Source organism: Phymastichus coffea, unplaced genomic scaffold (assembly GCF_024137745.1).
Source record: "Phymastichus coffea isolate CEN01 unplaced genomic scaffold, Cenicafe_Pcof_1.1 PCOF00180, whole genome shotgun sequence".
In the NCBI taxonomy this organism is placed as follows: domain Eukaryota; kingdom Metazoa; phylum Arthropoda; class Insecta; order Hymenoptera; family Eulophidae; genus Phymastichus; species Phymastichus coffea.
In genome coordinates, this window is record NW_026706991.1 from 25384 (window position 1) to 313741 (window position 288358).

General features: G+C 36.5%; 16 protein-coding genes, 1 long non-coding RNA gene and 1 pseudogene across 21 annotated transcripts in view; 9 read left to right on the forward strand and 9 right to left on the reverse strand.

Moving 5' to 3' along the window:
- Window positions 1-11366: 11366 nt before the first annotated feature.
- LOC131673496 (GTP-binding protein 10 homolog) lies at window positions 11367-13813 on the forward strand. The gene is made up of 5 exons (XM_058951517.1): window positions 11367-11468; window positions 12002-12256; window positions 12387-12693; window positions 12772-12990; window positions 13073-13813. The coding sequence occupies exons 2-5, from the start codon at window positions 12206-12208 to the stop codon at window positions 13678-13680; spliced, it is 1185 nt and encodes a 394-aa protein (XP_058807500.1). The 5' UTR covers window positions 11367-11468; window positions 12002-12205; the 3' UTR covers window positions 13681-13813.
- On the reverse strand, window positions 13657-15654 carry LOC131673495 (tRNA N6-adenosine threonylcarbamoyltransferase, mitochondrial). The gene is made up of 5 exons (XM_058951516.1): window positions 15205-15654; window positions 14869-15127; window positions 14668-14796; window positions 14186-14542; window positions 13657-14108 (listed from the first exon to the last, which is right to left on the reverse strand). Exons 1-5 carry the CDS (start codon window positions 15423-15425, stop codon window positions 13800-13802), a joined length of 1275 nt encoding a protein of 424 aa, XP_058807499.1. The 5' UTR covers window positions 15426-15654; the 3' UTR covers window positions 13657-13799.
- Window positions 15655-19883: 4229 nt separating this feature from the next.
- Window positions 19884-27070, forward strand: LOC131673494 (uncharacterized). Of its 2 annotated transcripts, XM_058951515.1 has the most exons (12): window positions 19884-19977; window positions 20766-21263; window positions 21470-21692; window positions 21755-22045; window positions 22185-22312; window positions 22389-22561; window positions 22628-22959; window positions 23546-23974; window positions 24061-24722; window positions 24799-25289; window positions 25383-26418; window positions 26492-27070. In XM_058951515.1, the coding sequence occupies exons 1-12, from the start codon at window positions 19939-19941 to the stop codon at window positions 26576-26578; spliced, it is 4389 nt and encodes a 1462-aa protein (XP_058807498.1). In that variant the 5' UTR covers window positions 19884-19938; the 3' UTR covers window positions 26579-27070. The 2 variants fall into 2 exon arrangements, with proteins under 2 accessions (XP_058807498.1, XP_058807497.1); XM_058951514.1 differs by having other exon boundaries at window positions 25383-27070.
- A 990-nt stretch (window positions 27071-28060) lies between these two features.
- On the forward strand, window positions 28061-39685 carry LOC131673491 (myosin light chain kinase, smooth muscle-like). Its single transcript, XM_058951510.1, has 11 exons — window positions 28061-28106; window positions 28463-28654; window positions 29486-29627; window positions 36054-36363; window positions 37516-37696; window positions 37790-38040; window positions 38142-38286; window positions 38352-38564; window positions 38654-38836; window positions 38913-39110; window positions 39195-39685. Exons 1-11 carry the CDS (start codon window positions 28061-28063, stop codon window positions 39683-39685), a joined length of 2352 nt encoding a protein of 783 aa, XP_058807493.1.
- A 178-nt stretch (window positions 39686-39863) lies between these two features.
- Window positions 39864-118283, forward strand: LOC131673498 (titin homolog). Its single transcript, XM_058951518.1, has 41 exons — window positions 39864-40035; window positions 40110-41398; window positions 41479-42638; window positions 42712-44214; window positions 44399-45099; window positions 45697-46426; window positions 46487-46650; window positions 46726-53474; window positions 53541-53877; window positions 53954-54202; window positions 54269-54433; window positions 54508-54846; window positions 55089-55261; window positions 55340-55442; window positions 56333-56496; window positions 57097-57318; window positions 57519-57772; window positions 57848-58011; window positions 58198-58468; window positions 58907-59161; window positions 59535-59667; window positions 70583-70751; window positions 71369-71411; window positions 71498-71633; window positions 71707-71863; window positions 72365-72496; window positions 82006-82365; window positions 103984-104149; window positions 104267-104420; window positions 104635-104962; window positions 105036-105208; window positions 105294-106163; window positions 112476-112638; window positions 113861-114226; window positions 114518-114815; window positions 115022-115163; window positions 115264-115463; window positions 115539-115691; window positions 115816-115939; window positions 116314-117370; window positions 117661-118283. The coding sequence occupies exons 1-41, from the start codon at window positions 39864-39866 to the stop codon at window positions 117864-117866; spliced, it is 20694 nt and encodes a 6897-aa protein (XP_058807501.1). The 3' UTR covers window positions 117867-118283.
- Window positions 75234-78721, reverse strand: LOC131673485 (tRNA endonuclease ANKZF1-like). Its single transcript, XM_058951503.1, has one exon. It carries the CDS (start codon window positions 78017-78019, stop codon window positions 76460-76462), a length of 1560 nt encoding a protein of 519 aa, XP_058807486.1. The 5' UTR covers window positions 78020-78721; the 3' UTR covers window positions 75234-76459.
- LOC131673487 (uncharacterized) lies at window positions 79356-81366 on the reverse strand. The gene is made up of 2 exons (XM_058951505.1): window positions 80799-81366; window positions 79356-80510 (listed from the first exon to the last, which is right to left on the reverse strand). Exons 1-2 carry the CDS (start codon window positions 81220-81222, stop codon window positions 79570-79572), a joined length of 1365 nt encoding a protein of 454 aa, XP_058807488.1. The 5' UTR covers window positions 81223-81366; the 3' UTR covers window positions 79356-79569.
- LOC131673486 (esterase FE4-like) lies at window positions 82376-88757 on the reverse strand. Its single transcript, XM_058951504.1, has 8 exons — window positions 88561-88757; window positions 84541-84829; window positions 84285-84470; window positions 83868-84070; window positions 83636-83792; window positions 83261-83578; window positions 83042-83186; window positions 82376-82967 (listed from the first exon to the last, which is right to left on the reverse strand). The coding sequence occupies exons 1-8, from the start codon at window positions 88693-88695 to the stop codon at window positions 82802-82804; spliced, it is 1599 nt and encodes a 532-aa protein (XP_058807487.1). The 5' UTR covers window positions 88696-88757; the 3' UTR covers window positions 82376-82801.
- LOC131673483 (esterase B1-like) lies at window positions 89026-91805 on the reverse strand. Its single transcript, XM_058951502.1, has 8 exons — window positions 91633-91805; window positions 90949-91237; window positions 90599-90784; window positions 90309-90505; window positions 90051-90207; window positions 89657-89971; window positions 89415-89559; window positions 89026-89327 (listed from the first exon to the last, which is right to left on the reverse strand). Exons 1-8 carry the CDS (start codon window positions 91768-91770, stop codon window positions 89162-89164), a joined length of 1593 nt encoding a protein of 530 aa, XP_058807485.1. The 5' UTR covers window positions 91771-91805; the 3' UTR covers window positions 89026-89161.
- On the reverse strand, window positions 92177-95803 carry LOC131673481 (juvenile hormone esterase-like). Its single transcript, XM_058951500.1, has 8 exons — window positions 95572-95803; window positions 94033-94324; window positions 93768-93953; window positions 93506-93705; window positions 93193-93349; window positions 92816-93148; window positions 92568-92712; window positions 92177-92503 (listed from the first exon to the last, which is right to left on the reverse strand). The coding sequence occupies exons 1-8, from the start codon at window positions 95791-95793 to the stop codon at window positions 92329-92331; spliced, it is 1710 nt and encodes a 569-aa protein (XP_058807483.1). The 5' UTR covers window positions 95794-95803; the 3' UTR covers window positions 92177-92328.
- LOC131673482 (juvenile hormone esterase-like) lies at window positions 98006-104404 on the reverse strand. 2 transcript variants are annotated; one of them, XR_009302713.1, is made up of 11 exons: window positions 104264-104404; window positions 103520-104166; window positions 103082-103370; window positions 102827-103012; window positions 102548-102750; window positions 101600-101756; window positions 101163-101477; window positions 100938-101082; window positions 100696-100863; window positions 98216-98364; window positions 98006-98150 (listed from the first exon to the last, which is right to left on the reverse strand). XR_009302713.1 is itself a non-coding variant. In XM_058951501.1 (9 exons), the coding sequence occupies exons 2-9, from the start codon at window positions 103652-103654 to the stop codon at window positions 100701-100703; spliced, it is 1593 nt and encodes a 530-aa protein (XP_058807484.1). In that variant the 5' UTR covers window positions 103655-104166; window positions 104264-104404; the 3' UTR covers window positions 100198-100700. The 2 variants fall into 2 exon arrangements, 1 of the variants encoding a protein (XP_058807484.1); XM_058951501.1 differs by lacking the exons at window positions 98006-98150; window positions 98216-98364 and having other exon boundaries at window positions 100198-100863.
- LOC131673488 (uncharacterized) lies at window positions 110397-112249 on the reverse strand. The gene is made up of 2 exons (XR_009302714.1): window positions 112177-112249; window positions 110397-112054 (listed from the first exon to the last, which is right to left on the reverse strand). It is a non-coding gene; the product is annotated as an uncharacterized LOC131673488 (long non-coding RNA).
- Window positions 117917-194906, forward strand: LOC131673499 (titin-like). Its single transcript, XM_058951519.1, is given in 88 exon segments — window positions 117917-118028; window positions 120398-120500; window positions 125134-125417; window positions 126145-126343; window positions 127060-127173; window positions 127325-127490; window positions 127559-127659; window positions 127740-127949; window positions 128015-128200; window positions 128264-128378; window positions 128445-128686; window positions 128755-128877; window positions 128948-129144; window positions 129921-130160; window positions 131525-131807; window positions 132402-132580; window positions 132964-133108; window positions 133185-133730; window positions 138802-139035; window positions 148113-148235; window positions 148561-148739; window positions 148809-149056; window positions 149125-149381; window positions 149604-149795; window positions 150135-150317; window positions 150657-150878; window positions 151101-151493; window positions 151607-151783; window positions 151847-152155; window positions 152218-152673; window positions 152754-153120; window positions 153189-153583; window positions 153658-154081; window positions 154159-154461; window positions 155234-155418; window positions 155930-156235; window positions 156514-156715; window positions 157405-157835; window positions 159303-159477; window positions 163703-163729; window positions 164900-165246; window positions 165837-166071; window positions 166151-166348; window positions 166426-166623; window positions 166693-166856; window positions 166985-169480; window positions 169775-170003; window positions 170616-171491; window positions 171705-171902; window positions 172266-172763; window positions 173418-173524; window positions 173638-173818; window positions 173903-173980; window positions 176111-176279; window positions 176440-176588; window positions 176779-176942; window positions 177014-177235; window positions 177362-177902; window positions 178017-178054; window positions 178125-178357; window positions 178444-178760; window positions 178828-178971; window positions 179052-179552; window positions 179630-179776; window positions 179848-180714; window positions 180795-181337; window positions 181401-181655; window positions 181742-181885; window positions 181990-182391; window positions 182491-182892; window positions 182971-183190; window positions 183271-183443; window positions 183552-183691; window positions 183773-184289; window positions 184365-184508; window positions 184579-184833; window positions 184908-187573; window positions 187649-188624; window positions 188747-189266; window positions 189362-189533; window positions 189687-189873; window positions 189995-190737; window positions 190813-191151; window positions 191273-191429; window positions 191503-191669; window positions 191735-191864; window positions 194072-194503; window positions 194570-194906. Coding segments are annotated over 86 exon segments (28035 nt in total). The 5' UTR covers window positions 117917-118028; window positions 120398-120500; window positions 125134-125205; the 3' UTR covers window positions 194578-194906.
- Window positions 194907-200094: 5188 nt separating this feature from the next.
- On the forward strand, window positions 200095-204617 carry LOC131673490 (forkhead box protein A2-like). 2 transcript variants are annotated; one of them, XM_058951508.1, is made up of 2 exons: window positions 200095-201670; window positions 203923-204617. In XM_058951508.1, exons 1-2 carry the CDS (start codon window positions 200422-200424, stop codon window positions 204162-204164), a joined length of 1491 nt encoding a protein of 496 aa, XP_058807491.1. In that variant the 5' UTR covers window positions 200095-200421; the 3' UTR covers window positions 204165-204617. The 2 variants fall into 2 exon arrangements, with proteins under 2 accessions (XP_058807491.1, XP_058807492.1); XM_058951509.1 differs by having other exon boundaries at window positions 203929-204617.
- Window positions 204618-212220: 7603 nt separating this feature from the next.
- Window positions 212221-213754, forward strand: LOC131673500 (uncharacterized). The gene is made up of 5 exons (XM_058951520.1): window positions 212221-212290; window positions 212694-212862; window positions 212938-213129; window positions 213226-213343; window positions 213554-213754. The coding sequence occupies exons 1-5, from the start codon at window positions 212221-212223 to the stop codon at window positions 213752-213754; spliced, it is 750 nt and encodes a 249-aa protein (XP_058807503.1).
- A 37760-nt stretch (window positions 213755-251514) lies between these two features.
- On the reverse strand, window positions 251515-254667 carry LOC131673489 (fork head domain-containing protein crocodile). Its single transcript, XM_058951507.1, has 2 exons — window positions 252809-254667; window positions 251515-251791 (listed from the first exon to the last, which is right to left on the reverse strand). Exons 1-2 carry the CDS (start codon window positions 254122-254124, stop codon window positions 251665-251667), a joined length of 1443 nt encoding a protein of 480 aa, XP_058807490.1. The 5' UTR covers window positions 254125-254667; the 3' UTR covers window positions 251515-251664.
- Window positions 254668-264900: 10233 nt separating this feature from the next.
- Window positions 264901-266591, forward strand: LOC131673501 (zinc carboxypeptidase-like; annotated as a pseudogene).
- A 20012-nt stretch (window positions 266592-286603) lies between these two features.
- Window positions 286604-288358, forward strand: part of LOC131673493 (paraplegin) — a 4044-nt gene continuing 2289 nt past the window's right edge. For both annotated transcript variants that reach the window (XM_058951512.1, XM_058951513.1), the window contains exons 1-5: window positions 286604-286690; window positions 286824-287098; window positions 287169-287471; window positions 287574-287805; window positions 287895-288206. In XM_058951512.1, the coding sequence (XP_058807495.1) occupies window positions 286940-287098; window positions 287169-287471; window positions 287574-287805; window positions 287895-288206 (1006 nt within the window). In that variant the 5' untranslated portion in view covers window positions 286604-286690; window positions 286824-286939. The remainder of the gene's footprint in view (window positions 286691-286823; window positions 287099-287168; window positions 287472-287573; window positions 287806-287894; window positions 288207-288358) is intronic.

Here is a 288358-nt window from a genome sequence, read left to right on the forward strand (position 1 = left end):
CCGACAGTAGATACACAATTATTTCGTATACTATACTTCAGTTTCTAATTTTAATAATAGTAGGGTTATTTATTGATTGACGTTGAATATTTTTCAGAATATTAATTAATAGTTGTACTTTGACTAAAAGTTCAAACATTCAGTCAAAGTAAAATCCGATTTATGTCTTACTGGAAAGAAGTCTTTCTTTTGGTTTCTTATTCAAAAAATTTAGTCATTTCGAACTATGATTCTTCTTTTTACATATACTTTGATTGCTAAGAATGAATACTGATACTTATTTAAATAATACAGTTGAATTATCAGCAAGTTCAATTGATTGTATGAACTGTAAAGAACTGTTCCTGTCAATAGTTGCGAATGTATTTTTCAATTTGCTCTATAATACATTCACTACAGTTTTCATACAAACTTGAGTAGTTACAAATGCAAACGTAAACATTCTTTTTAGGAAAAAAAAGTCCTCGTGAGATGACCGAGCAATTTCATTGAAAAATATTCTAAAATATTGTGCAATATTTATAGATGTTTTTTTCCATATTTGATATTTTCTGAACTAACTATTGCATACAAATAAAATTACCTTAAAGCATCACCATGTTAGAAGTGATAAAATAATTGGCATTAGTAAAATAATAATACATTATAGAAAATGCAGAGCACAACAGAGAAGCCATTTAAAAGAGATTCCATCAAATATATGTGTATGCAAGAATAGAAGGAAGATGCAAAGAATATTGTTAATAAAAAGGATACCCTACGCCTATACAAGGGTCGTTTGAAAAGTCCGTGCAAAGTCAGAGAGATGGCGCTACTAGTGCGTATCAAGGTTATTTTCAGTTAGTGGCATATCTTGGAAGAGCACACATCAAGTTTCAGCCAGATCGGCCAATTACTTTGCGTTTTACATTTGTTTCAATCAAAGAAATCGAGTGGTTGGTGGAGACCAAAGAATAGTCTAAACAATGGGTTGGGTTACCAAGGGGAAATCTGCTCCGAAACAGGTGAAGACGATTCCTTCGGCCGGGAAGGTTATGGGATTCGCAAGGAATAATCTTCATCGACTATCTGGAAAAGGGTAAAACCATTACAGGCGAATATTATTCATCGTTATTGGATCGTTTGAAATCTGAGTTGCTAGAGAAACGTCCACGATTGGCCCACAAAAAAGTCCTCTTCTACCACGACAATGCACCAGCTCACGCCTCAGCAGTTGTGGCCGCAAAACTGGTGGAGATATGGTTCCAACTCGTTTCACATCCCCCCTATTCTCCAGACTTAGCTCCGTCGGACTACTATTTGTTCCCTAATATGAAAAAATGGCTGGCGGGGAAAAGATTTTATTCAAACGAGGAGGTGATTGCAGAAACGAATGCCTATTTTACAGACTTGGACAAATCCTATTATTTGGAAGGGATTAACAAATTAGAGCAGCGTTGGATGAAGTGTATAAGCCTAAAAGGAGACTATGTTGAAAAATAAAAAAGATTTATTAAAAAAAATCAAGCAGTTTTTATTTTTGCACGGACTTTTCAAACGACCCTCGTATTAACATAATTATTAAAAACTATTAATATTACCTTCCGTTCATAATTTGGTACCAGGAAAGATTATCTGGAGATGTCTTCCTGAAAAGTTCAATTCACGAAACATTTCAGAATGTTTTGATAAGCAAATAAATAATTATTTAAATAGTACATCGAAAAGCGATTGTCTTTAAAGATTGTTTTTCATTCAATACTCAAATCAATTACATTCTGATCCAAAATAATTTTTCGTCCCAAAGATCTTAATAAGTAGATGTTGAATTGAACTTCTCAAAATCAACATCCAAATAATCAGACATAACAATGAGAAAAAATGCATCATATAAATTTTGTTAAAGTCACTCATACATTTTTCTATTGTAAAGCGTCTCAAAAAATGATCAAAGTTTCAGGCAATTTAAATTTCATAAACTATGCTGTTCAGTGAAAAAAAAAGTACAGAGTTAGCAATGAAGTTTCGCAAAACGTGGCGAGAGCGCAGCTGTCGGCACTAAAAGCCCATACCTCCACGCAGCTGATCTAATAAGCGGCGCTGATGTCGTTGCAGGCGACTATGCCCTTGATCGAATAATTACCGGCTTTGATTATATGTCGATTGCATTACCGTTTCGCGCTTACTACGAAATAAGGCTTTCTGTGAGCTTTAATGACGTGACGAATAATCGATTTCATACTTCCCTATTTTTTAAATTTGTTTTACGAGATTTTTAAAATAAAAATAAAACTCGAAATAGTGAGCTGTCGTAATTGATTCACGTATGAAACTCTTTTAAATTATCTTCGGTTCTAAAATTTATAGCGCATAAAGATTCCCTTCTGATTCTATTCTTAGTGCAAATATAGATTCCGTTGATATTTTGGATTGTAATTTGTTGAGGGGATCGACATGAGTTAAGATTAAAATTGTCGCAAAACGTCGACCGTCATATTTGAAATTTCTGGATAACAGTTGAACTTTTCAAAAGCTAATACAAACTTAAATTCTAACTTGTTGACGATCTTCATTGATCGTAATCTTCGTGCAGTCTTTTCCATTGATCGACTCTAATTAAATGAGATTTCTCATTAATTAACCATCGCCATGTTTTCCACTGACTTGATGTACTTTGCAGAAGCATTATTTAGTGAATCAAATGTATGTGGAATGACAGCACGTGATTTCATTCAGTAATATTACATTTATGTGCTTCTCTTTGGAGTGTTTAAAAGGACAGATATAAAAGTTCTTAATCTACTGATGAATATTCCAAAGCTTGCGTGATTTTATTAATCTTAAAAATAATGAATAAATAAATAAACAAACTCATTTCATTTCATCAAAGAGGTAGAAAAGTTCTCGAGAAAACAGTTCAATATTTATCTGCGAAATATTCGGCTTTTCCCTTCGTCAGTCAGACCAAACGACGGCAACCTGCGACCACGCACACGCGATTCTATTTTTCGTCGCAATATGTGTGTGCCTGATTCATGAAAAGCGCATCAGCACGTTTAGACGGCGGCGCTTACGTGGGGATATGACGCCGGATATTTAAAGCCATCGGATGATCGTGCCACCGCGGGCGGGCGCCGAGATCTCATGCGCCACGTGCGCGCGCGCGCGTCTCTCAATTTTCGCTCGGCGATGCGGCCTTTCCAACACATTTTTGTTTTCTTCCTCTACTTTTTCTTCTTTTTCCACCGCAAAGAATTGCGCAACGCGGCCATTTTAGTGGCTTAAGAGACTTTTTACGACTCGCAGCAAATTACGCCACGATGTGTAACAAATTGCTCGATGCAGAGGCGATAACTGTGAACGGTCAATCACAGCTTGTCGTAGTATTTTACTATTCGCAACTGGGAGTTAATACGCTTTGCTCCTTCAAAGAAACTGGATTACTAATTACAATTGTATGTTTTTTTAAGTCGCCGGGGAAAGTGTTATTTTCCTGCCCGTTCGCCAAGTAATTTTGCTAAAAAGCAACGTCTTCGATTTGTAAAATGCATAAAATTTTCAAAGTGACTTCGAACAGCAAACTTGCATGATACACAACTGTAAGCAAGCAGTGATTAGCCGACGAAGTCAAAAACTAATGCGCAAGTGTGTTTTGTCACGGCACAGTCAAGTCCGTTGGCACACGACGCCGAAAAAGTTTTCTCTCTCTCTCTTGTCTACCTCGCGCCTATTTTTTTCCACTCGGCCCTTGTGTTTTCACTGACAGTCGCGCTAATATTCAAGTTTCTCTCATTGCCAGACGAAAAACAACAACAGCACGCAACGAAGATGCCTTGCAATAAGTTACAATTGATTTCAATGGGAACGCGCGCGCACGCCGCAACTTAACCTGCCTCTGATCGATTTGTTTTTCAAACTCGTCACGTTTTCATCCTTTGCCGTTATTGACAGTCGAACAATTAATACAACCGTTTACTTTAGTTTTGCGACTCTATCTTTTTCGCGTGAATCAGCGTCGCTTTCCGGCTGTTACTTTTACATTGATCGCATATATTTACATATATTGACGTACTTGCATGCACAACACGTCACTACTGTGTACGCACTTTTTGATTTTGCAACAGCCACGACGATGCTCTTTTGTCCCAATGCTTTATCGGACACTTAAAACAAATTAATGTCAGAGTAAGCTTTTTACCGTTGGGACTTTTCACGCATCTTTGTTATATTTTCTCTCCCTCGTCACACAATGAAGTTTCCTCGTACAAATTGGCATTGCGTGCCGCGACAATGTATTTATTTTTTTTTTCACTTAGAGCAAGCTAATAATATCCGTTAAAGTTGAAAAATATTTCGCGCGGTAGCTCGTCAAAGATAGCGGTCGCTACAGAAACGAGCGTCTTAGTGTCGATAAGGTTACATAATCACGAAAAAGGTTGACGCATTTTTTCCGTTAGGGTGACGATTCCTACGCGAAAGATTAAAACAATAATTAGTTCAAAGCCGCGCCACGTACGACATTGGCTCGGGATTCCGTTGTTGTTTATGCAACAAGTCGCGCGCGCGTGCAAACTTTCCTCCGACGAACGTCTCAACCACCGCCTACCAACGTCGTTGACTGACCGATCTAAAGCTTCATTGAGCAAATAACGATGGCGAATGAAAAAAAAAAGAACTACGGGATTCGAAGTGAGGAAGCAAAGAAAAACTGAATTACCTGACGTGCTGCATCCGCGTGGTTTAGTATGCAACCTCGTCCCAAACTTGACACTGAGAAGTAAGTTGCGTTGGTCACAAACGCACGACAAACGCGGTCACGCGCTCGCTCGGTACGAACACAACGATAACGGAAAGACAGAGAAAAAAACTAAACGGGCCGAACAAAAAAATTAATGTCGAAAAAGAAAAAAAGCAAATAGTTTTTTTTTTTTTTTTTTTGGCGTATCAAGATGTAGCAGCCGCACTGGCTGCGAATGCTCTTGAGACTGAGGCCAGAGGACGCCTTAGAGCAAGTAAAGCTTAGTCGGCCCCGCTAGATTTAATTTTAACGCGCACAGCAGCAGCATCAGCTACACATTCGCATGCGCTCCTATTAACCCCCGCGACCACAAGACGAGCCTCCCGACCGACGGCTCTGTTTCATCAGAGATGACGTCGATATTGCGGGCATGTCGCGCGATACTGCAGCGAGTTAGCCGATTATTGTCCGAGTTAGTTGAAGTTACTTATTCCGTTTTTTTCTTTCTTTTTGCCGATTCGAATTTACCCAATGAGTTTGACGAGATAATTAACGGGTTTGATGCTTATCGCTCGCGTCGTAATATCGATGGACGTTTTGATGATTCAATGTTTCTTCTATTCATCATTGGCGATTCAATGCTAATCGCAGGTATCTCTTTACCAAACGTCTATATATAGCTCGAGAAAGCTACTCAGATAAGTTTTACTTAATATAAAGTTTACGAACGAAACATAGACATGTTTGATTCTGTTTAAATTTATAATCTTTTACATTTTCTAAAAATCAGAAAAGGAAATAAATATTTTATAATTGAAACTTTAATTAAATATACATATTACCATTGAATGAAGATGATTAGACGTGCAAGCTACAAATATATCATCTTTAATTTTGAGCTTGTAGGCGTCGTTTGTACAAAGAAAATTTCCATACTTTAGAACATACCTAATTTGTGTAGAACAATATTATGGCTTATCAATGTAACGACGTAAGTCTTGATTTTGTCAATCAATCCAGTTTTAGAGTTTGTAACACAAGGTTTTTATTTTTATTTGTTCATCTAAAACGTCTTAAAAAATTTAGAAATCGGCATCGTAACAATTATTTCGGATGTATATTTCAAAATAATCTTTAAATATCCTTTATACTACGAATTACACTATGTTTGTTCAGAGGTTGATAAAATATTGAACGATGATTGAAAAAACCCGATTCATTTTTATTGTGTGCAGATAATCTATCTCTTTGTAGGTATAGAGATACTAATTATATTCGTAAAATTGAAGTGGATAATGCAAAGATCAGCCATTGAAGTTGAAATGCATGGGTCAGTAACTTTTATGACAACAGTTCCTGAGTACCATATTGATATACTTTTTAATTTTATCAACAGAAAGCTTTACTTTTAGAAAATACATATTCTACGTAATTATGATATTACGCAAAGAATTGATACTCGTAAGTTTATTATTTTCAGAATCAAAATAAAAATGAAAGCGTGAAGTATTCTAAAATGGAAAGCTCTTAAACGCTTTTTAAAAGATGTTTTATTTGCTTGCAAGTATGCTAGATCGTTTGATAGAGATGAGAAGAATCATCTAGAATGTATCTATCTTCGATGCGTATATATACGATTGATTCCTTGCCTATACAATTACTGTCGAACAATTGGTTTTGCGCAAACGTTATACGACACAAGTCGGCTTGTGCACACTTGCATATGTACGAACGAACGCATGCACAAGCGATCGCGCAAGCGCGTAATTGATGTGTATGACAAAAGAAGTTGATTTGGGAATCGATGATTACTATATATAGAGATTTACGTGAGCATGTATGTATAAATACATATATGGCATAGTTTTATTGTTTCGTTTCGTTTTATGGATCGTGAAAGAAAAAAAAAACAAACATGTTTGATTTCCAATTCATTTAATTTATTTTATAGAATGGATCGATCGTTGAACTATAACTAGCCTCGTAAACGCGTACTTAACTAATTATAGTTCAAATGATGATTAGCTAAGAAAAAAATGAAAACTTATCACTTCAAGTAACATTTATAAGATATACAATGAACGATATAGTGTATGCGACACATATACAAAGATATACGAACAATTACGAGAATTTATTAACAAATGGGATCATTTTTTAATTAATATCATGAAGACTGACTGCCAGAGTAATTTAGGTTCAATTTGAAGCAATTGGTGTAATTACTACTCAAGTATTATTTTTATAATTTTTTTCTAACTTGCTGTTTGAAATAGTCTCTTACTTTACTGATGTTGTGCACTATCTAGATGCTATTTAGATCATTTGGTTGGAAAAAATGATGATTTTTTTCTTTGGAACCGTTTTCTAAATGCAGCTGACATAGTTATCCATATCTTGTGGTGAATATTATCATAAACAATTGAAACAAACACTATATTTTTTTTTATTCATAATTATTTTTTGCTTTTGTTTCATCTCTAAATAAATTTTGTTCGTAAATTAATTATACTACGCGTTTTTGATGATACGAATAATCAATCCTATAAAAATTTGCTAAAAGCTTACTAATCTAACGCCACTATTCCTATACGATCGATGCAAGAATAGAAAGGAAATGATTCCATTCTCGATATTTGTCTACATTTAAATACATTTTACAATGTGATGCAAACTCTGACGTACATTATTATCTCAAAGAAAGAATGAGAGTAGAGATCCATCATGTCGTATCGATTTCGCAATCGAATCCGGTGCGTTTCGATTTTTAATGGATAACGTCGGCTAGGCAAATCCATTGGGGTCCCATGCGGCGATGTGCAGTACGCGCGCACGACGCCACTTGTTCCCTTGTGTAATACACATGCGAGTGCACTACCAGGCGCCACGTCACGCGACGTCACGTGTGCCAAGCCGATTGTCCACGTCGCGTGATCCATAAATAAGAGGCAGTGCGTCGCCGTTGAGATTTAACGAATGAAGCCGCGGCATTGCGTCAGCGAGGCGCGCGCAAACCCGAAGGAAGCACGGAGAAGAAAAGTAAGCGAGACGCCTCGAACGTCCTTTAATCTTTCCTCGTGACTGCTAAAATTATCATTGTTCTTTTCGAAAAAAGGTCATTGTTATGAATGCATCATTCCCAGAGCTACTAGTATCAAGCTGAACATTTTCTGGCAAGTGACAAATAATTTTAGTTTTTTTCAAAAGTCGGGTCACCGGAATAAATGAAATGTCGTTCGTCAAATGGTTGCAAGTACATAAGAACGATGCGTATGGGAATGCAAGTGTACGAAATCAACATCTTTAAAAATTTCATTGATTAATAATTCTTTATCCACGGTACTACGAGTAGCGAAGAGGGAAGATTACTAGCATGATGCATTAAACTCGATCACATTATACGAAACCGCCTCTGTCTACAAAGTTTTTGCTGTGAAATTTTTCATGTTGTATTTAAAAATGGTAAATCTAATTCTGCAATAATTAATTTACAAGATGTCAATATACATATATTGATTTACTTATACTACAGTTTTATTTCTAATAATAATAAGGTACAAATAAACAATTCAAATGTAAAAACCTTTATTGTATTTGTTAAAATATCACGTAATTTTTACTTTTTCAGACAAATATGTCGCTAATTTATTTTTTAATAATAATTATCCACTCCTAAAGGAAAAGAAAATGTTATCTTACGAAATTATTATGGTAAAAATATTTAATTAACTTTCTCACACGGACTCAAAACGTATGAGAATCAAAATAACTGAAGAGACCATTTTTAAATTCTTGAAAGCTCTGTAAGCAAGCAAGCGGTTACATTCACAGGCATTTCAGCGTTTACTACAGTCATCTTTTGGCATTATTAGTAACTATAATGAGCAACAGCTGATTAGTGCAGTCTTCACGTGGATTAAATCGAGGCGACCCTGGCAGAAAAATAATTGATTTAAAAAAAAATATATATACCATTAGTTTCGTCTTAATTTGTACCACTCGAAAATTGCTTTTTTGGATTTTGTACCCCCTCCCCCCCAAATGTTAAAAAAAAGCGAAAAAAACGAAATTTCGGAAAACTCATACTCCTGGCAGAAAAATGATAGATATCTTAAAAGAAAAAAAATACCACTTGTTTCATTTTAATTTGTACCATCAGAAAAATGTTTTTTTGGAATTTGTACCCTCTCTAAAAACAGAGAAAAAAAGATTTTCGTAGGGTAGATTAGCAATTCAAATTAACGTATTACTGCGCATGCACGGCGGAAAATCTATCTCCAGCAGAAAAATATGCGATTTAAAAAAGAAAATATATGAATGCCTTCTTCTTAATTTGTACCATCTAAAAAATACATAAAACTAATTTGTATCCCTGTAGAATTTGAATAATACAATGTTTTTGTGCGATTGTAATACTGATAAATTTTACAGGAAAATCTTTTATTTCTTAAGAAAAAAATATATTTCTAGCTTTACCTTAAATTTTACCAACTGAAAATAGTTTTATTGTAATTTTTACACTCTAAAATTTAATTAGTCATGTTAATATACAAAGTCCTAAGTTAACGTGTGTTCTTAAACTCCTACATCCGCAAAAACAGCTGATTATTCGAATGATAAAGTAGGAAACTCTGATAGGAAAAATATTTATTTACCAATGCGAAAACAGCCCGACACAAATAACATTTTATAAAAAAAAATGATCACATCTCACGTATGGCTAATTGTACTTCTCGAAAAAATAATTATTTGTTATTGTACCATTATATTTCTCATAAAAAATAAAAAATATCGTTATCGATAATTCACCTCCTATTTATTCACATAAAAGACATAATTACAAGCAAAAATAAATTCATAAAAAAATTGTACCTTCTGTAGTCTAAATTGTACCATCAGTACAGTTCTATAAATTTGTTTCTAAAAGAAATAATAGGACAATTACAAAGCTCTACGCCTGCGAAAAGTGCATTTCCGGATGACACTTGTAAGTTGTAACAATTAGTGGTAATTTGTAATTGTACTATTATTTCTTTTAGAAACAAATTTATAGAATTGTACTGATGGTACAATTTAGACTACAGAAGGTACAATTTTTCTGTGGATTTATTTTTGCTTAATTATGTCTTTTATGTGAATAAATAGGAGGTGAATTATCGATAACGATATTTTTTATTTTTTCTGAGAAATATAAAGGTACAATAACAAATAATTATTTTTCGAGAAGTACAATTAGACATACGTGAGATGTGATCATTTTTTTTTTTATGAAATGTTATTTGTGTCGAGCTATTTTCGCATCGGTATTTATTTCCTAAAACAAAATACACCACCAGCCTTGCCTTAATCAGTACCATTTGAAAAATAGTTATTTTGGAATTTGAACCCCTCGAAAATATTGAGAAAAAAATTAATTCGTAGTCTAATTGGACGATTCTAATTTCGTGTCTTCCGCGCTGCGGAAAATCTCGTTTCTCGGCGGAAAAATCGTGAAATTTTAATGTAAAAGATTATGAATGTCTTCTTCTTAATTTGTACCATCTACGAAATCCAAAAATATAATTTGTACCCCTGTAGAATTTGAATTATACAGCGTTTTTCATAGAAACACAGTAAAATGCAAAAAATAATAAAATTTTTTATCCTAGCAGAAAAATGGTGAATTTTCTTAAAAAATTTTAAATAAATAGCTTTATGCCTATTTGGACTATTCAAAATTATCTAAATTTTCTTTTCTGTACCCCTCCAAATTCCAAATCCAAAATTATATTAAAGTTATAAGAGCTGCATTAATAGGAATGGGTTATTTTCTGAAATAATCCATTCCTATTAATACCTATTAATACAGCTGTATTTATTAATAGGAATGGGTTATTTTCTGAAATAACCCATTCCTATTAATAAATGAAATTTCGTGGAGTTATAAATAACTTTTGCTATCTTTGTTAACCACGCGCAGTTTTTCTGTAATTTTTTTATTACAGTTGTACTAATTAATAGAAACGGGTTATTTCAGAAAATAGCCTATTCCTATTAATGAGAGCAGCATTAATAGGAATGGGTTATTTTCCGAAATAATCCATTCCTATTAATACAGCTCTTATAACTTCAATATAATTTTGGATTTGAAATTTGGAGGGGTACAGAAAAGAAAATTTAGATAATTTTGAATAGTCCAAATAGACATAAAGCTATTTACTTAAAATTTTTTAAGAAAATTCACCATTTTTCTGCCAGGATCACAAATTTTATTAATTTTTTGCATTTTACTGTGTTTCTATGAAAAACGCTGTATAATTCAAATTCTACAGGGGTACAAATTATATTTTTGGATTTCGTAGATGGTTCAAATTAAGAAGAAGACATTCATAATCTTATACATTAAAATTTCACGATTTTTCCGCCAAGAAAAGAGATTTTCCGTAGCGCAGAAGACACGAAATTAGAATCGTCGAATTAAACTACGAATTAATTTTTTTCTCAATATTTTCGAGGGGTTCAAATTCCAAAATAACTATTTCTCAAATGGTGGTGATTAAGGCAAGGCTGGTGGTGTATTTGGTTTTAAGAAATAAATATTTTTCCTATCAGAGTTTCCTACTTTATCATCCGAGTAATCAGCTGTTTTTGCGGATGTTATAGGATCAGTTAAGAACATACGTTAACTTAGGACTTTGTATATTAACACGACTAATTAAATTTTAGAGTGTAAAAATTACAATAAAACTATTTTCAGTTGGTAAAATTTAAGGTAAAGCTAGAAATATATTTTTTTCTTAAGAAATAAAAGATTTTCCTGTAAAATTTATCAGTATTACAATCGCACAAAAAACATTGTATTATTCAAATTCTACAAGGATACAAATTAGTTTTATGTTTTTCTTAGATGGTATAAATTAAGAAGAAGGCATTTATATATTTTTTTAAATCGCATATTTTTCTGCTAGAAGATAGATTTTCCGCCGCGCTGCGTAGTAATACGTTAATTTGAATTGCTAATCTACCCTACGAAAATCTTTTTTTTCTCTATTTTTAGAGAGGGTACAAATTCCAAAATAGCATTTTTCTGATGGTACAAATTAAAATGAAACAAATGGTATTTTTTTCTTTTAAGATATCTATCATTTTTCTGTCAGGAGTATGAGTTTTCCGAAATATCGTTTTTTTCGCTTTTTTTTTAACTTTTTAGGAGGGTACAAATTCCATAAAAGCAATTTTCGAGTGGTACAAATTAAGACGAAGCTAATGTTATATTTTTTTTTAAATCAATCATTTTTCTGCCAGGGTCGTTTCGATGTGGATTAACCGAACCGGACGAGACAGTATGTTTAGATTTTTCCTGGAGTTGGTTGTTTATCAACGTAATGAGAACGTTTTAAAGGAAATCCCATAACGTCAACAACTTCAAAATCAACTAGATTAACAAAATGTTCTATATTTTATTCTTTTATTATAATACCGTCAGGTGATTATTATATAGCAAGAAAAATGGTTTATTTAACTCGAATTGTAGGTTATGCTAAAAAGGCACACTTCAAGGTATATATAAATATCGTTTTAAATTGACTGTTTCATATAAATTTGAAAACTAATTTAATAACTTAGTTTTTAAAACTTTTATATAAATTATTTGAGAAACAATCATTGATTTTGTACAATTTATTTTAAGCCTCAAAGAAAATATCTACAAAGTGGATTCCTTGATTTGCTTCGATTTCATGTGAGAGGTGGTACTGGAGGTTCTGGTTTATCTAAGTATGGTGGAATAGGTGGAAGAGGAGGTGATGTTATTGTTAGAGCAAAAGAAGGTATTACTTTGAGAGATTTATCAAAGTATGTACAAAACAAGGAACTAGTTGCTGGGACTGGATTTGATAGTACAAAGAAAGGAATTTTGGGAATTGCTGGAGAGGATATAATAATCAATGTTCCATCTGGTGTAATTGTATATAATGAACAGACTAAAACTGTCATTGGTGAGCCATTATTCAAACTGTATAGATGTGATGGATTTTCATCCTTTTAAAGAGAGTTATTTCATATCATTTTTCTAGGTGAAGTGAATGAACCTGATAAAACATTAGTTGTAGCTCTTGGAGGAGTTGGTGGTTGTGCAGAAACTAATTACAGTGGGCAAAGAGGAGAGTCTTATCATATCATTTTAGATTTGAAGTTGATATCTGATATTGCTTTAGTTGGTTTTCCTAATGCAGGAAAGAGTACACTAATAAGATCAGTATCAAATGCTAAACCAAAAATTGCAGAATATCCTTGTATGAAGTTACTATTCTTTCAGAAGAAATATTGACTACAAAAGATTGTTTATGTTTTAATGTTAATTTTATTTCCTTTTAGTTACTACTGTGAGGCCACATTTAGGAAAAATTATATATCCAGATTTCCGTGAAATATTAATAGCTGATTTACCTGGATTAATTGAAGGAGCTCATAAGAATATTGGAAAAGGCCATAGTTTCTTGAAGCATTTAGAAAGAACAAAATTACTGTTATTTATAATTGATATTCAAGGATTCAGATTGTCACCTAAACATTGTTTGAGAAATGCTTTAGAAACTGTCCTTCTATTAAATAAGGAGATTGAATTTTACAAACCAGAATTACTAAGCTTACCAGCAATTTTATTACTTAATAAGATGGACACTAAAAATGCTTCTAAAATATTAGATAATATTAAACCAAAGTTAGAAAATTTGGACAACTATAGATCAGAATTCCCAGATGATATTTGTCCAGAGCAAACTTTGAAGTTTGAAAATATTCTACCTGTATCATTGATTAATAAAGATAAAGATGAAATGAAACTAATCAAAGATACCCTAAGAATGAATCTTGATAAGATACAAGAGTTAAAGGATCTCAAAATTGAAAAAGAAATGCCAGAGCTCAAATTGGTTCGAAAATTAAAAAGACATATGACATTACATGCTCCCGTACTTGTGTGAATGATTTGATGGTTTTCATTAAATTTTTACCAATAATTAAATTATAATTATTATCAGCTAGTTGTAAAAAGTTTATTATATTTTTACAGTATGTACAGTATGACTTGAATATTAAATAGCTATCTACCTATAATGTTTCGTAAATAAATTTTTATCCATTTTCGTTTTATTCCCTCATCTGTTAAAATTTTACTCCAGTTTTCTCCTATTGGAGCTCTATGTCTGATATCAATTGCATCAATTTCTTCTGGATTTCTCAGTACTCCAATACCTGCATTATATTTCTCAATTCCATTCCATGCGACCATAATCCCATTATCCGTGCAGAGTTTTGGAGGTGGTCTTATAAATTTATATCCTCTTTCGGAGCAAAGTTTTTCTAAACATTTGGCAAATATGTTGTTTGAAGCTACACCACCAGATACAATCTGTAATGTGTAATATCATAGTTTAATTAACTTAAAATTATTGTCAATACATAAATTTGGACCCAACTGATCAGTACCAATGTTTTCTTGTTCTTGGATATTAATTCTCTTTTCTCAATAAATTCCATTGCTCTTTCTGTTCTTATACATATGTGCCGAATAATTATTTGTAAAAAACCAGCACAAAGATTGTTCATACTTGGAATTAGCTCATCTTCTGTTAGATTATGTTTTGCTCTTTCAATACTTATGAAACGTTTAGCTGCACTTTTCAATCCTGAAAAACTGAAATTACAATCTCTATAATGTGTTAGAGGTAGAGGAAATTGAAACTGATCAGGGTTGTCAGCTTTAAGTGAAGCTAATTCAATAGCTTGACCTCCACTTATTTGTGAATATTCTGGAATATTTATTAGTTTTAAGCTTCGACCAATCTGAAATAATAAATTTTAAATCAACACTCTTTGGCAAATATTTGGCTAGGTTCTATGTGAAGAATTAGTTTAGGTAATTTTTAAACTTTAAACCTCCAGAAAATTTTCTAATTTTGGAAATTTACCTTATCAAAAGCTTCACCTGGAGCATCGTCTGTTGTTTGTCCAAGAATTTTAAATTGATCAACAGCCTCAGCAAAGGCTAGTAAACAATGGCCACCTGATATAAGAAGAACTAGAAATGGAAATTCTACCTGTAACAAAAATCTTAAAAAGTATGTCAAATTAAACTATACAATATAATTATCATTAATTGACAGAAGTACTTTTTCAATCATTCTTGCCATCAAGGCATGAGCTTGCATATGATGAATAGGTATCACAGGTTTATTAAATGAGCGAGATAGTTGTTGGGCTAAATCTCTTCCAACAATCAATGATAAAGGTAAACCAGGTTCTAGTGTTACAGCAATGGCATCCACGTCACTTAATTCTATATTTGCAGACTTTATACATTGCTCATAAACATTATAAATGTTTTCTTTATGTAAATCTCTTGCTGTAGTTGGATTAATACCTCCTTCACTGTGTACAATATATAAAAAATTATTTAGAATCATTGAAAAGATGTGAAGTAACAAATAAAATAAAAAAACGTTTACATTAAATGTTTCACCAATTGTGAATGATGAGCTTCTCCTAAAATTTTCCCATTGCTATCAACAATAGCAATACCGGTATCATCGCAACTTGTTTCAATGCCTAAAATTATTATTGGTTTATTTGTAGTTGACAATTTTCTTGTTGTTCTATAAATCAATGCTTGATTGCTGCTATTCCACAGACTTTTATAAAATCTAACAAATTGTCGTAATTGATGCATTTTTTAATTTTATTTTCTCGGTATTGAATATACATAACCTCTTATTGTAACTTTACAAACAAAACGGTCTGAATAAAAAGAAGATAAGCAGCGTGTACGCGAAGAATATATATTTTGCGCGACCGAAATCGCTTTAGTACACGCAAAGGTGTTTACATAGACAAAGTTCTAGTTTGCGTATAAAAACAACTAGAAATTTCAAAATCTATCTTAAAATAAGAAAGATCGTACAAAATTATTAATCACAACACATTCAAAACGTGCATCGTCTGCTCGAAAATCACGTGTACTCATCAGTGCGCTTTTGCTCCTGTGATGAGCTTTCATTAGATGGGGCTAATGTTTTGGTATGAGTGCGATAGTAAACTTGCGGGTTGAACATTTTATTTGAAATACTTATAAGTAGCATATTGCCAAGTATCCTGGCGTTTGTTGAACAAAATGCTTCAAACAGATCAAGACGCTGTATTTTCTACATTCGTCCTTCGATTCTGGTATTTACTCCATAATAATTGAAATGTATTCTATGGACGTAAATTTTAAATAAATGCCGAAGAATTATTGGTTGAAGGCATTGCAATTTCTATAGTAGTGTGAATGTGGTTAGGAGGACTTTCAACTGATAATCCGCAAAATATAATCTTTGTTAGCTTTAGTTTTTGGATTTTTGTCTTTACGTATGCATTTGAGCTTTAAGGTCATCATCTTCGTTAGTGACTACGAGGGTCTGGACAGGGGTGTTACATGTTGGCAAACCAATTTATTACACTTCGAGCCTCTGACTTTTAAATTATTTTGATTTATCCACTTGTCAAATTTTCAAGACTTGTTAGTCTGCTTTAACGTAGCCTAAATTCAAGACTTAAAATTAGACAAACAACTGCTAAATAAAAATATTTATGCAGCATCTTTATCGTTACCCAATATTATTCTTTTCTGTAAAAGTTAAATTTTATTGCAACTGACATAATATAAATGTAAATTAATTCATATGAAAAAAATATGTTTATAATCAGTTAGTTGTAAATTATGATATTGGTAGAAGAATCATTTGTCAGCTACACGTACATAAAATTAGCACTATTTACTTACTTGAAAACAGAAAGAAGTTTTGTAATTTCAGTTTCAATTCATTATATCAATGACTGATGAATTTATTTAGATTTGGGACATTTTTCCTTGAAAGAGGGCAAGTTCAAGTTGGATCGACATCAACATTGCACAATACAATACTTGACCGGTAGTAGTAAGAAGTAGTGTAAATGGCGCGTGACAGATAGTAGTTTGGTAAAACAATTACTAATAATTTAAACAATATATAATTACTTTGAATGAAAAATTGAAAATACTTGAGGAGCAAATGGCTACCTTAGTTATTTTTGAATTTCTTAATTGACGATTGGGCTTTGATATTCTGTTTTCTAAAAAAAATAATATCTTATAGCAATTTCACTACATAATAATCGCATTTTTGCTTTCATCGCTTACATAAGACTAAGTAATGAAATATTATATATTATTACATATTTTTTGGGTATAAAGATGCAGATCATATTTTTTCTATATAAAATGTGACCATTTTTGCCTTTAAGATATTCGGCAAGAAATGTTCAAATACTTCTATAATTTTGAATTTCGCGCCAAAATGATTTGAATTGTGGCGGAACTCTGTGTAGTTTCAAACCGAAATTGTAATTTAATAATCAATAGAGATGTTGTCTAAAACAAAATAACTAAATAATAAAAATTTCCAAGTTTTGTTTAGGTATGTTTCTAGCGCTCAAAATGACAGAAGTAACCATTTTTTCATGGAATATACAATGTTATATTCAGTTTGAAGATAATAATAAAAAAATTTCTGTCATTCAGCTAGATATAAAATTTATATCAAAATGAATGTACACAAATTGCTTAAATTACATAAACTACAAATCTGTAGAAAGAAAAATACTTCAAAATAAAAATAAAATCAATATAAAAGAATAACATGTTTTAAGAATATCTATATTATATTGACTAGAAATCATCAATGAATTAGAGCAAAGAAGAAAGTAAAAAAAAGGTTGCAAGCTCTTATTGACCTACCGAGAACTCCCTACCCAAAATCTCAACGTTTGCCCATTTGTTCGTCTCTCTCTCTCTCTCTCTCTCTCTCTCTCTCTTCGCAGCTCTGTGCGTTAGCAGCTTTGGTTTTCTTCCTCGTCTGGCGCGGCGCATTCGTACGTCTCGGCGGTAGTTCGGCATCGGAGGTGCTCGCGCTATATCGAGAACGTGCGAGCTCTCTCCATCTCTCTCTCTTTCTCTCTCTATCTCTCTTTCACTCTCGAAAATAGCAAAAGTAAAAGCCCTCTCGAACACGGCCGGGGATACCAAAGTGCTACGACGACAATGGGCAACGCCCAGAGGAAGGCTGCCCGTCACCCTTCGAGGGGGCCCTACGTCATGCCCAGTCCTAACAAAAAGGTCCATTGGGAGGGACCAGGTAATCAGAGCCCCGGCGCTCTCTCCGGTGAGCTTGCGCACACTTTGCACTCTCGACAGGCATCGAGGCGGCAAAGAGACACTTGCACACTTCTTCAATTTTACCACCTTGCTTCAGCGAGCGCTTATCGGTGATTGTTCATGATGGTGAACGAGTGGCGTGTCTCGAGCGATCGTTCATCGATTATGGCTTTAGGAAGTGCGATCGCCAATTTCGCAGTGAGGAAGTTGAGGTTGGAAGACGCCTCGAGAGAGCGCCTCGGCTGGATTGGTTAACTTTCTTAAATTAGAAAATGACTATTTACATCTGACTCCGGCGGCGGCCGATACAATGTGATTGTTACCGTATGCGAGTGTAAATATTTCAGCGATCTCGCGTTCCATTCTGCCCGAAGGTTTAATCTCGCGTATCTCGATTAGATTATATTAATACTCGCATAGACGTAAATCACCTGTTGATAGTCATGCAGGCTAATGCCGATTGAAGCTTTTTGCAAGCTCGCTTTCTATTTTTCATCTTGCGCGGGTGCTTCTCACACACGTGCACCTCGTATTTTCATTCGATATATAGTGAGATAGAGAGTGTTTGGGGGAGGGGGAAGAAAGTAGTTTCGCAGACTCCGCGTCCGCGTTTTAAACAGGGTCAGATGCCCCCCCCCCCCATCCCTACCATCTATTTTGCCGTTTGTATGCTTGCTTGCTTTGCGCGCAAGTGCCATTTGCTCTCGGCAATTGTTGCACGCGCGCGTTTTACGCCTTTTTCATTTTCTTGTCCTGCGCCGCGAGAATCGGAGAATGCGCCGCGGCAACGGCCTCAATTGCCGAGTTTAGGCTTCGGAGTGACATAAACTGCCAGGCGTCGGGAAAACATAAATTTCACGTTGCTTCAATTGTTCGCTGCTGCGGACGAGTTAAGGGAATGTCGAACTAAACTTGATCGATCGTTGCCAGTCACTTTTCAATTGGTACATTCGGATTGTAATTTCGCTTACGATTATTGAATCGAACTTAGTTTTGAAAGCTTTACCGGCAATATGCATTATAAACAAATAATAGATTTTAACAATGCTAGTAAAATATCTTTTACAAATTAATATCTGTTCTGAGTGTAATGGGTATTTTACGTGCAGATTATGTAGGAAATAATCTTTCTAAATAAATACAAATTAGATAGTTTTTCAAAAAGTGCATAAATATTTCTAATTATGTAAATACAGAAAATTTATGTAATTTGAATAAAACTAAAAGATTTTAATGGATAGATTGAAAAGTATATCGATTTCTGAAAATTGATATAACATTTAAGAGAAAAAGACTTTAACTTATAAAGATTTTACATGAATAAAAATTGTATAGGATGGTCAATATATAATGTACATTTCATTCTATCATGTTTCACCGTAGTTCTTTAAGTTATTCTAGAATTTTCAAATGAATGTCATTTCCGTAAAGTAATATTTTATATATCGTCAGCTACATTGGTACTCATTAGAATTTGAAGTAAAGGCGTGCTGCGTACAATATATGTATACCAAGCGCCGGGTAATGCCGATCTACACGCGACACACATCGCACACATACAGTCAGAGAGAAGTGTCGTCGCCCAATCGATCACCAGGCTCGCGTTCGCCCTCGGCCTCTCTCTATCTATCTGAAATTTTTCGTCGCGAGTCAATCGGTGATTTATCGCGTGAGACACGCGGCGCGCACGCGAGGACGTCGCAGTAGTACAATTGGTTGGTGGCTCGATCTGCCCAGCCAGTTGCCGAAGGCGCGCAGGTTGCCAAACGGTGGGTTTCGGCGTTTTATTTCGAGCGGAGTGTGCGTGATGAGCGGTTTGCGGCTGCGCGCAACACGCGAGAGAGGCCTTTTCAAACATCGAGCATAGTCGTGCTCGCGTCTCTCTCTCTCTCTCTCTCTCTCTTTCGAGCTTGACGAATGAGCCACGCCGACCACACGATGGAGGTGCATTTGTTTGTTCCAACTACACGAGAGATTTAAGATTGTCTGGCATTATGTCTGACTGTAGTGTATGTGGATTCCTTGTCTATTTGATGAACGTGAGATTCTGGTGATTTTTTAAATACTGATTTACAAAAGAGGTTTTGGATATGGTTATGTCCAATAAGTAATCTAAGGCGGAGCAAGAGTATTGTTTAGTGCGTAGTACAAAGTGCCAAAGCAGTTGTTGGATGAGTGATTTCAACATCGTATGAAAGGTCGATTTAGATTTAAAGGTCCCTTGTGTATGACACGTGAAGAATCGTACGATCAAAGCTAAAGTATTAAAAAGTGATATTGTTCCTAATTTTCAACTGCAATCGCAGGAATAGTACGATTTATTACGATCAATTAAGAATGAAATTTAATAGAAACTTTAAAAAATGTACGTAAATGATCGTTTAAATAAAATTATACAAAATTGAATCACCAGAATACATGATTAGATGAAAAATTTATTTCAATCGATTCGAAAGTTTGACCAGTAGCCTCTTAGAAAATACTGATTGTTTATATACATATTATTATTTATATCAGAACTTGCATTGTTTGCATATTAGATTCATACACTATAGTCAAGTACATGTGACTAAAGCACATGTATTTACTTCCACGATGAATCATTATTGTTTACGTCTCTTGACCATGTATTGTAATTAAAAAATATCACCTCTATGTGTTTTTTATTGATTAATATGTAATACTGATGTAAATAACAATATTTATAAGATTCTCATTAAATATCGGTAAATGTTTTTGTGTATTTCATTTGTTTTGTCAATAAATAATATTAAATTTTCATCAACGCATAATTATAAAAGTATGGAGGAGAAGAAAAAAACACAAAAACATTTACAGGAATCCAAAGAAGACGAAGACGAGTCGCAAGCATCCTCATTGGAGGAAGCTCGTGAGCTTGCACGTCGAATGCACGACGAGTTAAGGCGTACTCTACTTTTCATGTCGCGTCTGCAAGGACTGCCAGCACCACCAGGAAAACCAATCCTCATACCCGGCGAAGAAGATTCACAACCAGATGTCGTTGGTATACGATGGGAAAGATCATCGTCGAATGGTGGTTCGGCCATCATTGGTTATCATGTGGAACATCGAAAAATGGGTACACCACATTGGGTTCGATCGGCACCAGTACTCTGTACTTTTCCTGAGCTGACGCTTAGTGGTTTGGAACCTGGCTGGAGATATCAGTTCAGAATCAGGGCACAAAATGCATTGGGACTGTCGGAACCGAGCGAACTAAGCGATCCGTTGACGGTTACGCTTCAAAGGACTACTTCTTTGGCGCCGAGGTTCGATCGGGATCTCAGGGATTGCGTTGTACTGGAAGGACTGCAGGTTTGTTCAATTACATTGATAATTATTTATTTATATTTTCAATTCAATGTATAATTTTTTTCAACAAACTGGGCTTTCAGTATATATTTATTCTACATTTTTTCGCTTGAAGTTGAAGTGAAATATTACGAAACTTTTGTTTAAAAATAGCTCACGAACAATGCGAAAGCAAGTCGAGAAATTTTATTGACATTGTTGAATTATAGGCTGAATTCTTGGTGGTTTACGATGGGACGCCTCTGCCAAAGATATCATGGTTCAAAGATGGTTTCGAAATCTTTAGTAGTCGGCGCACGACAATAACGACTGACAGCAACACAAGCACGCTTATTATTCATACGACTTCGATGGACGACGAGGGAGAAATCAAGTGTTCGGCTACGAACCGAGCTGGTCACATTAGCACTAGAGCTAAATTAATAATCGAAGGTATATTATTCATAAAAGAATGTATGTTCGTTTTAACAATCATATTTTCTTTTCATATTTAGCACCTCCTCATGTTCGATTACCAAGGCAATACGATGAGGGTTTATTATTTGAACAAGGCGAGACGATCAGACTGAAAGCAACAAATGGTGGTCGGCCAGCACCAAGTATAACATGGTATCATAATGGCGAGATCATTATCGTCGATTCGCGACATCATTTTGAGTCGATCACCGATAATGAGACGATCCTAAAAATCACAGACGCCAAACGTCAGGATCGAGGCGAATATTCCATTAGGGCGATCAATAAACTTGGCGAGGATGTTGCTTCGTTTTTGGTCACCGTCACAGGTAGGTAAGAGGTTTTCCCTTTTCTTGCTGCAAACGCGCAATTCAAATGTATCACGCGAAGAGTGGACATTTTATTTTACGAGATAAATGTGTTTATTTCAAAATAAATGAGCGTTAATGATATGTTTGATGTGAATAGACCGTCCAGCTGCGCCAGGAAAAACTGTAGTGATGGGTACTTTAGGGAGAAATGTTACGTTGGCGTGGCAGGAGCCTGAAGATGATGGTGGTTGCAAAATTGGCACGTACATCGTCGAGTATTACAGAGTTGGTTTTTAATTTATAGATCTATTTTCGAATATTGAAGTTTTTAAATTCTGACGTACATGTTTTCAAATTCAAGCTTGGTTGGGACGTGTGGTTGAAAGCAGCTACCTCCAGACAAACAACTGCCACATTGAACGATCTAATCGAAGGTTCAGAATACCGTTTCCGAGTGAAAGCTGAAAATCCTTACGGTCTTAGCGATCCTAGTGAAGAAAGCGATATCGTATTCGTACCCGATCCAAAAAGAGGGTAAATTTTACCACTAATCATAAGACAGAAATATTAAAAAGTAATATTTTATTTGTATTTTCGTAGAATAACAGAGCCGAATATGCGAGCAAAGTCGGCGAGTCAGCGTGACATTCCGCGTGGACGTAGTGAGAGACGGGAAGTCAGTTTTCGCGACGCTTCCACGCCAAGAACCCGTAGCCTTACTCGTGAAGAGGCTTCGAATCGTGAAGCCATGGCTGCTTACGAACGAACTGTTTCTACTCAACGCCTCGGCACACCTGGACACTTACAACCACCTGTTAGACCTTCCAGGACTGACAGTCGAGTGACTTTTGCACTCGATACCGCTGGCGGTGAAAACAGACGACAATGGTCCAAAGAAATGCTTCCACAGCCTGTAGAGTTTGAAATTCTAGGTATTCGATAATAATTTACGTTTTTATGGAATGTTATTTATTTGAAATTTACGTTGTGGTAATTTTTCAATATATTTGATCACTTACTTTTGAAGTTTATATAGAATACATACATAGTTGTATTAATTGCAAGAGTAGCAGGTAGATTCAAATTTATAGCTACGCTTACGACCTCCATTATCATTCTATTTTTGTCCACGATATGACAAAACTATTGCAAGCTCCTGCTTTACATTAGCTCTCCGAAGGTGATTAATGTTCTCATGAATCAAATTTTATTTATGATGCTCATGATAGGCTTTATGTATAAATTTAGATTGATTACAATTTAATTTTTTTCTATAATATTATTTGAAGTTGAGTATCATAAAACAACCTTTTTTTTTATTACTCCTAAAGTTTTGAATACAAATTTTAGTATATTCATTTTGAAACTAGTATAACTTGATAAGGCTCACGTCCCGAAGATTTCTACCAATATTGACATTATGCATTGCCTTTCTAAATTACTAAAAAATAAACAAAATAATTTTATTGGTGATACAGAAATGGGAAAAATTGATCTGATCTACTTTATTGTTTCTAGACCGAAACAAAACGCAAACAACAGTGATCGTCACACCGATCTTCAACGACTCGGGCGGTGAAACTTCTTATCTAGAATCGCGTTCTTGCTCGGTATGTTACTCTCGTGAGCATAGTCCATCGCCTTTGGAACTCGAAGAAATTACGGAAAGAGCAATTCAGGAAAGAGTTGAAAGTATGAATCTAAGGTCACAGTTGAGTCCTCCACGTACTCCAAGGCGCAGGCGCAGTACTTCCGAGGTTCGCGACACTCACACAAGCTTATGCAGCTTAAGGAGAGATGATGAGGAGAACATGCTGCACGGTAGCTCGGAATTCATGCTGGTACTTTACCCCGGTGCAGAGGATGGAAAGCAGCATCAAGCGACGAGGATGGAGAAAGAGAAGGAAGTGGCAGCGAGGAGAGATAGTCGAGCGAAAAATATCATAGGTCAGTTTTTCTTTTTTGAAAAGTGATCTAGATTAAAAAATAAATGTTATCGAATGATTATTCCGATATTATTTTTGTTTGCACAGCTGACAGATTACCAGTAAGCCATTCAACAATTCATGCACCAGGCGAATCGGAAGATGAAGATTTAGTAGCACCACCACCTACATCATTCTCCCTTCCCGAACTCTTCAGCGCAGAGCATCAAATCATTGAAATCCTTCGCGAAGCAGTCAGCTCAACAGAACTTCTTCACGAACGTGCAATGGAACGTTTCTACAAAGCAGTAGAAGCTGAAAAATCCGCCGAGCAAATAAAAACTCAATTTGATGCTACATCGGCCGAACCATATCCGCTATTCAATCCACGTATTCGACCAGTACGCAGAAGATTATCGAACTCGGGTGGTACTGCCTGGCAGTTAAGACGCGATCGACGAAGATCGAGCGAAGGACAAGCTAAACTATCTTCATCATTAAAAATTCCAGATATCTATGAACCTTTGCAAAATGTATCATCAGATCCGAACTTACCGACAAGTGAAGAGGCGTTAGCTCAAAAGAAATTAGACGCATGGACGGACAATATTACAAGTTTAAGAGACAGTGCTGAACGGTTGAAGAGATGGCATGAAACGGGCATTGATCTGAGTCAAGAAAGAAATGTATCTGATGTAATTGGCAAAGAAAAGGCGCAGATGAATAAGGAAAGAGAAGAACTTTTGACCAAATCAGAACTTAATATCAAAGTACACTTATTTATTTTCTATAGGATACTTTGATACGTCTAACTATTTTTTTTAAATTTATTATGATTTTTTCCAGACACCAGTAGTAGGAAAATTAGAAGAAGAATACGATGAAGTAACTCCGGATACAGGTGAAATCCTCGCCGAAGACAGCATCGAAACCTCCGGGGTATCTTCCGAAGGAGAAAGTACTGACAGTGAAGATCTAAAGAAGTTAAAAGCTCGAATAATGGCCATTCCCGTAGTAGAAGAAGAGGACACATATAATCCTCGTGGTCGAATGATTACTAATTTAGACTTGCCTGATATACCTCCTCCGGTACCACCACACAGAGTACCTTTGACTGACATTGTTACGCCACCAGCGACACCTGATAGAACTAATTTATCACCGACAAATCTCACGCCTGCCTCATCGAATAGTGCCATTGTGCCAAAGTCGATATTAAAAAAAAGGACTGATAACGAGCCTATAATTGTTAATCAACTTATAAGACCTATTCCACCGGAGAAACCAATAAAACAGTCGATATCTTCCAATGAAGAATATGAAGGTTTAAGTACTAGGTACATTGTTTAATTTAATATTGTTTTAACCAAAACAAAAATTGTATTATTATAGTTTAATAATTGTATTATAATTGCATTATATTATTACAGTTACAAGTCATTGTCAAATCTTAACTATATCAATCTGGACGGAGCGACAGTTAACGAAAATTATATGCCAACGCCCACGCCAGTGCCCTCTCCAGAATCATTGCCTTCTCCAGAATTAATAATGTCTCCTATCTCTTCATCTCCAGTCGCAAGCACATTGGATATTGACCGAGAAAAAGAAGCAGTCATATCGGCAGGCGAAGCTGCAGTTACCAAACGACGTCAAATGAGACAAGGCTCCAAACAGTTGTCGACCGAAGAAGTAGAGGAAGAGCAACAAGAGGAAAGAATGGCAGTTGTAAGCCATTATACAGAAATCGTTAAACAATATTCATCCCCAGAATATAGACAACGATCGTTGAGTAGAGATCGGGAACCCGTACGACGACCATCGGAACCAAGAGTTGCATCTCCAATCAGAAATCAAATGACGAATCAACCCATTATACAACGAGAAAGACTACCAATGGTGAACCAACCTAGTTTACAAAAAGAAAGATTACCCATCACACCAGGTAAGATTGTTACGCCGATACCGCCGATCATCCCACTGATACCAGGAGCGAAGATAATTGAACCGATACCCCCTGTGATGCCTACAACGCCTATTCAGAAAGCCAAACCAATCGATCCAGCCGAGCAGCGTTCAAGACGTAGGAGTCGAGGAAATTCCATTGAGCCGGAATTAAGAAGTAGACCAAGGAGACAGGAATCCACTGACAGTAGACCTTCGCGAAAAAGTAGTATCGCCAATTCGCGAAGTACAACACCGACAAAATTGAAGGTCAACAGTCGACCATCATCGAGAAACGAATCTCCAATACCAAGGTCAAGGAATGTATCGACAGACCGAAGCCGAGCAACGTCAGTATCGAGGACTAATAAAAAATCAAAAAGTAGTCGACCATCGTCTAGATCTAGTTCGAAGGATCGATCACGTGCAGCTACACCAACAGAGGAAAAATTAGAACGTTTGCAAAGGGCATTAGATGACAAAAGAGATCGAATGAGGCGAGCATCAACTAATGAAATCAAGGTTAAAGAAGAAACCGAACGCAAAGTACGCTCGACTTTCAATTACTTCATTGACGTCGGTCTACTTCTCGCAGCTCTTTACGTATATCTTTTCAAGAAAGAAATTCTTGCTGTGCCTATCATTGCATTGCTACTGTTTAGATATATTCAACAAGAGCTGAGAGGCATGATGCCGAACTGGTGGAGAAGACGCTGATGACTTTTTTTTACTGTTTCCCAAGATTGTTTTTTATGTCTTTTTCTCGACTGTCAGATTTTTTGGTTGGTATTTTTTTTCAAACATTCTTTTTCTTTTTAATGAAAGATAATCACTTTATTCAGAAACTATGCGATTTTCGAGGATCATCTATTTTGATTTCTGAAAATGTTTTCTTTTTTAATAATTACCATCTTGGAAACCTCATTGTGTATATAGTAGGAAATAATTCAAGTTCAGGACTTTGGATGATATTTATGTCCGGGTCTAGTATTCTTTTCAAAAAAGTTGTTTAATTACGTAATATTTATGATTGTTGAAGCTTGTTGAAAAAACCATAATGTTTGAAAATAAGTTTACCTATGTTAATTATTAAAAGTGTCCATAAATGGAACGAATAATATTTTATAACAAGTTATAGACACGAAATTAAATTTTATCGAAAAATGTAATGAGAATGAAAATAAATAATGCTTAAATAAATAGTGAATAAAAGTCTTCTTTACTTAGAATTTCTCCTCCAAAATGATAGAGGATCAATGAAATCAATATATAAAGCTAAGAAATCACTGAAATCGTCACGAAAATTATTTACTATTTTCTTTATTTCCTTGATACAAAATACATCTTTATGACCAAATTATTCAAGCGTTTATAATAAAACTCAAGATTAGTCTACATTTCTTGGAATTAAATCAAGAAATGGTACATACATTTCAGTGAACCACATAACTGTCTACCGGATCGTTGATGCTTAAATTGATGTAATGAAAGGTATAATGATATTTCAATCTTACAGATTGAAGTAACAAGTTTGACCAAAATTTAATTTCAAAGTTAGAATTCAAATAAGCTGAAAAATTTATTCTGTACAAATCAGCAAGGCGTATCTTTCCCATTACCAAACTTCAAGTGCTTGAAAGAAAAATCGTGTTTTTTTTTGCTGAAATCAGTGAGAAACGATAGGAAGATAGCGAGTTATTTACTCGACTGAGTAAAGAAGCCATAAACATAGATAGATGGAAGTGTATCAAAAAAGAAGAGAGAGAAAGATAGAAAGAGAGGCGATATCTGTGAAAAAGTGTTAAAATCTCGTGGAAGCATTCAAGCTCACTTGGTGGGATGGTTGGCTGGTGTTGGTTGCCTGCTTCGGGTTCTCTCTCGCTCGCGCTGACACCGCTGGTCGCGACGTTTTTAGATCGGAGCCCCGCAAAGCGCGTGTGCGTCTTCCTCTCTCTTTCTCTGTCTCGCGCCAAAGCTCAGTGGCCGTCGGCGCGAAAGAGAGGCCGGAAGGCATATCGACGACTTGTGATATTTCGCGCGCTCGCGACCGCGTGAAGTGTGTCCGTGTGTCAGCTATGACAAGCCGGTACTGACGACTAGCACCATCAACAACAACACCACCACCAACACCACCACATCACTTTTCCCATCGCACTTTTGGGATATGACTCTAACAGGTAAATCATATTGCCCGGACGAGGAGTGCGAGAGTGAGTGAAAGAAAAAAAATCGAAGTAGGAGCGATCTTTATTTTTAGACAGCGTGTTTTGACTTTGCCACAAGTAAGTGGGTTATGGTTGGCGGTTTTTAGGTTTCAAATTTCTTTCTGTTGCGAAAGCTCTCGCGACGACACTAGCAGCAGTGCACACGCGTTAATAAAAAACAATTGTCGACTTCGCAAAGTCTCTGACTTTGAAAAATGAAAAAAAAATAAATAAATCGCAACCTACGGCGCGAGAGTGAGATAATAAACTTAGAAGCACACTTGGACATTATTCAAGCCTCGACTGCAATCCATTAATCTCGGCTCGCTTAAACTAAAATTACGTGAATTTTTTACTTGTAGCTTGCATGTTCTCTCGCTCATTCTCAGTCGCTTGCGAAGCTAAAATTAATCGCACTCGTAAAAATACTACTCCAACAGGGGGCATCGAGAGTTTTGCGGAATTCCAATGCCAAAGTGAGAGCGATGAAGATACTCATGCTTTTGCGATGGATCCGTTGGTGAGCTTGATAACTATCGATGCCGTCGAGCAAAGTAGGTACAGCGTTGGTGCCGTTATTTCGGGTGGCGAGGCAACGGAAAGAAACAAATACCCGCTTTTCTTTTTTGAAGAAAACCAATGGCGCACGAGGCACGAGTTACGAAATGATCGATCGTCGTGGAAAAGTCGTTATAGTTGCCAAACCGAATGAAAATAGGCCGTCCGTTTGAATTTCGCGCCACCACGAAGGTCGCGCTTCGCGCCAGCGCGCTGGCGCGTCGAGAAACGGAAACACAGGAGGCGCATTTTATTTTTAGCAGCAAGCCGGCGAAAATCTACGTTTACGAATTATTCCATACTTTCTTGTTGGCTTGCTTCGTCTTTTTTTCTCTTTTGGTGTACGTGTGCCTGCTTTCACTTTCGCGCCAAGTTATCAATGAGTGCGTGCCCACCGCTCGCATTTGATTTGTTGTTGTAGTAATAAGAGTTGGGAAGCTTGCCAACGAAGCCTAATGTTTTTTGTTACAAATTAAATTAGATAATCTAGTTTGCTATTTGCCGAAAATAATATTTATACCTTTACGTAATTGCGCGCGCTTGGGTGCGACATTCCTCGAATTGGGTGCGATTATGATTTTAATATATTTATTATAATTTGTGTGGGCACAGTTAAGACAGAATATTATACGGGCACTGACTTTGCACGATAATTTTATACACCAGATTTCGTTCATTTCGTCGAAAAATAAAAAAAAATTATTTTATCTACGTAATAATAATAATAATAATAATGTTAATTCATCGATGACTGCCAATTAAATGATAAAAAGTGAAATGTACACAAACTGACAAAGAAGTGGAATTGAAATATCATTTATTTGCAGATCGCGCTTCCGAAGCGGAAGACTCGCCATGGGAGGAGAGCGAGGACGACGTACTGGAGATGCGCTGTCGTGAAGGCGAGGATATATTCGTGTCGCTGAACCTACGCTCCACTGTCAATCCAGTGGACTATTTATTCGAAATGTGAGTTTTCTTTGCGATGTAATTACTCTGCTTGACTTTGACAGGGAAAAGCAAACTGGCGACCGACGAGATTATGGGACTTTGAGTAGCTTCGATTTATGGCTGTCTCGCGGCGACGAGGCTATTGTGAGAGCGGGTAAATGCGTTAAACTTTGGACACGCTGTCATAGAAATATAACATACTGCACCGACGGTATCCCGGGACTGCTTGACTGGATTGGCCCCTGTAAAATGACTTATTGTTTGAATTTTAGAGGAATATTTATGGAAGCGTATAAGCAATTGTAACTCTGCAAAAGATTTTCATCTTATGGCTGGATTATGAATTTTAGCGAAGAACAGCATAAGGAAAACGTTATGCGTATTTTTTCTTAATTGTACACGTATTCTTTTCTTTGGAAAACCATTAAATTCCCTTTTTTTACTACAACGAGGAAGTTGAAGATTATAGAAGCCACGAGTAAAATATGGCGTGGTTGATTGAACAAAACCATCGTAAATAATAAAAGAAAGTGTCATTTTCTTCAACTTCGCAAAGTGTCCAAATAATTTACAAGCTCGTACGTTTTGTGCTAATAAATTTTTCAAGAAAAGCATCATCACCATTTACAAAATTAAGAAGTAAACTTCACCGAAATAGTTAATGAATAAACTTCGGATTATCGTGCAATTAAAAATGCATATTCACAGAGCGAAAAACTAGTTGTTTCGTAAATGCACGTACAACCGTACATGCGCACCGGAGCAACCAGTCGTCATCCCGATTTCTGCGTGCCTTGTGCCAAGGATCGGTGGCTGTGTTTGTCTGTACATAGCGCGATGTTATTTCAATCCGGCGTCAACTCAATTTTCACGAGGTCGGGAATTATTCTGGTCGTGTCATCTCGCCGTCTCTGCGTGTGTTTCGCTTCAATGCCAGGGTTAGCGGCATATACTTACTGGAACTGCTTTGCAGGCGAACGACCAAGACCTGAAAATTTCAAGCGAATGCCTTGTGACCCGACTAGAAATCTCGCCGCTGTTCTTTGTTCTTGTCGCCGTGATTCGCCGAGGATGCGCGTTTTAGCAGACTGCGCCGCGATTGCGAAACTGCGCGCGCTGCAATTTTCGACTCGCGCTGTTAACTTCGACGCGCGCCGAAAGATTCGTTAGATGTTTACCGGATTCGCCGAAATTTTTTGTAGTCGAGATTTTCGTGGTGAGTGATTTAGTATGCGATGCGAGTGCTCTGTTTTCTTGGATCGCATAAGCAGTTTCGACTTGTCGTTACGCTGAAAAATGATATGCACCGAACGAGTACATAAAGTATAATGTCAAAAGTGTTTTTATTATACGGATAATTTTGTAAAAACACCGTGCTGTTTTGTTCTTACGCTCTTTTATTATAATTCGGATTGTTAATAAAAAATAATATAAATTATATAATTGTCGGGGATGTTCTGCTCGTTTAGATGCAGCAATCGGTAAAAAATGTTTCAAATATCTTGGATAATTAATACGCATTATCAAAATTCTTGCAAAACAGTGTTCGTAATTGCGTATTCTAGTTCAATACTTAAAACTCCTTGTAGTAATTGCATAGCTTTTAACTTGTAGTCTTTTCAAAAACAGCGGGTATTGCAGCCAGTACGGAAAATAATGTTCAGTTAACGATTATTCCATATTCGTAAATTTTGAATCTCTCAACTTCTATTGATTTATAAAAACAAAGAAATCATGTTGCAATGCAATACACTAAGCAACGACAACCCAGTCGTATTAAAAATAATCCCGTAGCACATAGCTAAATAAATAGTTCAAAAAATACGAAGCTCGACAACAATGCTAATACGCCGACACGTACAAAGAGTGGGGGCTCAAACTCGCTATCAGAGCCAATAAAATATTTTTTTTTTTTCAAGTTCAAAAGCCCGTGACGCGGTTCTTGACCTATTTAACGTCAGCCAGGACAGAGCCGGCTGATAGATATTCAGATGTGGCTTGTTAATGCGTTCAAGAAGATTAAGTAGGTGCGACTCTCGTAAACACTACGTTTTCTCCAAAGCACGTCGACAAGTATTTTCGATTTTTCGAATGTTTTTGCTTGGATACTGAGATCATTTAATAACTGCCGTATCTGTTTGTTAATTAAATAGCTGCTTTGGAAATATATCTCAAGCGAGCCTTGAAAAATTAAAGTCTTGACTATTAAAGTGTTTTTATGGTGAATGAATCTATGTGTAACTCTAGTAAGTGTTACCTTATGGTAAAAATTTATGTGATTAATGAGCTAATGTAGAGGTTAGTGCGGAGTGAACAAAAAGTGAATAACGTTTTTATCACTTGGGTAGTGAAGATGCTATTCGGCAATGTTAATCATACGGAAAGGTAATCTACAACAAAAATAATATTAAAATTCAAATTTGGCGAATGAGTAATAATTTAAAACAATTACTTTTTGTGGAGTAACAAAATTTCAATAAATGAAAGTATGATTCGTATGGAATAAACTGGAAAGAAATTTCATTTGCATATTGAAAATCGATGGTACGTTGAATGAATCATGAATCAGACGCGGAATTTTAATGTTTGAACAAAACGTAAATACATTTTAAAGTATGAATGACTCGATAAAAAATTAGCACTTATATTATTTATTCTGACAAGTGTCGATCGATGAATGCATTAAATAGTTCGATTAATTGACCAGTAAAAAAACGAAAACTTGAAAAAGTACGTTTGTCCAAACGAACGAGTCCGTTCTACCGAAAATACGTTGAAAGCTCATTGCCGTTGACAATCATGTACGTCACGTCGAGCGAGTAAGAGTGGTGGCGATCGAGTTTTCTCTCTGTCTCTGTCCCTCTCGCGAGCATCTCGAGCTGTATCTCGCTGGCTAGCGACGAAATAGGCCGGGGTTGCGTCTCGGTTGGTAGCGCGCGCGCATGAAACTTCGCGGCGGCACACCGTCGTGACGTTTCACGCGACGTCGACGCAGAAAAGCGCGCTCCCTCCGACGATTTCAATGTATAGCGGTAAAAAAAGAAAAACAGATAGCTAGCTAATGTGTGTTGCGCTGATTTTGTCGAATGGCTGCACGAGAGGATTGAGACTCGATGGCATTGGAACCGAGTCATGGGAAGTCAGTGCTGCAAGTGCGACAAAGAGAAGAAGTTAAACTTTTGGAGCGGTTCGAATCGTCGATCCAGTTATCGGTAATCGCATGTCGTTCGAGTGAATCAAAAAATTAGCTTATCTAGTGAAGTTTCACCCAGGATTTTTGAGTACTGTGTCCGTCGCGAGGAGCCACTTATAAAACGATATACAGCACTTTTCGTTAAGAAAGTTGTCTAGAACAAAATATGGCGCTGCGCATCTGCGTGATCTGAGTTTAACATCATTGCACGGAAGTCTACTCATTGAACGCAAAGTGCGCTTTTATCGGTCCTTTGATACTATGCCGTAAAAACTTTGTATTTGAAATTTCATCGGCTTTTCTTTGACTATGTTACTTCGTATCGAGCAATCGAGCCGCAATCAATCCGTTGTTGAACATGACACAAGCCTTTGGCAAATAATCTTCGCCGTTATTATTAGACCACAAAAGGTATTTCGGTCATTTTTTATCATCATAAATAATAAGGAGTCCCAGTTTGGTCGGCGTCTGAATTTGAAATTTTTCGCGCATTTCAATCAGAAATGGCTATGAGCGTGGCAAAGTGGCGGTCGAATAAAATTGCGGATTACTGTGAAAATGCAATTCGCGAATGGACACTGGTGCGCGTAGTCTGGTTAAAAGGGTCACGGCCATGTGTTCATTAGAAATAGATCTCTTCAGAGCGCACACTTCAACTCGCACCGTTCGGATGATTATGTTCCAACTAATTTCGCGAGTATTTCTGTGTAGAATTTTTTCACTTGACTTAAATCGCGAATGAATCTTGTGAGTGAATCACTCAGTCGATGAGTATTTTTGCCGAAGAAGAGACACGTGAAGAAACCGATCCTATTTTAAACATCATACTTTTTAAAAAAGAAGTCATTAAAACAAAAACTAAACTAGACTAACGCCCACCAATATCTATTTGAATTTCATGATATACATATATATATATATATATTTATATATATATAAATGCTTCGTTTCAGAGTTCCAAGGAAAGCTTACATCTGAGCGCGACGACAAAGTACATAATAATCCTTCTGTTCCAATGATAGAGACGCGACGAGTTTGAGAAAAATGACCGGTAGCTCTGATAAATGCACATGGCCCACTGCAACGAAAAGCACTCCAGTACGTTTATATATAGATGTAGCGAGTGCTGTCTCGTGCACGTGTTGCGGCGAAAGAGAACTCGCGTTCAAAGCCGAACGAGCGACGCTCTAGAAATATCGCGCGGCGTTTCGTGTGCGCCCTCGTGTTAACTGACGTAAGCTCTCGCGGCTTTTATACATAAGCGTACCTAGACGTGACATAATCCACGGGATGGCGATCCCGAAAACCCACATGTGCGAAGACTCGCTTTGTATATACGTCTGCCTCGCGAAACGGGCAATGGCGTTTAAAGAAAGATACGAGTTCTAATGCACGCGTGTATCTTCGACACATGTTGATTCAAACATTTTTACCAGGCTTTACTTAATTTTCATTGGGGCTTTAGCTTTTCTGGTGAACTCGTTACTTCTCGAAGTTCTTTTTTTATTTTCGCTCATTTTTAAATACCTTCATGCCGGAGTAGACGTCGTGTAAAATTTTCATATGATTTCTCTCTATGATTTTTCAATTTTTTGCGTATGAAAGTCATAACTCTATACAAACTGAAAATGTAATCGACTAGAATAGTAAAAGCTACTAAACATCATTATAATTAATATTAAAGTAAATTGTATAGCAGGTATGTTGAATTAAAGTCAAAAAATGTTAGTTATCTGTATTGTAGTAAAATATGGTATCATGTAATAGTGAAAGTCTCATACTTGATACAATATCGTAATCAGTTTCATGACATTCCTTTCTTTGATATATGTCAGTATTTGGTCGAATTTATATAACTCTTATGCTTATTTGCCCGTTACTATGATAAGAATGAGCTTTAAAATTCATTTCAGTAATATCGAAGCAAACTTATGCGAAAAAAATGCAAAGTTAAAAAAGCTTTTATATATTGTCGGCAAAAGTGAGTGTCGGAACATCTTTATCTGTCGTGCATACGGTGGCGTTCAAGGTTGGCGCTCGTCAGGGCGACACTCGGAATTCGGACAATCCCGGCGCGGCGGCAGAAAGAGAGCTTGCGCAATCTCGTCCACGCCGTACATACAAAACTCTCCGCTTGAATGAAAGGCATATTCCAACTACTTTAGTTTTTTTTCATAAATATTTCAGCGCTCGATAGTTTCATTTCAAATTTGATTATTTTACAGATGCTTAGGACGATTGTAATATAGTCAGTGTTTAATAAAATGACTGAAAATATTAAAGTTTCTAGATAGATCTTCTTAGAAAAGTATCTCACGTAATAATTATAGGTGAATCGAAGTGGTTACAGTAGATTGGAAGCCGTTAATAATAAAACAACTATAAACGGAGCTAAAGTTGTACCAGATTTCTCGGTATTTCATCGGTTGTTACTAATAATACTCTCGCGTTTGAATGCACTTGTTCTATTAGGTCTAGGGACTTAAATAAATAAAGATAAATATTAATAGATAAAGTACTTAAATAAATGTTGATACTTTACATATCAATTAAATTTTTTTTTAAGGTTAAAAGATGTAGGAGATTCTTTGAATTAATTAACCGAACGTAATGGAGTAAATACCATAAAAGATTTACACGATACATTTAATTTATATAATTTCAAAATCAATTTTAATTAACTAAATTAAAATCTGTTATTATCTGTATGTATCTGAAACAATAAGTGAAAATGAACGAAATATTTAAAGATTTTAACTTTTTACATTTTTCTAATGTAACAGCCCTGAGGTGTTTGGAAAAGTCTTTTTTAAGAGTACGTTAGAAATTATGAGCGAACTGGTGATGAATTACATAGATGCCATTCTTTGTGATAAAGGAAACAAACTCACTGATGTAATGTTTAGAAATCATTTATAAATTTCGTTATCCACTCAGATTTACTTATCAACTTTTAAATGACGTCAGTTGAAATCGTTGTAATATATTCCCTTGGTCCATCTATCTCTGTATTTATTTTGTTGCATAAATATTAGGATCATTGTATTCGAACATTTTCACTTTACATTATTACGACAATGATTGGATGTGAATGAAATAACGTATATCATTCGAATAAGAAATTATAAAAATCAATTATTTAATAAATGAATGGATCTCGAGGGAAATTCGTGACACATGAGAGTGTGTCGGCGCGTCATTGAAGGGAGAATAAAAAAGAAGGAATTATAATAAGCAAGCGTTGTCCACAGATACCGAGGCGAGCCGCCACTGCCCAGCAAGCGGTTCCGCGTGGAGGCGCGCGGCAACGTGGTTCAGCTAAGACTGCAGCACACGAGCAGAGATGACGCGGGACATTACGCCCTCGTAGCCAAACGGCTGCCACACGACAACGAATCCGAGCGACTCTTTTCCAGGCGAATCCACATGAGCGTGGACGAGCCTTCGTTTTACGAAGAGGGCGATCCGCCCCTCTTTCTGCGCCGACTTACCGATCTCACTGTTAAGGTCGGCACGAGGACGCGATTCCTCGTCGAAATTCGAAGCTCCACCGATCCTAAGGTCAGCCTTTATTTTTAATTTTATCATTTTACCATACCGTGACGAAGATGTCGTGCTCATTCGCTGCACAGAAAAAATCATCGTGGTGTTCATCTTAGAGAGAATGGTTGTACTTTTATCTTCGCTAAACGATTTATCAAGTTCAGCATTCGATTGCACAAGTGATTTGAGTAAATATCGTTCGAGTTAAATCTGTTCATATTTTATAAAAGAAAATACAGCTCCAGATTGTATTTAATTATAACTCGTCGTAACTCGAGTACAAAGCAGAACCAAAAGGTAACTATCCAATAAAACGTCGCGACCGCGACGATTATATATACCAGAGGGACAAATGTGCGAATTTCACCGAAATCTGGCGATCAGACAGTTCAAAGCACTTCGATTTCCGTGTGTCCGATTAGGGTGTGCCGTAGAGATCGACGAACCGGACAATTGTATATACGAATAGCCGTGGATCTTTGCAAAAACGCGAGGTCTATGAACCTCACCGGACTATTATTACACATTGTTAGGACAGCGGTTGTGCAATAACGCACGCATTGAGGTAGCTTCGGGAATGCGTGCGATTTACGACCGCTCGGCCGGCCGCGCCAGCTTTCGTAACGAATACTCTCGTCGAGGGCGTTTCTGACGTGTATAAATATTTGACGAACGGAGAAAGTAGCTTGAAGCTTCGATCTACGTATGCCAACATGCTCAATTTAGATCTGAATGTTTTCATTTTTATACCATAAGTCATTTATCTAAAATGTTGGTTTTATCTGGATTTGTAACATTTTGAAATAACGACATTTTGAGTGTTTTCATAATATTAAAGTCATAAACGATAATTAATTTATGTTGTAGTCGACTTCGTCTTCTTTCAAGTAACAAAAATAATATTCATTTGTTATAGTACTCAAAATACTGATATAAAACAAGAAATATTTTTTCTTGAAACAGAAATTTCTTCAGATCATAAGTATTATATCACATTGTTAAAATTATACCTCGACTTACTACCTAAGTCTGTCTCGCTCGCAAGCAAAGTTAGATTTATAGTTTGACTGGGCGAGTGTCGCGGCATAGAGGACTACGAGCGAAAAGAAACGAAGCTGAGAAAGATATTAGTCTCGCCGTGTACTAACTTTAATTACGATCTAATTTTAGGTGACTTGGCACAGAAACGATGAGCCGATCCAGGAGGGACCGAGATTCGCCTTTGTGCATGAGGGGAACTTTTATTGCGTTGACGTCGCACCGGTGACCGTTGAGGATCAAGGCCATTGGACTTGTATGGCTGAAAATCGATCGGGTCGATCGTCCTGTACCTCGCACCTGAATGTTCTTGGTAGCCTTTTTATTCATCATAAATAAGCATTATATTCACAAGCCGTATATTGATGTGACGGTTCAATAATTACCTCGTCTAACGTGGCTTTAGTTCCGAAAGCATACAAAAGGCCAGAGTTTATGACGGAACTACGAGCGTTGCTAACCGAGACTGGCACAGTATCATTAGAATGTAAAGTTGTTGGAGTACCGACTCCAGTATTAAAATGGTTCAAAGATGATAAGGAAATTAGGGCTGGAGATGTTTTTGCTTTAACGGCGGATCCAGACGATCCCACGTCTTTGGGAACGTACACATGTGAAGCCGTTAATTGCATGGGTACAGCTTATTCGACATCTCGGGTAATTGATTATTGGTTTGATTATTTGTTTGAAGTGATGTAGTTTTGTGACAATGTAGATTGACATTTAACTACATCAGTTAATTTACATCTTTTGCGTAGGTACACGTTGTTGGAAAGGGAAGTAGAGAAGGATCGCTAAAGCCAGCTGATAGGTTGATTGTAACTGGAGATCCTCCTATTTTCAAAGAGATATTAAAAGATGAATGTTGTAAAATTTCAGAAAAACTTTTTCTATGTTGTCAAGGTAAGAAATTTTCTTATTTCACATAGTACAAAAATTAAATTAACCATTTCAAATATTTCATGCAGTTCAAGTACCACCTTGGCCAAAAGAAATTACGTGGTATAATAAAGAAGGAAAAGTAGAAGAAGGGGAGCGTTACAAAATTATGGAAGATGGACTTGGAGGATATTCTATTCAAGTCAATCCTACGGAAGCAGTAGATGAAGGCGAGTGGAAATGCGTTGCCACCAGTGCCGAAAATGTTAAGCAGTTTACGACGTGTTTTGTTGCAATGTCCAGTAAGAAACTTACTTTTTGTTGATCAATTCACCAATTGTAAAATTATTTTACATGATTTTGTCACAATACAAATAAATTGTGTTGGTAGTTCCAAAAAATTACAGACAGCCTCGCTTTATGGAGAGCTTGAAAGCAGTATTGACGGAAGAAGGTTTAGTGTCATTCGAATGCAAAGTGGTTGGTTTTCCAACACCTTTATTAAGGTGGTTCAAAGATGGACAGGAGCTGAAACCTGGTGATGTCTATCAACTTACTGGAACTAATTCATTAGGTAATATTGTCATAAATGTAGTGAATATTATAACCCGAAAGTTATTGATTCTCTGAGGTATAATTCAAATTTTCAGGGTCTTATTGTTGTATTGCTAAAAATTGCATGGGCGAAGCCAAAAGTACGGCTGAACTAACTGTGGAAGATATACAAAATCAATTAAATGAAGAAGAACGGTTACAACTTTTGACAACAAATCAACCACCGAAATTCATTAAGGGCTTACGAAGCAGTGAAGCTAAAATAAATGAAAATTTTAAATTTACTGTTCAAGGTAAGATATTCAACAGATTTAGTAATATTTTATTGCAAAATAGTTCTTTTATAATGACACTGAATGACATTTTTAACGTCGCAGTCAGTGTCATACCTGAACCAAGTTTAGCTTGGTATCGAGATGATCATCCTATAGATAGCGAAGACCGATATAGGATAGAAAGAGAAACTCTTGGAATTTGTCATTTGGACATCCAGACGCTCGAGTTTTGTGATCAGGCCGAATGGAGATGTGTTGCCAGCAATAATTTTGGTCAAAGCGTGACTTCGTGTTTTCTTAAACTTATCATTCCAAAGCACTTCAAGAAACCTACATTTTTGGAAAACTTGCGTGCTATTCTATCGGATGGTGGCGCTGTAAATCTAGAATGTAAAGTTATTGGTGTACCACAGCCAGTTTTGAAGTGGTATAAAGATGGTGAAGAACTTAAACCAGGTGATATTCACAGAATTATATCTGGTCAAGATGGCACTTGTTGTTTGGGTACATATACATGCGAAGCAACTAATTGCATGGGAACTGTTAGTAGCTCTGCTTCTCTTCTTGGGTTTGAAGGTAGTTTGGAAAAATAAAATTTGGCTGAAAAAGTTGACTTTGCTCATTAAATATTCTACCTCATATCTTTCAGATCGGGCTTCCTCACCTCGAATTTTAGATGGAAACTTACCAATAATATCTCATGTAGATGAACGTGAACTTGCACGCAATCTGTCTTTATCTACAATTCACGAAGAAAGGACGTCACAACTCATGGATACTGCTCAAACTGATTCCGTTACGATTGATGACCGTGGTGAAGTATCATTTAGTTTTGATGGAAAAGATGTTTCCGTTAGTCTTTACGAAACTCCAGATCTTACTGAAGAAGAAGCGTTGCAAATTGTAGAAATGTATGCTGATCAACTATCTGAACACATATCAGGTTTGTAAAGTTTAAATTGATGTATCGTGTATTTATTTTACATTTTCGAACTAAATTTTAATTGTTTTTTGTAGAACATAATGTTGTAGAACTACCACCAATGCGTTTTGTAAAAGAAACTTCTACTTCTGGTAATTTATTGATGGAAGCTGTAGTAATAGATGTTTCACCAGATTACTTTGTTAGTCTTGAAGAAGGGGATGATTTACGTACAGAAGCTGATATTGAAGATATATCAATGATTGAAGGAACTTCTTTATCGTCTCCACAACTTACAGAATTATCGGATGATAGTAAAATACCAACGCGACCTGCAAGACGGAAGTCCAGTAGCGTTTCATCAAAAATATTTGAAACTCAAGAATCAGAAAGTTATCACAGTGCGAATGAACCTGTTGTATTACTGGACCAAGATATTGACGATTTCGATATGGATATAGATATTGATAGTGAAGCATTTGTAGATGCTATTTCATCGGCTCGGACGAAGTATGAAAGTATGGCAGTAGATGAAAAAATGCGAAAAGAAATGCGTAAAAGGAGTATAAGTGGAGGTTCTAGTCTTGAAAATGGAGATTCATCCCTAGATTCGGCTTCTGGGATTCTAAAAAAGAAACATAAAGGAGAAAAGAAGTTAAAGAAACAACAATTAGGTGAAAAAGAAAGTTCTGAAGAGTCTACTTCGGCAGGTAAAGATGAGTATCAACATAAAGATCTTTTAGAAAATAAAGTTTCTTTTATGAATGACGAAGAACAAGAAGTCGAACGACCATCTTCGCGAACAAATAAGGAGAGACTTGTTCATTTGTTGCGTCAAATTGCCGATCCTGTATTGATTCTTAGAGAAGCTTTAATAGATTCCGATTTCCTTTTGGAGGACGACAAATTGATTGATATATTTGTGACGGATAACGTAATAAATCCGATACAAAATCTTTGTGAACTTATAGCTGCTATTGAAGAAAAAGCTTTGAAGAGCGCTGGCGACAGATCATTGATTCAAACTGTACGTATTTCGATACTTGAAACTATCGGTGGTCCTACTGAAGAACTGTTAAGAGGATTGGAATTATTGCGAAGACAAGAAAATGATGGTACAATCCATTTGAATCTGTCAATCCTCGAGTCTTTAGTAGATCCTGTCGATGAGATTCTATTTGGGTTAGCTAAATTGGAAAATGAATTGTCAGGACGCAATACGAGTGAAAGTCCTGTTGTCTTGGAAAGAGCTATTCGAACTACTGATAGACTTGGTAAAACATTAAAAGAAATAAATGTAGACGTAGATTCTACAATGCTCACAGCACTGAATACAATTTATCGAACGTTGGGCGCATATTTGAGTGAAATACCTTTGAATCAAGTAAGTAAACTTAAAAAAATTGACTTTGAAAATCTTAATAATAAGATTTGTATTAACATTATGAATATTCTATTGTTTAGTTTGGAGGATGGACCGAAAATATAGATGCAGTACTAGTAGAATCACTCGCACGTCCTTTAGAGGATTTACAGCGGTCTTCAAAATATGCCATTTGTGGAGAAATTTCCAAAGATAGTCCTGAGATAACGTTAAAAATGTCAGATGCATTTAATGAAATTCTTTCACGTCTAGATGCACTTGTTGTTGCATTGGAAGGATATGAAAGCGACCCTAGAACCACATTTGTAGTGAATTTAAAAACTTCACTAGTAACTGCAGCAGAAGAATTGAATAAATTTGAAGCTGAAAGATCTGAAAGTATTGAGGAACCAATTAGTTTTCCTGAAGTCATTCTTGACAATCTCATTGACACACAGTCAGCTGTTAATACTGTCTTGCATGAGGTTGAAGCAGTTGTGGAAGAAACGCAAGCGAAACTTCCGCAAACTTCTGAACTAGCATCGTGTCTTGCAGAACTACGGGAAGCTGTTTCATATGCAGTTCATAAAGCCACTACACTGAGAAAAGATGACGCGATGGTAGCTTTAATAAAATTAAAAGTTCCATTGACTAATTTACAACTGTTTCTTACTGCTGATCAAATACCTGAAGAGGTGCCAATAATTAAAAATATTATGAACCCTCTTAATTCTATAGAAAGTGTTTTACAATCTGTTGTGCAATACGTTGAGAGAACCGAATCGCATGACGAATTCATAGATTTGATGAAGCCTATTTATACAATTGTTGAAGAATTAAAGCAACAAATCCCAGTTATTGTAAATGAACTAGAAAAAAATGAACAAAAAGATGTTTTCCATGAAATTACCGATAATAATTCTATAAGTTCTATGCAACAGATGATTAATAGCTTACAAATGGCTTCTGAATTGAGTACAGTGTATTTTGAGCTTGCTAATATTTTAGAAAAATCTCAAAATATTGCAGATATTAAAACATCTATATTTGATAAAATTAGTGAAGTGACTCAAAGCATTGGAAACACTACTGTATCAATAGATAAAATATCGTCAAGTATTAATCCGAACGTTGAAGAACTTATAGAAGAGTTATTAAATTTAAAAGTACCATTACTCAAATTACAAAATGCTTTGTTGACTGAAGATAGTACATTGGACGAACAAAAAATTATAGCTGAATTATTGAAACCATTAGAAAGGTACATATATAATTGACTTTCTTGATTTAATTGATATTTAATTGATCTGTATTAAAACTTTCTCAATTTTCAGATTAGAAACCGTCGTAACTAATTTTGAACAAGAAATAGTCCAATCAGAAGCTTTAAATTCAGTCATCAATTTAGTAGAAGATATAAAAGCACATATAAATCTCCATCCTAAAATTTCTACTCACAGTCCTACTGAAGAAATTTTCGACATCCAATCTGAAAGCTATGTTTCTGTTGACTTTAAACCAGAATATTCGGAAAAGGAAGTTAAACTAAAAGATGTGAAGAGTACTCCCATTTCTGAAAAAGCACTGGTAACCGCTTCTGATTCTTTGCTTTACAAGATACAATCTGAAGATTCATCCAGTTTAGAACAATTTCAAGCTTCTAAAATAACTAAAGAAACTGCCCAAGAATTAGTCCATTCCGATATTTCTACTGATTCGCTACTGGATAGGGAGTCTGAATTGTCTATGGATTCGCCCGATCAAATTCGTAGAAAATTTGAGAAAATCCATGATAAACATGTAATATACCCAAAAGAAGAATTTGCGTTTACAATATCTAAATCTCTTGAACAAATTCAAGAAGATATTTTAGGGATTTTAGAAGAATTTGAGCAGGAATCTGTAACCATGCCTCAGCCTGTTTCTCGACTGGCGGAAGCTCTTGAACATTTAAGGAGAACAATTGGTACAGTTCATTCTAATGTTTTGCAAATTGCTGTTGAGACATCGGGTGTAACTGTTGAGTTATCCCAAGGAGAACTTAATGAGAGCTCAGAAAGAATTTCCTTGTCATTAAAAGAATTATTACAGCCAATACTAGAAGTTCGGGAAGCTTTAATTCAAACGCAAGACCATAGAGCTCCGGAACTACTTCTTTTATATCGCTTAGATCAACCAATTCGTGCGATTGAATTTAATGTTTTACATCTTGCATTAGAAGCTCACTCGTATACTATAGAAAGTGAAGAAACATCAAGTAGAGCAAGTTTGGATGCGATGGCTCGTGCTCTAGAAGACATAGAATCTCAAATACCTGTGGCTTTAGATGAAGTTAATTTACGTCAAGAAATGTTAACTACTCTGAGCAGTGTTTCGAAGCCACTTGAAATTATTAGAGAAAGAATGATTGAAATATCAAACGATAAATTGAACGAAGATAATTTAGAACGTGATATTGTAAATATACTTGATGAACCTATTAATAAGTTTACGAACGCTTTGAATGAATTATTTAACCGATTGAACTCTATTGAGCCTTATGATGACCGAGATAGAGAATGTATTTTGAATCTAAAATATTTGGTTGAACCATTATTAGAATTACAAAGTTCAATATCGGTTGTAAGAAGTTGCAGAAGAACTTCAATCACGGAAGCGGGATTGTTTGATGAAAGAAAAAATGTTATTTTACGAGCTATGGAAGAAGTACGATTAGGTATCGATGCTATTAATAGCAAAGTATGCGAAACTAATCATTTGAGTTCATCAGAAAAATTGATATTATCTTCAATAAATGTATTACACACAGCAATCGTTTCTGTCCAAAATCAAATTAGGTAAATATTTGATAATAGTAATAGATATAATTTTCAATAATCTTATTATTTAGTCATATATTTTCAACGATCATAAAGAGAAAATTGACATATTTGTTTCAAATCTTTTAGACCTGGCTGAATTATCAAAAATGTATACATCCTATTTTGAGTACATAATTTAATTAAAATCTTTCAATTTCAGCAAAGCCAGTCAGCCACGTAGAAACAGTTGTTTGAAATCTTTACAAGAAAGGACGATTCACCCATTGCAACATCTTGAACAAAAAATTACAATGATCGAAGAACAAATGGACAATTCAACATTAAATTTCATTTTGGAGCCTTTAGAAACGTTTCAAAAGCAAATTCATTTATCTCAAACTCAAACGTCTGATCAAATTATGGATGAAGAAGCAATAATTGAAGGATTTCTGTATCCTGCAAAGCATTTATTGTCATCATTAGAAGCCGTAAAAGAAAACAATAGTTTTATTATCCAAGATAGTGCCAAAATACTTTTGCAAGAACTTGGAGAATGTACTTCAAATCTTAGTTCGACTTTTTCAGTACTACAGAAAGAATTAATACAGGAAGGGGCTGATGAAAATGCGTCCGTTATTGAAACTTTGACAGCAGTTTCTATGCCTCTCAGTAATATTAACCAATTAATAACTGAAATATCAAACAATTCTAACAAAAAAGTATCCACGGTGAAACAGATTCAAACAATTGAGTCTGGAGAAAGTTCGGATAGACAGCTTCATCAAACAGGGGAAAAAGAAGTCAACAAAGGGAAAGACGATTATGAACAAAAAAAAGAAGGTGAAAAAGTACCAACCGTACTAACAACTGTGGAAACAATAGTGGATGAATTTATTGAAGTATCTAAACGAGAAACTGAGAGTTTTACTACGTTAAAGTTTGCAACCGAAGATAATCTTGGTGATGACATTAAATGTTTTGATGATGAAGTTGAAAAAATACATCTGACAAAAGCAGAAAATGTAGGTCAACAAGCAAAAATAAATGAAGTATTACAAAGCAATGTCATCGATCCTGTGGAATCTGCAACAGATTTTATAATAGAAAGACGAGATAGTATTACAGCATTGTGGTCATTAATAGATGAGCCATTGAACAATTTACAGCAATCTATTTCTTTTATTATTGATAATCCTACTATCATCGAAAAAATAAAAAGGGAGAAGTCCGATCAAGATAATTTAGTTATAGAACGACTTAATAATTTAAAAGAATCTATTGGACTTATGCAAGAAGTAGCATCTGAAAGTACCGAAGAGATCACATTGGCATCATGGCAAGAAAATACTTCACCAGTACTACAAAATTTAGCATTATCTTTGGAGAATTTAGGAGAACATTTACCTTCTTTAGCTAGTCAGAATATATTATTCCAAGATGATACATCATGTGTAGAGAAAATACCCGCTAGTAATAATGTTGTTAAAGCATTAAAAACATTGATAATACCATTACGAGAGCTGAAAGAGCGTTTGAGCTTGATAATAGAGGAGAAACCTGTATATGAATCAGAAATTATTCAATTACAAGCTGACATATCTAGTACATTGGAATATGATCAAAATGATGAGTACGATAAAGAATACATTCCTTTTCAAAATGTAGTAGTAAGCAAAGAGATTGTATTTACAAAGGAAAACGTTGAAAAAATTTCAGCAGAAACGCAGAAACAAGAAATACACAATATTGTATCTCCAATGTCAGAAATGAATCAGAATAAATCAGAGGTACTGCAGAAGAAGATATCTGAATATGAAGATGAAGAGGAAAGAATTAAGGAAAATATAGATAATATACTTTCAGAAAAAGATGCATTTGTAGAGGACATAATGACGGGAAATATTGTAGAAAATATCGATCAAAAAACAATAACTTGTTTAAAAATGGCTTCTGAATTGAGCACAGTGCATTTTGAATTTGCTACTATTTTAGAAAAATTTGCAGCAATTTCGAGTTTAGAAACATCTCCTATATTTGCTAAAATTAGTCAAGTGAGACAAAGTATTGGAAATGCTGCTGTATCAGTAGACAAAATATCGTCAAGCGCTAATCCAAATGGTGAAGACTTCTTAGAAGAGTTATTGGATTTAAAAGTACCATTACTTAAATTACAAAATGCTTTATTGATTGAAGATAGTACATTGGATGAACAAAAAATTATTGTTGAATTACTGCAACCCCTAGAAAGGTAATATATAATTAACTTATATTTAATTGACACAAATATTAAAATTTGCAATATTTTTAGATTGGAAGGTGTCATAATTAACTTTGCAGAAGAAATAGTTCAATCGGAAGCCATAGATTCAATCATGAATTTAGTAGAAGATATAAAAAAAGATATCGTTCTTCACATTCGAATTCCTGCTCATAATGTTATTGACAAGGAATTTCAGTTACCAGAATATGAAGGTAAAGTAGAGTTCATAGATGAAAAAATAAAGTATAATATAGAATATATGCCTTTAATTAAACACATTTTTGTAGATGAAGTAATAGCAGAAAATATTGAACAAAATATCGATAAAGATGGAAAAGCACAAGAATTATTTGAAGCATTGTTAATCGAAAATGTTCAAACTCCACAATTTGAAACTGTAGCTAAAACAGAAACAAAAATGGAGCAAACCACAGTACTTGAGGACATAGATGAGTCTGATCTTATTGTAGGAAAAGATATAACAAATATATTGGATAATACAAATGTAGTGATGAAAGTAGGAAAAGAACAATTAAGTGCTGTATCAACGATATCGTCAGATACTGAAGTCATGCAGGTGGCCTTTGATTTGATTTCAAGAAAAGAGGCAGAAATTGTTGAGCACATATCAGATTTTGATAATCAAGTCAAATCTATAGTAGAAGAGCTAGACGTAAGAAGTGCTTTAGAATTGGAGGAAGAAACTGCAATTCGAAGAAAATCAAATATTGTAGAAGAGCAAAAAGATGTAACCGAGGAATCTCTACATGTCCAAAAAGTTTCGAAACAATGTGAAATCGAAGAAGAAAGTATATTTACAATGGAACATGGTAAGAATTTTGCAGCCGATATAATAAAACAAGAAGCACAAATTGTATCGTTAACAATATTAGAAGGAAGCGAATCAGAAGTAATAGAAAAGCAGTTATCTGAATATAAAGATGCTCTGAATTTAGCAAATGAAGAAATAAAGGAAAATATAGAAGAGACGTCTTTAAAAGAACATGTATTTGTAGATGAAATAATGGAAGAAAATAATGTCCAGGATATGAACCAAGATAAAAAAGTGTTTCAAATTGGTCAGCAAATGATAGAAGAACCGTTAATTGAAAAAATTGAAACCACACAAATTGAAACAATGATTGCACCAGACACAGAGATAGATGAAATAATAACCATCAAAGGCTCTGAGTTATTAGCAGAAGATTTAACCAGTGAATCAGAAAAAGCAAATGTAATGATGCAATCGGGACTAAATATTGCATCGATAACGCAAAATATCGATACCGACGTGATACAGAAAGTCACTGATTCGACTTCAAAAGAAGTGGTAGAAACTGTTGAGCACATGACAGATTTTGATAATCAAATCGCACCTGTAGTAGAAGAGACAGACGTTAGAACTGCCACAGAATTGGAGAAAAATATTACATTTCGAAGGAAATCGAACTTTACAGAAGAACAAAAAGCTGTAATTGAGGAATTTCCGCTTGTACAAAACGCTTCAAAAAGTTATGCACCACTGATTGAAGAAGAAATTTCTACCGATATAGAAAAAGAAGATAGGAAGCTTGAAAAAGATGAAATACAGTTGAATAAAGAAGAGCAATTATACAAAGATAAAGAAAGGAAGGATGAAAATATATCACGAAATGTAGGCAAAGAGGAAGATAAGTTAAGTAGGGATATAGAGAAAACAGACAAGTCGTGGGAAGAAGATAAGAAAATTATGCAAATTGAAAATACAGAGAAATTAAAAGAAGAAGCAGACAGCAAAAAATCTGAAGAATCGGATAAATTAAGAAAAAAAGAAGAGAAGTATGAAACAGATGGGAAGAAAGAGAAATTGAAGAAAGAAGAAAAACAATGCCTTAAGTCTGAGGAAGAACAGCTATTGGGAGAAAAAGAAGAGTATAAAATAATAGAGGAGAAAAAGAAATTCAAACTAAAAGGATTCGATAAGACAGAGGAAGAAGATGAATTCAAAGAAAAAAAAGAACAAAAAATAACGGAGGAAACGAAACTATTCAAAGAAGAAAAATACGAAAAAGCCGAAGAATCAGAGAGATTAAAGAAAAAAGAAGAAAGTGAAAATGCCGAGGAACTAAAGAGATTAAGGAAAGAAGAGCAACGAATGAAAAAAGAAGGAAATATAAAGACAGTAGAGGATGATGGATTCAGAAAAGATGAAGATGAGCATGATAAAATGGAGGAAGCAGAACAAGCAAACAAAGAAAAAGATGAATTTATACAAGCGGAAGAAGCAGAAAGTTTGAGAAATGAAAAAGATGAGCATAAGAAAGTGGAGGAATCAAATAGGTTGAGAAAAGAGGATGAGAGTAAGAAAGCGGAGGAGATTGAAAGACTGAGAAAAGAAGAAGAACGTAAAAAATTAGAGGAAGAGGAAAGATTGAAGAAAGAAGAAGAAGACAATAAAAAAATGGAGGAGGCGGAGCGAGCAAGGAAAGAAGAGGACCGTAAGAAAGCGGAAGAGGAAGAGCTAGCAAGCAAAGAACAGGATCAAGGAAAAGCGGAAGAAGGAAGGTTAATAAAAGAGGAAGAACGCAAAAGGTTAGAGGAAGAAGAAAGATTGGAAAAAGAAGAAGAGGATCGTACGAAAGCGGAAGAAGCAGGAAGGTTGAGAAAAGAGGAAGAACGCAAAAAGTTGGAAGAAGAAGAAAGATTAAAGAAAGAAGAAGAGGACCGCGAGAAAGCGGAGGAGGTTGAAAGGTTGAGAAAAGAGGAAGAACGCATAAAGTTAGAGAAAGAAGAAAGATTGAAGAAAGAAGAAGAGGACCGTGAAAAAGCGGAGGAGTTTGAACGGTTTAGAAAAGAGGAAGAACGCAAAAAGTTGAAGGAAGAAGAAAGATTAAAGAAAGAAGAAAAGGATCGTCTAAAAGCGGAGGAGGTTGAAAGGTTGAGAAAAGAGGAAGAACACAAAAAGTTGGAAGAAGAAGAAAGATTGGAAAAAGAAGAAGAGGATCGTACGAAAGCGGAAGAAGCAGAAAGGTTGAGAAAAGAGGAAGAACGCAAAAAGTTGGAAGAAGAAGAAAGATTAAAGAAAGAAGAAGAGGACCGTGAGAAAACGGAGGAGGTTGAAAGGTTGAGAAAAGAGGAAGAACGCATAAAGTTGGAGGAAGAAGAAAGATTAAAGAAAGAAGAAGAGGATCGTCTAAAAGCGGAGGAGGTTGAAAGGTTGAGAAAAGAGGAAGAACGCATAAAGTTGGAGGAAGAAGAAAGATTAAAGAAAGAAGAAGAGGATCGTCTAAAAGCGGAGGAGGTTGAAAGGTTGAGAAAAGAGGAAGAACGCATAAAGTTGGAGGAAGAAGAAAGATTAAAGAAAGAAGAAAAGGATCGTCTAAAAGCGGAGGAGGTTGAAAGGTTGAGAAAAGAGGAAGAACACAAAAAGTTGGAAGAAGAAGAAAGATTGGAAAAAGAAGAAGAGGATCGTACGAAAGCGGAAGAAGCAGAAAGGTTGAGAAAAGAGGAAGAACGCAAAAAGTTGGAAGAAGAAGAAAGATTAAAGAAAGAAGAAGAGGACCGTGAGAAAACGGAGGAGGTTGAAAGGTTGAGAAAAGAGGAAGAACGCAAAAAGTTGGAAGAAGAAGAAAGATTAAAGAAAGAAGAAGAGGACCGTGAGAGAACGGAGGAGGTTGAAAGGTTGAGAAAAGAGGAAGAACGCAAAAAGTTGGAGGAAGAAGAAAGATTAAAGAAAGAAGAAGAGGACCGTGAGAAAGCAGAGGAGGTTGAAAGATTAAGAAAAGAGGAAGAACGCAAAAAGTTGGAGGAGGAAGAAAGAGTAAAGAAAATAGAAAGATTAAAGAAAGAAGAAGAGGACCGCGAGAAAGCGGAAGAGGTTGAAAGGTTGAGAAAAGAGGAAGAATGCAAAAAGTTGGAGGAAGAAGAGAGATTAAAGAAAGAAGAAGAGGATCGTCTAAAAGCGGAGGAGGTTGAAAGGTTGAGAAAAGAGGAAGAACGCATAAAGTTGGAGGAAGAAGAAAGATTAAAGAAAGAAGAAGAGGATCGTCTAAAAGCGGAGGAGGTTGAAAGGTTGAGAAAAGAGGAAGAACGCAAAAAGTTGGAGGAAGAAGAGAGATTAAAGAAAGAAGAAGAGGATCGTACGAAAGCGAAAGAAGCAGAAAGTTTGAGAAAAGAGGAAGAACGCATAAAGTTGGAGGAAGAAGAAAGATTAAAGAAAGAAGAAGAGGATCATCTAAAAGCGGAGGAGGTTGAAAGGTTGAGAAAAGAGGAAGAACGCAAAAAGTTGGAAGAAGAAGAAAGATTAAAGAAAGAAGAAGAGGACCGTGAGAGAACGGAGGAGGTTGAAAGGTTGAGAAAAGAGGAAGAACGCAAAAAGTTGGAGGATGAAGAAAGATTAAAGAAAGAAGAAGAGGACCGTGAGAAAGCAGAGGAGGTTGAAAGGTTAAGAAAAGAGGAAGAACGCAAAAAGTTGGAGGAGGAAGAAAGAGTAAAGAAAATAGAAAGATTAAAGAAAGAAGAAGAGGACCGCGAGAAAGCAGAAGAGGTTGAAAGGTTGAGAAAAGAGGAAGAACGCAAAAAGTTGGAGGAAGAAGAGAGATTAATGAAAGAAGAAGAGGACCGTGAGAAAGCAGAGGAGGTTGAAAGGTTAAGAAAAGAGGAAGAACGCAAAAAGTTGGCGGTAAAAGAAAGATTGAAAAAAGAAGAAGAGGATCGTATAAAAGCGGAGGAGGCGGAACAAGCAAGAAAAGAAGAAGAGAACCTTAAGAAAGTGGAAGAAGCAGAGAGGTTGAGAAAAGATAAAGATGAGCGCAAGAAAACGGAGGAGTTAGAAAAATTGAGAAAAGAAGAAGAGGATCATAAAAAAGCAGAGGAGGCAGAGCGAGTAAGGAAAGAAGAAGAGGACCGTAAGATCGAAGAAGAAGCAAAAAAGTTAAGGAAAGAAGAAGATGATCGCAAGAAAACGGAAGAGTTAGAAAGGTTGAGAAAAGAAGAAAAACGTAAAAATTTGGAGGAAGAAGAAAGATTAAAGAAAGAAGAAGAGGATCGCGAGAAAGCGGAGGAGGTTGAAAGATTAAGAAAAGAGGAAGAACGCAAAAAGTTGGAGGAAGAAGAAAGATTGAAACAAGAAGTAGAGGATCGTAAGATTGTAGAAGAAGCAGAACGAATAAAGAAAGATGAAGAGGACCGTAAAATAGCAGGAGAAGCACGAAGGTTGCGAAAAGAAGTTGAGCGTAAGAAAGCGGAGGAGGCGGAGCAATTGAGAAAAGAAGATGATCGCAAGAAAACGCAGGAGGCTGAGAGATTAACACAAGAAGAAGATAAGCGTAAGATAGAAGAAGATGCAGAGAAATTGAAGAAGAAGATGAAGATAGAAGAGCGTAAGAAGCAAGAAGAAGCATTGTGGATTCGCATTCGGAAGCCGTTAAATAAATTAGACGATTCTATTACAAAATTTTTATCCAACCCGTCTATGGTGGAAGTAATATTAAAATCTGAAAGTGTCTCAAGGGATAAACATGAAATTTTACAGTGTTTGAATGATTTAAAATCATCAGTATCGACTTTAAAAGATATCGATAATGATAGTACCAATTTCTTTAACGAACCGTGGCAAGTAATAAGCCTGCCAGCTTTACATAATTTAGGTAAAACTTTTGGGTCTCTAGTTAATATGTTACCTTTATTAGCAGAAAAAGGGAATGTTTCTCAAACCACAGCTTCAGAAATATTGAAATCCGATGAAAATACTGGGTTAATAAATGCTTTAAAAATATTAATAATACCGTTAGAGCAACTAAGCGAGTGCTTCAGTATAATAATAGAAGAACAAAAAGATTTCGAGAGACTTAACAATAAAGAAAAAGGAACTAAAATAAAAGAAGAAAAAGATTTTGATAAAATTTACGAAGAACGAGAACCTCAAGAAATCAATAAATCAGAAAAAATTGAAAAACAATGCAATCGGGAGGAAAAAATGGAGAAATTGAAAAAAAAAAAAGAATCTTTAAAAGAAAACCAAGAGCAAATTCAAAAAGAAAAAGATGTTTCAGATTTAAAAGAAGTAATCGATCGTCAAAAAGGAGAAATGCTTAAAAATATTGATAAAGAACGGCAAGACAATGTGGAAAATAAAATCCAAGAATCTCAAAATCAACATGGTTTTAAGAATAATGAATCCAAAATATCGTTGGAACAAAATAGAGAATCTAAGAAAAAGAAAGACACAAGAACTAATGAAAAGATAGATATCAAAGATGCTAGGGAAGAAAGTACTATAAATACTGATAAAATAAAACAGAAAAAAATAATAAAATTAGAAGAAGATGAAGATGGTTATTCTAAAAAATTAAATGATATATGTCGTCGATCAAATAGCTCTTTGAAACCGGAAGAAAAGAAAGAAAGTGACTCCATTTCTTATGGTATTGCAGAACGTACTGTTCAGTCAATCAACCGCAGTTCTATATTTGACAAAAGTTTTTCGAGCAGAGAATACAGCACATCTAGTTCCGAATCGCTTTGTAAAAAACACTTTATTGTAGACAAAGATTGTTCCATTAAACTGCATTATAAAAAACCTACACTACCAGATATCTCTAAATCGAAGTTTGATCCTGCTTTGGAACTAAGTCACTTTAGATCTAAAAGAAAAACGAAATCAAGTTCTAGAGAAGATCTGTTACATCGAGACTATGATCTAAAATCATCTCATCCGTCACTATATGCCGGTACAAGCATTCCAGACTTGACTGCAATCAAGAAAAGTCCTTACAGTTTTGATTATGGTAAAAAATACAGTACTCTTTCCACATCTTGGTTAAATTTAGATATAGATTCTACAAAACGAATTCGCGCACAGTCATATGATGTTTTAAAGAAAGAATTTGATCACCCTACATATAAGCCTAAGTCATTCCAAAGTAGCGATTATTCAATGTCAGTATCAGATAGCTTGGCCCTTAGTAGGTCTCGTAGAAGATTCGAATCAAGAAAAGCTGCTATTTATAATTGCGATTCAGAATCTAAATTTTCATCGCAAAATAAAACTCTTGATGTAAGTTTATTAAACAATTACTATCATTGATATTGTCACTGTTAATTAATATTTATTATTTTGTAGCGTGGCAGGGGTCCAATATTCTGTACTAGACTGACGAACTGTACTGTTGCTGAAGGATCTCACGTGAGATTAATCTGTACAGCCGTTGGTCAACCGGAACCACAAGTTTATTGGACAAAGAATGGAGATAGAGTGAGACAAAGTGGGCGAGAACGCATAAGATATGAAAATGGAATGGCAACGTTAGAGATTACATCTGCTGAGCTTGAAGATTCTGGATATTACACTTGTGTAGCAAAAAATTCTTTCGGGCAGTCAACAACGGAAGCTACAGTAAGAGTTTATTCAATTTATCAACCGTCATCTTCGGGGCCAACATTTACCTCTCCGATAACTGGTATACTAATGTTTTTTTACTTGAATGCTATATGAACAAATTTTAGATCTTAGATTTGAATCAAATATTGTTTTAGATAAATACAAACGGTCTGACGGAGAGTTGGTTTTGGAAACTCGTGTACGAGGACAGCCTACGCCAACAGTGTCATGGCTTAAAGACGAGCAACTTTTACGGGGTGATCGGTATAGGCAATCGTTACCTGGTGACGGCTTTTACCGTCTGCATATTTCGGATGTTGATCCTTCAGATAGTGGACAATACGTTTGTAAAGCAACAAGCGATTCGAGTACCGATCGAATTCGACATACTGTTCACTTTGATGGTATTTATTATTCATAAAATGATTTAGTAATTTCATCTTGATCATATTTCTTCTGGGATTTTGCAGAATATGAAACGCGAAAACCGCGACGACGAAAAGACGAATACTATTTCGATACTCGATACTACGGAATAAGTAAAGAACATGATAAGCTTCCTCAAATTTCGACTTCCCTTTCCGATTATAAGGTTCCTGCTGGTGGTACAATTGCTTTACAAGTTGAAATAAAGGGTATTGATCACGTTCAAAATATTACATTACTTATATTATTTTATTATACTGTTATGAAAGTTTCTTTTTTTCAGATACTCGCCCTTCAAGCGTAACATGGCTGCGTGACAGAGGTGAAAATAAAGAACCAGTTCTTCATCCAAAAGTTAAAACTTTTGCTGAGTCTGGAGTTTATACGCTAGTAGTACCTGAGGCAACTGAATCCGAAGCTGGCACTTACGTCTGTCGCATAAGCAATGCCTATGGACATGTTGATACCAGTGCAACTGTAGAGGTCATTCCGTCTAGCAAGTTTGACGATCACGGAAAACCAGCCATGTTTGTCGCACGTCCTGTTGAGAAATTTATAAATATTATGGAAGGAGAGACTGTATCTGTGTCTTTTAGAATTAGTGGAATACCAAAGCCTAGAGGTTAGTACTTTTTATGAAATTACCAAGTTGTTAGTCAATATTTATGACAATATTAAAATATAGATCTAATATTAATTGGGTTATTGAGAATAATAATAATAATAATAAGAATATAATAAGTGCTTAACTTTTTTACATATAGATGATGTGTAAAAAAATTAAGTATATTATTAGTAGATTAGGACACACATTTTTCTATTAGTTGTGCGTGTCAATTTTGTAATTGATTTCCTATTTCTTAGTCGTATGGATGAAAGGTATACGAGACATAACAGATGGACCACGATCGCATAAGGAAATAATCGACGACTACGTTAGATTGTCATTGAATAGAGTGAATCCGGAGGATGAAGGAACCTATTGTATTCTTGTAAAAAATTTATATGGCTGTGATAGAACTTTCTTCACAATTAAGGTTACAATCACTTTTATCTGCGTTGAATTATTTTTCACGTTTAATACTTTGACGATGGAAAATGAATTACTAAAATAGGTAAAGCAAAGAGCAAGATCATTGACACCAACGGCGGAAAGGTTAAGTTTGTCGGATCGTCTTTCTGACATACACATAAAGGAGCAAGAGTCGTATCTTAAAAGTAAGTATTACGTTATCTTTATTCGTATCGCGCATCCTGCAAATTGGCACGAAATGCAAATAATTTTTCAAACATGATCGACCGCATTATATCGGCAAGTTATTTGGATCGCGTGTTGTTGCATGCCACCTCGCGAATGAGGTCAAAATAACTAAAAATTATGGTCCTGAGCTCCCACGCTGGTAAATCGAGGCAACCCCCTTGCGACACTATTTTCGGATTCTAGTTTCTCCCCGCCTCGCATCGCCCAAGAGTTGAAGCGCGTAAGCAATTTTGAAATTCAGTTCACCGCGCGCGCGCTCCAATTACAAGTCTGACTTTCGGACGTTTTACAATTATTCTTTTTTCTCTTGCTATCGTTAATGTTGTTCCTCTCAGTGAACCGCACTTGGTTTATTTTGTGTATTGTTGGGGACTGACTGTTTGATGGAACAATGAGTTTCGATGCCAATAGTTTCGCTGACGATCAGCGATTGATTGACTCGAAGGAAAAATTAGTTAAGAGACTGAAGTTGGCTTGGTACAATAGAAATAATTCTGACTTAGAATTACTAAGTTATCAAGGTACAATAGAAACTTTCGTTCATCTTGTCAATTTAGTACATATCTTTTTTATCTTTATCATACAATTTGAAGCAACTTGCAATATTGTCTATTACGTGCAGTATCGAAAAATGTGATATATCGTCAAACTTTAAATTTTCAATTTTGAAAATTTCAAATTTATACCATTGCAAATTTTTCTTCATATCATTTTACGTCATATAGAAAATTCTAAAAATAATTGCTAACTATTTTGTTAGGCCGGTTCTTTACAGAACAATTAAAGATAATAGAATTGTAAATGAATGTTTGAAATGTCCACGGCTAATAGTTAGCATGTGATTTAGACGTACCGGGACCAATTAGCAGTGAGCCAATCGTGGTGGACGGTGGAAGAAATTGGCTTTCGCTCACCTGGGGAAAAGCAGATCAGCGTGGGCCAGCTCCAGTCATTGCGTACCGAGTTGACGCCTGGCAGATGGGAGGCGACGGCGGCGCTAGATGGTCTGAGGTTGTTATTTTTATGTCATCAATTCGCGCCTTCATTTATCGCAGTTTCCGTGAAAATAAGTAATACGTTTCACGACTATTCGAAATGGAATTTCGTCCGACCTCATACAGTCACGAAAGTTTGGAATTTAAAATTAAAAGCTGAAATTTTTCTAAGGTTAAAGACATTAAGTAAACTTGAAAATATTAAATTATTTTTGTAATGACATTTTCTGGTTAAGAACGAAAATATTTCGTAAATTTAAGTTTTCCTTCAATTTTGTTGATATGTAAAAATGTACAACTAAACATGATACATAAAAACCGTAGGTGTTTCATTTTATTACAAAATAATTTACTGTAATGCTTTGCATATGTATCAAAATAGCTTATTACTCTGGTGTGGAAATATTTTTGAATTGGAGGGTACCACACCACGCAATAAACAATAATGTCAAAAGTAATTTGAAACAGTTTTACGTACTTGATTACTATCAAATTTATTGCTTGACCTCGTAATAATTAATTAACTTGTCAGTTACGCGAAGACAGTGACTTAGATTTGTACTAATTTTGAAAATGTAACAGTTTATACCATGCGATATATGTTTGTTGAAAATAGCTTGGTATTACGCCAATCAATTCATTCGACGCATTCAACCTTCGACCTGGCGGCGAGTACAAATTTCGCGTCACGCCACGGAATCGTTACGGATGGGGCGAGTCTGTTACAATGAAAGGCTCGGCCACTGTAAGCAGTGATGTTGAAATTCCTGAATTCACGAGAATTCTTCCCGGACAGTTAAAGGCGCTTGCGGGTTCTACAGTCAAATTAGAATGCGAAGTAAGTACTTGTTCGGCACATTCTCGTACAATCTCATTGATAGAAATCTACTTTGTTTTTATCTTAGTTGTACGAAAATTATATAAGTCAAGTAGCTACTTTCTTCGCTATTATATAATTCATGCTTAGTAAACACACTTTTGGTTATGATATTAAAAAAAATAACGATGAAGTATATTACTCAATTGTTGCTATTGCAGATTCGAAGCGAATCGAAATTCGATGTGAAATGGTTTAAAGAAACATTGGAAATCGATAGGACGGTAAATCCTAGATATGTTATTAAAAATGAACGACGACTGTGTTCACTCATTATGGACAATATCAGCGAAAACGATTCTGGCAGATACGTTTGCGAAGTTTCTAATAAAGCTGGCAAGGTGTCGTCGTACGGGCGAGTGTTAGTTGTATATGACCCGAAAATTTTGAGTGCCGACTCTCGTCTCAAGAAAAGGTATTACAATGTACAAATCTAAATGATCTTGTTTGACCAACTAATTTACTTAATATTCTTATTGATCGTTTAAAGGTTCCTCGATGGTTTAACCGAAGACGGCCCACCACAATTTACAATGAGGTTGCGTGACAGAAGAGTTCAAACTTCTTATCCGGTCAGGTTAACATGTCAAGTTTATGGATGTCCCGAACCAGATGTAACGTGGTATAAAAATGGGAATGTAGTAATTGATACTTGTAAGTAACTCTCGAAGTGTAAGATATATTCTAACTTTTATTAAAAAATGAGCAGATTAATATTGCTATACATAGTACAACTTAATAAGACGAATATTTAATACAACGTTGTGTAAAAACAACTGCGTAAAATTGAGTTTGCGTGATTAATCACAATGTTTTTCTAATCTCAATAATTTTCTCAAGCAACTCGGTCGATCTACGTGGATGAATCGCACTTCCATACACTGGAGATTGCGCGTTCTAGTCTCGATGATTCCGGTCGATATACGGCTTGCGCCAGAAACGTCAACGGCTCAGTATCTTGCCACTGTGTTTTGGTGGTCGACAAAGGAATCCGGGCTTACATAGCACCGGAATTCCTGTACGGATTGGATGTTGCTTACGCGGTTAAAGTGGGTGGTGAGCTACGACTCTGCGCACAAATCGAAGCTTATCCCAGCGTCGGCATCGTTTGGTAAGTTTCGCTTTTTGAATATTGATGAGTAATGCTTCGTTTTGTGAATGCCTTTTGTGAAGATTTTTATGGATTTGTCAAACTCAACAATGTGATGCATCAGTTTCGTAGAGCTTCGGAGATTACCCTGTTTATTTGCATTCTTTGATATGTTTGTCCATTATATGAAACTTTTATTTTATTATTCATTATAAATAATGTTTAACGTTTCATTTTAGTGCTATCCGTTTTTATTTTAACGTGCAAAATGAATGATTCAAATTAATACTTAAAATATGGTAATTAAAGTAGCCACGTGTATTTGATTATGACTAATGAATGGTGAGATCTTTCAAATTTATTATCTGTGTTGAATAATAAATTATGTAGTTTATAATAACTCATTATATTCATTATATTAATTCGAAATACTTTATGTTTGTTTGTAAAAAAATATAGGCACCGAGATGGAATACGATTGCGGCCAAGCAGAAGAGCAGTAATGGCGCTAAGTCACGACGGTACAGTTGAACTGGTACTTGCCGGAGTAACGAGCAGAGATGCGGGCGTTTACACGTGTACAGCGACCAACGAAGTTGGCAGGGCTGAAACGACTACGAGAATATCCATAATTGGCACTGATAACAGCTTGGCTACCTCGACCGACGACTTTAAACCTCATGTCGTCGTTAATCCTCCTGATGCTGATGTTCCGTGAGTTATGATTTGCCACATGTTGAACATTTCAAATAAGTTATATTATGAGACTATTCTAGTAAATTATAATTAATATATGAATATAAAATTATTTTCGTATAAGGGTCACTGATAAATCTCTACTATGATACTGGAGCTATATGTAAAAGTACTAGTCGATTATGTTTATTTTCATTGTTAGTTAGAATTTGCATTAATTGTATCATAATTTGTAAAAAAGTATATACATATTTATACTTTAGCGAAAGATATGATTTCGATTTATGTGGTAGAATTTGTTTTTTATAAAGAAATATAAAGAATTTCGGAAAGTCAAATTCTTCAGTTCACATAAGACAGAATATGTTACAATGAATTAATTTCCCCACAGATACTCTCGAGTACCACTATTTGTTACGAAGCCCTTATCAACAGAGGCACAGGAAGGCGATACTGTGATAATTCAGTGCGAGGTCGTGGGCGACCCAAAACCCGAGGTCGTATGGTTGCGCGACTTTCTGAAGGTGAGTCTTCGCATCGCCCGAGACCAACTACGCGTGCAACGCGCCTCATTACGCGATCCGTTTTCACCCTTGGCGGCCTTGCCGAATCGAGCGACCGAGCGAAGAAGATGAAAACACGCGTCTTTGGCAAGACGAGAGATTTGCGTGCGGTCTATTGTACGACGCCCGTTTGTCACTCGCTTTTAAATAGGCTGTCACTTGCTTTTTCTTACTTATTCGCGGATGGCATATTGGAAGAGATTGACACTGCGCGAAAGTCAGATATCACTTTTGCTTGCTTTGTTACCTGTGGTGAAGAGAAGCTGTTAAAAAGCCGTTCGTTTTACGGTCGCTCGCCTATTGGTTTTGACAGTAGAAGCGCCTTTTGTAGACACAAGATTGATGATTATTTAGATGTATTTTTCATTCTTTACCACGCTATCGTATCGCCGCTCGGCGTGTAACTGTTTTTTTCAATCTCAAAACACATCGAGCTTTTGTTACGAAAAGCTAGTTGAAATTATTATGACGACTGCTAAAACTTGATTAACAAAGCATATCTTTGAGCATGTTAAAGCGACCTTAGACAGGTTGGGCGAGGGGGTGGTCACCTTTGCATCCACGCGACAGTTGAAAAGAACACGAATAAAACCAGACGCGTTTACCTGCATCAAGGAGGATATAAGGATGCATCGTTGTATAAAGCAGAGCCAGCTTTGCGTAATAAAAGGCGAAGCATGACGTGTCGCGTTTGTCGCGGACTCTAGTGCACGTTAAATGTGGGTCAAGGTGCCGAGTGCCAGAACGAGCCCGAGCAAACGCGCGAAAAAGAAATGATATTCATTATGCCCGTATTCGGTATACTCTCCGAAGTCGCGCGAGACGAGCTCGCTTTCAGCTATTCATCATCCTACCTTTTTCCTTTCGCATCTCGCGCGTCCGCCAGCTTTTCTTTTCGTCCGGACTTTCTTCTTCGACGACTGCGTTCGCGCCGCGGGCGCACAGACAATTTCTTTTTTTTTTTTTTTTTCCATTGCATTTCATACTTTACGTTTACGGACGATTTCGGTCGTTCTATGATAGCACTGAATTTGGATAAGATCAGAGGCACGTCTTTGTGGACGGTTTTTTCCCGACTGTTACGTACTGAAACGTCCAGGATGAATTTCACTTTGCTTTGGTTTGCCGATATAGGTTTCTTGAACCGCCGCGGGAACAAATATCGAAGTGGAAAATTAATTAATCAGATATTTTGAAAAATACGCGGGCGGCAGCTCGAATACAAATCATAGGATTTGCATAATACGAAATGATTATGTTTGGCGAAGTGTAAATTAAACATAAATCATGCATTAATCTCGTAGCAATAGGAGCGATTCTGCAATCTGTATTCACGCTTCATATTTGTCAGTTGTGATCGATCGTTTCTTGTATGGCAACTCTTTTGACAGCACATTCAAATTAATTACTGCACGTGTTCCCTTATATACACGTTTTGTGCCTTGCTCTTTCATGTAATTTTTGCGGATGTCAATTTTATTTTATCCGTTTGATCTTGGTGAGTTCAGCAGATCATAACATACTTTTTTGTGGCTTTTACTGCTTGGCTTTTCTTTGCAATAAAAGTACAACTTTTTATCGATTTCCGTTGCCTGACCAAACCAGAATTAGATATATTTATTTCTACGAGAGTTGTATTTTTTGTGTTGAGTTGTTTAAATATAGTTATATACCATTAAAACTATCACATAATTATAAAATTATTCAAATTTTACAATATTAAACATATTTAAGATTATCATTGATCTCAAGTAGATCATCCACTTACCTTCTGACAAAGTAAAAAATTTCATAATATAGAATATTTCAGAAATGACTGTACAATTTATTCCGTTACATTTCGAGATATATATGACTTTAAGAAGTTTATTTAGGAAAGAATTTAACTAATGCTATTCGAAATACAGTTTGCAATGGTTCCAACATATGTTAATTTTTTTCTTGCTTTAAGAACGAAACCTCACTCTTTATAAAGAAAAATATTTATTTGAAAAACATAATGCTTTTATAAAAAAATGCTCATGAAAAGAAATGATAGATATTTAAAAAAGGTTATCTATGAGTATATAGCTTACATGAAATGCAATCATTTCATGATCACAATGTTTTATTTTCATTCTCAGACTTATTCAATAAAGTTGTAAGATAGTCATTACTTTACAATAATAAAGTAAGCCGAGAAATGCACGTCAAGATTTTCATATGAAATTCCCTCGCAAAGTCATATAGAAACTTTATTTGTGTATTCACCATTAAGTTGCTATAAAACGTCTGACTTTCATGCAAATGGGCACACTGCTCATACGCGCTCGTTCACCCTGAGAAATGATTAATCCTGCGTCGCCATTAACTCTCAGACTGACTGTATATCTTTTCGTTCTTCCGTTAATAAAACACTTATTGTAATATCAGCGTTTACATGCTCTTTCAAGTGCACCGCAAACCTTCGGCCGTCGATTCGCGCAGGAAATTCTTATTAGCCTTGTCGCGCTTAGTTGGAGGAGTTATGGGTCGTCGCATCTCGACGTGATGGATGGCGCTGAACTTTGCTTCTCTTTCCTTTGTAGCGCGACCGAGCGATCGCCTTGAGCGATGAGTTACGGAGACTCGCGAGTTCGGAGCCTTCGCGTATTGAGTTAATTGAAAACCGATGATTTCTTTTAAGATCCTTAAGCCTTTAAGCCGCGAAAGAGAAATACGCGGGAATATTAAATATCATGACGTGGCATCGAAAGCGCGTTATCGAAAATTGCGGAAATTTTTAAAACAAATTTCACTCCAATTGGCGTCATTGAATTTGACCGTCGTTTTCTAAGCCAAAATTACGATCAACTTCGCTTTCAAGTTGTTTGCAAGTATGCGAGCAATAAGAAGCTGGGCTTGATGAAATACGAGTGTCTGTGAACGCCACATCAATAAAGTGTTAGCGCAAACTCGTTTGAATATTAATAACAAAAAGAAGAAATCACGCACATCGGAGTACATAATCCCCCGTCGATCGTGATGCAATAATTATATCGGCGCTCGGCAATAAAGTCAAGAGCTCTTATAAACAACTCATAGAGAAATTGATGATCGCTTAATCCGAAAATTATAATCCAAGTATACGTACGAATGTCGCTGTCAGTGTTATTGTTTTTTTTTTCGTACGGGGCAGTTGAGTACAGGAAAAACAAAAGAACAAGGAAGAGTTTACAAAGAATGTTGCAGTCTCGTCGCAATGAACACTTTCAGAAGGCATCGCGATTAATTTTATTAGCTTATCATCGGTCGATGAGTCAATTTTCTTTCTTCTCTTGCCGAGGTCGCGGAAAGACGAGCTGTTTAGTGAAGATTTATTGCTTGAAACTAAATCGAATTGGCGTATACGGTGGTAGGCGAGCTTAATTGATAAGTGGTCGCTTTACGTAACGCTTCCTCTCTTTTTGTTGTGAGCGCGGTAACAAGTAGGTGTACGAAAGCTTTTATCTCTAGCAAACGAAAGCGAGTTCGGAACGCCGCTACAAGGGACAAGTTAAATTATAACCTGTTAAGTCGTTCGGGCTTGTACCGTCGAGAATTACGAAAGTATTTTAGACTAAAACTTTGTACTCGTGCAACGAATCCATTTAACCGGAAAACAACAAGTTACTTCGAACTTTGGACTGATTGTTTTGCGACAGAACTATTATTGATTGGTCATGGCTTTGGAATGGAGCTCCGCTATTTCCGGCTGCACTTTAAGCGACTGCTGCTGGAGGAAATAAATCGAGCTTTACCCGTTGCCGCTCATATTCACTCTGTACTTGTAATCCCAGTTTTACAACAGCGCGTCTTAATAAAAAAATACCACTTCCGTGTAACGAATCGTAATCCGAAGCATTGCCACTGATCTCGCGGACAAAATCAAAAAGGTTTGCTCTTTTTTTTTCTTCTCGGCTGTCGTCGCCCCACCATTACCAGCTTTCGCTGGCTGTAGTCGCGTGTCTCGCGCGCCTAGAATAAGGAAAGAAGTAGGAGGAGGCATTGCAACGAGAATAAGAGAGAGAGAGAGAGAGAGAGAGAGAGAGAGAGAGAGAGAGAGAGAGAGAGAGAGAGAAACGGTGTCGGCGTTTTAACTCGAGCAATCGCGTGTACTCCGTTGACTCGCCCACACGTGTGTTGTATTGCCGGCACTATAATCGCGCAAGGACGCGACACCGAAGCTACGCTTAATCGCACGCGGCGGTTTTTGCGACGCGGAAGTGTGTTGTTGGTTTGTTGGTGCGCTCTTGAGGATTGTTTTCGGACGAGATGCTGGTTTTCCATACATTTGCACGGATCATGATTGTTTAGTTGGCTACGTTCCAAATGTAAGTGAAACTTCAGAGACTGTTGATTAAAATTGAAAATTAGAGATTTGCAAATTTCATGGGTACTTATTGAAAACGTTTCGATCGTTGAATTTAATTGCAATTTTAGGGTTTTATTTTTAAGCACTAATTGACTGGTCTAGTGCGTTAAACGCTATAACGTCATCTCCATTTCATGGACAATGAGTAACACTGTAGAAAAGTTTGGGAACGTTGGTTTCTAAATAGTAATTTTGATAAATTCTTTGAATACTGAATCACAATGAACTGCAAATAAAAAACTCAAGGCTCAATTACACTTTGTAACTATAATTTGCGTCTGACTCAACTAATTACTACTACTTGAAATTTTATCACGAGACCGACCGCCAAAATAAAAAAAAATTAATAATATGTTTCATATATATTATCATCTAGCTGTAAGTCTTGCAATTTTTCCTTGACCAGAACACTGATAAAAATATTTAATGATTTATCGAGTGACCAGTTTCTATACTCGATACTATACCAACATTTCAAATTAAACCATATATGTCTAAATTGAGTATTTAATTGACTATTATCGCGGCAGTGAAGTCTCGAATATTCACCCGTATTACGAAAACACGACGGCGACCCAAAAAACAACCACGTACATCACTTGCAACAGGTAGAAGAGATCCCGCTCTGAAAGTATTTTGAATTTATCGACTCATCAGTACTTGAACCACGTGCGGTAACCGCCTCCTGTCCATAACAAGCATTTCTCTCTTTCTCTCGTGTTCTTCCAAAATTTGCAATCAAAACGTCAAAAACTGGTAGGCCAGCGGCACTGATAGTGAAATTGAACGCGAGCATAGCCGAAGCACCAATAGCCACGTGTAAACGAGCCTCGCACCTCGACGTAATTGGGATTAGGTTGCCACTAACAACATACGCACATGAGACAAGTCGCTTTTAGCCGGTCGCCAGTGATTCATCCCACGGAAACTCAATTAACCGAGATAAACTCGCGTTCGCGCGAGGAGTTTAATGTACCGTGTAACGGATGCATCCTTAGTCGTTTAGCGACAATGATGTTACGCTGCAATTTTATTTTCTTACCTCGCCCGCAGATTCGACGTTTACCCGCATTAATTTTCGTAGCTGGTGTAAAGTACGTGACCGCCCACTGCGTGTTCGCTCTTATTTTTTTTTGCTCGCGACCACTACTTTTTCTCGTTTTTCGACGTGCGTGTGCGTGCTTGTGAAAGATGATATGTTCATCAAGCAGCGTGTTTGATGAATGCGTGCGGCTTCTTTTTTTTGTTTTGCCGAGTTGGGAGAATCCGATCGTGATTTATTATATGGGGTATCACTGACACGGGCATGAATATTTCGCAGTATCGCAAGTTTCTTGTTTGATTACATTTGAATCGATCATGCATTTTTGCACGAACACGCTTCTTGTTATGTTTGATGTTTTAATCAAAATAAACGAATGTCAAATATAAACAGCATTTTAGCTGTAAATAGTTGAATTCTCAAACTATACATAAAAATTAGATTTTCTAAGATATTCTAATTATTCTTTCTTAAGTAATAATAACATATCGAGTAAAGTCCCTTGTCTAAATGTCTTTTTAAATACGTTACTACAAACTTTTTTAATTTGATTGCAAAGAACGTTATTACATGATTTTCTGAGTTGATGATAAGATTCTGAACTGCTTCTTTAAATGTGATGAAATTTGAAAGTCGAACTCTTTATGTATCCGGTAAATAATGAAATTTTATACATTTAATCTTTAAGGTAATCATTAATTTTCTCATTCTTGAATATATAATTGATTACAAAGACAAACGACTCATTAGAAAACCATATTGTAATTGAGTATGTTTATTACAAATCTGTCAGATATTAAGTGAAATATGTTAAACGAGTATTTTTTATCAAGTTTCCAATCGATTGATCAAAATATATAAAAGTTTAAATTGTGTGATATTTTTAATTTTCTACTAAGAACTTTGGTTCAGTAAATTACATCAAAATTAGTTGTTTTTGAAAATCGGATAATCTTTAACCGTGATATAGTGTTTTAAAGTTACATAAAAATATCTTTCAATTTATTCGCAGATACTCGATTTCAACATTGATACAACCTAATACAATACAATACAATACAATACAATACAACCCAATACAACGCAATATTGATCATCCACTGTTACATTCCTCATTTATTTAAATATGTTTAATCATATTATAAGATATTTTTCATATGCTCCAACGCCCAAGAAAAACAAAAAGCACTGCCAAAAATAGTTATGAATCATCGGTAAGGCCAGTTTTGGCTGTACGATACTTTGTTTCAGAGCTCGTCATTGACTTCACTGATTTTTTTGAAACGGTACAACTTTATTGACAATGCAGACGTGACTCACGGTGTCACACTTAAACTTCATGCTGAACACATGTCCTGGCGCCTCTGAAATTCATTAATGTTAATTCCATCGTTTTACTCGATCGCGCATTTCTAAATCTGGAGAATTAGAAAATTATTTTGAAAAACAATTATCATCAATTGTCAGTTCTGTATTTTTACGAATGACATCGTTGTTAGAATGTTATTATTCTTTAGTATTAGCACTAAGTAATGAATTATATTTACACGGTGTAACGTAAGATTGACAGGATAGATATTGCTTTTTGTTCAGAAACCTTTCAATTATATCTCAGTTTTAGAAATCTTTAAATTTCCAATATATTCATGTAGAAGTATAGCCGCCTCGTTTTCGCAATACCCAATCAAATCTGAAGGCTCAGAAAGTTGTTTCGACGAGGGTAGTTAGATGGTTTCTTGTTACTTTTTGCTGGATATCAATTCCAAGAAAGATTTGACGACCATGGATATTTTTATACTTGCGTCAAAAATGCGAAAATGGATTCGACTGGTTATACTAGAAAACCCACAGAATTGATTGGTCCTTAAATATTTTATGGATCTTGCATTCAGCTAATGAATGATAAATTAAAAAAAAATGAAGTGGCATAAATGAGCCAATGAATGTTCCTGCACAACGCAAAGCAATAGCCGTGGAAATAATAGAAAACAACAGCGAAACTCTAAACAAGTGAAGTCTAAATTGAAAGATCCGTACCAGTGCGAGTGAATTTCATCATTGACCGAAGAAGTTGATAATTAAATAAATTGCCGACGGTACAGCGGTGCGTTCGTGCGAAAAAGTTGAGCGCTGCATTGCCGTTTGCCAATAGTCTTGCGCGGATGAATCAACGGGTGCAAATGTCTCGTCCTTAAAAAGAGCGCCGTAAATATATTCCGAGAAACAATCATCGCGCGGTACTCGCGCCAGCGACGACGACGACGACGACGACGACAAGCAAGCCGTTAATTGAAAGCCGTTGAGAAGCCGTTTCGCGCACGCTCGATTATGTCATAGCGGCTATGGGAAAATTCAATCGGGGACACGATGTGTCGCGCGCTAGCTGCACCAGGAAAAGCGCGAACGTCGATTTTTATCTTTCGCCCCGGTTCGCCAAAATAAAAGAGAAAAAAATGAAAGAAAGAAGAAAAAAAGTGAGATACCACCTCCTCGTGCCGGCGAGCGCCGCGCCGCCGCTTCACTTTCGCTCCCTATATGGGTGCTCGCAACACGCCGCTAGAGCGCCAGAAAGAGATGCCGCCACTTCGAGCGCCAGCCACTGCAAAGTCGCAAATCGCTCTTTTGCTTTTGACATTTTGGGCATGTTCTTTAATTTTCCGCGGGTGTACTTCAGGGGAATCCAAGGACGCTTCGCCGTAGGTGCTAATGAGCGGATGAGACGCGAATGCCAAGGACAACTTACGTTTCTGCGTTTCCCCTATAACTCTTATTCTATGCAGTGCTTACAACTTTCCTTTTCAATCATCACGTTATCTCATGGCTTTGTGCCAACTGATATGATTTATCTCTAAAGTTTCAGATACTATCCATTATATATTGAATGTAGGTGTCAGATTTATTTTCATAAAACAAACAAAAACACGAAATTCGCTATTGGTATGAGAATATTTATTTCGAATTTTTATTTCAAATAATAATAATGAACAAATTCGAGTGTAATTTGAATTTTGTAAAATTTCTACAACATATTATCTTGTTACTTTAAAAATAATTTAGCGAATAATCAAAAAATTAATTTTTCCATCTATTGAATTATGCTATGCATGTTAACTCAATGAATGGGTGGAAAAATGAAAGCGAAGAAACTTATGAATTATTAAATTTTATAGCGATATTTAATCAAAGCTTCATTTCATATGCATTACTTTCTATATTCGGAAATTTTCAATCAGTTAAACTTTTGAAGTATAAGTTAATTTCACCCAATCTTTCATGATTTTGATTGAAAAATATCCCATTTTTCTTTATCAATTACTATTTTTACATGGTAATTGCATAAATTTTCTCAAAACAGAAATTAAAGTCATAGAAGTCGAGTACGTAATTGAAACTGGTTTTTGCAGAAACTAATAATTATATCATTCTTGTTACACCAGTCTTTTCAGGTATTATTCTGTTAGTTTAATATTTTTATATTATCGATTGTGTTAAATATTGTACATTTTGATGTAAGCTACAGTTCACAAGCGAGAACATTATAGTTGGATGTTTCATTGTTGCAACAAAGATGATATTGTTTTTCCTCAGTCAGCTTATAATTTGAGGGAGATTTTTCTGACTTAAGCAATTTAAGGACAACTTTATAAAGGAATTAAATTTAATTATCCATCTTAATGAAAACGTTACTTTAATTTAACAGTCTTTTTTTATTACTAATGTCATTTAGCGCACTTGGCGCGCTCTTTCTTTCATATTTTTCTGTTATTTATTATATTGTTTGAACATTTTACATACCATCTTGAAGATTCTAATGGGCACGAATAAATTATGCTATTTAAAATACACTACATCCACCGATATTCATTGATAAATACAAATAGAATGTATGGGAAAAATTATCCAAAATATTAAACCTTCGATTGATAAAGTGCACTAATATATGCTATTATACAATATTAAGCCTTACATACTTAATAGTATAATGGTTTTAGCCCCAGTATTATATTAGTATGAATAATAGTGAATAATGAATAATTCAACATCGTGTATCTTTTTGTTTCGTCATTAAAAAAACCCACGAACATTCTTCAAATTTAATGGGTTTAATATTCAAATAAGTAGTTTTCATTAACCGCATACCTCTTAATTTACAATGTACAAAAGGCAAAAATGTATTTTCCTCCATATTATTTTATTCACTTTCTCTCTTGTTCAACCAAATTTTAAGACGAGTATCACAGTATCACAGATTCTAAATTATCGATTTAAAATTAATTTAAAAATACGACTTCTTATGTTCTCAAAACGACTTATTAACGACATATTTCTATTTTTGCAGATTATTATCCATATTGATTAGTCATAAATTTGATTTCCTGTTGAAATATAAATCACACACACTTAAACATGTAATACAAATATTTCAATGTACACGAAAATTCAAAATATCGCGCTCTTTTTTAACATCAACTAATCATAACGCTGTTAATTCATCATTTTTTTTATGGTAGGATAGGATACATGCTATACCATCATCGTAAATTAAACCAAAAATTTATGTCTGAAGCATTTTTAAAAGTGATAAAATTCATTAGGTTGGTAACCTAAGACGCGATAAATCAGCAACCGTAAACTATGAAAATAGACTTTTAAAAAATCTCGCGAGGAATGTATACTTTTGCCGACAAAAAATATGTAGATTCTCGAAGTAGTCGGTCCGAACACGCAACACTATTGTAATGGTTTGCAAAGAATACGAGCATTTATTATATTGCCTACGAGCTTTTATAATGTTTTGCGAAGTTTCATTATCCTCGTAAAGTGTCACCAGTTTCAATGTTCCTCGTAAATTGGGACTATTTATAATACGGAGCAGCGCCTCATATCTAAATGTCATCGAAGAAAGTTTGCACATGCCTCTGGCAATCTAGCCAGATTTCGTAACGCCTCGATTTAACATTTTTTCTTTATTGTCCTCTATTCATTGCTGATATACAAAACGCCTGTGCACCAACTGAATACGAACTCGCGGTGATTGTAGGTCACATTTGGAAAAGATCTTATCTAACGCCAAATTATAATGATAAACGTACAATAGCTTATGTTGGATTTTCAATACTTTTTTCTATGTGGGCAAACGAGATACCTTATTAAAAAATTTTCGAATACTTTCTGAATACTTTGAACGGATACTTGAAGAGAATTCAATATATTTTTTAATTGGCCGAATTTTTCGAAAAATATAATACTTATTTTAGGATTCTAGGAAACACTTTTTTTAAAATGCTCTCGTTACAATAACAAATATTCTTTTTCGAAAAATATCCTTTTGTTGCGGTTTAGTTCGACCATCAAAACTTTCCTTCAGAACTGTAACAAACTCGTTCACTTAGTTCCGACCTTTTTTTATAAAAGCTCGTTAATTCAGGAAAATTCATGAGACTTTTGGGGTTTAATTGCAGCCTGACTATTACCGGGACGCGCTACACTTTAGGCGCATCGGTGCAGGTCCGCAGTATACCTTGGAAATTCCTCATGCGAAGCTCGACTTCACGGGTACGTATTCGGTGCTCGCGAGGAACGAGCATGGCGAGACGAAGGCCGTGATATCATTGCAGATTTACGCCAAAGGTAAAGTAACGTTGCTAACGATTGAACCGTTAATAGCTCAAGTCTGTTTCAACAACATTCAGCGTTCTTTTTTTTTCCTACCGATTTGCCGTGCGCGTATTTTATAAATAAATATGCCGAGCGCTGTGTGCAATTAGAATAAATGAACTGTGAATGCGCGACAGCTGGCGCCAGTCGGCCTGTTTTTATTTTTTTTTTATTTTAAGCAATATCTTTAGCGACGGAAGAGGACATTTTTTTCATTCGATCGCCAGGCGCAAAGGTGTTAGGTTTCATTATGCGCGCAAAGGCTTTAGATACGACAAACTTACGATTGCCGTAATGTATTCGTTGCGATACAGAAGAATTTTACATCTACTGCGACGATAATAAATTTAGTATACACCGCGGGCATGTGCATTTTCATCGCGTAATACTTGGGTCGATAACTCGATATTTATTATGCAATAGTTCATTGGAATTGCACCGCCGGGTATTTTATTCCAAGTTTACGAGTGAGAATTATTTGAAGTTATTCTGTACGGGCTGAATTTATTATTTGTGTTATCATGAGTTTCTTGATACTTCAGTTTGAATGCATTTAATTTTACATGAAATTTCAATCGTTTCCCTTTTAGGTCAGGGAAAGAGTGACAGCATGGACAGCAGCGTAAGGCAAGGGTTAGTATCCGCCCCTCGTCCAATCGAACAATTCGACGATTAATAACAACTCAACACTGACAGCGTTATTCCTTTTTAAAATTTAGTAACGTCATAAGCGTTCCGATAATCAAAAAGGAACTCAAGGATATCCGATGCTGCGATGGAGATGCGGTCACTCTCGAATGTCAAGTTTACGCACCAACTGAACCACCTAATATTCGATGGGAAAAGTCTGGCAAGGTAAATATACGGCTTCTTTGAGTGCAGCTTCTGAAAACGTAATATCGGCGTTTTCCCTGGTGTCGTTACGCAGCCTCTGCTTTTGGACGGCGACTTTTCGTCGGACTTCGATGGGGAAATTGCGAGTCTCACGATTCGGCACGTTTATCCAGAAGACGAGGGAGAATACACGTGTGTGGCTACGAACGAATTGGGCAAAGCATTCACTTCTGCCTGCTTGGTCGTCGATGGTAAGTTTCCCCTCGACGTGCTGCCCGCGCGAACGTTTTTTTTTTACTTTCCCACGAACTTTCTTGACGAATCATTGTAACGCAAAGCGACTCGAGCTGTCGGCATGCGGACATTTAATGAGTTGTAGCCGTAGCGCTGGGACGGGGCACCAAGCGAGCCCTCTTACGCACGGACGCGCGTGATGAACATTCCAAATTGACGTGCGCGCGAGAGAGCTTACGAGCGCGCGCGCCGCGCAACGATGGAATGCCAATCAAAGCAGAACGGCTAATGATTCAGACTTGCTTTCGTTGCAAATTAAGCTTACCCGCGATCGAATGAAAAAGAACTTCCGCTTTGCGCCTTGCGAATTGATTTTTATTGTTTGTCGGGCTGCTCTGGCGCGCGAATTGATTATTCTGGCAGTGTGGGAGAGAGATACGCGACGTGACAATGAGTTGCCTCGAGCTGAATTGAGAAATAATGAACATTGCGATAAATCAGATTTATTTTCGTTTCAGTTCCCGAAGGCAAAGAAAATGTCCTTAGTCAGCCGCTTCTTACTAGGCCTCAAGGGCTTTTGTCTGCTAATTCAACGCCGAGATCGACACCCAGATCTACGCCTGTCAGAAGCTTATCTCCGAATGTTTCACGTGAGTACTTGCTAAGATAATCTCGCCAAAAATAAGATTACTGAGTATTTTCAATTTGTTTTGCGGCGACAAAATTTTGCACGAAAGTATCGAAGGTTATCTTTATGTTCCACCGCGCAATATTCATGTAGCGTGAAAGTTTGTTGGATATCAGTATTGAAAATTGTAAAAAAGCCGAGATAATGTTGCAAGTCAAAGTCAGATAAAAATCCATATATTATAGCACGAATGACTCCAAGGTTATCCGTTGTCAAGTTCCTTAGATTATTCACAAGAATTTTCTTAGGAAATTGTAAAACTTCAAATTTATTAAATTCCAGCTTTACGATGTACGAAATTGTGACCTCAAATACAGTCATCATTCCTTAATTATTTCATATAATCAGGTGGTGACTTTTCTGTAATCTAATTAATTATTGCTGCAGGCATAGATTAATCTTTTCACAACCATTATTAGTTATATAGTATGCAATACTTCTCCACTCTATCAATCGTCTATAAGGCAAAAAGCTGTTATGTGGAAATCTGGAAAACGCATTGAATATTTTTAGTCGTCATTAGTTTAATAGCATATCTATAAGCCGTTTAGAACCAAGATTCTCATATTGATTCTTCGATCAAAATTGACAATTCTCTCTGGTCGGGCACTAGTATTCAAGTAAAAGAATAGCCAATTAATACAATGTAGATTTTCTATCTTTCATTTGATTGTTTAATTATTGTTATTTAAGAAAAAAGAGAAAATTAATAAATGCACGTGGTTATTCATAATTTATATGAATCAATAAAAAGAAAAGTAGAATCACTTATATATACATATATATATCAATAAAGTCATGCATCACACGTGTAAGCATCATTAGAAACATTTGCCTATTTAGTAATGTAGCTGAGTGCTTCGACATGTTCGTCATCTTGTATATTACGCTCTACATGGTGAATATTAAAAGAAAAACAAATTCGACTATTCTATATGATTGATAGATCGACATATACAGGTTAATCTTCACAGATAACTTTCATGATTCTTTCACATTTTTCATGATTGTTAACTTCATCTACAAGAAGAAGTTTATCTTCAAGCTTTTGCTTTATTACTATGATCTGGCGGCCATGAGTGTTAGCAATCCGAAGCATAGCAGTTTCTTCTCTATTTTCTATTACGAGCGTATTCTCCGAATCATCCTTATTATTGTGAGTACCATCGAGCCACTCATAGAGAAATTTGTGTTGCGTTTGAATCCAGCAAAGTGTTGCGAAACCACTAGAATTTAAGTAAACGTCGCGATCATAGTAAAGACCCTCAGCTTTCATCCGACCTAGTACAGGTGAATAAACATCGTGTAGACTGTGGACGTAGAATTTTTTTCTTCTACAAACGTTTTTGAAAATGGTAATGGGCAAGTACTGAGTGCCTCTCCATTGTGGTCGAAACTTCTTTTGGACAAATTTCTTCATTTTTGAAAACTATATCGAACTAAACTATTTTGTGAAAAATCCGAGTAAAAGCCTGAACTTTCATGTCAAAAAATCACTGGATTGACGTGCTTTTTGAAACACTAAAATATGTATGATTTGTAGCTTAAAATTTGCATTTAGAGTTTTTTTTACAACATCTCTAATAGTATCTGAAAATTAAACGCTATTTCACCTTGCATTAATTAATAACAATGAAACAATAGAAAATTGAAAGCTGTTTAAATTGCCTATTATTTTGTCGTTCCCTTCATTGTATCACATTAAATGTATTACATACCTATAACACTTTCGGCAAAGATTCAGTTATCATCATCTTCAGATAATGAATCAACAGAGCATATTTTAAATAGCCATTTTCCCATGAAAGTGGGTATCCTTACAGTCAGAAGAGATGAATATGGATATTGTTGCAGAATATCGTACAGTCTTAACAAAGCTAATAGATGTTTATTTTTGTCGATGAATATTTCGTAGAATAGACATTCGAAAGTATTATTATGCAAACACTCGTGCAGATGTAATATAAACTTTTGCCGTGTCATATTCATACTATCAGATAAGCCTATAAATTCAAATGCGATAGCCGTGTATAAAAGCACATAAAATGAAATTATTTCCGGTAAAATGTATATTTTTGTCGGCTAGAATTTTAAACAAATCTCTGAAAGAGAGTAAGATCCATTCAACACTGTACAAAAGCACGTACCTTAAAATATTACAGAGCTACAATGAAGAGCAATATTTCCATTATTGTAGTAACTGTTTAAGACAGGAGTTCATGCAATGCTCTCTCAAGTATGTTAATATAGTATTAATGCAGTATACTACACTAATATTATATAGAATAATTTAGATCAGTTGTATTTTCTATTAGATACGACCTATTAGTAGCTCTAATTTTCTGACACATACAAAATTATAAATAGAAGAACTTCAAGAATTTCTAAGAACTTCCAATTTTTATTACTGCTGCTCAACAAAATCAAATTTTTTTAATTGTTTAATTGAAGAAGAATTACCTTTATTTTTTCAGTGTAACACAAATTAATTTAAAATTGAATCCAGCCATATATGTTATCAATTTCCTTACAAAACTCACAATAGACTTTTTGAAGTCAATCAGAAAGAGACATTCCGTGGCTGCATCTAAAGTGAGTACGTGATTACGATCTTATTAGTCGAAGAAGGGATGCGTGCATGTATTATATTACAGGTTAAAATTCACACCAGCTTATGTAAAACAATGTATTTATTTCAAAGAAAAATATATTTACATCGCATATTTAAACAGTTTCAACAATTTAGGACACCCTTGTAAGCGCAATCACAAATTCTCAAAATTAAAATTAAAAAATGTCTAAACGCTCGTGCAAAGTCACACGAACAACCGACTCGCTACGAATACATTTTTATTTGCATATACGTTATTCAGCGAACTTACATTATGTAAACGGCTTTGTAAAAGAACAGTTGAGTTGCCCTCTAGATCCACTTGTAAACGATGATTTCCGAAATAACGAATACTTTGAGTCGTACCCCGATTATCTGTTTATCTATTCTTATGCGCCGTTGTGCTATATCATACACAGTTAGTGGCCTTAAATCATCACCTGGCTTTCATAAAATCGCATAGAAATTTTCGCGTTATAAAAATTATTCGCAAATTAAAAATAATATTTTATAGAACGGCTCTGTAAAAGCATACTAAGCTGAATTTTGAAAATTGGACAGTGCCGTTATGGCAATACATTGTTCATAAAGTTCTTCAGCTTTGAAAGTATCCATTTGGTTTAGGAACTGCTTTTTCATGCGCAACTTGTAATTTACTAGATACTTCATATTGAGTAAATTCATCGAAAATGCAAATAAAATTATATAAAATATACTTTTTTATTTCGCGTAAAAACATGTGTATTTATATTTGGATGCCTGATTTTATAAGTAATACTAGAAACTCAAGAAATCGAATTCACATGAATCATTTTGTTAAAATTATGTAATGTTCATGCGTTCATGTGCGAATATTGACATTGTGAATGATACGTGAAATTTCCAGCAGCCACTTGTGTAATTTTAAACAACAACTCGAATTATGAAGTGCACCAAGTAATTAATAATGTAATCATTAATTTCTTTACGAGATTTTTTTGTTTTCGTCTCATTTTAAACAACGCTTTGTGTCATCGACTGTTTGAACAAATGAAAATTCACTATGCAGATGGTTCTTGTGTCTACTCCACACAAACATTTTAGCAGATAAACTTAACAGTTTGCAAAAAATTAAATGTAACACACCTCTGTTATAACAAATAATCGCATTCATTGTCAATCAAGATATTACAAAGAATAATTTACAGCCACTGCACTATTCAGTATATCAACAAATTGTATAATTAAATACAATCAAAAAAATAACAAGTGTAAATGATTTGAACTATTTATGTAATCTAGCTGCAAAGATGCATTCTATTATGGATGAGATCATTAGTTGTTGGATGTCCTTGGCGAAGATTTTTTATGTCTTCTCGCCTTTGACTTCGACTTGGGAACTGGCGTATTTTCAAACTCTTCCAAGCAATCTTTTAGATCTATCGACATAGAACTTTCCGTCAGATCTTGAATATCATCCATACCTTCGAGCAAGTTAAATTCAGATTCCAAAGATATATCAGCTAATTTGGCTACAATGTCCGGCAGACGTCGCTTTTGGCTCTTCGTAGGTTTCGCAACTTCCGCGCGTACTCGTGTGTTCTTTCTTCTTTTAGAAGTTGGCGTTTGACTTTCGACGGAAATCTCTAATTGCTGAGTCTTGTCTTTGGCCTCTTCAGTCGCAATGTCATCCGTTAATTTGTTGTTGGTTGGAGAATCGCGTACTTGTTTCGCTTGCACAGAGAACCGCTTAGCAGCTGGCGAATCATTGGCGTAACTAGTGGCAGAACTGTACACTTCCACGGTATTGAGTAAATCGTAAACTCGGCAAATTTCTTTGAACGTTGGCTTCCGAGTAGGAAATGGTAGTGACCTCAGTCTCGAATCGGTTTTGTCTAATGGGGCATCTTTACCACCGAATAATATTAATCGATTGTGAGGACCGACAGCTCTGTACAATATCAGAGACGAGTTTGTTAAGTAACAAGCTGACCACGACTTGAGCAACTGCTGTACTTTCTGAATAAAATGAGCCTCATTAGCACGTCGCAAGCTCGCGCCAGCACTCCGACAGTGAGTAGAGTATCGATTGTCGCGAGATTGCTGAACCGAACCTTGCTTCGCTCTCACTGTGTAGGCATGCAGAGTCTTGTGGATCACCGCACTGCCATCTGAAAATACTGCTCCTGCGAAGTGCCCACTGCCAACCATGATTATCGTCCACAATGATTTGTCCTTTTTCGTTAATACTTGTACTATCGCGTCGTGATCGACATCTGCCACAGTTTTTTTCTTTTGTAATAATAAACAATTATATATGCTAAAGAAATTGCCATCTTGATTTTCAAATAATATTTTCGACTGTCTAGTAGTAGTTGATAAAAGAATATCTTTTTCTATTTCTACTCCAGGACTATCACTTTCATCACAATTTTCCATTTGTTCATTATTTGTTTTTATTTCTGACATAGGTTCTTTCAATTTTACATCATTTCTCTGATATACAATTTCATCATTTGATCCATTATTTTCGTTTGTTATTCTTTTGTTCAGATTTGTAGTATTGACAGAAACTTCACATTGAGTCAAAGAATGATTATTTTTTTTAATTAAAATATTGAAATTATGTTCAGATATTGGTTTCAAACCTTCGAGTTGTTGTTTAAGATTATACCGATGCCAATCAAGTTTATAATGCAACCTTTGCTCCACTTTATTTTCAAACACAGTATTGCAATAAGAGCAGGATAATATTGCTGATGCAACATGATTGTCTAACTTGTCTATATTTACTTTTCCATCTGATTTTTCTTCTATACTATGAACCACTTTAACTCCTTTTGTGATTCGTTCAAAATCACATGAATTATAAATTTTTATAGTTTCATCACTCATGATTAAACCAATTAATTTTTACCAATTACAGAGGAAACAATTTCTTTTTACAAATTTTAAGACTTTATACAAATCTGAATTTTTACTATTCTTACATAAAACGTTACGTTATTGAATGCATGATTTCATTATTCATTCACTGCTAACACATTCTAACACATTATGTTCATGGATTGCACCATTCTTGTATAAGTTGATGATAGAGGTACAAGATTTTGTTTTTACTTTTTTAAATATTTTACGTTAGTTTAGTCATTAAATTATAGAAATATAATGTACTGTACCATTTTATTACTACATTTGAATTTGCGATGGTAATGAGATGAATTGTCGATTAAAAAATATTTTACAATTCAAAACAAGTCAAATTTGAAAGTAACTACTTTAAGCGTGAAGCAAGTGGAGAGAGAGAAATAAGATACACTCCGTATATACACAAGGAAAGCAGCTGTCTTGTTTTAATTTAAGAACGGGATGCCCCTTGCCGTTGCTGAGGAGATAATCCATTCGAACGGAAGATGTGCTCAAAATTACACAATAAAACTTATTTGTATGTGGCACGTAGTATTTGGAAGCAACAAGAAATACAATTAATTGTGTTGTTCTCAGCTGTTAAACCATTGCTGAACGCAAACACGATGGCCGTCTACGTAAAACTAGCTTTCACAACACTACAACCATGTAGTGTGCAGTGTAGTTAGATCGGCACTGAGTTAAGTGCTCAAATACGACAGTAGTTTAAAAATATTATCGCTAGGTGGCATTCGAGTACCTATATCTTAGTACAGCGTATTACGGTCAAGGAAGCCCTTTTTGAGTTCGTAGCTTGTATAACAGATTTCAAACAATTTTTCTATTTATAAATTAACAAAGTTTATAATTTTACCAAGTATTTGTAATTATTAAGTCGCTGTACATGCTTTATATATTTGAATTTAGATTTTAATCAAATTAATGAAAATAAAATATTTTTTTAATACAAGAATTAAAATGAATCATTTAGAATATTACTTATATTTAATATTTAATAACTTTTATGAGAAAATATATATTATTATCAATTAAAATTTTTAGAAAGGGAAAAATTGTAATACCTGATTCATTTACATATAAAGTTATTAGTTATTCATAATTACATATTAAATTTATAAAAAAATTCAGATCTGCTAAGGTTTTTGGTGTTAAATTGTAGAGTATCCTAAGGTTCTACAAGTATTATTTCAATTATGTACATACAATATTTTATTTTTAACGTTACCGAAAAGACGAACCGAAATTGCTTACGCTCAGATGCTTAAAACATCAAGATCATATTTGCTTTTTTATTCTCACTTTTATATGGATGACCTATTACCATAACATTTTAAAACAAAAAAATAAAGTATTTCGTCACTAAACCATAATAATGATCGATGTATAGCTAAATGACAATGGATATTATTCAGTCTTGCTGCTTAATTTTCAACAGACCATAGTTATTTATTTAATTGCATTAATTGTTTGTGATATAATTTATATTATCTAGTTTCGTTTATTATTCTTAATAGAATTTACAAATACCCAGCTCCACATTTTATTTCATCTGCCGTGACAAAATTTTGGACTTCTATGCATTGCGTAGTAAATTCGTATGCATAAGTGTATGAAACTATAAAATTATTTTTTCTGTTCGTATTAGTTCTCCACATAATGAAAGAAAAACAATATTGATTTTTATCAGTTATTGATAACGAGTAATATTGAGGATAAGAGCCATTTTTAGTATAAATTTTTATGAGCCTTTCACATTTGCCATCTGAAATGAATTTGTCGATAAAAATCAATTTATCTTCATTTTCGAATCCAAAATTGATCAAAATGATTTCTCCATCACGTGTGTTGTAAATCCACGGCATTCGATCCCAGTGATCGATTTCTGCCTTAAGAATGTTGTCTGACTGACTTTCGGATTTATGAGTGTCGTCAAGCCTTTTACAGGCTAATTTGTTTTTAAAAAGTTGTATCCAACATATTGTTGCGAAACCATTTTCATTTGAATAAGCCTGATAATCAAACACAAAAACATAGTCGGAAAACAGGTCATTGACTACTATCCACCCTAAAATTGGGGAATAAACATCTTTAACACGAACGCGTCCATTCGAGGTAAATTGATTTTTATTTCCAGTCAAAACAACATCTATTCCTAAATCGGTCTTCATTGTGCTTATGCTGTTGATAAAAAGTGTTTCATTTTCTTTAATAAATTTATTTAGAAATGGCAAAGAATTATTATCAACTCCATCGCCGTCATAATTGAAACTTAACTTGCAATAACTTCTTGGGCAAATTTCAAAATTTTCGTAGATCACATCGAAAGTATCTTCTAGTCGTATTAATTCGTAAAATTTGCGACCAATATTGTGTGTGGTATTCGTGGCGACCTTTAAATTGATGAATTTACTGGATACGCACGTATCAATAATAATGACTTTGAGCAATGTATGTTCTCCTGCAAAAAAAAACAATAAAAAGTGATCACATTATTAATCTATAGAAATAGTTTTTATCCATTTTCACGGATTACTCTAGTTATTTTGTTATTCCGATTATTTCTAAATGATTACTTTTAATAGTTTTTGTGCAACAATGCATCAAGAAAATTTTATTTTATTCTCATTTTCCCATCTCACTAACGTCTATTTAGAGATACGTTATTTAGTTATGTAGGATATTTACAAGCAAATAAATACTTCTATTGATGAACCATATTTTTTTTATTTCACTATTTTTTACATACCTGTCATTCCGTGTATAACTTTCCATGTTATAAGAACTCGGTCACTTTTCAGAAACAGAATCTTTTCTACGGATACTTTCTGTTTTTTGTTAGCCTTAGAAGGTGGAATAATGTCACACGTTTTGGTGTCTATTTGACCATTGAATTTATGTATCCGTATTGTTAAGTTACATGTTACTGGTGCTGCTTCGTCCTTGACGTTGTAATCTTTTAAAAGTGCTAATTTGTGACTATTTCCATCATTGAATATATCAGAAAATGTCTTAAAATTATCGGTATATTCATCCAAAAATGCATGCGACACTGAAGACATTTGCTTTGTCCATTTCATACTCATGCCACGTGATAAAAATACATATAATGACGACATCGATAGATTACACATTGTGCATACGACGATCAAAATTTTAAATGGCAAATACATCGTAACGTAATTTAAATTATTTTATAAATAGACTATAAAAATTTGTATAAGTCTTTCCTTGAAGCTTTTCGATGATGACGATTGTTGTATAAAACATTACTCGATTATTTGACATTCACTAATTTTAATTCGTTTGAAAACGATTTTAAGAATTGATAGTTTAACTATGTTAGCAGACTGAAGAAAACTGATTATTCTTTGCAAAGATAACATTATGCCATTGGCTTGCGACTGATAACTTTTCATACGTAACAGTTTTTACTTTAGAAAAAAATGGTTTCAAACTGAAAAACAACAAAACGTTTGCAACCATGCTCTTCATATTTGCAATTATTACGATATTCTTATTTTTCCATGATATTCAACGGATAAAAAACATTTCAATTATTTTATGACTGTATTTATTAAATTTGAAATAATGAAAATTTCTTAGATTATTTGTTACTGAAAATATTTTCGAACAAGGTCACATGCAAATTATAATTAATCTTATTATTGAATACTTAGAGCTGTTTTCGTATGTCTCCAGATAGTATAAATTGATTATAAATTTAAATACTAATATTTACTTTTATCGGAAAGTTATTATCGTTACCAATAAGGCCATAGAGAGATAACATGGTCCATAGAGAAGTTCTCGACAAACCTTTCAATAAATGCACTTTTATTTGGTCTATATGAATTAGAATCTTTAGGTTTCTGTAATCTACTAATGTAATCACAATTTTCAAAAACACTTATAAAAATCTAAATTGAAAAGCAATATTCTAATGACTGTTGCAGGCGGTCGCGAGTTGAAGGCGATAAATCTACCTAGAAGAATCGACTCGCCTGGTAGTTTACGTCCTCGAAAGCCGAAGCTCTGTCCGCCAAAATTTTACACGATACCACACAACCGCGTAGCTGAAGAAGGTGAAACAATCCGTTTCCAGTGCGCTGTAACTGGCCATCCATTACCATGGTGTACTTGGGATAAGGACGGAACTCCGGTCACATCTACTGCTCGCATTACTGTCAAGGAAAAGGACGATGTGCGTATCCTTGAAATTGCTGAAGTCACTCTAGAAGATGCGGGTCTCTACAGGGTGACTCTGGAAAATGACGTGGGCAGAACTGAGGCAACAGCACGATTGGAGATCATCAGTAAGTCGAATAGTTAAAAAATATTGTGATTAATGATAGTAATATAATAATTCGTCTCAATGCACATGAAATTTCAGTTACTGAATTCGATACTATTTAGTAGTTTGAGCCCTCAAGTAAAAATAATATGAAATAGATATGTTGCTATGTGAGCTTGTAAATAATGTTTGATCTATTGTTAATTTAAAATCTAAAAGTGAAATGGTAACAAATTAATTTTGTTCAGACTATATTTGTTGTAGTCGATGTACAAGTATGTGTACGCATAGTGTTTATGAATATTTATTTGAACACATAATAAGATGTAAGTTGATAATTTGTATTAAACAAGAGTATTTTCATAATTCAGCTTTATTATGTAAATAAATTGATATAAGGATATAGATATTTTATTCAATCGGTATATATGATAAAACAGTTTTACCAGAATGGTTTATTAAAGCATTCTAGCTGTATTTTTATAGTTAGAAAAACGTTCTTCGATGTTTAACATTTTTTCCATCCGCAGTTCTTCGCCTATATTCAGATATCGTAAAACCGTACCATCTATGACGGGTTGCCAATAGATAGGTACAAGTTTCGAAACGGTAGGCGTGGGTCTCCTAGAAAATAGAAATAAAGATGAAAATAAAATAGAAATGTTTGATGTTAAAAACGAACTGTCAATTAAAATTACCCGTATTTAGCAAAGTTAGTCCACAGTTCAATCATTTGTTCCATTACTCTGTAGTTTTTTGAATCTTTTTTAAAAGGTTCTAATTTCAACTTATCATAGACTTTGATAGAGAATTGATAGAGTAAGTCGTCCATATGCGTAGCGCCTAGAAGAATGAAGAAAAATTGTAATGTAGTCTTAATAGATATAATATAATTTACGATATAACATTTATCTTACCCGAAACATCGGAATTAAACATGGACTTCGTAAAATTATAGCCTTTGTCATAGGTGAATTGGTACATATAGGTAGGTGCTGAATTATGCTCTGCTTGGATTTTAATTGCTTTTTGCACTCCGTGAACTATCATAAGATCACTAAGCATATCTATTAGCTTTTCAGATCTTTCTTGAGTTATTCGTTCACTTTTAAAATAAATTTTTTTCAAATCATTTTCAGTTAGATCATGATGTTTCAACATTTCTACACAATTAGGATGTAAAAATTCTGCGAAATTCTTATCTCTAGTTTCATAATCATATGACTTTTCAGCAACTAAAATAAATGTACAAATAAATATTTGGTTTTAAGAATAGATTTAAAAAAACTTACTCTTGTGGAAAAATGTTCCCTCGCGATCAGTGTATCCAATCATATAGGGAACGTGTGCACCTTTTTGAGCAGCCATATTGAAGGGCACAGGTAGGAAAGGATTCGAAGATTTGTTATCTACTGCCGGGCCAAATAATGGACAGGTCTTCTTCTGTACCTAGAAGAACAGAAATAATGTTGAAAAAAACTCAATTATTCTTTTTTTTATTAATTTTTTTATTTATTTATTTACATCTTCTGACATAATTTTTCCTTGCGCTTCAATTAAACTCATAGTGTCGATTGTCCGTAAAAACTGAACTATTTCTTTATGATTTGTAGTCTTTTTACCCAGCAGCTCACATAGTTTATAAACAGCCAGCTTAGGATCTCCATGTATTGATGCCCAAGGATTAAATATACTTCCGCTCTGTGAAATGGCTTTGTGAAATAAACCTGTCAAGTAATTTAGCCTTATTAAATACACTTATGTCTAGTTATGGTTTAGTTTTATATACTATGAAATACTGTAGATTATAAACTCACGTCAATACTATCATACAAAGGCAGCAGTGAGTAAAGAAAAATTTAAAATAACAAAGAAAAAAATAATATTACTTGAACGCATATAGCAGATTTAGACTTATTATATCAGAACGATAGATAATACCTTTAGCTAAAGGTGAAACAGTTAAATAATGAACAGAAGCACCTCCTGCACTTTCACCAAAAATTGTAACGTTCTCGGGATCTCCGCCAAAGTTGGCAATGTTGTCGCGTACCCATCGTAACGCCATTATTTGATCTTTTAAACCTTGATTTCCCGAGGCTACTTCATCTTGTAAATTTAGAAATCCTGAAAACGGAATCCATGCACGTTGAAAAATAACTACGCGATTTCTAAATGACAATTAATTTTTATTTACCAAGTACTCCAAGACGGTAATTGATAGTCACCAAAACTATGTCTTTTTTCATGAAATAGTCAGGTCCATAAAATACATCATTGCCTGATCCAAAAATAAATCCACCTCCATGAATCCATACCATAACTGGTCGACGGATATTTGGTTCAATAGACTTTGTATATACATTAAGATACAGACAATCTTCTGAACCACCTGTGATATTTGCTACTATTTCATGTTGAGCGCACATTGGCCCGCATTCTAGTGCATCTCGAATACCTTGCCATTTTTCTGCCGGGACTGGATCCTAAAAAATTAATTTGCTTTAGCAATAATATTGTTAACTGAGTGCACTTTGTTGGAATTTGTATTTGAATAAAATTACAAGGTTATTGAATTTCCATAAAAAGTATCATAACGTAGCTCGTTATCACGATGTAGTCGAAAATTAATGGATATTAATACTTTTACTTAAGTCGTAGAATTGATGACTTAGACGTTTCTGACTCATCTTTTACCATATAAATGGTAATATAATTTCACAGCAATAATTTTCAAATAATTTATAAGTTTCAAACATGTACGTGACAAAAATAATATATCATTTAAATTCTATTGATTTTTTGCACTTATCTAAGGCATATTCAACTTTTTTTGCTTATTCTACAGACAAACATTTGATAAGATAAATTGTTAAGCTTAATCAAGAGTCAACTTTCACATTGGCTTTGTAATTTATCTTAATAAATTGATAAAATATCAATATATATTTATGATTTTTCCTACTGTAATAATAATATTGAACTAAAAAAATAAACACTGTTTTCAAAAATCGTATAGCTAGTTACATTAATCTCGAATTATGTCAGTATTTTGTAACATGCACTTTGATTCGTATAGTTAACAAAAGAAAAATTGAATTTTATTTACTTGAAATCTCAATTCACCGACTGGCGGTTTGGCGTATGGAATTCCTTTAAATGCACAAAAATCAAACCCATCCACATTTTTTAAGACAGCTCCACGCAAACGACCATTAGACGTCAGTATTTCCTTGTAGACCATGGTATTAGTTATTCACTGTCGAAGTCGAGAAGTAAAACTGACTATATTACTGAAGTCTTTCAGATTTGGTTACCATTATCCAAATGACTGCAATTCTGGGTATTGACTCTTGACGTTTTTATCTCAGAACTTAAATGCTGGCAAACGATCTGAATAATGCTCGATACCGGTGTTTTCATTCATTTTTATCTTTTGAGATTTCTTAGTTGTAAAACGTTAAAAATAATAATACCCTATTTGGCAAGAGCATAAAAGGAATATTTTGCAACCGTCTATAGTATTACAAGCATACAAGATGAATACACTACATTAACATATGTATAATATAATATAATAAGATTTACTAAGTTTTTCTCAAATACTTATTTTTATCAGAAATAAGCTTGCGTTATAAGATAAAATTATATTTAACATTATAATGATTCAAGGCTATGGTGATAATTACTATTATTTTTTTTACTCAAAAAATCTTTCAATGTATTCATTTGATAAGGTACTCCAGCATACAAACAATTCCAAAATAAAAATCGAAAATAAAAATTTAGGCAAATCAAAATGCATTAAATAAGGTAAACGAAGGTTTTAGATGAACATTTTTATTTATTCCAATTAACATAGTTTCCAGTCAATACTTGGATGTGTTTGTGCGTGTGTGCATGTGTGTGTATGTATGTATGTATGTATTTTGTACTTGCCTATTTATCTATCACATAAAAAAACATTTTTGTAGATTTGAATGTTAGTTATTTATTAAGTAGATTTTTATAGTTTTTTTATGTATTTATTATTCAATGACCATCATGTTAATGTGTAATTTTTTAAATCTTACTCATGACAGATTTACCCCGAGTTAAACGATGTTCTAAATTCACCATATCATTTAAATGTAGTTCGCTTCCAATGTCCAAATAACGAATTAACGAGGGATTGGTGACTGGGGGCCATTTTGTAGGTAATAGCTTAGTAATGTTTGGTGTGGGTTGACTATAAAAACCGTAATAATGTTATTGAATTGAATTTTTTGAAATCTAAAATAAATACGCTTCGTTAAATAAAAAATTACCCTGTTTTGGCAAAATTAGTCCACATCTCGGTCATCCGTTCCATAAGTTTATATTCCACAGTTTCTTTTTGTAGATATTCTATATTAAATAATTCATAAAGCTTCATACTAAAAAGATATGGAAGTTCGTCAAAGTGAGATGCACCTACAAGAAAATAATTATATTTTATACAATTAGAATTGTATTTAATTTAGTTTTCTAATTACCACTCATTGTTGTATTAAGTATAAGTTTTGTAAATGATATTCCTTGGTCATATGTGAATTTGTAAAAGTAAATAGGCGCTTGTTTCTGGAGTATACAAAGTTTAATCATCGCGTGATATCCTTGGACAATATACATATCTGTCATTAAATCAACAATTTTTTCAGTATAATTGTCTTCAGTCACATTCTTCCAATCGTACATTGCCTTTAGATCCGATAGATTCATGTTAAACGTTTTTAGCACTTCCACAAGATGTGGATGTAATAGTTCATCCGTTACTTCGTTGAAAAATTGTAAATCGTGTTTTCTCAAAGCTGAACACACGTAAAAATTTTCAATTCTAAGTTTAATTAATACATTTATAAAAATATATGCTCTTACAATAAAGAGAATAAATTCCTTCTCTGTTATTGTATCCTAAAAGGTAGGGAATATTCATTCCATTTTTTGCAGCTTCTTCAATTGGTATTGGCATAAAGGGGTTTTTAGATTTATTATCAACTCCTGGACCAAAGGGATACAAAAGTTGCCACCTTTCCTAAAATTTGAATATATTAATATACTTTCATACAAATATAACATTTATAAAATAAAAATTTATACCGTTGTAGTTCGCATTTCTTCTGTCATTTTGACTAACTTAAGGCAATCAACAGTTCTAAGATATTCGACAACTTCTGCTGCATCATTGGTTTCTTTTCCTAGCAGTTTACATAGTTTATAGGCATAGCTATTTGGGTTTGGTGTTGATGCCCACGTATTAAACGCTACGCCACTTTGAGAGATGGCTTTGTGAAGCAACCCTGTCGATAAAATAATATAAGAAAACCAATTATTCAGATATAATGTTATTACCATTTCCATGTAATAATCTATAAGAATACATTACAATACCCCTCGACATTTGTGATAATGCTAAATAATTAGCCGATGCTCCACCTGAACTTTCACCAAAAACAGTCACATTGTTTGAATCTCCTCCGAAATTTGCAATATTTTCGTTTATCCATTTTAAAACCATGACTTGATCTTTGAAACCTTGATTCCCTGGCGCAACTTCATCTTCTAAGTTTAAAAATCCTGTCAAATAAGAGCGTTATTATACAAAAATAATAGTATTTCAGTATTTTCGGTACTTGAATAAAAAATAAAAAGTTATATTTTTTTACCAAATACACCGATCCTATAGTTAATTGTTACCAAGATAATATTTTTTCTGAGCAAGTAATCTGGTCCATAGCACATGTCGTCACCACAGCCAAAAGTAAAAGCGCCACCGTGAATCCACATCATAACGGGTAATAGAGTTTTTTTATTGATCGTTTTAACATATATGTTTAAATATAAACAGTCGTCACTGCCAATGTACGTTCGAGTAAGTTGATCATACTGAGCACATGGAGGACCAAACTGAGTTCCATCTCTTACTCCTTCCCATGCATCAGGTGGTTGCGGATCCTATAGTAAATATTAGTTTACTAAAGAAAAGAATTTAAATCGGGTTTACGCCCGAGCAAGGATAGAAAGGCACACACAAAACAAGAATAATTCTCGAATATATGTCATTACATATACGTATGATATTTATCAAAACAACGTGTGCAAAGTGACAATTTGAGAGCACGTTATTGTGCACAGTAAAGCCATACTTTCCGCACAGCATATTGAAAAATCAACTTTTGTAATATTTGAATATAATTACCTTAAATCGTAAATCACCAATTGGTGGTTTCGCATATGGGACTCCTTTGAAGGCATAGTACTTATAACCCTCGATACTCTTTTGAATCGAGCCCCGAATACGTCCATACTTAGTTTTCACAACTGTTTTTTTCATGTCGACCAGCGACGTTGAACTGATCCCTCAATCACAAAAGCGCTGTGTCAATGTGTATTAAACTTCTCATTTGAATACAGTAGCTGTTTGTAGTTAGCATTTAATTAAATGACTGCATTTCGTATTTTAAACCTATATATTCAATGGTTTTTTCTTATAAAAAGTACAGTCGAAGACAAATGAAATGCAAAATATTTATAGCCAATTATACGATTTGCTTCAAATTGAATTGCATACGTCACCAATTTTACAATTCCAATGCAGTGTAGTTAATATAAAATATAAAAAATGTTGAATTAAAATGTTTTTATTTGTTTAAAATAACATGTATTAAAAAATAGAGTTGGAACAATTAATATATATATATAGCTAGTCTTTATAAAAATCAATAAACAGTTTATACCTTGCCTAATATTACCTAACACAATTAAAAATGTTCCATTAAGTAAGTACAATATCATTCAGTTCAAAGTTTATTTCTTATGTGCCTACCATATTGTAAGCGTTCTTCGAAGCTTAATATATTTTCCATCATTAAGTATTCATTGATGTTCAAAGCGCGGAAAATTTTGTCATTGTTTATTGGTAGCCAATATGTAGGAATCAAATCAGTTGTTGTTATAGTCGGCCTCCTATGTGTAAGATACGAGTAATTTATTAATTGCGAGTTTCTTAATCGATAAACAATATTTAATTATCATTTTTTATTTCAAATATACCCATATTTGGCAAAATTTGTCCATAACTCTGTCATTTGTTCCATTATTCTATAGGATTTCGAGCCTTTTTCATAACGTTTGAGGTTTAACGTGTCGTACAATTTCATACTAAATAAATATTGGACTTCGTCGAAATGAGATGCACCTAGAAAAAGAAAAGATATTCAAAATTTTATACGCAGTTTCAAAATTGCATGGCTTTGTATTATGCATGAAAAGAAGCAAGCCAATTTATTATTAACCTGGCATCGAACTATTAGCTAATATTTTTGTAATGGAAGGAGCATCATCATAGCAAAATCGGTAAAAGTACGTAGGAGCAGAACTACTTGTAGCTTGAACTTTTAAGGTTCGATGTACTCCATCCACGAAGTTCAAATCTGACCACCATTCGACAAACTTGTCGGCATTATCACTTGATATTTTTTCATCGCCATAATATAATCGTTTAAAATCAGTGGGTGTTAAATTGTTTTCCTTTAACAAATCTATACTGATTGAGTTAAAACCTGACTCAAAATTTTCTTCTAATTTATCATAGTCTCTTTGACGAATATCTAAAAATAAAATTTAGATTGTAAGTATTGAGGATAATTTTCATAATTAAAAGTAAATACTATTGATTCTTTGTTATACATCGTAAATTGAAAATTCCTTCTCGATTATTATAACCTACGATAAACGGTACATGAACACCTCTTTTGTATGCTTCATGTGGACTTATTGGAATAACTGAATCCTTTGATATATTATCTATACAAGGGGAAAAACTTAAAATAGATTGTATTTTTTCCTGTAAATAAGACAATAAACGACAATAATTTATCGTACATTAGATGAATTCTTAAAGATTAACTCAATTATTTAGTTTGTGCATAATCCTGAGTTACGTACTCCCGGATGTCTTGCTTGATGTTGACATTCGACCAACTTTTTCAAATCTACTGTTCTTAAAAATTCGATTAAATCTTTAGGATCTTTTGAATCGTTTCCTAAAATTTTACATAATTTAAATGCACTTTCTTTACTCGATGTACAAGACCAATTGATGGACGCGGTTCCACTTTGACAAATAGCTTTGTGAAACAGTCCTATAAATAATCATATGTATATTAATAAATAGTATTATTAATTTCTTTTTAATTTTTTAAATATTGTTTATTATTAGATTCATTAAAAGGTACCTTCTGCTAGTGGTGATAGTGCTAAATGATTGACCGAAACTCCTCCCGCACTCTCCCCGAAAATGGTTACATTATTATGATCTCCGCCAAAATTCCTAATATTTTTTTGTACCCATCGCAAAGCCATAATTTGGTCTTTAAGACCTTGATTTCCTGTAGCTACTTTATCTTCGAAATTTAAAAATCCTAAAATATACAATAGATTATTTACACAGAAATTCAGTTTCGAATGTTGATTGTTATTTTTATTGTTACTTCGATCACTAAGTTAATTTCGAACACTGCATTCAAGAAACAAAGCTGATACCGAAAATTATGATGATTGAAACTTTATTTATTATTTTATTCACCTAAAACACCAAGTCTATAGTTTATTGTAACCAAAACAATATCTTTTCGAAGAAGGTAATCTGGTCCGTACAATAAATCATCTCCAGATCCATAGTAAAATGCTCCACCGTGAATCCATACCATGACCGGTAGAGGTATATTAGGTTTCACACATTTTACGTAAACGTTCAAGTACAAACAATCTTCACTACCCATCACACATCGTGACGCAGGATCAAGTTGGCAACACATTTCGCCAAACTCGCTTGCATCTCTTACACCTGACCATGATTCTAGAGGTACTGGATCCTGTAAAAAAATATTTTAATTCAAATCCATAAAATAATATTTTGTGCATTTTTTTTAAATTGTTGATTTTTTATTGTTATATTCAAATATTATTGTCAAATTTTCTGATAACACTATTTGTAATTAACCTATTCAACTGATTAAATGCTACAATAATTTAGAAATACTCTCTTTAATTAGAATTTTTTGTTTTTATTTTCGTTGTCACAACATTAAACAATATCTTAAATTAAAAAATTGACTGGTCATTGTCTGCTACTGTTGACTAGCCATTCGTCAGTCAGCCGAAAGTCAGTTCGGCCATGACGTAGCTTCTTTTCCTGTATAAACGAACTAACTCTCTTTCTGAATAGACATAAGACGACAGACAGAGATAACAAATAAAAAAGACTCACCTTAAATCTTAATGCACCAAGAGGTGGTTTTGCATATGGAATTCCTTTAAAAGCACAATAATCGTATCCTTCAAAACTATGCTGTGTTGCACCACGTAGAAAACCATAACAGGTATTTACTGTGACAGACTCACTCATGCTTATTGCCAAGTAGCAAGCAACCAACGACAACCGACAACGTGACTTTCACTGCTACTGGCTCATGCTGACGCTGCATTTATTACTTTTTGTAATCACATTTGACCGATGAATTTTGAAGTTAAGGGATTGAGTATTGTTACAAGATAAATTAAATGTTAATGAGATAGTGATTAGTTTGAAATTTAATGATTTAAGTCTTTATTATTTTTTAATAATTTTTTTTAAAGGAAAGTTTTATAGTATTTATAACGATCTCGTTACAATTAAAAGAATGTAAACCAGAATATATTAATGATACTATATCAAATGTAAAGGAAAAAAAACCATGAGTAAATAATCTTGTTCTAAAAATATAATAAATATACTATTTATTGTCGCAATTACTTATTTCGTGTATCGCAAATCTTAGTCATTACAAATAAGATTTCAACAATATAAAGTTATGTCATCATACAATGGAAAGTTAATCAAGTCTAAATTTTATCCATGTACCTATTAACAAAATAGTAAAACATAGATAATCACATGTTTTTTCATACTTATTTTTCTAAAGTATTATAACTTCGTATTTTTTTGTAACGAAGATTTCGCAGATAAGAACTTCTGTTCTATATTTGTCATTGTGTCCATTTTCACATTTGTATCTATATTCAAGTAACGTAAGTGCATTCCATCTTTAAGTGGTTCCCACAATATATGGATTAATTCTGATTTGGCTGGTGTCGGCGTTCTAAAAGTTTATTTCTTATTCGTCGCTTAAACTATTTATGTTATACGCTCGATAATAATCTTACCCGTATGTGGCAAAGTTAGTCCACAGTTCTGTCATAATCTCCATCACTTTGTAAGAGTCGGTACCTTTTTTATAGGGTTTGAAGCCTAATTGTTGTCGCAAATTCATGTTGAAAAGAAATTCAACCTCGTCGAAATGACAGGCACCTGCATAATTTCAAAGAGAATATATATTAAGTGAATAGCACATTTAAATATATATATATATAAAAGAATTTAAAAAAGAAAAGTAGAAATATAAACATTTAACCTTTTAACTGTAGCGTGGATACTGCTCTAGTCGTTGAAATTTCTTTATCGTAGGAAAACACATAAAAATATGTCGGTGACGTATTATTTTCTAGTTGGATCTTTGCGAGTTTATGGATTGATTCCAAAAAATTAAAGTCTCCTTGCAAGTCCACAAATGCATCAATTTCATCAATAGATATTTTTTTATCTCCGAAGTACATTTGTTTTAAATCTTTTATTGTAAGGCCATATCCTTTTAATGTTTCGACTGCTCTATCATTTATAATTTTAGAAAAATTTCTATCGATTCGAATCAATTCTTCTTTCTTCAATGCTGCAAAACTATGAGGATCTATTTCTAAATGTGTATTAATTCTTGTTATTAATCGAATTTACCCATTAATAGAAGAAGTCCTTCACGATTATTGTGTCCCATTAATAAAGGCATTTGAATTCCTTTTAATATTGATTTTTCTGGAGCGACTGGTACAACAGGATTTGGAGATTCGCTATCTATCCCGGGACAATAAATCCAAATTCCCAGCATTTTTTCCTTTAAACAGAATATCAACATACATTTTTTAAACAACAATTATGTATTATTTTGCTTTGTTCAACAATTAGCAAATTAATTACAATTATCTACTATATACTTTGTACTATATACTTTGTATAAGGATTAACGTCAATCTTTAAATTTTATACTTACAATAGACTTTCGTACTTGTTCTTGAGCTCGTATTATTTTCTCACTATCAAGTGTATTTAAAAATTGCACAATTTGTTTAGGATCGGTATAGTATTTCCCAAGAAAATTGCAAAGCATAAAAGTATATTTCTTGGGATTTTTTAGTCTTGCCCAAGAGTTGAAAATGGATCCACTTTGACAAATCATCTTGTTAAATAAACCTATAATATAAAAGTAATATTATATTATTAACGAAACTAAACTTATTCGTATAGAATGATACCTTTTCCCATTGGCGATAAAGCCAATAATTGTATGCAAATTGCTCCAGCGCTTTCTCCAAAAGCCGTTACGTTATTAGGATCTCCGCCGAATTTCGCTATGTTAGCTTGGACCCATTTAAAAGCTAAAATTTGATCCTTCAATCCTTGATTGCCAGGTGCTGCTTCATCTTCTAAGTTTAGAAATCCTATATTCCAAATATAATGTTATAAATAATTGATAACAATATATAGCATATATTAAACACATTAAATCAACAGCTTTACCGAAAATTCCCAATCGGTAATTGAAAGTCACAAGAATAATATCTTTTCTTAACAAATAGTCAGGTCCAAAGTTCGCATCATCACCACTTCCAAACATAAAACCGCCACCATGAACCCAAACCATCACTGGTTTCAGCTTATCGATATTTTTCATGGACTTTGCAAAAACATTTATGTAGAGGCAGTCGTTACTTCCAGAATAAGTTTGAGTAGATGCAAAAAATTGCCAACACATATTTCCATATTTTGTTGCATCTCGAATTCCAGTCCAGTCTTCAACTGGTTCAGGATCCTATAATAATTCATTGATGCGTATACGAACATATCAAAAAGGTCATATACTACAATCAAAAGAAGTAGATAACAGCAGTTGTAATGCATTAACAATGGATGCATTAGCATAGTAGAAATATTATTTGTATTATAAATAAAAATGACGGCTTAAACCGGTGTAAAATTAATTCGTTTAATGTTGTTAGAAAAGCGATACGCTAAAGACTGAGAAGTATTAGCAATAACAAAAACTTAATTTTTTAATTTGTGACGTTTCGTCAATAAAACAGCATATAAAAATTGGATGGTATTTTTATCTCAAAATTGTATTTTTATTATTTCCTATCATTGAAATTTTGTATTGCGAGCATAAAATATCTTTTAGTTCTTTTTTTAACTATCTGGTTGAGAAGACCAAATGTGGTGAAATATGAAAATCTGAATATCTTATTTTTGTCTTATTCATTGTCATATAAGAATCTTCATAATAAAGATATCGATTAGAAATTTTTGTATCTTATCATACTCAGTATAAATCTAAATTTTCTATATCATATATCTCAACATCTGAAGCAGAAAGTCCCCACTTATCTGATCCATTGAAAAAATTAAATTCGCCACGATTTTTTGAAAATAAGACTTGCAATTTTCCCTGTTTAACCTCATCTGGCCCCTGTAAATAATTTAATAATCAATGACTCTGGCTTGAAAAGTCACTCGTCTCACCGATATACTAAATATTTTAGCGAAGTAACGTTTACAAAATTATTATTCTCATTCCATCCTGGAGTTGTCTTCAAAAATATTTTTTGCTGGCTTGTAGAAAATTTGTATTAAATATGATATTATTTATATTTCATTAGTAATAGAAGTATCTAAATATATGTAAAAATCGACTTTTATTCAAGGTGATAACGCTATTAATTCAACTTGTTCATAAAAAATTATGTGTTTATAAAAATTTGTTTAATAATTAAAAATATTGTTCCTTTCATATTTATGATTCTTCATATTTGATTTTTTCATTAGAAATCAAAAATCATTAGAAGGCGATTTACTTTAACTAACGCTTGACAATGTGGGCTCATGCTCGCATGTAAATTGAATGAAATAAGATGCGTTCATCATGTTCAGTAAGTGAATTTTAATATTCAATACTTAAATTTTAGAACAAATTTCGTCCTGATACATATTAATAATTTGGTAAAATCTATAAAACACTCAGTTTCATCAATTTTTACGAAATATCGATTCTTATGTACTCACTTTGAATCTCAAATCGCCGATTGGTGGTTTCGCATAAGGTATTCCTAGAAAACTATAATAATCATATCCTTCTATGCTATGTCTAATTCCACCGCGCACTTGACCATTTTGGGTCTGTACAATGAGTTTCTCCATGTTGACCGTATCAGTAGACAATGAGCTATGCCAAACAGACGTCTGAGCATTTTGAAAGCTATTCAATGCTCGTTTTCGTAACGACATTTTTTATGAATACGCAAAGCTTTGTTTAATGAATTCAATAGCTTAGTGTATCGGTACGTTCTGAAGCATTTCCGTTTTTCAAAGTAGTTATACCGGTGAAAAATTATTTTTTACAAACGATTAATAATTACCATAAGAATTAATGCAAAACTATAACCGATTTTTTTTAATTTTTTAAAATGTTTTCATAAATTTTTTTAAAACCGTTCCTGAATAAGCAAATTATTATATAAATAGTCAATTTAAATGATTCATGTGATGAAATTAACACATTTAAATATGTGGAAATATTAAATAGAAGTACAATATTCAGTATTTAATTTATCTGAAAGTTTTTGAAAAAAATTATTTATCATTAATCAAAAACGTAATTTCGTCTGTATTCGAAGTTCATTTGTATTTACTTGCATATAATCATAAAATAATATACATTTGTATGCATTAATTCACGTTTTTTATTAAAATGTATTAAATTTTAATATAGCACAATTGAAATAATACTGATTTCATTTTTTTTAATTGCATTAATTCATTAATAACAGCAAAAATATTTTTTTCATGACTTATCGTTGGTAGTTTTGGCATGTAAAAACGTTACTCTATGTTTTTCATTATTTTCATCTGTAAATTTCGTGAAATATCCATGTAATCAATGTTCTTTGCCGTCACTCATTGGTTTCCATAATACGGATAATATTCCTGAAGTAAAAGGAGTTGGCGTTCTAAAAAATATTATTTGACATTACATGCCGAGCTATATTTTAAATGAATTCAGTATAAATTACAAACGGAGTACTTCCTCTTTGTAATCGAAAAGTCCATAATATAAATAATCTATTTCGTCAAAATGGTAACTGCCTATAAAGCAACATTAGCTTAAAATAACTGCATAAAGTATTGAAAGTATTGTATTGTGTAAATTATCAGTACAACATTTTTCAATTGTAAGGTATATTTAACTTTCATTGCTTTTGGAAGTACAAATTTTATTAATGATAACTCATCATCATATGATAACTGAAAAAAATACGTCGGGAAAGATTTTTTTTCTACCAATAATTTCATCAATCTATGTATATTTTCAATTATGGTCAAGTCTCCAAGCATATTCGCTAATTTATCACAATGTTTTATAGGAATTTTTTCATTACCAAAATACATGTATTTTAAATCTTCTTTTGTTAATTTATGTCGATTTAAAATATAAAAATTTTTTTTCACTAATTGCTCTGTCGAAATATTTTTGTTAATTCTCTCTAAATGTCAAAATCCGGTGTAACTTTGTGGATCTATGTTTAAAATTAGTATGGAATTATTTTGTTTTCTAGTTCTTGTCTCTTAAATAGCCAAGTCCTTCAGCACTATTGTGGCCTAATATAAAAGGCATCTGTAAATCTTTTAAAATATAATCTTCTGATTGAATGGGTCGTATTAAATTTTGTAATTTATCATCTACTCCTAAAATAAATGGAAAAATGCCATGAAGCTTTTCTTGTGAAAAAACAACATTTAAATAATATTTTGTTTCGCTTGAACCGAAATAAGAAGATAATTATGAGATAATTAATAACATTTATTACAGTAGATCATATAACTTGTTCTTGAGCTTTCACCAGCTTTTCAGTTTCAAGTGTTAATAAAAATTCAAATAATTTCTCTGAATCAGATAAATGTACAACTGAAAAGCATATTTTGTATGCTAATGTGCTATACCTTTTTCCATAGGTGACAAAGTCAATATTTGTATTAAATTGATACAGCTTTAGCACTTTCTCTGAAAAGAGTAATGCTATTTGGATCTCCCCTAAATTTAATTATATTTTTTTGAATCCATTTCAACGCCACAATTTGATCTTTGAATCTTTGATTATCCGAGACGATTTCATGCTCTAAATTCAAGAACCCTAATCAAACAAATAAATTAATTATAAATAATAATAAAAACAATACAATTTATATAAAAGTAATTGTCATGATACAACATTTTACCGAAAATTCCAAGTCTATAGTTAAATGATACAAAAACATTATCTTTTCTTAGCAAATAATTTGATCCACATCCATGCATAAAAGCACCTCCGTCGATCCAAACTGCGGCTGGTTTTAATATCTCAGTAGTTTTTAATGATCTAATACAAACATTTAAGCAAAGACAGTCTTCACTTCTTATAAAGTTGCCAACTGTATATCACACTGAGCACATACATTGCCATATTTCTTAGCTGCATTTAGTTCTTCCCAATGATCTATTGGTTCTAGATCCTAATATACGTTTTCTTAATTAATTTTATTTGTTTTATAAATTTAGCACCATTTTCATCACAGTAATTAAAGAAAAATCATTTGTTTTTGAAAATCTGTGAATAGTAGTTTTATTAAAACTTAATATTATAAAATTATATGTTATAAAGTGAATACTCACTTAAGATCTTAAATTCCCAACTGATGATTTTGCGTAAGGTATATCTAAAAAGGCAAAGTATGTGTATTCCTCCATACTAATTTTTATGATACCAAGTAGTTTACCGTTTTTCGTTCCGACTATAAGATCTTCCATGGTAGAAATTGGAACTGCAACACAACGAAGTATTGAACGGCCTTCACTTTGATTGTATTTTAACAAACTTTTTATGTACTGTGCATTCTTTAGTTACTGTTATACATATATTCAATGCGACGTCCAAGACTAAACTAGATTCAAATATTTACATTCTCAAACAATGTTGTTTACTTGCTAAAATTATAAATAAGAAACTCAACGTATATAAAGTAATTGGCATGATTCATTTTTCACTTTACTACTTAAAATAAACTCGGTTAAAAAATAATACCGACTGTGCATATATGGGCAAATCCCAGAAACTTTTGATTTTTGTGTTACTCGATTCTACAGCTGTGTAGATATGAGTTTGGCCAAGTTGTGATGGCTAAAATTGAAAGTACTGCAACGTATGTACCAGGAAACAAATTATTATCAGTTCAATATTATTTTCGTATGTGATTCTGAAGGTCAAAAAGTCAAAAAGTCGGAATATTGATGAATTTTGCATGTTACTTTGCAAAAAAAAAATTTCGAACTGCTGTAAAATGTGGAGCATTGTTTGAATTCTTATGAAACTTTCAGGAGTTGTTCTATTTACGATGCCCTTAAAGAAACATCTTCATTTTTTCACGTGTCCATAATAAAAAACAAATGGGAGTCGCGACATGTTTTGTTACTAATTTTTTAGTAAATTTGATTATTGTTGATTTTCGCTTATATAGATTGGAGCATTCAATGAATCACAATATAACCAATTTCTATGCTTAATTGGCGCCAAAGTGAAGCTATTTATGTACCAACAAAGTATGTGCTCGCTAAAACGAGTTTTTAAATCGATGTCAAAGACCGAAATATCTCGCGAAACTTTTTTCCAGTTCAAGTAGCACAAAAATAATAATATATTAAAACCGTCAATAATCACTCTGCTCTATTTAATATCACCAATAGAAGTTCATAACAAAATGCTAGCTTGATTAAACTTTTTATTGAAAGGATAGCGCTATTATAAATTTTAATGTAAGAAATCATAAGTATTAAATTTTTTATATTAGTGATTTGAACATTGTAGATTAATTTTACACGTTTTAAATGTCTATATTTTACTATATGTTCCGTAATGAAAAGTAAGTATAAATAATCAAATTAATAAATTATTCATGAATCAATCAAAATTTCATTTTTGTATTGTTGAAAATATTATGTTCACGTCGATGACAAGACTATTTTATTTAAAAGTTTAGTAGATTCTAATTTGTGAATATAATCTGTTTATCAACACAAATTTTTTTTTTTGAAGGGGTGGAAAAAAAGTGTGTTTGTGTCTATAAGTACGTATTATATATGGAGAAAGACAGAGATATATGGAACATTTTCTGTATTATTATATTGTTAATAAAAAAGGGTTGCAGCTGGTGGAGCATTGTATAAAAAATAAAGCACAGCTTTTCTATCAATTCTTACACTAATTTCTATGGTCCTGAGCAAATTTCATAAGTGTGCTCCAAAAATTGGCCTTTTGTACTTGTTTTGACGAAAATCAAAAGTTTCTGGGATTTGCCCATATACGTACTTGCAATCTGTCACACAGATCAATCTTTACTTTTAAATCAAAAAGAATTACGAACTTGCGATATTTATACGCTGATTAAAGTAATTCATTTTTATAATACTTTATTTCGTAAATAAATATTTATAAATGAAACACACTTAAGTAAAAAACCATTACTAATATGTAGTCCGTCATACGAATCAGTCGTAAATGTGGTGAAATCATATTATTTTACATAATTTTTTATTCAAAATTCAATTTATTTAATGAGAAATATTAGAACAGAGTTTCACATGCTAATGTCTTCAAAAATAAATATAATACATTCATAGAAGTAACTCATTTCTTTTTTGTTTACATGCAAAAAGCTGAGATTACATTTTTTATTGATGTATTCGAATATATATCATAGTCTTATCACATATTTAATATTTATCATATATAAATTGATGATAATTATTTGTTTGATTGAAATAATAAATCAAGAAATATTAAATTGTACTGGTACTTAAAACAACGGATTACTTAACGAACTATAACTAAGTAGGTTCGTACGTAATGCGCATAAAGTAAAAATAATATTAATAGTGAAAATATTACAATATATATTAATTATCGAAATAAGCTATTCAAAAAAATTCTGGATAGTGTTCAATTTATATGCTAGTAAAGTGTGCGGAGGTTTTTTGTCTCATCAATGATTTAAATTTATTTTCAAAGAGCAGACAAAAGATTCGATGATAAGCTATTATTTAAAGTAACAATATTGTAACTACCGTGATAATTATTTAAATTGTTAATTTTTTTATACCAGTTTTATTTGTTTTTTAAATGGTAACCAAAAGGAAGTCGTTGTTCCATACACAACATGCTTTCCATTCGTAATTCTTCACTTATATTTAAATATCGAAATACTGTATCGTTGACGACTGGTAACCAATGTAGAGGTATCAGTTTTGAAGTATTCGGCGTCGGTCTACTAAATATTTAATTTTGAATGTTTAGTTTAGCGGAATAAATAACTTAACTTCATATTTTTATAGCTATACTCACCCAGTCTTTGCAAAATTAGTCCACATCTTAGTTAGTTGCTCCATTATTCTGTAATTAGTCGATCCCTTTTCCAATGGATTAAGCTCAAGTGATTCCAATAATCCTATACTAAAAAGATGGAATAATTCTTCACCATGACAAGCGCCTAATAATAAAAAAGAAGATGTTAGAGTTTGCTTAAATAAATTATTTTTAATAACATTTAGTTTCATAATAATATGTTACCTTTGACTGGTACATTCATTTTCGATTTGATGAATGAAAAGCCTCTATCGTATGTAAACTGATATAAATAGGTCGAAGCTGAACTACGATCGACTTGAATTTTGACAACTCTATGGATACCATCGACAAAATGCATATCTCCCCATAAATCAGCGAATTTTTGATCGTTCACGTTAGCGGCACTTTCACTTTCAAAGTACAAACGTTTTAAATCATTGGAATTTAAATTATTCTTGTGTAACGTTTCGAAAACTCGTGGATGCAAATACGTATCAAGGTCGTCATGTATATTTTGATAACCTTCTTGTTTTAAATCTGTAATTAAAATAACCACTGACTAATTACTTTAACTTTGTTTATTGTAAATTAAAGGTTATTCAGTTCCTAAAGCATTTTAATTCGTCTCGGGAATATAATATAGAATGTAATGTATAAACCTGGTAAAAAGAAAATTCCTTCTCCATTATTATATCCAAGCAAGTATGGGACATGAACGCCTTTTTCAGAAGCAACTGAGGGAGGAACCGGCATAAATGGTCTTGCTGCTTTACTATCTACACCAGGTCCGAAAGGGAAAATAAATCGCACTTTATCCTAAAACCAATCAAATCGCATGATGAAGCTTTGATAGAATAATTTACACCGAGTATAAAATAGTTAAGCTTAAAATGATACTGATATATTTAATGTAGTAACATTAAAATTGATATTTTAATAATTATTACTAATATATATAATTACACACACACACGCGCGCGCGCGCACGCACACGCACACACACACATAGCGCTTCATGCGCTCAACTTTAGCTTCATTTTAGAAAAATTAGAAAAATGCGATAAAAATGTAATATAAAATATAGAAATATTGCTCTCCATATATACTCTTTCACGATGTAAATAACATACATAGGTAGACTTCATGGTTGCACATTAAAAAAATTTTCTAATATTATACGTAACTTGATAAAACCAGTCATTGTATAACACTTTATCGTGATCATCTATTGATTTATATTTTTTAATATATACTTTGTTTATTTGAAGCTAAACTTTCGCATAGAGCAAAGTTCAATTAACTGCTTTATTGAGCAATTAATTGAACTAGCAGAGGTCAGTTTTTTATTTGCAGGTTAGTATGATTAAATTAATTAATTCATATTAAATTTATGCCAACTGTACTGATTTAAATTTCGAACATATAATCATCTACGAAAATCTGCAATAATTTTTCATGAGTGTACGTAACATATCCCACGATAGCTTATGACGTAACTATTTTTCAGCCAATCAGATCATGAATAAACTGTCTTCACTTTGTCATATTCTTTTTTTTACAATAAGAAGATAAGAGTAGGAATAGGCGGCGGATTAGTATCATCTTACCTCTGAAGTTCTTAATTTTTCTTGAGCTTCGATAAGGGTTAAACAATTTACTTTCCGCAAAAAATTTAGAGCAATACGTGAATCTTGGATATCTTTGCCCAATAAAGAGCACAATTTGAAAGCATACTTTTTGGGATTTGGAGGCATCGATGCCCAAGTATTCACCGCAACTCCACTTTGTGAGATTGCTTTATGAAAAAGTCCTGCAAAACAAAACGAAAATTTGAAGTTACTCGGAATTAATAAAAAAATTGACGATTTTCAATGAGCATAATGAACCTTTTCCTTGTGGCGATATTGATAAATAATGAACTGATGCTCCTCCGGCACTTTCACCAAATATTGTAACATTCTCCGGATCACCACCAAAGTTTGTTATGTTAAATTGTACCCATTGGAGTGCTATTACCTGATCTTTCAAACCTTGATTACCAGGAGCATACTCATCTTCCAAATTCAAAAATCCTGCAACACATCCAGTTAACACTTGAACATACAAATGTATAAATTTCTCAATTAAACTATTTCATTTACCTAAAACACCAAGTCTGTAGTTAATTGTTACAAGAACAATATCATGTTTGACCAAATAATCAGGCCCGAATAGCATGTCATTGCCACAGCCATGTGTAAATCCTCCTCCATGTATCCAAACCATAACTGGTCTTCGAGCATATTTGTCAATGGATTTAGTATAGACATTCAAGTACAGGCAGTCATCAGAACCAGTGACGGTTCGAGTGACGAGATCGCACTGAGCGCAGATTGAGCCAAAATCTGTTGCATCTCTTAAGTCTGACCATGGTTCAGGGGATCTAGGATCCTAAAAATGATTTCTGATTTCAAGTCAAATTCTGTATTTCGAAAAAAATGACGATTTCGTTTTTTAAATTGATATGTCTTTTGTATAATTATAACTGATGGTGCTGATGAATATTCGTTTATGTCAGTAAAATTTGAAAAAAATCCTACCTTGAATCTCAAATTTCCAATTGGTGGTCTAGCATATGGAATACCTTTGAAGGAATAAAACTCGTAACCCTCTGAGCTCCGCTTGAACGAACCACAGAGCTTACCACTCCTGGTCTTCACTATTGGATCTCTCATGTCGAAGGTTTAATGTAAACTGATTCGCCGCGAAGATTTCGTAAAGACATTGCACCTTTGAATCGTGTGCATATTTATGCATAAGATCGTAGGATGACAACGCATTACTACACTATTAATGAAATTTCTTCTTTTCTGGTGATTCATTATCTAATAGATCGATGGCATTGCTTGCAAGGTGAATGTTGGATTAATCAATATATATATTCTACAAGTATCCTTTAGAAAATGTCTTATAAATAAAACTATGGATAGTATGATATTAAAATTTATTTATATATTATTACTATTACTATTACTATATTATACGTTGTTTTGATATTTTACAGATAAAAGCTCGTTAATTGCACAATCTATTCGAACGAGAAGTGCATCCCCTAGGACGTATCCGACATTCAGTAGAGGTCTTTTAGGAACGACTACAAGATTGAATGGTCGTTTACAACTCCAATGCGATATTCGTGGCTCTCCAAGTCCAAGTACAGCTTGGTACAGGTAAAACCATCCTTTTGCTGTCAATTTCATTTATAAGAAGAATGTTTCTTATTTTCACATTGAAAGTTTTTCCGACATACGAAAGTAATTGAAAGTTAAATATAACCATTTTACCAGAAATGGAAGCAGAATAGAGCGCTCATCTAGGATAAAAAGATCCTATGTTGGTGAAAGGGCCGTTCTCGAGATATCAGACGTCAAACATAGCGATGCTGGCGAGTATATGTGCGAGGCAAAAAATTTACTCGGCACGGCTAGAAGCAGTTGCAAGGTTTGCCTTGAACTTATATTTGAATAATTGAACTCCTGTTGTATCCATTGTTGCTATTAACTCAGAATTTGCTTGGTTTATTTTTATTTAAAAAGTGTTATTGCTATAATTAAAATGAGATGATGGAGATAGTGATTAAAAATTATGTTAAATGAATACAAAATTGGCTACACGAATTTTTGTTCATTAACTAACAAAATAATCTTGATTACAGGTAGTAGTACTTGACATTGACGACCCATCGACAAAAGATCGTGATCCGCCAAAATTTTTGCAAGTGTTGCCGAGTAATTCAATCGTAATGGAAGGTCACTCTTATGAGTTGCAAGCTCGACTATCAGGCACAGCACCTTTCACGGTCACATGGTTAAAGGACGGTCACGATGTTATCGACAGTGATTACTATCGACACGTAGTTTACGAGGACGGTGGTGTAGCCCTCCGATTTCTCAACATTCACCCCCTTGATGCTGGTGATTACACGTGCATTGTTAGGAACGACCATGGCGAAGCGTCCTGCCGTGGTCTTTTTGTCGTTCAAGGTACGCACGACTCTATTCATCAATGCGTTCGAGGAAACGATGTGACCGATGCATCTTTTATTTCTATCTGTAGATTACAAAAGCGTGTCGTCAAAGTCACTGCTGAGTTTTGCGAAAATTCCGGTGCCAGTGTGCGCGGTGAAAGGCGAAACTGCCTGCTTCTGCGCGCGAGTTCAAAGCGATCGTTCGGTCGATATCGATTGGACTGTCAATGGAAAAAGCGTCAGGGAAGATTACAGGTGTAAGGTAATAATTTTTCAACTAGCAATTTCTGATGAGCCATAATCGTTCGAAACAAACAGATTATTAAGAAAAATATATACAATTACAGATCGAAAGAAACGGATCAACAAGTATCCTGAGGATACCCCACGTCACGCAACGGGACTGTGGCGAAGTTCGTTGCATAGCTTCGATCACCAAGGGTCCTTCGATCAGTTCGAGTACACAGCTGCGTCTTCGATCGCTCTCGCCTGCCAAATCATCGCCATCGAAGGACACCTCGCGTCGAAAGCCAAATGGCTTGTCTACGCCGAATTTGCAGGTGGACAAGAGTCAGGCCGACGCTAACAAAAGGGCGTCGAGTTTCACGCGCTTGACTGTGAAGGCGCGAGATTCGTCGACGGAGAGCTTGCGAGAGAAATCGCCGTCCACCAAGAGAGTCGCCAATAGGCAAAAACGCTCGAGATCACCCGACAAGGTTATTAAACGAAACGGCTATTCGAAGCAACAAATTGCTAAACAACCGAATGCACTACCGATGAAACCCATCAAGAAGGCCCAATTGAACATCCAACCTGTAGAAAAAGTGCACGTTGCTAACGACTTGACTAACGACGCCGACGAAATCGATCGCAGTATCGTTGACATTCTTCAACAAGAGAATATTCTGACGGCTGTACCACCGCAATTACCCAAACGAAGAGCAGCATCGCCGGATAAAGAGCGCGTCATCTCGATTAAGCGTATCTCGAGCTTTAAGAATTCCATTCAGCATCATCATCATCATCATCATAATAATAATAACGAGGAAGGTGTGCACGTGCAAAAGAAGCCATCGATTGTAATGAACAGGAAGGGCGAGGTAGCGGCACTGATGTTACGACCCCCTGACGATGCAGTTACACTAAGAGGCGCCGTCGCGACTCTCGAGGCCACTTATCAAGGACAGCCCGAACCCATGGTCAAGTGGATGCGTGCGGTGAGTAGTGTATTAAACTTTCGCTTGTTTTTCACGTAGCTTGAGTGTAGTGATTGTACTAGTAATGGGTGAAATTATGTCATTTTGCCATGGCCGTTATAATTGTACGCGATTCGAGTTTTATTCTATTCATTTAGATGATTAGGGGGCACTTAAGCAGCGTATGCTAAAAAAATTATTTTCCGCTTGGCGGCAACTAAACGGTATATCTTTCAAATCGATATATTTACCGCAAGAAAAGATTGTATGACAATGTGCGTCGCGTGAGTGAAATGAGTATATCTTATAGGTTATTGAAACATTTCTGTTTGATTTCACCAAAGAAAAAGATAACGCAAAAAAGTAAATTATTGTCAGCTTAAAAGTTTATTGTATTGAGAACACGAATATATCTGATTCGTCACTGGGTGATCGAAATCTTGATCGAATCAAATATTCAGTAATATGTCATTACTATAATTGTTAGTGATATCACAGACACATATATACATCTATCCTGTATTAATATTTGACATTTCGTATACTCTTGTTTCGATTTCTGGAATTTCTTTTTACGCGAGTTTGAAAGCAATGATCGGGGCAGTCAGACGTCAGTCTCACATAACCGAACTGTTACTCCATGCTAATCACAATTATCATCTTAAAAATCAAGTGAAAAGAAATTTCAAAAAATATACTTCTTACAAATATAAAGTACATAAATCTGCGGCTTCCGAAATGACACGGGTAAGTCAATGCTTTCCAGGATATCCTAGTTGCTTAAAAATAAATTCAAACGTTTTTCGAAAATTAAAACAACTGACTTATCCAATTCTTCCGGGAAGTCTTGATAATACTTTAATCACCTCCATGATAATGCGCTGACTAATTTAAACGTTGAAAAAATACAAAATTAATAACAATAATATACTATTGTTATACCACTGATGCCGCTGATGAATGTTATACGGTTTATCGAAAAATACACAACACGATAATTCAATTGGACTTTATAACATTTCAACAGAGAGTCTAATCAACAAAATCGTTGTTTTATTTGCACGGCATTTCACTGAACTCTGTGAAACATACGTCTTATTACGTAAAAAAAATACACTTGAAAGTTCCTTGTTTCCTATTAACGATATCAACTTGATGTACGAGCATATGGTGATTGATATCGAAAATACAGAAAGAAAAAACAGCGATGACATCACGGATGCTTTTGATATAAGACATAGCCTCCTTTCATCTGATAATTTGCCAGATGATTCTAATACAGCGCGGCGCGATGCATACGGCAATTCAGAAACCAAAGTGACTCATATCCTCGCCTCTCTTGTAGTAGCGAGAAAACTTGATGATAAGAAGTGACAGATATAAAAGCAAGTGGCCTCAAAGCTATGTGATCAGTCAGTCACGCTACGCAGTTCCAGTGTGTTGTTCGTTCTTAGCAATCTCCAATACGGTAAGTATCGAGACAGCAACTCGCTGTTCATCAATTAACCTGATTTCTTTCTTTAAGTTCATTATCAAGGCCACATTCTTGCAAAGCTCGCTAGCACGATCACTCTGCTTTTTACAGATCTCAGTCAAAAAATGGCATCTCCTCGTCTTGTCCTCGCTTTCCTCGTCGCGAGCGCGGCGCTAATCTCAGCCGAAGTGCCGCCCAGGCCGAACGACGTAATCATCGGCTCGCGCGTGCCCGGCGATCGACTGATCGAGCGCGAACACATCGAAAAGGATGCCAGTAGCATCGGCAAAATCGTCACACTCACCAAGACTTTCGAAGGCGACCGATTCTCCAAAATCACCCAAATCCGTGCTCTGGATCAGCATACCAATGGCTACGGTGCAACTGCTCACTTTGTTGCTGGTGGTGTTGGCTCCAATTTCGTTACCATCAGGTTCGAAAGTCAGCGATTCCGCAGCATCGACTTTATCGTTGAGCTCTACGGAAGATAAACGATGCTTTTAATACAGTGATTACACTACACCATTGTGAATAGCGTGACCCGCGTTGTATTATTTGTCCCACGACTGTTCATGCGTGCTTTCGCTGACAGCAGTCACAGTTTTATTTATTTTGTATATGTGAATTTACAATAAAAAAAGGAATCAAGCAAGCTTAAGCCAAATCTTTTCTATTTGCCTCGCGTTTAAAATTCGAATTCCAAATTTCCTTCGATTGATACTTCCAAGAAGTTTTGTTGACGTAGATAATGCAGTTATCGATGTGTGTGTATATGTGTTATCGTTGGCCTGTTTACATAAATGAAATTAACTGCGCGTCTGTATGTGTAATTCCCATTGATCCAGTTTTCGCGCGGCAATAATTATTAATTACACGCATACTACAATGAACCAGAGACGATCTTACGAATACATTCCACTGCTCGTTTATAAAGCGCGCGCGCGCCATCCCAGTGGCATAATCTGTCGGTAGCCTCGGTTACCATCAATTAAATACGCGTGCTAATCAATGAAAAAGACGTGGCAGCGGTGGGGGAGCGAAAGAAACAAACTCTTGTGCAAGACGTTGCTTTATGAAAGCGACAGCTGTTCTAAAACGTGAGAGATAAAAACGACCACTGTACGCCGCCGTGACACTTGACGATGCGTGCATATATATGCATATATATATACATGTGTGTGTGTGTATATGTGTGTGTGTGTGTGTGTGTGTGTGTGTGTGTGTGTGTGTGTGTACATATATGTACATACGCGTGCGGCGCTTAAAAGCTGATCGAGCTACACCAACAGCAATGATTATGTTGATCTTGCTGGAACACTCACAGGACCGTGACTATTACTCTTTTTAATAGTTTGTCATTGGGTTCACAAAAGATATTTTTTCTTTTAAAATTGTGTGGTGATTTTGTGAATGATCGCTGAAGACGTTCAATTTAATTCGTAATATATTCTGATTAAACTGATCGTAAAAATGAATCGAGCTTTATGGCGATGATCAATGAATCAGTTTTTTGATAACTGTCAAATAAAGACTTTGAATTCATATTATTAAAATCGAGACATTTTGTTATGGAATAACAAACAAATTTTTGATTTTAAAACGTTTAATTTATCAAACACGAAATGTGTATATAAACTTCATACTTACACCAATCAAGCTTTTAAAATGTTCAAACCATTTATTTCTAAACGTTATCAATACAAAATAAAACAATATTAGCAAAGGATCTCATTAATTGCATATTAAATCACCAATTTAAAACTAAAAAGGAAAAGAATTATAAAATGAAGTCGATCCCTGCCTAAAAGCGTAAAATAAGAAGTGACAAATCTCTCAAAAGGAGGGGAACGAAACTGGTCCGAGCGTCGAAATTCCGAAATGGCTCGTTGGATAAACCCATCTGTATCGCATCATGCGGCATTGAAAAGAAGGAAGAATCGAACGAGCGCGCGCTGTGCTGGTGCGGTCGAGCTCGACGACGACGGCGACGACGACGCGGTGCGTTCGGCAAGAGCGAGACAAGCCGGTACATGAGAGACTTTTAGTATCTCGGCGTCTCTGTCGCGCGGCGCACGCGCGCACCTAATATATACGTATACGGACAAAATTCTATCGGGCGTTCAACTTCAAATCGAACGACTCTTTCTCTCTCTCTCTCTCTTTCTCTCTCTCTGTTATTATTTTTGACGTGCCGTGACAGTGTGAACGTATATATTTGTTATTTGTTTTAACAACCGAATAAGAGAAGGGAAAGGATGACTTGACTGTATCGGCGTTGGGATAAGGAATAAACTTTTTTACGGTAGTCTGATCAGCTCCGTTTGAGAGTACACATAGCTGAGATAAAAGGGCGATTAAAATAATTTGTCCGCCTTTCTGTCACACGATAACGACACTGCAAGGTATTCGCATTTTACTCTTAAATTCTTCATTACCTTTGCGTCGCGATGATCTTCGCCTCAAGGAAGATCTACTTTAGAATTAAAAATATACACGTTCAATCGTAGGATTGTACATTGTTCAAGAAGAACTGACAAATAATCATATTCTCCTAATTGAACGAGAAAGCGAAGCAAACAAATTTTTTCATAGCCCGTAAAATGTTGATTTAGCTTTCAAGTAAGTAAATATTGATCTTAAGAAGGCTGTACCTATGTGTCAATAGAAGTCTTTGTTTCAACAGGTGCACAGTACAAAACATTTCAGACTTGATAAATGCTAATTTATTAATGAAAATCGAAGCTTATGCCTCGTAGGAAAAGTAGAAAAGATATAAGTGATAGAGTTTCATTTTATTATTTATTAATATTGTTACTACAACGATACAATTCGAAAGAACATTTTGGTGACAGCTTATATGACATCGACATATCAACGAATTACTTCGATAATAATATATATTCGACAATGACAAAATACAATTTCGGAGTTTGTATAAAAGTATGCTAATTGACAAAGAGTTTATAAAAAGAACATCAATGGAATCAAATTGGTTTGGTTAAATGAGCTCAACTCGCGCTATAATTAAAATGGGTTTCAAAATGTCCAGCGTCGGTGCATATAAAGACAAGTAAATATTTTTATCGACGATACATCGTCATTTTTTCGAATTCGTCGAACGGTACGTCGTGAAAATATTTTTAAAAGCCGTAACGCAAATCTCTTATCTCGAAGCAGAACAAATGTGGCGCGACGTATTCGCAGCACCTAACTATAAATTACGCAGAGCGTTAAAGCTGGAAAAACGAAAATATTAGGACTCTCTCCAGGTTTTATGTAAAACCGACACGTCACACCCGAAACCACATTAACAGGCTAATGACAACGCGGCATAGGTGAAAACACGTGGAGTGAATCAGCGCGGACCGCTGCGCAAACGTCATTATTATAGCCGCGGGGCCAGGTAGCGTGGCATCAATCGCTGACGACCTCGGCATGCTCGGCTTTCCATTTCCGCGATCGCACCTCCGCTTCGCCGGACCTAATTTTATAGTTTCGCTAACTTTTCGTCGATAAGACACATTAATAGCTTATAAAAATCTTGTGCCTTTTTATTGATACGCCGTCGCGTTTGTAACTATTATTCTTCCGATAAAGCGGATTGACGTTACAAACAACAAACAGGAAAATTGCAGCGCTGTCGCGAATAACATTCCGAAACGTCCAGCGAAAAATATTCGTTGCAGCTAATGAGATAAAATGAGGATTTGAATTGTGATGATTCTATGCTGTAGGAATTTTTGAGATATTATCGATTTATAACGTCAAAGTAGCACGAATGCAGTCAATTTGTGATTAAACAGTATATTAAATATGTAATAGACAGCTTTGTCACGTTATGAATTGGCACGCAGTGCGTTAAGCTGTAATTAAGACTACCGGCCAATTTGAATTGAATGGCCAGCGAAGCATTCTCGTGCAATTATTCATGAACGTGAATTCTTTTTTTGTCACGGATCGCTATTAACATAATCGAATTGTATGGAATATATAACTTGGAATATTTGTTTTAACTGTGGAAAGTGAATTTTTATGAGTGATCATATTTAAGTTAGCGCATTGATGGGGATTGGGTGTCAATTGCATGGTCAATGAAAAACGTATGATAAAAAAAGCCTTTCATTTGACGTTGTGATAAAGTCACTGTCATCGCACAACAAAGAGGATGCATTCATTGGACAGTGACGCGAATGCCTTCAACTAAAATTATGTTAACTACTAATTAACTGATGGCTTCCGATCGCTCACTTTGTATGAAAATTAGATTACGCTTCACTGTGTCACTTCGGTACCAACCATGATTTTCTTGAATAATTTCACGAGCCTCGATTGAATAACGATTCCATGCTACCGAAAACTACCAAATCAATTCGATAGATAATCGAGAAAAGTCCAAATAATTTGAACATCAAATTGTACCATTCCAGATCTTACTTATCTAAAACCAAAAAAAAACAACATATATTCCTCGGTCGAGCACACATGTAGGTCGCGACAACGACAATCCCAAGGATCGCGTCGCGACCTTTGCACTGGGTCCCAAGCAGTGGAGAATCTTACGTCTTACGTCGCAGTTGCGCCAAGTTGCATCCGACACTCGATCTGACGAAACGAGTGTTGTATTACCACTTTGCAGGGTTGGCTGCGTTCGCGTGGCGCCTATAACGTCGACACTTTACATCTCAAACGGACTGCGACTAAGCGCCATTTTGCTAGAGATTTGCGCACTCTCGTAGCTTGTAATTCGCGTAGAAATTCGATGTCTGCCAGGAGATTTTTGAAACATCACGTACGGCTCGAAATTCCATTGAGTAAAAGGACGAACTGACAAATTGTTTCTTTCCGTTTCGCTTGTTCAGGGTCGAGAATTGGTAGCCGACCATCGGATCCAGATCCACAGCGCAGATGGTTTGTCCAGGCTGACTGTCGCGCAAGTAACGGCCGACGACGCTGGAAAGTATGCAGTGTCGGTGGAGAACGCCCTCGGGAGCGATTGTCGATTCGCAAGCGTCGCCGTTGAAGGTAAGTCGCGCGAACTCGTTGCCAAAACTACATCGACGCGAAGTGAGCCGGGTGGGGTTCTCTTCTGTTTTTTTTTTTTTTTATTCGCGGGGCGGACGTTCGGAGCTTCCACGCGAACGGCAGGCTCGCGGCTCGACTTGTAAGTCGACGGCGCGCGTCGCGAGCTCTCGCGATAAATCGACACGAAAAGATAAAAGAGGTGAGCAACCCGCGTCGATCCTTGAGCTCGTGTGATAAATTAAGCGCGCCAAAGATAACGAACGGAGAAGAAGACCACGAGCGTATTTGCAAATGAGTTAAGTAGGCGCGCACGGTCCAGTTCCTGCCCGCAATGGACACGCGCGCGCGCCTGTGCGTTTCGTATATTGCGCGCGAACGGCTCAGATGACAGCTGGTAATTATAGGACACGCTCGTCTTCGGCCTCCGGGGATCGCTGTCGAAAGCGCGCGAGCCTCGCACACGCCTCGCGATCGTTGGCGAGCGCGGGATCGCGTCGTTTTCTCCTCGTTCTCCCCGAGCTCCAAGTTCAGCCGATGACGTACGTGGTGAAGCTGTGCCGGGAAGGCTGGGGTGAGTTGGCGCACCCGACCTCGCGATGTCGCGATCGAAGTAGTCGGAGCGCGTCGCAAATAAAGCAATTCACGTCTTCGTCTTGGGCTCGACGCGCAGCGAGCGAGCGGCGATAAAGGAGGCAGGAAATTTTTCGAGCTACCTCGCGCGTTTGCGCGAGATTGGTTGGCACTTTAAAGTACGCAGCCTCAACACCTGTGCAAACACACGGCAGTGAGCACTTGCTGCCAGAAGGAAAGAGAGAGAGAGAGAGAGAGAGAGAAAAAAACATCTGCCTCGTAAACAACATATACCTCGGACTTCGAGAGCCAATAATTTCCATTCTACCGCGAACAGTCATAAATATTTCTTTTCTGCTGCTTATACTCTCTTTTATTTTTTTTTTGCAGAGGGAGCGCGACTATAACTTTCGACCTATACGAGAGAACGAACGTATTATTGCGAGTTAGAAAAGAAATTAGAAACGTTCTCTACCTTGTCTCATTAAAAGCATTTCGTCGACTTTGAAAACAGTGTCGAATTGTGCAAGATAATACAACACCTATACTAATGGTGCAACCGTATAACTGAACGAAAATGTGTTCTTCGCAACGTTAAACTCTTCTCGGTTTTTCGATCGCGCGTAGAACAATAATAATCTTGAAATTGCAGGTCCACCAGAGCCACCGTGCGATCCACCTTGTGTAAGTGCACTGCGTCACGGTGATATTGGATTGAGCGTGACTTGGTGCTCGCCAGCCTACGACGGCGGTTGCGCTCTCACCGGTTACACAGTCGAGTGTCGGCGTGTTGGCGAGCTTTGTTGGCGCGTCGTCGCTGAGAATTGCCACAGTCTCAGTCACGAGGCTACCGATCTTCGTCCAGGCGCCACTTATCGATTTCGGGTTCGCGCGCTCAACGTTCACGGCCCTGGTGAACCAAGTCCCGAGTCGGCACCCTTCAAATTGCCATTCGTAGACATGGACGACGCTGAGGATAAGCTCAAGGTCGAAGAAGATCAGGCCAACTTGGAGGATGGTAAATTGCCCCCTTTTTTATCCGATTCTCTGTTAGCTTTGTTTTCCAAACTAATTTTATAACTGTTGTGGCATCATTTTCTGGCACGCTTGTTAAAACGTCGTGCGCATAATGAGAATACATTGGAATTTTAACCTCCGAACGTAACAAATGTATGAGTTTGTAGAAAGCATTAAATGCTTGTCAGACTGCATGCGAAACGAAATACTCGCAGCCATTTTTCCCGAAAATCCCAAAGTAAGGATTGACTTTGTAGCCTTCGAAAGAAATACCGTCTTAAAATCATTTCAGAAAACGACGAAGACTACTCATCGGACAAGCCAGTAGTGACGGAAGAGGGTCACCTCTTCAAGGAACGTTACGCGCTACACGAGGAGTTGGGCAAAGGCCGCTATGGTGTTGTGAGGCGTGTCGTCGAAAAGAAGTCAGCCAAGTCGTTCGCCGCGAAATTTGTGCGAGCCGTAAAAACGTCCGATCGCCAGCAAGTGCGAGAAGAGATGAAAATTATGAACATGCTGAGGCATCCCAAGCTACTCCGCCTTGCCGCGGCCTTCGACAGTCCCAAAGAAATTGTTATGGTCACCGAATAGTAAGTAGCCGCAAACACTGCCATTTTTCTCGCCTATAAAAACGCTTAAATGTTTCCGTGAAAGTATAACTTCCCTGGGATCAAGCGCGCGAGGACTCCTTCATTAAGTAATTAGCAAAAAAAATCCAACATTTCTTTTCGAAACCGCCGCAAGGGAAATAAAATTGAAATTGGTTTTCTACTAAAACGGCTAATCGTTCGTTTAGCATATCCGGTGGAGAGCTCTTCGAGCGTGTGGTGGCCGACGATTTCACGCTGACCGAGAAGGACAGCATACTCTTTATGAGACAAATTTGCGAAGGCGTACGATATATGCACGAGAACAACGTCGTTCATTTAGACTTGAAGGTAACTTTTCTTCTTCATCGCTGGCCTGATTTATTTGCCTGTCTTAATGGCTCTTTGGGAAATATTGAATTGCCATTAATTGATTTGCCTGTAATTATAGCCGGAGAACATAATGTGTCACACAAGGACGTCGCATCGCATCAAACTTATTGACTTTGGCTTGGCTCAAATAATCAGTCCAAACAAACCTATAAGAGTGCTGTTTGGAACACCCGAATTTATACCTCCGGAAATCATTAATTACGAACCGATAGGCACCGAGTCTGACATGTGGAGTGTTGGTGTAATTTGTTACGTTTTGTAAGCATATTCAACGTTATTTCGTTAAACTCATTAATGGGTATCCTCAGTTATCGCTGAATTCATTATTTTCAGATTAACTGGATTATCACCATTCATGGGTGACAATGATGCCGAAACTTTTGCCAATATCATTCGCGCAGACTATGATTTCGAAGACGAGGCTTTCGATGCTATTTCCCCGGATGCAAAGGACTTTATCAGTAATCTATTACAAAAGAAAAAAGAGTAAGTATAATATTACATATATTTTTTTATGAAAGTTTACTTTTATTTTAAATAAAACTTGTTAGTACTAATTAACACACTGTACCAATATATAGTATGAAACTAATTGCCTGTAATTTTCCAGATTGAGAATGTCTGCAAAACAATGTCTTAGTCACTCTTGGTTGGCTCAACATACGGAAAATATGAGCCAAGTCGCGCTACCCACGGACAAACTGAAAAAGTTCATTGTTAGAAGAAAGTGGCAGGTTTGTACAAGATTTTATCAATGCGGTCTTTTTTCCCTTTTTATTTCTTTTCATATTAGTCTATTGTTACTTTTAATTTGTTTGACAACATTCCTATGTTAAAATAATTTTGTTTGAAATTTACGTACTAAATTGGAAACACCGATGTTACTCTTTACGTATGAAAATGAGATTTTATGTTTTGAGACGTTTGAATAGCCCATTCATAGAAAGATAATACAATTCTTTATTATTAGACAAATATTTTTTGAGATCACAAAAATTATATATAATATAATATCTCATTTTCATTGTTTGTTGATATAAAACTTTTGCGCATGAGTTTGCCGTAACTAATACTTGGAGTGCGCGCGTTTTCTTTTCCCCATAAACAGAAAACAGGCAACGCCCTACGAGCTTTAGGCCGCATGGCAATGCTTTCAGCCAACAAACGCAGCCCTTCACTCTCACCCACTTCGACGCAGTCGCTCAGCGAGGTTACAAGGTCGGAATCACTGGACTCAGATGATCACTTGGAGCACGAAGATATTATTAATAAAATAGAAGAACATTTAGTTTCTGTTGACGAAACTGCAAAAGAAGAGGACGAGTTGAAGGTTGAACTTGAAGAAAACGGTAAAGATGATTCAAAAGTAGATAATGAAGAAGTAGTTGAAGATTTTACTAATATTGAGAATAACGTTGAAGATAATGGTAAAGAATTGAATAATGATGATGCTGTATTTAGTAAAAAACAAATTAAAGAAGATATTGAAAAAGATGTTTGCGAGATTTCACCTCAAGATAGCAAAGATGATCATGTAAAATCGTCAAAGAAATTAAGTAAAATGTCTGACGATTATAAAAATGATAAAGAGGAATGCAAAGTAAATAAAGAAAAGAAAAATGTTTTCAATATCAGTGATGAAATTGACGAGGATATTAAAATTGACGGTATAAATGATAAAGATTTTGATATTGACAAACAAAAAACAGTTTCCGCAAACTTCGAAATGAAAGCGTTTGAAGATTCAATATCGAGCTCTCAAGTGATATCCACTGGAAAGCAAGATTTTCACGCCGTAGCAAGTCAGGAACGCAAAGAGAGCGAAAAATCAGTTGAAGATAATAAGTCTGATGATATTTTTCAACTTGTAGATAACAATTGCTATAAGATAATTCGTACGCACAATAATGTATGCTCTGTGTCCGGAAAAGCTCAGGACATAAAAGAGCAATTGCTTAAGTCGCAAGGTGAGCAATCAAGCGCGGATTCTTTGTCAATAGAAGAACGTAGTCATAAAGAATCTGTCAACAATGGAAGATCAGAAATCAAAGGGTTGTACGACAAAGAGTCAAACAAGCCAACCAGTTTCAAGCCTAACAAGGATCTTGTTTTTGAACGTGATGCGAGTAGACGTAGTTTTCACAAATTTAAAACACAGTTTGAAGGTTTGTTATGTTTTTGTGACTTCTTGTCGATTTAATGACTTTACGAATACTCCTTTGCATGACCATTGTGTTTAAATGTTTGAATGCTTACTTTATTGCAATTTTTATAGTATAATATTAATACACATTTTACTCAAATTTCATAGATAAAAGTATATTTCTTAAATTAATTGTTATTTTCTCTAAATTACGTTGTACGCCATACAATAGGCTACTCTAGGCTTGAAGAAACGATAATCGAATGGAAAACTGTTCGTAAATCTACTAATCGTCGATATTTTTCCAAACAGCCACAACGACTGAGGACTCAAGGCTAGATAAATCTCCAAGAGGCCAGAAGTTCATGCCCACAGGCAACGTCAGTCGCACAGCCAAGATGTTCGAAAAGCTGGACACCGGCAACGGCAGTGTCGGCAACGGTTCGAACGCGAAAGCTCCCGGGGGAAAGCCGCGCAGCGAGCGCATCCAAAAAGCCTTTGCCTTCTGGAACAAATAAGCCTTCCAAGCCGAGCGCTTCGAATTTTCTCATTCGTTTCGCAGATCGCACCGAGTGCAGGCACGCTTATGGATTAGGCGGCCGATCGAGGATTTCAATTCAATGACGAAAATGTGCACACATAGACCGAGATTTATTCTTACGTAACGTTCGAGAGGAAAGGTATTTCTTTTTCCCTTTAGCTTATTATCATTCTTTTTCTTTCATTCATTTTTTAAAATTAGCTGATTGACACGGCAAGTACTTTCTTTTTTAATGCTCGTCGTGTTAAACGCGCGAGCGTATCGTCGACGTACGACACGATAATTTTATTGTTTCAAATCACGATATTACGAGTCGATTGTTGAAATTGTTCTCTTGAGTACTAAATAATGTATAATATAGACTATATTTTATCCGAATAAAGAGTTATCTGTATATTTTTTATTGTTAGTTCCATTGCCCTGATATTAAATAATAATAATTATGAATAAGTTAAATCAAGATTATAATTAGTATTATAATTAATAGTTAGCGAAAAAAGTCAAATTTTGTTCGCTTTAAAAATGTTTGATATTAGCATGTTTCTGTTGACTGATGATATTACAATTCACAATTATGCAAACATATTTTTCAAGGTTAATGAATAATTGCAATGCTTGTGCTTATTTATGTAACGTTATTATTAGGAATATTGGAAAATTTTATATATTATTAAATCAATCGATTAAATTAGGTTATGAAATGCTATTATTTGAGATTTTTAACTTAATGTCAAATCAGTAATTTATATATGGCATCTTGTATGATTTAGCTGTTAGATAAATGGATCATCTATAGAATCATGTAATCACGTCGTACGAAAAAATCAATAAGTTAAAATAAATAATTTAAAAAACTTTTTATTAGTCAAAAAGAAATAATACGTCAAAATATATTAGTTAATGTTTGCAGGTGATTTGATGAATCTATCGAGGTATGTAACATTCGAGCGGAAAAGAGAAAATATAATGTGTTGCATTATAGAAATTTAATAAAATTTTAAAAATATAAAAAACGATGATTAATCGTCTCATTGGTTTATTTGACCAACTAATCACATGATACCTCGAAGGAGGAGGGATATATAAGCTCCAGAAATCATAAAGAACTAGGTCAATTCATGGAGTGCAAGTCACACTTCAATACGTATTATAAGAAATCTACTGTTCGAAATCTACCAAATATGATTTAGTCGCCAAATCATTAAACCTTGTCTGCTCAAATATTATATACCTGGATAGATTTATCAAATCATCCGCAAACGTTAATTAATATTTTTTCTGCCATGTTTCCTTCCTGCAACAAAATAACTTTGTGATTTACCAAATAGATTAGGTAATTGGTAGTTCTGCATGTACGCATGTTAAGATATCTTACTGACCAATTTTGACACGTGACGTTTGAATTGTACCACAGCCTTATCGTATAAATTATACTGTTAGATAAGCAACGTCACGAAGACTTTCTTTTTATAAAAAACTTCATGTCACTTTACGATACGTATATCGCTGTTTTGATCACTATATTCAAAACAGTGTCTACGATAGTCAATATATGGAATCATCTTTATTTCTTTTCTTTATATCGATCAAACGGTACTGTTTCGATTTCACTGAAACATATCGCTGTGCACGATAAATTATCAATTATGGAATTCACCTACTGACAAGTAAAAAATTACCCGACTGATTGCATAACCATTCCAATGTCCATATTAATCGGCAACAAATGGTTAATTAACATCCGAGGTGAACTAACTTTCTTGAAAATCTCGCACGCAGCTGGTCAAGTGGCATTCTAACTGTCTAAGGATTTACCCGTAGCAGCATCGCGAGTCATTTGCAAAAGGTTCAAATGCTCCTTTACATTCTCTCACCGAGAGACTTCTCATCTTTCTTTCTCCCTCTCGTTCCCTTTCTCATTTGCTCTCTTCGTTTGGTCAACGCCGGTCGACGACCTTTTCTCGGGCGCAGCAGCCGTTTGCGGCAAGCGCGCGCTACGCTTCACCTGTTCGTTGCCGCTGTCGTCGTCGGGCTTTTTGGCTTTTTGTTTTCTACACCTCCCTCTCTCTCTCTCTCTCTCTATCTTTCTCAAAGCTTTAAGCGTGAGATAATTTCCATGCGCTCCATTCGCTTTCCGGCGATACCATTTGTCACTATTTCGTGCGACTGCTTCTTTTTTTATGCTTCGACATTATTTCGATGTGTGATTATGATTTTGGTAATACAGCTGGAATTGAGAAAGAATTTGTTTGAAAAAATAATTCGATTTCAGAATTTTTCCTGACGGAGTATAGTGCTTTGATTATATAATTTGATACTGATTACCAATCTAATTTTGTAATAAAACATTTATGAATAGGCTTATTGGAAAGCGACTTAGGTCACGTAGAATAACGCGATGACATTTAACAGAGAAATTGATTGACGTTAACACCATCGCCTATCATCCGAACACCCGACTTATTAATCACAACACATCGTCTTACAACAGGTTTTCTTTTTACGTAGCATCATCACGGATGTCTGGACAGTTTCGTGGTAGTTCTACTAGAAACGGAAACGTGAACCAGCTTTTGCATATAACACTTCTTTTACGGCGCCGTGATAAAAGGTATAAAAACTTAAGTGTCGTGTTTTTTATCACACGCAAATCAACAGATCAGTTCTATAACATGTATGTAATTATTTTATTGCCAGTTTGGTATATTCTGTTTGTAAGCTTGAAACATCAAAGCGAACTTGACTTTTTTTCGGTCTGCTAAAAATTCAAAATATGTTTTTCATAAAACGTCTTGGATAATTTACATACTTCTCAGGCTCTCACGTATTGCTTCAACCATGCGCATGCCAAGTTAAACTGACCCAATAAAAAAAAAGAGGTAAACTATCAGACATACAATGGACAGTCTAATAACGCATCAAATTCCAAGATGTATACAATAGCAACAAACAACATCAGCAGCCTCTGCCAAATAGTCGAGAAGTAGCTTTAGCTTGCCGCGAGGCTGCGTGTCAGCAGTGCGCCAGGTAAGTCACGCCAGCACGGCCCGTTGCATGCGGGATAAAAGCACGCGGATCCTGTGTCGAAGGTGCGTCAACACAACTGCTCTCCCAGACACACATATATACGTAGGACCTTGAAACGCCACTACAGCGGCTGACATGGAGAAAGGCCAAAGAGTGAGATGCGGTGCTGACTGCGACAAGTTCTCCACGCGCTCAGTTGGGATAACGACGTTGATTTGGCTACCTGGCTCATTCGTTGGATGCTCAATAGATAACAGACGATTTTTGCCGGGATGTAAATTGCTTGATCGATAGCTATCTGATGGTTAATAAAAAGCTATCTGCTTGCTCATCAAGATGATGCCATCGAAAAGTATTTCGAGAAAAAGAAATAGATAGGCATCGAAAGAGATAATAGTAACGTGTCATTATACTAGTATACTTTAAATTATTTAAATACAACTATATTCACACAAAATCTGAAAATCAAATGTATTCGTTGAATTATATTGTGAATGACATTTTTTTGATAATCTTCTTTATAAAATTACGATAATCAATTCGAAAACAACAAAAATGCACAAGCTGCCATCTACTTTCATTATTAATAATTTTTTTAAAAAGTTTCATTAATAAAATTTTCAAATTGTGTATTTTGGCAGTACGAAGTGGAATGCGATCCGCAGCAACTCAAGAAGTAATTTGCTGCTATCAAATTAAAAGTAATGAATGAAAAAGAACTATTATCTAATGCTAAAATAGAGTATCCAATATTTCTTAGTGCATCCTCGTATATAGAAATCATCGCGGTACACCTGACTCAACTGAAGATCCAATTTTATCATTTTCTAACTACCACAGTAATTTACTAGCAAATTAAAAGTAATGAATAGTAGTGTTAAAAGCAAGTCCTTCAATACATTTTTTTATTTGATCCATAGAAAAGGCTTTCGTAATTTTTCTTTCATTCATTACTTGCAACGCTGATAGTTACACCATTTCTTTTCAGGTATGTAAAAAGCACAGCGCACGAATTAAAAGCGTACGTTATAAATTTATGAGCGAATCAAATTGCAAATTACACGAAAATTTCAATGTTCTCTCTATTCTCGCTTCGCTCGCACAGCGGATGTCGCGTTTCCTTTCGGCATGTGTATACACACGTGCGCGTTCGTGAAAGTGCGGATAAGAGTAAATTTACCGTAGTATATGCGAAGCATTTCCTCTATTTTTTTTTTCTTTCGTTCTTTTTACCATTATTAAAAACACATTACTCTTCTGTCGATGATTTTTCTCACCTGAAAGTTACTCCGACAGCTCGCGCCCTCAGAGCCATAAATTTTCTATCCTACACCAAAAAACGTAAATCTCAGCCGGTTAAAGGAAAAATCTAAGAAAGAATGTCCATAAAACGGCCATAGGAGCTGTCGGTAGAGAAAATAAAAATGAAAGAGAAGGCGCGGAGAGATCTGCCGCGTGTGTATACATTTACATTATAGATAAAGCGAAAAAGACATCAGACGACGACGATCGACGGGGACGCGGACGACGGACGAAAACAGGTTGAAGCAGAAGAAGAAGGGTCGGGGAAGCATAATTGGTGCCGGGATACCGTTGCAACTGAATGGACCGCCTCAGCTGTGTGTGTGTGTGTGCGTGTGCGCGTGTGTGTATGTGTGTGTTGGGTGGCGGAATGGAAAGCCAGTCAGTCGCGTGCGAGCAGCGCGTGCTCTCGCACCTCTGCGTGTTTTCGCTTTTTATCATGGCTCGACGTTTCACAGTGCATCAAGGGGTAAGCAGTTCATACATGCGAGAATATTGTACACTTTGCTGGCATGCGCACGCACGTGCGTGCGCGCGCGTGTGTGTATACGTGTAACCTTCGGAGTGCTTTTTTAACCGCGCAACGTTTTGTTTGCATTTCAAGCGGCGTGCACTGGGAGGAGGATATCCATTGCGATCACGAGTGCGCTTGCTCGTGATCGGTAATTGTTGATTTTACTTTGCCTGCCTCTTGTAATTTCCCTCGTTACTCGAGTTTCAAAGTGCCTTTAAAGAAGTAAAAATTCACTTTCATTCATTTATTCAAAAATCTAAGCTTCGAAGGTATTATAAAAGATGTTATTCCACGGGGACTAGACCGCCAACTTGATAGATATGAGAATGAACATTTTCGTCACATGATACATCGGTCGCGCTGTGACGAGCTTGGTTTTTTATTTTCTGGTCCCGAGAGTTGAGGCTCTCACGAAGCTCAGTTCAGTTTATGAATAATTTTTTTCTTACTTTTTATCAACCGCGGATACGCTGTCAGTGATCACGCCACTGTTTTTTAGCGTCATTCGCGTTTTGCAAACTATTTTTGCGAGGATCAATATCATTGAAAATTAGAGTGTATTATTTTTCAATCATTGATATGAGTATGTGTTACAATTTAATTCTTGTAAATAAGGGAAATTGTAAGTGTATATTCAGTTTTGTTTCAGTTCATTCATCTATTTTTTCAAAGTTAAACTTGAAATTCCTACGAGACAACCTTTATTGTTATAAGCTCATAAGCGTGGATCTCCACTTGCAAATTAGGTGCACCATTATTTACCCCAGCGTGCACAGAATCCTAATGTAGGCAGTTTTTCCCATTATAAATTACTGACATTATAATAGGCTTCAGGACATTATTATTGTTTATTGTTATTAAATTCGTGATTACACAGTATATACATATATAGTTTTACTTCTCTTTATTATCCTATACGTCTGTTTTAATATTTATTAATCATTGTTCAAGTTTCATTGAAATAAATTTTGTTTAATAAAATTATTCTTCAACAGACTCAATCGTGTAATAAAATTCCGTTTCTATTACATTTAATACTTATCGGCAATAAAACAAATAACTATATTGTTGAACGAGCTTGCTGTTCAATTTGCCTATTGAACCACAGTAAACTATACTTTAATAGAAGCAAAAAAAACGCGAAACTGTAAAAAAGCTCATGCAAGCGTTTCTTAAGACGCGCGAGTGATAATCAGTGACAGATAAACAATAAAGATTATCACCTAGAAATCAGATAGAAATTGAATAATTGCGCAGAAGCCAGTGGTGTATGCGTGTGTGCGTGCGAGGCGAGATAAAATCGAAACAAGCGCTTTATATACCCACATATACAAAAGAGAGGAACGAAGGCGCGAAAGCGGAGAAGGAACAAACGAGGGAGCGGCTTTTGCGGCTGCGGCGGCAAAGAAAGTAGGAGAAGGAGTCGCGGTGGCGGGCGCTCCTGCAGGATCCAGAAACGCGGTCGTACACACGAGACGAGAGTGGCTACGCGCGCGGCAGCCACGCCGCTACGGAATGCTTATAATAGTTTCGAGTCTCTCCGAACGTTTCGCTCGTTTAGCCTGGCGAATGGCGCGGCTCGCGTAAACCTCGCGCGAGCTGGAAAATTGCACGCGCGCCGATCGACGCACGGTACGACTTTTTTTACGCTTTTGTAGTATGCCGGCACTGTGACATAATGACGACCTCGTTTTTTTTTTAAGGCTATTTGATTTGCTGAAAATACACGTGCGTAAAGTGGTGTTTGTTAACGCACGAAGCAATAATTAGCAGTTTCGGTTTGGATGTTTATGACGCAGAGGTAACTGTAGAAATTGCTTCATTATTTGTCGTTCAACGAAAGAGGAGTTATATTTAACTGCTCTATACAAAAAAGTTCAATAACACAAGACTCTGATTTATTAAGTTTCATATTGTATTGTATTCAAAATTATGATCTAATTATAATTTTAAAATATACACCATAGCAGTTCTTCATTCAATTGCATTTCAAATAGTTCACAGAAGAGAAACAATTTTATTGAATTTACGGCGAAAAAATAAGTTTTAAATTTCAAGGCAAAAAGTTGATTCTCTACCTAGCAGCAATGCAATTCATTATTAAGTGAGTTACGTTACTTTTATAAATATGAAACTACGGCGATTGACAAAATACATGGCGTTTTTTATCATTGCATAAAAATGTTTTTGTTGTGCCTCGAAAAAACTGATTGAAAACTATAATCATATAATCAAATAACTTACTACTTCAATGGTATACTAATCAATAAATACTGTAATACGCAAAGCGTACGAAAATTACAGACGACACTCTTTTATCTTAAATAACGGTAGCAATGTTACCTCATGGCTCAGTCACCGAGAAAAAGAAAGGTCTAAGTATAGCGAACTGTAATTTCAGATCACGTAGAAGAAGAAGAAATAAAAAAATCGCGAACGAGTCCGAAGTGCAGAGGCGCATTCCCGATGAGCGATGTCAAAGCTCGAGCGTGATCAACAGGCGGCGCAGAGGCATGAAGCGCTCAACATACTGGAGGCCCTTGAATCGGAGGTGGCTTACGTGCCGGGAGGCCGTGATCGGCAGAATCGAGCGCTCATCGTTCTTGACATTCCCGCCGGCGAGCCCATGCCAATTATCCGCGCTAACATCAGCTTGCTAATCGACTACTTTTTGGCGGTTTTCAGGTATACACTCGCTCGAAATACCACAACTCTCGTTCTTCCATTTTTAGACATAGCTGCTGCGGCTGCTATTGTGGCAGCCTGACCATTCGAGAAAACCAAAAATTCAATTTTGAATTATACGTTGCTGAGCAAAATAACGAGATGACGTGTTTTCTCTTCATTTTTTTTTTCGTGTTTCATTTTGAACGATTGATAACGACGAGCTGTCCATTCCAGTTTTTCTTTTTGAAACTTCAAATTAAACCGTACATGTCATCGACGCAGGGCAGCGAAAAAAATGAAAGTGCGTATATTTTACTCTGCTCGAGTTTTCAAAAAAGTAAAACTAGTTTGACATGGTATGTTAAGTCTGCGATTTCATCGAAGTATGATTATCTTACGCAGTCAAATTAGTATGAATTAATGAAGCTGAGGCTCGTCGAAATTTAATTTATAATAATTTGAACGATCATTTTTGCAACGATAAGCTTTCGAGTAATTGCACTGACTTTCATTTTCTTTATTATGTATCATCATTATTCATTTTAATTATTATGTATGACTCAAAAGCCATTAAGTATTAGTTCGTACGCATCGATAAATTAAATTTTTCATCGAGTTCGAATTCCTTTTAAACAATTACACGAAGCGCATTAAAGTTATCGTAACTTCTGGGTTAAGAAATTTATGAACCCAAGAAGAATTATGTTGATTGAAAATGATCTTTTATCGTAATTTTTATTTCCAGCGAGGAGACAAAGTCAAACGGCCTGACCCTTTTGGTGGACGCTCGAGCAGCCCAATGGCGAGCGGCGCGAGCGTACATGAGAGCAGCCCGCGAGCGTTTGGACTCGTACGCGGCGTCGGTGATCGCTGTGAGACCCGACGGCTTCTGGGACAAGCAGAGAGTCGACAATTACTGCACCAAAGCGCACGGCGATGGCGAGGTCAGTGAAAGAGCGACGCCGTCTTCGCGTATCTATATATACGTGCGAGTGTGCGAGTGTGCGAGCGTGTATGGGTACTTTCGATGTTGGCCTACTAACGCAGAATCGCCGTGAACGTCAAGGCGTAAAGACGCGCCACCATGGCTTTCCCGTCGCGTCGCGAGGGAGTTTTTGCGAGCTTATGAGTGCGCGCGCGCACGCGAGCGCGCGCGACGCTTTAACTCTCGGCATTTTTGTAAGTGTGTTTCCAATTATCATCTTGCCGAGTGCGAGTGCCACTGCCGATCGTAAGACTCAGTGAAATTTCGAATTCACATTAACGGCTGGCTTCAGTTTGTTTTGGCTCTTCTTTCGCGTGCCATTTACTCGAACGTGCCGCAGAACTGATTTTTTCATTTCAACGCAAACGACTGCGCGCGGACCCACAAACGCTTCCTTTTGCTTCTCCGAGAGGAATTTTGCGCTGGACGGAAACCATTTTTCGAGTGCGACTTTTCTGAATAATGAGAATGTCTTAAGCAAACAAGTTGAAAGCGTTCGGCTGCGTAGAAAGTCATCTGTCGATCCCAGTGTTCAATCCCACTAGAAGAGTAGATTAGTATACTTTGCGCGCGGCTCTTTCGACACGCGGAATATTACGCAATCTCAACGCCCATTCAACTTCGCCTTTATTTATTTTTTATCAGTGTTACAAAAGTTCATTCCTTGCATTGCAGCCGATATACATTCCACTGAACAGGCTCTCCGCGTATGTCGATCCTAATCAGCTCACTTACAACTTGGGCGGTAGCAAGTCTTACGACCACGCAGCATGGATACAGAATCGAGTGGTAAATTGTCTTCTTATTTCTATCTGCATTGCATATGTTAATCTATTCTTGTACTTGTTATGATTCGCGTACTTTGATTCGCACCATTACCGATTGCTTTTGTTTTTTATTTGGACGCCGAAGAAAATTTGACGTTATATTTCCATTGCAGCATGTAGACGAATTCACCAGCGACGCCGAAGACTTCATTGAGAAAATGGAAGAAGTTATAGAGAAGCTCAAGAGGCCCGAGTTGAATCGCGATTCGAGCGAGAACCTGTCTTGTGAAGAAATGAGTTTCGAAATAACAAGTGCTGCCCAACGAATACTTCAGTCAGGTGAGTAAGATGTGCTGGATGTACAGGTAACGAATAAGAAATAATTTCGATTGTAACTGGAATTTCAGGTAGAAATCTAGCCAGTTCTATGAGTCGCGAATCGGCGCAAGATATTTTGGACACCGTGCACCGGATTCACAAGCTGATCGACTCGATCGAGCAGAAACAGGTAATTTATGCAGAGGGGTACTTTTACGCCGTTGTATTATAATTTTTACTGCGTTTCTTTAACTTTCTTTATTGCAACAGGTGGAAATTGAAAAAGCTAGGGCAGATATGGAAAGAAATATTGACATTCTAAAAGAAATAGCATCGTTAGAAGAAGGCGTCGCGGATGTGACAAACTGGATACTCGGTCCTGCAGATTCTATGTTGAATGCTCATTACCAAATAGGTTTCGATGTCGCCTCGTCGGAGGAGTTAAGGCGAGAACATGAAAAGTTAGAATTAGAGTGTAGAGTAAGTAATTTATTCATGTGTTTTACGGATCATTGATGTGGTTTATGACAGCGTTTTGGTTGCAGGAAACGTATGGAAAATACGCTGAAATTTTACATAAAATAGATAGTATACCAAGCGAATATCTCTCGGAGGATTTGATGTCACAAAGGGATTTTATGGATTTCGTCTGCAGAAGTTTCGCTACGAGACTCGAGAGGAGAAGAAATGTGCTTATTACGTCTCAGAGATTTTTCCGTCTTGTTTCGGAGGTAATTATCGACAAGTAAATGAATATCAGTCTAAAATATTATATTGCAAATATTATTCTGCAGTACTTCGATCGAACAAGTGAAGTCTTCGATAAGCTGATAATGGGTAGTCGTACGTGTAATTTTTCCAATGCTGGTGCCAAACTGATGAAGCTCGAACGTGGCCAAGAAAAACTAGGTAAATTGCTCTACGAACGGTCTAGAATCGTCGAGGAAATTTCTCACGCTAACAGTCGCTTTGCAGAGGGATTAGAGAGAGAATTAGTAAAAGAGGGTGAAAAGTTATCGGACGTTCTTTCGATGCCAGTGAAAGATGCACTCTGCCGAGACGTACAAATCGACTACGCCGAGGACATCATAAACATTCAAGACATTTTGGACGCTACAAACGCGCGAAAAAATATCTTCAACGATAGCGTTGAGCTGCAGAAACTTACGCTCAAGCAAATCGCTCTCGTTTACACTTACGAAAGTGACGCCGAGCAAGTAAGATCCGCTGATATTCGCGATTATACAAATGTCTCTTACATTGTGGTGTGACTTGATGGTTGCAGGCGATAAAGTGGTTGAACGATCTGTTCGACGTGTTGGTCGGCAGTCACGTAGAAATCGGCTGCAACGTCGCTGAAATTCAAGCGCAGAAACAGGAGCATCAGTCTTTTCAAGATACCGCGAGGGTAATTAATTTCTTTCGTAAAAGAAACTGAAAAATCTAAGCTAGGCATTATAGCAACTGATTGTCCGTAGGGTACGTATGAATATGGTTGTCTATTGGTAAACGGAGCGCGAGTATTGAGGATATCCTGTAAGCTCGATCTCCAAAGTAACGCGTTGCTGCTGTCGAGATTGAGGCACGTTTGGCGCCAGCTGCGCTTTATCAGTCAGGAGCAGCTGACGCGTTTGAGAGTCTGTGCCGTCTTTCACCGCAACGTTACCGACGTGAGTTATCCAATAAACATTAATCGGCTTTTGCAAGTGATTATTAGATTTTGCGATGGGATGCCATCAATTTTTTATGTACAGCATAAAAATAATCATTTCATATTTCTCCAAGTGTTCGATGTAATAAAGATGTACGCTATAAATTTAATATTTTTGAAATTATCAGGTTTTTGTGACAAACGTATTAAGATGTGATTATTCATATTGAATTTAGAATGCAGAAGATCAATAGAATAATAAATTACTTAAAATAAATTAGAATAAATTGCCAAAAGTTCCGTAAAAACAAAATGATTATTCTATTTTATAACACACACACCAACACCACACCAAGCTATGAAAATTTGATGAAAAATAGTTATTTTTATTAAATATAGATGGTGGTTTACTTTGTTTTTTCAACGTGCGAAATTGTGACGAAAATTTCATTAAAATACGGAATTTCTTTAATTAATAAAGGAAATTATTTTCCGTTGAAGAAATTATTTGTAACATATATCGATGTGGACTCACTTGTTTTTTTAGAGAAAATTAATGTTTTGAAGCTGCTAGTTGCGTTTATTGTTATCTCTATTTATTATTACTTCTTTTATATTACTAATAATGAAAATCATATCAATTATAAAACATCCATATCGGAAAATCTATGACGGAATCACAAAAATCTAAGCTTAACGGAAACCCCCAATATACCCAAACTACTCAAAACTACCATCTGTTCAAACCAAGAAACAAATATTAAGGTTAAAATAAACCGTATCCGTTAATATAAATCCCCACAGCACTGCAGCAAATTACGAGAAATGATCGAGACAGTGAGCGTATATTCGCCAAAGCGAAGCAGGTCGGCGACGCCGGAAAGTGGTATCGATTGCGCTACCACCTGGCGAAACCACCACAAGGCGGAGGTACGCGACGTGTTGGCCAAGCGGGAAAAGCTCCTACCAGAAGTTGGTCGCATGTGCCGACTTGGTCGACTTTTGAGGTCGCGGCTGAAAGAGCCATTGGCTCATCAAAGGTGATACTTTGATTTGAAATTACACCATCTGATTATTTTCATTTCAAAAACTGCTGTATGGTGCTCATGTTTACGAGTGACATTACGGCTGTTCGTGGAAGTATGCTTTGAAATATTAGACATTGAAAATCGATTGATGTTACGTTTTTATGGAAAATGTTTTAACTACCTACTCAGCAGGTTCATAAAGATTCTAATTTTAATGAAGATCGTTATTCAAGTAACTCTAAATGAAACTCACTTTGAGAACACTTTGAAGCGATAGTAATATAAAAAGCTGAGCCCTCGTACAGCGAAATCAATCAAGACATAATACCAATTTTTATGCTCCAGTAGCGATGGATTTATTTAGTCACACAAGACGTGATTGTTAATACCAACGCGAAAGTGCAATGATTTCTCACAAAACTCTTAAGAGTCACATTTCGATTTTTACGCAAAAAACTTGATAAATTCTGCTTATTAGTTCTACAGTCCAAATGAACGCCCGGGAAAAATAAGTTTTAGACGTACTGAAATGGCGTCAGCACGGAGATATCTGTTCAATCAACATTTAATTTCTCTAGATACCGCCGACGTGCCATTTGAGGAGGGCTTAGATGATGACTCACTTGTGTGCACTTGTGTGCGGCGACTTGAACGAAATTAGAACAAACTGAGGTTGCGGGCTTAAGTAATTTTTCTTTTGTTTTCTCCTGTCAGCTTTCTTTACTTTTCACATCTTTGGCACCATTTCTAGTTGATTTAAGGCGCGTGTTGTCACCTTCTTCATAGTTTTTTCCCGCAGTGTAATTTCTATTTTTAAATCACTTCTATTGTTAATTTGACTGACAGTCGTGCGAACGTTATAATAAGATTATTATTGTTATTACTCGAAATTTAAATTTCTACCAGCTTCGTAAAAACTATTTACCTGCAACGCACGGATAGTACAAAACGTTGAATATACTTCTAACCACCTATAATTATCGCCAAACATATGTTAACAACCATTGGGAAGATATAATTAGGCTCGAAACGCGGCAATCTCTCGATAAAATCCGCAGCGCGACAGACGTCAAATTCACCCAGATTCCCATCCACCTGTCGGCGCGCGATAAACATTCTGACTCCCGCCTTCGCTGTCCGCCAGTGCGTTATATACTCTGCTCTTTTGCCGGGTGCGCGCGGGCGACCCACCTTATTCCCCGCGAGCTTTTTACGTAGCCTCATTCGCGCGCCTACTGCACTTCGGCAAAGTTGCCCGCGCGCGCCAATCGTTACGTAACTCGCCGAACGATTTCGATTTTTCCGTTTGTGCAAATTCCTTTCGTGTTTCAATGAGTGATTCAGTGTTTGTTTCTTCGTTTGTTTGATAAAAGCAGATTGTCAGAGACGGTGGAGTCGAGTGAAACCGGCGCTGGCAACTTGTCGGCGATGCAGTCGATTTCGGCCAAACTGCTTGAAGTTACGAGGCTTGCCGAGAAATTAGATGCCAAACTTTGCGAGGCTGGAGCAAGGAGTCAAGCATTGAATCCAGCGACAGAGGATGATGAGTTAGCGACGAGTCCTGTAAGTGACGATGCGATTGATTCTGGTATGGGAACGTCGACTAGCGTTAAGGATACTGAAGAGTCGAGGGTCACAGACAAAAGTTGTAAGTCGGAGGTAAGACAGTTTCTGGATCAAGTTTTATGTAGATAATTAAATTGAATGATTTTATTGAATATGACTATTTTGTGCTGAGCAATTCTATTAGCAGCGATAAATATTGCCGGCTTTAGTCTAAATACTGCACATTATTGACAGAACAAACCAATGGAAATACTAATGCAATGAACGCATCAAAATTAATTTATAAAACAAGTCAATGCTACGTTCACTTTTCGTCATTGGAAGCGGCCATCTAGATTCAATTTCTTTAACAGTAAATATGCAGATCTGTGTGTTTATGAATCAAAAGAAATCACCAGAATATCTTTCTAAAAATAATTTTAAATTAATAATTGCGTCTTCGATTTTATTAAATTAGCGTGACTTGTTATTTCAAATAAGTACAGAACTGCAAACTGTCCAGTTCGAATTTATCATAGAGCTATTTCAAGCAAGTACTCGTATATGGACTCGGAATGGAAATATAATTCTTCTGAAGAGTCCACTCCAACACTAATCGAAAACTCTTTAAATGTATTAACGACGGTCAAAATAGAGTCAAAATCAACTCGGTACACCAAAATTGACATGCGTTATGTTTTTTTTCAGGAAGTCATAACGAAAGAAATCGATCGGCAAGAAAGCCGAGCGAGTAACCGAAGTATCGTCGAAGATTCAAGCGCAATGGATGAATACGTGACAGCGACCGAATGCTCGTCAGTACCAAGGTCGCGTAGCGAGTCGTTCCTCTCTTGCGAATACGAGGATGGCCCCGTTCCAACGACCTGGTGAGTGTACTCGATAGTGTCGTATCTTCGAAGCTTATTCTTGGGTATTGAAATTTACTTTTGTTGACGGAGCTTCCAACTTTCTCTACAACTATAGCCTTTAGTTTATTATTCGATCGTTCGGACTAGCTCGCTCAGCGGATTCACCTGCCGGGCTGAAAATCTATTCTTGTCCTTTCCGCTTAGAAGGTCAACGTATAAAGATCCAAGATAATGATTATTTTTTGTTAATCGATGGAAGTAGAAAGGCTTGATTCTATCATTAAAATGTTGAAAGTGTATTTTCGGGAACAGCAGAGAGTATTTTCGCGAAGTGTGTCGAAATGCAAGCGCTGACCTTGCCAGCCTCTATTAATATATTTTCTTCTACTTTTCTTTTCTAGCCGAAATGCAGAGGACGAATCGACGATTAAAAACGAAGTAGTACCGATAGCAAAAGCCGATGCTACGGTATCAACGAGTACTAGTGATCAGCAATTTATTGAATACAGTCCGGATGGAGCGACTGTTATTTCTCGAACAATTCAAGTACGTGCAATTATAAGCTCGGAAAGATTTATTAAAATTAGATGTTCACTGAATAATCGGACTCTTTTTTTTGCAGGAAAAAGGTGGAAAAGTCGTGAAAGAGACCACCGAAACGACGACACTACGCGTCTCACACGACACGCGCATGGGTGTCGCGTCGTACAAGCTCGTTTCCAGTACCATAACTGACCACACGGATGACGTAGACATTCGCGAGGTGCAAGATTTAAATCGAACGATCTTAGCCGACGGTTCGGCAGCATGTGAAGATCTACAAACTCACCGCGAAGAGCACACCTACGCGTCGCCGAGTAATCTGGCGAGTTATCACCAATCAGTGGCTACAAACGGCCACTGCAGTGACGTCGACGACGAACTGGTAAAGATCGAAGAGAACAAATTTGATGTGCCACTGCAAAACGGTGGCACGGAGGACGACCACGAGTTACTGACGATGATGCGTACGGTAAGTGAGGATTTGGACGATCAGTGCAACTCTTCCGTGCAAGAGCTCATTAGAATATCAAACTCTGGCTGTACTACGTCGTCCTCTGCTGCTCTTTCCTCTGCTGTCGACGAGTTTCAGTCTATGTTGCCTGCTCCCATTTCCATCTGTGAATTCAACTAACTGAATGACGGACTTTTATAATTTAGAGCTTTTGTTTCACTTGTGAAAAGAGTTGAGAATCGATTAGGATTTTTTTATTGTATAATGTGTCATATTTTGCTAGTCCAATTATGTCGAAAATAATTTTGTTATTACGGCTTTATTGATCATTGTTGAACTCGTTTAGACACATAAGCAATATTTCATTCGCTCAAATTTTTGTCAATGACCTTAATTTTTTCATAGCAAACTTAGTTAATCAGATCATTAAGACACCGAATCATCTCACTAAGTAGATCAAAGATATTTTCATTAAATGGAGCCAATTTTCGTGAAATACGAGACTCTTTTCTTTCGAAACTTTCGTATACACTGAAGAAAAGATGTTTTATAATAGCAAATCATTCATTTTAACTAAACTTTTGGTAATAAAAATTAAATAACTTTATGTGTCGAGAGGATTTTTTCTATGAAAATATAATTCATAAGAAGAATTTTTTTGCAGTCTAAGATTTCACACAATAAATAACTTTTTATAAGTGAAACGTCTACTTGAAAGAACTGATAACTACTCCATATTATAAAATAATACATCATGTAACAACGCTTCTTTCATTACGAACGTTAGTAAATATTGCAAATAACCTTCATGCAACCATTGTTATAACATTCGTTTTTTTATGTTTTTTACGCGTTTTTTTACATATAATTGTTAATACATTAATAAAATGCATTTTGACGTGTATTTATTATTGCAAGTGCTTATTACTGTTGTGTTACTGGTTTTAGTTTAGAATTATGAAATAAGATTGTTAATGTAGTTAGATCAAAGTTTAAATAAAAAATATTTCATATTTAATGCAATAAATATTTATTCAATATATCTGCCTTTTTTAATTGGCAATATTTGTCATATTTTTTCTTTTTTTAGATATCTACTTTTAATACTTTGAAATAAAGTATGTTAACAAATGCTATTGGCACATTCATGAAAAAAAAGTAACAATTATCTGCTCGTTTGAAACATTTGTAAAAAGCTTTTAAAAATAGAATTAATTAAGCTCAAGTTCGCGAGATGCGCGATGCACATAAAAGACATATTTCTAGATTAAAAAAATATATATACACAATTTGTAATGTTTTCTCAAGAAAAGACTGGCAATATTCAATGTGGATTACAAATGATCTCAGTTCTGTGAATAATCGTCTTTAAATGAAGCACGCGCAATCTCGCTTGTTTTCACAAATAACTTGACGTAGACGTTACACTGAAGCATTTAAATTGATTTCCTAATGTACTTACTGAAATCTACGAATATTAAAAAATTATCAGCGCTTCGCATTCGCACACGCAGTTTCGTGTTTATGTTCTCCGACCAATAAGCCTTGGCTTTGCAGACTGAAACTGCTGATTAAGAAATCTGCGCAAATTTATTTCGTCAATCTCTGGACTTTTCAATTGACAATAATACTTTGAAGAGCAGCTCCGAACTCTGCGCCAAAATGAAATCAGGGAAAGTAACGGCAGCGGAATGTGTTCGCGCAAGCCCAGCAAAATCACCATAAACCGAAGGCTCGACCAAGCCTCAATCCAAGAGAGTTAGCTGAAAATTTTCTAAAATTAGGTATCTAGCTAAAAGGTTTATACCTCGACAAGCAGTCCCTTCACTCTCTTTCTCTCTCTATCTTTATCCATGTCTCTCTTCTGATGGTATAAGCTGCTGCGCGTGGCGGCGCTGCTATGGCCTTCCCGCACAAAGATTGGTTGTGTGTTCCCGAGAGAGAGAGAGAGAGAGAGAGAGAGAGAGAGAGAGAGAGAGAGAAGTTGGAGCTCTCAGTCAGTGCCGGTTCGTGCGGCAATCGCCTCGCGTGTGCGCGCGCGCGGTCACGTACAGTGGCTTTAATACACCTATACACTCATCGCTCTCTCTTTCTCTCTTTTCCACGTGCGAAAAGACTCGATTGTTTGGTGAACCTTGACGAGGGTTGGATTTATTATTTTTATTTCTACTTTGCTTTTCAGTGCTTTGATTCTTCTTTTTTTCCTCTATTTTATGGCAGTCAAGAATTGAGATGATTTCTTTGTCGTAACCCGGCTTTTTGGAATTCTCAAAAGTGGGCATATTGTTTCGGTGAATTTTGGTGGTCGTTATCTTGCTTACATAGCTCTCGAGTTGAGTGAGTTGAGTGAAATACATCGTCGACAACGCAACCAATAAGTTTCATTTGATAAATACATTATAGATATAAGCATTTCACTTGCACGCACAAAGTTCGAGCACAATGCGTAGATCGTTCAGCACGAAATCATGATTGCGATGAAAAAATGTTTTTAACGCGCGTTTACCGGAAAACGTTTGCAGTGCAACATCATCGCCAAAATTAGAACGGTCTAATGTATTTTTTTAGACGTTTATATTTCTTTGGCAAAGAGTTTTGCTTCTTATTGCTTCTTTAGTTTTCTTTTTTTTTTGCTTCTTACGTGTCGTGCACGAGTAACGATTGAAAATATGCTCATACATATTTAGCGAAACATCGGACAATTGATATTTTGCAGTAATAGAAATACACCCATGGTATTTTTCATCATCGTTTACAAAAATGAAAAACATTGAAAGATTTTCAGACGAAACGTTACCATTGTGTGACGCCTAGAATAGAGTTATTATAAATTAAAAGCTTGTGACAGATCCGAAGGTTCGAGTGCTTTAGATTGAAGAAGAAGAAAAATGGAACACGGTAGAGGTCGGTTTAGAAAAAAACAAGAAGAGATGCGACAGTAGCCAATGTCATGCGAAATATATAGCCTGTTCGAGCTAAACTGTACAGTGCCTTGTCCCCTCTCGTCTTATTTGCATTTCCATAAAAAAAAAATAAAATAAAATAAACGTTCCGCGCGCAGCGCGCAAGTCGAGAGCAAAATTGTAAATTACCTGATAGCGCGAGCGAGAGCAGAGTCGTTAAATCGTCGGCCTTCGATGTTCGTACAATGGTCGCGCGCGCGCGCGCGATCCTCGGCGGAGATGAGGGAAGAAGACGCGGACGGAATTGGCATATGGCGCGGCCGGTAATTGGCGATAAGATAATCTTTGCGCTCGGGCTGCGCGGAAAGGGCGAGACGTCTTTCTCCGTCCGGGTCGCAATTAGCTTGTCGTCGCGATTGATAACGAGTTCAATTAACGAAACGCGAAACGGGCCGAGCGGCGCGCGGTCGTTTACTCCGCGGGGGATTCGTAAAAATTCGCTCTCTTGCGCGCGCGATGCATTCGCTCATTCAAAGAACGCCGTCCGGTCAGGCCGGTTTTACAATACTCCACCCGGTTACCGGCTTTTATTCTCCTATATTGGTTTTTTCGAATCTTCTGCTGCTGACGTCAGCCTGCCGAAAGGTACGCATACGACTTCGAGGACCGACCACGATGAGATATCTGCACACTCATTTGTATATACGTCGTTCGAGAGTCGTTTGTTTACTTTGACAGATCCGATCGGTTAACGTCGGTGATTTCGTAATGCTCTCAATTCGATTGCAAATTTAAAGTACAATTACTTATCTGACGGACTGTGCAGTTTGGATTGTGTATCCGTTAATATTTTTTGTTGCTGTGAATGACAGCGTCGGATACGTTATCGATGATCATTCCCATCGCACTTTGAAACTCGAGTTGTCACTGAAATAAAAAGATTATATTCAGATGTAACAACTTAACGGTGCTCGCTCATTCATAAGCTGGCAACTTGGATTGCGCGCAACTTTATATAGACGATGATTCCTGTCTGATATCTGAAATTGATTGTGCCGTGTGTATGCGTTCGTACGTACGCGAGCTTTTGTCGAGGGGAACAATGGCAAAGATTTTGAAGGGTATGAATCGTAAGACTCATTTCTTCCTACGCCATTCCACGACAAACTGTTACGAAGCGATATTAGCAGATTAGTTGCGCAAGCACAATTAGCGATCACATCGAGCGCCTCGTGTGTAAATCATCGCGCGACGAGAGAGACTTCGATAGGCTTTTGTCGCAAGCCGGGAGGAAGCCATCTTAAGACGATAATCATCGCGAGGCGCGCCAGGCGAAACCTTTCAAGTGTGAGAAGGAAAAAGCTCTCGGCGAAGAGCAGAAATGCGCGTGCATGTAAAGAAAGTTTGAGGCTCGGTAAAAAAGAAAAGTTCTATTTTCGTGTGCCGCGGGCACGCAGCCAAGAATAATGTCTGACGCCCACCCGCAGCGCTGCAAGCTCTTAATCGACGTAATTCGCGCTCTTCGTGTTTTCCGTCGGGCAGACACGATAACGCGCAGACAATCGTTCGTTCTGATGCCAACTGGAGCCACGTGGAGCACGTTTGGACTTTCGATCAAGACGAGTTCTGACTATTTCATATTTTTGTCGCGCACGTTCCCGACGCGGGACTTACTTTCTTTGAATGTAGAACTTTACGCGAATTCTTCTTGACGACTCGACGTTTGTTGGCGATCAACCAGTTGATAATAATTCATTATCGAAATTGAACGACCATTGGTCTTTCTATTTTACATCGGGTTTTTCGATGGGTATATTGAAGATCACATTATAATTTCTGTCATCATGTTGCACGTAGACAATTAGGGCGCGTAGCGCTAATTTATGGAGAGTAGCGCGTGTCGCGAATCATTGATAAGTCGGTGCAATGATCCTATCGAGATCGCTACCAACTTTGGTAATTACCTGATTCCTCGGATGTGTTAGGACATGAAAATTAATTAACTGCACTTAAGCGTGATTATGAAATCGGCGGAAAAACGTTTATACGATCGTGAACTAAAAATAAAATCGAGGTCTTTTTTAGGATATCTTCGAAGGCTGCTCATTTTTAAAATTAAACATCGTTGATAATTATGTCACGCGCACGGCATATTCACGTACTCTAACATGTTTACGCGTTTGTGCTAATTACGCGCGCTCGTACGCTTGTCGCGTGCGGTCATCTGCATATCGTTACAGAAATAAACGAAGAAATCATCTCGCTAAATACTAAATTCAGAAGTGGCTCGTAGGCATTGAAAATTCGCTCTCTCGTCAAGGTGAACAATGTTTTCGGTTTAGTGTAAATCGCCGAGCAGCAGCGTGAAGATAATGGTGAACGGTTACGAGGAAGCGAACGTCGACGATGGGGCGACGAACGGCGATGTCACGCGTCAGGATATCGTTGACGAGGAGACGACGACAACGACAACGACAGCGACGACGAAGAAGCCGGGTACCAAGCCGAAGACTACCACCATCGGGACCATTGCCCTGCAGAGCGGAGGCACCAGGCTTGTCATTGCTCTTCTTGAAGTAAGAATTGTTTATATGCCGATGTGCACTGCCTGAATTTCATTAAAACGTAAGGATAGCTCGGTTAATTATTCAATCGAGAACTCAATCATTGGAATAACGGTGAACTTTACTAAATCGATTTAGAAATTATAATCTCTACTCCATAGTAAATTTAAGGGTAGATATATAGCCTCGACGATGTAGACCCCGAAGAGAAACTCTATACAATGACGTACAACGAACTATTTATGAGCCGTAAAATTCAACTTCCTATTTCAAGTGAATTAACCGTACAACTGATTCGTCAGGAGAAAACAAAAATTATTCGCAGATATTCGTTCATAAAATCGAAAATTTATTAAACGACAAAATGTAACGTGTATAAATATCCTGTAGCGTACGAACGCGCGATATTCCTTTGCGCGCCTTAATATTCTATAGAAATTAATTTAAAGCAGCGAGTAAAATAGTCGATAAATCAGTCGTGCGACAGCACCGGCGGTAAGAGTTCTCCGATCGCATCGGAGAAACAACAACCAAAGTGTACGCCCATAAATCTTCGTTGCGCAGGTCCTGCAAACAATTGTATAACACCCGCGGGAGCTGCACGAGAAAGAGAAAACAGGGTCAAACGCACGGGCTATTTATCATCGAAGGGAAGAAGCTGAAAAGTACGTGGTTTTCGAGGGAAACAAATCGCGTTGTATATGTATAGCACACTGTATATGTGCAGCATGTACGAGATACCGGTTTCGCTATATACGCGAGTACACGTATTTCTTGCTTACGCTCGTTGCTTATATACTTCGAAGTCTAGGGTTTTTGCTCGTTTGCACTTTTCTGTTCATTTTTTTTTTCTCAAGGAGCTGCTTTGTCACTTTGTATCGCACGTGACTTCGATACAGAATGTGGATAAATCGAAACGTGTGCGGGGAATTTTTGCAAACTTTTAAATTTACGGTCGGAGATATGCTGATTCCAGTAATAAATCGCAGGGTACTTGCGAAAGTTCGACTTTGCTATTTGTTGCACTTCATACGAACACAATATTTATTTAATTGTTCTTGTTTTTTTTTTTTAACACAACGATGATAAGTTATTTCATATTAACTGGAAAAATGCAGTTAATAGTTAAGTGAAAAGAATCGGCAGAAATAGCTAAAAATAAGTAATCTATATTTGAATCGAAAAAAAGATCTCAACACTAAATCGAGCTGGAAATCTTCAAGAAGCCGTTCGCTGCGAAAAGGGACGGGACAATCAAGAAGCCGATCCGACGAGGTCTCGTCTTTCGAAGTAAGGAAAGAAATACAGGCGGAGAGAGAGAGAGAGAGAGAGAGAGAGCGAAGCACGTCGCAGGAAGAAAAATTTTTACGCAGGGCGGTCGAGACAGAACCGAGAACGAGCAAAGCAAATTCAGTTCGAAGTGCACACGCGAAGAAACCGGACTTCGCCATATAAATTACTATGATCTTGTTTTTTTATATAGTGCCATGCGAATATCGCGCGCTCACCATATGTTAACCGTTCGCGATTCTAACAAATTGAGAGAGCAACCGGGCGATATCGCCGCAGCATCCGAAGCTATAACGATCGTTAAATATTAGAAGAACGAGAGAGTTGAGACTCTTTTCCTATTGAAATATTTTACTACTGTTGCATCGATTGGGCTTGTTTCGGCTTTGTTCTGTGTGGTTTATTTTTTCAATTGCGCAGATAGCAGCTTTCAAAACAATTTAACATTTAGAAATTCGATAAATTTTATTTCTACATGAATGATTTTTGTTCAACCTTATTTTTTCCAATGATTGCTTTTTAAATTTCTTCTTACCATGTAGCTTGGTTAAATCACGATTTTTTTGTAAGTTTTTTTTTCAATTTTGTCAAATAAATCTTTAGTATTTTGAATAAAATAAAAGTGAAGTGAAATATTCACATTTGAGATACGTATAGTTACTCCAAGTATTAAAAGCTTTAAACTGCGTAGATTCACGAATATTTTGGTTTCGTATTTCACTTTTTCACTTCTCAAGCTCAATCGCGACTCGACTTTCAAAGTAGTATGGGAACGAAAAAAGAGAGAGAGAGAGAACCGTCCGAACAGCGTGAAAAATCTTATCCAGAGGTCTAGATGACGAATGTCCTCTAAGAGGTAACGAAACGTGACTGCTTCTTTCATTTCTTTTCGTATTTTTACTTCAACGGCTTGGCAGCTTGCGAATACGCGAGTTTTATTTTTGAACGATAGAATCATTTGTTTATCGCGCGATGTAAGAGAGAAAAAAAAGAAAAAACTTTCCGGACTATAAAATTGAAAAGAAAGCTGCGCGAGGTTGTATTCCTGTAGCTCGTAAAAAGCGACGCGAAAATCGATAAGATCGTCGTCAGAGCCGGTATGACAGAAGCAGCTACCGCACGCTTCCAGGAAAGCAGCCGAGCCAACTACAGGCGCGAAGCCGAAATCTCATATAAAGCCTGAGCCGGAGCACCGAGTGTGCGCCGCGGGTGCGCGAAGCGGCCGTCTTCGTTCGTCATCGTTATGGCGACGCGCTTCGAAGTTGCCGCGTTTTCCGCATGCCCCTGACGTACGGCTCCGTCGCGCCTCGTCTTGCGGGCGCTCTCGCGGTCGCCCCGCGCGTATTACTCACGTCACGGAAATAAATAACCGTCCAGAAGTGGCCCTCGCGCGGCCGGGCAGCCGCGACTCCAACTCGCGAGTCAAATTTATCCGCGGCGCTTCTCGGAAGCTACTTGACTTAGCCACCCATCCCGCACCCCCGTTTCGCTCGGCTTCGCGATTGTTTCTGCGGACTCGTCGCCGAGATCGCGATTGCAACAGCCGCGCGTTAAGCGCGCCCGAAGCTCTGCGCCTGCGTTCCTGCAGTCCTCCTTCCGGTACTCTTGATCGACGGAGGCTCGTGAGATTTTATAACCGGGGCGTGCGCGCGAGAGAGGAGGAGCGGCGCGGTAACGCGAATTCCGAAATAGCGACCGACGCGAGCCAACGCCCCGAAGTAACAGGCGCATGTGCATCGTTAAAGTTGCGCGCGAGCAGAAACAACGAAGAATCATTGTCAATGCGCCGCAAAAATCTCGGATCGTTAAATGCCGCCTACGCGCGTGCGCGCGCGTGTAGCTTCGATCTCTCTCTCTCTCTCTCTCTCGCCGTAGAGAGCGCTCTCCGTGTATTTTCGGCGAGGCAGTCCACCGCGCTCTCAAATTTACACCACCGAAGCGAAAAATATGTATAACGCTGGTGCAAATCGGCTGTCTCGAAAACAATAGCTGGCATTCCGTAAGAGTTGGGTTACTGTAAGGTCTGCTTTGATGGATTGTCGATGTTGAAATTGCAATAACGTAATTATCTCACTGTGTCGATTAGCAAAAATCTATATAAATACAAAATGGTTTTGAATGCACATTACAAACACCAGTAGATTAAGTCAAGAGAAAAAGTACCGATCAGTGTAATATTAATTTGTCGTAAAACGTTGCTATACATTTTTCCGGCCTTCAAAGTTATCTTGCAGGAATTGCAGATCTTAAATTTGATTCCGTGTTCGAACAATCGATCCATTACTAGAAATTACTGAAATGTAAAAATAAGAGCAAGAGTTAATCTGAAATCCCATAACCTCGACACGCGGCCTGTGTCGACAACTTTCGAAAGCTCGACGTTATTTCGAAAAGGTATTCGCTAGGCCACGCAAGCAAGTAAAAAGCAGAGATTCTACGCGTGGCCAGCATTTCGCCGACCTCGTTAAGTCCACTGCACCGAATATGGATATGATAGGTTTGCTTGCTTACTCGAGGCTCTGCTTACTCGCGGTTTTCCCGCCGCCGACATCGTGCCATTCAACTGCGCGTGTCTGCCCGAGTGAAACAACGTTCGACGTTCGAAGGTTACAGGCCCTCAGCGGTCTTTCTTAATTTGCGCTACGTGCGAAAGATCCTTGTACATCAAGAGTATCGAGCGTGAAATAACTATCGAACGAAGAGTGAAAAGAGGTGCTGGTGTTTTTTCTTTTTGGTCGTCGGTTGATTTAATGTTGCGGTGGGAATTTTTATGCCTTGAACGTATTTTTTCCTGAATATCTCGTAAACGCAGAGCTTGACAAAGAAGAAATTCAAAAATTATTAAGAAGGATGAATGTTAAATTGCACGGTGTTCAAGGTGAAGCGAAAGATCATTTTAATTAAAATATGTAAAATATGAAAAATTTGAAAAGTTGTAAGTATGATCGTCAATTTTGTTACTAAGTATTTACGGGAAAAGCTTGAATAATTTAATCAACATAAACAATAGCAAAATGAAAACTCTATAATTTCAAGGTGTACCTCGTTCTCAGCAAGCATCAGAGTGTCCTCACAGCATCCATCACGCACATAAAAAAATGCGTCCTTACATCCCTGCGCTCTCGTCAAGCGACTTTTACTCCGTAACAAACTCGCAAAAGAAACCCTGATGAGATGCCGGGCTGCGTGCGTATATGTATATGCAAACCCATAAGCAACGAGCACCATGACCTAATGTAATCTACATCTCCGGAACGTATGCTGTAGTCGATGACGGTCGGCCAGTCATTAAACTAATTCATTATGGCTTTCACTCGCTTGTGGTTTTTGGCTTAGCCTCACGTGGTTGTGCGGTTTTGCTGTGAAAAGTAATGATGATTGGTTCGTTTATGGCTCAACACGGAGTCAATTTTTTTTATACAACAAAATTATAGGAAATAATTTTCCAAACTGCATATAAAAAGCATCAGCTTGTGTGTAATGGATAACGCCACGTTATTATTAAAATGGTATAATACGTTCGATTATACCATTGCGTTTTCGTTGAGGAAGTACTTAAATTGATACGTGTTAATAAAAGTCCAATTCCAGCGCCAGAACAACCAAATTCTAACTGAACTCATTCCATATGACAATTCCCTTTGGTTAATACAAATAATACAATTATCGTGATGTGTGAATTCACATTTACAATATAATTATTAACTACGAAAGTCACAAGATTCACTCACATGTATTTTAAAGTTAATATACCTCTATTGGCAAAACACAAAACTATTATTCAAAGAAAGGGAAAATAATACAACAGACAAATACTGGTAAATTTTGCTCAACTAAATGTTAAATATCAAACTCGTTCGTACACTTTCCTCCGTTGGTTTCTGACGACAATCATCATTTCACCCAAGCATTTCGAAATTATAGTTGGACGTGCGAGTGAACAGCCAATCGAAAGTTTTACAGGAAACGAAGAAGAAAATCAAGAAACTGACTGACTGTGTAACCAAAACTTGGCTCGAAGCCAGCCCTGGAAACGGTAGCAAGTCTTTCGACTTTGCCTATCTGTAAAGCATCCACCTTCGCTGTGTAACTTACAAAACTCGATTGCGCGGTCGCTCTATTTCTGACTGTAGGTTTTTAAACCTTACTTCACCAGCTCACACAACAACTCTCGGTCTTATCAAATGAGCCTTTAAGCACGGAAATTTTCAAATTCACAAATGACATTATGCGCATACGTGTAAATTCCGAAAATTCTCGTCGGAACGCACGCGCGCGTGTCCATCTGATTCTGTCTTTAGCTCTGGTGAGTTCGCGCTCGTATAACATTGTCGAGTTCAACGCTCGCTCGAGCAAAGTTTATTTCTCCGGAGCTGCGTTCTCTTTCTCTTTCCACGTGAGACGTTCGATTTTCAATGGAATTCGCGGAAGTTGGCTTATACAGTACGATGGGATTAAGGATTCTATTTTTTTTTGCTGGCTTTGGAGATTTACACAGTTTTAGTCGATTGTAAATGTTTGTTGACTTTCGATTCCGTCTTTTACGAAATAAAAAAATTCAATGCAAAACTTTGTTAGCCCTCACAATGATCGATATTTTACGATCCTTCTTCCTTTCGAAAAGACTACATTTACGTCGAAGTTTTTTAATTCAATCAGGAGACACTAAGGGTCACCGATTTGAATGTCTTTGAGGAAATATTTATGCACATAAACATGTAAGAGGCTACATGCATTCGATCTAATATTCGATTTTTCCACAATTACACCGTAAACTCTTACGTAAAATCTACTAAAATATATATTCTTGTAATGAAAATTATTTGGAAACTAAACAACATGAAATTTCTATACAACTAAACATTAAAAAGTTGAATGATACTAGATAAATGATTGAATTAGAAAACGCTTTTTATGTAAAGGCATTTTCTAAACATTTCACTCATAAATTTCAAAACAGCATTTAAAAGGCTCAATTTTTCTAATAAACCTGTTTTTCCTATCGAGAAAATTTAATTTCAGCCTTTCCTTTGGTAATACTACGAAAAAAAATTATTAAAATACATGGTTATGTCTTCTGACACCTTTTACTTGCAAAATTTTTTCCAAAGTTTCAAGCAAATCGATTACCTGCTTGTTTCAGTACATAGAAATTTTATTTTTAATCAGTTAAACATTCGTCTATTAGGAAAATTTACAAGTGACCGTAATTACATTGTCACGAATGCCAATATCGTCAAACTAAATTTAGAATTTAATTGAAAAAGTTTTTTTCCCCGTGAAGATTAATTACTACTTCAGGTACTGTAATTTACAAAAACACGTTTGACCACATCACGAACGAACAAAACAAAAGCAAAATCCAATTAATGACGCCTGATATGATGGGAGCGGAAGGATTATGGATGCAGGCGTAATTTAAAGTTGTCAAAACGAATCGCGCGCGCGAGCTCAAAGGAAATCTCGTTGAAGGAAAACGCTTTATCACCTTCCCACGTACATTATATAGACTAGAGCACAGACGCGCGGCTCATCGTGTGGTGGCAGACGATTTTCCTTGGTACTACTAACAGAAGATTGATCACTTTGTGATAGAAATAATCTCAATTGGTACCATAACACTCGACGGTTTTTTTTTCGTAGGATACCGTTCGGGGTCAGCTACTTTTTCACTTGCTTGATGTATGAAGTACTTGCGAAAGTTATTTCTGTAATGCTTTATTATAGACTGACATTTTCTCGTACTGACCGTTAGTTATGAACCTCATGCAGAGTATAACTTGATATTTTATCTAAATTTACAGTAAATCTGCATAATTATAACCATATTGTGACACAAATAAATACCTGAAAAATTTATAACTAGCGTTTCAACGGCAACAGGAAAACATTTACTGCTATATTATAGCACGAAAAAAAAAAATACGGCAGGTGATGAAGTCGATGTGAAATTCATCCGAGGCAGCTATGATCGCAAGCATAAAAGCCTATCCCATCATCGCGCCGGCATAATTAGCATATTAACGCGAGAAGAAGAAAAAACGTGAACAACCGCAAGCAACCTTGCGCGCGATAAAGGCACTGATGAATCCTATGACGTAAGCGCATTATGTCACATCCCGTTATGTTACAATCGATGGTCCAAATGACGCGTTGCTCGACCGGTCTGGATAACCTGCAAGATATAAAAGAGCTGCCGACGTCTAAAAGCCGACGCTGTCGTCATCGGCCAATATTTTGGCGTCTCTCACCGCGTCCCGGGCGGTGGCGCGGCGTCGCGGCGCGACATGCGCCATATGCACGCTTGTTATCCCGAATTAGCATCGAATACTCGTGTGCTTTATGATTTTTCAGTTGTTGTTGCTTCGCAAATGGATGCTTCATAGTCGGCTAAATTTAACTTTAATGAACTCGCAGGGCATAATTTTACCTGCTGCGGCGCATTGGCATTCTCGCCGTATTCGCTATGTGCATCTGTCTGCACTGTTTTTATTTTTATTGCGTTGATTTACAGATATAGGTTTGGTGAAAATTCAAAAAGGAAATTACGAGTTTTGGCATAATTATTTCTATATCGGGCAATAGTGATTATTTTTAGAAATTCGATATACGTCATGTTACAAATGCAAAAACATCTTAAGCAAAAGTCCTCCCCAGACCCGTTAAATACACCTTTCGATGTTGAACCAGGATGAGTAAGCACAGACTGGCACGTTGCATAATCAATAATCAAAGTCACGGACGTTTCATTTCACATATTTTAACGTGTACTATTCACAGACAGTCCTAACGTTTAATTTTCCGAGGTATACAGAATCATATGCTCTGTTCATTCCATCCAACTTTCCCGACGAAACTTTGCACTCTCATGATCTTTTCTGTAATCCCTCAAAACAAGAAAAAAAAACGATAAGCTACGCGATCGCATGCGTACATAGTCGAGCTGTATAATCAGGTCAGTCTACGGCATTATCACGTCCGTACTATTTCGTACTTTATAAACAAACACGATCGCCTTGAAAACATCTGCCGCTGCAGTTAGCGATGTATGAGAGACTCGACGTTACTCACGATGCAGTTTAAACGGAATTGTGCGTGCGCGTGAGTGAATGCCTTTACATTTTAGGATACCGATTGTTTGGACATTCCGCGTCTAAATTGTCAAGATGCTGTAAACGCGTTCGCCGTATTCGGTGGCCATAAGTTTGTTGATGTAGACGCTGCTCGGCTGCTATTTCTGAGCGATGTGAGACGGCGATCGAACTTTGATGTAGAAGATATACGAGGCGAGGCGCGCGGAGTCTGCGCAAGTAATCGCGAATTGGCGAATTTTCATTTTGACTTGTGGAGTGATTGAATGATGCTCTTTAAAATTATTTGGACCGATAAATGATACACTGCAGTTGTTTAACAAATTTACAAGTATAACACTGATTTGGGACGGAATTTCAAGGAAACTATGGTGAAAAGACTAACATTTCGATTGGTCATCATCTAGAAAACTTTATGGGGTAATTATCTAATGTCCTCGGGAACTTTTGTAGATGAAATTTTTTTTTTCACGATGCTGAAGATCGTTAACATTTGAATGAGTCTACAAAATCTTACAAATATTTAATTGTCTTTAAATTGCATTCATACATTTACAATCCCAGAAAAAAAATAAGACTAAAACTTGATATCTGTGTTATAACACATTACCACGGAAAAGTTATGTTTTCATTTGTATTGTTGTTAATTTATGGATTAACAAGTTCCCACGGATGATCGCGCATTGAAAAGACAACTGATTTTTTCAGAGCGGAGAGTACTTGCGGTTAAAAGTTTTGGAGATACAGCCAGAATTAACGAAACTTGGTGTTTCGCCGGACGAAGCGAAAGAACTGTTACACGCCCACGACGAAGTATTGCTCCGACTGCAGGTAAAGTTAGAAGACTTTTCTACCAGATTGGCTTGCTGACGGAACAATTATTTTGAATTGAGTTCGGATGATAAGTATTACACGAAAGTTGATGGCAGGAGTGCATTTTTCAAAATTGTAGCGTTGCGGTTCCATTGTAATTATTACGACTTTTCTTCTGATTTGGATAATTATTGATGAAATTTTGTAATTTGTAATTACACGTCGTACTAGCTCTTTGCTTATTTCGTTTTCATAAGATCTAAAGAGTATAATGATCTTGAATAGACTTTACAGTAATACACAACTCAAAATGTCAATACATTGATTTTTTTATATATTTCAGAACAAGCAAAGTCCGGTGGAAGAATTATTGAGGCAGGCTGACCACGTTATATCGTCACAGAAACCGAAAGCAGAGGTGTACAAAGCGATGGCCGAAACGTTGGCTGCAGCCTGGAAGGACGTAAACGATCTTCTCGAACGGCGGAAGGATATTTTGGAGCGAAATGTACTTTTCCAATGGTAATTCTATATTCGACTAAAATTATTTTATAGAGAATTTGCATTTAGAACAAGAATCATTTTTTTTAGTCAAGCGGAAGATTGTCGAGAAAGTATGAAGGCACTAGAAATGGCTTGCAACGATGCGCATTTACCAATCGACATTGAATCCGTGAAAAATTTGGTGAAAAAGCTTCACGAATTGCGAAAAACAATGCTCGAAATGCTGATGGGTGCATTGAAAGATGGTAAAATATTATTGGATAGGTTACGAGATATTTCGAACGAAGGATCCTTAGACTCGAGGCCTGATCGGATAAAAGCTGATGCTGATTCGGGTAAAGATATTGTCTCATAAATTGCAGATTAAATAGCGATTTTTATAAGTTGTCCCTTTGAATTGCAGCGATACATAAAGTGGAAAATTGGCTGGAAGAGTTGCACGACAAAAGGCATCAGATTGAGATTCTGTTTCGCACTAGAAAAACTCAACTAGAGCAATGTCTCGGACTTGCACTTCTCGCAACGGACCTTCGCGAGCTCGAAGATATGCTCAGCGATCGAGTAAACGCTCTGTCGAACAGCAGTGATGTCCTTGGTGACTCGTCTGCCAGTGCTGAGTTGTTACTCCATGAGCTGAGAAAATTGCAGGTTGAAGCTAAGGTTCGTACCGAAGATGATTTTTTATTTTATTTATATTAATAATGTCATCAACTTTTATTTGACTTGTTTGAACTCTTGTTTGAATTCCAACTTTTTGATAACATTACAAATATTTATTTTCATTAAAGCAATATAAAAAATGCAAAGTAAAATTATGTTGATTTAAATTTGTAGGATAAATATTTTATTCCTGTATAAATTTAATGGAATATTTTTATACAGGAAATCCAAGATAAAGCCTTAAAAATAACAAAGTCGACGGAGTATTTAGCGTCGTCCGGGCATTTCGCCGGCGAACAGGCAACCCAACAAGCATATGCGATACTCGGCACGGCGGCCGATTATATCAACGATCTCGATCAATACGAGCTTCTGCTTAATCGTGCTCTTGCATTTTTCGAATCTGCGCGATCGGTAAGTTAAACATTTTTTTAATATAAAAAATAGGTGATTTCCATTTTTAAGGGCATTCTTACATAAAGAATATATTATTAAACACTTTCAATTCGGAGATAATTTCACAAAGTAACTGTCATTTTCAATTTACATTTGAGTTCTAGAAAATTTTGTTATACACGGAAAAGAATATTACGAAATTCTCAAATGCTTACAACAATTTCTATTACTCAAATCAAGAGTTTTCTAAATATAGGATACATACCTAATTAAGACTACGTATTGTTGACGAAATTTAGATACAATTAGACATAAAATTATTTATAAAAGTTATAATTAATAATAAAAACTTCTAAGGTCTTCACAAAACTGGATCAGATGGAGATCCAGCTAGCCACGACTGAGCATCCTCAGCGTTCATCAAGTCTTTCTCGTCTTCACTCGCAAGCGTGCAAAACCTTAGAGGACATCACGGCTGCGCCCCTGGCAGAAGGCTACGCCTTGCTTGATGTCACGGGAAGAGGCGCGCCTGGTGCCGAGGTGAGACGATCTCGTTTTTCGATATTTTTACTGATTACCGCGTGCGATTTCACGATTTTTCGCGCTGCTCTTGTAATGTACATCATTTGGAGATTGTACTGATTACGAGACTGTTTTATTGTTTGGGATCTAATTGCAAGTATTGTCACGAGATTGCTCGTAGCAAAACAGAGTGTTGTATCGATATGAAAAAGAACTTCAAATCTCCGTTTCCGCATGAGATTTCAAATAAAAATAATTGATGACGCGTCGCATCGTTGCGTTACTCTGTGATTGGCTTACGTGAGACTAGCAGCATTGTTTTGTATGTTGATTTTAACAAGCTCATCATTCTGCCAGGGCATCAAACGTACGGTCGAAGAAATGGAGGATCGCAAAATACGACTGCTCGAACGATGCACAGCTCATCGAGAAGAAAATGTCCGCATCTCACGATGCCTCAGCGATTTCCTTGAAAAATACGACGAACTTTCGAACTGGCTGTCGGGCATCGTAGAAGCCTTTCTCAGGGGTCATCAAGACATGGGAAGTGACTTGACGATGGCTCGCGATTTTTACAGGGTAAAAAATTCGTTCGTAATAGCATTCCTCAATGCAAACACGTTTCGCGACAACTCTCTAAAATGTTTTTTCGATTTTTCAAGAGAAAGTTCACATTTGAGTATTTTATATTTTATTAACAAGATTAAAATCAATTTTTTGTTACAATTCTACCTGTCATTTTTATATTTATATTTGCTAGTCCCTTCGAATCATATTTTTTAATCAAATGCTATTCCACAGCTCCACGTGCAACTTCTCGAAGATCTCGACAAACGGGCAGACGAAGTGCGAAAGATGGGCCGTGATACCATTCCCGATGAAATAGTTGATCACCTACAAGAGTCTGAACGAGCGGATATTGTCGACAAAGTCGAGGCTTTGAGAAGTTCCTGGAGTATGTCGAGAACTGCACTGGAGGCACGATTAAAGTTGGCTTCGATGTATGTTGAATTCCATCAAATGGCTGCTAATGTAAATGAAGAATTTGATCAGTTTGAGGCAGAGCTGAAGAAATATTCTGAAAATATGAATGATGAGCAAATGAAAGAATTGGAGAAGAATTGGAGTAACTTGCAACCAAAATACGTAGAGCTTACAAGCACGGCGAAGAAATTTTTAGATGAAAGTTCCAAGGTAATTATACATGAGTTTCTCATGTTTAAATAAAATAGTGTCTAAATGTCAGTGAAATGATATTATTACAAGCAAATACTTTTTTGTTGTTAAACAAATTATTTCTTATGTAGATCGTTGACTCTTACCTCGATGTGCCACGAGCTTGCCTTTGCATAAAATCAGTACTAGAAAAGTTTGCTAACAAACAATTGACTACAACGCAGCAGTATGAGAATACCATAACCACGATAGCGATTAAGAAAGAACTTCGAATAGAACAAGAAAAACGAATACAAGAAAGTGCCAAGGTAAGAATAAGTATAATAAATCGTTTCTTTTATTACAAATTCTTAAATTATTTATTTTGACAGACAATCGAAACGGTATCAAAATTCAGGGAACAGTTGTATCCAGTGATAACGTGTCAATCGTCTAAACCACAAGATGTTTTGAAGAACCTCGAAAAATCGAAAATCAATATTCTTCCAGAACTAGGTCAAGCAGTCACGGAATTGGATGCGCGAATAAAAAATATTGAAAGTATCGATCTCCAAGAAAACAAGTTCAACACAACGGTGAAGAAACAATTGTACGAAGTGTCCGAGCGGCTACGGTCGGCTTCATCAGATTATAAAAGCCTCCTCGATGATCTCATCTCTGTGTTTGAGAAATTTTCGCAGGTACCTTATTATAGCACATCTACTTTGGAAATGAATAACGCTTCGTTAATTGTACTTTCAAGGTGGAGCACGAAATTGAATTCGAGCGCAAAAGCGTTGAATCTTCGTCGACTTTCAATCGAGAGTCGCTCCACGAGGTGCGATCGCTTCTGGAACGACTCGAAGCCGTTAGCCGATCGATAGCCGATCATTTCAAACGAGCCAAACAAGAATCGGAACGAATTATTCTTAAGATTGGAAATCTGGAGCCTGACGACACTGCTCGTCAAGATATCGAGAAAGTTAACCAAGCTTTTAGGCTGACGGTCGACGAATGGAATAATTATTCCACAGCGACGAGGACCAAGTTGCAAGAGAGATTAGATTTCTGCTTGTTTGGGGATGATTTGGATAAGATCAATGCCGAGTTGAAGGACCTAGCTGAGCAACTAAGCACTATTAGTGGATGGCTCGGGGAAAGTCTTTCTTCGGCAAAAGGAGCTTCAGAAGCTTTCGTACAGTTCGAGAAAACTTTGAATGTGAGTACAGATACTTTTTACAATCACAATAGTATTTTCAAACAGATAGATATTTTTTTACCAAATTCCTGTCATTCCAGATTTTGGTCTTGAGGATTGACGAGTTCATCAGAAATACAGAAGTAAACGTTGGCAAGAACTTACCGAAAATTCAGAACGAGTTGACTGGTTTACGAAGCAAATTGAAAACGCTGAAGAATCTTACGGATAATACAAGAAAAAAAATCAATTTGAGCATCGAATACTTCGAATTGTTAGAAGAAGCCAAAGAATGGTTTAAAGAAGGAAGCAAGTTACTTATCGCTGTAGCGAGAAAGGCTACATCTGTCAAATCCCCTGACGATGCTAATAGCTTACTCCAAGATATCGATTTCTTTTTGAAACCTGGCGAAGAAAAGCAAGAGAAACGTATCGAGAAAATTCGAGAATTGTCTACGAAGATATTTGGTGAGTTTAATGAACATCATTTTGCCAAGTAAATATGATTTGGAAAACAAAAATAATTGTTATTTTAGGTACGGATCGCCTGCCCCAGTTTCAAGAAGTAGTTACCGAAAATCGTGAGATGCTCGACTCCTTCGCAGTAATCTCGTCCGAACTTCGAACCCTCGGTGATAATCTGCGCAATGCCGAGGATTTACGTGAAAAATTAAAACGTGAACGCGAAGAAGCCGATGCGCGCGTAAAAGAAGCTGAAGCGGCAGCTGCACAAGCGGAAAGTGCACGTCTAGTTGCTGAACGGCTAACAGCTGAGACGTTAGAACGTGCAGCTGAAGAAGCGCGTAAACTTGCTGAGAAGGAAGTAACAAGTGCAGCTGCGCAAACTGATAGTATTTGCGAGGTTGACGAGGTACCGAAGAGGAGCGTTATTGAGTCCTCTGTCAAGAAAGAGATTTATATTGTAGAAAAGGTGAAGTATTTTTTGAGGAATTTGATTGATTTATTTTATTGTGTATTATTATATATTGCTTCGAATAAATGCAGACTGAGATTGAGGAACAACATATCTCCACTATCAAAAAAGAAGAAACACCAATAGTCGAGCCCGTTGATGCAATAGTGAAGGAAACTCAAGTTACCGAAGCATACCAGCCAGAATCGTCACCCATTCCGATTAAGGTTCCTACAAAGCCTGAATTTATAGTTCCACTTTATGATGCGACAATACAGGAGGGGGAAAAATTCATATTTGAATGTAGAATTAATGGCCACCCACAACCGAAAATTAGTTGGCATAAAGATGGTCTTCCAATTGCTAATAATCCCGATTACTTGACAAGTTATAGTGAAGATGGACTATGTACTCTTACAATTGAGGAAACTTTTACGGAAGATTCGGCTAAATTTTGCTGCAAAGCTACCAATGAGTCGGGAGCTGCTGAAACTGAAGCTTTTCTGAAAGTTAAAGGTACGTTGAAACAGTGCATGATGTTAATTCAGTTTAACATAAGGCTTCATTATCTTGATAATCACTTTTAATTACAGAAACATCACCAGACGAGCAATTAACTCCACCGCTGTTCGTAAAAGAGCTAAATCCGTCATTCGCGAGTGAAGGTTCCGCTTACGAACTAGAATGTAAAGTACAGGGTAATCCATTGCCTACGGTCCAGTGGTTTAAAAACGACAAGAACATCGATAATTCACCAGATTATACAATGACGTATAATAACGGCGAGGCAATTCTCAAATTTGAGGAAGTGTTCTTCAGTGATCAGGCCGAGTACACGTGCAGAGCTGCTAATAAGATTGGACAAGCTGCGACCTCAACCGTACTCATAGTGGAAGGTAACGTTGCTCGTATTATAAATAATGTTTACATCGAGTCGAATCATCGATCACTATAAATAATTGTTTGACTTGATTTGCTTTGAGGTGCTCTCTGTTTTTTTTTTTTTTTTTTTTTTATATTGTTTTTCCTATTTTGGCTGCCTTTTCCTTCTTTTGTTATTTTATTTTATGTTTTGTTATTTACTTCTATTTTTCTTTACTTTTTATATTTATTATGTATGTTTTTTTTATACTATATTTTTATTTTTTTTGTCTATCTTTTTAATTCTTTCTTATTTTTTATTTTGTATGCTTATTATTTGTCATGTTTTGATTTGGGTTTTTACCCGTTTAATAAATGAAAAAAAAAAAAAAAAAAAAAATCTACTTGTGCGTAGTGCCCATATATTTTTCGTGTTCCTTATTAGCAACATTGCATTCAGCTTATTACAATTAGAAAATTTTATTATATGTACGAGTAATGAGACATTACACAACATTCGATTTATCGATTTATTTATACACATGATTTGGCACTTAGATGTACCGATATTTTCAATTAGAAAAAGAAATTGCTTTAACGAAATACATTTTTTAGAGAATTGTTTTAATCCGGTAATAAAATGAATCAAAACTATAGGTGTATGCTATTTGATATTATTAAAAGTTGTATAAAATCTTAACTGTTAGTAATCGAAATAGTTGAAGTATCAACGACATACATTAACAAAAAAAATTAAACTTTTATAGCTTATGATCGTTTAATTTGTCGTTTTCTTTTTCATTTCAGCTTTAAAACCGAGTGAAGATGAAGCTTTCATCATCGAATTGCCAACCATCACTAAACCTCCATCAAACGTCACAGTTAAAGCTGGCGAATCAGTGAAACTTGAGTGCGAAGTGTGTGGAAGTCCACCGTTTACCTTTACCTGGAGCCACGATGGAAAGGTTCTGGAAAATATTGAAGCTGTCACGGTATGTTCGTCTAAAATAAAAAGCTACGGAGAAAAAAACTACGATACGCGCGACAAATATATAATTATTCGTCATATGATTTTTGTGCTGATATATAAAAATGTCATACTTTACAATCGTTCGATATTCTTCATCAGTTGGCAATAAGTAGCCAATACTTACTATCCACAGAAATGTAAAATGAAGTATTTTATTAAAGATAGTATATAACGTTTATAAGCTATGATAAGATATGACTTTATTAATGAAATCCAGTATGGATCTAAACTTGAATGAAAAGGAACCTCGCGCGAAATGTCACGCGTTGTTTAACGTAAAGTTTTCGCTCAATTGTTGCATCTAAATCTGTCACAGTTTGGTTTAGTCGGAGTTAAAATTAGGCCTGTGGTGGGCTCTGCTCACCTTCGTCGACACATAGCTAAGCCTCGTCGTATAAAGTGAAACAAAAGCAGATTGACCCTTCACCGCATGCGTATGTATGTATGTATGTGTGTATGTCTGTCGGCAGCAGATTCGTTCGGACGAGGCATACGGTAGAAGTAGCCTCGAGTTCAGCCAAGCAAACGAGGCGTCTGCGGGTGAATACGAGGTGACGGCGAGCAACGCAGCCGGCGAAGCTCAAGCCGGCTGCAACGTCGCCGTCAAGGTCGTCGAGGAGCAGCAACAGCTACCAGCTAAGAAATTACAGGAACAACTGCCCGTCAAGAATATGGAGCCAAAGGCGCCGCGAGTTCAACTGCCTCTCAAGGATATCGCTGTTGCCGAGGGTGCTAGTGCCAGGCTCGATTGTATCATCGTCGGACAGCCTGAGCCTGAGGTAGTGCTTTTGTACTAACGTAGTGATTGTGACTCGACGCACATATATATCACGATTGATTCTGTGCCAGATCAATGAGTTGTTATCCAAATGGTTATTGTGCTTTCGAAAATTCCAAATACCACGTTACATCCAGCTGCCTTGAATTTCTTATAGACGACGTATCAAAGCATTGCAAAATGGAAATAACCGATTATTCATTTAACAAGTATAATGACCCCGTCGCATTGGAAAAATAGTGAGCTCAAACTAGAATCTAACACGAACGATCGTTACAGGTCATTTGGTATCATGCAGATCGTCCCGTTAAAGAATCAGCAGACTTTCAACTGCTGTTCCAAGGTGATAGATGTTCGCTAGTGATTCATGAAGCATTTCTCGACGATGCTGGTGTTTATAAAGTGGTTGCCATCAATTCTGGCGGCGAGGCATCGAGTGAATGTTCCCTCACTGTAACACGTAAGAAAAACAGAAAAAAAAGTTAGTCTATAATTAAAGATTAGTGCTGAGAATTTGTTTATCTCTCGACTCATCAAATGGGCTATGAAGATTTGAGACTTCTTCAAAATTCATATATTCCTTTGATTGATAAAAACTGAAGAACAACAGATTAGTTTCGAAATGTATTTTACTGTTACTCTGTAACATTTTTCCACTTTTTCAAAACGCTCGTTGAATTTTGAGAGTAAAAATGTTATCAAATATTACATTTTAGATTTTAATATAATTAGCATAAAAAAAATAAATATTTCAGAAGCACATAAATTGATATAATGAGTTTCATTCCTCTGATATTCATAAAAAGTGAATATAAATTTATTATACGTTCAAGTATTGTTGGCAAGCTCTTCCATTCATGTATTTTTTTTTTACTATATATATGTATTTACTACTAGGCCAATCATAATGCTTTCTAGCTACTTATTAGCATTTTCTAAATTTAGCAAATCATTTATAGAGAGTCTATAAAAAGAATATGAATGAAATTGCAATCTTGCGTTGGAGTATTTTTTGCAGTTAAAATAATTCCAATGATATAAGAGGGCATCATGGTCGTAAAAATACTTTATTCGAATTTCAGGAATTCAAATCAAGTATTTTTACGACGAGACAATATTGTTTACGTAACAATATGACTAAATGTTTTACAGCACGAAGTGCAGGACCAGCCGAGAGTTTACCAAAGTTTACCAAACTTCTAACCGATTTGCTGATTGCCGAAGGTGAAGAAGCAAAGTTTGAGTGTGAAGTGACAGGTGAACCAAAACCTTCGGTCATTTGGTATCTAAATAGTGAACCAATAGTAGAAAACGACCGCATCAGAATTCAGACGGACGATAGTGGACGTAGCGTGTTAAGGATTTTCCCATTGTTACCTGACGACAAAGGCAATTACACGGCCAAGGCGACCAATCGCGTGGGCGAAGCCAAGGCTTTCGCCAAACTCGTGGTTAAAGTTCTCGGTGTCAAGGACGACGCCGTGCAGATGGAAGAGAAGCTTGTGCCACCTCATTTCAAAGAGAGGTTTGATAGCAGAGTCGTGCCCGAAGGCGTCACGACGAAGTTTGAGTGCATAGTTCTTGGCAAACCAGCTCCAAAGGTTCGTTTTAAACTCATGATTTTTCTTTGTATTTTAGCATTTTCGTTTTCTATTGCTTTAATAATTCAAAAATGAAATTCAAAAATCATTGCACAGCTATTAATAACAATCGATTTACACGATCGTTGAAGCATTTTAAAAAGCTACTAATAACTATTTTTATCTAAGCGCGTACTTTCATGTTCCTTTCGCCATTGCCATAAACATTCCAAAATACAAGATCATAAAAAACTTTTTGATTCGTCTTGTCTCTTCACCGATATCAAAATTCTTTAGTAACAATTATTTAAACCCTCGCTTGATAAACCTTAAATTATGCAAACAGAAATAAATTTTTACGAATAATCCACTTAAAACTAATTTTAAGGTTCTATCATTTGGCCAATTCTAATTAGTATCTAATGCAACCAAATCGATATATACAATGAAAACGAATGGCACGTCTTACTCACGATGAAACTTTTGCCAAAAAGTTGCTTTGCCATTTTCTGCATTCGTTGTCGGGCTTATGCCACATGCATAAATTGCTAGGCTTCTTTGGCAATATCCAGTCTGAAACGAGGCTCGCGGGAAACATGGTTCTATTAGCTTTTATTGTACTGTTAATTATTGTAAGTGACCGGCTAAGATTTAATAATTTTACGCTTATACTTTGATTGTGAACTAACTTGCTTAACAATCGCAATAATAATCTCTTTATTAAAAGTTAGTTAATTTTATGAAAAGTGTCCACTAGTTGCTGCATAGCGCGCCAAATACACTGACATTGTCATAACACAATGCCGCCAGTAAAAAAAAAAGACTTGAACATGAAATGAAATATTGTAAATCGTAATATATAAACTTGAACTTTCGATTTCCAAACTTGGCATCAGAACCCGATCAGTGCAATTACTTTCGGATGCATTCATGTGGGCGATTATCTGCAGCAATCGAGTGCCCCCAAAAATTGGCATTCAAGAATGTATCGCTGACCTACATACGATACAAAAAAAGTGCATTTTCGCTGATCGAATTTAAAGCTTGATTGCCTTCACAAAACCAAAAGGAATAACATGATAATTGATTAATCTCACAAATAATTACGTTTGGTTTGTATACGGTCGCAATATATCATGATAAATGGGAGAACAAATTTGTAGGATGCAAATTAGATACGAACACGAGGTCTACACATAAAGAATCCAATTTCACACGCGCAAATTACTTACTTTGATCTTAGCAGATCGTTATTTTCAAGGGTGGCTACTATATTTCGGTAATTTACGAAGTAAATAAACTGCATACTCCTCGCTAATTATAACTATGGGCGAAACCTGCATTTTGAGAATGACGTTATTTGTAGAACTCGTCGAACTCAAAGACCAATACTAATGGAACGCTTTCAACGCCAATGTGTTTTTGCCTAAGAATAAATATTCTTCACGAGAATAGCGTGTGCATCCTCTAAAATAATGCCTTGTTCAGATCCAGTGGTTCTTCAATGAGAAGCCAGTACATGGAAAAGACTTTCTGGTATCCGTTAGTGGTGATCGTCAAGTGTTAACCATTCCGGAAGTGGGCAGCAATCATGTAGGCAACATTTCCTGCGTTGCGGAAAACGCAGCTGGAAAAGCTGTATGCGAAGCTAAAGTCGAAATCGGTAAGTTACGAGTCCTTCGTTACACATAACTTTTGTTGGAAAAATGAGAAGGAGCTCACTGCACTTTTTTAAAACTCTACGACTATATTTACCGAAAAGCCATGAAAATGGAAAAGCGATGGTCACTTTCACGCAACAAGTCTTTCCATTAAGCTCGCGTCGGAAAAAGCTCGATTTTTTTCTTTCTTTCCACGCGAAAGGCAAAAGCATATCAGAATGGGGAAAGGCAAAACCACTCACGCGTGTCTTTTACTACTTTTACTATATAGCAGCAGCGCGTCGTCGTCGACGAAACGGGGTTGCGGCCCATCGGAGGCGAAAATAACGTCGAAACGTTGCTGCGGCAACGGTGCCACGGGTTATTAATACTTACGAATTTTCCCTACTCTTCATTCACGACAGTGTCGATTTTCCACGCGCGCGCGCGACCATTACGACATCATTGTTTCGACGAGCAGCTGCGCTCTCTTAGATACATCCGACGAAGAGGTGCACGATTCTATCTATTTATTTTTCCCCAAAATATGTAGCTTTTTACGGTTTGCGTTGGCTTCTTCTTTTTCTTCTTTTACTGAAAATCTGTTTGCTTTATCGTCGCTTCTGCGCTCGGCTGAGTTTACGCTATCGAAATAGGATTTTAAAAATAGTTCGCCGACATTTCACTGGAAAATGCATAAAGTCTGTTGTTTTGCTGCAATAAAAATCAGTTTTTTTTTCTGTTTTTCTTTGTTGGATATAAAAATATTTGCCGAGAGGCGCAAAGTTTTATAGCGGCCAATAAATGTTGCGAGTAATGAATTGCAAGTCAGCTGTAGCCTAGAATTCTGACAGTTGATGCGAGCGCAAACCATGAGTCACGTTCGTAAATTTGTTCAACATTAGATATAAACTAATGGATCAATCCGTTACTCAATACCGAAAACCCGCGCTTGCATTATTGTTTGATTTCATTAAATATCATTGAAAAACTAGTTTGCACGTGAAAAATAACGAATCGCAGTGCACTTTATCTTGCGATGGCCGCCAACGCGGTGAAAACAATAGAAGTGATGACAATGTGTCCAAGTTTCCCGATCGCAAGCCCACGCGCTCGCGGGTAAAATTTGGAAGAAAGAAATCGTCGCGGGCAATAGGAACGGCAGAACCGAGGGGCGTGAGCGAGCGGCGAAGTGCAGGAAAATATTGTCGAGGCGCGTGCCGCAGAAGAAGACGCGCAAAGAAAGCGAAGCGCAACCCGTCGGAGAGAGTGGGAAAAAGAAAAAGAAAGGGAGAGAGAGAGAGAGAGAGAGAGAAAGCGGCACGCTCTCAGCAGAAATACGTTATTTTCGTCGGCACAAATACTCGTTGGCCGTCGCGTGTCGGTCCGTCAGCCGGAGAGCTGTTTTCGAGAGTGCGCGCTGCTCCTCCGTCCGTCGCCGGTGACCTCCGCCGCAATTATCATAAGCCCTGACTCCGAAACGAACGAACGTTTCTTTTTTTCGTCTTTTTTCTTTGTTTTTGTTTTCTGTTCCGCGCGCGAAATTTCGACAAAGTGTTTTGGTGGCAAAGAAAAGGCAGTTTGACTCGTGTCAAAGTGCAACGAAGAAGAAGCGACAGCATTCGAAGACGGAAGTGAAGGTACACATAGCTAGATCGCAGGTGAAACGCAACATGATTTCTTTTTTCCCTCTCGTCTTTTTATTCGTGAGCGTGTCGATGGATCGCCGGTGCTGCTGCTAATTTGGTCGGTTGTTCGTGCATTTGAACTTTCGAAGGGGGAGGCACACGGCCGAAATAGCGCGCAAGGGAGGCTTCGATATACTTACCTATCTGATTTCTCGCATTGTACTTACGTAATTTTACTTTGGACTATTAACAAATCTGAGTAGCTTACAAGTTTTGAGATGTTGTGATTCGTTGCATATGTAAGTTATTTCATACGATATCCAGAATGTTCACCGAAGTCCGTAAATAAACTTGTTATTTGTAATTGACAATTAAGAAAAATTTTATCAATCTTAAAAAAACATTTCTATTCTTCAATTCTCAATCATAAATGCCAAAAAGTTTATTTACAGTGGAAAATAATGTCTACAATTCGAATTTATACTCATTCTTAAATCGTAAAATAAGTCATTCGGAATGTCGTAATATTCTATTATAAAATTTACAGTAAAGTAGAAATATAGAAATACTTAAATTGACTTTAGTGAGTATCGGGTTTCGGATGTTTAAATTTGTTCATATCGAAATTGAATTTATTTTAGATACGATTTATAAACTGTACAAGGTGCGTCTTGATTGTAAGTTTCAATTAACGGAATAGGTTCAATTGCCAAATAGATTTTTCGTTGGTTGATTTTCAATTAAGCTGCAAAGTAAAAACTTTATTATATTTAAAGTAGACCTTAAAATATAGGGTAAATTACGATATTGGTGTCAACAATACATTTATCAGGACACTTAAAATATTCGTAACAGTTTGACGACACTCCACCATATTCAATGCTTAACATAATCGGTGATGAAGAAAGGGAATTAATTGAAGTCACAGTAGCGTCTATAGAAACTGCCAACTAAGACCCAAAAACCGAGACGATAACGAGCCGCTAATTGTCGTTGTAGTTTGTCAGTCTGGCAGATAGACGAACGGGCAAGGATAGCCAAGCGAGAGAGGATTCAGTATTGAGGAAATTCGAGAGGGAGATTAAAAGCTTCACCGAGTTTGGCTTGAGCTTGCGAGCAAAAGATTCGGGTTAGAGAGAGAGAGAGAAACTTGGTGTCGGCTTAAATTTCTCGCTCCAGATAGTCGCGCATTCCCGTATCTGAATTTATCTGGATTTATTTGCACGATACTTTGGACTATTGCCAGAACGACACTATCTACCTATAGTGCCTTTCCATGTACTTACATGCAGAAGACAACCACAAGAAACAAGCTGTGCGTACAACTGATCGACAACCACGGAATGTTGCATCGTGTACTCGTTATTTGAATATATAAGGGATTTAAGGGATCTTCGTTTGTTGCCATGCAATAAACTCGCGTAATTTTCATTTATACTATAACAATCAATATGTTGTGTACTCTTCTATCCGTTTCATGTCATTTTCTTTATCAAGAATGTATACTTTTAGATTCGTTTACATGTACAGGACAAAATATTACTTCCCAGCAATAATTTACACGAGATTTATGTATAAATTCAACATAAATTCGATTTTCACAACTGTGTACCGGGATACGATGGGATTAATTTCACATCTATGAATCGCGATAATGTGAACAACTGGATCTTGGGAAGTTTAATGTTTGGGCTCAACTTGTGTGTAAAAATTAAGGTCATTTACATATTATAATGGCAATTTCTTAAATGGAGAAGTTCACAGGCAGTTCGAAGAATATACTCCCTGTTAAAAAAATTTACGCTATAATAAAATTACGATAGTATTTTAGGGAATTTGAAAATAATATATTTATGTCATTGGGAGTTTCTAAACGACGTATATACTAAAATATAATTAAATTTTATACGTAACAAAAAATAAGAAAAAATATTTCGGACGCAATTAAATTTTCTGCAGTTAGTAACAAAAATTTAGTTGTTTATCTTCAATAGAAGTACTACAAATTCTTATGAATACTCCATTTGTAACCAGAAGTTATACTTTTTGTTAGAAGATGAATGATAAATCAAGAATGGAGAATCGAAAACATAAATCGAGGACATTGATAATGCGTAATAATAAGATTCCTTCAGTTAGATTGTTAATGTAGCATTTATAAATAAGAAAATTTAATTGAAATACCAACTGAATTTATGCTTTGATAGTGATTCGATATTTGATAAGAAAAAAACCTAAACTGTTATTAAATAGCAACACTAATTGACGTTTGTAAACGACTAAAACTATATATTGATCAACCCGTAACCTTCGACATACAAACAAACTTTAAGATTAATGAACCAAAGTTGAAAAAAATAGTTCAAAAAACTATAGAATCATATCAATAAAAGTGTACAATAGCAAATGTGATCTAGCTCTCGTCACTCAATGAATCAGGCCGTCTATTTTGGCGTCGCCGCCTCTCGACTCAAGGAAGCTGTGCAAGACTGACACGGCAGCAGCACTTTCCGCGTGCGCACATACGAATAGAGTGAAGCGCATGTATCCTATATGATTTTTCGCGCCTCTCTACTGACTGACAGACAATCGCTCTGTCAACGCGGCTAGCTAAAAAAAGGAGGAGGAACGTAGGAACGTACAAGACGTTTAAGAAGATGAGACAAAAACGAAGTTGTCAGGATTTATGTTTGATTTTATCTTTTCGTCTAAAACTTGCGTTTCGAAGAAAAAAAAATGTATACATGTATTTATGTGGCTAAACTATACTTAGGAATGTTGTCAGCAAAAACAGAATTTTCACTAAATATTGGAGCTAATTCATATATATCGGGATCACATTTTTTAAAGTAACACATTCTTCGGATAAAATTGTTTAAATAAAAAAAAATACTTAACTGATATGGTTAAATCAAAGTATGAAAATATTTTCTCGTAATTACTAGTTAAATCCTTTTTTATGTAATATTTTCTACTATTAGTGTTTACTTGAAGAAATTATGATGATTTTTATATAGAATATTTTACTTGTTATTGATCAATACGATATTTCAAAGATAATATAACATTTTTTTGAATTCGAAATTATCAAATCCTACTGAATAATTAATTTTTCAGTTGTTCGATAATTGAATAAATTAAAATCTTAAATGATTCTAGTAAACAATTTAAAATATACATTATCAATTTCCACTTAATAATATACTTTATATTGGTAAATGTTTTTTTTATAAATATATCGTGTTTTTCCACGTATTACCACAAATATTTGTTAAATAGACTTTGTAACTCATATAATTGATATATCAATAAATAAAATAATGATTTTCCAAATAATAAAATTCGTTTCAAATTTACATGTACTTTGTACGAAAAATGTATAATAATTCTAAAAAGCAAGTGGAATACAATAACCTACTGCACTATGCTGTATCTATATTCAATAATAAATAATAAGATATACTATACACTAAAACAAAATCAATAACGTTAACCTCCTGCGAGACATTATCAATTATCGCACTTTGCTTGCTTAACCGATATATAAATTTATAATAAACATCTAATTGTCAAATGAACTACAACCGGATACAATGAAGCCTAGTGCATACCCTAGCGATTAATAGTTTAGTGAATCAAAGTAATCTAAATATTAAATTTACATGAGATATATTTTTTTTCATTCTATTATTGCTAACGAGGATAATACGCCTACACACCTTGAGATAGTATAGGCTTGAGGGTGCCAAAAAGTTGCCTTCCCCTCTGAAAAATTGATTGCCAAATCAGCGATCGATTGATCATTAATTTGTTGCAGGTGGAGGGGTCAAAGCGGAGGAGGGGCTAATTGAGATACCGAATAGCGAAGCAACGACAATGCAGGCGTCAAGCAGTAACGACAAGTTCTTCGTGAGCGAGAGGACGGGTGGTGAAGGGCCTGGAGATAGTAACCAATCGACTACCACCACAAAAACGTCCTCGTCAATCGTCGAATCGTCCACCATGCACACCACCATGAAAAAGGAATACGTCACATCCACCAGCTCCTCAACTTTATCCAGCTGCCCAGCTGCTCATCAGCCACCTACCAGTGTGTGTTTGAAGAAAATATCTCAAAGTCACGAGCAGTCGAGCACTCATAATGGAGCACCACCTGTTGTTCAAGTAACTGATCATTCTTCTTTTTAGTAGTGATTTTAAATATATTTAATGAAATAATTAGATAGCGATTAATTGAAAGCAAAAATGTAAACTAATAACGGAATCAAGAAATCTCTAAATGCGCATGTAATTCAGAAATTTGTCATGCTTGAACGTATACTAAAAAATATCCAAAAGCTATACATTTAATAATATGGTATTTGATCTTTATCAATTTCGTTTAATTTAGCTTTTAAAAGCTTTTTTCAATATTATTTTGCTAGTGAGTTTTCTCTCTTGCCTGGTGCCCTGCACTAGTCAGAAGAAAAATACCATTACTTGACGTTGCTAAACTACTATCACTTTTTGCCAATCAAATATAAATCAGAACAGTAATTTCTACATTACAATAGTAAATTGTATTGTAAAAATTGAAAAGATTACATTGAAGAGACTTTACTATAAACAAAAGCAAATATTTGTACTTTATCGTAAAAACTTCATCCTTCAACATTGATATGCATAATTCATCTAATCTATCTATCTACTAAATCTAATTCATCTATCTACGTAAATGGAATTTTGGAATATTAAAAATCATCATTTCATTATAGTCACAAAAAATTGAAGAGGTTGAACAGATTGTGCAAGAATCACCTGACGAAATTCGCCAAGAAAAGACGGTTATTGTTACCCAAGACACGGGAGGCACGAGGCAAAAAGAACGTATGCATCAAGTTCAAGTTCAAAAGCCTTGTAGAAAACAAACGGCGCCTCGTTTCGTTTCACCTGTCACCGGAATGATCGTCGACCAAGGAGCTGACATCGTACTAGAAGGAATCGTAGATGGTGCTTTTTCATTTCGGTTTTATGTAACTAAACATATTTTTATTATAAAATATATAATATTTATATTTCTAAACTATAGGTTTTCCACTTCCGACAATCACATGGACAAAAAATGGACAGGAAGTGCAATCGTACAATGGAATTAAAATTAGCTATGACCACAACCATGTAAAATTGGAAATAAAAGATGTCAAGGTTAAGGATGCTGGTCGGTATACGTGCACAGCAAGAAACGATGTGGGAAGTTCAAGTAGTACAGCTGATCTAGTCGTAAAAAGTAATTACTCACTTTTCTCTACTTAATTCGTTAAGAAATTTATTAACCAACTAATTAAACTCGAATGCTTTAAATAGAAACTATCTTTCCTCCTGTATTCGGAAGAAGACTTCAAGCACAAGTAGTCAAAAAAGGTGATAGAGTAATTATGGAGGTTGAAATTACCGGAACACCTACACCTGAAGTGACATGGTACAAAGACGACGAACCGATTATTGAGCCAGAATACACGATGAAAAAGCAAGCGAATTCATATTATTTGCTTATTGATAAAGGTAAGATTTTGTCGAAAATAAAGTTATAGTGAAGAAATTCAAATTTTCAGTAAAATATTTACTTTTCAGCGGAAAAAGAGCATGCAGGAAAGTACATGGTTCGAGCTTCAAATGCTGGTGGAGAAGCACAAAGTATTGCTGACTTTGCAGTATTTGAACCAACGCCAGATACAATGGTAGAAATGCACAAGACTCTGGTTTACGAAAATATTCAAGATAAAAATGCTAGAAAAGTAAGCAACCATTCTCTATTACGATTATTAATACGTTTTCCTTTCTAATAAAAATTTATATGTAATATTTATTGATAATAATTTAAAAACCACTTTTATTATTCGAATAATAGCCTTGTTGCGGCCAGCCTACCGATATACCTGGCGCAAATCTTACTACGGAACAAATAACGACGACGATGATTCAGCCAAGTGCTGCAATTAAAACTCCTTTCCCTCCTACATCCGCATCCTCTACGATCCGAACCATTAAATCAGAAACTACTGAAGAAGTTCAGAAAGCATCTCGTACCGAAATGATATCTTCTTCAATCGAATCTCATAAAAGCGAAACGAAATCAGAGCAAAAGTTCCATATGAAACTTGAACACAAACCGGCACCTTTCGATGCATCATCACGAGAAGAAAAAATCGAAACTACTCAAACAACTATTGGAGGTCAAGATGTCGTTGATCAAACGACTGAAGTGACTGAAAATGAAAATATAGAAACGTCAACTATGGCTAAAAAGGATGCACTTCATTTCTTCGAATCTATGTCGAAAGGAAGTGATGATATTTTAAAAGGACCGAAAGATATGATTAAATTGACCGATGAAGACGATGGTACAGGTCCTGGATGTGACGTTCGAGTCAATCAATTGACTAAAAATTATGAACGTTCAACCAAATTTGAAGAAGCAGCTCGTGAAGTTCCAAAACCTGATATAGCAGCTGGTAAAAAAGTTGTGCAAGACATTTTCAACAAGTTTGAAAAATGTTCATCGATTACTCGTGGCGTAGATAATACCTTATTCGACTTTCCATATGAAGAGCACAAATTGGCTCCTTTATCATGCACTCGTACAATACTTGAAGATGTAACTGCATCAGGATCGCCCATTCATGGTACATTGACAATTTCAAAGTTAGCGGCACAATCAGAAAGTGCTGAAGCTATGTTGAAAGGTTTCAATTTGGTACCTGAACCGCCTCCTGAAATTGGTTATGCACCTAAACCAGATGAAGGATTGAAATGTCGTCAGGATGTTTCATTCAAGGCTAAGCAGTTACAAGAATCTTTTGAAAATAGCAAATCTCCAATTGAAGCACCCATTGGAGGGGTCAAGATATTTCCAACTGCACCACCAAAAATTCAATCAATACCACAAGAAAAATCGCCAACTCGTCCTTTATCGATCCCACCACCATTTGAGCTAAATAAGAATGAAAATTTAGACCAACGTAATATTTCAACAACATATTCTGATAAGAAAGAATGGACCCTACCTGATCGAGATTATAGAGTATCTTCAACACAGTCGAAACAAGAAATAGATATGAAGCCAGAATACCGCATGACTCAGACTACTATTGAATCATCAAGTTCTTTAGAAAAAAAATCTTTTGGTTCGAAAGAAATAAATGTTACCGAAAATAAGTACGAACCACCACCTTCACCACCAAAACCTAAACCAATAATTTATAAAGCTGAAACAACCAAAGTAGGCCATACTATAAATACGATTGAAGAAAAGTCCGTAACAGAGAAATATACCGCAGAATGCGATGTGCATAAGTCCGAAACAACGGAAAAGAAGTACGAATCAAGTAGGAAGCAAACATCTAGACCGTGGCCTGATTCTAAAGATACTGACTTAAAAGCTCCTAGACTAGTCAAGAGTGTATCAGATTTCTCAAAACCTGTAGTCAAAATGTATCATACAGCTGCTGCGTCACCATTGAAACCAGGGTCACCTCCAGAAATGGGTTATGCTCCTAGTCCATATACACAAGAGCAAAAGGTTGAGACAATAGAAAAAATATGTCATAAATCGTCAGATCAAAAGCCAGCACATGTTCCTCACTGTGTAGCAAAATCTGCAGCACTACCCATATTTTCAAAGAAGACTGAAGAATATATAACTAAAGATTACAAAGTTAGTCCACCACGTCAGCCTCAGTCAACCACAAAAAAATACTCAAAAAGCTCATTTTACAGCGAAAGTGATTACGAATCTGAACTTGATAATGCTCACAAGGCGGGATATAGGCATGTTCAAGCTCCTGTTACTAAGCCATGTTACAGGGCTAAATCTACAGAACCGGAACCTCTACCACCTTCAAGTTTTGAGGTGCCATCAACAAATCTTACAGGTCCACCAAGACCAACTGTAACTCCAGATCTGACTGAATCGAAAAAAATATCTTCAGTATACTCTGAAAAAGATTCCAGATCATATCAGAGTCAGCAATATGGAACGTTACCTAAACCTGGCTCTCCTCCGGTTTATGTTCAACCTACTAAACCAGCTACTAAACCATTGAAACCAGTGTCACCAAAATTTCAGACAAAAACCTTCCAAAAAGAAAGTGGATATATGGCTGACACCGATGAGCCACTTCACATGCAGCAACGCAAACAATTTTCAGAATCATGTTCTTCGTTCTCCGAAACTAGATCGAGCTTTATGGAAAGTAAAAGTTACAGCAGTAGTCTGGATAAAAAAGACAACACCTCTTCCTCATTTTCACAAACCCAATCCTATTCCAGTATACCCAAAACTGAAATGCAACGTTCATCGTTTGTAGAGAAGATAACCGAGAAATCACCTGCATCACGATTCAGGCCAGCTCCTGCAAAGGTTCGATCGAGTGCAGCATCGTGTGTCAGCTTTGCATTGATGTTTTGTGCCTATATCGCCTATAATATTATAACTGTGACGCTAAAATTTTTTAACTCTATGTTTTATTTATTTCCAATAGCCAACGTATAAGCAGATGTTTTAGTTCATAGATTGCTGTGATTGGACATTATTGTTTTATTTTTAGAAATATGCTAACTAAAGATATTTTCCAGTACTTGATGTTTTTGCTATATATTTTTTTTGCAAGACTTTATGATCATAGTTTTTACACTTGTCTTTTACCATTTTCAGGAAACATCACATGTGTCGCAAACGCAGTCGAGATTCTCAAAGGGTGAGTTCCGTGAAAGTGATTATGAAAGTGACTTTGATAATAGTAGGATATCATCATCCTGGAAACCACAAACATCGATCCAATCACCATTTTTATCATCTGCTCAATCATCTGCTCAGACTATTTCGGATACAAAATCATCATCATCAACAATAAAATCAATGAAATCATCCTTTTCTAGCTCAGGTTCGTTCAAATCTCGCACCAAACGCTATTTTTTTTTCTAAGGTTAATGTCCCAGCAAATTTATAAATGCAATAAAATCCTGTTTCATTTATACAGCAGAACTTAGATTACTTATTATAATGGATCTCTATTTTTGTAATCCATATAAGAAGTGCATAAAAAATAACCTTGTTGAAGTATAATATAAGAAAAAACAATAAAATAAACATATTTGACAAAAATTGGGACATTTTCCGTGTTGGTCTGACGCTATTTACTCAAAAATTTCTTTTCTAGCTTATATGAGCACTAAATACTCTGGAAATATGTGAATGCATTCAATAGCTTGTGCATACCTAATCTTGCTTCGAAATGCTTCTTGCTTCTTTCCCTTACAGCTTCTATCTTTCGATAACTTACTTTGGGTGATTCTGTAAAAACAGGTATAATTAACTCTGTTTGTCGATTGGATTTTGCATTTTTATTCTAAATTTCTTAATTGTGACTTCACTTCTACAACTTATGCTCATAACAACAACATTGCCTTCGGATCTCTTTTGCACCTTTTCTTTTCTATTTCACGCATCAAACATCATCTATCATTCGTCAGCAAAACCACTCTGTTAAAAATAGGAACCCCAACGACAGCAGCTCCTTTGTCGTTTGGCGAAACGAAGAAGGAGACCGTCATCATGAGAGACAAGTCGACGAAAGCAGACAGACCTAGACCCAAATCGGTACTACTTCCTGGTTCTCCACCAGAAATAGCATACGCTCCACCTCGACAATCCTATTATGAGGGACAGAGTGGAATGCCATATCATAATGCAGTTGGCACAGAAATGAAAAAGACTGTTCGCATGGACGAATCGACGGAAAATACAAGGAGAATAGTGACGGTCGAACAGACCAGTCGAGTAATTAAATTTGGAGAGAACCAAACGCAGCATGAAATGTATAAACAGCAATTTCATGTACCACAACAAAAGCAGCAACAACAACAAAAGCAACAACAATATCAACAGCAACAGCAGCAACAACAATATCAACAACAGCAGCAGCAAAAACAATATCAACAACAGCAGCAACAAACATATAAACAACAACAACAGCAACAACAATATCAACAACAGCAGCAGCAACATAAGAGAAGTTCTTATAAAGTACCAACTCCCACGAAATTTGTACAGGGACATTTCCGTGAATCTGAGTACGAAAGCGACGCGGATAGTAGAAGAATTAGAGCCAAATGGGCACCTAGTGAAAGTGAAAGCGAAGAACCACAATATCGCAAAGTTCAACCTCCGAAACCGCATATAACCAGGTCGCCTATAATCACTATGCCGCCTAGTGAATCTGAAGCTGAAAAATCCGAGAGTGAAAGGTATTACAGTCGTATAGAATCGTCTAGAAGTCGACATTCTCAAGCTGACGACTACAATCTCAAGCCAGGATCACCACCAGAGTTTGCATATGCACCAGGACATGAATTCAAGAAAACCGCCAATCGTAAGGCTAATCTGAAGATTTTTGACTGCTTCTATTCTACCGCGGCTGTAACATTACGCTGATCCTCCGCGAACTTTAATTAACCACAATACATTTATTTTTTGAAAATAATAATCACAAGAATTTTTGAATTTAACAAACACCAAAGCAAAAGAATTTTGATTGAATCTCGAGGAAAAGATACTGATAAGTTGCTAATGGTACTATTCGCAGACATAGCCTCGAAGCACATAAGTGACATGACCAGCAGCTTCAAATCGAAAACAGAGAAATTCGCTAGCGAAATTCAGTCTGATTTAAAGAGTCGAAGCAAACCTATTCTCAAACAATCATCAAGGGATACCGGCAGCACCACTGTTGCTGGGGATGAACCCAGAACGTATAGGGAAGAATCCAGGGTCGCGCAGTATGGTAATCACGATATGTTCTTACGCCTGCACTGCAATTATAAATATAGATTAATTATTTGAATTTAAGCTTTTTTGCGATACAAATTGTACAACTGTTAATTACTCCATTATTTTCGAAAGCTGACAATGTTTCGATTTTGTATAGTTTCCTTATAAAAGTACTATTTTTAGGTCAGCAATGTTGACTTAGTATTAATTGATTTTTTATGCTTTTTGGTTTTCTTCGAAATTTCTTCAATTTTCGTGTTATGATTTGACTTCAGTTTTGTTTGAAAATCAAAATTTCAATCGCAAATTTGCTCGCTGTTGCTCTACTTTTCTACCATAAAAATTACATGAGTAAATACATCGGACCCAAATTCAGGCACAAAGCACATCGATCCAGACACGGGCTTAATCTACTTCAAGTACGATTTTGGTTACGAGTTTGGTATCGTATTTCCCGGTGAAGGCAAACGTACTGTAACGAGCAGCAATCAAAGTTACAAGGGCCAGCGTAAGCCTGGCGACATTGATGTACCAATTGTGCACGAATTCACTCATAAGGAGAACGGTTACGCCAAATCTACATCGCAAAACTATTGCAACACTTTTCCTCGTAAATCGGCTCCTAAGTATAGTAAAACTGTTAAATGGGAGCCTCCTTCCGAAAGTGAGTTCTCTGAGGCTGAGGAGGTTCGCACCATTGTTAAAAATGAAAGTACTAGCAATCGGATGTCCGCGCCTCCTAATCTATCAATACCAAATTCACCATCTCCAAGATGGGATCCAACTTCACCAAGTCCAGCCTCACTCAGCCCGAGTTTGCCAAACTTCAGCCCGCGTTATGGAAGCGGTCCCAGTAACGTCAATTCGACGCCAGGTACCGCTCAACAAACACCAACGATGTTGATGATAGCGAATATGAACAATGAAACGATAAAAAATTTAATTTTATAAAAATAAATGCAGCATTTATGAAGTCTTTATGGATTATATATATGTTTTAGAGAATATGTGGATATCAATTTATATTTTGAATCATTCAATACATAATGTTTCCATCAATTCATTCATTATACATCAACAATCATGTGTTTATTGAGCACATCTACCTTGAATGGCCTACCGTGTTATTTATGTCTGCCACGCTCGCATTATATCCAATGTACCTGCTTTTTGCACCCCTATCATGTGATTAGACAAATTATACAATTAGACATAAATTGTTTCTCAATTTCTTCGTAGTTGATAAAATGAAATACATTTTTATTTGTTTTGCTTCGATATGTCACTGGTAAAGAAAGGTATATTCATATTACACACTTTTATCATAGTCATCTTTCATTACCAGAGGAACCATTGCACGTTACTTGCATTTCCAGAGACGATAATATGTATTTTTTCAAGTCTATTAAATCAAGACCTTTTTAATCGATTAGTTTATGTAATATTCCTACATTACTTCCAAAAAACCCTTAATCTGCCATAACTTTATGAAATTTCGAATACTAAAGTTATTGGGTTCCGGTTTCAGGTTCTCCATGGTCAGGAACCAATGGTGAAAGAATAATTCCTGTTGCCTCAGAAGTTGTCAAACCATACATAGAAATTATCCCAAAAAAGGCACCTTTATTCATAACGGTATGCTATAATAGTAATTGTAATGTATTACTCTTATTTGTTGAAAATTTCAAATAATTATTAGCATCATAATAACATTTTTCATATCAGAATAACTTATTCAATTTTCGTAGCCACTTAGAGACATTGCTGTAGTCAGTGGTCAAACTGCACGATTTGAATGCATAGTTCAAGCTGAACCGCAACCAAATATCCTATGGTCGAAAGATGGTAGGATAATTGAAAATTCAATCAATGCTGATCTGTACTATCGAAATGGCGTTTGCCGTCTCACTTTACCACGAACAACGCCAGGTTAGTATTGAATAGCACCGTTTATATCAAAATGAAGAGTTAAATGTACAAGTTACTAACGAAATGAATTATCAACATTTCCAGATGATGCTGGCAGCTATACTTGTACAGCAACAAACAGCCTAGGTTCAACCGCGACATCCGCGAGCTTGCAAGTACCAGGTAACAGACGATCAATATACGGGGTTAACTAATGCACGTCAATTTGGAGGTGGAGGTGTCATCTTATAATTAAAACATGAAATGCATACCAAATATGGTGGTGGTGATAATTGTTATGTATGGGAATATGTGTCACAACCAATGTAAAAAAAGACTTCCCAAAGAGTCACATTATTTCGATGTAACATCGTGCTTACGATACATTAATTTATTATTTTATTTCTTACTTTTGCTCTGTATTTTTTATTTCGAAGGGAGACTTTTTTTCTCATTTTTTTCATGAAACAGAGCAAACATTGAGAGGCATCGCGGAGAAAGATTTTTGAACAGATATTAAGTTATTAATTGATAACGAGGAGATATATCAATTAGCAGCATAAAAACGCTTATTATGTAACTCGACAGAGTATAAGTGCCAAGTCAATAAATTTCGCCTAAGCATTTCCATGAGTAACATTTTCTTTATTGATTGAAGGCGAGAAAGCAATATTTTCTAGTCAAAGGCATCCACGCTTACACTAGTTTGTTTTCCTATTTGGATAAAACGTCGGTAAACAAAATCAAATAATTTATGTCACGAAGAAATGCAATTTAATTATAAGATTCGATCAATAAAACAATAAAATAATAATATCTCTCGATCAATTGAACTTTACATTTATTCAATTTCAATATTTATTTCTCTAAATATAATTACATTATTTAGCTCTATTATACTCTTCTCCAATAAAAGTTCCTCACGGTATTGCAGACTTATTATTTTGAAGTTGAAAATTTCATATTACATTTCTCAATTAATCAGTCTTTATTCCTTCAATAATTTTTCTTGATTGTAATCAAATTTTACTTTTTGAAGAAGTTTTTGTTTCAAGTATGTTTTCAATCATGTCAATAGCTTACTCACTGTCATTATTTTCATTTCATTCATATTTATAAACATAATTCTGTGTATCTTGTCGCGAGTCCATTTTTGGGGTGAGTTTTTATCACTTTGCGGTTGAAAAGAATACACTTCTGAATACGCATAGCAAAAATATAAATTTCAAAATTTTACAGTATTGGAAATTGATAATTTGATAAATTAGATTTTTGATTTATTAATAACAGCTGTTTTAATCGATTTAAGTGTTGAAAACTAATTGGAATATAAATATTTGTATCCAACATGTAGATGTGATATGAAATGTAAAAATACTATTGATTAGCTAATGAAATGATCATCCTACAAACTAAGACGAATGAATATAATTCTATAACTACAAGCTTTCGTGCTACTACTGCATTATAATTCTGATTTATTCATGATGTAATTATCATAATAGGAATAATATAAATTATTTATGAACTTCACAGGATTACATCTATGTAAATAAACATGTGCTTTCTCTGCAGTAATAGCATTCTTATTTCAATATTTCTTTTATTACCTTTTATTGTCCTTACATAATCAAAGAAAAGTTATTGAATTAAGATAAAAATATTTATGTTATCTTAATTCAATTAAAATTGTCTATAAATATCAAGCTCCAAAAGTTTCAACGATATTTAATAAAACTTTTCTCTGTCACGCTCAATAGTTACGCTCCTCGTTTTTTACTATGATTTATTTTTACATAGAAATCATTTCGATTTCTCAAAGGCAGGTAGGTTCTAAAACAAATGGAAAAAACTATTAAAAATATGGTATTATATGGTATTTTTACTGCATGTTATATTTAGATGCTAGTACTTCAAATACTATTATCATTTCACAGTCATTATAATTTACAAATTAAATTTAAAACATCTTTACGAACATAATGTTTTCTACTATAAAATGAAAACTAAGGACATTTCTTTAATAATAACTTGATAAAAGAAACTATCTTCATGTTTTTTCCAGTTTTTTTTTCTTTTCAATAATTTCCTGGAATAATCAGTTCTCAACATTTTTTTTTAAAACGACCGGATTGTTAGTCCACAACTACACATAAATTAAATATTTTAATTACATTAAATAAATCAAAACAATATTGGAAATCACAACACAGTCTTTAAATTAGAGTAACAAATTTTTTTTTAATTAAATATAATGAATATTATAATTCTTTCATAAAACTATTGCACCAAATATGAAAATATGAATTACAGAAATGTTGGAACCATCAACAGAATATGAGCAGAAAAATAAATGTTACCTAGATAAAATGTCAAGATTTGTAGCTCTCAAGGATCTTTTCCTGTCTCCGGAAATTCATATCAAAAGCACTAGTCTTTTCCAAAATAGTAATTCTAAAAAAACAGAACTTTGGAAATTTAGGTAAAATGGATTTGCTAAAGGTTATTTATAAATGAAAAATCATTTATTCTTTTTTCAATTTAATACTCTAAGATTTTATTTCAAAAATATGGAAAAAAAATTAATATAGTCTTGTTTACTGAAGATTTATAGCGATTAAAATGTAACTTAATTGTTTTAGCAATGAAAGATTATATCATGAATCAGGAGACATCGATGATGTAACTCGACGTCTTGAGTTTTCAGATACTGATACGTCTGTTAATTCTAATGACGATTCGAATAGTGTGCCACCTTTAAAATACGCATTTCAAAATTCTTTAGATAATGGTGAGATATTAGTGAAAAATTCCTTTAACAAAACATTTTACTGTTATTTAGTTTTATTTGTTTATTAAGTTTTTTAATTAAAGACATAATTAATACATATTTAGAAAACATAATATAAGATATATATTCGAACATTTTCCAGAATTATAAAAAAGAACAAATATACTTTAACACAATTTATTAATTGCAGATCAAAATATTTGTGTTTCACCAATGCCAAATGGTATCAAACAACTTCCTTTATCAGAAAAGGGTAAAACTGAATATGTACCCCCTAGTCAAAAGATTTCTGATCAACTGTATCAATATAAATCATCTTCATTTGATACGATTGAAAACTTTAAGGTTCTTCCAGTAATTTGAAATAATTAATTTCTTTTGTTAGTTGTAAAGGTTTAATACATTAAATTTATTTCTCTTATCAGATTGTCGCATTTGAAAACCAACTTCTACATAATAAAAACTACCGGGAATCAATCACTAAATTTAACGCAAGAACATTTAATTCAGGAATCGATACCACAACTAATGAAAGTCCAGAATTATTTGAACCACCAAAAATTCTGCAAAAACATAAATGCTCTAGATTTTTAAAAGGCTCCAATGGTATCTTTTTTACAAAGATATCTGGTAATCCCAATCCAGTGGTAATTTAATTCTATTAAAGTTTTTCTATTATAAATTATTAAGAACTACATTTAGCAACTTATTTTACCAGATAATATTTTATCTAAGCAATTTGAAATTCTTATATAAATAATTTTTTACGATAGGTAACTTGGTTGAAAAATGGTCAGCGATTAATTGGATCGCAACACATCGAGATCACAGGTACAGATCAAGAATTGCAACTAAAAATCAATGACGTTGTTCCAGAAGATATTGGATATTATACTTTAGTATTAGAGAATCAGTACGGGGTAACGCTTAGCTCTGCCTATCTAACAGTAGAATCACCTGATCAAATTGATTATGTGCCTATACCATTTACTAAAGACTCAGTTGAAGCAATTTGCCCGAATATTTTCAAAAATTCACAAAATATAAAACTACTTCCTTCAAAATTAATTAATACCAATGTAGACTCGTGCAATGTAATTGAAGGAGAAATGACAAAATTTAATTGTCAAACAATCGCTTATCCATCTCCTGAGGCCACCTGGTATATTAATGATAATACTATCGTCATTGATGAAACACATGAAATTCTAGTCGACGAAAGAAATAATAGTTCACTTTTGACAAGCAATGTTGGTCCATTGGATCATGAAATCGTTGAAGGTAGAGCTTGTGATGAAACTGGCGAATCGTCTTGTCAGTTTAATCTTAATACTATTACAAAAGAAAAGAATTTTACTCCGAAATTGAAAAAAATATTTAGTTCAAAAGTTATTCAAGAAATAGAACCCGTATTTCTCTTATCCCAAGATATTAAAACTTTCACACCGCTGGTTGCTGGGCAAAAGGTTGATTAATAAAGTACACTGTAATGAACGCTGAAATCAATTTGCTAATCGATACATTTTTTGTTCGAAGGGTGAAATGCCATTTTCAACTAATCCAAAAATGCAAATATCTTCAAATAATGAATCTTCAAAACTACATGTTGAAGAGATGGCAGTTGACGATATAAATTGGTTTGAATCTACATCTCCTAATATAGCTGAATCTACTGTGAATGAAAAACACTTTATTAATAAGTCACTAAAAGAATCTATTACGAGTTCTTCAAAACCTACGCATCAGCCAAAAGAAAAATCAGAATTTATGTTAGTATTAGATTTTCGTTTTCATGAATTAATACTATTTTTATAATTTACGCATAAAATTTAATGATTAATTTTTTTATGTGTAGACCATCAGATGATTATGAAATTGTGAGTTTTCATCGTGAAATAATCTCAAATTCAGAAAAATGTTCTCCAGAATCAAATGAAGTTTCTGCTAATGTAAACGATGAGCGACAAATTTCTCAGTTTAAAGTTGCAAATTCACAACAAACAACAAATCTCGAGAAGTTATCTTCTCAACGGCCAATATTCACTCGAATGCTCAAAGAATTAGGAGAATTGCAAGAAGGTCGCAATGCTCACTTTGAAGCTCAACTAACTCCTATAAGTGATCAAACAATGAGAGTAATGTGGTACAAATATAAAAAACCAATTACAGCTGGTAAGAGTTATTTTAATTTACTTTTCCAATCAAATATTATAATTCTAAAATTTATGCTTTTCATTAGATTCCAGAATTAGCACTATTTTCAACTTTGGCTATGTATCGTTAAATATAATGAACCTGCGGATAGAGGATTCTGGATTTTATTCTGTTCGAGCTGTCAATCGTTTAGGGGAAGCTACAAGTTCAACATTTTTAAAAGTCCTGGGTAATAAGCATTGAAATATGTAGTATTTTACTTTATTTTATTTTATTTTATGTTGGTACTTTATAATTTATTTTACTTAGCAAATACGGAACATTCGACAGACTTGGATACAGATAATCACTGTTATCTGAAAATTGATGAAGTATCAAAAAATAATGAAAAGGTCAAGCCTGAGGTAGTTCACACCAACTCATTTTTAAAGAATGACAATCTTTCAAATTTAAGAAAAATTCCGACAACTGAACTCTTTGAAAGTAACACATGCTTTACTAAAGATAATGAAAAAATTAGTGAATTTCCTAGATTTATAGGAGAGTTAAAAAGAACACATGAAATAAGAGAAGGACAGAGAGCCCATTTCGAAATTTGTATTAAACCACAAAATGATAAAACAATGAAAGTTGAATGGCTGCATAATGGAAAACCAATTCCTACTGCTAATAGAATTCAAATGTACTATGCCTTTGGATATGCTGCTATCGATATTCATGAAGTACGATCGGAAGATGTAGGTACATATACTGTCATAGCACGAAATAATCTGGGAGAAATATTTTCAACTACTGATATGATTGTTACTTGTAAGTCGACATTATTTTAAAGAATCCATTTTTACTTTTCGTCCACCATTATTTATACAACATTATTTATATTTTAGCTCTTTCTATTCCAGACATGAGAGCTATACATCCTGGAGTTTGTTTAAAAACTGAAAGTCTTAGGAATATGAAATTGGCAGAACTTCAACACGAATTTGCTGAAACTATACATTCTAAACCTGTGTTAGCACGCTCATTAAGTTCCGGTAAATATAAACATGATGTAAACATATAATGTACATATTTTTATTTAAGGTACGTTTTCTTAACATTTCAGATCGATTTACTTCTAAAACGAAAAATATTGATTCTGATACATATCGAAAGTTTGAATGTATTGAAGATATGGAACTAGTTAAATCTCAACGTCAACTTAATGTAACTGTAGATTGCAAGTCAACATTTGCTCAACCTTTGGATTTTAATAAATATAACCTACTTGATAACAATGATATAGAATTTACTGAAATATCACCTCAAACTGGTCAAATTTTAGATGAAATTGTTAATAATCAATCCAAACCTTCTGCTACCCATTCGCATTTACCTGAAAACTTATCAAGACGTAAAGAAGATCAACGAAAAGAAATAATTGTCAACCAAGTTCCACAATTTACTCGGCCTCTTCGCAATATCGAAACTGTTGAATTAACAAATGTTCACTTGGAATGTCGTTTACAGCCTGTTGGTGATACATCGATGAAAGTAGATTGGTTTATCAATGGTAGACCTATTAGAACTGGGTACCGTTTTAGACCATCTAATGATTTCGATTATGTGGGACTTGATATTTTAGGAGTCTATCCGGAAGATTCAGGTATTTATACTTGTCAAGCACGTAACCGACTTGGTGAAGCAGCAACTTCATGCACAGTTAAAGTGCAAGGTGGTTTGGATTTAGTACTGGAATCGCAGCATCCTGAAATTCTAAGACATATTAAGTACTTAGAAGATGCAAGGAGATGTAAGAGGCCTGATATTATCGATGAGTTTGTAAACGTCCAACCTAAATTTATAACTCATCCGAAAAATCAAGAAAATTTAAACGAAGGGCAGAATGCTCATTTTGAATGTAAATTAGAACCAGTTACAGATTCGAATTTGAAAGTAGAATGGTACAAAGACAACAAACCGATCACTATAGGTAATAATTAGTTATATATGAGGAAAATAACGTACATATTTTTCATTTTTACTTTTTAACAAATAAAAATGTATTTTCAGGACATCGATTCCGTCCAATGCATGATTTTGGCTACGCTGCTCTAGATATCATAAATTTGATTGTTGAGGACTCGGGTACGTACACATGTAGAGCTGTGAATTTGGTTGGAGAAGATATGGTGAATTGTACATTACATTGCAATCCAAGCTATCATATAGTATCTGATACTCACAATGAAAGTGGGCTTGAAAAGATTCTTAATCTTGAAGACAAAGTGAAATATCATTCAGTAGAAAGTGTCGATGAAATAACTGCTCAAGCTCCTGTTTTCACAGCTTCTTTGAATAATGTTCAAATCACAGAAGGCCAACGAGCGCATCTCGAATGTAGATTGATTCCAGTTTCAGATTCCACTATGAATATAGAATGGTTCCATAACAATACACCTGTTAAAACTGGATCTCGTTACGTTGAAGCGAATAATTTTGGCTCCGTCACTTTTGATATCATATGTGCGTATCCAGAAGATACAGGATTGTATACTTGTCAGGCTAAAAATGCAAATGGAGAGGCTATTACCTCTGCAACTGTAATTGTTGATTGTAAGTAAGAATAGATTAAATCAATTGTCTTTCTACCAATATTAAAATTTTTTTTTTTCTCAGCCAAAACATCAATTAATAATGAAACTCAAAATAAAGAAGCTTTACAAAAAATACAAGAACTGGAAAACATTCCTCGTCGTCCACGTAAAACTGTTAATAAAGAAACCGTTACACAAGCACCAGTTTTTACAGTACCTATTAAAGATATACATTCGAATGAAAATAATGGAGTACTTTTTGAAGCTCGAATCATTCCCGTAGGTTATTCCAACTTAAAGCTTGAATGGCTACGTAATGGCGTACCGATTCCGGCATGTAAGTACAGCATGTAGTTTTACAGATATATATAATCTTCTATATAAATAGCTTTATAAATACTTGAAATATGTTCTAAATTTTAGCAAATCGTATCACGGCAGTACATGACTTCGGTTACGTAGCTTTAAACATGAAATACGTTAACCCAGAAGATGCTGGAACTTACACGTGTAGAGCTATTAATGATCTTGGTGAAGCTGTCACGTCAGCAACTTTGTTTGTTCGACGTAAGTAAATTTTTAACTCAAAATTGGTTCATTCAATTATGTTATTAAAGTTCGCTAAGACTTTATAATTTCCTAAATATTTTACAATACTTTTATTTATACAGCGAAAGCAGCATTACAAACTGAGTCTCGTTATGAAGGTGTTTTACCAAAACTCCAAACTTTGGAAGATAGAAGGAATCATTCAAAATATAATGAAGTGGAATTAGTAATCACTGAAATACCAAAATTTACTGTTGAAGTTAATGGGCCTGTAAACTTAGTAGAAGGCGAAAACGTACACTATGAATGTTGCATCGAACCCTACCCTGATTATAACTTAAAAGTCGAATGGTTTCACAATGGCCAACGCCTTCCAATTGGATACAGATATAGAACAGCAAATAACTTTGGCTTTGCATCACTCGATATTTTGTCAGTCCGTACTGAAGATTCTGGCGTTTACACTTGCGTAGCGTCAAACCATATTGGACAAGCAGAAAGTACTATTGAAGTTAATATAGAGCGTAAGTTTTGAGTAAACTTAGATTCATGATCAAAATAACAGTTTTTTTATTTAAAATTATATTTAATTTACTCACCACGACTGATATATACAATTTTAGCTCGAATATCTGTGATAAGCGATTCAAAGCATGAAGGAGCATTAAAGAAAATAGAACAACTCGAAGGTGGTTCATTTCAAAAACGGCCTGGAGATACAAAGTCTATAGCGCCTGAAAAACCTAAATTTGGGGTATCATTGAAAAATATCGAGCATTTACCCGAAGGTGAAACTGCTCGTTTAGAAGCGACGTTATCCCCGGTAAATGATGAAAAAATGTCAATTAAATGGTATAAAGATGGAAAGTTAATTCCTTCTGGACACCGATTTAAAACTACTTGTGATTTTGGATATATCGCGCTTCATATTCTGTATGCATTTCCCGAAGATTCTGGCACATATATGTGTAAAGCTAAAAATGCTGCTGGTGAAGCAGCCACTACTTGTATTATTAATATCGATGGTAAATATTTAAACGATATTTTTCGAAAATTCAAATTGAGAAAATAATATAAAATTTATTTCGCTAAAATTTTCACAGATAAACAAAGTGTTTATGATGGTACGATGGATGCTCGCCGACTCGAAAAAATTCATCTTTTTGAAAATTCCAAAGCTAAAGTGATTATGGAAAAAGAAGATAAACATGAGAAACCAGCGTTTGTATCTCCTTTGAATAATTTGGAACTTCAAGAAGGAGAACGAGCTCATTTGGAGTGCCGTATCGAACCAATAAATGATACTAACTTGTATATAGATTGGTAACGTACATTTGGTTTCTAAACAGATTCAGATCTATTAAAATAAATACAAAGCACACTAATTATTTCTCATTATATAGGTTTATTAACGGAAAACCAGTTAAAATTGGTCATCGTTTTAGAAAAACACATGAGTTTGGGTATGTTGCTCTTGACATTTTGTATACGTATGCAGAAGATTCAGGTAATTATATGTGTAAGGCAACGAATCTTGCTGGAGAAGCGGTCAACACTTGCATAATCAATGTTGGTTGTAAGTTTCTTCTAATAAAAGTTTACATTTTCATTTCGTCGGAATTCATGTATCAATGTTCATTTATTAAATCAGTATTAAGGTATTAAATTTAACAATACTTTTTAGCTCCTCAAAGTTTAATATTAGAATCTTTATATCCGAATGGATTGGAAATGATAACAGAATTAGAAGCTAGACGCCGACCAATCAGCTTAGAAATCCAAGAGCCTTCTATATGTCACCCTAGGTTAATAAGCGAATTACAAGTGAGTAAAAGTAATGAGTCGTTACATTAACGTAACAATATTTTATTTAAAATCATTAACTATTTTATTGATGAAATTAAGGGAACAACAGAAATTCATGAAGGTCAACCAGCTCATTTTGAATGTCGTATTGAACCCCTGCATGACGCTAATCTTCGAGTAGAGTTTTTCCATAACGAAAAACGTTTAGCAGAAGCATCCAGATTCCATATAACATGTGGTTTTGGTTATGTTGCATTGAACATTAGTCACGTAATTCCAGAAGATGAAGGACAATACTTCGTACGAGTTATTAATGCTCTTGGTCAGTGCTTTTCCTCCATTAAATGCAGTGTATTAAGAAAACAGAATATCATCTCGGAGTCAAACAGACCTAAAGGATTGGAAAAGATTTATGAACTTGAATCTCAGTTACTACATAATAAACTTGAAGTTTCTAAACCAAAAACAAGACAAAGACCAATCTTTACTCAACCATTGCAGAATATTGATAGTCTAACAGAGGGTCAGATAGCTCATTTTGAATGTAAATTAATTCCAGTTGGGGATACTTCATTAAAAGTTGAATGGTTCAGGGATGAAAAACCATTAGAATTGAGTATATAAATGACATTTAAAAAGTATATTATCAAATTGTACAAATAATTTAAATTTGGAAAATATTTTATTTAAGGTTCTCGAATAACGATAACCCATGATTTCGGCCATGCAACTCTCAATTTTGATCACGTAAGGGAAGAAGATGAAGGAATTTACATGTGCCGTGCTTCAAATCTTATGGGTGAAGCTATAACGACCGCGTATATGAAAATTTTACGTAAGCTGCATGAACATATAGGCAGATGAAGTATAATTTAAGAAATTATTAAATTTATATTTATTTACAGCAAAAGAAAAAATCCAATTTGGTACAAAATATCCTCAAATACATACTAAACTCTTACAATTAGAAGATAAACAAATGTTCACTCCATTACAAGAACTTGAAGAAATTTATGAAAAGCCAATTTTTACACAATTATTGACTGGACCATCAGCTGTGGTTGAAGGACAAATCGCTCATTATGAATGTAGAATTGTGCCTGTTGGCGACTCAGATTTGAGACTTGAATGGCTATTAAATGGAAATACACTTCAAATGGGTAATTCGTTAATTATATTATTGATCAATAAATCATTTATAATTAGTATTAATACAATATAATTTGATTGATAGGTTCTCGGTTTCGTGTCAACAACAATTTTGGACTTGTTACGCTAGATATTTTAAAAGTTATTCCCGAAGATTCTGGAATCTATAGTTGTAAGGCTATCAATAGTGCAGGAGAAGCTCTATCTTCGATTCCTCTTAAGGTGAAAAGTCGTCCTAATATTGCTCTAGATTCTATTCATGAAGATGCCTGGCAAAAGATACAACTCAAAGAAGCTGAAAGAAATAAAGTTTCAGAAATTTTTGTCGACGCAATACCACAACAACCTCCAATGTTTATAACACATTTGAAAAGCTATGATGATTTAATAGAAGAACAAAACATTTGTTTAGAAGCACAAATAGAGCCTCATACTGACGCAAATCTTCATATTGAATGGTTCAAAAATGGGGTGGCTTTACAAACAGGAACGCGTTTAAGAAGTACCTTCGATTTTGGTTTTGCTTCACTGTTAATTAATGGATTACGTCTAGATGACTCAGGTTTATATACTTGTAAAGCAGCTAATTTACTTGGTGAAGCAGTATCAACGTGTAGTATTAAGGTTATCGAAGCTAATTGGTTGATATGTGATAGTTTACATCCGAAAGCTATAACTAAAATTAGTATGTTTGAACATTCTCCAGAAAGCTTAGAAGAACAATTCAAATTAACATACGGGGAACCAATTTTTATCCGTCATCTAAATAATGTAGAATGTAATGAAGGTAATACTATTATTTTTGAATGTAAAATAGAACCATCTAAAGATCCATCATTGCAAATTGATTGGTTTTTAAACGGTCAGTCTCTACCATTTGGTGACCGGTATAAGACGAAATACGATTTTGGTCATGCAATTCTTACTTTAAGCAATGTTTCAGACAAAGATTCTGGAATTATTACAGTCAAAGTCAACAATTCTAAAGGTTCAGCTCAAACATCAGGAACATTGAAATGTTCAAACAAACAAAATATTCTTTTGCAAACACAACATCTACAAGGTGATGTTGGTTTATCAAAAATAACGGAAATAGATGAATTATACACGTCAAAAGCTAGACGATCACAAACTTATTCTTCAAAGGAGTATAACAAACCTATTTGGGTAGTACCTTTCCCATCTGAAATTAAACTTAAAGAAGATGCTCCATTGCATTTGGAAGCTAATTTTGAGCCCAAAGATGACGATAACTTAAAAATACAATGGTACTTCAATGGAAACTTATTGCAAAATGGATCACGATACAAAATTACATACGAGTTTGGATTTGTCACATTAGATTTGATTGATACTTTTGAAAGAGATTCTGGCATCTACACGTGTAAGGCATACAATGAGTCTGGCAAAGCCTTCACGTCATCAACAGTTTATTGCTCAAAACAGGAAAATATTGTAGAAAAGCCTAGGAATTACAAGGATACACATAACCTCAAGGTTGTTCAACGTGCATGCAATACCCCTGAAAAAGAAAATGATGTAGTTACTGACCAACCACCAAAATTTACTTCAAAAGTGGATAATCTACTAAATATTACAGAAGGAGAACTTATTCATTTTGCAGCTTCACTCATTCCTATTGAAGATCAAACTATGTCTATCGAATGGTCCTGCAATGGGAAACGAATTGAAGCTAGTCATCGAATTTGTACAGCGTATGCTTTTGGAATAGTTATTCTTGAAATACACGGAGTTAGAACTGAAGATTCCGGGACGTATAATTGCAGAGCTACAAATCAATTTGGAATAGCTGAAGTTGAATTCGAATTACTATGTATACAAAAGTCAAGCGGTCAAAAACCAGAATTTATAACTCACTTACAATCATTAGAAAATCTTAAGGATGGACAGTCGGCTCACTTTGAATGCAGTCTTACTCCACTTGATGATTCAGATATGATAATCGAATGGTTACACAATGGAGAGCTTTTGCGCCACTCATCACGCTACAAATTGGTTTTCGATTTTGGTACTGTGGTTATGGATATTGCAGGTGTAATACCATATGACAGTGGCGAATACATTTGTAAAGCAACTAATAAATACGGTGAAGCTTTTACTAAAGCAAATTTAACTTGTATTGATAGAAGTGGAGTATATTTTGAGACTCTAAAACCTAATTCACTAACTAAAATTAAACAACTAGAGTCATATACTAAAAAATCAACAGAATTGATAGAACAAAAAATTGATCCTCCAAAATTTATCACTTATATACAGGATAACAAGGTCATTGAAGGGCAGCCAGCTCATTTTGAAGCGAGATTCATACCATCAATGGATTCAGATTTAAAAACTGAATGGTATTGCAATGGAAAAAAAATACCCAATAGTTATCGTTATCGCACATTTCATGACTTTGGCATTGCTGTACTTGATATACTTTATTGTTACGAGGAAAATTCGGGCGAATATGAATGTAGAGCTATAAATAAATATGGACACGATTTTACAAAAGCACAATTGATATGCATTTCAAAATTAGAATCTTCAGAAAATTCAAAAAGTAAATTTGAAGAAATTTCAATTGTACACGTTGAAAAGGCAGAAAGGAAAAATGACCAATCTATAGAAATGATAAATAGAGCTCCCGTCTTTACATTGCCTTTAAATAATATAGATAATCTGTACGAAGGGGGAAGTGCTCATTTTGAAACACGATTGACACCTGTAAATGATCCTAAATTAATGGTAAGTAAGAATTCAAGCAATGGAATATTCACTTTTCAATTACACACATTTACAGTAACTGGTTATAATTTCTAGGTTGAATGGTTTTGGAACGGAAAACCATTAAGAACAGGTACCCGATACCGTACGATCAATGATTTTGGTTTTATTATTCTAGAAATATCGCCAATTTATTTAGAAGATTCTGGAGAATATATCTGTAGAGCAAAAAATGAATTCGGTGAAGCTGTAACTTCTTGCTTGATGAAATGCATTAGTAAAAGTTCGGCTATTGTCGAATCTAAACTTTCACAGAGTAATGAAAATACTATCTATAAATTGTCAGAAATAAAAAATAACGACGGTAATCCACCCGAATTTATTAATGCACCTCAAGATTTGACGGTATTAGAAAATTCATTAGCACATTTTAAATGTCAATTAATACCTCTAAATGATTCTAGTATTAGAGTAGAGTGGTTTCACAATGGAAAACCCCTTTTAGCAGGAACTAGAGTGAAAACGATTCATGATTTTGGTTTTGTGGTCCTAGAAATAGCCAATTGTTGTCGGCGAGATTCTGGTTTATACATGTGCAAAGCAGTAAATAGACACGGCAAAGCTACTGTATCGTGCACACTTCGTATTTACGAAAATCATTTCATTTCATTGGAAGATGTCGTTGATTTTGGTTTACACTATGCTTGTGAAGAAAATGAAACAAAATACAAAAAAATTAGGCAAAAACCAACATTGGCTTCTCACGTAACATCTGAAATTCCTCGTCAGATTCCAAAATTTATAACTCACATAAAATCTATTAATGTTGATGAAGATGAAAGTGTAAAATTCATGTGTCGAGTGGAACCAAAAGATGATCCAGATCTAAAAATTGAATGGTACAGAAATGGAGAATTGATTCCAGTCGGTCACAAGTATAAAATGAATTATAATATAGGTATTATTTCAATGGACATTTTGTACGTATATCCTGAAGATTCTGGAGAATACACATGTAAAGTTATTAATCTTCATGGAGAAGATACAACTTCGGCATTCGTGACGTGCAGAAGTAACCTTCATTTTATTTTCAATAGCTTATTAACATTATTAGGGAAATACGAAATACATTAATATTTTATGATCAGGTCTTGGAAATTTATAAAATGTTTTAAATTGCATATTCATTTTTAGAATCACCAAGTATTATTTTGTACAATCAAGTGCCTAAAGGATTGAATAAATCTGAAGCAATGTTACAAATGGAAGCTACTATTAAAAAGTATACTTCAGAAGTATGCCTTACTGAGGATGATTTTTTTGAAATGGATACTAAAAAACCTCCTAGATTCGTTACATTTATAAAAGATCAACTTAATCTAGTTGAAATGGATTGTACTAAATTTGAATGCCAACTAGCACCAGTCGGTGATCCTGATATGAAAATTGAATGGTTTTTAAATGGAGAGCCATTGCAGCATAAAAATCGGTTCACACCAATTTATGATTTTGGATATGTTGCGATGAACTTTGGATGGGTGTACCCGGAAGACAGTGGAATGTATTTATGTAGGGCAACCAATTTATACGGAATGGATGAAACTAGAGCTATTTTAAAGATAGCTGGAAAGCCAGGTATAATTTATGAAACGCAGTTACCGAAAGGTATGAAGAGTGTCGAAAAAATACGAGAAATGGAAGCCTCTTGGCAAGTGTAAGTTTATATCATCATTTAAATTGTATAACACAAACGAAATCACAGAATTTTAAATTAAAAATATATTTGACTTTTATTTCTTTTTCAACTAGTATTCCTAAAGAAATAGTTGAAAAAGAAAAGGTCGACACTTGTCCAATTTTTGTGACTCGTCCAGAAAACGCTACAGTTTTTGAAGGCGAACGGTCTAAATTTTGCTGTCGCATTACTAGTCATCCCAGACCTATTGTATTTTGGCTGATTAATAAGCGTGTTGTAACAAACGTAAGTTTAAATTTAATAATTTCTCAGATATTAAATAGTGTAAAGAAAACAAAATATGTTAGTGGATTTATTTGCTGATTATTGAATTTGTAAATTTCTTTTTCTGTTGATAAAATGGCATTTTTTTATTATTATTATATATTTTTTTACCAGGGACCATATTATAAACTAACCTATGATGGAATGTATCATATGGATATCCCAAAGACAAGACAATGTGATAATGGAAAGATAGAAGTAATTGCAAAAAACTCAGTCGGTGAAGTTCGAACAGATGCTCATTTAACCGTTAAACCCCGTTGCATAAATTACCGTACAGTTCTCAAATCATCACAAAAACGTAAGTACGATACAAATTAATTTTTCGAACCGATACTATTTCGTAAAGTATCATAAACCATTTCACCAAAACAATTTTTGAATAATAAGATTGAAAAGAATTCTTCTCAAATATTCTCTAGGTGGACATGAGCCTGAATTTTCAGAACGTTCAACTAATCAAACGAAATTTATTTCAAAACAACTATTTAATCAAAAATCACAGATTTACCAAGATACAAATAAAAAAAATCTATATTCTAAACAAACAGTGAATACAGAACAACAAACAGATCAGAAGTCCACGGATGAAAGTACAGCTTATATTTTATCCAAAAAAGAAATTCCAACAGAATACGAAACCGACAAAACAATTGAAACAGTACTTAGCTCATCTAAAGCAACAGAGAGCGAAGTAACTTTACGAAAGAACATTGAGTACGAGAGTGTTACCATTTGTAAACCACCAGTCTTTATGAAAAGACTTCAATCGTGTCGAGTTTACGAACAGGACGAAGTTAAATTTGAAATTGAATTCGACGGTGATCCATTGCCATTAATTAAATGGTATCGCGAGGATTATCTATTGGCAAACAATGCGGATTTAAAAATTTATACTTTCAATACTAAATCCTCGTTAATGATTCATCAAGCATTTTTGGAAGATTCTGGAGTATTTTCTGTAATTGCAGAAAATAAAAGTGGTAAAGCCAGGTGTAGTGCTAATTTAATTGTTGAAGAAAGACGAAAACAGTGTAATTTAGAAGAAAGTATACTTCCAAGTTTTATTGATGTTATAAAAAATACTACCATTAAAAATGGGGAACTTGCTAGATTCGATGCTAAAGTCAAAGGCACCAAACCTATTCAAATTTTTTGGTTTAAGGTATATTTTATTTATTATATAATAAACGTAACGTATATAATACTTATATATAACAATATCTGTCACTTTTTACAGAATGACCAAGAAATTTATCCTGATATTCGCATAAAAACTTTGGAAGAAGATGACATTCATACTCTGCTAATCTTGGAAAGTATCAAAAGTGACACTGGAAAATACAAATGTGTTGCCGTAAACAGTGCCGGTAAAGCACATTGTGAGGCAAAGTGCATCGTACAAGACATTGAGTCGTCAGCAACAAATAAATTTCCGCATTTAACTAGCAAAGAAAGTGAACCAGTAATTTTGCAATCTCTTACAAATCAAATAATTGAAGAAGGTACAATGGTAATATTTTCTTGTAAAATTAGAGGCTCGCCAACTCCTACAATCCAATGGAAAAAGGGGAATAAGGTGGATATAAATTTATTAAAAATAATATGTTTATTTTTTCAATTAAAAAATTGAAGCGTTTAAAAAAAAGATATTTTGAAGTAATTGGCATCATAACTCATAAAAATTTTTATATTGATAGATAATCATGCCCTCTAAATATTTCCAAATGCACAAAGAAGGAGAATCTTATACGTTAAAAATCACAGAAGCATTTGCCGAAGACGAAGATATTTATACATGTATAGCTAAAAATATATCTGGTAAAACTGAAAGCTCGGCTACTTTGAAAGTACTAGGTAAATGATTTATGAATGATGAGTACAAGTAAATAGATATTTCAAATTTTAAAAATTGTTAACCTATTCGCAGTTGCAGAAATAGTGAAAATATTACCGTTATTAACTCCTATTGAAGATCAAATTGTACTAGAAGGACAACCAGTTCGATTTACAACTCAAATTTTGCCTCCTGATCTTGAAGCTGAAATTCAATGGTATCGCGAAGATATTATTATTCCCGAGTCATCTGATTTTAAAGTATGGTTCTTGATTTTATAATGTTCATATTTTCACGGTCAATATATATATACTTTTTTTTGTAGATTACGCGTGAAGAAAGTACAATTATACTTCAAATTACAAAAACATATATCGAAGACTCGGGCATTTTTACCTGCAGAGCAGTGACTTCAGCTGGAGTTTTGGAAGTGTCAGCAAAACTCATTGTAAAAAGTAAGGAGCTGAATCAAATTTTACAATAATCCTCAAAATGTTTTTCATGTACACTCATTAGCACTCATTAACTTGTACTCATCATATCAAATATCCAATTGACAAAATAGATGGTATAACATAATTTAATGAATATGGTATACTCGATACGTAAAAAAGGTATTTATGACGAAGGTGGCGTAATTACTTTTATTATCTTTTATTATTTTCCACAGTATTAATTGACTGTCGATCACAAATATTTCCTTCACATACACAAGACTGTAAAAATGCCGTATAGAAGAAAACTATTTTTTTTTAAGTTATTTGTTCCTATAAAAGAATAAGTATGAGAATAGTTTTAAGCAGTGTTGTATTTATTTATTGTATTTTGAAAATAAATAACTTAAAAAATATTTTTTTAAATTCATATATGTTTAGTATGATAGTTAAATTGAACGAATATTGTATCCTATATATTCCTATATCAAGTACTCATAATATTCTTCGCCAAAAATCACTACGGATTACTATTTTGAATAAAACATATTTCTGGATATTTATCTCTGTATATATCTGTATATACGCGAGATGTTAAGGTTTGTTTTTATTTTTGAGACTATGGTATCGATACTTCGTGTATAAAATATGTTTATAATTCATTAAAAATTAGCGTAACCCAATAACTTACTTTCCATATTCTTATTTATTTAGAAGAGAGTTCGTATTATACTTGATGACATTATTCTTTACAAAATATCACTACGTTGTAGACAAAGCATATAGAGCTCTTTTTTGGCATACTTTGGAACTGAAGAGTAACGTGTCTCATATTCTTACTAATATTTGAACATTAGTTTAACTTAATTCATGAACAGAAAAAAAGAAAAAAAATTAATAAATATATCTAAAATGTAAAATAACAAAAATCAGTTTCGATCCATTATGGATGTTCAATGTTCATGGAGACTAGAGATATTAAAAATATTAAGTTATCGTAAAATTTATTATTTCATTATTTAAATGATTATTATTCTTTTCTTTAAGTTCTACAATGTAGTAATAAGTTTGTTTTCTATATGGCTACGCACCACCTTCGTCAATCAATCATTACTAGACCCTTTAGATAATCATTGTTCAGCCTATATCCTACAATTTGCATTGATTTTATAATACAATATAAAAACTGTGTGGACAAAGGTGTTCAGCAATTTTTATGTAGTTGTAAATAATAAAAAATAGGTGATAAATTGACAAAGTGACGTCGATGACTAACCAGACATTTAAATAATATTATAAATTATTAAACCATTGCATATTCACTTAAAAAAGATGTTTTATTATTACTCATAAGAAGTAAAAGACTTTTTTTAAACGTGTAAAATATTCAAAATTACAACCCAAAATAGCAGCCTAATAAAGAATCAAATTCTAAAATTTACAAAAAATTAGCAACTATCTTCGCAATAAAAAATATATTTAACATGTTGTATTAAAACTTTGGTAATCAAAATGTGATTATATATCATGTATATGCAAATAAGTTTTCTTTAAATCGACGACGGAAAAATTTTAAATTAGTTTCCACAGATTACTTCAGTTATATATATCATAATTTATGGCTCAAACTTTTTTGCTTTTAGAGTTAATTAATATTTTAAAGAAATGTATGATAAATCATATTCATAAAAAAAGAGCATTGCAAAGACAAAATCTATGTAACAATTGTGTGTGTATAATATAACGTTTCATGAAATGCTTATACTAATAATAATAAAAAAAGCCACATTAGTAAATAATATTAAAATTTATTCTTTCAGAGTTTGAGATCATTTCATATGAACGTACTTTTCAGCACATGAAATTAAAATCCTATTTAGAAAATCAAAATAAATCGCATGTAAAACACAAAACAAATAGACAAATGAATAACAATCATCTCTTGCTTCTTATCAATGCTTTCAGAAAGACATCATTGCGAAAAATAAAACATAGCATTAAAAATCGAAAAGTTAAGCTTTCATATTATGCGAAAAAACATTTCTCAGTAAATTTAGCTTCTCGAACAACTGAAACATTTAAATGGAAGATATCTCGATATCACGCGAAACTCATAGCAAACCATAAAAAATCATCATATGTTAGGAACGATTTTATACATAATACTTACGCTGATAGACATGCATTTAAAAATACTCATGATTGGTTTTATCTATCTCCTATCGAAGAAGTTAGTGAAGCATCAACGAGTAGTTCTAGCCAAAATCGTCAAACTGAATTAAGCAATCGTGATGAAAATACATATTCCGATAGTACCAAGAGTTTAGGGGGATTAAGATTATGGAGCAGTTCATTATCACCTGGATGTAAACGTGATCATAAATACCATACGTATCCCAAATCACGCATTCCAGTGTCACGAAGATTCCACAATAAATATCAAGAAGTAAGATCGTCTCTCATGCCGGAAATGTATCCACTAGAGCCGAGAGAAATTGAACTAGAATATTTTCAACAACTCCATACTGCTAATAGTCAAGAAGAGCTTCAAGAATTTTTATTACTTGAGAGTCAATGTAGTGGTGATTTGAATTTAGATGGTATGTCGAATTCCAGAATCAGCAAACGAGATAGTGACGAAGAGAGAGGAACTATGTCAGGTACTAACTCTAATAAAATTTTTGTATCATAAAGTTACAGTACATTCTAATTTCTATTTTTTACAGATTACTGATTTATCAGTTAACTTATAAGTTATACAACTCAGAAGTCTGTACATTTTCATTTTAAGTAAAATTGGAATGCCAAGAATTTCTCGAATCCAGACCGCATAGGTGAACAGTGAAATTGCTGATGTAAATAAGAATCAACATGTACCAAGTTTGATAATATTCAACTTATAACATGTATATTGTAAATCGCTTTCTCGCTAATTATATTGAGAAAATCTTCCATGAAAGCTTGTAGGAACAAAAGATAAAATAACTATAAATGATAATTGATAAGGAAAAAATAACAAAACTACGTAGAATCTTTATAAGTTTACGTAACAGTAATTATGTATATAAATATTTATTATTTATATTAACAGTATTAAATTTAATTTAATATTTAAATTAACAGTATGTAAAAAAATTATGTAACCATACAATGTGTAAATATTTTGTTTATCAATAATTTTTCCAGACACGTGAAACTTAATTTTGTATACCTATATCTTTTACAGTTTTATGTCAGTCAAAATCTCTGACTAATTATAATATTTTCATTTATTTCTTTAGATATCTTATAAAACCATGACGTACATAATTTTAATCAGCATATAAATGATATTTTAACGAGATCAAACGATATGTGAAACTAAATGTCTAAATAACAATCTGATTTTAACTATCAAAAATTAAAAGCTTATAAGTAACGCTTATTGTAAATATTTGAGAATTTCAATTTTTCTAATTGTCTAAACGAAAAGTCTTAAAATGTATATTTTTGGCATAAATATTGCTAATTGATTTATGAAAATTAATGCAGTAAACCATTCCCTTAACACATAATGTGATTATAATAAATAATATACTATGTAGCTAGACTAATGTTCGAGATTGTTAAATGGAAAATTTGACTAAATTATTATCCAAAACCGTAACTATTTGAAACGGCACAAGATCACTGCCTATATTACTTTTCAAATTAGCACATATTTCCCTTCTTCTGCTATTTCATCTGTTTTGAAGACTGTAAAAAGTAACGAAATATAAAAACGATAAGAGAGTTCGAATTGTTGGCATCCGAGTAATTAACGAGAGTCTCGTTTAGATGGACTACTCGGTACGTGAGCGCCGAAAATTCTTTCCAGAAGTCAAGATTGCTGCTCGAGAGGTTCGTGCGCCGAGGACAAACCCCCTGCTGCCGTCGAGATCTAAATACCAAAACATCGAATTAAGTGGTGTGGGTAGAAGACTTCGCGTAAACAGTAGCCACCCGCGCGTATAACTGATGATTCTTCTCTACACTCGTGCGCTCAAATACATTTTTTGAACCTTTCCAGCTATGCTTTTCTTTTCAATAAACACTGAGCATCGTCAAGCAACCCCTTCAACAAATCAAAAGAATGTCCCAACGTTCGTCATATATCTTTGACTGTGTGTTTCTTTCGTAAATATGATAATGATATGTTAACCATTAACTTAAATCATAATATTTATAACTTTGAAAAACTAATATGCATGTAAACTACTGATTATATAATGACGTTCTACAGACGCTAATACTAAACACATTAAAGGATGTCTAATCATTTTTACTGACAATTAGTAAAATCAACGAAGAGTTGAAAAAAATCTTATTTTTATTCACTACATCCAAGTGGTTGTTCTCCTTTCTCCCTTCTTCAGATTATTATGTATATATTTTCAAATTATAACATTGATAAAATCCAGTATAAATGCTTTTAAACTGCGAGCTAACTAGTGGACTGATTTGCGTCAATTCTTAAAACAGAACTTTGGAGGTGTAAAGTAAAACGAACGAGTTTTATGTATAAAATTAACGGGCTCCATATAACGTATTTTACGGCTCATTTGCTCAGGCTGCTGAACATTTGTTCGCTGCAATCGCGAGAATCTTAGGCGGTTTCTGAAATAGCATCGACTTGAGATAAACAGATCTTATTTTCAGATCGTCTATGGCTCATCTTGCTCTCATTTTCATCCAGATTGGCGGATTTTTTTTTCAGCAAGCTTGTATACATTACCGAGACTTATTCAGTTTGTGAATGAAAAATTTAAAAAATCTGATAACAAGAGTAATAAATGAAATCTTATTATTAGATGAAGTACCAATTGAAAATTGTTATCACGATCAATAATGACAACATTTCTTAAAATAATTACGTTAATCTCAATTTAAAGAAAAATCTAAGGTTTTCGTGTGTTATATACATGCACAATTTTGATTCGCTCTTTTCACTTAAAATATTGGACGATAATCAATATGTTATTCTGATTAGTCATAATTGATATGATAATTTTTAATAAAATTGAAAATATTAGCGGACATACAGTGGAAAAGACAGTGGATGATAATTTTTTATGATGAAAACACCTGGTATTTACAAGCGCAAATCCACAAGTCTTTATTGCGTACGACAACGTTCATCATTCACCGAATGAAAGCCAAACAAAAGGCATATCAGTTTGCGAAGCCATTGAACCTTCAAACTGCAGCTTGTTAATACATCCACTGAGCATTCTAAAAAAAAAAGTTGGAGCGACGCCGGATCACGAACGTCAGTTTTCCAAAAGATTTGAATGCGCGTGCACCTCGGGAACGCATCGGAGGAAATCACATGCGCCGTACGCGATGCAGTTCCAGATCGGCGGCGGTGCGCGTAGTATAAAATTACGGTGCCGGGTGTAAACACAGAGAGGATTCTCGTCGGCGCGTATGATGGCGCGGCCTGGGTGGGCTCTACGCTGCTGCTTCTTCACGTGCTGCCCAGAAGCACAAAGCTCCGTTTCTCTTTCCCCTTTTTCCTTCGTTGACAGCGTCGAATGCAAGGGTTCAGCATTTTTCGATGCTCTTTACAGTTTTACGTCGCTGAGCTTTCACCGTTCAGCTGTAACTTTCCAGTTCTTCATATTAATCTTTAACAACCAAAGTCAGTTAATATATATGTTATTTTTACGATAGTGCTGAATAGATTTCTAACACAATAGACAATAAACAATAGACTTCTAAAACGAACCACAAGAGACCACGTTTCACCAGTTAAATAATGCGAAAGGCTAAGTTTTAACAATATGTAGATTATATATTTTTAGTAAAACAGACGCTATAAACATTATTCCGAACGCGATTTTATAAATGTTGAAAGTGTCTCGACAAACAGACTCCTTGACACACTGTTTCAGCTATTACTTTAGAGCAAAGTGCATCTGTGAGGATACCGTTTCACATAAAATGAAAAATTATAGATATATTCCGACCCTCATAGCCGAGCGCTAGTTAAAATGTAGCATTGGAGTCGCTTTAAAAGGGAGGAAATCCCGCCGCTATCTGTGTTCTCCGTTTGCGGTTTTCTTATATGACCGACAACACGTGAGTTTTTCACGTTCGGGTGGTCTCTGTGATCTTAGTCCCGTAATTTTATTATCAAAAAACTGACGAAGGCCGTTGCGCGGGGCCATAAAAGACACGTTTTTCTAAAGTGTCTTACACATCTTCGCATGTCAGATGGACTTTTTTGTAACGCTGCACGAGAGAGTATGCGTTTCGAAGCATAGAGTCACATTTGAAAGTTTTTAAAGCTCATTTTACTTTGCGAAAGCAACGCTAAGTAATATAAAATGAGGTGTGTGTATATAAGCAAAGGTTTAAAGTTAAAGCAATCGAACCTCGCTTGCACGGATTCCCCCTTTCAAGATTCTCGAGTATTGTAAGCGTGACACTTAAAATCATCACGAAAACTTCAAACTCAAAAACAGTAGACAGAAGCGCTGCGTTGTAACACTCTTGAAATATGTCAAGATAATTCTGTTTTCTTCTCCAAAATGAATCGAGCCTCGCTGCCGAGTAGCCTCAAATGCTGTCTTGAAAGGCGATAAATTACGACGAGTGGCCCACCCCAACGATTATTCTCATTTTGACTAATTTTCAAGTTATCATGAAAGTTACGTTAATGCGGACCTGACTGAATTCAATTGACGGCGCTGCCGTGCAAATGCAACATTACTTTAGAATCTTAATATTGCGGTATCATGTACAACATAGCGTCAATTTAATCTTACCAAAGATAATGGTAATTATGCGGAAAATTATGTTCCAGCTTAAGGTAGGCTGTCACTCTACGTTGGGGAATAATTGAAAAAATAGCAATATGCCGATGTAACAGATAAAATATGTCATAATGTTCATAATCGTTTTTCGAAAGATTTTAACACAGGTTTTATCACAAAAATTCAACGTACATTTTCGTTGTACTTTTAATTATTTATATAAATGGAAAGCAGCTAACCTCGAAAATTTACGGACTTTGAAGATAAAGATGCCTTGGCGGTATGCGTTTTCGCGCATGTAAAGCTGCATCGCGTACAGCGCATGTGAAGTTTTCACTCAACTTAATTTTATATATTCCAAGTAATGGTACGATATTAATACTTGCTAATTATCCGAGTTTGTCGTAACCCTATATCATCCAGGCGTACATTTCGTTCATATAATGAACATCAGAAGGTGACGAAAATGTATGAAAGCGTCCGACGGATCAATCGTCGAAGGCTCAAGTCATCATCGTGAGTCAAACACGCACGCAGATCGGAGATGTTTATTCCCGACGGCCCGTGACTCAAGTGTCATTTTCGAATCGGCTATAAGACAACGCTACGGAGATATCTGATTTTTCTCACGCGATCGCTTTCAACGCTGCACTACATTAACTTCGCAAGATTTTTCAATGCGAAGTACGTCTGTTCGACAATAATTTTTCAGACACATTCAAGTTGCACAATCGACAAATTTTATTTCTTCTAGATATTATATCGTGCACTTGAACTCTCTTTCTACGCGCAATAGAAGTGTGCAACGAGGATCCAAATGTTCAAGAATGAATAATTGTAAGTATAGCGCTTGAGTCAATTTTATTAGCGATAACATTGATAACCGACAAACTCGTTTCATCTAACGGTAAAAATTCAATACTATGATCATTAATTAACGACAAAAACTGGTAATTTAGAACGTTGTTTTCCTATGAAAATGACAAACGCCCTTCTCATCTTTACAACAAAATAGCATTGGAGCGAGCACAATGAAAAAAATCACTTGACTCGTACGAAAAGGACCGTCATGAGGCCTCTCAAGCAAAGCACCGCACAGCAGCGCACTCAACTAAAATTGCAAACAACGGCACACGAATCAATTGGGGCGCAAGCTAAAGACAATCCGCCAACGTTAAAGCATTACTGCCATGATAATCTCTCTTTCTCTCTCTTCTCCGAACAATAAATAATCATCGTAAAAGGTCTGCTCTCCGTTCGCTTGGAATAGGCCAGCCGCGTGCGGCGCACACGCGTGAGATCCACCATCGAAAGGATTGTCTCTCCAATAGCGAGTGGCATCACTCGTTAGGAGGCCCCGCCTACGAGGCCGACGTCGCCCAATGCGCTGACGCGGCTGCCGAGCGAAGACGCAACTCGGTGGCACGGGCTGCTGCTCCTCAGTCGCGATCCAGCGCGATTATCGAGCGGCCAAACAGTTTACATCTCCGCGTGTAAATAATTATATCCGATCAAACGCGATACGCGCGCGCGTCCGCGTTAATAAAGACTTTGGCCTTCGCCGAAGGAGGGAGCTTTTACGAGATGACAAAAAGCCCGTAGGGCCTTGAACTCTTGTTTGTCGTTCGGCCGTAAACAGTTTGGCGCTGATCCGCGAGTACTTTTTTTCCCACGCGCACACACGTGCGCGCGCGCATCTGTCTCGCGCAAATGATAGAACTCGCTGGACGAGCTTCAATTTTTGATACGTAAGAGTGCTCGATTACTCGTTGATCCTCGGTAACAACCGTCGTCTCGTCGAAATGACGAACGAATCCGAGACGGCGACGGCGTCGCAGCACCTTCACCAGCAGCAGCTTCATTATCACCATCACCATCACCATCACATTTCTACCGCGTCGTCGCATCCGTCGGTGTCTTTGAGTTACTCGATGCCTCGGCCGAGCGTCGCCGGCGGCGGCAGCAGCGGTGTGATTTCGAGCCTGGCGCAAACTCAAATGGAGCCACTTCTGACGAGCCCTGCAAGCGCCAACAACGCGTCTCCGGCTAATCAAGAATCGGCCCGAAAGCCAGGAACTCGTCGTCAAGAGAAGCCGCCCTACTCCTACATAGCGCTCATCGTCATGGCCATCCAGTCGAGCCCAGGTAAACGTCTCACCCTGTCGGAGATCTACACGTATTTGCAGCAGCACTTCCCGTTTTTCCGCGGCGCGTATCAAGGCTGGAAAAACTCGGTGCGCCACAATTTGAGCCTGAACGAGTGCTTTATCAAGCTGCCAAAGGGCTTAGGACGTCCAGGTAAGGGCCATTACTGGACCATCGATCCGGCCAGCGAGTACATGTTCGAGGAGGGCAGTTTTCGCCGTCGACCGCGCGGATTCAGACGCAAGTGTCAGGCGCTGAAGCCGCAGTACGCTCACCAGTACGCCTTCCCGACGGCGACCGGATCCGTGCAAACCGGCACCGCTGGCTACGAGAATCTTACTGCAGCAGGAGTCGATTACGCCAACGGATATCAGAATCAGTACCAAAGCTATCCGGAATACGCAGCCGTTTACGCGCCGACTTCCGAGTGGACGTACCCGGAGTACAAGGCACCGCCGATCGCCGAGATCACCTGCAAGACCACCGAGTTCAACGTCACTTTGAAGACCGACCCGTCGATGTATCGCAACGGCGAGCTCGGACCTTTCAAGAACGAGCCTGGTTACGCTCGAGCATGCCAAGACCAGCAGACGCAGGTGTTTCACCAAAGCAATCTCAAATTGACCGATCACCATTTGGCGCAACAGCAGGAGGTGCAGCAGCCGTTCAAGCTCGACACCGAGTGCAGTGGCGTTACCACGACCACCATTGCTAACAATCAGAGTCAGGATTATTACGCAGCTTACGTGGGCAACGCGGCGCAGAATTCATCGATCAACGTCAACGCGGCGATTCAGGCGATCCACACGATGAATCCAGCACAGCAGCAGACGGTATCGAGTAGTAGCCCCGTGACGAACGTCAACTCGCCACACAGCAGCTGTCACACGCCCGTCGCTGATCACGGTAAGCCGCGGACTGCTTCTCATTTTTTTCCGGATATGCCTTTTATCGATCGCAGCCACTCTAACCCCGCATACTTCTGCGCGGTAATGACGCGAACGTGTTTAGCAATATTGCTTCGGACATTCAAATGCCGTGAGAAAATGAGAGGATCGCCAACGATATCGGCGGGAAAACGAGCTGATTTTATTGTGTGTTTTTTTTTTTTTTTTTTATCGTTGACGAAGCTATTACAGACGTTTAACGATTTGTCGGCGACAGGTTCGGCGCCCCGAAACATCGAAACACTGAACAGTGCGTGCTTGTACGTGCAGTCGAGATGCGCGCCGCATGGGTGGCATTCTTGATGTCATAAAAACAGGAGAAGCGTTGACGTCGCGGTCCCAAAACTGAAACACAGTCCACGCCTTTCAAAATTTCCAGACCTTTCAACGCTCATTAAAGGATTTTCTTACATAGTTCGAACGTCAAAACGAAAAGGTTCGGCTTGCATTGTAATTTTATACCGTTAATAGCACGGTGCTGCCTACGACAAATATTACTTCGATTTTTCCGTCGACGTTACAAACTATGTAGTTCGCGAATAACGTCCAGAAGTACAGCGAACAAATTGTTTTGAAAAACTTTTTATCGTCGATAAAAATATTATTGCAACTTATTACTTAGTCAAGTAGTGACTTCGCGTGAATTAAAAACGAAAACAACCAACTGAAAATACGTCAAGCATGCTGTAGCTGAGAGACCCGTCGCACTATAACAGCAATTTCACATTGAATGGCATACTTGACAGTGGCGAAATAGACCACACATGAGCAGAAATTTCTGAACTGCAATTATATTCTTAGATGCTTTCTTGCTACACTGTTTTTTTTCTCATCTCGAGACCTTTAACGACACAGCTTGAGCGGGCATGTGAATCTGCGAATGAGTAATACTCTTTTTTTTATGCAGACATATAAAGTCACGAAAAAAAAAAGATCCAACTATATGCGAACAATTCCATAAAAAAATTTTCTTAGTTCGAGAAAATTTTATGTAATTTTGATATTAGGTGCACGCTCTTGTTCATGCGATCTTATCAATCCATATACAAAAATCTTTGGCCTATTACACGGCACCTTTTTCCATCCAAAAGTGTGCTCAGATCAATAAAAAAAGAACATAATTTTTAATAATCCTTAGTGTTAGAAATTAACGAGAAACGAAAAATGATAGCGATAATTCATGTGCCACGAAACAAAAACATTTTTATATTTTTTGTTCAAAACTTCGATTCTTACAGGGCTTTGTAGATAAAACAATGTTGAAAAACTCAAAGCTATTGAATTTGCAAAGCTGATACATTTGAGTTAGACTTGAGTATTTTCAAAGTCCTGCAGGAATCGAAATTTCAAATAGAAAATGAATCACAATATTGTTTTCGGTATATCTTGACTCGTGGAATTCAAGTTTGAAACTGAATTAAGATAATTTAAAAAAGCGCGTTATTGATTTTATTGAAGTAAAATTATAACACTTACGCAGGAAAAAAAGGAGGGACAAGCAACTGTATCATATTATTTGGCTTTTTTTTGGCAGAATTGTTCATATGCGACACGAAATATAGATATAATTTTAGCAACGATTTCAACGTAAATTCCAACGGTGTTTTAAGGCTTAGAAAGCAAATTTATGATAGCGAATTACCGGCTAATCGGAAAAAAAATTTGCTCGTGCGAAGATTATACATAATATAACTGAGTCATACTCGAGCTGGTAATAAATGAGAAAGCGAGCGAGGGAAAAAATCGGATGAAGAAGCGAGCCTCCGCTGGAGTGTCCACTTGAGCTTAGAGCGCACTCGAGATCTGGTGCATTCTCTGAAACTATACTAATGTGATTTTATCGTGAGACGATAGCAATCAATAATTATTTCATGTAGATCGAACTATATTTTCAAACATTCACATTGGCAATTAAAAACAAAGAGCTCCCATCTAACTGTACAGATTAATGACGTTTAACGTGATTTTCTATTTTTTGCATGACGGAAGGCGATGATTATCAAGTATGAACAATTTTATTGCACGTTATTTTATTAGAACTGTAAAACAATGATGCTATTTGAAATTGATCAATACTCGTTTCCATTTTTATTTCACAATTTATAAAGTAAAATAAGTAACATGACTTTGGATATTTAAAAAATTCGGTAAATCGTAAAACATGTGGAGACAAAAGAAAAATGTATCTAATGAAAGTATAAACCATTGCAGTTGCAGGTATGAGGCTACAATGCCAAAGCGGCGGCAGCTCAAGCAGCTCCGGCGGCGGCATAGTGGATAGAAAGCCCTACTTGGCACACGGCGCCTTGAATTCGTCGACGCTAAGCCTGGGAAACATCGGCGCCGGTCTCTGCCTTCCCGTCGGCGGCGCCGCTACGAACAACGTCCACTCGGCAGCGCCAACGCCATCGAACGCGACAATGTACTACGATCAGATCAAGTACAGCATGTGAGAAAATTACGACGCTGATGATTTGGTGTGCGTGTGATTCGATTCTCGTACTGTCTTCCGCAATATATATATATATATTTCAGTCTCATGGATAAGTGCCTCGATGACATTGTGTGTGCAATAATCAAAATCTATTGAATGACTTTTCTGTCGAATGCATAATCTCATCATCGAGTTTATTCTGATCTTCGATGACGATAGTTTGATATGTGTAATTTATAAAATGTTATTGATATCCCATTGCAAATGTTGAGAGAGAGAAGGTGAGAGAGGAAACGAGAGCAATATTCGTTAAAATTCAACAATATTATACCAAAATATTCTAATCAGTTTTAGATTTTTATAGCATTGGATGTAGATTTAATTACAAAGTATTTGAGTAATACGATATTCATATCAAAGGTATTTATAAACCCTGTAATCATTGATTTTTTGTCAATAATGCAGATTATTTAATCCACAAAATAGTACCAAATATTGTACAAAGATTTCTTTAGAACTGATAGAATTGAAAAAATATCTATCTATTGTAAACATTAATATTATGTATAGTTATTACTTAATAAGTCTGCAATGAAATGTAAAGAGAAGAACGAGTGTTTCATAAGAATATTATATTAAAATGAATATGTACAATATAGTCATAATTCAGTCATTGTTATTAAAGAAGGCTGAGTACTATCGATTTATTTATAAATAAATTTATTTACACGACAAGTTTGAGTGTATTATACAATACGAAAGAACGTATTTATGTTGTTTGAATACTTTGTCACGGATCGCACATATTTTCAATTGTATTAATTCAGAGTCAATGAGCTTATTTGATGCACTTGAATTTATCGTGAAGTCGATATATTTGTCGTTACTAGTTCTAAGTTTTCTAGAATATACATTATTGCATATTAAAAAAATTAAAATCAATTAATGATTTGATACAAGTGTGTGCCACTTTGTTTATCTCTCATCCCGTAATCACATATTTACCATGTCTAATATGTTTTTTCAGGTCGATGTTTTACTTATATATGAAGTTCAAACGATTAGCTTGGTTTCCCGACAGGAAAAAAAAAACGAGGCAACATGCTGTCGGCAGATTTTCAGGGTGCGCTCTCTTCTCTCCGTCGGCTGATACAGCGCCATAAAACAACACGTGAATTTTACCTCGAGTTCGGAACGCGCTTTAGTATCTTTTTCTGTACGACTTGAAAATTCAATTTACTGCCTGACCTGAAATTTCTTGAACCCGTGATATTTTTTTTTATATTTAAATTGAGCGTAAGATAAAAATGAACGAATATAATGGAATTTGTATTTTGTCAAATATCTTTATCCACATATTTATAGCAACATGAAATGTAAATATTTTCTATCGTATATTTTATTTTATTCTAGCATATTATTTTTTTAAATGACAAATTCGTATGATATTACATGCTCAGCTTTATTTGGGTTGATCATTAATAAATCATAAAATAATGATTTATGTTATCTATTAGAATTCGAAATATTGTTTCAATTAGTATTTTCTTGATACTTCCGATGCTGGAAATACCAAGCATCTCAAATAGATCAGACTTTGGCCTAGAACCACTGATACATGCAATGAGGTGCAAGCTGAGTCACTCAATGATCCTGTTGAAAGCAGAGCTCAGCTACTTCAGTACTATATAGTAGAATTCTATTCAAAATTCTTCAATTATTCAGTAAATTTTTTATTATCTAGAAAATAGATTAATTATTTTTTTTAACCAATACACTATGAACCGTGGTTTTTATTGACAATTTGAAATTGCTTTTCATATTTATATCTTTACTTTCTCGCCCCTCAGCGATATTAACGTTATGCTATTTTCGTTAATGTTACGTTATTATACCAAGTATACATTTTAAACTATAATTTTATCACAGTTAGTCGACAATTTTCAGTTGTTATTTTATTAGAATAACTTTATCATTTTAAACACAATTATACAGTCCGAACAATAAGAAAGTCAAGCTTCTTCAAATTCATGAAATAATGGTCAGGTTCTTAAAAATTATCTTATTACTACTGCTACCTATCAATCTTCCTACTAGGACAGTATTGCCTATGTCAATCAAATCAAATTTCACAATTGCTCATTGATGAGTTTTGCCGTATGTCGACAATCTTGCAAATTAATTTTTATAACAGAAAATTATTCCAGGCTCATCAATATAAAAAAGTAACTATTTTTAAGTAATCTAACTGTAAGTATTATTTATTGTTGTGATATTGAGAGCAACCTTAATTATTAAATATAATAATCTATTCATTATATTCAATAATGCATTAGTTCTCTCAGTTAAAATAGAGAAAGCAAGATTTAGGGATAGTTTTTTTACTATCGAGAAATCCTGAGGGCATCTGCGCGGCTTAATTACTTGATAGATATTGTTCAGATTACAAGTTAGGAACTAATTTAATATAAGACCTGAAAGTAAAAACTTCTCACTTAGTTGCCTATAAAGGTGACAAGGTAATAAATGGAAAAAGCATTAGCATTAAAAAGAATATGAAGGTATAATATTTTATTATCAAAAGCTGTCGGTCACAGCACATAAGCAATCAGCTATTATCTATAAAAATTTACACATATATAAAAATATGTGTGTGTGTGTGTGTGTGTGTGTGTGTGTAAATGTATACACACACATATGCATAATATAATGTTAAGAAATTTGTCACTGTTCTAAATATTGTTGTCATATTTTCATCTTTCTACTTTTATTTTATTTAACAACTGCCGTGTTTACCCACAAGTTATTAATTGATATTATATATAATCAAACATTATGTTGTATGATACACCAAAGTTGTACGTTGATGCAGTATGACTTGATTTTTTTTTATGAAATTTTTAATTAAATTTTTAATTAAAGTATTACGCATTTTCTTTTAAAATTTCTCTTTAATTAAAGTATTACGCATAAATTTGAGTTTTATAAAAGTCGCCCGTCCATCCTACAAAAATACTGATCCGACGTAGACACATGTAGGAAAATATGAATTCTTTTTTTTAAATAATATACTGGTTTAGAATAAAAATTGAAAATAAGCGCTGGGGCAAGATAAAATTTCGGCCATTATAAGACAGAATCGCGTAGGAGGTTGTAAGCAGCAACGACAAGGAAGACGAAAAGAGTGCGAGAGGAAACGAAGAGTGCAGAGGAAGGGGTTCGCTCTAAAATAATAAACTGCGTATCTTGAAGCACGCGGGCACGTAGCGCATATACGTATGTGCCGAAAACCCGCGTGCACGCGTAACATTGCGCAGCATCTTGCAGCAGGAAATTTCGAAATTCGAGGCCTGCAGCCCCCGCTATCTGTTTGTTTGCCTTTCAATTTTTTTTCTTTTATGGGCGCCTAAGGGGTTAGAGATGGTCTGGGCTATTCTTTAGAACTCTCGACGTTACTTCCTTCGTAAAAAAAGAAAATTCTTTTTCCACTTGATTCGTTATAGACAGTTTGAAAATATAACCTTTTATTTAAATGCTCTTTTTCATTCTTACAAAGGCTCTTCGAAACTAAACAAGACATGAAAATTTGAAAAAATTTCATAGAAATTTAATTATAATAGATAATGAGGTAATCGACGTAGTGTAATTATCGATGTATAACTTTTTATAAACCACATTAATTACTTTAGTAACTAGTGCGATGTCCGACGTGCTCGAGCGCTTTTATCATCTTTGCTTCATTTTTTCCCATATTGATTAACGTGTTTAACATAAATTACTTTTTTTCAAAGGTGGATCTTCCAATATTTTTACAAAATACATATCACAGCGGATAAATATGTATTAGCTAAGTTCCACGTATTCTAAATTCATGATTTATAATACCGAAAACTGCTATGAATAATCTTTTAGATCTTTTCAACTATATAGGTGAAATTACTATTAAGCATTTATACCGCTCTTTAAATCAAGACTATAACATTATAACATATATTTCAATTTTATACTTTCAAATGTTAGATTAACGATTATTAATACAAAATAATCACAATAATTCCAAAGTATAATATCTTTTGTGTTTACGAAACGGTTTACTGTCGCTGCTATTTTGATGAAATGAATATTTAAACTATAATACTGCAGACTATTTAGTTTACTTTTATTATCTTTAAAGTGATCCATATCAATTTCACGATAAATTAAAATTTCACTATTAAAATTTCAACTTAAATCACATATTCGTCGCCGCAATAGTGGCCGAGGCAATAATACCGAAGGCTCGCTAGTATTAATCACTATATCTAGAGAATTTGATGAGTTATTTTTCATGTTTGATATTTTATATAATTAATTTAAGTAATATGCATCAAAATAGATATTTGTACTTATTTCCAACACTTTTCCTTCACCATCTTATTTCCAGATCGTCATATTCCGTGGTTACGAATATACGAATATCCTGATGAATCAATTGCATGTTCAAAAGAAATTTATACATTCATATAAATAAAGTGAAAAAAGTTTTTACGTAAATAAAGTGTAATAAGTACATGCTGTCAAAAAAATAATATTTACTTCAACCTCTCATCATATTAGCTTCGTGTCTCATTTTTATTTAAAAAATTATTTCATAGGTTCAATAAGATTACGACATATACAGTCATATAAAGCCAGTCATGACAAAAAGTCATTTACCACAATTATTTCCTTCATCAAATATTTTTTTTTCTTAAATAATTTCTTTGAACTCAATTGGTCGATGACCTCTTACTCATTTCTAATGAGTGATCAGTAATCATCAATAAATAGCATAATCATCCTCTTCTGAGAAATTGTTTTTGAAGTGTGCGTGCAGTTGTTCTAAGTGCATGTAAGTTTCGTTTAATGATTTGTAGTACAGTTGTAATGATCGTATCATGGTTCGTGTGAGTAAATACCAAATAAGTGAGGGTCTAGTATAAATGTGGTAAAAAAGCAGAGCAGTGAAAAACATATTCGGTTACAATAATGCATTATGATAATGTGGTGATTTGTGTCACGTAAAAGTAAAATATAACATAATCATCATAAGAAATTATGTCAGCTAACCATATCTTTGTGGTCCTGCGAGTCATTTTTTGAATAAAAAACTAAATAAAGCTTAACATTGGATAAAACTTGTCTCTGTTATGTTTTTATTCAAACAATGAATCATGAATTCAAGAAATTGACGGGTCGACATAATTTTGGTGATTATGCTAAATAACAAAATTTTCAGTGTTCTGATAATTTGGTCAAAATGGCAAATTGTTGGAAACCGTGTTACTTATCATGTTTGTATTTGTGTTCGCGTGCCAAATAAATATAAAAAATTTCGGAGTTCTATCAACAGAACTCCGAATAATAGAATACCAAGTTGAAGCATTTTATTAATAATTTGATTAGCTGAGATATGTTCACGTAATGTGATGATAAATAATCGCCTTTGTACAATAATACTTTTTGTGTTAGAAGTTTTGCGCAATAATACTATTTCAAATTTAAGACTGTATTCGCCGTGAAAATTTTTTCTGAAAATCAATTCACAAATATAGTGATATGTCCGCAAGCATTCTCTTATTGTTCTATTATTCATCTACCTTTAAATACGACAAAGACTTTGCAAACTTTTGTTTAATAGAAATTTTTGAAAATCGTTGAAAAATATTATGTGAAATTCACACCGTTTTTCAATCTAATTAAAAAACTTTATTTATTAAAGTTTTATGAAGTTATCAATATAATGTACTTTAAATATTTCATGAGAATATTGTACTTTCTGTTCTTTCGAGAATCCTTGTTTATACTATTTAAGCTAGTTCCATAAAAACGGCTTACCATATAATACTATATTAATATCCATATTAATATTAAAAATATTTATATCAAAGTATAGAACTCTAAATTTTAAACACGTAATTGTCCACTTTTAGCTGATGTGATTACGATGTATTTTTTTCATACTTTTTTGTTGTAAACTTGGCGACTGAAAATGTATTTTTATGCTGAACATTATCTTGCGTTCTATCTAAAATTTTCTAATAAAGTTTTATTTGTATTTTGATTTTTTTTATTTTGAAATAAAATTTTGTTTGTAAAGAAATAAATATTATAATATTTTTTTACAGCCTATCATGTATTTTTTGTAGCATGAGTAATCTTTTAATAATTTTACGACCAGATATTAAACAAATATAATAAAATTTATTGAATGAAATAGAATTAAAAAATATTCGCATTCTACCAAATGTATTTTAAGACAAGACATCTATATTTTTGAATGCATAAGCATTACTTAAAAAAATGAATGAAAATCCTGAATATTTATTTTCATTTTTGATAGTTAACCTTTTTTCACAATTTAACAAGAATTGCACTTCTGAATGCTTAGTATTAATAGTCTACTGCAATATAATGTAACGCCCACATAAGAAGAAACCTTTACAACCCTGCTAAATAATAAATGTTATAGATGGTAATACTTACCGAATTCAACGTTGATAGGTATGAAAAATAATTATTATGAATTTTACTTTTATATTATCTTCTATAAAAATTCAATGAAAATTAAAAGTAACCCTTTAAAATTGTGAATATATATCTTATGATCAATAATAAAAGAAAAAATTTTAGGAATAAAATTGCGAGACTATATTTTTGTCTATTTTCGCTAATTCGATTATTTGCCTTTATAAGCTTAATTAATATTAAGCTTTATTTATCAATTGATCTATTAGCTGACTATGATATATGATTACTTACAATCGGTACCCTTAGATTTCAAAAGTACAAACCGCTAAGGTAGGCAACGATGGTTGAAATCTACATTATCAACTTGGAAATCACTGATGCTCTTTTTGAAGAAAATTGGAATCGACAGGTTGAGAGTAGTTTACTTTTCTACCAACGGTGATTTTAAATATTAATCTTATCTCATAGGTACTTTTATTAGTTTAAAAAGCCACTATATATTTTTAACAAATAAAAAATTAGATATTTGTAACATGATAATCTTACTCGCAATGTAACTTGGAAAAAAGGGAATAAAATACATTTTAGGGATTAAAATGATATTTTTTATGTGTTTGTCGGAAACGATAAATGAAAATTTGTGCGTAAACCCAAAAATTAAAATATACTTTAAAAATATGCAACAAATGGAATTACTATTAACTCATCTCCGTAATGAACCGGATGAAATTTCACTTTTTCCTTGGCATCTTTTAATTGTGGTTACCCTTACCATATTGTAAAAACTTAACGAATAGCAGGTCAAACACGAAACAAATGAAATTTATTAACCATGCGGAAGAAACATGACGACTTTTTAAAGACAGTAATCTTAGATTTCATTTAGACAAGAATTTACTACAGATTAAATAGTATTGCAAGATCTTATTTAGATAATATTGCAATTATCCTCAATTATCACAAGTAGAGATTGCACTTTAAAAAAGTCCTTGCGACAGAACCATACGATTGAAAAAGAATTTAATTTAATTTGTTCTACTTTCTATTTTGTTCAATTCTTTAAACATACGGACTAACTACGTGATAAAGAAGCCTGTAAAGTGTGGTTTTAGCCTACGTAAATCAGACACGCATCTGCTCGTTTACTCCAATTGAAGTGGTACAAGAATTATGACACTCGAATCCATAATAAGAAATTGTTAAGCTCTTCGCTGTTATCTAACAATACACTTAAGAAATTCTATGAATAACTGATTTGTTAAGTATTTTCTAGAATATTAATGCAGACGATTTGCGTTATTTAATAAAGAAATGGTACCATTAAACAATCATTTTACGAATAAATACTTTGCGTTGGCCTATTTTTCGTATTTGTATTACTCAATCAGATCTTGACAAATATGTTAGATATAGTTGACGATAAATACTATTATCAGTGATTGGAAGATATATCAACTGGTGAGCTTATAAATTCGAAGATTGTTCTATATAAAAGAAAAGTTGAAGATAATTTGCTGAGTTGTCGATAGGTGTGCACGTTAAAAAACTTTAAAATTAGTGAAAAAAGAACTTTTACAGGCCATACTATGAAGTTACTAGCTATATTTCTGTTGATGGCAGTTGCCAGGCACAGCATATATGCTGATAACTTGCAAAGTAAGTAATTAAGTAGACTTATCCTTTGTAAGCAAAAACATTCAATTCATTGCACGTGCAAACGAATAAATAGCATATTTATAACGTTGAAGAAACAACTTTATTTGATCCACGCTACAAGAAAACAATGATTTAATTCAATGTTGATAAATAATTGAAGCCGCTAATATTTTCTTATCAATCATTAAATTTTATTTTTATGTCAATTAGCAACTAACAGTTTATTATTTAGAAATTGATTTGTATTTTCTATATTATATTGCAATATATTATGAAAATCGTTTCTTTTCATATGTTCAAATTGTACAATAAACGTATTGTCATAAACATAAACTCTAAACATTATATTATTGAATTTTTTTATATATTCATTTCAATAAATAAAAGGAAATTATATTATTAGGTGACATAACTTCTAACCAAACGGATAGTATATTTGGCAATAAAGTAAGAGATGCACTGGAAAAAATCAGGATAATTATGAAAACAGGAGATGAGTCCATAGGTTTTCCAAAATTAGATCCTTATAATTCAGATTACAAAGATATAAATATTAATAAAGAATTGATCAAGTAAATTTCAAGACAGATACATTTCAATATTTTTATATATAAGATAAACAAAATTCATTTTTTCTATCTTTACAGCCTTAACGGCAAATTTAATAATTGCCACATCGAAGGATTATCCAATTTTACTATTAATAATGCTGATTATGAATTAACCAAGTCAAATGTAGTGATTGATTTAACATGGCCCAATGTCAAAGGAAATACTTTGTATGACATACAGGCCATGTTGATTGCAAAATATCCAATTTTTGGAGTAGGTAACTTAAGGTATTTGTAACCTTTTCTTTTATATCCAAATCAATATTGTAATGATTAAGAAATAATTGTATCAAAGCTATCCAAATAAAACTTTTTATATTTCAGTGTTGAATTGCAAAACTTCAACTTTGCTAGCAAAATTAAAGTGAAAATAGATTTTGTAAAGGGAAGAATATCCATGCTTGGTTTGAACGATACTCACATCTCTCTTCAGAAACTAAATGTGAGTAAAATGAATCAATGTAAATCACTGTAAAAATTCCACATGTTAAATAACTCGCTCGCGGTTAATTTTAAAATCTTAGAAATGATTTTCAATGTTATACATAGGAAAGCTAGCTGACAATTAGCAAAAATCCTTTAAATATTGTTTTTCAATATTTTCTTTAAAGAAGCATAATTAACTTCCTATAACGTATTTTTTTTCAAACAGCTAAATATTACTGGATTATATAACAATGAAGAAATGTCAAAGGTGCTAAGCTCAGTTATAAGTGACATGGCTCCACAAGTATTAATTGATTTTCAAGAAGAGATAACCAATCGAATTAATATGACGGTGGTTCCACTTGCCAATAAATTTCTTGAAAATGTCGATATTTGGAAATATGTTGATAATAAACAGCATGAATGATTAAATAAAAATTTTTTATTTAGTATTAAAATATATACCAATAAGAAATTTAAAGCTTTGATTATTTATGACAAAATCTCTGTTACTTATAATTATTTACATTTAAATATAAAATTTTACAACGTCCAAGATATATTTTTTACAAACATCTGAAGCTATTTTTCATGGTAAAAATAATTCACTCGTCATTAAACTAAAAAATTAATATTTTTAAGCGAAACGAGGAAACAACGTATAAAATATTATAGTTCTCAAGTATTTAAAAAATTAACTGATCTTTGTTAGTTTTTTATGAGAAACCGAAGAAAAAAGTTATAATCAAGAAATATCTATTGCAAATACATTCTTGTTTAATGCGGCTCATCAGTTTTATTTGTGTAATTCCTTAAACAAAATTATTATTCAGTCATCTACGTAAAATTCATATATAATATAGTGACTTCTTGAGAGAAAATGCTACAATTTTAATAACTCGTACTTGTCTCACAACCATCTACGACTCATATACTATCAGCAACTTTGACAAGTATGTAACAAAAGATTTAATGATCATTAATATCATGAACGCTCCATGTAAGAAACCGTCTGATCATAAAGGTCATTATGCGTTCAAATTTACTTATTGAAACAATATTATTTTAAATATAAAAAATGTTAGGCGGTCAAACTGCTAAAATTTGCATATCGTACTAATGTATTTGTACAACACATATTATCAACGGTTTTAATCAATTTTTTATAGCTTTATATGTCAATATATTTGTAATTTTACTTTTATTTAAGCTTGTCTTCTATTCAATCTAATATTTCTAAATTACCTTTTGCATTACCATTTAATTTATTAATACTAGTGTTTCTTTTGCCTAACAAATATAGATTACCATAAAAATGTTTAATAGAATCAATACTCATTAGTAGTTACGCATAATCCATAAAAAGAAGCTACAAAGATGTTTTACCTTAAAAGTAATTTCAATCACTTCCAATATCATATTACGATGCTAGATGATAAGATAGATAAATTATTTTAGTACTGACATGTGTTAACCAAGTTCTTACACGAACTGATAAAAAATATTGAATCAGTACATATTGATTAAGTAAATTGTTCGCGTTATAAATGATGTAAATATAAATTTTGACATATGTTCATTTGATTTATACTTTGGTATACTATTTGTTTCTATAAGTTGTAAATATTACATCATTGATGTGATGTTTACAAACAATTTATCATTGAAAAATGCTCTATTTGAATCTTTCTACTATCTGAGTAAAGTTTCGTAATACAATAATAAAATGCAGACTCAACTTAGATTTAGAGATTTTTAAACGGTTTATATTTCACGTAATTTTCATTATTCAAAACTCCGACAATAAATAGTAGATCTTTGACGACAGTTAAGTATATTTATTGTAAAATTGATCGTAAAAACAACATCAAAAGTAGACATCGACATAACTCAAACTGAAGTATATATAATACATAATTAGTTTTAAATAATTGTCGTTCATTTTTCACTATCATTCTAATAATTTTCATTTGTATTAATATGATTACTAATGTATTTGTTATCACATAATCTTATATTTTTATCCATTTTTCGTGTACCCGTCTTTTCGTATTTTATATTGCGTATTATTCTTTTTACTAATAAATATGGTGCATACGTCAATAACGCTTTCTAAAACATGAAACGTCGTATAGCACAAAAATAAAAAAATCATGGCCTTTATTTTAATATCCTTGATAAAATCTATTGATTTATTAGGCAGGGAAATTTTTAAACTAACTGCGATACTCTCGTAATTAATGCTTTTTATTAAATTCTACGCCTCAGTGTTATTTTAGATTGAATTATTTAGGTGATTTCATGTAATAACGAATATGAAAGTGATGGATTTAAAATGATTTACTTCCGCCCTATTTTAAAGACGATTTCGCGATAACTAAAAATGCTTTTATGAAAATTCACAAAGCCACTATCATATTACAGTTATTAAAATATTTAGCATAATGATTTCATAAATTGTATGTGTTTTAGATAGAGTGCAATGTCGCCGTTATTGTTACATCTGTTACTTTTGGTTATTGGCTGTTGCCAGTATGCAAGATGTAACGATATAGTCGCACAAGCATCACCATTTGTCGATCAATACAGCCGTAACTGGTAATACATTGGAGAAAATATGAAAATACATGTAAGCTCTACGTGTTTTTTCTCGCGTGAGATCGTTTTTCTGGCTCACGATCCGTCAAAAGATTACTGCGAGGTCGTGCATGCTCGACACAAGGAGAAAATGAATGGACAGTCGTTTATTTAAATTTCAATTCTCATCCATTGTAAGCATCATAGAACCTATAACTTTTTATCTGAATCGATATTATGCTATTTCAAAATTTACATTTATAAAGGCTTATTTTACTGCTGCTTCCTAAGAATTTAAAAGTCTTTTTGAAAATTCAATAAAGCTACAAGCATATTTCCATACGTTATTATCAATTTTGAAATGTTATAAATATAGAACTCTAAGCATGATTCCAAATATAATCATATATTCAAATATCCAAAGTCAATTACAAAGTCTGATTTTCAATATAAAAAATAACCATAAATATAATCGAATTCGACAGAAGAAATAAAATTTCAGTTCTATATGAAGGTACTTCATATTTTTAATAATATCAACTTCAATATTTTTTTAGTTGAGTATAATTATAGAGTATTTTGCAAATTAATGACTAAATACAATAGCACTTGAGCATACCATCAGTAATTGAAAAACAAACAAAAAAACAAATTTTATTTTTTTCTGTAATTCTGTCCATACACACAATACCTGTAGTTTGTACATTCATTCTTTTTAAATAGACTACAACATCAAACTGCAGAACAAGTTGTCAAAATAAATATGGTACATACTCAAAAGGTCATATAGTATTTGAAGAACTACTCAACTTCCTTATGCAATTTGATCTAAATGTAATTCTTTTCCTGAATACACACTTTATATCAAGCATTCGTCTTAGCATATAAAAACTTGAAAATTTTAAAAACTAGTCGTCATTGCGAATCCACCATTTTAAAGTTATCACTTTGAAATATACAGTTCTGAGGTTGAACTTGTCATCAGCAACCCAGAAGAGCTTCATAGGTAAAATTTATGTCGTTTGGATGAAATAATGAGATATACTAAATCAATGATCGAATGAAGGTCACTGAAATATGTACCCACTGTCGGTATGTCATTCACTATTATGAAATCTACATTATTAGTTCATGGAATATTGAAAAAATGTATTGAATAGATTTCCAGGAGATGATAAAGTAATATTCATCAGTTTATAATTTCAAAGTTAAAATTGTACTTTTATGTTTTACTGTTTAATAAAACTATCTAAATCCTACTCGCCTTTTTTCTCAGCTCAAAGTTGAAATATTTATCTTTATATGTTGTTGAACATTTCCAAACATTAATATAACAATTTTACGAGCAATTCAATAATTGTCCCTTCCCCCTCCCCCAAAAAAGTAGTCGTTAATTCGTTAACCATCCATTAGTTCCTCTATATTTGTAAAATGTTATGAAAACTCAGAATATAAAGAGAATGCAATATGTTTTTTAAATAAATTTTATCACATCATTTCATTAAATATGTAATTTACATAAATTTATCTAAGTTTACATATAATTTACAGATAGTTATAATTTATATTGAATTTTGGATTTCGTCAACACGACATAATGGTGTCATATTATTTTATACTACGACACGATGTTCAGTTTTATTTATATATTCAATTAAATATTATAAGTTATAATAAAAAATAAGCAGATTTAAGAAGATAGAATCTTTGTTATAGATTACGTTTTGAGGATTAATTCATATTGAACCATCGTCAAGATAAATTTGATACTTTGGACAGTAGAGACAACAAGTGCATCAGTTTATGCTTCAAGCTATCACATAGTATATCTCTTCAACCCCTATGTCTGTCAATGCACAACGTGCTGCGCACATGTTCATGTAAACACATTAAAAGGCATACAAATAAAAATCGTTATCGAGTCTCGGCGAGCAGCTCAAACAAGGAAAAAAAAGAAGCTCGTAAAAAAACCTGAAAAGCCCCATATTTTTCGGCAAAAGGAACCACTCGTTCTCGGGTTAATATTCATTTCATCTGGCCGGCCACGAAGGAAGCTCCTTGTTTTTCACGCACGCATACACACGACGCGCAAGCGGCCGGTTTTTAGGCGCACATAAAACGGCCCACAGACATTTGTTCCAGCTTACAGGCCGCGAGGCTGTGGCAAGGCGGTAATGTCAGTACCTGGGGCCATCTGGAAGGACTTTACACGCGGCACTGGAAAAAAGGCGAAGAGAGAAATCTTTGTTTATACGTGCGACAGCCAAGAACCGTCGGATCTTTTGTTTCGTCGAGGCAGGGCACAGACGGGGTGCGAGGAAAAAGGCGTAGGGCCCTGATGTAGATTAGGCTTGGGACGTGCGGTCACAGCAACAGTCAAGCCCTACACGATTATAAACTGCAAATCTTTTTTGATCGCCATCAACTGAGCAAAGTCTGGAATTAAAGATTACGAAAGATTAAGACTTTAACCTTTCGCATCAAGCAAAGTCGGCCCAAGGTTCATTCCCATTTTTCTATTTTTAATGAGTGAATATCTGCACTTTCCAGCGAAGGATCGATGACGCAACGCGCGCCACACAGGGACAACGCAATGACTGGTTAGCGTGGAAAGCGCCACCCTTCTCTTACCTTTCTGGGCTAAGGATTATTGAGTAATACGACGTCTCCTTTATGGTGATTTGTCACACGGAAAGAAATTTCTCGTAAAAATTGCAATGATTGTCACGGTAAAGCTGAGATACTCAAACAGTACGTAAATTTTTATACTAACTTGTCGTGAATTAATAACAAACTAAGTTATGTACTCTACCCCTCAAGTCTAAGAAATATTATGGTGACGCTCTGTAATATTGTGAATCCATAATTATTGTTGTGCAAATATACAATTATTCGTACGATTTTCGTGAATTTTTGTATGATACTTGATACATTTTAACGTTCCATCAGGGTAATTCAAGCTAATGGTGGACTGTACAATTTCACTTACACTAAAACAGAGCGGCACTACATATCGCCGGCCGCCGATTGCTTTTCGTGCCGATAACATAATCACATCTTTTAACTTGAAAGTAAGTTTGACTAACAACAGAGATATTAGCTTTATTGCAAAAATCATTAAATTAGTGAATTAATTCAACTAAATCACATTAATTAAGTCAATCACAGAATAACCTTTATGTCATAAAAAGTAACAATATTATATTATGTATTTTTTATTAAGTTAATAAATAAAAAGTTGTATTAGTTAACAAAGATTATTATTTCATAAAAATGTCTGTTTTTAAATGTGAAAATAATTGAAAAATATTTATTTGATCAAATTGTCTGAGATAACTTAAAAACTTGTTTTAAAATTTTATGACAACATTCATAATCTTGATAAATAGAGTATTATGAGTTAGCTGTTTTATTGATCGAAATAGCTGATTTTAGGGGAGAGAAATTTTTATCGTGACGAAGTCATAAAATTTATAATGACGATCTCGGAAAAATTACGAATGGGCTTAGAAAAATTAATCCATCTTCAATAATTTTTAGGATACGAAGTATAATTTTTAATGTTTTTGGTAATAGTGTAGTCTCAGCTTTACCGCACTGCGCTGTATTTTTCACGGTGAAACGCATTAGAATTGTTATAAAATTTTTTTTTCCGTGCAACGATATCAAGTTAGCTCGATAGCGGCAACGACGAAGATAAAATTCAACGTTTATTTTCGGACGAACTCGGAAAAGAAAAGCATCTAATTATTACTTAACGAATACACCGCCCGAGCGATAGTTTTAAAACATAGTTGCCATAACGTTACGGGTGTAAAAAAAATCTAATGTTATCTCTCAGCGCCAGCCGCGGCTACTGGATTTAACACCTCATCCTTGGCTTGCCGCGTCTCTTACAGGCACTTCTCTCTCGATATATATTTCAGGGTTTGTTGTTGCGGCTACGAAAATAGTATCATTAGTCAGCCTGAAAAGTTTCGATGACTTATTAAGGATAGTTTTCTCAATAAACAACGAGGCGCTTTTTCGCCCTCTCTCTCTCTCTCTTTCTCTCTCGTCGAGCACCCGCCCAGTTCCCACAATATTCTGTTGGCAAACAATCTTATAAATCGATTGCGCTTGATCAAAGCAACGGTGCCTGCCGTGCCTACCTGCCACAAAAATCGAGCGTCTAGCGAATGGGCCGGCGGATCGCACCGCAGGAGGCATAGAGAAGAGTGGACATCGAGGCGTTTTCAGGGCGGGGCGAACGTGCAGGTTGTGTGGTTCATGTGTTGCTATTCAGGGAGCTGGCAAAGTGATTAGCGAGTTTACGGAGACGCCACTATACACTTATTGTGTGAAACGGATTAGGAACGACTCTCAAGATGAATTGGTCGAAAGATAATCCGTCAGCCGAAACCAACAAGTCTTCCAGCGGATTTTCATCAAATAATGATAAATAAGGTATGCCCAACATGCCTTGGGCTACTCCTACGCCAGCTCGTGGCAATCATTTAGTACGATGAACTGATGAGTGATGAATGTATCAAACTTTTCAAGGCTACACAATGTTGATTCCAATTTTCGAGGGCTTTGTCTTTGTACTCCGGCTAAGCAACTCTTTCATTTTTTCAGTAAGTTCTAGGTGAGTATGTAAAATTTAAGCTATCTTATTATCCCGGAAACAAAATTTCCTACATATCGTTCGATTCGCTGTTTTTTTACTCTTTCAAAAACGCTTTTAAAAATTTCTGTACTGCATGAATGAGTCAAATGTCGCCTCGATCATCATTTTTACTCAATTCGTTCCATCATGACCACTTGCGCAAACAATGTATAAACAGTTCATAAAAATTATAACTATGTCTCTATTGTTCTAGTTTTGAATTTATGAACGCAAGCAGAGCTAAATGGGCAGAGGAAAACTTGACATGCGCAATAAAGATTATAGAATCAGGAATTTTATTTACCCTGACTGCGTATAGATAAAACAGACTTCATACTTTTCAATTTATTTTGAAACTACATTTTATTTTAGTTTTTATGACTTTCGTGCGCTTTTTATTTGAGAATAAAATTATTTTTTTATCAGATCTAATTAAAAATCTATGTTCATGAGAATTTAAATTTTAATATTATTTTATTTAAGTCAAAGCGAATTTTTCAAAACTAGCGTAGTTCATACATTTACTAAAAATATTTAAAAAAGTAACTGTAACGATAATTACAATAAATGTTGATATTAAAACTGATTATTAAGTGTCTTGCATTATTTTAATTTTCCAAAACTCGTTTTCCAAAAGGGACCATATTGGGCGCATTAATTGGCGCATGTAAAAAAGTAGTTTGCTGCAAAAAGCCCTAACTAATGTTAGATTTTTTATCGTTCGATGGCCCATCTTAAAGAGCAGGAGAGTATCTTTCAAATTAATTCTCTTAAGTCAAAAACTTCACTTCAGGTCAAAAGATATGGCTGTTCGCGCATAGATAAATTGTATTAGTCAAATGTACCTTATATATCTTAGATACTCCTGACAATTATATTATTATTATATATTATATATATATCCATTATTTCTTCTCTAAAAATGATTTTTAATAATAATGAAACAATATAGTTTTAGTTACATTGAATTCACTTTTCATGTCAAAATTACAAAATGTTTTTAGGAATCAAACAATGTAACGTTTACTGGTAAACTTGCTTTTTTCAATACTACAAGTGAAGATCGCCTAGTATCTTCTGTAAAATCTATATGCTATACGTTTGCTAATGGTACAATCCTTGACTCAATTCACAACTACTTCAACTGCTTACATTTTTTAGAATATTGCTTTCAAATGTTTTCAAAGGTTTTAGTGTTCATTTTTGAAAGCTTTCACGGATCTGTTTCTTCAATTAAGTTGCATTGCTGGATATCATTTGTAAAATGTATCGCAAGAATGATGTTAAAAAGCAGTTCAATACACGAATATTCGCCATAGATGAACGAATATGTAATTCGAATGAAACGAGTGAAGCAGCATACGCCTTGTATAATAAAAGGTTATGCGGTGTCGCCTAGCACGACCGTAGACTGAAATAAAAACTGTCGCATTGAAGACGACGCATCGAGTTTCACATCTCGACAGATAAAATTTGATCAAAGCCAACGAATGAGCCGCAAACGAAAGAAAAAAAGGCATCCGACTTGTCGACTTTTAAATCTGTCGCGAGAAGCCCTATCGAGAAAAGCTTCTGCGAACGGGTTGAAGTGGCACGCGAAAAGTATATACGCGTGTCATAGCGCTCAGCACCTCCGCCCGTCGCGGGACTCGTTGAAAAGAAATGCGGCGAGATGCAGCGGGCACAAAGGCGGGCGGATGAAGAAATCGGGCGTGTCTATAGGAAGCAGTCGATAAAGCGGTGTCTAGCGCGCGTCGCGGCGGCTCGGCAGAAGTGAAAGCGGGAGATCAAAGGGCGGCGACAACGGATATGCGTGAGAGCTTTCCAGCGAAGTGCGCAAGCGCGAGCGCGCCCCCTCATCAAAAGACCCGCGGACGGATAGATGTAAGCGGCCGTTTAGCCCGAACGCCCTTGCTAATTTTAATTGCTGCTTGATTTACGCCTCGACCCCTGCCCCTCTCTTCCCCTCTCTGTTCTCGTCCTCGTCTTCTTTTTCGCCAAAAGCGATCGAACCGTTACGGCACACGTACATCTCGAAGAAGGAGGAAGGTGCGCGTGTCGACGAAAGATCATCAATCTGCTTGTTTTCACGGGCTCGGGCGTGAAAATGTTTATTAATAATATTGTAGCTGCGCCGCGGCGCCCGGCGTCTGTTTCCAATTGTCGGTTCGCGGCGCCGAGTGTTTTTGGAAAAAATAAAAAAATGTTTGCTCGGAAAATAAGGGCTCTATTTGTCGCGATACAAGTGGATATCCGTGTGGCGCCGCTCTTGCAGGCTAATCCAGCCCGAGCCAAGCTCGTCGGCGTGCCCGCGGAGTTGGCCGAAGTGGCGGTGGCTGCAGTGGCGGGCCTCGGCGAGGAGCGGCGCTGGATGTTTGCTCGCGAACGCGAGACGTCGCAGCGCGCGCGTACACGATCATGCGCGCGTACGCGCGGCCCATCAACCCCGAGGCTTGTTTTCATACGAAACAAAAGAACCGATATCCGTAGGCCATACTTCCTTCTGTGCGAGCGCGCGTCTTTCCTTCGCGGTCTTTTGTTTCCTCCGAGAATTTTCTCTGGAACTTTTCTTTGAGTCTTCGAGGACAAAAAACGCTATAAAAAATGTCGGTTCGGCCGTGTACTCTTTTTTTTCTCAAAACGCGCGCTCTCTCTCTCTCTCTCTCTCTCTCTCTCTCTCTCTCTCTCTCTCTCTCTCTCTCTCTCTCCAATTAGCTTTGTTTGCTTTGAGGTCGAAATTATGGTATCGTATATTATTAGCTTTCTCGCGCACGAGAATAACTGCATCATCTGGTTGCTATATATTAATATGCGTATACAATTTTCGAATAAGCCAAACTCGTCCGAGGGATAAATTTGAACTTCCCCGAAGATTGCTCTATCAAAACAGCGAGGCAAATGGCGACAAAGCTGCACTGGTTTTTCCGCGAACTGCATCGATGGTGGATTGATTGTCCTGCAAAGGTCCTGCAAACTGGTATTTTGCGGAAGTCATTGAGGGTAAGTGAATAATCAAATTCTAATGTACCGAGGAACGAAGGAAAATGTGGTGCACGCGCACGAAATTGCGACACCGCGTGAAGAGATCACACGCGGTAAATACGCCATCAGTCAGAAGTGAAAAGAGTCGAGGCTAAAGAATCAAAGAGTCAGGCCCGCGTCAAAGCTCCACGCGGCATGCCCAATTGGCAGGGCTTCGCGCTTTTTTATCAGAGCCGAGTCATTAACGCGTGCCTAATACGCGCGCAACTGAGAAGCCCAAGAGAAGCAGACAGCGTGGCACCAGGCACCGGAATTAAAGGAACGAGGGAGAGAGAACGCGAAGTGTCGCGCGCAAGCAATAAGGAAGTGGGCCTGCTGGGCTTGAAAAAACACCAGAGAGCCGCTAATGTCGGATATAGGCCTGTGCTGCTGCTTCGCCTGCCTGAGAAAACAGACGTCGGGGCTTTAGGCTGTGTGCCCAATCCTCGGACCGTCCCGTTGTATCGAGTTTATCAATCGATTGCTCTGCAGTCTCAGAGAGTACCGTACCAAGTGCAGTACCAAGAGGCAACGAACATAGGTGTGTCATAAACCAAATAGATGGAAGACCGATAGAGAAATCTCACCGATTTGTCGGCTCATCTCTGAATGCATTGCCGCAATCGAAACCAGAACGAAAGTTGAAACGCACTTCCGAAATCGGTTAGCTAAGAAAGCAAACCTCGACTCGAATTGAGAAGAGAGAGAGAGAGAGAAATTTCCACTTACAGGACGCGTTACCTAGGCCTCCATTTGAAAAAGTCAAACAGCGCCCGTCAAGAGATAGGCATATATTGGAGGAAACGATAATTTTTCCTCATACGCGGCGTGAAAAACGCCCTCAGGGGTCTCCGACATCATATAGGTCTCGCGTGTGTTTACGCAGCCCCTCGAAATTCCGCGCCAACCCAAAGTTTCCTCCCGCGGTGCATACATTATGTATCTCCGCGTCCAACCAGCAGACGGTTTGGCCACGCGTGCGCGCGTACGAGGGCTTCCGATTTTCCAGACTGCGTGGCGACGGGACTACACTTTCGGGCTACAACGTTTCGTTTTTTCCTTTTTTTTTTCCAGGGGCGGACACCATTTCTCTTTCTCACTTCGCGATCGGCTCCCCAGACTTACAACCCGAGCGCGCGCACGTGTTGTCGCTCGTATTTTATCGAGCGCGTCCTATTTGAAGCTTCGGGGCTTGTCGTGGATGACAAAATCACTGCGTTATTCTACTAATACCTTGTCTAATCAAACGGCGCGCGATCATTGAATTATACTTGTTGTTATTGCACCAATTAAATTGTAATCCTTACATTAGCAAACTATATAATGCTAGAATTGCCTGACAACAATGATGCACTCGGACATATCTGAGCACATCTATGAATGCGAATCTATTAATTGATCGAAGAGAAATATAATTACCCGATCGCGCTAACGTGGAAATTCAATTGCCGGAGGCTATGTATTGTGCCGGCGAAGTAACGCGACGTGCGTTTGCACCGTGCATGCGTACGATACCCTACCTAATCAATACTAATAGACCATCGCACGTGTAATTTCAACAACGGATTTGCTTAAAAATATGTGGCACTTTCAAATTTCACAAAGCTAGAACTACGTCATCGTCCCACTGAATTCCAACTGTCACTTCTGAGACATTCTAATTGACGGCCTGACGAAAACTTGGACCAATAGATAGAGAGAGACTCGGTCAACTTCCTTCATCCCCGCAAGACGGCGAGGCTTCTCGGATAACGCAGCTTGCCTTCGAAGCCCTTCGTTAACACGTGGGAAACGCGGGCTTGCAGGCAGTCACGTCACGCCCCAACCTCCGGAATCCTCCGGAAAGTCTTTGTTTTGATTGCGATAGGTCGTGAAGCGACGAGTTGAGGAAATGAGAAATTCTTCATCGATTGAGACTGGTATATTTATGTACTTTTTTTCGACTTTTCTATCGAACGATCGATGCCACGTGAGTCCTATTCACAAACATTCGAGTAATTATAGGATAAGATGAGTCGACGCAGTTTTAACGAAGGACACGTCGTCATAAGAGAGCCCTCTCATCGATCTCCTGTCTTACACCGAAAGCTCAAAGTCTCCTTAATTGAGTTCAAATAGACTTCGTTCAGCCTTTCGTTTCACGACCTCTTTTCCAACGAGCGTTAAATAAAAAAAAAATACCTCCAGCGCGAGAGAAAGGATAAAAAAAAAAAAGAGAGAGAGAGAGAAGCTCGTTCGGCGCGTCCGGTATGTTTTTTCACTGTTTCTTTCGGTAGCCGCGCGGCTGTCAGTCCTGCGAGTTGACGTGGTGTGCGCGAAAACGCCGCGTAATTGCTCGAGTTTTCGATCGACGCACGCTTCGTTGTAAAAATAATACGCCAGAGGAGAGAGTCTTTTGTCGATGGAAGCATTGGTTGGGGCCACTCCACAATATAATATGCACTTTCGTCATATATTCGAGCAAAGTGAACTGGCCTCTTTGCTCCCGTCTATCTTGTATAAATATTGCTGGTGAGGATGCGCGTGTATTTTTTTTTTAATTTTTAAGCGAATATTGTGAAGTGTATCGAAAGATAACTCGATGTAACTTTTAATTTTCCTGCCATTTGATGTAAGTAATGCAGCATAAGAAGAAACGCTGCACGATTATCAGATTTAACTTTTTAATTCACAAAGAATTGAACTCATTTTCGGTTCTGTTAACTTTTTGATGTAAACCTGCTTCACCTGGTTTCACGCGTCATTTGGTTTTGGAAAGACGAACAAAAATACAGGTTAATCCAAAAAGTAAAGTTAATTTTCCATTCTACGCGATAATACCAAAAGAGCGGAGCCTCCCTGAAAGTGCAAAAGTCCATCTTTCGTAACAATGAAGAAGAGAGCAGAAAGCTGACTGGTCCCGGCTCAACAGTGAGTTGACGCGGTCACTAGGTCTTTTTCCTCGCTCTCTTTCTTCTCTATTCTTCACTATGATGCCTCTTTATTTATCTTTTGTGCCGGATTTTTCGTTATTCTTGTTCATTTTTCCACGCTTCTCTCTACTTGCCAGCTAATTTTCATAAATACTAAATTATGTAGGCATTTTAAACCTGATTCCGGTGCATTTAGTTAGTCAAATCATCGAGGTCAGCGGATTTTTCAATACGTTACACGTATATGTACGACAATTACATATATAATTTAAAAATGTTATTTTCCTAAATCTGTTCTTTCAAAAAATCATCTATATAATAGTAATTAACGCTTCAATTTTGATAAGCCTTAACTGTGATCGTCAAAAATCAAAGTATCACCATGAATTGAAAAATTTCTCTTATTTTCTAATACGAAGATTTCGTAACACTATTCGATTTTCTTACCTATAAAAACAGCAGATCAATTGCTTTTGGGAAACGTACCAATGGCAATTTTTATCTCGTTGAATAACTGTTACAAAATCGCACAGGCGAATGAAGAACAATACATACGTAAAAAAAAACGTGACTTTGATAAACAATACGACACTGATGGTACGCTCAAAAGAAAATTTTGACGACATTAACAAATAATCAGGTTACAGCAACGATTTGATCTTCATTTATCAGCGTTCCAACGGTCGAAAACACAGCGATAACAATATGATTTAAATATCTTCTTACATTGTCTGGTAAATTGGAAAACTTTTTGATAAATTATTTTGACTTCATCTACGACTATGGTCGTTCATTAGTTGATAAAATGTGTACCCTACAGAAGGATTCTACCATACTTGGTCACGTCAAATTTGCTTGCTGCAATTAAATGCAATTAAGGAGCATCCTCATTATATAGCCGCCAAAAGAAAAGAAAAACATCCGGAATTCCGCAAAGGCGGACGAAAAATCATGGAGTGTCCATCGGAGAAAGCATTTGGTCTGGTTCGTTAAAAGCAAACGAGTCAGCCTGACGATGCGGTGGCCCATACACCAGCTTCAGATGAAGAAGCGATGTGTTTTGACACGCCGCCACCTCGGGGGATAATCCGTTAAACGTTGCTCAGCAGGCGGTCCCCGTCGTTTTCTCGCGTCATTTTTTTCCCAAGGTATGTCCAGGTGCAATAATCCGGAAAATCGGGGGCGCGTGCTGCCTAAGCTTGCTGGTGGCATTTCGTGGATTTTTGCAAGGCTCACAAAGCCTCGCAGTACCGATGATATTTTTAAGGATTCTTCTGGTAACATTGTCGTGCGAGTGTTTACCCCTTGCTGGCGGATTTTTCACGACTTACTGGCCTACTGTCTATACTATTGTATGTTATATTGTTTTCGGGAATTTCACTCGCAAGCACGTGCTTATACACTTAAAGGATAGATATTATAAAATTTGCCATAGTAACATGGTAATCATAGAATATACTCTGATGTAGTAAAAATTGCTATATAACAAATTTTAAACACTATATTATATAACACAATAACATTTACTAGAACCCATAGTAATTATTGTCATAAACTGTACACAAGAATACATTACTGAGTACATAGCAATTTATTCATTAGTTCGCAAGTTAACTCGTTACATGTATTTTGCCTGCTGGTCACTTAACTTTTCATTATAGCATTCTCTTTCCAAGCTTATCCTGGCTAATGACTGAAAACTGAAAGTTATTGGGTTATTTGAATTCGATACGTTTAAAAATTAATTTGAGGACATAGAAGTCAATTTAATTGAAATACAAGGTTAGTCAAGTATTATTGCTTAATCTGCTACACTTAGAATTTCACATAAAAAACTCATGTTATTTAATTATTAATTTTAGTAATAATGTATAGCGATATATATGATTAAAAATAGTATTATTTACCATTAATAAATTTCATACGATGAACTTTTTCATTTAAGAAAAGCATTATGATGTGCTCGTTAAACGTACAGGAAAAGTTAATAAAAATTTGCATGGTACTTTCAAGTCAACCGCACAGCATCTGTAACGAACTCTTCACGTTAATTGCATCAAACCAAAATAAACAGTCCACCGAAGGAAATTAACTAAGTTTTCTGCTCATCGCATCCGAAGGAAAGAACCTCGCTAATCAATCAAATTACTCAACCTCGAACTCAGTCAACTGAATAATATTATTGTTGTTAATTCGGCCATAATGGTGCCTCGAGTGGGTGTGTTTTTTCTCTCCTTCGGAATATAATTTCGGCCACGTGTAGATCCTTCTGAAATGAACAGTATAAAAAGCCTTTGTACGAAACGAGCAGCGGATTAAGGCAAGCTCCTAGCCTTTTTTTCTCTTTATTCATTCCTAGGAGAAGCTCGAGTGTGTGAAGCGCGAGCACGAAACTCCAAGTGTGAGTGCCTCAACATATATAGCCAACGATAATCCGTAGGCGTCGATCTCGCGTGGTCATTCAGCGCCAAAAGAATCTCTACTCTATGCCTCTCCTTTCTCTGCGCGTCTGTCTTCCGCGAGCTTTTTATCGTCACTCGCTACGGTATTACGACTCGGACGCGAGAGCGTGTAGTCAGTATAATTCTTCGAAATACGCTGAGAAAGCACCGTGTAGTTGTCCATCTAATATGAAATTCTGCATTTCTTTCCTCGTTTGAATGAACGACTGATCATTTCGATAATGATGAACAATCATGTACAATGATAAAGTAGCTAAAGATCGATATAATTAGGTGCTCGAGTAATGCAAATTTGATTCGCGCTTCTCTATTCTGGAGACTGGAAAAGGTAGCAGTTGAAAAAGAAACGCTGCATACGTTCCGTTACGAAGTGTCCTCGTCGATGATAATTCATGCAATAAAATAATATCACCCGACCACTCGACTCTTTCGTTCCCTTTCGTTCCGCCTCCTCGATCACACGCGCACACGTTCGAGGCCTCGAAACTGCCTCCTCCCTTTTTTCTTTTATTTATCCTCTCTCATTCGAGAATGACGGACCGGCCGAAGGCATCCGTCGTCGTGAAGCAATCGCGACATCCTCGTCTTGATATTTATTCAAGACACCTTTTCGGCTGCGAGGCACGATGATGCATCTGTATAACTAGGAGCGCTGCTTGTAGCCACAGGCTGTAAGTGGATATTGCGCACGCGCGCGCGCGCGCGCGACCGAGACGCGCGGACCGCCGAGCGAACGTCAGGTGGAGGTGTTTGTGTTTAATACTCCTGTCTAACCTTCGATGGCGCAAATTATTCCAATGCTTTTCGTCTGGCTTATATCTTTCGCGGGTTGCACCTGCGATTGTGCTGACGTGCAGTTCTTCTCTGCGCTGGGCTGTTGCGCAGTGTAGTCCATACGCTGAGTGAAGGTGCCCTCTTGACCTCTTCCAAATATTTTTCCTGGGCCCTCAAGTCGCTACCTGCAGTTCGAGCCAACACGAGTTCACTGCGTCAATAATCAATTGTCGCCCCGAATCACGAGTCTTCGCTTGAAAAGTCTAAAACGCATTTGGCAATTGATTCGTCTGTTTAGTCGTTTGTACGGCTGCTAGCAGATATCGCGTTTCCATTCCACGGTATTTGGTGAATCCTAACGAGGCGTGCGACGGTTGTTTGTGTTATGCGTAAACGTGCGTATCCGACACTTGTCCAAAGGGGGAGAAGTGTCAAAATTTTTTCGAGGGTCGTCAGTGGAGCATTTTTAGAACTTTTCTCGCTAACGCGGAAGGAAACTGCGCAAGGAAAAAAAGAATACCTCGACAACGCGATATCGGGCGCGAATCCGATGAAATAATCGGCCGTCGCGTTTTCGATGATTTAACGAACGAGGCGTCGATCTAGTCAACGAAGAAGACAAGAAGAAATGACGAGAGAAATTGTGAATTGTACAGACAGCTGGTGATTGGAGATCCTTTTGTGTGCAACTGATGGGTCATCCGGTTTCGGTTCTTATCTCGACGCAGTCTGCGAGCGAGGGTCTGATGACGTATCGTGGCTGCTGCACGAACTCTCAGCGTGCACACATGGCCAACACGCGCGCGCCCCCCGTCTAAATTCTGCATCCAACGCAGAATAGGCCAAGACGAAGTGAAATTTTCATGGACATCGGTGGATTAATAATTAAAAACAAGTACGAAGTATTTGGTGAGTTGAAGATTGCTAGATGATGATTCTTTATAACTTTATATAAAATAATAATCTTTTTATAACCCTTTGTGTCTTCACTGCTTCATTATTTTTTTTATTGAAAACGATAATTTTGAGTGGCCAAAGAATATCAAAATCCATCTGTAAATCTAAATTGCAAAAGGAATTACAGAAGATAAATGACATTTCTAAACATCTTCAAATCAGTGGGTGATCTGTGGGCGGTACCAACTGCAATATCTCTGCCAACCCCTTCAGATAGAGTGACGAATGATCCTTGCCTCTTATCAAATATTTGATAAACTCTTAATGCTGTTTTCATTTATCTAAACTGTTTATCTTCACAAGTTAGGAAAAGTGACATAATCTAGCTAATCGATATTTTGACATGATAACGGCATTTCCTGCAGGCACAGGTCCTTGGAAATAAGAAATATTAAATACCATAAGATTTGATATTAGAACGACTTTTCACACTCAATAACTCATACACGACAATAGATTCCTTTACCACACGCCACAAGGCTAAAGTATCGAAGCCTTCTTCGAATTGATCAATCCCTATTCTTATGTAAGCGGTGTTCTAAAGGGCGAAAGAAGTTCTCTCTCTCTTTCCCCATCCATTGAAGAAACTTTGGCCATCTAACAGTGACACTCACAAACTAACAATATGGCCAAATTCAGAATCCGAATCTCCTCTAATAAACGAGTAAATAATTTCGGTCACGTTCCAGTTTTTCTTTCCGCCGAGGACAATGCGACATAACGCAGCAACCAGTCGTCGAAATAGGATTATATTAAGCTGTCTGAGGCCTCCGAGTCAAAGTGCGCTGGTATGTTTTGGTAGGAGCGCAGCCGTGCTGAAAAAAGAGTGAATACTGACAGGTGAATACTCCACCCGACGTCCTTTTTTAGATGATGTCTCCCTCGCCTGTATTTTTCTTATGTGGCTCTTTCGCTCTCGCTCCCTCTCGAAGCACCTACGCGCCGTGCACGGAACGCGCAATGCATTTCCCACGTTTCTTTTGGTTTACTCGCCGCTGAAAGAGGATTGCGCTTTTTCAGCTTGCGAGCTATTACGAATATTAATTGTGATATATTGTTAGGAAATATTTGGGTTATGCACAGTGTCGCTTGGGTTGAGACATGTTTTCTATCTTTTTTTCTTTTGAGACTGAGCGTTAATTTAAATCAATCGATCAACCTTTGCTGTGGTTGAGTGCACGTACATCGAACTTTTTATCAACTGTATCAACTTTATATTTAACTAGTAATCAGTTTTCGTGAGATTGCTTCTATTTTATTGCGAATAAATATCGTGAATCTTCAAGAATAGCTAATTACTCACAGTTAAATGTATTATGAGCGTCTTTACGCTTTTGCGCATTTCTTGATAGTTGCACACGATTTTTTTTTTCATTGGTTGAAATATAAGACCAAAATAACCTCGAAAAATTTTTCATTAAAGTATTTGAAAGAATCACGATGGCATAAGCCGATCGCAAACATCTACCATCTTAGTTAGTGTGGATTTATTAAGTCTATGTATATGACAAATGAAGACGTATGAAGATAGAAATTCTTAAACGTTGATTATGGAAGGAGGAAGAATAATCTATGAACATATGCGATGTCTACACTTGTATTACTGATTTCCACAGTAAAACGGCTTCATTACTACAAAACTCGTATTGATAGCTTCATAAAGTAGCCATATAGTAAAATTTTTTTATAAGATTGTTATATAGATTTTATATCTTTTAGCTATTTAATATAGAGGATTGAGATGGATATTATCGATGAAATTAAATCAGAAAATGTAACTTTACTATCGTTTTCAAATTAATATTGTGAACTATAAAGTTATTTATTTTTATTTCGTTTGATAAATGTCAACATCGATTCTTCAGACAGATATAATTTTACGATATAATACAAATACGATATTTTCCAAATTCAATCGCATAAAGACGAATACGAATATTACATCAATCTAAAGAAAAATATTTTCTTTTTCTCATTATTCGCAAACTTTACCAGCACATCACACAGAACATCGGAAAAAAGCTTAGCTCAAGCTCTAAACATTTTTTTTCAGCTTTTCTCGAAACTCAGTAGCTTTCTCTATCCAAACGTATTCAGATTTCGTAGGAGTCTGGTATCCCGAGTAAGGATCCGCTTGACAAACCCATTCGTATAAACTTTATTCAATGCAAGTTGCGGTGCCGGAGTGCGAGGCTCGCGTGTGTTATAATTCGGGAGTTTTTGGAATCGGAGATACCCTTTTACAAGAGTACTCCCTGCGCCATCTCTCCGTACCTCGACGAAAATATACCGCGTGCACCTCAAACGCGACGTGTAAACTGGCACTTCCCTCGCTGCACGCCGTCGCTCTTCTCATCTGTGTATATAACAACGTATACAACGCGCATTGAGTCCCTTTTCTCCGCGTGCAGCACTGACAATGCGTCTTCACAAAAGCCAAGTTCTGTAATTTTACTAGCTTCTTCGAAATTCGTGTTTCTCTAAACTGAAACCATTTTAATTGACGATGGTGACAAACACGTAGTCAGCGCACAAGAACACTGTGGATATTGACGAAGGAATGTATTCCGATTTCATGATTTATTTCCGATCCGCCTTGGAGATCGGAAAATCTTCATCAATAATATTTATTTTACTTGCACAGAGTGAAATTTCTCTTAAGGAGATCAACTGCTGATCACAATAAACCTTTTAAAAATAAAAATATCAGGAAATTAATCACCTCGCCGATGAGCTAAATTATGTTCATCTATAAATAACATTGGTTAAAAATAGTACACGAGTTATTCATCTGGGAAAAAATATATCATTTAAGAAAACTAAATTTATGCTCTTAGACTTATACATAAGTATAATTGGACAATAATTTAGTATATCTAAAACTAGTTAAATATGGGTTACTAATTTATGTAGTGAATCAATTGATCCTAGTTAGATTTTATGTGCTAGTTTGGTTTGAAATATTGTCACCGTAAACTGCAATCAACTTTAAATGAAAATAGATGTTTTAACAAAAAGATAGGTATATTTGAATCCTTTATTAACATTCATTGAGCGATGGAATTATTCAGGAGTGATCATATTATTCAGCTCCGATAAAATCTAAGAATAATCTCTGATCATCAATGAAAATAGTCTATTTCAGTCTACAGATGTAGCCATATGACCGCATCCTCGTATAAATCATAAATCTATAATCTTTGTGGAGCATCTGCTACTCGTGAATGTCAACCGCAGTTAGTACAAATTTGATGGCGAATTCCTCAGATGCACTTCGTCCTCTGCAACCTTCTTAGAAATCAAAAGAGATGGAATATATAGCGAAGAAGTATATAAGAAGAAGCGCGAGGCCATCAACCTCCGTCATTTCGTGACAAAGACCAGGGACAAAAATCCACCCGTGGTAGCAGCAGCAGCAGCAGCAGCAGCAGCAGCAGCAGCAGTAGCAATCGTTCGGAAAATTGCAGCTTCGTCGTCGTCGGGAGGCCTCGTCGAATTATTTTCGCGGCCGATATTTCCATCCGTTCTGCCACCTAAACTCGCGCGCGCGCGCGCTAGGCTCGGAGCCAAAGTCAACAGCATGGCTACCGGGTCTGCCTCATCTCCTTCTTCTCTCGATCTTTTTCTGCCTTCTTGCCTAAACCTTTTTCTCGCTCAATCTGTCGCTCTTGGTCGGCATCTCTTTGGTTGTTTGAGGCCAGAATACCTACGCTTTCAACCAACAATTTGACGGTCGGTGCATGATTGTATGGATAATTGTCTGGATGTTGTAAAACGTGAATTAGCTAACAGATAGCCAAATTTATTTTTGCTTTTAAATGATTCCAATCGTGCAGTAGAAAATGTCGTCGTATCTATCACAACTGAAAGTCTTTTACTTACTTTAGCGAAATGCAAGCTTCGACACAGATAACGTACGTACTCTCTAGCCCCAGTGTGCCCAAAGTTATCGACAATTTTTAAGATAGTCCGATATACCTGTATCTCAAGAAATCATTTTGCAAAAGTAATGTTCACGCATGCTGAATTTGATTTTAAAATATCTACCAATGTTGATGCAATTTTGCAAGTAAAAATTCATATCTTTTTATTATGAATAATTCATGAATTTTTCACCTTTGTCGATAATTGAACCGCTTATTTCATAGTACAAAGAATTAACTAATAATTACACATTTTCCTAGTTATCTGTAATCCCAAGATCTTACGTCTTCTCATAATTAGTTAATCCCAAAAGTGCCGTGCATGATAAATTGATAATAAATTAGTATGACGTAAATGATGACGATAGAAATAATCCAAGTAGAAGAAACAGTTGTTATTTATTAATCAATTTGAGCGTCATCAGTACTTAAAAAATCAGTATTTAAAAACAAGTTTTCAGTTTGATCGATCTGAACGGTTGACATTCAGTTAAAATGACATTTGGTTGAAGAAAGCGCCAAAGATTTGAATGATAGTTGAAAAATGATCGAATCTACGTTACAAGTACTAGTAATTATTGAAAATTGACTTATAAAATATTGATCTGCAAGACAATATCTAAAATGAGAAATTGCAGATTTTATCTGAAATGAGTAATCAGATTTAATCTAGAGAATTCAAATACGTGATATGATTACGTTAATTGTTATCATATCTAGAGTCTATATACGATCAATAGTATCAATGGTAAACAATATATAAATAACCATCATATACCTGCAAGTTTTCAGGTAATTTCATTATTAAATAATTATATATTTATAATTAATCACAATTTAATAAGCTATCATTGCGTTCTTAAATTTTCAATGCCAGTTCCACGCGAATACGAGAATATTTTACTATAATTTATCGGCTGACCATAGAAATTGGAATAAGTTACACGTTAGAAACCTCCAATATTATTAATGTACGTTAGAACATATTATTCCTAATTTTTCTTTTGATCAACTACGCATATGCGAGACTTGATGAAATTTGAATTGTCATCGAAGGGAGGATACGAAGAAGTCATTGAACGTCTTACAAAAAGTCAAGTCCTAAATCACCCAAGAGATTCCACGACATTTCTTTCGTTAAAAAATTGATCTTCTATTCCATTCTTTAAGTTAATCTGTTTTGTTGAATATTAAAATTATTTTTTCTAGAATGAAGATGTTTATAGGAGATAGTACCCCTTCATTATATGTACAACATATGTTGAATAAATACAAAATTTGTTATTATATAATCGTATAAAAATTTGTATCTTATATATATCGAAATCCGTGCAATATAAACTCAATGTTTTCTAAAAATAAGTATAGCCATCTGTCCGTATTTATCTTCTTCAAATCTCAATGGGTTACGATTTATCAATCAGCATCGAATTATTGAAATACGTTTTCAAGATCCTGCTTCTATTTTATCCGTGATACTTCTCCTGATTCACGTATATCTATATCGAGAACTCGCCCATTATACTGTCAGCGACCCGTTGGCAAATTTCGAGTCGTGAGCCAATTGGCCGCTTAGCAGCACTTTGCCACTCAGACTCAAATGCACCTATACATACGACGGACCAATGACTTTTCGAAAGCTCAACGGAAGCTTTCGCATATACTCCGCATTTGAAAGCCCCGTCGCTTTCGAAACCGCGCACGGTTAGCAACAGCAGGCTCAACGAAATCTTCACTTATAGAGTGAATTAGCACTTTGCGATCTGATGTGATTAGCATTGACGTATGTGAACGTTCAATGAAAAATTGATATTGAGAAATGACACTAACGTTAAGTACGCGTATCAAATTGATCGATGGATATGTCGTCTCTTGCCTATACAACTTACTTATTCAAACATCAACTTTCATATGCTCATACAAAATAATCCAATTGAAATTCATTTGCCCAATCTCGACTCGCTTCGGATTTTAAAAATCTTTGGCAACAGGCTATTACGTCACAATTCATAATAGGCCAGATTTCTGAATTTGGAATTAACTTCTTAATGACTGAGCATATTGAGATGAATATTCTTGAATATTGAAGCATCAAGCGATACACGCTGGAGTCATATGTACAAGAGCGAAGCTCAACAGAGCGACGAGGAGGCAAGCGATATATTTGCATCGGGATCGTCAATATTTTTTCGTGGAATACCAAAGCGAGAAAAAGAAGATGGAAGGAGCCCTCCTCGGTGAAAAAGAGACGAGGACGACGGACAACCAAATTCCACTCGGATATATCCCACTCGACTGTGGCTTTGCCCGTATATACTTTTATGTATCGAAGGAGCAAGACTGACTGGCTCCGTGAATGAAACTGGCCGCGCGAATGGATGACTCGCGCGCGCGAGCCTCTTCAGAGCGCGCATTCTACGTATGTATACTTCTTCAGTGAAAAGCGAAAGAGATATCTCTCTTTCTCTCTCTCTCTCTCTCTCTCTCTGTGCGAGTGTGCGTCTCGAGTGTACGCGTTTTTTTGATTATTCTTGCGCGCGGATAGAAAAATTTCGACCGCGTATCGCTTTTTTTGTCCCTAGACGTACTGCTTTCGTAGTTACAGTCGTTCTGCCTCCTTTGATTTTAATTCATGATGCACAATATAAATAGATGATAAAGATTTACGAATTCTTAAAAATGAGAATACACCGAACATACACTCGGATTATTTATATAGTGATGTTGGCGATGTTTTTTAATAAAAGGTTTAATGATATATACGAGATCTGACGATCGTTTGACGAACTGATAAAATTTCGACGCGTTGAGTAGTGAGACATCACACTACTGATAAGTACTCTTTCGTTTGGAGCGACATTAAATTAACAAAATCAATTATTAAATAATTATTAAATTAAGAAAATAAATTTCATGAAACTATTAAATAATAATTTAAAAGAATTGTACGTATGTAATAATTCAACAATTGATTTAAAATGCATTAATTTCAAGACTGATGACTTGTAAGATGTAAAAGTAAAAAGATGAATACACAAAAGATGCCATGAAATTAGAGTTACGGAGTGACTATAGTTTTGAAACAGGGAGTTTAATCATCTGCGATGAAATGTAGCGATCATTGAACGAGCTAATGAAAGTTTAAGAAATTGAATAACCACAAGTTAATTGAACATTGTCATCGATCACAAGTGTAAACAAAGACGCAAACGAATTGATTCAACATCGCGAAGAAAATCATCGAATCGCATTTAGCATTCCAAATAGCCGTCACAATAAATTGAATGCTCGCCGTAAATATTTCATCAATCCCATTGTTAGCAAAAACCTCAACTCCTTCTCCCGCTCAATACCAACCCTCCGTGTCTTTGTCCGATGCACATTTCTTTATAGTTCGTTTGAATTGTGTTTGATTCCTCCTATCCGCTGACCGGCAGCAGCAGCAGCAACAGCAAAGTTCTTCATTCGTAGAGATCTGCCATGTCATAGCTTGGTGGTGCTCGAGCGCTCGATTTATTTTCATTTTTCCGCGTGAGAGAGCGGGACTCTCTCTCTCTCTCTCTCTCTCTCCGTGCATAGCGTGACTTGGTATTAAAATCATCATCGAGAGATTGGGCGCGTTTTGAAAGGGATACGGCTTCTTGCAACGACAGCAGCAGGTTGAGAGAGAGGAAGTCACTGCTTCTTTTTTTCTCCACGCTCTTCTTAAGAGTCACGAGTGCGTGCGGGGGTTGACGTGAAAATATTGTTGCTGCTGCCGAGCGCTGATGGAAGTGCCTATGCGTATACGTCCCAAGTGACTTTCTTCAATGTAAATGGCTTCCAGCCTCAAGATTGATATGTTACCTGCTCTTATTAATCAGCACTTTCGTATAAACCTGTGAACGGCCACTGGCCTAAATGCGATCGCATAGATCATGCCGTGTGAACAACGTAAATTAGGCCTTCTTTATCGTGAGACATCGGCTTCATACAAATGTGTCCTCTGCAGCATGACAATTTTCTCACAATTTTCACAAATATTTATAATAAAGAGAAAATAAAAAATATAAAATATATATATAATTTTAATTTTTAATCCAATGTACAGTGAGCAAATAGGCTTTACAGCGATAATTACCGTAATGGGTCGACAAGTTTTGCCGTTGGAGAGATTCTGTAAGGTATTATTTAATAACATTCAGTATACGATATTGTTTAATATATATACTTATTACTTGAAGAATTACTTATTGTTTAAATATCGCTATTGAAATAATTTTCCTAATATTTTTTTTATTTCAACCACGTGTAAATGATACTTTGTAATGTATGCTTGTGAATTGACATTTCCAAATTCTCAAAATCAATGTTTAAGCATGTCTTCGAATGAAACAGAGACGATAAAACCAAGATCCAGTGTAAATCCGACGAAGAAGATCACGAAGATTTCCGATCGATCAAGTAACGCGTGATGCTCAGCTCAGGGATGAGTTTTCTACGGGCTCTCCAATTTCCGATCGGTCAAGGAGAAGGGTCGTACGTGTCTCTCACCTAAAAAAAGAAAGAAGAAAAAAAAGAAAGAATCAGTAGTTCGTCTCCCGGGAGAATAAGGCGAGTCCTAATGGGCGGTGCCTGGCGACAGGTTCGTGAGTCGATGAAACGGTAAAGCCCACACTAGACGCCTTGACGACGGAACTAGTAAAAGTCAAGCTGGTGCGAGAACGACTCGATCGAGCGACGAATGAGCTTTCATTGATTCTTTTTTTAGGCGTGGACAAAGCCCTTGTGCACGAATTCCGGAGCCGTTTTTCATTACCAATCCGCAGTTTTACCTTATTCCCTGATAAACTTATCCGACGCTAGAATCATCAATGGGAATGAGTTCGCGAAGAGTAAAACTGTGCTACGAACATACCTCGTTGGCGCAGGCCAATTGAATCATCAAAGATTGAGCGTTCCGTGAATCAGCAACGAAAACACGCAAAAGAATCCCACGCGAATTGGCTCGTCGCAGAGTCTTGCGTTTTGCATATAGGTAGGATAGCAAAGCGAGCGGAATCAAGGCATCGCGCGGCGCGCGCAAAGCTTGGAACGGCGTGTGAAGACAAACGAGCCGTGAACCTCACTTTCGGCTCCCTTTCGGCTCCTTCTTTTTTCATCCGCGTGACGCGCGCTCCTCCTCTTCCTTTTGCCGCGGTTTCCAATTGCGACGGGCCGACGCGCTGCGCTCTACGTGTGCTTCTATTCCCTTCGAATCGATCATCGGGCGCCGATAAATAGGGAAACCTCGCGCGAGAAACAAAACGTCCGCTCATCGAATTGTTTGTTTTGCTTGCCGAATTGCTCTCGCGCGAACAATTGAGAGGAGGGGGCAGGGAATTTTCGTCTGATTGTTGTTTCACGATTTCATGACTATTACTCTAAGTAGTCGTTGTTTATTTGCCGACGTTTCCATTGATGGCTGCTACTTTATAGTAACATCTTCATTTTGCGTTCGAATGATTTTCTTTAATGCTCGAGACGTCCTGCGAAAAAAATAACTTGACTTATTTAGTCTACTGTGACTCAAGACGCAAAAAATAGATAACGTGTAGGTAATTTTGCTAAATCTTTGCATTTAATCACATAAGAACACGTATCAACGTTGTGGGATTCTACTAATTTCGACCATGTGCTCAATCAACGTATTTTATTTTAAGTCAAGAATAATATCGCTTAGTACAATTGCTTGCTAGTTTTATAAATTTTTCAGTCTTGTGGCAAGAAAACGATTTCAACGTGAGAAACAAATGAAAAAGGATGATGATATAAAGTAAAAGTCTATTATAGTTGAATTGGCTGTAGCGTTCATCCGAAATATAATCAAAGAAAACAGGTAAAATCGCACGCGTGAATTAATCATTGTATAAACTTTATTACCAATATATTTCTATAGATATTATACCGATTCACTAAGTTTACTTATGTTATCAGCTGAATCATTTTTATTATTCGACGCTAGCTATGTCTATTTGTAATTTTTGACAGGACTGTTGGTCTGTTAGATGAAATTCCCAAGTAAGTAAATAAAAGAGATAATTATAACGATTATAATATGCGGAAGAAATTCAATGTATACTTATTATATATCACTTTGATAATTTGTAAATTTGCTATTTTATTGCAGGGTTTCCTTATGAACACGTATAGCGATGAGAGTAGCGCGTTTACTTGAAGCACGTCTAGTAAGTTGAACGAGTAAAATGAATTAATTTGATGATCTAAAAAAGGTTTTGTACATAAGCGAAACACTCGAGAAGAGCGCTTTTGACGGACGTAGGAAACAGTTTACAGGAGTGCTTGCAAGGTAGAGTTAATTAATCGATCGAGCTCAAAGGCAGGCACGCGAGCAGGCCCATAATCCTTATTTATTGATGTATCGTCTTGGAAGCTGTAAGCAGTAGGCGGGTCAAAGGGAGGCACGAATCGATTGATGTTCGATCGGGGTGTGAACATCATCATCGCGTGTGGACGCGCGTTCACGTGGACGTTTTGCTATACATTGCTCTGCCCGGTTAAGTGCAGCCGACGAGTTGTGTCAACATCGAGCACTGCCAGCATCAACAAGATGCAGTTACACGTATCCGTTATACGTTGCAGCAGCCAACCGTTGCACGCCCGAGAGGCTCTACTGGCTACATTGTCGCTTTGGTAATTGGCCATTTTTTATTGGCTATGACGGCTATTTGTTTCAACGCGTTGGCGAAATTTCGATACCACCGCGGAGGCGTACCAATCGCAATTCAGTTACTAATCAATGATGAGGAATTGGATAGCGGAAAAATGACAATGCAGTGAACGTGTTGATCTACGTTAATATTCACTTGATTGTATAAATATTGATGACAAAGACTAACGGGTATTGAAAGTACCGATTTATAAGATTAGAAATTAAATACAAAGCATCAGTTGGATCCTGGTGAATTTACATTTCAATGTCACATGTTTTTATAATTATTTCTAGAATCCAACGAATCCCCGTCTAGAAAATGAATTTAATTTTATCTTATTGTCCAGCTTCAACTGTACAATACTCAACTTATCCCTGTTAGATTCTCAAGCCTAGCGTCTTTATCGATGAAAGCGTCTACGGCACGAAAATTCTTGAGCACATATCGCGAGACACCTCGAAAAGACGCGTACGGAGCTGCAACTAATGAGCGTCCCGTCGCGGAATTCGCGACTCTTGCCCGACGCGTCTGCACTGAGAATATTTCGTCAATCGTCAACTCGTTAACGGGGTCTCGTCACACGCTCGCTTAGCGCCTTGACTTCTCGAAATAATCGCCAGGTCGCGTGCAGCACTTGAAGATATATATGTATCTTTCGCCTTCGCGCGGAGCGTGCATTTAAATTTTGAAATGCCGAATGTGTTTTCCGATCGATCGGATTGCAAGGGTCTTTGAGACGAGAGGTCCAGAAGCAACAGCCGAAGGCCAGCCGCGGTCAACCAATCTATCGCGCGCAGTTGAGCTCAGCGCGAAGACACGGGTTCGCCTCGACGTACAACCGGACAGTCGAATCGCTTAATCAACAGCCGATAAAATTCGCGCCGCCGAGTACGAGTCGCGGCCTCGATTGCCCGCTGCAGGTGGCCGTCGGCCCAGTTATCCACTCAGACTGGAATGTACAATCTGCAGGACGCTGGAGAGAGAGAGAGAGAGAGAGAGAGAGAGAGAGAGAGAGAGAGAGAGAGAGAGAGAGATAGGAAAGCGAGAGCTCGCGCAGCTGTTTTCAGAGCAAACCACGCCAAGCTTACACTCATAACAAGAAAAATATTAAATCAGCGTCTTCGTCGCCCGTAACCCATCAGCTGGGTTTTGTGGGTCTGCGCCATACGTCCTTGCGCAGGCCGCTGTGCAATGGACACACTTCCGCGCGCGCGCCAACCTCCGGCTAGCAGTGTCGGTGCTCTGTTTTCAGAGAAAATGCTCGACTGCTTCTTCTTCGCGCCCTCCACCCTTCTTCCTTTTTGCCGTCGCTTTGTTTCCCCGAACGCCAAATTAAGTGCCGCAATCGAGATGCTGTAACTGAGATTATTGTTGGAGGTGCGTACGCGGCTCCGCTTCTTCGCGCCCGTTTCCCGGGCACGATACTCGGAATTTTCATTCTCTTGGTCTCTCGGCACTAGACTAATAACTAATCTAACGTGTCACATTCCATACATTTTGCGGGTCTTCAGCGCGAATTAAAAGTGCACTCATAGCAATTTCAAATTATTATTCTGTGTAATGTAGTGGTCAATTATGAAATCCCCTGTGACCAATCATATTATTTACTATAAGATATTACCGATGACGTCGATGGCGTTTAATGAAGATTTGTATTATTCTATCAATGGAATTTCAACAAAGGATAAGTAATGCAAGGCGTAGTTTTCGACTTAGTTTCCCTCGTGGAATTCGAATTTAGATTAAATCAAATTGACGATATCGTGTTTCGTTTCCATCAAATTTTAAAAATCATAGAATAACCCCGTGGAAGTGCAGTTTTCTTTTTCATTGACGTCAGCGCTTCCGTGAACGAAAAAGGTGTTCGAAAAATTATTCGCGGCTGAGCGTAGGATAAGCAATCAATGAAAAGTTAAGAGCGTGCACCCTTGAAATTTCGTTGGGAGCGCTATCTGAACATTAGAGAGAGAAAAAAAAGAGGTGATCATGCGTACATTCGTATTCGATATTTCCTATAAATCGCAAATAAACTTTTAATCGTTCGATACGACCGAAAATTGAACAACAAATCCAAATCTAATCCAAAGCTTCTTCCGTTCTTCGCTTTACCGCAAACCAATGCCGATAATCTCAGCCGGAATTCCGTACATCTCGGTAAAGGAAAATCTCTCAGACGCGCGCAATCGAATGCGATTTCGACAGACCACGTAACATGGAAACAATGGAGAATCATTGTTGAATCTTTTGGCGCTAATGCGGCTCGGCGCCCCTGAGGCTTCTTTTCTCTCTCTCTCTCTCTCTCTCGCCGCGTGCGCAAAGCGAGCATCGTATATGCGTCACGGGCGACAGTGCATGCGAGGGGGCTATGCTCTGCCTGTGAACCGCTGAGGCGCGAGCGCTAATACCGTATGTGTGTGTATGTGTCTGCGGGGTTTAATTTCTCCTTTCAGATGAATTGCGCTTTGTGTTGATTGAGATCTTTTTTTTTTATTCCAAGGGAGCACGTGGTTACGAGGTCGTCGTTTGATCTTATTTGCCAAAGACTTTTTTGAAATATTGCAGCATTTGTTGTAAGGTTAACGATTGTCATTCAAGTCGATAACAAAAATTAATTAATCATCCATCAAGGGAAAACCAAGTAAATGCATTGTTATTGAAATAACAAACATCGAAGAATGTGTATCAAAATTAAATTATAGTAATTAGCCGTAAGTAAGATGGCATTGATAAACGGTACGCTTGCCGGTACGTTTATTGTAATCACCCTCTATAACTGTGAATAAGATCGTATTTTAATAATTAGAATGTTGAGAGTCGACTATTTATTCAAATCAAATCCAAGCACTGATCTGCATCTTATTCAACGTTTCTCCCGTAATTTCTCTGCTTCTTCAAAAAATATTTTCTAATTTAATTACCGCGTCAACAAATTTTTTATAGAAACCACATTGTGCAGTAAGCTTGCAAGCTCGTAAATTTTCCATGGGACAATAATGTGGGCAAGTGCACCAACGCACACGATGAAAACAAAAATAAAATCTAGATTTCGACAGTATTACTAAATGGTTACGAACCTCAGCTGACAGAAGAAAATGCACACGAAAAATCGACAACCCCGATAATTTCTAACCGCAGCAAGAAAAAATCAGGAGCAAAGAAAAAGCCCCCCGTTTTACGCATCAATCGTTCGTAAAATTCCGTCGAAGAGATCAATTGGCTTGTTGGTTAAAAAAAGGAAAGAGAGCGAAGGGCCGCGAGCAATATCGTAATAAAAAAAAAAAACCTGCGAGGGACGAAGAAGTTGAGCCGGCGCGTATGTGGGCTACGTTTGACGTTAAATCGAGCGTGCACACGCGCTCAACGATACATAAGGTACACACGCGAGGCTGAGATTCCTGTAGGGCAGGTTCATTGTGCTTTTTTGGGGTTGGCTTATGCCTCCCGCAGTGTCGCGCGCGCACGCACGTCGTAGCTACTCCGCGAGGGAGGATTTATTTCTTCCTCGTCTTCTGGATCTTATTCCTTTGTTGCGCTCACCTTGGCGCCGGGTCGTATGGTTTCTCAATGGTATCAGCTGTGAGATCGTATCGGGCTCTACTAGTACTGCTCAACCTGATTGTTTCACTTACACGATCGCTATAATTTTATCGCTGTAATGTTTGGCTATGATCAATGGTAAGCTTTGTGGAAACTTCAATTACTGGGATGCTATTGAAGAGACTGAAACTTATTCGCTTTCAATACTGATGTCAAATGATGCATAAATGTAATTTTACAACCTGACCCTAGATGAAGTCAGAATCACCTGTGTCACAAATCACAATGGTGATGAAACTGATTGTATAGGTCTTCAGGTTGTTTGTGAAAGCAGCCACGTATGTAAAACTTCTTTACGTTAATTAGTATGAGTTAGAAAAATTGTTCATTCGGCCTTGCCAAGTACAGCATTACCACCTAGCTCTTCGGGTCAGTTATATATTTTGCTACTAGTGAAAGCTGCGATAAATCCAGGCATACAAAACTAACGTTCCAAAGCCCACATCTTTGTACACATTCACGCGCCATCTATGTTTTGACAGGTCGAAATGAGGCGTAAATCGTCATAGAAGCGTCGAAAATAGTGCGCGGCCGCGCCGTAATAGAACTGCGTTTATTAGAACAATTCCGGGAATGGTGATTTCTAGATTGTCGAGTTCCCGCGCAGCCGCATCGGGCGATCGAGGCCAGAAGGCTGTTTCTCGCGCCCACGCGCCCGCGACACGTATCGCGCGTGTGCGCGGGGTTGAACACCCTAAAATTAGCCGCCTCGAGCGTCTGCGGCGTGAAAGAAAACGAAATGCTTACATTATCATCCGTAATTTCGTAAACCATCGAGCCGCCGCTGCCCAAACGCTAATGGTTTCGGTCGTCTTTTTTCACTCTCTCGAGCCTCGTAGCATCTTCTTTTGTGGTCTGCGTAATATGGGTGGGCTCCGCTGGGGAAAAAAGCTCCGTCTAAGCGCACTTCTCGTAGCTTATCGCTTTGAGGCTTTTGCTTCTTTCATTCGTCAGTCGAGTGTCGGACGATGTGTCAAGTGCCGGTGAATCGTCTCCTCGTCCTTTTCAAGCATATCACGCCTAATGCTGATTATTTAAACGCTACTTTTCGGGCATAGCAAGTCAAACGTCGCAGTGGCTTGATTTTATTGCTTTCGGCGCGGATCGATACAACCGCAGCCGCGCTATATTCAATTAACAACCCGCGAGTGCGTACTATTGTTTCTCCCTCTAACAGGAACTAAAAAAAGTGACGCTCACGGGCGAAGAGGGGAAAAAAATAATTTGGTCGCTATCAACGCGGAGCCTCGAACAAATGGCCGCGGGACTTTCTCGCGCGCGAGAATCGATTAAATTCGGAAATTGCGTCGCGCGTAGCACCGAGCGCGTGTGTGAATGTTTATGCGCGGCCAATTTAGCGTTTAATGTCGTAATGTCGCAGCACCAGCACAGGCACAGGCAGGCGAGATGGCTTGCTCTCTCTCTCTCTCTCTCTCTTTCTCTGTGTTTGCTTTATTTTGGATTAAGCTACGCAGAACGAGCGATTCGCCCACTTGATAATCGTTTTGCAATATTTTCCCTCGCGTTGCTTTTATTCCCTTGAATTATTGAGACATTATCCAGCGATATGTAAGGGATGAACTATGATTTATGTCTGGGTTATTTTTTGCAGGTATGGAGCAATCGATGGCTGAAACTTACAGATACGAAGACCACTCTGCACTTTTAGCCTTCAACTACGATTGGACTATAATAGCCATCGTATTCGTGACGTTACTGTGATGTTTTCATTGTTACTTGCTTCGGAAAATACTTTACTGTATATGTGAAATCGATGAGTGTTCAAATTTATTTTCTGCGAACAATTCCATAAAAGCTCAAAATTCAAATTGAATAAAAGATATTTGATCCAATAAAGTCTCAATGAACTAATAATAAGAATATTAAGGAAAATAATAGCCATCTTTTTCATCAGATCTCGAGAAAGCCTGCCTTTGAAAGTTTTTTTTTTCTTGTCGCCCGCGTAATGATATCTCGCTCTTTTTTGCTTCAATGACTCATCGCTAAACTCGTTTTTTTGTTTGGGAGCACTTTGCATTGCCTTTCACGAGTGTCTGGCAATGTTTTTTTTTCTCCCGTTCAATTCTAATTTCAACGAACTACAAGCAGAAAGTTACAATTACAAGTTAGATTTAAAAAGGAGCATGGTGACATTCCAATTGTAAGGCAGGGAGGATGAATTCATCAAAAGCCCCGCGCGTCAAGTGCAAGGTGCACAAAAAGACTTTGAGCACACACGGCAAGCCAACGTACACGACCCGACAGCCAGCGATTTTCAGTTATTTGTCCGGCGATTAGAAAGGATAGCACCGAGTGTGTTTGCCGTAGCACAAAAGACGAGAGGGGGAGACATAACTTTTTACACTCCCCCAGCTAACCAGCGATGCGATCGAGATATAGATGCACGTGCAAACTTCTTGACTATGCTAAGTATATCGGGCAAATGTATTAAAATTCGATCGTGTTGTGAATGTTTAGTTGTAGCTGATTATTTTTACTATTATTATCGATGCCAATGCGTACAGTGTTCGTAGCCAAAGCAAAATTTTAGTCCAACTTTGTTACTCGAATATAATGTTTGTGCGACTAATTAGTTTCATAAGTGTGCACGTTCAATTGAATTTTTAATCAATAAGTCAATAAGTTGATTATCTTTTATAAAATATGAGGTCAATGGCACGTTTGACATTCCACGTGAATTCCCATTTTCCTTTTAAAGTAACTAAGAGAAAATGCGAAAAAAAAAACAATTAAGCAACGTGAACATAGAGCTATTGTTCAGAGCAGCCACCGACGTAAGCAGAAAAATGCTGCATCTCTGAGGTAGGAGATCCGATGATTGTCAAAGAAATGCTCGCAGTGTCGAGAAAATCGTTGTCCCAACTGTTGATTATACGCTGGGTGCGCCGGGGCACTTCTGCGGAATCTCGACCAGTCAGGCAAACAATCTTGCACAGACATTTTGTTTTCGGTTGCACGCACATCTCTCTCTCTCTCTCTCTCTCTCTCTCTCTCTCTCTCTCTCTCTGCTACACCTTTTTTTTTGCTCTTCGTAAACTATGTTCCCCGCTATGCAGTCGATTCGGAGCGGAAGTTAGTGAAAATTTATTTTTAGGTTGTAGCTTTCAATGTGTGTGTACATGTGTGTGCGTGTGTGTAACCAACTTTTCCGGGAAACTAAATGTGATGCTTTTCTTTTTTTTTCTTTCTACTTTTTTTATGTTATTTGAATTTTCAGATGAAGTGTTTTCACGATGTTATTTTATATTGAATAAATATTGAAAGCTTGACGTTTAGCTTATTTCTCGTAGTAAGATGTATCAATTAAGGTGGCTGGGTAATTGAGCTGCAATTGTAAAGTGAACAATTTGAATGTCGAAATTGTATTCCCGATTTGATGGATAATCTCTTTGAAACTAGCGTTGCTTGGAAGGCATTTTAAATTTCTGACGTGTAAAGTCAATAATCTTGAGTCAGCAGTTTGATCAAAGAATACTGTAAGAGGAGTTTAATTCTGCAATTGAAATTTCCAGAAGTTCGGTGTAACAATATGGATCTGAGCAATATTTGCATGAAAAACATTCCGAATTCCGATTCACGGCAAAACCAAATTAGCGATTCGAGTTGCGCGCGCAATTGCGTGCAGCTGCGTCGTGGTGAACGTCGAGTGGGCACTCATTAATTCATTATCTCGTGAATTTTTAGAGAGTTTTTCGCCATTAACCGCGTAGTAATTGCCACCGCGAGTGCTCTCGGAATATTCATGAGCCTCGATTGAAATTTGAAACAAAATCGTCATCGTCAAAACAAGAATTTGGCGTCAATGAAATTGAAAAGCACACGATGCCGGCTCTTTTCGCGCGTAGCACTAGGTAGCTGTGCTACAAATGGAAACCTCGTGTAAATGTTGGATTTTGCATTAAGTATTGGCTTTTGACAATGAGCTAAAGGTCCGTTCGCAATGTAGCTCATTTGCTACGTGTAGCTCGGGGCGAGATTTGGGATTTAACTCACCACGGTGCATCTGCCAAAACACGTGCTTGGGATGAAAGAGCGAGAGAGTCTCGCCTTGACCCATTGTTCAGGCCGATTACTTCGAACCCTGCAGCAGCTCCGACAAACCCCCGCTCGCGTTTATTATCCACAGCAGCAGCAAGCATTCAAACGTTTGTCAACTCGATATCGTTATACACTTATTGTGCATAAAGTCGAGCTGCCCCCTTCAGTGGCTCTTTTATTCTCTTTTTCACGCTTGTTCGGACTACTCTAGATCACTTTTTTTCTACTCGTGGAAAAAACTGTGTGGGACAATGAAAAGAAGTGTTTTTTTTAAATTTTTTTGATCGATAATATATTTATTATTTTTTGAACATTTCCTAATATATGCATGTTTACGTCGACGAATATTACAATAATAATAATAACGCTCATAACCTCGGAAATTTTCGTCAAATTCCGAGCTTCATATATATATATGTATATATATATATATATATATCGGTCTATTTCTTGATTTCTATTCAATAATAATATTAATAATAATCTTTATAATATTCAATCGTGATATATATTCGCTATACAATGCTCTCTATTAATAGTTATTTTGCAGTTTTTTTTCATTCGCTGATGTTTTATTTATTTATTTTTTTTCGTTTATAATATACACACAGAGATCTAACTACTTTCGAGTCTGAAAGGAGGAAGAAAAAGAAGCAGAACAATATCGCACCTTTGACTAAACTCGATGACAGTACGTTTTCGATTCACGCGCCGATCATTTTTTCGTGCATCAAAAGCTGTCGGGCGTTCTTCTCTCCCCAACGTCCTCCTTATACTCGACAACTCAATATGCACTGGAATATAAATGCCGAATGTAAAATTGACGTATTCTCCTTCGTTGATTTTTTCTCGTGACGGGTTTCTCTCGTGATTCATTTCTTTTTCACGGATTTCAAGCTATTTTATCAGCCGGCGAATTCCGTAGTCACGCGATATTTGCGCTTATTGTCATTATTAAATACGGATAAAGAAGAAGAGAACGGAGCGGCACGGAAACGACTGTCTCGTTGTCATCGTCTCCGAACGAGTGCCCCGTATCATTTGTCATTCGTCTGCGTGCGCCCACACACATGTCCCCTTGTTGCGCCCCGCGACGCTTTCCCTATCCGCGAACGTCCAGTCAAAGATACGTCAACTTCTTTTCGCTTCTCTGTCCAGACCTGATTCGCAGCACATAACCGAGGCAGCGCCAAAAGCAGTGATGCATACGCGCCTGCGATTAACTGATATTTAATTATGTATACATGTATTCAGCCTACTTGTCCTTATCTATTCACACTATTGTATTTTCTTTTGTCACTTGTCAATTATTCTTTTCGTCGCGCTACAATATCAATAAATATATATATATCTCAGCTCTTTTTGTTATAAATGCACGTGGTTCGAGTTATACACCCTATTACGATTTCATTTTGATTCTCATTTTTATCATAGTTTACAATTATATTATACACATCTTTGATGACACCTCGTATCGAAATGTACCATGCAACAATTCAGTGTCACAATTAATTTACAATTCTTTTGCAAGCAAAGACAGGAAAACAACTTACTTGCTCCACACTACTGACTTCAAGTATATGTATTATCTAGAGGTGTTTGTTATCACGTGAAGTCGATTATTCAAATGGATGCCCGCGCCAAAGGTAGAAAAACATGGAAAGTGCAATAACCCTTTCGCGCGCCTCACTTGTATTTCTCGACTCGGCTGCGACTCGTCGCGTCTTATCGCGACCGGCAAAAGGACAACAACATTGTTGTGCCGATAATACAACGAGGAGTAAACGGAAAAGTCTGACTTTCATTCGTCCGCAGCGGCGCAGACGGTGCAACCGATTGGCAAAGAGCCGATTGCTTTCGAGCTCTTTGCGCCCGCGAACCGTTCAATCGTGCAAGTTTGCACAGATGCGCCTCGGGAAAAGTTTTAGCCAAACTTGAATTAATGAGTTCACTTTTGGCCTTGGCTCCGGTCACGGCCGCCGCCTCTTTTCATCTGGCCCGAAATCTCATCCGAAGAGAAGCTGTCTCGTCGGCAATTTTCCGCGAACCTTCCCTCGATGCCTCTCGATTAAACAGATACCGGATCGAACAAGTAACAAGTAAAAGTTGGCAATGAAAAAGCCGTTCGATATAAATCGGAACTTGGTAAAAAAAAAAAGAGAAAATGAAAAAGAAACAGAAAAACACTTATATCTTATATTTGTATAAAAGTTTTAAGCGCTACTGGCCGCAGTTTGCATACACGCTCTTCTAACCCCGATAAGATAAACATTGCATCTTGAATGATGAAAACATTGTTACTTCCACTTGTTGCTGGCTACTGTGTCGCACTTGCACAAGTTCTAACCCTAATATTTACAAAAGCTTACGATACAAGACAATCCATGATTTTATATGTACAAGAGAACGTGCTGCCACGAATAAAAAGCCAAAACGGAGAGAAGGAAGAAGCGAGGAAGTATAGCACAAAAGTCTCTCACAGTCGAGGCCATAGAAAATTGGAATTCAGTTCCAGTCCTTGGCGAAGTCGTCCGCGGCCGGTATCCATTCCTGTTTGATGTAAACGAGATTCGGATCGTAGCTCGTCGCCGCGACAACAGTCTGTTGCTGCTGCTGCTGCTGCTGCTGCTGCTGCTGCTGTTGCTGCTGTTGCTGCTGCTGCTGTTGTTCAAGGTCTCGCTGCTGCTGATGCTGAGACCTTGAATTTCGGTATTCTCAGTATTTGTGCAGCGTTATCGGCAAATTGCCGCTCGTGTTCACCGCGTTGCAGTCTTGATAGTAGCGGTGGTACAGTGGCGGCGACGGCGCTGCGCCCGACGACAGAGGCGTCGGTGGACTCGACCTGCAACCATCACCAATTTCTCGCCACTTAGTTCGATGCTACTCGCGCTCTGCTGTCCCGACGATCCTACGGTCAGTGCCATTGCCGAATGACAAACGAGCATCGGCGACGCCCAATCGATAAAGCGTACGCGAAAATTATCATCGTTAAGCAGATTGAAAAAAATTGAAATGCCAACTAGTGCATGGTGCGCTCGTGGAAAAGCAGCGCGAGTACAGCTGCAGCGGCGGCAAAACAAATCATTCGGGCGAACGAGCACAACCTTCATTATTATCGTAAGCAAGCTGTTTTAATATTTGCCTTTATTTAGACGCGGAATTCACGTTAAAAAGTCCTCGCGCAACGCGCGTATCCATCGAGACCGATATTGCCGCTTTTATTGCTCTAATGATTTTCGATGTCTGATTGTCCAAACAATTCACGCGGCAGCGCGCGCGCGAAATTCAAGCGAAACAACGGGGACAGAGAGATAGAGAGCTCGCGAATTTGATTATATCTCGAGCCAGAGCATCATCCGCAAGGGTGTAACCGCGAAAGAATTTCATTGCCGCCGCTAAAATTACGCGCGTTTCGTCAATCGACGCGACGCTCGTACGACGTGGACGACACTGGGGGAACGCGCGAGGCGGCGAAAAAAGAAAAGTTATTGCCACCGCGCGATGCCTCTTCTGCCGAGGGTGAGGTATAAAGAGAGAAAGAGAGACAGAAAAAAGGCAACGCGTCGACACGCATCCTTCGATCGTAATTAATTGCGCGCGCGGTGCAACTGCGGACATCTACAGTTCGATTGATACTTGGACTTGACGAATTACACGTATATCTCGTCGCTAATTACCATCACGATAGCGCAAAGTCATCGACGATCAGCAGATAATTGCACGCTTTGCGCGTGTGGATTCCGAGATGACGAACTCGATTGATAATTTAGGCGATTTCTACGGCTTGACAGGCATCGCGACGTACGTACAGGCGAATGCGACGATCCGATCGCGAGAACAGTGGAGGAACGAGACTGACCTGTACAACTGGCAACTCGGCGACTGCGTGTCCTGATACATAGCGGCAGTATCAGGACTAGCTGCCTCTTGATACCACTGTGCATGTCCAACATTGTTATGCGTCCTCGCGGTCGTATTATATTCGGTGTGATCCATAATGTAGCCCGACGGGCAATAAGCTGGATACATATTGGAAGTAGGCGAAGAATTGGTCCTGGCGATGCTGCTGGTAGTAACGTGACCGTAACCGGTAGAGGCCATCATGGCAGCGACGGCAGCGGTGGTGGAAGTACTGACGGCCGTTGTGTTGCCGACGGCGACGCTGCCTATCGCCGGCTCGGTCCTCGTGGTCATAATGCCGTGCTGCTGAATCGAATGCTGATGCTGCTGATGGTGCTGTTGCGGCGGCGGCGGGGGCGGCGGCGGCGGCTGGCTGCCCATCAAGTGAGCGTTGTTCGGCTGCTCGCGGTTGCTCGTCATGAGCGCGTCGACGCTGAAGGCGGCCGGGTCGAGCGCCGCCATGTCTTGCATCGGCGGCTGCAGGGAGGCCTGAATCACGCCGCCGTTGCTCGGCGCCGTCTTGTCCGCGTGCAGCGGGCTGTACTTGCTGCCGGCGACCATGCAGTGCGCCGCCGGGTCGTTCATGGGCTCGCGCTTGGGCTTGCACAGCGAGCTCTGCTGCTCCAGGTGCAATTTCTTACCGGCGATGTCGTTGCTGTTGGCCAGGTGCTGCGACGACTTGACGTCGACGTCGACGCGCGACGATTTCTGGGCGGGGATCAAGCCCTGGCGCTTCATCGCCTCTTCTTTCTCCTTCAGGGCGTCTTGCTTCTTGAAGCGCCGCCTACGTCGCAGATAAGAGCCATTGTCGAACATGTTGTAACTATCGGGATCGAGCGACCAGTAACTACCCTTACCTGGCTTCTTATCGTCCCTCGGCACTTTCACAAAGCACTCGTTCAAGCTCAAGTTGTGCCTGATCGAATTCTGCCAGCCCTGCTTATTCTCGCGATAGTACGGAAATCTTTCCATGATGAACTGATAGATGCCGTTCAGCGTGATCTTTTTGTCGGGCGCGTTCTGTATCGCCATCGTGATCAGCGCGATGTAAGAGTACGGCGGCTTCACCATGTCTTTGCCGGGGTGATGTATGTGTTGCTGGCTGATCCCCGTCACCGGGTAGCCGGCCGCCGTGGCGTAGCCACCGTAGCGGAATTGCGCCTCGTAGTAGCCGGGCGCCGCGCCGACACTCGGATACGTCGGCGTACCCATGCCCATCGGCACTGCGCTCGTGTGTCTGTAGTAGGCGTTTTGCTCGCCGAACAACGTGTGCATCTTGCGGCGAGTCCTGCTGCCAGCCCTTTTCTTCTTCTTCCTTTTCTTCCTCTTCCTCTTCCTCTTCTTCTTCTTCTTCTTCCTCTTCTTTCTGTTCTTTATTTTTTCTCTCTTCTCCAACGCACGACAGTCGCACTCTAACAACACCACTGCGAGGTCATCACCTCGCTTACTCCAGACGAATCGATGCTCGAACGACCGCTCAAATGAGAAACGCGCTCGCGGAGAGCAGCGGCGCGCCTATACCACACCGTTCTCAGCTCCGAGCCGACACTAAACTGACGTTGGCGGCGAGCACGCGGCTGCGCCAGGCCCTCGCGACCGCGCCGGAGATGTTTTTCTCTTTCGCGGCCGCGACGCGCCACCTTTTCCCGTTCGCACGGCCGGCGCCGCGGTGGGGAAGCTGCTCGCATCATTGGCCCAGCTGCGGCTCGCTTGCCGGCCAATCGCGACGCGTCGACACACCCCCGCGCCGAGCAGCGCGCCAACGCGCCCAGGAGAGCGGCGTGGCGCTCGCGAGCTCGCTCTTTCTTCTTTTCAGGAGTCGAGGAGCGCGCGAGATTCGGACACCGGGGCTAGCGTTCCGGGCTCCTAGATTGCGTCGTCGTGCCGGCGCGCGGATCGCGATCGAACGAAATCGGCCCGGATCGTTCGCCTTCGCGTCGCGTCCACTTGGTTTTTGGTTCGACGACGGGCATCGGCTCCTCGCGCGATTGCCCAGCGATTACGACTCGGCGAGCTGCAGTGCGTGACAGCTCCTGCGGGAGCGATGCGAACGTGAAAGATCCTTGGCTCGATTAAAATCTGTCGTTCTGAAATGCGCGACAAAAGCTCGGCGACGACAATGGCTCGTAAAAATAGCGCTTGGAATTCGATAGAAATATCGGAAGGGAGGAAGCGCGAAAAGAAAAAAAAGAAAAGAAATTGGACAGAGCCCTCGTGGAATCGCGGAAAAAGAGAGAGAGAGAGAGAGAGAGAGAGAGAGAGAGAGAGAGAGAGAGAGAGAGAGAGTGAAAAGGTCAAAGAAGGAGAGCGAGAGAAGCTTTTTGAGAGACGGAAAAAGGAAGGGGGGCAAGAAGGGGATTCAATTTGGCGTCTGTTTTTCCAAGGGTCCGACTCCCGCCTTGCGAAAACACTCGAGGACACCTCCATCTTGCCATCGAGCAGCAGAAGCAGCAGCAGCAGCAGCGACCGTCGGCAAGCTCACCGGCACTCCACTCAGAGCAGACTTTGGGAATTCCGAAGGCATTGTTTGGATAGATCGCCCATCGCCGGACAAAGTAATCGTCTAATCATCCTCTCTTATATCCCGTGACAGTCGCACGCGCACTCCAACCGCCTCGCAGACCAATCAATTCTCGCTCGTATACGTAACCATACTCGTTATGCGCCCGAGACCGGATGATGAATTCCAATGGCGAGCTCGATGTGTGCCCGCTGCTTCTCTTTTTTTCCGTTATATTCGTTTTGATAACCTTGATTCCTTCTGACTTCGTGATATCGCTTTCGTACCGTTTCGGGATCGAGCGCATGATTTCACGTCGACATTTGCCCGTCGATTGCTTCATTACGACTCAAAGCTTCTCTTCTATTGCTTTATTTTGAGATTCAACTATGAAATAACAAATACATCCTTTCGTTTGTGCTGTTATGTCGATCAAGCCATCTATTTTTATTACGAATGATGTAGTTGATATTTTTAGAAAATCAGCTTTCGTCTCAAAAAGCCTTTTTGGATGGCGCTCGCAAGCTCTTAATAATCATTGATAGTAGTTGCTAACGTCCAATTGTGTCACGCTCATATGTAGTGCAAATAGCGTTATTTCCTAAATGATAAATTTTGTAATAATGGAAAGAAGGGAAATAGTGAGAGATGGAAAATCACTTAATTTTAATTATATTCAGCAACGTATTATATTCTTCACCTATCATCCCTTTCTCATCGATCTTAATAAAGACTTAAAAATATAACTAAGATATTGTTCTTTTCTATTTAGTGTTTATATGAAAGCCGATGTGCAACATTTCGGATATTCTGCGTTTCTTATAATTTTTTCATAATCCAATATCTTAGCTTTGTTCCAGTCAAATTCGTGTGAGAGAATTCTTCTATGTGTAGCTACTACTGTATCTGAGTCAATGTTTTTTTTTGTGTTCATTTAATCTAATTTTTAGTAATTTCATTTAATATCATTTTTAGTGAGTTCATTTAATTTAATTTTAGTAGCTACACATAGAAGAACTCTCTCACATGAATTTGACTGGGACAAAGCTAAGATTATGAAAAGAGTTATCAGAAACGCAGAATATCCGAAATGTTGCACATCGGCTTACATATAAACACTTTAAATACAAAAAAGGATATACAATATCTTAGTTATATTTATAAGCCTTTATTAAGATCGATGAGGAAGGGGTGATAGATGAAGAATATATATATATATATGTGTGTGTGTGTGTGTGTATGTGTGTGTGTGTGTGTGTGTGTGTGTGTGTGTGTGTGTGTGTGTGTGTGTGTGTGTGTGTGTGTGTGTGTGTGTGTGTGTGTTGAAATACTTGATTTTTTACTGTATTGTAACGTGACTGGCTACGAGCTATTCGTTTTAGCCTATAATAATTTGACTACGAGAGAAATCAGGTACACACGCATATACATATAATTCTATGCCTTTAAATGTGCTGACGAAACGTTGCTAAATATAATTAAAATTAAGTGAATTTCCATCTCTAACTATTTCCCTTCTTTCACATTGTACTTATTGTAGATTCGTAGCTTTGTTTACGATTGACGATTTTATCTACAGATGAAAATTTAAATAGGCACTATACGGAAATGATTTTTACCGCAAGTCTTATTCGTCATTTCACGAATATTGCGCGAAAGCGGGCGCTATCGGAATTATTCTCAGAGCAGCGCCATCGACAGCAATACGTAATTTGCTTCCGAGAACCGGCAAGTTTGCCGCGTGAGCGCAATTTCAATTAGAAAATTCAAATAGCCTGAAACTCGCGCGATACTACGCGCAAGCTTCCTCGGCGCGATATCCGCGCGGCGGCGCAAGGCATATATAATTACCCCCGGCATATTTACCTCGACTGCTACTTCGCGCGCCACCCTCCGCGCGCACATCCCACTGAAAAACTTTGTCGGTCCCGAGTTAACGAGTTGAAATCCCCCCCCCCCCCCCTCGCAGCGCGCATCCGACGCATGAATATTCATCGCGAGGCCTCGCGAAAGAGAGCAGATCGACGCGGCGCGCCAGCAAGACGCGCCTAATTTTCATTTAAATGCGCCAGCCGGCGGACGCCGCGCGCCGCGAGTTTCAATTTGCCGTCGCGCAAAATCGCCCCGGGCTGTATTATAACGCCGACGCGCGAGCTGCGCCAGCAAGATACAGAGTCTCGCCCGGCCTATCGAACTTTCGGACGGAGTTTAATTGTCTCGTCGCTCGGCGCTTTCGCTCGCTCTCTTTCCGCCCTCGAACGGCTTTGTTGGGCCTGATTGTGCAAGGCACAACGGACGCGCGCGGGTGCTTTTATCGTCCATTGTGCAATCAATCAGTGCCTCTTTGGTAATTTCGCATTGGAACAACAACATTCACTCGGAACGTAATCGCACTACTGACGCTGCAGACCCACTTCGACGTAATAAACATCTCGGCAGCTAGCGATTTTCTTCTGCCTGATTTTACGTCGCGGCGTATATCTTGGAAAACTTGGAACACCTTGGAAAACAAACCGCTCGCCTTGGCCTAGCCCAACGCGGGCTTTAATGAAAAACGTTAAATGGAGCACATGTCGATACCCTCCCCCTTCTCTTTCGTCTCAAGCCAACAACAATAAACCTCTCGCTGTGTGCGCGCGACGTTGAAGAACCTGCGGCCATCCCTGTTTATCTTTTTTCACGGCGCACCTCGTTACGTCGGATCATTTCCTGGCTGTCTTCGAGAGAAAAACGAGGCTTCTTATATGCGCTCCGTAGACGAAAAATTAATGTTTCCGACTTTCATTATTTTATCTTGAAAGTTGAATCAACATTTCTAAGCTTGCCGAGTGTTTTTTATTGCAAGCTACAATCGGTGAATGAATAGACGTTACGGACGATCTCTTTTCTCGAAGGATTGTCTTGACAAGTGAGCTTTTTTACGAGCATCAGAAGTAAGTTTTCGGAGAAAGTAGGTGCAATACGCGTTCGCAGCGAAGAATTTATTTTCGACTCGCGGAGATGCAAGGAAGGCATTTTCCGTGTGACGAGCTTGACACTCGCAAGGCAGTGGGAAAAAAGAGACAATCTCGTTTGAGCTACCCTCATCCCGGCGGATAATGTTCCCATTTCCTAATTTATACAAATTTCGTGACGTTAATTAAATGACGAAAATTATCAACACATGTAGGAAACTAATCTCCAATTACGACTTGAAAAAATATTCTTTACAAAGCGTCGCGTGGTACATTTCCGTGAACATCATTGCAGGTTACAGACTTTGAAAAATAATATTGTCCATGAAAATAATTGATTTCCATCGAATAATAAATTTCGAGATGACAATGTATTATCGGAAAAAATATTTTTGCGTAAAGTCGTGATGAGACATCGAACCCCTTTATCGTAATTTACACGTGTCTCCCGCGCGTCCAATGCACTTACCCGAGTTCACTATTTACGAAAAACTGTATGTTGCTCTATTGAAATTATTAGAACGCAGTTGCACGCTAATTGATCTAAACCTACAATTTTGAAGCTAAAGAATTACTTTGACAACGTGAATTCATTCGACATTGGTTTTCCGCGTGCAATGACACGGAGATTATATATACGAGTGCATAATGTTCTTATCTCATTAACAATCCACACAAGCGGATCCATTTATTATCGAAATTCACAACGACATCGTACTTTGAAGTTGTATAAAACCGAATCTCAACAAAATTTAAAATATATAATTACTTAATCATGACATTTATTCGAAAGTCAACGGACTTTCGAAAGCCACTACAAAGATACAACTTTCGCAGACCACGTCGGCACTCTCGATTTTCACCCTTTGTAAATATTCGCGTAGAAGCGGCAAAATCGATTTGTTATCGACGAAAACACGCTAATGGCAGCCGAGCATTAATTATGCAAGAAAGGAAATCGGGCCAACTACCGACGTAAACTCGATTGTCGAGACGCGAGTATACGCGCCTATGTGTTTGTCCGACGGTGGTTCTGCGTCGTGTCTCACTTTGCTCGGGCAATTCGACAGTTTACGCCTGGATTGCCTCGCGGGCTTTAAAATTCACGCGAGAAGAGAGAGCCGCGTTCCTTCGTGTGCCGCGAGCACGCGGGCATAAAAGATAACAAACAGCCGCCCACTGGTTTTCCGGAGCTCCGAGCTTGCCAGGCTTTATACTGGATTTCATTTTCAACTTCGCTTGATAACCCAGTTTCTTCGGACGCTCCGAAAATGGTTGTGAGGCACTTTTGTCGATGTGTATCTAATCAGTTCTCCCGCTGTGTGGAGTTTATTTTTAATTAATTGCATTCTATACTTGACGTGTGGCTAATTGACTTGGCTATATATTATTGGGAGTAGATTTCCAACTTCGCGTGTAAATCACTTGGCGTAAGCTTCTCCTCGCTTTAGAAATACGCAACCGACTACAGCCGTCTAAATTTTAACTAAACCGAATTTAATGCTGGTAAAAATAACTGCCATGCAAGAATAATAATAACTTCAGCTATCGCAATGATCAGAAACGAAATTGCAGTCCAATCAAATTTCGCAAAGAACGTTCTTTTTCCATCCATTTCGACTGAAAACCTACAGTTTTATTTTGCGAATTCCTCGCCATCGCGCACACTCTGTTACTGTCAATTTGCGTAAATTGGCAAACGACGAAAAAAAAAAGCAAGTCGCGCTCACGCGCGGGTTGAAAAAAAAGGCCGCGCACGGCGCGTAGCTGCGAGGCGACGATAGGATTGCGGCAAACAAAAAAAAAAGAAAGAGAAGAAAGGGGCGAGGCAAAAAGCCCGCGAAGAGAGAGATCGAAGGTTCGGTACAGCATTGGAGGTGTATGTGTGTATATAGAGCGAACAATGCGCGACGGCAGCTTGCGCCGGCTGGCAATTTCACGCGACAAGTACCGCGCATCAGCATATCAATAGCCGCAGCCAGCAGCCGCGCGCTACTGGATTATCTGCGAATCCTCCGGTTGGCCCGCGTAGATAGGGTTGCGAGCCAAACGCCAACGCTCCGACAGACGTTCCACTCACTCTCTATCTGACTGTTGGATTATGTATTATGCGCGCGTTGCGACTTTCGCAGCCAAGATATAAAGCCATTCTCTCATTTCAAGTTGATATTTATGCGCCGAATATATATATATATACGGACGATTCTTGTCTAAGGTTATGTGATTGATTTTTTAAAACTTAGCGTGATTGTTTGTATGAAGGGAAACCTTCCTGCAGACATTTTTGTCAAAATATTATTTGTTAAAAAAAGCTCAACAATTCAAAATATCGGATTAAACTTTTGTTGTTGAAAATTTGTATTTCGGTAAACGTTAAAGTTTCTGTTACCACACTTTTTTTTAAATACGCACAATACTATGTACTTCTAAGATATTTATGTAAATTTTTTTTTTATATTTCAACAATTATTAACTTTCTAAAAAATGAATATTTTTCGATATTGCTTTGGATTTTTTTTTATTTTTTTTTCTATCGCATTCCTTAATCTGTTTTTAAAGAAATCGTATTGTGTTGTACACAACAGTTGTAGGCTCGTACAATTAAAGTAATTGAAATCAAAATGAAGCTCCATTGAAAAAAATTCATTTTTTAAAAACAAAAGTCAATAACTTTTGAAATATAATAAAATGTTTTAAACAAATATCTTAGAGGTATATGGTGTCATGTGTATTTAAAAAAAGTTTGTTGTCAAAAGCTATAACAGTTACGAAAGTACAAATTTTCTAATAAAATAACTCCAATATTTTTAATTATTAATATTTTTTATTAATTAATATATTGACCCAATTAGTAAAGTTTTCCTTTGTATAAACAATTTACCAAGTCGTATAATTATATTCGTATAATTATACCAATTCTTAAGAAAATCGATCACTCAATCTTAGGTGAAATGAGGCTATATATAAATATATGTATATATAGCTTTGTTGACCCCTTTTTGCCTTTTTCCGGCAATCCCTGTACGCATAGCGCTAAGGTCTCTCTATATCCCCGAGCCGCACTTTTTTTGCTCCTTATTTTAGATAATTATTTTTTCACTTTTCTCAACATTTTAACGTACTTATTATTTGCCTCTGCTTTTTCCCTATTTTACCCTTTCTTATATCACTTCTTTTACTTCCTCTCCTTTATCTATTTTTTATTCATACATGACATCTGTACAAATTTTCTGGACTTTTTGTTTTGTACATTGTACATCTTTGAAAATTTAATTTATCATTGTTTTAGAAAATTTTGATGTTCTATTTTGATTTATTTCAAACGGCTGTCAAACGTTTCAGAGTTTACCATACCTCATAAGAAAAAGACTAATCGATACAATGGTATCAAATTTATGTCTTGCATTGCAATGATAGATCGATAGGATATTATGTGGTTGCTCCACGTGCTATCAATTCTTTCAAACTCCCTGTGAATTAACGTAACTACCAATAAAGTATGGTAACTATGGTTACTCCGTCGTTGATATGTCGTTTAGCTGGAGCAGCTGATTTAGTCCATATTGTTAGAATAATGTCGAACCGGTGTCAGGTTCGTAATCCCGCATCAGACACCTGCCTAACTGGTAGATAGGGAAGTTCATCAATACTTAAACTGATGAGTATTCATTTATAATATATGTCTATCTATCATTGCAATGCAAGACATAAATTTGATACCATTCTATCGATTAGTATTTTTCCTATGAAGTATGGTAAGCTCTGAAACATTTGACAGCCGTTTGAAAAAAATCAAAATATAACATCAAAATTATCTAAAACAATGATAAATTGAATTTTTAAGGTGTACAATATACAAAACAAAGAGTCCAGAAAATAAAATACAGAGTAAAATAAAATCAGAATATTCGATAACATTATATCTATATATACCCAACAAGGAATGCTTTTTTATTAACTGCGCAGTGTGCGTATTTATGGAATCCCGATACTTCTGTCGGAAAAATTTAGAAGCATAACAATAAAGTACATTCCTTTATCATCGTTGTCATGCTTTGTCTCACTTGCATATCAATTGCTACCATCGAATAATATTACTCGAATCTATTTTGAGTTTGATGTTTGCTGCAGTGAATTTTTCTTCCTAATTACATGAAAAAATAAAATTTCGCGTATTATCAACATTGATATTTCCCACTCTGCATGCAAAAGAAGAATTTTTCCCATGCCAAGCAATATAATATCAATGTTGATAACACAAGGCCTTATCATTCGTTTTAGTCCTGAACCTCTCTCTGTCTGCAGTTTGTTTTCTCATCCTTGAAAGTGTAATAACCTTGAACTTAAAGTTGCCGAAAAGTATATTGTGAGAGCATTTGCAGGAATAATAAACCGAAAAAAATCAAAAGATATCTCTCTTTTTTCCCGCTCCTTGCCTTGAACTTTTACCGCGCACTGACTTTTTTTCAAGTTCAAGACGCAAAGCAAGCCGTTTCAAAAAAACAATGCGTCAGCTGACAATGTACACAAGTGCAAAATCCACGAGGCGTGAAAAATTATCTTCGCAAATATCAGCTTTTTTTTCATTCGTACTGTTCGCGTATAGTTTATCCTGTTTTCATATATGTAGAGACTGATTCAAAGGGACAAGAATAGATCCATCGACGTGTAATGTTTTGCAATATTCGCGAAAGAATACTTTTTGCTTTTGGTAAAACAATGATAAGTGCTTGTTTGGAATATCCATGTTTCTTCACTTTGTCGTGAACATTGCGATCAAGGCGTCCAGAATATCCCCACTGCTTGAAATTATTTCATAGGGAGGATCTAAGAATCCATCAGTGTCCTCGATCGCGCAATCCGAAAAAAAATGTATTTGAAAATTTCAAGACACTTATTAGCTAATAGATTGAAACACCACTTCCAGGATCTATGATTTATTTAATTATTGTAGGTATAAAACTACAAAGTTTAAAATACTTTTAATAGTTAAATTTATTAAGATAAACTTACTAAGAAATTCATAAAATAAACTTAAAATATATTTAGTTTCACATTTTTGAGAAAAAGCCTCTAAATATTTCATACCCACAGCAACCTTTGAAATTAACAAGAATATTTAATTTAATTAAAATCTACGTACAATATAACATCCTATTTAAATTTCTTATATTTATATTTATCGTATAATTATCTAATTTCTCCAATATTTATTAGTAAAAATGTAGAAGTAAATGAAATAACTGTAAAAGCTGATATAATCAATCAATTTGATAATTTTTTCACGAGGATTTCATCATAAAATATCAATAAATAGAGCGGTAGATACCCTTGCCTAACATGTTCAAACCAATCGTATATTTTCTCAAAAGAAAATATATTACAATCTGTCCAATGAAAAGTAGAAATATTTTTCAATAATGACTTTTCATTATCGATCGCAGCTTGAAGGTTATTAATGTATGTGAAATGTTGAATGTTCATCGCGTTCATGATTTATACAAAGTCTCGGAGTTTTTGTGGTACAACCATCATATTGATGGAATAAAATTGCGTTGGATATTTTCAGAAGGTGTCATTTGGAAAGTTACAAAATCGTCCAATTCAAAAAATAATATTTACACCGTAAATGTCTCCGAAGACGTGTAATACTTACGCCATTGCTGGAATTTTCCAATGACTTAGCAATTATAATTCTCTTGTTTTTGGATTTAACCGATAAACTTTGTATTATTGCTGTATTCAACTTTTACATGTGGCGCCACAATTATGAATATAGAACCCAACGGCTTCAACCTTTTTCCCTGGCAGTTTTTTATTTCCATAAAACTGTACATTACTCTAACACGATTTACAATCACACCATACCGATTGGACTTGCTAGAAAATTCGATCTGTAACGATTATCTACCAACTGAAGATAAGGCTTTACATAGAACTATCTTACATTCAGTCGTAAATATGAATATCAAAATGTTTGCTGAAGAAGCCATTTATCAGATAACAATATCATTCTCATCCCATTAAAAATAAATCATGATCAAGCGCGTATAGGGCGCGAAAGCTCATTTCCAAGTGCAAAAGTCTTCACGTAGCATTCCATATTGCGATCATTCATCTCGTGCTTTCTCCCTCTCGGCTGCTATGTAGGCAGTGTCGCGTATCGCGCGGGCTGTGCTTGCTTCCGCGCGCGGCAGCTAATTCCGACTGTTTGCTTAGCAAGCATTTAAGGTTTGTCTTGGCCGGCGTTTCGTGTCTTTTAGACAGCCGATCTGTGTTCCGACCAAACGAAACGCCGCATTACATGCGCGTGCGACTATGAGGTGACAAGCTTATCTGTCCCCCGCCCCCAAAGTCGATGTACTTATCGTTCACATCGATGGCTTATTAAATTGTCAATAGCCGTTCAGCGCCACTCATTGCTGTTATCGTTGAGAGTGGGCCGTTTTTTCCCTTTCTTTGTGAAAACTTTCAGGTGTTTGCAACAAATTTTTCTGAAATTCCAAAACTGTGTGTTATTTCAAAACTACCTACTTAAAAATGAATCATACGATTACTTTGATCACCAATATTATTATTAATGCTATGGTATACTATATGGGGAAAATTGCGCAATTCCTATCGGCTACTGTGATACGGAAAGATTTGATCTACATTCAAGGTGAGAACCAAATGCTGTTAGTGGTATTTACCAACAAGACTTTTATCTGAGAATAAGTTCGTTAAACTTTGTAAGAATGAAATTATTATTACTACTGTTAGTAGCAGCAACAAATTACACTGTGACTTAGTATTTAGAACGACCGAGTATTTAGAATATCCCTAAAAATCGCTAATAAAGTCAACTTTATAAGAAATTTAGTGGAATCCTACGATGGAGTAAGTGAACAACTTTTAAAAGAATTGATAATTTATCAGTATTGTACTTTTGATAGAACAATTGATGTAATGAAGTTAACGCTGATAATAGTTTGCCTTGCATGCCTTTTGGACTGGGTTAAGTATTTGGCTTGTTACTTCAGTTATGGTAGTGTATCAAACCACGTCAAAGACTTCACGGATGGAATGAACAAATCAAACATCAAGTACTATAAGTAACTGACAACGTGCACGAGGCGAGTGATTATCAAGTAAATAAAGGTGGTAGCGAAGGTTTCGGTTGGATCTGTTATCATACATTCGAAAAAATCTACAGCTGATGGATGGTACCCCGAAAAGTACACGAAAAATCTAAAAAATATCGGCACTTACACCTGTGGAGGTCTTGACATCAAGGGAGCTAGAATTTCATCGAAGAAAAGTAATTCCAGCTGTTTCGTTGAATGCGGCATTCACTTGTCTGAATAGATCGCCACTGCTGTGGCTACCTATTTGACCAATGCACTATTGACCAACAACGATTCAGCTGTACGGAAATTGGCTGAAGCTCATGATAGGTCCATATTCCATTCATTCAACCCAGATGGACATGTGTATTCACACAGCACAGTAAGCGTACACCTGCCATAAGACGTCCGAATATCTGACAGTAATTATGTTATAATAAATTACACTTTCTTATACATGTAATAACGTATTTTAGAATATATTTTAGGTAAAATTTAAATCGTATTATGATTATGGATGCAATGGCATTGATATTCACCAAAATTGAGACTGCGCTGTGGATGGCTTTGTGTCTGTAAAATTTATTGCAAAAGTGTTTCAATAAATTTTGGTGCTGTAATTTTTCTGATAAAACTTGAAAATTGATTTATTAAAGAAGCTGGGGCTTTCATTATAGGAGAATAACTCATGTGATTCTAAATTCGCTGGGAAAAGGGCTTTCTCTGAAATCAATACACAGATCACGTCAAAATATATATTATCTCTCAAGAACAAGCTATTCGTTTACATAAGCTTCCATTGTTTTCAATAACTTTTAATGGTATCCTATGGCTACACTGCGAAATATTTAGACTATAGAGAAACTGTATAATTCATTTAATTTTATATTGTCTCGCTTATACTGTCTATTGATTTTAATGTCTGCTTCATTTTAAATTAATATAGAGATGGTCATCGCTACAACATATTCAAAATAAATTCTACATTTTGCTGCTGGAATATCATTGGATTGGATGAAAGGAATTTGGACATTTCCACTTGTATATTCACATGAACTTCGTGACAAAGGAGATTGTGGAATGCTATCGTCACAAGCGAAAATTATACCAAATTGTAAAGAAGTCCTGAAGTTCCTGGTAACGATATATGAAGAGGCTAAAAAAGTTGGTTACCCCAGATAATAATGACCAGACTTTCATCACATCTATTTAAAAAGTCACGTAGCATATATTTACATTATGTAATGTTATATATTATAATAAATATACAACTCTGAGACTACTCTTCAATTTTTTTATAATTAAATATTCTTCTTTTTTAGGATGCTCGATACAAACAATATTGGAAAATTCTTAGTTTGTCAAGAAGTATGAAAATGTTGATTGTATAGAGCATTAATGTTTCAGTTTCTAGATTATCAATAGAAAATATGATTGACTCTTAAAAATAGACAATCAAGAATTCATTAAGTAATCCGTGTTTAAATATGTCATTATGCACGGCTGATAAAAAAGAAAAATTATATATTTCATCGAGATTCTCTTGCTGGCAACTCCTTAATGGCATGAAAGAGACTTGTATTGTAGATATATTCAGCATAAGTATAATCAAAATTACGGATAAAGTTAATTATGAAAATTAGCAAGTATTCAAAATATCCGTAAAAACAGAAAATAAAGTCACCTTCCTAGGAAATTTAATTGAATCTTGAAAAGTAGTCAAGCATAATCTTAGTAATATTTAATCTATGAACATTTACTTTAAATTGTTGAATAATAATAATAGTGCAGTGTTTAGAGTGGTTTGAATAATACACAAGTAAGTTCAATTACGGTAGCTTCAAACCATGTTAAAAAATTCACAGATGGAATGAGCAAAATGAAACATCAAGTACGAGAAATTCATTGACCACATCCAGAAATCGATGGATTGTCCAGTGATAGCAGTGAAAATGAAAAAGGTTTTTGCTATATTTAAATGATGTGGTGATAAACTTCAATCAGAACTAGGACTTTTGCCAACTTCGCTTTTGCCAACTTTGCTTTGTTTGTGATAGTTTTAGTAAATCAAATATATTGAATTTTAATTATAAAATGGTATTTGTAATATAAAAGATTATTGAGACACGTCGAAAAATTCATATCATCAAAGATTTTCTGGGATCAAGGCATTAAAGTCAGAGACTCAATTTCACAGAATATATTGAGTCTCTCCAGAACAAATTATTTGCATACATAAGTTTTAATAGTTTCCAACTGAGTTATTGATGGTGCCCTATGACAACACTGCGGAACATCTAGACAATTAAAATGAAACGTGCAATATTTTTAGTACATTTGCTTTTCAGGACTATCGTGTACTACTTGGATTGAAAATGAAATTTATCAATATCTATTAAATATATTTAATAAACATTTGAATTTTACTAATGGGGAGAGATGCTAGCCCTCTGGTAACGATATGTGAAACAGTCTCCAAATACAAATGAATGAAGCGCTTCAACATCAAAATTATCACACGCTTATGGCAATCTTCGCAATGAATGAATATTATGCACTGCGAACATTCATGCAGTCTTCTTGAACCAAAAGTCGAAAGACGGTTTCTCAAAGTAATATAAAATAAAGAAAGAAAGAAGATCAGCTCTTTCCCATATCGGCACATCAAATGAACAAGCGAAGCCGTAAAGACCGCGGCAAGAAAAAGTGGAGAAGCCGCAGAAAAGAAAGAATTATTTACAAGAAAGATTCCCGGTAGCCTTTTCGCGGCGGCGGCGGTAGCGTCTATTCTGGTCGGCGCGCGTATCTACTTATCGCCGTCGAGCGACCGCAACCCTCGGCATGGCAAGCAAGCCCCGCGCACATCACAAAAGATTTGGAGAAGTTGCGGCTGAACAAACAGTGCGCGCACGTTCCTCCGTCCCTGCAGCGAACTGTATGCTGCTACCGCCTGTGGGTTCCCTCACTCTCTCTTTTCGCCTTGTTTATCTCGCTTTTAATGCATCGTCGAGCCTTACTATCATCCACTACACGTTTAATTAGGTCGATTTTTGGTACATTGGCTTCCCCCTCGGTTGGATTAGTGCCAAACGATTACGTCTAGTAGGTTTTTTGGTACAAAATATGTTAGTTGTCCGTTTGAGTTTGGATGTATTAATTTGGCTGCAATGGCATGACTTTGATTAAAACATTTTTAGTGTCAATGCAAATTGATATTCTACAATATTTGTTATACAATTTGAACTAACGCGAACATCTCATCGGCACCTACGCACACACGTACACACCTATGGTACAGCAAAAATTAATTTCGAATCAAGCAACTTGCGACAGTTTTTCAAAAGTACTGAACAAACTAGATTTCGCTGAAATTGCGTAAACAACGTTTATCAAAAAGACTTATTGTAACCTATCGAAAATGATTAATATATGCACGTGTAAAAGCACGAGTTTCATTGCAATCAGTCGACTGGCTTGATTATTCAGCGTTCGAAAAGTTTTGCCAACTATAGACTGTTAAAACATTTCTCCAAACTTTCTCATCGAAACATTTCCGTGCAACAACGGCTTTTTCCAAGCTCATAGAAAAAAGCTCGAGGACCGCAGTGAAAAGTGCCATTCAAGGAAAAGAAGCATTTTCAGCGAGATTTTTCGGTGAATTTCGATGTGAGAGGAAGGGGGAGTGAGAGAGAGAGAGAGAGAGAAGCTCTATAGCCACTTGAAAGCACTCGACGAGTATGTATATGGAAACGAGGCTGTTGTTATTTTACGGGACAGCTTGGCTCTCTCAGTTTGAAGCGAGGGAGCGCGCTCGTATGGTAAACCGATTTACACGTCCAATGCATTTCTCTCTCTCTCTCTTTCGCTCTCTCTCTCTCTCTCTCTCTCTTCGCTTTTTTTCTTTATTCGTCACACTACTGCGCGTCTCTTCTTCTTTTTTCGGTAGCTGTGTCAGCGATTCGAAAGTTTTCCGAAAGTGCCGTGTGCTCTTTGTGCAAGCTCTCTCTCTCTCTCTCTCTCTCTCTCTCTCTACGTACATACAAAGTTGATTCTAACCGACTTGAATACGATCGATTTTTCCGACTTTCTGTTGAATAAACAAATTTTTACAGTTACACTTTAAGCATTCCAAGTGTGACATTTCTCTCTTAAAAACCCGAACGAGCGACTTAATTAAGTAAATATATATTTTGGAAATTTTTCAGCTACCGAAAAAAACAATGACACTTACACGAACAATGGACACATATCCGAAATTCCTATATTTCCCATTCGACTTTTCTTTCCCTTTTCTTCCCATGTGCCTGACGTGTCGGTGTGACGAGCGGCGAAGACGAAGGCTTGCGCGGACTAAACATACAACAGCTCACCATGTGTGCGGCTGCTGCATATGAACAAGCCTGATGTAGAAGTTCCACGAACAACGCAGCAAACGCAACGCGCGGTAGGTTTATAACGTCGTCTTGTCTTACGCGATATTGCGTGTGTTACGTGAACGTGTGATATTTCATATTTTCCGTTTCACAAGATGGACTGCGTCTTGCTAGTAACTCAGTCCACGAGAGCCGAATACTTCTAACAATCGTCATCTGTTGTGTGTCGTTGAAAAAAATATAGGATCTGCATCGTTTGAAATGACATGGCAATTATATTACAATAAGTGATTCGTTTCAAATAAAGACTATTGAGAAATGTTCAAATAACAATAATCATAACATTCAATTTTCATAAAAGTCACCTTTACAAAATTGTAAAAATAATATAGGTGATTTGATCATTTTCGAGCACTGCAAAAATTTGTAGAAATATTATCGTCACATCCAATACGCTGTCAACTGTAATTAAAAGTCGAGCCCATACATATACGCATCACGGAACCGTGGTGCACACAAAACAATACATGTCGTCTAACAATCGTACCAGCAAACCATCGTCGAAAAACCACTAGGCCGATCGCTTTAGGTCACGTCAGCCAGGCAGCCACGGAGCACCTGCCACAAGGAAGAAAAAAATCCGCATCCAGTCCCGTTGAGAGTCGCCGAGACGGCAAGATGTTATCTTAGGTGCGGGTGTAAACAACCGCAGCGACGAATAACTGTCTCGCGCGCGAATCTTAACCGATGCACCGGATTCACCATTCTCTTCTCTTCTTTTTTGCCTGCATCGGGAAACGTCGGCCGCCGATACCGTACCTAAACATCCCTTTTGTAGCTCGTTTATTTCTTTCGACGGATTAACCGATTCACGATCTGAATGGGATTCGGTCACTGCGAGCGCGTCAACATATCACTCGATTTTTCCCAGACGACGCTGTTGGAAAAGAGGTGAATCTTTCCAGGCTATGAATTCGGACTAAGGATCAGTCATTTTTTACCGTCTAGAGATTCTTAGTATAGTTTTGTCGGTAGATGGACAGGAAATTGAGGCTAACCAAAGTACTTTCTTCCAGTGACAATAATTTATTAAGTCGTAAAACAGCATCTTGTTACGATGCATGCAAAATTGTCATTCAGAATTCTCAGTTATAAATCGCTTGCTAGTGAGAGTTCTTTAATTATTCTCAAGTTAATTCAGAATATCCGCCAAGAAGCTCGTGAAATTATTTAGATCCCGAATAATTTTTACAAATAATTTAAACTATAATCAACGAAACGTATACATTAAAACAGCGATGCAGACAACAGATTGAATATTTGTAGTTTTATATAAAATTGTTTTATTTAGTTTCAGAATAATTTCTTTTCTATTACGTTCACCCTGTGAATTCAAAATTCAAATACAAATATTTATATGGGCAGTCGAGGATTACATTTTTGTTCCTTAGCTCTAAATCAGCACAAGTTCTTCGATATCTCAGATATCTTTAGCATAAATCGTAGACTGATAATTTCTGGATGATTTACACAAAGTTGCGTACACACTCGAGATAAATCGGGACTAGATCGTGCTGATTTGCAGCTAAACCCATCGTAATTTTGGCAAACTATAAACCAACATTCTCCTATATCTCATGGCTCGTATAAGGTAGCTCACAAAAGAAGAAAAAGTATAGAAGAAGAAGAAGAAAGAGAAGAAGAAAGACGAGGCGCAGAAAAGGGAAGGGCATTTTATAATAAATTAGCCTCGACTCGCTAAGCTGCAACAACAAAGTGCGCGTATGAATTAAGAGGGAAACGCTTGGGTAAACAGGTCTGGGGCTTGAATTAGGCGCTACGTGCGCCATACGTCTTCGACTCGTCGGCGATTACGACGATCGAGACGACGAGGGCGATGAAAGTTACGACTTTCGCGTGCCGTTGCCGCCCTCTGCGCTGCTGCTGCTGCTGCTGCTGCTGACGTGCCTTTTTTATCGCTCTCTTTCTCAGTGCATATGTGCTCCTTGATGCTTATATCAGTTCGCTTAAATCGGGCAACTAACGAACGACTGGGAGAAATAATTACAAAGTAACGGGAATTTGACAATTACCGCGCTTTTATTATGTCATAAGTATGGTGAAAAATGGATTTCAAATAGAAATTCAAACGATTATTGATTTTTAAAATGTTACAAGTTTTCTTCCTCTGATGGAACTCCAATTTTCAGTACTTCGGTCATTTAGATGCGTTCAATAAAACCGTTAGCTTTTCACATCAATAATAAGCTGCTACTGTTTTGATACGCTAGGGGGATGCTTTCGCGCTTTGTTTTTATTTATAGATAAAAACAACTTTCATGTCAGTAAGTATATCGATATACAAAGATATATCAAATATCTCCAACGCCATTTTTAATTTAATCTATGAACAGTTTTCAACGTACGTACATGAATAATTATTTATTTTTATTAATATTTAGTATCTGTTGTTCCTTGACGGGAAGAAAACAACACTGAATAATCAAATACAACAATTGTAATAATGCTGGTAGAGCGCGGCTATCGCCATAATCGAAGCGACTCATGCGCAGTAAACCTAATCCAAGTAAATATTTGTCTAGCTCTCAATCGCAGTGAAGAGTTAAAAATTTGGCACTGAAAAGAAAGAAGCGTTAGAAAGACGAAAAAGAGCAGTAGAGCCAGCCGACTGGCGTACCCGTGAAATCCATCAAAGAGAGAGAGAGAGAGAGAAACTCGCTTCTGGTGGTCCACGGTCGTCGAACTCGAAAGCCTTCGGGGGCAATGGCAATTACAATATCGAGCGATTAATCCCTTACACGACAAAAAGAGAGAACGCTACTCTGTCACACCGCAGGCCACTTTTTTTCTTCTTCTTTTCTGCCGCTTTTTTTCCTCTGTACGGAACGATGCGTTGGTTTAATAGAAAACGCGAGAGAGGATCAGCCCCGAGACCCCAAACAAGTAAATACATCCCTTCGTGCCGTGGATGCGGCTTTGTGGGTGGTTCGCTTCGTTGGATCTGGATTTCTCTTTAAAATCCCTTTATCACTTTGTAAATAGATTTTCCGTGTGTACGTGTGCCCGTTCTTTCCTCAACGGTCAATGTGCTTCACGGACTTCAAAGAGACTTTATTGTGCGTAATGATTCTCTGGGAATGAAAAAAAACATCGCGCTTGTTACAAATGCAATTCATTATTTTGAGCTTTCTTTATTTTTAACTTCATCGCGTAATTGTATGATTTGTAATTTATTTGCTTCATTTTTTGGGTAAGGTAGAAACATAATATTCGATTTAATTAAAAATAGTTTCGACAACAATTGAGCTCGAGATTATAGTTTTGTTCGATCATCATATATTATTTATGATTACATAGATACTGAAGCTTCAAAGAAAAGTTGAGTATAAAAATTGTTTTCTATAAATTATCAATTCTTCTTTCAAGAATTTACAATTGGTATGGTAGAGTCATAAGCTATTATCAAATAAAATAGAACGTGGGAATTAGAGCAAAACGACCAGTGATAAAAAAAGACGATTATTTTTTCTTTACACGCCGACTCATCAAAGTTGATTGCTCGTATCATCAATAAATAGTTGAGAAAGTCTTTCTCGCGTGCCTTGCGGTGTTACTCGCTGCAGTCAATTTTCATAAGCTTTTACTCATAACAAGACTCTTCCGAACCAATCAGCTTCTCAAAAAAGGGGGCAAGAGAAAGAGAAAACACGCACCTGACTCTCGATGAAGAAGAAAAGAGAGAGAGAGAGAGCGCGCGAATCGACGACAGCCGCGCTACGCAACGCGCAACCCGAAAATATTATTGCTCGGCGCCGCATACGCCTTGCGTGTATTTTTTCCCCCTCGTCGGCGAGCCATCATCCAAACAGACACGCCGCGCTAAGGATACATATAATCGTGGATTCGTTCTGTCTGTGCCGCGCACTTGTCAGCCGCGAGGAATCTCGCCCCCGCGCACACTGCCTCGCCGACATAAAGGAAAATCGTGGCGCGTAAAATGTATCGCGGCGGTATAATCGCGCGGTGAGCGCCTTTCTTCACCAGCCGAGCGTGCGCGATTTGGAAAATGGCGAGCCTACGGATTTGCTCTTGTTTTTTCGTGAGATAAAGACCTCGGAGCGCATCGTATTGTCGGCTCTTGGTTTTCACGTCAATCTAGATATGTTAACGCGGATGAAATTCACCCAGCGTAAATAGTCTTGTCATTGCCGGTAGATAGCGGTACATTGTTTCAATGAAAAACATCCTCTAACCCGATCAAGTTGACGGCCTGCAACCCAGAATTGTAAATCAATTGTAACCAGCAATTACACGTCATTCATACGTTTCGCTGAGCTGATTTTCAGCCTCCTCAGGAAAGAAAACTTGGTGTAAACGCACGTCAATAAAATACCTGTGTAGCATACAAGATTATATTGTCAAAATGTAACTGTGAATCAATATCGTCACAATAGCGAATTGTAGAAACGCCTTTATTTCATGTAACTCAATGGACGACAAGCCTCCTTTACAAAATTCAAAATAACACAGCTCATTGCTTGGAATTTCAGCACGACGAAATTGAAAAATATTATGTTTACATCCGATACGCTGCTAATTTAAAATCAAAGCTACCTGCATCATGCATATGCAGTCGTACATTCTGCCCGTCGGACCAATTCTGAGTTCGAACTTGAGAACGAAACCAAAAGCGCACCAGTAGCACCAGGCTGGTGCACCCGGAGAGGCGCGCGTCCCACTCGATCGCTGCAGACACACGCCTATAAGAGGTAGGTTACAGGTGCGCTACTAAGCCGCGCGGCCCAAAGGGCATATTATTTCTGTCAACTCTTACCGGCAATAGAGGCTGTTTATCTACACGCGCGTACGGCCGTGCATGCACAATTCTCCGTCGCGAGAGCCGAGAGTTTCGAGATTTGCGGCGCTGCGGCAAGGCCGCCGCCACCGAGTGTGTTTCCTGAAGAAGCAATCTCCGTAGCATGGAATAACAGCCCGCGCCACCACTCTTTCGGTGGACCGCCCGTCGCTTCTCGCGCGTTCCCATCTTTACAGCCGGTGGCGACGCATACGCACGCGCGAGTAAATACGTCGGAGGGAAAACTTGCCCCCGATACGTAATGAGCGCCACTTTAGACTCGTATGTATGACGGATTTCGACGAGCTTCTGGGTGGCACACCGATTTTCTCCATTTTTTTTTTCGACAGTCTTTTCTCCTTACGTTTTCATAACAAATTAAGATTTTCTATTCGTGGCTAACAGATCAAAGCTGACGTGAGTTTTGAGCTCTTTTTAGTTGACCCTTTTAAAAGCAGCCCGTTTATAAATCAAGCTAATGGCTTACTTTAGCAATTCGTAAAATCGAGTCTAAAAGCTAAATTAAAACAACATATCGATCACGAAAATAGTTTTTCTTGCAATCGCACGCTAATTTATCCTAATATGTTTTCCATTGTACTATTTGTTTGTATTCGATCATCGAATATTTAAAAGTATACGTCAAACTCAATCAAACATCTTTTCGAAGACCCGAAAGAAGTAACTGCTAAGTAAAGTAAGTTTTCAGATCTTCCGCGGATGCTATACCTAGGTACACCCGGATACATATGAGAAGGACCTACATAAACTGCAGAGTGTGAAAAATAATTTCCTGTCGTCGATATATGCACGCGCATTGCCTCATCTGATATCCACGCGAGGATGAGTTGAGAAAATATTATTCGGGGGATTTCCGGAGGTTACGGTGTGGTATGGCACATCGCGCGCGATATACATTTGAAATTTTCTCTGCTAACCTCCAGTTTCTCAATCCACCCATTCCCCATTTACGTTTAATTTTATTGTCTACCGGCGCTTATCCACTTCGTTTTGCTTTCAGTCGGACAATAATTGAAGCGCAAATTGCACCATAAGGGAGCTTGCGTTATGTTTATGTTATTGAGCCAGAGCGCCCGTATAGCGTATCGTTGCGAGGAGAGCGTCCGAGGGAAAATGTTTGTTGGTTTTGTAATCGAACGACAAAAATGTCGGGCCGGAATTGCACGAAGGCGCGACCTCGTTTGCGCGCGAAATGCCGGCCGGATTCGAGCAACCCCCCAGTCCTGTTCGTGGAAACGCGAAAAGCGAATCGGACCAATTAAGATACATACGTGTACGTGCACGTCTTCGACTCGTAGACGACGAAGTCGCGCAGCCCGAAGAGTCTGCGCAGATGTTCGCTGCGATAGAGCGGCCGCACGGTCGATACGCGCGCCGCCGCCGCCGCCGCCGCCGCCGCGCACCTCAACGGATGGCAACGCGCACAATGGAGGGTGTGGCATTGGAGTTCTACCCGGGGGAAAAACGTAGCTCCTTCCTTACCATTGGCTGACGCCCAGGTGTCTAACATGGCGGATGAAATCTCCTTCTTAACTACCCCCCTCCCCTCGCTGCCTTTCACCACGGTATTACTCGCAGCAACATTTTCTTTCTTTTCGACGACTGCACTGATATTTATTTGCAAGCAAACGCTTCTTAAAATTTTGTTTTCTGCGCACACAACTTTCGTATGATTGTCATATGGTATTACTCCATTTCAGTGTATTATGTTAATAACAATTACACCGATACACTTCTTTTTACGCGTTCAAAGGTAAATATTATTCGCAAACAAAGGGACGATTTATTCGTTAGCGTGCTATAATATTTGAAACGTTCGTTGTGTATATACCTGTATGATAATTTCAGGGAAAAAAATTACTCGTCAAATTTAGTTTAAAAAAAGAACCTGAAATTAAATTTGCTTTTAATAAACTACATCAATGTTGAATTCATGTAACTTTTCAATTGAACTGAATTATTTTTCTGTATTACACTGTAACATTATATTTTTGAGCTTAAAATTAACAGCGGAGGCTTTTCTCTTAATATATTTATAATTAACCCGCAATCGTAATTAGTATTTGAATGAAAAAGAACTTACACTAAAGAAATTATCATCAAAGCATTATCATCGATATCGTCAACCGATTTCTGTTTCTCAATCAAATCACAAAAGCAAAAAATCCTGTTGGATATTATTTTGATGAGATCGCAGTCGAGGAACAACAGTAATGAAAGATAGAGATTTGACGTGATAAAAATATAAGACGATCATCTGTCATGTAAATTGTTAATTTAATTAAACAACGAAGGTACATAAAAAGATAGATCGACGGTATCCTGGATCATTCTTTAATAGTAAGTACAAGTGAAGCCTTTTCTATGTCTCGTATGTCTCTTAATTGCTGCATTGACGGTACAGCTGGTAGGAGAATGTACGTATAGACAATAATTATAGACAGACATAGTCGTTCGATTTAATTTCTAAGATTTATAAATTAACATACATGTCAGTTGTACAGCAAAAAAATACATATTTCTTTTATTATGAGAAGATAACGAGCTTCGAACCATCTTGTAAATGAAGAACTGGCATATAAATAAAGACATATAGACATATAAATGAATGCGTACGCGTATATGTAGACGTGTTTTGGTGTTCTCCGTAAAATACTTACAAACCTTGATATAAAGAGAAGATATAGCACACTTGCAGCGTCATGTAGTAATGAACTAAAATCTTTTTGCTAGAAGAAAAAGAATGAAAAAGTAATATTATCAGTGGATATAAATCGATGATTTTTTCAGGAAAAACTACAACTCTACCATCGTATTACTTTGATATTATTGCGTTCAATCTACCTTAAACCAACTATGCTATAATTTTAGTGGCAATTTATTATCTGATACTAGTGTCAACAATAATCAGTGGAATAAATCTACAACTGTTGTTTGATTACTAATCAATCTTATTTTCATTATTATATTAATTTAAAAAATTGTAGTGAAGTCACAAGTCACATTGTTTCCTTAAAAAAGTTAATTACAATTTCAAGTCATTTGCCCTATTCAAAAATCATGTGATTATATATCACATAACATGTCAATCATTATTTGAGATGATTACTTTTATAATTTATCAGACATCACATACTTAATCTACTTAACTTAAGGGCTACCCGACATCACAAATGTTCTCACAAGATATCACATGTTACCGCAAGGTAATATGTAATTTGATTATAGGAAAGCTCACATTGTCGTCGGCTGATAAGATCAATAACGAGTAATTTACGGCAAATATAACATGGTTTTAATTTTATTTAAAAATACAAGTAATCTATGTATTTTTCATGCGTTGATGCAATTATTTTCTATCGCAAAATCGTTTTCTGCAATAAAATTACATATGACGACTTGAATTGAGAAAAAAATGTAACGTACACATGAATATGTAACGGTAACTTAACTCCGCAGAGCTGCACACAAATTTGAATAGATTGCAAAAGCAACCAGTCAGCCGACCGTAACAGTATAATATAAGCTAGCCCCATTCGCTCTTCATCATCTTCGTTGATAATTGGGAAGACAGCCGCCACGGCCATCTCCTTCTCGTATCAGTATGGCTTCCACACTGTAATGCTCTCAACAACCAATCGAACATTAGCTAAATTGTAAAGATGTACACCACAAAAAAATGTTAATTGATTTTAAAGTTAATAGTTTTTTTCAACAAAAAAAGTCGTCGTCCCAGAAACGTACTTGTGTACTTCTACTATTTGTCTTTATAGCTGTATTTTCCGTTTTGATCGCAGGTCAGTATAGTAAGCATAAACAGACAACAATTGCGTCAAAAAGAAGCAGTTGCGTTGTAAGATTGAATACACGTCGCTTGTACAACAAACGATACATTCCCAATAATTTTTTTCAATACATCAATTAGAACAAATGCCAAAAAAGTGCAGCTAGCTTCTAAAGTAAATTGCATGTGTAAAGTAAGTGTACCTATGAGTCGAAATTTCAAAGATATAGCAGTCTGGCGGTCAGTGACTGTCCCTTAGCCCACAGGCCGTCGGAAGTGCCTTACTTCATAACCGTCACTTGCCACACGTCGAGCAATCGAAAGCGGCGGTCTACGTACAGTCGCATAGCGCGCGTCCCAGCTCCACGTACGCTTCCTGAAATGAACGTGACTGCTTTCATCCCGCGATAATATTGCTGCCGTGCGTGCGAGCGACACCACGTGTCGAAAAGAGTATTTTAAAATCCGACGGGAGAGAGCTTAGCGCAAAGACACGTCGATGACGTCGGGCCGAAGATTGATGAGGTGAGAGCTTGCCTCGTGTATATAGGATACGACGTTAAAACGCCTACTACCAATCTCCTTGGATTATGATGGCTTCGCGCCGACAGCGTCGCCTAATTACACGCTGCCTGCCCGCATCTATATGCTCCGCGCGTCGTTTTATCGAATTAGCGATTGTATCTTGGATTAATTTTTTCTAAACTCAAGATTATTCAGATTTACTAACATGACTATTATTATTGTAAGACTTATAGTCTGATCTGTACATTCAAAGTATTTAACGAAAGGGTTAGATTTATGATATGATTGTGGTCATATAACAGCGGCATAAATCATTCCATCTCTTCTTCTCTGAAGAGAAACATGCAGTCGGCATGTAATTAAATTTCTACAATAAAATTTATAAAATGTTTTTCAATTGATTGCGTCGCATATTCGCATTCGTACCTCTATTCGCGCTACGTCCACAAAATCACTGAGAATAAACATTATCGCGGTTATAAAGAGATAGCATGGTTGATCAAATATCCAACGTTTTACATAAAAATAGAATTGAGTTTGTTAAATTATCTTCTGTTCGTGGCTTCAGAGAAAGAGTTTTCATATGATATCCCATCTATTTATCTTGATCGTCCTGTTATTGCTTAAAAAACGATAGATCGGTTCACCTGGCTTTTGGTAAAAAATCGTAGGATCATGGGACTTGCATGACGGATACAGAAAACGTTTTGGCATCGGCATAAGGTTGTTTATGACTTTATAGTAATATTATAACAAATTACAAAAAATACGTGGATATTCAAATTTTCGCTTAAGACGTAATTTCAATAAGAAAAATATTAAAAATAGTTCAATTTTTTCCATTCATACTTCGTTAGGAAGCTCGATTTCCAAATAATGATTCCAAATAAATAGCAATTACTTTAGAATATCGCAAAATGCAAAAACTCAAATTTTGCAATTATAAATACACTCATAAACTATAAAATCTACGAACCACTTGATGCGTTCGGGCATCGAATGTCACTCGTCTTACAGTAGATATATATTCCACATAAGACATCTATTTTTCGAAAAACCGAAAAAAATATTATTTGCACTTTCCAGTTTCGCATAAGAATACTGAAGTCGATCCTTATCTCCGCGAGAAATGCCGCGTCAAAGATTCTGGTTAGGCGCCTTTTCCAAATTTCCTTTTCATGGTCTTCGCTCGAGTCAGGCGCGATAATTAGTCAGCGGCTGTCACTTTGTCGTCGGAACAGGCATGCTGCCGCGCGAAAGGACACTTACAGAAAAAAAAAAAAATGGTCGTGCTTCGTTAAGAGCGCGAATTACCGCGAGGTCGATGATTTAACTCGACTATTTCAGTGTTTCCTGTCATTTGGCTTTTGATTAACGACCTTGACCAAAGTCATTTGGATGGAAACGAATGTAGTTCCACCTAGCTTGCGTGCTGCTTTCTGCTTGCGATTTATTTATGCTATAAAAAAAACTGTAATAAAGTTATAACATATAATAATACACGTCCCTTTTGTTATTTTTTACATAATGCACTTTCCTTGGCTTCCGAGATATGAGTGCTTTTGTTCATAGATGCAAGAATTCTAATTTCGAATCGATTCATCGATTTCGCACGAAAACACCCTTCTCTTTCTTTCTCTCGTGAGGCTGATGAAGAAGCTAGGGTCGCTCTACTCTCTCTCTCTCTCTCTCTCTCTCTCTCTCTCTCTCTCTCTCTCTCTCTCGCGCGCGCGCGCGCGCGCGGCCGGCGTCGAGGTTATTCCTGGTTGAGCAAACATTAGAATGGATCGCTGCGCCACCCACATATCTATAGATTTTATCTGCTTCTCTCTCTTTTCTTCATTTTCGTCTGTCCCTTTTCCCTCTGTCACTTGCATTCAATATGCTTCGGGCATATACAGCCATGATGAAGAAAAAATACAATCAGAAAAAAAAACGTCGACAAGCAAAGTAAACTGATTACTATATAATCGCGAACACAAAATTGGAATAAATTAAAATGATTATAAAGAGCAACAATACGTCCACCTACTTAGCGTACCTCCTTAAGTTGCACAATATTTACGCGTGCAAGCTCATCTGCTATTCCCGCAAACTTCTTTCGGAGTGTTAAATTGTTTTATCGAGCCGCGCGCGGCTCTACCACGGCGTACATAACCGATATACATCCACTCGCGAAACTCGCCGTGTTGTTTCAAATCCTCTATTCCATCCCCGAGAGCAGCAGTTGGCAGCTGCCGTGCTCCAGTTTTTCTAGTTGCGCGCGTGTTTGTCTGTTTGTCGTTTCTGCGCTCCGTCAAACAAATGACGAAAATTTAAAGGATTTTCGGGAGTGCGAGAGGGGCGGGGGCGTTCCTCGCACACACTCTCTCTCTCTCTCTCTCCGCGGTTATCGTGAAAATGCTAGCGTCTGCGGTTTACTCGACGCGACGCGCGCGTGCAGCCGCGTATTATTGTCTTTGCCGAGGGTGGGACCGTCGCCTCGATATGAGATCCTTCGATCGTGCGCGCCTCGGGTTTGTCGTCTGTTGATATCGGGAGACGCCTATTTCGGGGATGCGCTAACTTTGAGATCTTGCAGCTACACCCGATCGCGTCGAATCGAGACTCTTTACAAGATGAAAACGAGCGCGCGTTGAATCGTCGAGGGGATAGTTGCGCGACGAGCGCCGAAGCGTATGAATTTCCAATTAAGCCGTGTTCGCCTTGAATTCATTAGCCGCGACGGATGAAGTCGCTGCGGGCATCGATATCCGCGTCAGCGTGCCTGCACGCCCAGAGAATACCACCAACTACGTCAGAACGAGGTAGAATAGCTCTGGGCTTGACAATGCGACATTCGCTCCAATGTTATTCCAAAGCGAGAGAGAGAGAGAGAGTTGGTTCTCGCTCCCATTATCTGCAGACGCTTTATCTCGCAACCCCTCCTTCTCTCTCACGAATCCGTAAATTTCGTCGCCCGCTAGAGAAAACACACGCGCTTTCTCTCTCTTATGGTTGGCAACCTTGTCAGTCTCTTTGTCTCTCTCTCTCTTTCTCTCTCTCTCTCTCTCTCTCTCTTCGATTCTCTCGCACCACAGTTATTCGGTATTCCCGCAAATCGTTATTGTCTTTACAGATTTCTTCCAGCTTTTGTACATGCTTATATGTGTGTATACTCGGCGTCTTCGTCCGAGTATAGTGTGTATATATCAGTAGGGGTGTGTAAGATGGGTCGTTTGCGCGTCAGGGTTATCGATTTGCTTTCGCAGTCAGAGCGCTTGATTGCTCAGATGGAAACTGCTAATCACGAAATTTTGCGTGGTAATCCGATATTACTTTTGAACACGTTTATCGTAAAGGATCAGCCTCTGTATCTAATATTTCTATGAGTAGTAGGGTTTAGTTCTCCTCGTTAGTTGTAATAATTTGTTATGTAAATATCTGTTTGTGTCGATTAAAAATCAGATGAGACAACTCAGAGAAAAGACCATTATATAGTTGGTCCACAACATCTTACCAACATAAGCCTGAGATATTGGAAAATCAACGAGGGTGTGAGATGTCTTATTCCGTCGTGCTGGGCATGTCCACAAATGCAGCGACGCAAACGGAAGGATTTTTCGGGAGCACGACGCGAGGGAAAAATCGTCTTCCGGATCGTGCCGTCGAAAACGTTCGGAACCTTTCTCTCTCTCTCTCTCTCTCTCTCTTGCTCTCTCCGGCTTTGTGCCTGAAATACATAACGAACGGCGTACGAGCGCTACACCACTATAACCTCGGCATCTGTAATAACAATCGCGCCTCTCTTGCTGTCGGATGAGCTGCTGCTGCTGCTGCTGCGTGATGCACAAGAAACGTGCAGGGAAAATGTGCAATGCCGTATGAGAGTGCTAGGCATAAGGGAAATGTTTCAATTTTGGTTGTTGAAAAAAAAAATACATTTTTTATTGTTAGGGAGCAAGCGTTTCGTTGATCTCAATAACGGCGAGTGTTTCCTTCATATTCACAATGAAATATCGTAATTCTAGTTAATTATTATAATACGCACAAAAAATTTTTCCCAGTCTAAATATCTGGAACAAAAAAGCGTACGTAAAAGTCGCCTCTATCAAAGCTTACCTTCAAATATATATTTGTTACGTTACCGAAAGACACATATATTTGTGGCAACTCTACAAATATTTGTTCTCTTTTTTTTAAAATAGCACTTGTAATTACGAATATCGCGCGCACCAAACACTTGTTGAGCAAAGTGGCAGCACGGGAAAGAGTAAAAAAAAAGCCAACAAGTTGGTTTTTCCTCAGACTATTATTCTATTTTTTTAGAACGGAAGATCAATATTTTTTCTATAAACGTTTTACTTTCAGTTTATTTTCGCAACTTGCGCGCCGTTTACCTACACACAATCATCCTATTTATCCGCTTGGTTTCCGAATGAAAAATTTTCATTCTCTCGAGAGTTTGTTTGCGCGTGGTCGAAAGAAAGTACTTAATTAGCTGGAGTTATAGCTTTAATTACATGCATATCAAATCAAAATTTGGCCTGAATGTATAATAAGAAGGCTTGATGATCTTTATTATGCATACAGCGCATAACGCGAGAATAAAACACGTGCTTTTGTATCCACAACCAAGTGCAATTAATATACTTAAGCTTGAAGCCGCGCGAATGATTTTAACGTAAACTTTGAAAAGCCAATTCTAACGAGACTCGAAAAAATTGCATCAGAGTCGCCTGCCACATATTTGCATGCATCCGACGAGAGGGATTACGTAGCTAATTGAACTAAGCGCAAATTGAGCGAGAGAGAGAGAGAGAGAGAGAGAGAGAGCGCGAGACATGTAGGCATTAGTGTGCTGACGATTTGCTGGGCTAACGTGCAAGCCGCAGAAAGAAAAGTTTAAGCCAATAGCCCGAGCGTAAGCACTTTAAAGCCCCTCCCGGCCCTCGATAAGTTCTAATCTGTTTACCCGCGGCGAATCATACGCGCCGACTATCCGTCGTCGCGCACAAAAGCCTTACGTGCGCGAGTGCAAGAAAAATAACCATCGCGCGCACATCCGAATCTCTCTCTCCGAGAGAGAGAGAGAGAGCGTCATCGGGAAAGAAAGAGAGCGGAGCGAATGAATGGAGCGTGGCACGCGTGTAGCGCGGCCATTGTTTTGGTTATTTTGGCAAAACCTAACACAACACGGCTTGCTATTTAACAAAATACGATGATTTCTGTCGCCTCTCTGCGCCCTCCTTCTCTCATTCTTCATTACAATGCCACACTTTCCTCCTCGCTCAATGCTCGTCATATCACTTTTTGACGCGTCGCGCACCTCACTCTCGCCTCTCTGTTTCGCCTGCTTCCTGTTTGTCTTGTGGCCGCGGGAAATTTATCGGGACATTTCTCCTCCCGAAAGCCAGGATTTTCTCGCGCGGCCTGGGGGATCTCTTCGTCTAGCCCTGCGGCTATGCGAGCGGACCTGCTGACCTATCGCGTGCTTTTGGAAACAGATTGCTTTATATATTGAATCGTCCACGGCTGAACGACCAGAATGCGCGACGCGATGCTTCGAAGAGCGAGACGCAACCAGATAAAACAAAATATATAAGCGCGCTGAATTTACCTCGCAGTATGCGCTTTGAAAGCTATGTAGTTGGCGGTTGGGCGGTGCACGTGTGGAGCTACGCGCGGCTACTTAGGCCGCCGGTACGAAAACAAATTACTCGAGGCGGGATTTATTTGTTCGGAGTCCGAGAAGATCTTAATCGCGGCCGCTCGGCATATTCTGCTTTCCCGTATTGTGTGACGAGTCAAAAAAAAAAAAATACTTCGACATAATCGGCAGCAACGTCACACTTGCCGCGCGTGTCGCCCGATCAAAGCTTGGTTTTCTCCACTTGACGTAGCTTCTTGCAAGCTCGATGGAATTGAATCGGGGAGAGTAAAAAACCAAAAAATAAACGAATAAAAGAATTTTGGGTTATTTTCGTTTGCGACGCACAAAGTATCTGTCAAGTAACGATCGTCGAAAGATTTCTCAGAGACTACAGAGAAGAAGAAGCAGCTTCGTGCGCTGAATGACAGCGTTCACCACGTCACTCGCTGCCGAGACCGATTCCGCATACATGTGTATGCGCGCACAACCTGACAGCGGCGGAGCTGTCGCGCGGCGGCTGTAATTTCTCATTTCCCGCTGACACAGCTTCCTTGCTTGCGCGGAAACTGTCGGTCATTGTTCGTGAAAGGTTATTCGTGAGAGAAATAAATCAACAATTTCGTGAGAAACATTGAGTGAACCTTTGCTGTCTGTTCATCCAACAATACAGCACTTTCGAATTGCCACAGCAAAGGTATATAGTCGGCAATAAAAAAAAAAAAGGCGAGCCGCGTCGTTTGCCGAAATAAAGCCATCGGGTGGAAACTCAATTGTCGCCGCTATATAGCAAACCAATTACACACTCGAGTCACAGGGCAATTCTCTCCCTCCATCGCAAGTACACACGCACAACGCACACCCCTCGAGAGCGTAGACCAAACCCTCGTGCCCCCTTGACGACGGGAAAAAAAAGTGGTATAAAAAGGAAGGGCTGGCTTTTTCGGGTATATATCGCGCTACGGTGCTTCGGAAATATATAGACTGTGACTGGTGCGCTGCAAAAAGGGAGACAGAGAGAAAGAGAGAGAGTGAGTGCGCTATATCCATTAGAGTAGGACGCCCCTGGCTGACACGCCCTGACGCTATCAAAACACGCCTTAAAACTTATATTCCAGAGCTGCCTGCTACTGGAAAAAGGCCGCGCGCGCGCGTACGTGAGATAGAATAACAGAGTGTAGTTAACAGGCTCGCCATCGAGGTAAAAATATTCCGCGCGCGCGCTCTCTCCGTTTCTCTCTCTTTTTTTTTTTTGCTCCTTCGGAGCTTTTTGCGCGCGCGGACAGAGAGCTTTTCAGAGAATATGGGCTTCTTTTGTCGTTTCGATTCAGTTTTAGAAATCTTAATATGGGTGGTCGGATTTCTAATCGTGAAGGAAAGAGATGACTCTTTACAATTTTTTTTATAGCTTGAACAAATTTAATTGATCGATAAGTCCATGAATATTGTTCGTTACGAAGTAAATGGATTCAAAATGATCCTAGATTGATCCGAAGGAGATCCAATTCAATGGCTATAATTTTATTTTCGCACGCTAACTAAATCAATCAGGAATAATACATTTTCTTACTGCAAAAGCATATATATTTTCATCCATGCCAAGTTATGGAAATTGTAATAAGCTTATTCATAAGAATTAATTCTTTTATTGGAATTTTTACAAAACTGGTTCTTTTAACACTTGAGAGAGGACACTTTGTCAAGATTGTTTTTTTAAATTAAGGATTGTAATTTTGTTAATTGAAATAACATTGAAAAATATTACTATCATAGTCGAGCTATTTTCCAGTACCCGAGCAAATTATTTTCATTAAGTATTAAACTTATAACTATTTAACTAATTAAATTTATGAATGATTTTAAATGATTATCATAATATAAACGATCGTGATGAAATAGATTTTTCTAAAGCATATCGATGGCAAATAATGCAAGTATGAAATCAAGTTACCCATCTGTAGTAATACCTATTACCAATCTTAGATGGCGTCTCATCGATTGCACTCTTTATCGTAAGCTGCTGCAAATATTTAAAAATTTCAACATTACGAAAAACGGAGTAGTAAGATCTCGGTAAGTTTTCTTCTGCTCTATACTATGTCATCTAATTTTAATAATATTTATTAACTTTTTATGAAAAATATTAAAATTCTAAGAATCCAATCATTTGCCATATAAAATACGTATGTATTGTACTGTGTTGTAGAAAATAGAGCGTTAATCATGTGTAGTTTCTAACCTTCAAAATAAAGATTATGTTATGTATTGCAATTGAGGAAGTAAAGACTGCAACAGAAAAGCATACTTATTGAATTTTCATAAATGCAGAATGCTTTTGTGAACTCGAGTCGAAACATGTTTCGAACAAAAACGAACCAACTAAATTGTCTGCAACGACGCATATTACGAAATGACGAAATCTTTGAAAGATGTATCAATCAGAATCAACTACACAGATTAATTGGATCTTTGCCCCATAATGTACGTTATTTTATTTTCTTTTTATATTTTTAAACTTGTGCTCTTTACTCTATTGTCTTGTATATTTCAGACTTTGCGACAAATAAAAAAAGAATGCAAAGCTGTGCAATCAATGTTCTTACGCAGTGGAATCAACACAAGCAATCTGCCAAAAATATACCATAGGTTTCTGAGTACTACTTCAACTAGATTCAATCAGAATGTTAATCCTAACGATCCAAATCAAGATAAAGACAAGAAAAAGCAGGATAGAGAAAAACTAAAAACTTACGTTATAAAATTAAGTGTTCTTACAATGGTGACTTACATGATTATGATTTATTTACTTGGTCTTTATTTTGGTCAAGCTTTTAATAGAGAAAATTCAGATAGTGTAAGTCTGATTTAATTGCTAACTTTATCAATGATTGGTTGTAATCAGTTTAGTTTTGGAGTATGGATATGACTTCATATGAAAGCTCATGTACTTTTTTAGATCTCCAGATTTGTTGGATGGAATGAATTTGTATATCAAATGTTAGCGAAAGGAGAAGTCAAAGAATTAATTGTCAGACCAGATTTAGATACGGTGACTATTATATTGCATGATGGTGCTGTAGTTAAAGGACGAAAAAGTGTACATAGAGTATATCAAATGAAATTACCTAATATCACAAAATTGGAAGAAAAAGTACGTGAGGCAGAAACATCTTTAGGCATAAAGCCTGGTCGGTGTAAAAATGAATTGCAATTCAATTTTCTACTTAAAAAGTAATTTAGTTTTTGAGAAGTAGTAATTTTTTTTTATGTTTTATAGAAATGGGTATTCCAATTATCTATGAAAGATCAGATGCAACATTACTACAGTTGTTATTAACAACTATGCTTGTATTAGGATTCTTCACTTTGATTTATCGAGCATCTGGCTTCAAAGGAATGACTACTAACATGTTCTCTCAAATGACTCGAGCTAAATTCACATTAGTTGATCCTCTGACAGGAATTGGCAAAGGAGTTCGATTTTCAGATGTAGCTGGCTTACACGAGGCTAAAACTGAGGTAATGGAATTTGTTGATTACCTCAAGAACCCTGATAGGTACAAAACATTAGGAGCCAAAGTTCCACGAGGTATGCTTTTACTAACATCTGTCAAATTTACTTAAGGGGACCAGAGGGTGTTTCGTAGTGAAAAATTAACACTTTGTTTATTGCCGCGTAGAAATCATTCTACTGAAGATATCGATGTAGGACTTTTTTCAGCTGAAAGTATTCTATATAAG

Bases quoted from the DNA above. Each gene is read 5' to 3' on its own strand.
- LOC131673496 (XM_058951517.1), top strand. From the start codon at position 12,206: ATGGTTTATTTAACTCGAATTGTAGGTTATGCTAAAAAGGCACACTTC. The intron at 12,257-12,386 runs GTATATATAAAT...ATTTATTTTAAG, and splicing joins CTAAAAAGGCACACTTCAAG to CCTCAAAGAAAATATCTACA. The intron at 12,991-13,072 runs GTATGAAGTTAC...ATTTCCTTTTAG, and splicing joins AAAAATTGCAGAATATCCTT to TTACTACTGTGAGGCCACAT.
- LOC131673495 (XM_058951516.1), bottom strand. From the start codon at position 15,425: ATGCATCAATTACGACAATTTGTTAGATTTTATAAAAGTCTGTGGAAT. The intron at 15,128-15,204 runs GTAAACGTTTTT...TATTGTACACAG, and splicing joins CAATTGGTGAAACATTTAAT to TGAAGGAGGTATTAATCCAA. The intron at 14,797-14,868 runs GTACTTCTGTCA...TTTTTGTTACAG, and splicing joins TGGCAAGAATGATTGAAAAA to GTAGAATTTCCATTTCTAGT.
- LOC131673494 (XM_058951514.1), top strand. From the start codon at position 19,939: ATGTGGATTCCTTGTCTATTTGATGAACGTGAGATTCTG. The intron at 21,264-21,469 runs GTTTGTTCAATT...GTTGAATTATAG, and splicing joins TTGTACTGGAAGGACTGCAG to GCTGAATTCTTGGTGGTTTA. The intron at 22,046-22,184 runs GTAGGTAAGAGG...TGATGTGAATAG, and splicing joins GTTTTTGGTCACCGTCACAG to ACCGTCCAGCTGCGCCAGGA.
- LOC131673491 (XM_058951510.1), top strand. From the start codon at position 28,061: ATGACTCTAACAGGTAAATCATATTGCCCGGACGAGGAGTGCGAGA. The intron at 36,364-37,515 runs GTCAGCCTTTAT...ATCTAATTTTAG, and splicing joins GAAGCTCCACCGATCCTAAG to GTGACTTGGCACAGAAACGA. The intron at 38,287-38,351 runs GTAAGAAATTTT...TATTTCATGCAG, and splicing joins ACTTTTTCTATGTTGTCAAG to TTCAAGTACCACCTTGGCCA.
- LOC131673498 (XM_058951518.1), top strand. From the start codon at position 39,864: ATGGATACTGCTCAAACTGATTCCGTTACGATTGATGACCGTGGTGAA. The intron at 41,399-41,478 runs GTAAGTAAACTT...TCTATTGTTTAG, and splicing joins GTGAAATACCTTTGAATCAA to TTTGGAGGATGGACCGAAAA. The intron at 114,816-115,021 runs GTAAGTAGCCGC...TCGTTCGTTTAG, and splicing joins ATTGTTATGGTCACCGAATA to CATATCCGGTGGAGAGCTCT.
- LOC131673485 (XM_058951503.1), bottom strand. From the start codon at position 78,019: ATGAGTGATGAAACTATAAAAATTTATAATTCATGTGATTTTGAACGA.
- LOC131673487 (XM_058951505.1), bottom strand. From the start codon at position 81,222: ATGTATTTGCCATTTAAAATTTTGATCGTCGTATGCACAATGTGTAAT. The intron at 80,511-80,798 runs GTATGTAAAAAA...TTTTTTTTGCAG, and splicing joins AGTTATACACGGAATGACAG to GAGAACATACATTGCTCAAA.
- LOC131673486 (XM_058951504.1), bottom strand. From the start codon at position 88,695: ATGAAAAAAACAGTTGTGAAAACTAAGTATGGACGTATTCGGGGCTCG. The intron at 83,793-83,867 runs GTAAATAAATAA...CTGTTCTTCTAG, and splicing joins GAAAAATTATGTCAGAAGAT to GTACAGAAGAAGACCTGTCC. The intron at 82,968-83,041 runs GTAATTTTAATT...TCTATTTTCTAG, and splicing joins ACTAACTTTGCTAAATACGG to GAGACCCACGCCTACCGTTT.
- LOC131673483 (XM_058951502.1), bottom strand. From the start codon at position 91,770: ATGAGTGAGTCTGTCACAGTAAATACCTGTTATGGTTTTCTACGTGGT. The intron at 90,785-90,948 runs GTGAATAAAATA...TGTATATTTTAG, and splicing joins CTATAGACTTGGTGTTTTAG to GATTTTTAAATTTCGAAGAT. The intron at 89,560-89,656 runs GTTAATAATAAA...TTCTTTTTCTAG, and splicing joins AGCTAATAGTTCGATGCCAG to GTGCATCTCATTTCGACGAA.
- LOC131673481 (XM_058951500.1), bottom strand. From the start codon at position 95,793: ATGTCGTTACGAAAACGAGCATTGAATAGCTTTCAAAATGCTCAGACG. The intron at 93,954-94,032 runs GTAAAGCTGTTG...TTTGGAATATAG, and splicing joins TTACCGATTGGGAATTTTCG to GATTTCTAAACTTAGAAGAT. The intron at 93,149-93,192 runs GTAAATTCGATT...ATTTAGAAATAG, and splicing joins AGGACTTCTTCTATTAATGG to ATCCTCATAGTTTTGCAGCA.
- LOC131673482 (XM_058951501.1), bottom strand. From the start codon at position 103,654: ATGAGAGATCCAATAGTGAAGACCAGGAGTGGTAAGCTCTGTGGTTCG. The intron at 102,751-102,826 runs GTTCATTATGCT...TTTGTTTTGCAG, and splicing joins AATATCGCCACAAGGAAAAG to GACTTTTTCATAAAGCAATC. The intron at 101,478-101,599 runs GTTTATACATTA...TTTTAATTACAG, and splicing joins AGGAATTTTCTTTTTACCAG to ATTTAAAACAAGAAGGTTAT.
- LOC131673490 (XM_058951508.1), top strand. From the start codon at position 200,422: ATGACGAACGAATCCGAGACGGCGACGGCGTCGCAGCACCTTCACCAG. The intron at 201,671-203,922 runs GTAAGCCGCGGA...AAACCATTGCAG, and splicing joins CACGCCCGTCGCTGATCACG to TTGCAGGTATGAGGCTACAA.
- LOC131673500 (XM_058951520.1), top strand. From the start codon at position 212,221: ATGAAGTTACTAGCTATATTTCTGTTGATGGCAGTTGCCAGGCACAGC. The intron at 212,291-212,693 runs GTAAGTAATTAA...TTATATTATTAG, and splicing joins ATATGCTGATAACTTGCAAA to GTGACATAACTTCTAACCAA. The intron at 213,344-213,553 runs GTGAGTAAAATG...TTTTTCAAACAG, and splicing joins TCTCTCTTCAGAAACTAAAT to CTAAATATTACTGGATTATA.
- LOC131673489 (XM_058951507.1), bottom strand. From the start codon at position 254,124: ATGCACACGTTGTTCGGCGAGCAAAACGCCTACTACAGACACACGAGC. The intron at 251,792-252,808 runs GTCAGTCTCGTT...TGATGGTTGCAG, and splicing joins CCGAGTTGCCAGTTGTACAG to GTCGAGTCCACCGACGCCTC.